The following is a 288,358-nucleotide window of genomic DNA, read 5'->3' as shown; positions in this document are numbered from 1 at the left end:
CTTGGTTTTCTCTGCCAGGCATACTTTCTTATTCTTTACTACCTGGCCAGGATGAGAGTTTTCCAAATCATTATGTTCTGTCTTCTTTGTGGTTAAAATTCTGTCTTTAATTTGCTTCTCTCTTCTCACATTTTACTATAAGCAGTTAAGAGAAGCCAAGCTGCATCCTCAACACTTTGCTTAGAGATTTCTTCTACCAAATATCCTAATTCATCACTCTTAAGTTCTGTTTTCCACAAAACACTAGGACACAAATACAATTCAGCCAAGTTGTTTTTCGTTTTAAAACAAGGATGGCTTTTACTCCATCTCCAGTATCATGTTTCTCATTTCCATCTAAGACTTCATCAGAATGGCCCTTACTGTTCATATTTCTACCAACATTCTGTTAATTATTTCTTAATCACTAAGAAGATTGAAGAATTCTCTACTGCCCACCTCTTCTTCTGAGCCCTCACCAAAATCACCCTTAATATCCTGTTCATGACAATATAGTTTTTTTTCTAGTGTTCACTTCCAAACTTTTCCAGCCTCTACCTCTTACCCAGTTCCAAAGCTACTTCCACATTTTCAGGTATTTATAGCAACATCCCATTTCTCACTACCAAATTCTGTTTTGGCCCTTTTGGGCTGCTATGACAAAATGCCCAAAACTGGGTAACTTATAAAGAACAGAAATTTATTTTTCACAGTTCTGGAGGCTGGGGAAGCCAAGATCAAGGTGCCAGCAGATTCGGTGACTGATAAGGGCTAGTCCTCTGCTCCATAGATGGTGCCTTGTTGTTGTGTCCTCACATGGTGGAAGCGGCAGGGAGCTCCCTTTAACCTCTTCTATAAGGTCACTGAATCCATCCATGAGGACTCTGTCCTCATGACTTGATCACCTGCAAAGAGCCACACTATTTAATACTGCTGTATTGGAGATTAGGCTTCAACGTGAATTTTGGAAGGACATAAACCTTCAAACCATAGCAACTTCCAATCAATTTCCTTTTTTATCTAAGTTAGTTTATGATAGGGTTCTGTCACTTGCAGTTGGAAGGATCCTGGTTGCCTGTGCTGATTATCTTCATTTACTTGGCTATTCCCTCCATCTACAGTCCTCATTTTGTTCTGCATCCCCGAAAGCTAACTGCATGGATCACACCATGGGTTCTCTTGCCCTCCTACTTCTAGTTGGGGTTCACCAGTGACAGTCTCTAGCAGGAGATGCAGTAAGGGTAGAGTGAGACTTAGGATTTATTGCCCTGACACTGCTCCATCCAGGCCCTGTGGATTTTGTGCAGGCCTCTCCTGAATGCACAGCTCCTGGCAGCAGCCTTGGAGACAGCAGCTGTCTCCCAGCCTTGGTAACTTCTCCCTTCCTCTGTCCCTTCCCACCAAGATGTGGAAATGGCTCCCTGCTGTGACTAGCCTAAAGTAGGGCACAGCCTTTTGTTGCTCTTTTTAAATCCTGCCAACACATTTGCAAATAGTACTTTTACTAAAATCACCTTAATTACTCACCTTAATTACTCAGCTAGAGAGTGTCACCTCCTTTCTCCCAGGATCCTGACTGCTACAAGCCCTCAGCTGACTGGTGGGTCGGGGGTTGTAGGGATGAATCTTTCCTAGACTAGGACTCTTGGGATCTAAATTATAAACAAACTGCTAAACGTTCTGGATTATTCTGTTTTGAAACAATACCATCATCAACTGTTAGCCTATAGGTGACATGTTTAGCCCAGGATGTGCAAATTCATAGCTGACGTACCAGCATTTCCCATTCCCATGTATTTGTATGAATTCATTAATGAAATTACAAGTCTGTGCGCTGGGTCTTCAGCAGTCACCATCAGTCCACTGCTTGCCCTTCAAGTATTAACCCCAAAGTCCTGCACTTTTGTCCTGATATCTACTGTGCCCAAGACATGTCCTTGAAATACGGGGATGGCCAAGAATCCCAATGCTCCACTGGAGCCTCACTTCCAGCTGAGAATTTTAGAGCTAAGTCAGGGATCACTTGCCCTGGAAATGCCCAATCCTAACTTTTCTTGGGGCAATCTTTGGAGGCAGACTCCTTGCTCAGGCCCTTCATCACTGCCTGATTGCCTTGGTCACTCTGGCAATTTGTGCCATCTTAAACAGCCTTCCCAAGACTCAGATTACATGGGTAAGGCACTAGGACCCTTAATGAACATTGATGATGAACTTTGCAGACGTCTAGCTAGCCACAAAATTTCATAGTCAGCAACCACAGACTTCTGTACAGCTTTGAAGAAATCGTTATTTATTTATTTTATTTTATTTTTGAGATGGAGTCTAGCTCTGTTGCCAAGGCTGGAGTGCAGTGGTGTGATCTCAGCTCACTGCAACCTCTGCCTCCCAGGTTCAAGTGATTCTCCTGCCTCAGCCTCCCGAGTAGCTGGGATTACAGGCATGTGCCACTGCACCCAGCTAATTTTTGTATTTTTTAGTAGAGATGGGGTTTGGCCATGTTGGCCAGGCTGGTCTTGAACTCCTGACCTCAGGTGATCTGCCCAGCTCAGCCTCCCAAAGTGCTGGGATTACAGGCATGAGCCACCGCACCCAGCCATATTCTCTTTAAAACCACACTTACCCAAACACAGTGTACTTCCATAGGTGTATTAGTTTCCTAGGACTGCCATAAGCAGGTACCACAGACTGGGTGGCTTAAGAAAATAGAGTTGTATTGTCTCACAGTTCTGCAGGCTACAGGTTGAAATCAAGGCATCAGCAGAGCCATGCTCCCTCTGACACCTCTGAGGAGGATTATTCTTGCCTCTTTTCAGCTTCTGGTGGCCTCAGGCATTTCTTGGCTTGTGACGGTGCAACTCCAACCTCTGCTTCCAGCTTCATATGGCTGTCTTCTTCTGTGCATCTCTGTCTCTTCACATGGCATTCTTTGTTATAATGACAAAAATTATATTGGATTCAGGGCCCACACTACTCCAGCAGGACCTCAGCTTAACTCGTCACATCTGCAATTACCCTATTTCCAAATAAGGTCACATTCTGAGGTACCGAGTGTGAGAACGTTGACATATCTTTCTTGAGCTATACAGTTCAACCCACAACGATAGGGGGATGCAAGTTTGGCCACAATTCTGCAAAATATTAACCAAAAGTCCAAAACTTTTTCTCTGATTCAAAAAGGCAACAGTGGCAGGCAAACAAAAGTTATGTTAGTGTAAGGATAATCTTGAATCTGTTCTCATTTATTTCTAAAATATATCCTGGGTTTTACTAACTCGCAACTGACAAACACAATGGTTTGTGATAGAAAAAGGCACTACCCAGAGACTTGTTTTCAAGGCTGACTTTCCCCCTTACCAATAGTTGATATTTGAGGAAGATACTTGGTTCTTCAGTTTCTGTTTTCTCATATTTAAAAGGAAGGATTAGTACCTAGTTCATTTATGTTACAGACCATTTGAGATGATAAATAAGATTAAAAAAATAAAAGCACTAGGTAAGCTGTAGCATAACACAGAGGCAAGTGGTTATCATCATTAACATTAACTGTTTATTGACTATAGTCAATTCATTAAAGATATTACTAAGTTAATACACCCAAATTCTGATTTATAACTCTGGAAAGTATATGTGACCTAAATGGTATGCTCTAAGTTAGAAAGATAAATAGTATGATACAGATTTTTCTTTTTTATATAAAAAGGCTAGGGTTAATTTATTGTCATCAAAGAACAAATGCTTGAATAGTAAAGTAATATATTAAGTTAAAACAATATTAAGTCTTTAAGTAACTTTTTTTCTTACCTTTAAGGAATTCTCAGCGTAAACAATAAAGTTAACGAAAGAGACAAAAACCAGTCTCCAGGGGAAAAAAGCAAACAGGGTTTTAAAATATATTAATAATCATAAAAATTAAGCAAAGTCAGAATGGGATATTTGTTAATTATGATTTTTATTTTATTTATTTGTTTATTTATGTATTTATTTATTTATTTATTTGATGGAGTCTTGCTGTGTTGCTAGACTGGAGTGCAGCGGCGCAATCTCAGCTCACTGCAGCCTCTGCCTCTCGGGTTCAAGCTATTCCCCTGCCTCAGCCTCCTGAGTAGCTGGGACTATAGGCACGCGCCTTCACACCCAGCTAATTTTTTTGTTTTGTTTTGTATTTTAGTAGAGATGGGGTTTCACCCTGTTGGCTAGGGTGGTCTCAATCTCCTGACCTCGTATTGCCCCACCTCAGCCTCCCCAAGTGCTGGGATTACAGGCGTGAGCCACCATACCTGGGCTGTTAATTCTAATTTTTTAAATACTATCCAATCATGGTATACTTATTTCCATACTTGTATCAAGGCTCTGAATTCAATAAATACCACTTGAAACATTGGCTTTTTCTTTCAAAATTGATTTGTGCTTTAGAAAGAACACACCAAGGGAAAGCTACAAACAGGCCATGCAGCTACTTACAATTTAAGGAACTGGAGATTTGGGTAACTTGCCTAGATATTTAAATTGCTTTTAAATTTTAAAAATACTTTTTATAGGCCAGGCATGGTGGCTCACACCTGTAATCCCAGCACTTTGAAAGGCTGAGGTGGGCGGATCACCTGAGATCAGGAGTTTGAGACCAGCCTGGCCGACATGGCAAAACCCCATTTCTACTAAAAACACAAAAATTAGCTGGGCGTGGTGGTGATCACCTGTAATCCCAGCTACTCGGGATGCTGAGGCAGGAGAATCGCTTGAACCTGGGAGGTGGAGGTTGCAGTAGCTGAGATCACGCCATTGCACTACAGTCTTGGCAACAGAGCGAGACTCCATCTGAAAGAAAAAAAACATTTATATATGTGTGTATATATATATATACACACACACACATGTGTATATATATATATACACACACACACACATTGTATAAGGATTTTTAAAGATTAATTTTTCTTCTTTTACATAAAGATATAGATTTAGTAAAGAAAATATAATTAACAATCTTTACTAAACAAAAATTAGTATTGTACTTAAAAGACAGCATGAAGGATTTAGATTTTTCAATTACGAATCCAAAGCTTATAAAAAGTATGAGTCGCTTGAATGTATTCTGATGGCCAGTCTTGTGGGTCAATGGGCTGAGCAACTAGTCAGGGCCTGAAAGGGGTCTTGTCCAAAAAGCCTGTACAAAACTACCTAGATTTACTCTTCTTCCGGATTAAGTTACCATGTGTCAGATGGTCCCTGTTAATACACAATAGACACCAGGAGAGTCACACCTTGTCTTTAATTCTGTAAGGTAGTATTCATTCTTGACACTTCTAGCATATCTCCATGTCCTGTGGATTCTAACTTCTAGATAAATTCAGAACATACCCATTTGTTCCCATCTCCACTGTCTCTAACATTGTGGCCTCTCACTGGACCACTGTATTATCCTAGCAGGTCATGTCTCCACTCTTGCCCTGGCCATGCATTCTGCATCATGAGCCAGAATGTCTAAGGTGTATGTCATTCTCTCTAAGATACATTTTTTCCAGTGAATGTCAAGCTTATAATTCAATCCAAACTCAGAAGCAAGGCCTTTCATAATCTGGTCCCAGCTGCCTCTCCAGCTCTCTCTTGGTATTTGGCCTCCCTCCTCCTCACCTACCTATTACCTTAGCCATACAAGAAATAACAAACCATCACCAATAATAATGGCCTCTAGAGAGGCAGTAAAATCGCTGTCTTGACCATTACTAGCTTGGGATTCTATGCCAGTCTGTCTGACTCTCATCCACTTCTTGACCATGTTACTGTATAGTCTCTCTGCTAGCTTCCATTATTATTCATTGTTATTAATAATAATGTTTATTATTTTTATTTTAAAAATACTCCCTTGTACAGAATTAAACTCATAGGTGATTTATAAAGTCTTTCTCAAGAATTTTGCCCTAAAACTTACATTAAGAGGAAAGAAGTTTTTCACTTACATCTCCAATAAAAAGAATAGGAAAAGCTATTCTATTTTTCTTCCCATAGGACTAGCCTTTTGAGTGCTTCAGCGAGAGATTTTATGCAGAATGGCAGCCAAGACAAAAAGACAATCTGAGAGCAGGCACATTTTTTAGAGGACAAAAGAAGGAAATTTCTTTATTAATCCCATCATTAAATTTTTTCATTTTTACTTGATTGTTTTGTTTTGTGATTTTTTGGTTTTTAATTTTTGTGAGTTGTTTTTTTTTTTTTTTTTTTGAGACAGTGTCTCTCTCTGCCATCCAGGCTAGAGTGTAGCGGCACGATCTCCACTCACTGCAACTTCGGCCTTGTGGGTTCAAGAGATTCTTGTGCCTCAGCCTCTTGAGTAACTGGGGCCACAGGTGCGCACCACCATGCCTTGCTAATGTTTGTATTTTTTGTAGAGATGGTTTTGTCATGTTGGCCAGGCTGGTCTCGAACTCCTGGCCTCAAGTAATCTGCCCGCCTCAGCCTCCCAAAGTGCTAGGATTACAGGCCCATCATTATTTATTAGGGACTTAAAAAATCCTAGGAAATAAAATACTCTGAGGGTTTTAAAAATCTTTTAGAGAAGCAAGAGCTTTAGAAAGACCCATATCTGCTTTTCTTTTGTGAGTCATTCTTTGAGGCCAAAATCTCACACCTGTCATAAAGAACCATTTTCCCGCTAAGAATGGGTGGCAACCCCATTAGCAGCATGCAGCCTGGCATAAGGCCTGCCTTCCCCTTTATAGGCAGTGCCTGGCTAATTGCTACTACAGTGAAAAAAAGGAAAAAAAAAGAAATTACTCCTGTAATCAGAGCACAGTGGTTCTTGATGTGATTTAATCCACACCTGGAAAGTGTGAATTAAATTAGAAGATATTAAGTGTATCGAATAGCTTCCAATTTGGGCCAACCTGACTCTCCCTTCAGTCCTTCCCAATGGATAAATTCTTACCACTGGGCCAGGTGAGGTGGCTCATGCTGGTAATCCTAGCACTTTGGGAGGCTGAGGCAGGCGGATCACATGAGGTCAGGAGTTCGAGACCAGCCTGGCCAAAATGGTGAAACCCCATGTCTACTAAAAATACAAAAATTAGCTGGGTGTGCTTGTGCATATCTATAATCCCAGCTACTCAGGAGCCTGAAGCAGGAGAATCCCTTGAACCCAGGGGGCGGAGATTGTAGTAAACCGAGATCGCGCCACTGCACTCCAGAGTGAGACTCCGTCTCAAAAAAAAAAAAAAAAAAAACTTCTTACCAGTGGAACATTGTGCCATTTTGTGCTTTCCTTTGATATGATCTCTAGTGGCCATGGGGGTTATGTTGATGGCTTGTTTGCACTTGCCTTAGGGGCTAGGTGGAGGAAATTGGACACAATAATTAATTCATATTCAATGCCCAAGGGTGCATCAAGAAACCTGAACTTGAATCTCAGGTTGCAAAAATGCAATTCAAAGAGAACATGATATTCCTTCTCCCCTGGCATTTTGCTGATAGAATTATCAAGCTCAATGGAAGATTACCCCCTACTATATTACATTCACTTTAAACATCCTCCGATATAAGGAGCAGCAAAACTACAAGTAAAATGATATTACCAATGTACTTCCTTGATTTAAAATACTACCAGCACAAATGCAACTTGAACATTTAAAATGATATTTGGGGGAAAAAATGGATCCTACGTCTGTTGATGACTCCTATAATAAAAACACTTTCTATGGTGCAACTGTGGGTGGTTTTTTTTCTTACATGAGCAATTTTATAATGGAAAAACACTGTGACCTTAACCTTATGAAAAGTTGAAAAACACAGACACACTTTATGTTGAACATAAACAAAAATATCTAACTACCAGGCTTATTTCCTGGCCAGTAAGCATTTGATGTGTTTATGAAGCCTTGTAAAGTATTACAGCAGCTGTGACTGCATGGAAAGACTCTTTGGGCAGGTTGGAGCATGACCTCCATCTTAGGCAGTGTTGTCATCAGCTCTCAGAGGGATACTGACTTTTTACAGTGGCCTGTAACATCATCCCTCCTCTCTTCTTTCTTTATATATATATTTAAGTTGTAAAGATAATGTATGTTCTCTTTTAATTTGGACAAATAGAAACAATATTTTTTAAATATTTTTTTATTGATTCATTACTTCTCACATCCATTGTTAATATCGTGGTGTATAATCTCACTACTTATTCGTATGCATTGATTAAGGTTGTATAATCAGACGGGGCATACAATTTTGGCTTCTACTTTTTTTTCGACATAGTATCATCACTTCTGTTTCATTTTATTTTTTATGACATTGTCTCACTCTGTTGCCCAGGCTGGAGTGCAGTGGCCCAATCTCAGCTCAGTGCAGCCTCTGCCTCCAGGGTTCAAGTGATTCTCCTGCCTCAGCTTCCTGAGTAGCTGGGACTACAGGCATGCACCACCATGCCTGGGTAATTTTTTGTATTTTTAGTAGAGACAGGGTTTCGCCATGTTGGCCAGGCTGGCCTTGAACTCCTGACTTTAGGTGATCCACCCCTAGTGGCCTCCCAAAATTCTGGGATTACAGGCGTGAGCCACTGTACCCGTCCAATTTTTTATTTTTTTATTTTTTCATTTTTTAATTGAGAGAGGATCTTACTCTGTCACTCAGATTGGAGTCTAGTGGTGCAATCATGACTCACTGCAGCCTCGACCTCCTGGACTCAAGCAATCTTCCCATCTCAGCCCCCCAAGTAACTGGGTCTACAGATGCATGCTACCATGTTCAGCTACTTTTTAAATTTTTTATAGAGATGAGGTCTCACTGTATTGCCCAGGCTAGTCTCGAACTCCTGGGCTCAAATGATCCTATTGCTCCAGCCTTCCAAAATGTTGGGATTACAGGTGTGTAATCCCTGTAATTGTAAGTGTAAGCCACTGTGCCCAGACACTTCTGTTCATTTTTAAGGCTATTTTAATGACTGCATACCATTACATGAAGTGTTGGTAGCATAGCTTGCTTAACTACCAGCTATTTAGTTTCTGCCCCCTCTCTAACACAGACACTTTCTTCTGCCATTGTAAACAATATTGTAAAGATCACTTTTGTGCAAGAATAAGAGCAACTTCCAAAAGTATAACAGGTCAAAATGTGTTAATATTTATGGTCACCATACCAAATTACTTTCCCAAAGGGCTCTGTTATTTTATTTGTACACTAGTTATGTGCAGAGTACCCAGCTAGTTTGCCACACCCTTCATTGCCACTGTATAGTGTGATATTTTTAATGATGTCTTCAATTTAATAGATTGCTATGGTAGCTCAGGGTTATGATTTCTATCTGACTACAAGCAAAGTCATTTTTCCCATAATTTCATATTTCTTCTCTTATAAATGGTCTTGGTGTGCCCTTTCCTACATTGTCTTAATTTTTTTTTAATTGATTTGTGTGACTTTTAAAAAATTTTTTTTGAGACGAAGTCTGGCTCTGTCACCCAAGCTGGAGTACAGTGGCACGATCTTGGCTCACCGCAACCTCACCCTCCTGTGTTCAAGCGATTCTTATGCCTCATCCTCCTGAATAGCTGGGATTACAGGCACACACCACCACACCCAGCTAAAATTTGTATTTTGAGTAGAGATGGGGTTTCACCATGTTGCCCAGGCTGGTCTCGAACTCCTGACCTCAAGTGATCCACCCACCTTGGCCTCCCAAAGTGCTGAGATTATAAGCATGAGTCACTGCGATGGGCTAATTTGTATGAGTTCTTAATATTTGACGCTTTGGTCTCCTATTTGCTGTAAATGTTTATTTTCCTTTTAAGCTCATACACATGGAATTCTAAAATTTTACTGTGATCAAATCCGTGTGTTTTCTTTTATTGACTTCTGTTGCTTCCATCCTTGAGAAACTCTTCCAATGCATAAAATGAATAAATTCAGTTCCACTTTCTTCTAGATTTTCTGTTTTAAAGTGTTTAACTTTGTAAATTCTCTGAAAATGATTTTCATAATGTTGTGTAGGTCTAAACTGTTTTTCCAATTGCTAGCCAATAATCTCATTCACTTGCCAAATATTTATAGTGTTATATAGTATAGATGTAATTCTTTCATTTGAGGGTAAATCTGTTCTGTTTCATTGAGCTATCTATTTAAGACTTATAGCTGAACTGATTGTGGCTTTTTAATATACAGGCACAGCCCCTATGTCTTTGTAGATAAATTTTTTTTTTTTTACTAGAATACTTCTTGGATTATACTTGCCAACTTCATCAAACATACTTATTCTAGCACACTTTTTAAATCGCTGCTTATATAGGAAAATTGTATAATTTTCCCTAAAATTCAATACCTTATTTTAAACAAAACTATGGATGAAATAAATCTTAATAAAGAATAATAAGAATAAAGAATAGTCTTGAGTCAAACAAAATTGGTAGAATATCATACTCATATCATGTCATCATGTGTAGACCATTTTGAAAAGCACATCAAGTGACAGCAAGTGGGATTGTGGCTGAGATATTGCACACAAAGCAATAGTTTGTTAATAACCATATTAAGTATTTGGTGATCAGAGAGTGATGTTTTAAATGTTTTACATACTAGCATGATGTTTTGATATATGGGAATTTGACTGTGTTTTGGTTCCAGGTTATAGAAATTGATTAGGTGCTCTAGTTTGATATGCCAAGTCTATACTTTTTTCATTTAAAATAATGGAGGGAAGCTGGGCATGGTGGCTCACGCCTGTAATCTCAACACTCTGGGAAGCCAAGGCGGGTGGATCACCTGAGGTCAGGAGTTTGAGACCAGCCTGGACAATATGGTGAAATCTCATCTCCACTAAAAATATAAAAATTAGCTGGGCCTGGTGGCATGCGCTTGTAATCCTAGCTACTCAGGAGGCTGAGGCAGAAGAATCACTTGAACCTGGGAGGTGGAGGTTGCAGTGAGCCGAGATCGCGCCACTGCACTTCAGCCTGGGAGACAGAGTGAGACTCTGTCTCCAGTAAGTAAGTAAGTAAGTAAGTAAATAAATAAATAAATAGGGAAAAATAATAAGAAATAGGCTCTCAAGGAGTATTTTTGGGGGGGCAGTAAGTCTGATGATTAAACACAAATTATTGACTTAAGTGGGAGAAACCTGTTCTTTATTATCTTGTGGGATTAGAACTGCCATAACATTAATATTCTTTTCTATCACTTGAACCCAGGAGATGGAGGTTGCAGTGAGCCTAGAAAGTGCCACTGCCCTCCAGCCTAGGTGACAGACTAAGACTCTGTCTCAAAACAAAACAAAACAATTTTTTTCTATAATATTCTTTTTCTTTTTAAACTTGTAAACTGAACTATTGAGAATAAGTTACTTACATGAAGCTCCAAAACCTCCGAATATTTTCATGTATCATTTCTATAAACAAAGCCATTTCTACATAACCACAATACAACCACCAAAATGGGCAAGTTAATGCTAATGAACTCCTCTAAACAAACCATAAATGCCCACATTTTGCCCAGCGTTCTAATAATGCTCTTTCTAGTCGAAGGATCCAGTCAGAATCACATATTGAATTTTTGTTGTCACATCTCTTTAGTCTCCTTCAAACTGGAAGAATTTCTTAGTGTGTCCTTGTCCTTTGTGACCTTGACACTTTTGAAGAATGTCCCTCGGTTTGGGTTCATCTGATGTTTTCTTATAATTAGGTTCAGGTTTTCATTTTTGGCAGAAATGTCACAGAAGTGTTGCTGTGTTCCTCATCATATTCCGTTACACAGAAATCCTAAAAGTTAATTGGTTTCATCCTCCAATGTGTAAAGAAATGAAAGTAAACAAATTCCCTAAAACTGGACAGCACAATCAATATTTCTCCACTTTGTTCTTGGTTGGCAGTAAATCAAATAGAAGGCTGTTGTATCACTATTAAAGTTAGCTCTCACTATTTAAGAAACCGCTTTAAAACTTACAGCTTAACAATAACCATTTTTCAGTTCATGGTTCTGTGGGTTGGCAATTTAGGCTGGGTCCAACGGGGCGGGTTCTTCTAGGCTGCTGGGTTCAGCTGACCTCAGCTTGGCTTGCTCATAAATTTGTGGTCAGCCAGGGAGGCAGCTGGGATAACTCATGTCCTCAGCCTCCAAAGCTTCCAAGAGAAAGAGCAGAAGGACACGAGCCTCCTGAGGCCCAGGCTCAAAATGGAGACATCACTTCTGCTGCATTCTATTGGCCAGAAGTCATGAGGTCAGACAAACTCCAATTTTGTATAACCAACAATTTTTGTGACAGGAAGAGCAAGTGCTTTTGATTAAATAGTGAATTCCAAGAAGTTGTTCTGGTCATCTGTGGCTGTATAATCAGCTACCCTAAATGTACTGGCTCAAAACTGCCTGTTTATTTTGCTCAGGGGTTTTATGCATCATGCATTCTGAGTTTCTTGCTAATCCATGAGGCATCAGCTAGGACTGGAGAATCCACTTCCAAGATGACTCTCGCTCATGCATGATACATGGGTTCTCTATGGTTCTCTCTCTGCACGATGCCTCCTCCTCCGCGTGGCCGGGCATCTCATGGCATGGTAGTGTCAGTACAATCATACTTCTCAAGAGGTAGCTGGATCCCAAAACTGAGAGTTCCAAGGAACAGGAAGTGAAAGTTGCCAACTGCCTAAAACCTGGTTCAAGAAACTGGCACGACTTCACTTTGACCATATTCAATTGATCAAAACAGCCACAGAATCTAACCAGATTTAAGCAGGGGAACACAAGCTTCCCACTTATCAATGGGAGAAATGTCAAAGAATTTGTGGCCATCTTTGATGTGCCACACTCTGCCCTGTGGTCACAAACAATACTCTCCCCACATGAAAATGTGCTAATCATCTTCTGCAGTCCCCAAAAGTCTCATCCCCTTATGTTATTAAGCTTAGGCTCAAGGTTCCAGATCTCAGATCCAGGTACAAATAAATCTTGGGTTTGGTTCCTCAAGTGCATGTCCTCTCAATCTGAAATCCTAGAAATAGAGAAATAAATTATCTTGCCCCAACTCTCTCTCTCTCTCTCTCTCACTCACACACACGCGCACACACATAGATACACACACATTCCAACATACCATGATGGGTGGGAATGTGTAAACATGCCCTTTCTAAAAGGAGGAAAGCAAGAGGCTCAGGGCCGTCGCTGCTCCAGAACAACACTGACATCCAGACAGTGGATGCTGCCAGCTCCTGGATGCGGCCCCGGTCCCGAACCTTTGGTAGGATTCTCTGCTTCCTTTGGTTCTGACCTTTGGGGTCTTGGTTTGGTCCTGTAAGTCAGTTCTCTTTTTCCTTAAGAAATAGCCTTTGTTTTATGCGGAATAAATTTCTCATTCTGAGTCCTGGCTGTACTAGTTTGGTGTGGAGTCCAGGGGCTTTTTTTTTTATTATTTGATATTGATTCTGACTTTTTCAAGTCCAAGGTGATATAATTTCTTTTAAAACATCATGGGCTTCTTGTGTATCAAATTATAATCTGTTGTGTTATATAAAAGTCATGGCCGCAAATCTTTTTGAGGTAGATTCTTCTCTGCCCTGGGCCCTCTGCAAAGCTGCTTAAAAATGGGACAATATCCTTAAGATATTAGAATCTTAAGGGGTCCCCAACCCCCAGGTCGCAGACCGGTACCAATCATGGCCTGTTAGGAACCAGGCCACACAGCAGGAGGTGAGCAGCGGGTGAGCGCGCATTACCACCTGAGCTTCACCTCCTGTCAGATTAGCGGTGGCATTAGAATCTCATAGAAACACAAACCCTATTGTGAACTGCGCATGCAAGGGGTCTAGGTTATATGCTCCTTATGAGACTCTAACTAATGCTTGATGATCTGAAGTGAAACAGTTTCATCCAGAAAACATCCCCCCACCTCTAACCCCCTCTGGCCCCAACCTCATCCTTGAAAATACTGTCTTCCATGAAACTGATCACTGGTGCCAAAGAGGCTGGGAACTGCTAGTTTAACAGATAGACCCGTAAGGCACACTCTTAAAATCCTAGAAAATCTTTTGTCTGGCCAGACGCAGTGGCTCACACCTGTAATTCCAGCACTTTGGGAGGCCGAGGCAGGTGGATCACCTGAGTTTAGGAGTTAGAGGCCAGCCTGGCCAACGTGGTGAAATCGTCTCTACTAAAAATGCAAAAATTACCTGGCTGTGGTGGTGGGCACCTGTAATCCCAGCTACTCAGGAGGCTGAGGTAGGAGAATTGCTTGAACTCAGGAGACGGAGGTTGCAGTGAGCCAAGATCGCACCACTGCACTCCAGTCTGGGTGACAAGAGCGAGACTCCATCTCAAAAACACAAAAAGAAAAAGAAAATATTTTGTCTAGCTGAAAGGGCCAACAAAGCATCAACTTAAATTTTTCAGAAGTCTTATCAAAGGGATTTACAGTTGCAGCTTCGATTTAACTTTTACCCTGAGTCTTTGTCTTATTGCCCTGGTTTTGATCTCTGCCTGGAGGCTATTTCTGGCTTTAAAAATGTTTTCTTAGGCTGGGTGCAGTGGCTCACACCTGTAATCCCATGTAATCCTAGCACTTTGGGATGTCAAGCACTGCGATTGGCCAGGAGTTTGATGCTAGCCTCAGCAACACAGCGAGACACCATCAGGAAAACATGAGAAATAGTCCTATTTGAAGCCAACAAGTCCTGGCTGCCATACATTTTCTCTAAATTCTGCCAAAAAATTTGAATAACTATTTCTTATCTTATTTCCCCCATCCTTACTTTATCATGTACAGATAAAAGAACCAGGTGACACTTTTAACATTCTATGTGGAAATCTACTTAGCAAAACCCATCAGTTTATTAGGCCTATATTTTATTTTCTAGAATCTCTCAGATGATAGTTTTGCTAAACCTGCTGCCACTGTACAATAAGTGTCATGTTCCTGCCGACCCACAATAATGACCTTCTGTCCTCCAGACTTCATTAACACTTTCCTTGAGGCTTTTTCAGTCTCTGCCCACTGTCCATTCCCAAAACCAATACTATATATTGGCCGGGTGGGGTGGCTCATGCCTGTAATCCCAGCACTTTGGGAGGCTGAGGCAGGTGGATCACCTGAGGTCAGGAATTTGAGACAAGCCTGGCCAACATGGTGAAACCCTGTCTCTACAAAAAAATATGAAAACTAGCCAGGCATGGTGGTGGGTGCCTGTAATCCCACCTACTTGGGAGGCTGAGGCAGGAGAATTGCTTGAACCCAGGAGATGGAGGTTGCAGTGAGCCGACGTGATGTCACTGCACTCCAGCCTTAGCAACAGAGTGAGACTCCATCTCAAAAAACAAACAAAAGAACAAAAAAAACATACTATATATTTTAGATTTTTGTGATGGCAGCACCCCTTTTCTAGTTGTCTATCTGTTCCTGTTATCTATTGCTGCCTAACACACTATCCATCATTTAGTGTCCCCAAGCAACTATACTATTTACCTAAAATTTTGGATTGGGAATTCATGATGACTGCAGCTTGTTTCTGATTCACGTGTTGTCAGCCCGAGTCACTGGGGCTGGGTATGGACTTCTAAGAGGGCTCCTATGTCTCACTCCTCTGTCCAGCATCTCGGTCTTCTTCGGTCTCTCTCTTGCTCCACATAATGTCTCATCCTCCATGGACTCTTCACATGGCCTTGGCTTCTCACAACATGGTACTCTCAGGGTAGTCATACCTCTCACACAGAAGCTGCCTTTCAATAGTTAGTGTTCCAGGTGATAGGAAGCAGAAGCGGTCAGTTTCTTAAGGCCAGACATGCCCAGTGTCATTTCCACCAGATTCTATCCATCAGAGCAGTCACAGAGCCCACCCGAGTTCAAGTGGAAGAGACATAGACTCCATCTCACAATGGGAAAAGTGTCAAAGATTTTGTGACCATCTTTACTCCACCATAGAGGTGAATCTATGGTTCTCTTCTCTTAACAGATCAGGAGGTTTGGAATCAGAGCTCTGCCACTATAATTCGAAGCTCAAATCTAGCCTCTTTCACTGAGGTATTTATTATCTTGGTGCCACTTTCCTTCTCTTATTCTGTGTTTCTGTCTGTAAATATAATGGGTCATATTTCATAATCTAAGATTTGTGGCTACATTTATATTTGAATCATCCTGTAGGTCCATGTCATAAAATAAACCTGTCATTTAGCTAAGGTATCCATTTAAATTATGTTTATTGTGAGGCTACTGTGCCTAGTCAACTTACCACCATCTATGTACAATTCATTTCTTTTCTTTTTGCAAGTTGGTTGGATTCTTTCTCACAGCACCTGAATTTTTCAAATAAGTCTCCAAAGTCTCACATCTCATAACTTCCAAACTTTCTTTTACCAAGCACAACAATCCTGGATTTTGTTAGTCAATCTTAGGTCAGATGATAATCTTTGTACCAGTGAGGTATGATTTGGAGCTGTCAAGTTTTATGATTGGTCCAAGTGGGTCCCTGTTTCCACTCATAAACCAATCCATTATGGCCAAGGTGTCATGTAAAGGAATAATAGGGCCCCAAAGTAATCATAAGGAAGAGACAATGCAAGTTTCAAGGGGAGAAGAAGGTATGATGTGGTTTCATGGGCAGATAGTTTCCCAAATTCCCAATAACTTTGGCATTTGATAAAAACTTCACAAATGTCTGCTTTTCACATCATGGTCCAAAAATACACTCTAAACATTATAGCTATGTCAAAGGCTGTTAAGGCCTTGGCCATGGTTGCCCAGTCATATAAGACATTATTGCAATTACTGCATAACTAACTCCCTTCACCATGAAAACTCTTGTGGCTTCTTACCTCTCTGTCTTCAGTCAGGGAATGTCAGCAAGCTATGGTAAAAGATCAGGCATTTGAGATCCTTCTCTGATAAGCTGGCAAGGAAAAGCTGACTAGCTTATACCATCAGAGTTTTGGTGGCCTATCAGGCAAAAAATGAGAGCTTTTAGAAATTATGATCCATTATTGGTACAGAAATACACTCGCCATGCTGGGAAAAACTGTAAATTACAGTCAGATTCTACTATTTCAACAACAAACTTCTCACTTGCCACTTACCTCAGGAAACATTTATGAAACCTCTACTAACCTTACTCTCTAGGAAGTTTCCTCATCCATTCTTACCTGTGATCACTGGCTCTGTGTTCCAGAAACATTTCTCCAAGAAATGTTTATATACAAATGTAAATATATATATATATACACACACACACACAGATGTAAATATATGTATATACACAAATGTAAATATATATATATATATATATATATATTTTTGATACAGGGTCTCTCTCTGTCACCCAAGCTGGAGTGTGGTGATGCCGTCTTGGCTCACTGCAACCTCCGCCTGCTGAGCTCAAGCGATCCTCCCCGCTCAGCCCTCCAAGTAGCTGGGACTACAGGCTCGAGCCACCATCGTCAGCTAACTTTTGTATTTCTTGTAGAGATGGGGTTTCACTATGTTGGCCAGCCTGGTCTCGAACTCCTGAGCTTAAGCGATCCACCTGCCTTGGCCTCCCAAAGTACTAGGATTATAGGCCTAAGCCACCGTGCCTGGCCCGTAAATACATAATTTTAATGCAAAGTGATAACCTTAATGATAGATGTGTAAGGTCTTAGGGTGGGTCAAACAAAAACATCTAATAATTCTGACAGCTTGCATAGACTTCTTTGAGATGAGACTTGAATTAAGTTTTTAAACAATTAGTAGGCAAAAAAGAGGAAGAAGGGTATTCCAGGAAAGTTTGAATCAAGAGAAGTATCATGCATTGAGCAAAAAACTTAAAATACTCTGGTGTTCCTGAAGCATAAGACAAAGGACATGAGCAGCAAGAAATGAGGCTGCAGAAGAAAACAGGAGCCACAGCGTGAAGAGCCCTGACTAGTGGGTTAAAGAGGCTTAATTCCTATCATACATAGAATGGGGAGCCCTTGCTGGATTTCAATGGACAGCAGCACAGCCTGATCTACATCTGTGCAGATCAGCCTGGTTGATATACAGAGGAGAGATACGGTAGGTACTAATCATGACCAGTGCCAAGTTTAATGTATTTTACTGTAACTCACATAGTGCCGAGGCCCCACTGAGAGCAGTATCCATAAGAAGTTATGGTCTGAGAAAACGCCCAGGGGCCAGTGTAGCTGAACGTAATTCCAACCTTTATTCTTTAAATAGTTTTAAAGGGAATCTAACTGCCTGTCATAACTTCTCATTCCCTTTGTTCTCAGTATCTCTCCCATCCCTCAGTTTCCCGTGTTTTCTCCTCATGCCACAATATCATCTCCCGACTAAAAATTGGGAAAGCGTGGTAGACACACAGCAGTCATTTACAATTCTAAAATCCCACTGAGCAAATGTCATAAGGCCTTCTACTTACGGGTAGACATGTAACTTGATAACCTATTCCATTATCTTCCTTGATCACCTGAAGAGTTGGAGAATACTCCTTGGGGACTAGCTCGTTTCTTGGAAACCAGTCTCCTACTCCTCAGAAGTAGGGACCTGTGGTGCTTTTTAAATATTGAAAGTCATGGATTTTTTTTTTCTTTTTTTTGGTGGTGGGTAGGGGAACTTAAATAACGGAAATTTATTTTCTTGTAGTTCTGGAGGCTGTACATCTAAGGTCAAGGTATTAGCAGGTCTGGTTTCTCCTAAGACCTCTCTCCTTGACTTGTGCATGGCCACCTTCTTGCTGTGTCCTCATATGATCTTCCTCCTGTGTGCACTTTCATGATGTCTAAACTTCCTCTTCTTATAAGGACACAAGTCAGATTGAACTAGGGTTCACCCATAAGACCTCACTTAATATTAATTACCTTTTACATGTTTCTATCTCGAAATGCAGCCACATACTGAGATACGGCAGGTTAGGGCTTTAACATATGAATTTGGCAGGGCATTCAACCCATGATACTCTGCCCTTGGGCCCCCAAAATTCAAGTCTTCCTCACAAGCAAAATGCATTTACCCCCATCCCAGCAGCTCAAAATTCTTAATCCATTCCAGCATAAACTCTAAGTCTCCAATTTCTTATAATTCAGATATGGGCAAGACTGCAGGTATGATTCATCCTAAGGCAAAACTCCGTTCCAGCTGTGAACCTGTGAAACCAGACAAGTTATCTACTTCCAAATTACACTGGTGGGACAGGCAGAGGATAGACAGAGGATAAGGGTAAACTGGAAAGAAGAAAGGGGTCATGGATCCCAAGCAAGTCCAAAACCTAGCAGGAAATCTCATTAAAATTTAAGGCTCAAGAATAATCCTCTTTGGCTGAATGCTCTGTCCTTTGGGCCCACCAGGACATACCCCCATCCTGGCAGTCCTGGGCAGTGAGGGCCTGCCCCATGGAAACTGAAGAGGAGATGGTGTCTCCCCTGGATCTATACCCTAGGATCTGGAGTGGGGGTGGCAGTCCTGATGATCTCTGAGTCACCTCAGTGTCATGCTTCCCTTTTCTTTAAGGATAATGGGTAATGCATTTCCCCAGCCAGATAGCTCCATTGTCCAGTCCTGCAGAATCCCAGAAGTACAACAGCCTTTCTTGACTTTGTCCCATTTCTGTCCCATTTAGTCCAAGCTGGCAGTATTTCTGCTCGTGTAACCCCATATCTTTTCCTGGCTTCTGCTAAAATTGCTGATTGGATCCATGAATCATACCCCAAATCTATGGAGCAATTGTCCAGCCACACCGTTAGTGTTCTCTCCAAAATACACTTTTTCAAATCTTCAAGTTCTTCCTTATTACTTAACAACTTTTTCTTCAAATTACTTCTGTCTTCTTGTGTGTTACTATAAGTTCCAAGGGGAAACAAGACTGCTCTTTCAACATTTTGCTTAGAAATCTTGTCAGCTAAATACTGAAGGTCATCATTTACAATTTCTAGTCTCCACAAAACACTAGAACACAAACCAAGATCTTTGCTACTTTATAACAAGGATCACTTTTCCTCCAGTTTCTAATAACATGTCCCTTATTCCCTCTGGTGCCTTATCAGAACCACCTTTAACATCAATATTTGTACCAGCAAACTCTTCAAGGCAATCTAGGCTTTTGCTGGCATACACCTCAAAACTCTTCTAGTTTCCGTCCATTATGCAATCCCAAAGCCCCTGCTACACTCTTAGGTATTTGATACAGCAGTACCCAACTTCTCAGTACCAAATCCATATTAGTTTGCTAAGGCTGCCATAATAAAATACTGCAGGCTGGGTGGTTTAAACAGCACAAATTTATTTTCCCATAGTTCTGAAGACTGGAAGTCCAAGATCAACGTGTCAGCAGGTCTGGTTTATTCTGAGGCCTCTCTCCTTGACTTGCAAATGGCTGCCTTCTTGCTGTGTCCTAATGAGACAGAAAGGCTGGGCTCCAGGCCAACCCCCTTAAGCCTGGAACCACAGCCCTAAGTGAAAACAGCCGACCCCATTTTTCTGCCCAAATGTTGCCTTTTTGGCCTGCCACATCCCTATGCTGTGCCCATAAAAAGACCAGCTGGCAGAACAACACAAGCAGTTGAGCGTTGGGGGTACAAGCAGCTGAGTATCAGGGATACAAATGAGTGGCTGAATTTCAGAGACTACGGTTAGATGTGGCTAACTTCAGACAATGTGGTTTCAGAGAAAGACCACCTTCTTCCTGCACCATCCCCTTTCCAACTCCCCATTCCACTGAGAACCACATCCATCACCCAATACAATCCTCAGCATACACTACTCTTCCATCCATTCATGTGATCTGACTCTTTCTGGACAATGGACAAGAGCCCAGGTGCTGAGAGCGCAGGGGCTTGGACTCTGCTGCGAGGCCCACACAGAGCCTGCTCCTGCCAGAGAGAAGCGACTGGCTGGTTCCAGCATTCATTCTCTCCAGTTCCCACACTCACTTGCTCACACACTCCTTCTTGTGAGGAGTGGCCAGAGGCAGGCTGAGTGAAACAAGCCACTCCAGTTCCCCTGCACAAAGCGGGTCAAGGTCAAGGGAAAAATCCCTTATTACTCATATGGTCTTTCCTCTGTGCACATACTTCCCTGATATCTTTATGTTGCAAATTTTACTATCCAAAAAACAGTCAAATTTTGGGTAATAAAATTTATGTTCCAAAGTTTTTCTTATAAGGACACTAGTCAGATTATGTTAGGACCCACTCATCCCACTCATATGACTTTATTAATCTTAATTACTTCTTTAAAGGCCCTATCTCTGAATACAGTCATATTCTGAGATACTGGGGGTTAGGACATCAACATATGAATTTAGGAAGGATACAATTCAGCCCATAACATCATATAACCTCAGTTTGATAAGAACCGGGAAAAGGCTATAAATGAAGGAGACACTTTAAAAAATGGGACCCATGGGTTGGAGGCCATCTCCTTGTCAAGGAGTGTTTGGGTTCTAGAGGAAGTGTACTATTCCCTGGTGCTCAGAGTTTGAAATACTTGGAAATGAGATTATGGAGTGTTTACAGTTCTTGATAATGACATAGTCTAAGATATTTCTGGGGAAATGAGACACAGAGAAAAACCAGAACAGTGGGGAAAAGAGGTCAAAGGGACTGAGTGGCTAGAGTCACTGGAAAGACCACAGAGGTATATTTAAGAAAGAATCATGTAGAATATGGTGTATGAGCAGTAAATAAAATCATTGAGAAATCAGGACTAACATCTTAGGGATATACATGTGACAGCAACAGTGAAATGTATTCAGTGATCTAATTTGATGACATGAGATTCAAAACTGAGAGATTTCAGGGGTAAAGAAGAAAGAATTGTATGAAAGAAGCAATGAGAATTAAGAAAGATACTTGCATACCTATGGACTTGTGGAGGCCTGAGAGTTGTGAGAGAAATACACAGTTACTTCTGCAGAGAAACCAGTCCTCAGGGAAGAATTAGATTCTGTTTAGAACAAGAAGGTGTAGGGAATACTTGGGGAAGTGTAAAATGATGTGCAACTTTAATACGCAGAGTTTAGGAGTTAGGGAGGGGCGAAATGATAAGGCACAGTAGAGTTCTACTTGAAGTGTTTCAGAAATGGAAGAGGAGTTAAAGAGTTTCAGGGGTTGGGGATGGGTGGCTCAATGGGGGTGTAAATGCCATGGACTTCCGTGTGCAAAAGATGAGATTGAGATTACTTGGTGTCTTAATCCATTCGGGCTGCTATTATAAAATACCATATACTGGGTAGCTTATAAACAACACAAACATATTTTGCACAGTGCTGGATGCTAGGAAGCCCACAATCAAGGTGCCAGCAGATTATGTCTGGTGAGGGCTGCTTCCTCATAGACAGCTGTCTTCTCACTCTAACCTCACAGGAAGAAGAGACAAGGGGTCTCTCTAGATCTTTTTCAGAAGGGAACTAGTCTCATTCATGAGGGCTCCATTCCTATGATCTAATCACCTCCCAAAGGTCCTACCTCCTAATATCATCATCTTGAGGGTTAGAATTTCAACATATTAATTTCATGGAAATACGAACAAACCATAGTACTTGAGTTTCTGGACTTTCCTATGATGACCAACACAAGCACATTAAAGGAACCCTTTAAATTAGGCTCAGTAGATTCAAGGCTGATTGTGGTGGCAAGGCTGGTGGTGTTGCAGGTTGAAGGGATGATTTCCATCACCCTTCCTAAACATTTGTTGATAAAGACAGAAATGTCTGGGAGAGGAAAGTCGTAGATTTTTAAAGTCCTGGTTCATGGTTTTTCAGATAGTAAAATTTAAAATTTAGTAGAATATGTAGGTAAGGATATAATACAAACATAAAATTATGAATTCCTTGGGTCTAAGAACGAGGGTTTTAGTATCTTTTCCTTAAGCTCTTTTATCCAATTTAAAGAGTTATTTAATCCATTCAGAGGTTTCCATGGTCAGGCCTTGATTTGATAATTTGTAGTAAGTAAACACAAATTTGATAATTTGTGTTTGAATCTTCTTTTAACTTTAAGTGAATTTCCTAATTTTATTTTTTCCATTTGTGGTTAATAATAAGCAATAAGTCTCTGCCACACAAATTGTACAATTTGGGGGCAATCTCTATTATTTCCTTTTATTCTTACTTTCAAATCCAACAATTCTCTTTTCAGCTGATTTCTTTTCTTGTAATTCCTCCATAAATACAGCCAATGGCAACTAACACATGCTACTAAATGTTGTCATCCAACCTCTTTCCCTAAAACTGCAAGTGCATTACATACAACCTTCTAAGTTTTCAAAAGTGATTTACTCAATGTCTTACCACTACTTAAAGGGAATTGCTATCCTTTTAGTTGATAAAAATTTCCTTGCTACTCATTGCTTGCTCCTGTAGCTAATAGCACCGCATATTTCAGCACATTGTTACATCAGTATCTAATACCTTATATCAACGTCTCTATTAGTTACCTTATGTTGCAGCAACAGAGAACCCTAAAGTCTGAGTGACTGAAAACAACAGAGGCTTACTTCTCATTCCTGCCTGTGCATCCACTGAAGATCAGCTGTGCCTATACCACTCTCCTTAGGAAGCCAGGTGAAGAGAAATAAGCTCTATCTGTGCTTCCATGCTGACTGGGGCGTGTGCTGTCCAGCTGTCATTCACTAGGCATCTCTGGCTGTTGAATCCTTGAAAAGTGGCTATTCTGAATTGAGAGGTAATTGTAAAATACACACTAGATTTCAAAGACTTAATATGAATATAAAAGACTGTAAAATGTCTCACAAATAATTTTTAATATCAATTCCCTGTTGAAATGATATTTTGGATATATTGAGTTAAATAAAATATATTAAATTAATTTTACTTTTTTCTCTTAACCTTTTTAATGAGACTACTAAAACATTTAAGGTGACATATTTGCACTGTATTTCTGTCAGAGGATGCTGGCCTTGGCAGAGAAAAGGAAGTATGCCAAAGTCCACAATGGTTCTTAGAGTTTCCATTCCAAGGTAACACATATCACTTCTGCTAAAATTTATTTGTCCCAAACAACTCACACAGCCCTTCCTAACCTTTTCAGAGAGAAGTATAATTGAACCATACGCACTCAGGGGAACCAGAATAATTTCGTTTACAGCACTAGTGACAACCACATGTCCTTTCCTTAAAGAGTTTCACTAATCACACCCATGAAATAGATTTAATATTAAATGTCAGTAAAGACTGGACCACCATCAGTTTATCATTCCCCATCCTTGCCTTATTCTTTGCTGGCTGAACACAGGTCTCCCAAGCAGCTCTGAATGATGAACTAACATGAAGTAGACATTTCTAGGTCAGGAAAAAGAAACACTTTTACTAATCAATAGCAACCATGCGGTTGGGCACGACGGCTCACACCTGTAGTCCCAGCACTTTGGGAGGCCAAGGCGTGAGGATCACCTGAGGTCAGGAGTTCAAGACCAGCTTGGCCAACATGGTGAAACCCTGTCTCCACTAAAAATACAAAAATTAGCTGGGTGTGGTGGCACATGCCTGTAATCCCACCTACTTGGGAGGCTGAGGCAGGAGAATCACTTGAACCCTGGAGGTGGAGATTTCAGTGAGCCAAGATCATGCCATTGCACTCCAGCCTGGGCAACATGACAGTGAAACTCCATCTCAGAAAAAAAAAAAAAAAAATAGTTAACCCTGCTTAGGAGCAGTGATACACACAAATGCTGACCCCTAGGAAAAAGCTGCAGAAGGCAGACCCTTTCAGTGGGGAGCAGAGATGGAGTAGATTTGGGTGAGTCAAAATGTCATGAAATACATAAATAAGGAGGGGACAGAGACGCAACCACAGGATCACAGGATCCAGGTATTTTAAGCAGTCATGAAGCAAAAAGCAGTTTTTGCATGTGCACGCTATGTGTCAGCAGAGGAACTGTGGGGGTGGTGGCTTAGTACAAAGATAGGCCACAAGCTGGAGCTAGGGGAACAAAGCACATGCGGAAGTTATGGGTCTGGGTTGCACAGCAGGTTTGCAAACCTGATGAGGAGCCGGGAGCCCAGATGCATGAACAAATTGAGCTTCAGGGCAAAGTTGTGAATCACACCACTTGTATGAGCAGCACACACAATGATTGGTCAAGGAAAATAGTGGGAAGATGAGAAACATGTGGCCTTAAGAACTGCAGAGAAAGGCCAGAAAAGTGGCCTGATGCTGCACCGGAAGGAAAGGGGCCGGGCAAAATGAACTGAAGCAGAGGTGCAAAACACCAAAAGGAAACCTCAATGCTGTGGGTTATCTACAGCCTTAAAGAAGGCACTTCCTGTTTGCTTCTTTCTGGTACAGGAATTAGCTCCTGACATAGTCTGGGAGCGGTGGGAGGGAGCAGGTAAGAGGGGGAATCTGCCAGGAATGGGGAATATTCATACAGAGATAAGAGTTAACATAAAAGGAGTGGAGAATTACACAATGGGGTCTTTGAAACTCACACACCACACTGAAAAACATGTGGTGTCATTACAGGTGCATATTGGCTTCGGGACTCATTTTCCCTTTGGGATTCATTGTCAGTGGAGCATATGCTCATCAAAGAGTGATGCTGGTAAAATTCTCTTATTCCAGCCTTCCGTGTGATCCAGGCTATACACTGACAAACTAACTGCTAAGTCAAAAGAGAGCAGTCTGGAAACGTGATTCACCCCAAAGGCAAATCGTAGGACAGCAAATTGTCTTCTAAGACTTGACCAGGAGGGTAATCTCTCTGAAAGCTCATGCTGCAGTTTTGCTTGTTGGTTTAGTTGCTTGGCTGGGTGATGATGGCAGTATTGTTTAGGTTTTCTTCCTTCCTTCCTTTTGCAATGAAGATCATTCGGTGATCTTGAGGGTTGGGGTGGGGGAAGGAATCTTATCTGAAAGGTGTAGAAGATAAAGGCAGGGGGGCTGGGCTTTCTGAGAGTGTGACCACAGTTGGCCAACTTGCTGAGGGACCATCAGACTCCAAGTGAGCGGGCAGAAGTGAACTGTATCTTCTGCACATGAAGCCTAGAGAAGGAAGGACTAGGACATATGGTAAGACTTGAGGGGAGGAACTGGGGTGTAGGACCTTCTGCCCTCCTATTTTTTTTTTTTTTTTTTACCACATCCTCCTAGGGACCTTCTCCATGCCTGCAGCTCTAAAGGCCATCTGTATGCTGATGGTTCTCAAATCCCTGCTTCTAGATTAGACCTATCTGCCCAGGTTTCAGGTGCGTATTCCAACTTCCCATTAGATGGCTCCATTTGGCTGTCTCATAAATATCTAAAACTCAGCTCCAAAATGAAATGGATTCCCACTCACCCCTACAAATATACTCACCTCTCAGATTTTCCCGGATTACTAACTGACGCCACCATGGATCAGTCTCTTAAGCCAGAAACCTAACAGTCATGCTGATTCTTCTTTTTCTTACCCATCTAGTTGAACCCAACAGGAAGTCCTACTGATCACCCTCCAAAAGGATGGAGAAATCCTTCATTCCTCCCCGCAGCCGCCACACCCAGGGGCAGCCTCCTGACTGGCTCCCCTGCTTCCTCTTCTGCCATCTACAACCCATTCTCCATACATTTTGCAGTAAGGGTGACCTTGGAATTTCAATTATTCCATGTTATTCTCTCACCTCAATGCCTTCATTTCTCACATGGATTTATATATGAGCTCCCTAAGGTCCTACATTCTGCTGCTGATCATGCCTCAATTCTTTTTTTTTTTTTTTAAGATAGGTTTTGTTTTGTTTTGTTTTGTTTTAACTAATCTTTTGTATTTTGGGTAGAGACAGGGTCTCACCATGTTGCCCAGGGTGATCTCAAACTCCTGAGCTCAAGTGATCTGCCTGCCTCAGCTTCTCAAAGTGCTGGGATTACAGGCATGAGCCACCATGCGTAGCCTATACCTCAATTCTTATCTTGTACCATTTCTCCCCCAGGCTCACTATGCTTCAGCTCCACTGATTTTCTTTCCATTCTTGTAAAATACCTACCTCAGGGAGTTTGTACAGACTGTTTTTTCTAGCTGTAACACCCTTCCTTCAACTGTTTGCATTTATCTCATTCTTTTTGTTCTACTTTCTCATTTCTTTTGCTCTTACTTTTTGCTGTACCTCATGTCACCTCTTCAGAAAGGCCTTCCCTAAGTAGACACTTTCCCCAATTATTCTGTCTCTGCCTCTTGCTTATTCAAAGTTCAAATATTCAAAGCATATTTCACAATTTATAATAATGTTTTCATTTAATGTTTTCTTGTTTAAACCACTAGCCCCTAGCCAGAGCATTGCGTATGAAAGATGTTTTACAATTATTGTTTGGTCCATGCATGTTACACCTGAATTCCACCATCAATATTGCCTGAAACCCAACTGGTTGTCCAGAGTATGTCTGTTCAGTAGACTGAGGGTATGGCTGCTGTGCAGGTCACCAAGCAAACTCCAGAAATTGTGCTGGACTAAAGGGGCTAAAGCGTTAGAGAAAATTGCCACATTGCATGAGTGGGAATATTTTTCAGTCTATGCTTTAAGACTTCACCATCAGCCACTCACTCATCTGCAAGCAGGATAGCCCCAAATGTGCTTTAGACTTTGCTCAATACACATCTGATCACTGCATAAGGACACTTCTCTGAAAACACAGCAGGATAGACATAAATTCTAGAGGTTTGCTGGACACCTGGCAAGGTAGAGGATGAGTTTTTAAGTTGTCGTTGGTTCTAGCCTGGGACACATGGGACACCATGATCTTGAGTCAGAAGAAGCAGTAATTAGACTTTGCCAGTGGCCAGGTCCTATTCATCAGGTTGGCATAGAACTGATAAGACCTGCCTTCCTAAAGGGGCAACTTAAAGGAAGGAGGAGAGTCTGAAGGGTCAAGGATGGGTGAGGAAACATTACCCAAGGCAGTCTGAGAGTGTGGGGAGCCCAGAAACAGATGTAAAACTGCATTATGAGGAGAGTTAGGAAAGACAGGAACATGAGTCAAGTAGAAATGTTAAGCAGAAGCCAACCGTGGAAGGCGTGCGGTGGTCCGACTGGAAAGTCTCTCTGAGAGCTGCCACCACCTCCTACAGCAAAAGACCTGCTCTTGAATCGCTCCATCTGGTAGGGTGCCAGAAATTCCACCTGCTCTGCGCTGCTGAAGAACTGTATGCCTAAATGGCCATAAAATCTCCCTGCAGTATGAAGAATTTGAGAAGTTGCATCAGACTGTTGGCAAGGCACTCAGACAGAAACACATGTCAGGAGGGAAAGGGCAGAGACAAGCTGAGACAGGCCAGGCGGCGTTGTGGAAGGAACAGCCACTTGTGCACCAGGTGGAGTGTGTGCCCTAAGGGCCCGTGTCCCAAGCCTTGACTCTGTGAAATGACTCACCGAAGCCCATCCCACAACCCTGCAGTGGAAAGATACGCAGATCACAAGGTGATAGCGAGCACTTCCACTGTATTACATTAGGTACTCCAGGCTTTTATATTAATGCCCAGGATTTATATAGAGAGAGAACCAATTAGTTTGTTCACCTTCTGTTGTAGATACAGAAAGCCAAATTGAGGATAGGAAATTTCAGGCATGAATTAATTCAGTGGCTGAAAGCTCCCCGTCGAAGGCCAACCCCTTGCCCCACATTGGGTCCGACTCTGTTCTCAGGTTCTCTCCATGTCCAGGCTCTCCTCCTTTGTCTTTCTTTTTTTTTTTTTTTTTTTTTTTTTTTTTTTTTTTTTTTTTTTTTTTTGAGACGGAGTCTCGCTCTGTCGCCCGGGCTGGAGTGCAGTGGCCGGATCTCAGCTCACTGCAAGCTCCGCCTCCCGGGTTCACGCCATTCTCCGGCCTCAGCCTCCCGAGTAGCTGGGACTACAGACGCCCGCCACCTCGCCCGGCTAGTTTTTTGTATTTCTTAATAGAGACGGGGTTTCACCATGTTAGCCAGGATGGTCTCGATCTCCTGACCTCGTGATCCGCCCGTCTCGGCCTCCCAAAGTGCTGGGATTACAGGCTTGAGCCACCGCGCCCGGCCCCTCCTTTGTCTTTCTAATAAGAGAAAGAGCTTCCAAACCTCAGTAGTTCTGGCAAAGATCTCAAGACAGGCTCTGTTTGGACTGATTTAGTCATGTCCCTGTCTCCAAACCAATCACTATGACTGGGTCTTGGGAATACACGGATTGTCCAGGACCTGGGTGGTGGGGGAGAAGGCTCAGTCCCACCTGAACCACATGGACCAAGGGGAAGAGAGTAGCAAATTTCCCAAGGAAACAGAAAAATATCATTAGCTGTAAGAAGGAGGATTGGAGGCTGGAGAAGCAAAAGCAAAGGAGACTGGGATAATCAAGGTGGGTGTGAGTATGTGGAATCAACACTGAGACATAATCAGGAAAGTTGTGATACTGAGCCAAGTGGAATTGGAATGTGTGATGAATGAGAGGGGCAAGGAGTGGACCCAGAGTGCAATAAGCAGAAGGGTAACTAGGATTACTAAGGACATGGATCTATGAGCATGGCTTAGCCTGGGTGGCCCAGAAATCAGGGCCTGTGGCAAAACTTTAATTGCCGATGTTTTGTGGGGGAGTTGCAATCCCAGGGCAGCAAAAGTGAGGGGGAAAGGAAGTAAGGTTGGAAGGAACGGAGGCAAACACAAGTTGGGTCACTGCTTCGTAAAGAGACACTTTACAAAGTGTGTAAATAGCCTCATCTATAAAGGAGCCATCTCCGGATGCACTCCCTGAGCACCATACCGCAGGACGGTCCATTGTTGGGAGGGATGGAGAAGAGATTGATGTGCCATCTTCATTCATCAGTTTGTCCCACAGAGTTAACTCCCGCAAACTTCCATGATGTCATCTGGCCCCTTCAGTGTGTCAAGACAGACGTGTTTAACCTGTGCCGTGGTGTTTCATCCAAGACTCTGGACATTGGCCTCAGGCTGTACAGTGTGAGACTGGCAGGGAGCAGACTTCAGGGGAGACGCAAGCAGTAAGGGCCCAGGAGGTGGCAAGGCCAAGCGGATCTGAGATGGCACATAGAATGTGTTCAACACAAGGTTCATGTTTTCTATTAGGGCTTTTCAAAAACAAATATTAGGCTGGGCATGGTGGCTCATACCTGTAATCCCAACACTTTGGAAGGTCGAGGCAGATGGATTACTTGAGGTCAGGAGTTTGAGACCAGCCTGGCCAACATGGTGAAACCCCATCTCCACTAAAAATACAGAAATTAGCCAAGCATGGTAGCATGTGCCTATAACCTCAGCTACTTGGGAGGCTGAGGCAGGAGAATCGCTTGAGCCCGGGAGGCAGACGCTGCAGTGAGCCAAGATTGTGCCACCACACTCCAGCCTGGGAAACAGAGCAAGACCTTGTCTCAAAAAATAAAAAATAAAAATAAAAACAACTATTAATACTAGCCCAGCACTTGGCACAGTGTAGGCCCTTGATACACATTGGTTTGTGAATAAATGAATATGTGCAAGGCATTGTGCTAGGAACTTTGGATACAATAACAAGAAAAGCATAGATTTCAGACACATAGTCACTCCAAAGCTCTGGGGTCAGTTAGTTCATTTTGAGGGGAGCTCAGCTATGCTGAGGGCAGGCTGGACTTTGGAAACTTGCAATCCTAATTTGGGTTCCATGGTGTAATCACTTAAACATGGCCAGATAGTTGAATTTTGGGGGGTGCCTGAGGAGCAGAAAATTATTTGCAAGGCATTACATAATGAATATATGATATCTATATCTGTGGAGATACATATACGATATTGCAGATGGCATATCATTCACACCTTTTTGAGATTTTATTATTAAAAAGTTAAACCACAACCACTCACTCTTACGACAACTGTAGTTACACAGCACTTATATGTCCCAAGCCTTGTTCTGAGTGTTTTGCCTATGTTAACTCTTCATTTAATTGTCACAACACTTTTGAGATAGTGCATCACCCAACAGGTGGTCTTCTTAGACTCTACCAGATGTTCAGACTTACAAAGTGACCACAGGCCACCAGCCTGGTGAGAAGGATGTAAGACAGGAAACATAGCTCACCCCAGGGCAACTCCAGACAGTTCCCTTCAATGGCAGTTTTGAAGTCGTCCAACAGCTCAGGTTCAGTGAAAAAAGATCCACAGGGGGTAAGTGCAGGATTTACTCTGGCCTAGAAGCCTCATTCTCCACCAGACCAGAGCAGTTTCAGGTTTCAGAAAAAGTGAGTGGAAAGTACAGAAATTTCCCATATACCCCCAGCACACAGATTCCCCTGTTTTTATGTTAATGTCTTCCATTAGTGTGATATATTGTTTTACTTGATGAAACAATGTTAATAGATTATTATTAACTAAAAGTTCATGGTTTACAATAGGATTCTGCATGTTGTACATTCTACGGATTTTTAACAGATGTAACCAGTATTATAGTATACAGAAGAGTGTCACTGCCCTAAAAATTCCTTGTGCCACACCTATACATCCTTCTGATCCCCCTCCCTCAACAACCACCTATCTTTTACTGTCTCTACAGTTTTGCGTTTTCCAAAGTGTCATCTAGTTAGAATCATACAGCCTTTTCAGAATGGCTTCTCTCACTTAGTGATATGCATTTAATACCACTGCATGTCTTTTCGTGATGTGATAGCTCACTTCTTTTTAGTGCTGAATAATATTTTATTGTCAGGATGTACCATGGTTTATTTATCCACTCACCTATTACAGGACATCTTGGCTGCTGCCAAGTTTTGGCAACTATGAATAAAGCTGCTGTAAACATCTGTGTCCAGGTTTTTGTGTGGAGGTTTTGTGGAGTTTTCAACTCATTTGGATAAATACAAGGGAGTATGATTGCTCGATTATACGTTAATCTCTCCTATAGAAATTGTTTCCTTTTCCTATTTCTATATTTAAAAAGTTTTAAAAGTATGAAATGAGACATATATATATATGTCTTCATATATATATATATGAAGGACTTGTATAGGTACAGGTACAAGGATCCTGCAAAGCACAGGCCCAGTTACCAGGGTCACCATACTCATGGCAGCCCAAAGCAGGGCATCCCCAGTTCACTTCTAATTCCCCAAGTTCAGATGCAATTTACCAATTAGGGCTCATTCTTATAATAAACAGTGATGCTAGTGATATAGTTAACACTTCTACTTTTTCCAGGCTACCAGGACAGAACTGCATAGTCAACCAATGTTCAAGTCTCCCAAAGGAATAACAGGTTTTGTTAAACCCTTTGTTTACAAATAGGTGCTTTCATTATCCCTATTTTTCCAATGAAGAAACTGATGCACAGACTGTCAGGTAACTTACCAAGATCACATAGTTCAAGATCACAGAACTAGACTCAGGCATTTGGCTCCGGGATCTATGCTCATAAGTGCCACATTGTACTGCCTCAAGCTTTATTTTCTTTTCTTACAACGGAGGTAGTGTTTATATAAATAGGTCCTGGATTAATACCCCTGGAATATTAAATGATAAACCTGTGGCCACTAAATTTGCTATAATGCTGATTTTATCTGAGGTCTTCTCTATTTCTGTGCCCTGGGGGAAATTTTTCAAAGCCCCTAATTTCCATGGGGTGGGGAAGTCCCCAGGATTTCTGGGAACTTATCCCCTCTCACCCAGTCCCCTGCACTAGAACTTACTGTCTCCACTTTCTTACAAAAATTCTGACGCAGAATTTGGCCGGTTTTTCATGAGATTTGATTTTCACGAGAAATCCAATCACCTCAAACTTTTTGTCAAATTTTTTGAGTGTTCATGGGGTCATGGAGAGGAGTTACCCTGTGCAGTTTATAATATTCCACTGAACATGGCATTTCTTCATGTCCCTTGTTCTCTCTTTCCTCTCTCTCCCTTCTCCCTCAGCCCCACTCTAGTTGCAAACACATTTCTCCGTGTCTTCCTTCCTTCCTCAGAAGACCTACAGAGATTTATTTTTCTTCATAGGCTTTTCAAGGCTTTACCCACAAGAAAGGTGAGCTCCCCCACCCCCACCCCAAGAAGAATCTACTTACCATTTGCCATATAGCATTTTTCTTTCTCATTATACTGTGATAGAGTTAGCTGCTCAATAGTTAGCTCTAATAAGGCTCTTGGGGACTCTATCTGATACCAGCGATGTAATCATCAGAAATGTGTTACTAAATATCTTTGTTTAGTGTCTATTACATTCTTATTTTCTACTTTTAATTTTCCTTTCAGTGTGGCCAACTAAATGGTAGAGAGAGCAGTAGCAATTTTGTAATTGTTATTTAGCTGGTATCACACTTTTCTTGTAAACCTCAAACTCTGCAGCCCAAGAATCATTTTATCTGGTTGCTCTACTCTGTGTCATCGAATGCTCATTAAGTCTGGACATAAAGGAGCTTCATTTACAATACCTGTCTGTGTTAATATTTGGCCAAAGCTGCAGTTGGCAAACAAACAGACTGAAACTTTCCTTCTCTCATTCTTTTACTAATATTTTCAAATTTCCCATGTTAGGTACTTTAGGTCAGAACTAAACCTTCCTGTAAGACCTTGTATTCACTAGGTTTTAGTTCAGTTCAACTCTGCAAGCATTCTGAATGCCTGTTCTTTGCAAGGCACCACGCTAGGTAATGGGAGAAGTGCCAAGATGACTGTTGGTTTGTCATTGACCTGAAGAAAGCCTAGTAGGACAGGAAACATGAACCCAAATAACTAGGTCATAAGGTAGAGTGTAACCACCCTAAGAGAAAGGCGCAGATCTTGTATTACGGGATTTTAAGAGGAAAGAGTGATCACATCCAGTTGGGAAGATCAGGAGATAGCATTAGGTTTGTCTTTAACTACCAAGTAGAATCTTGGGAGACTGGAGTGATGAGGAGCATATTCAACAAAAGCAAGTGCCTAGAAGTGAGAAAATAAGGGATGCAGTGAGAGATCAGCAGGATGGGCTTGGTGTGATAAGTGGGAAAGATAGGGCATATTTGAAGGATGCTGTCTGTAACCACGTGCAGTGTGGAAAATCTGCCTTAAAATAGTGAAAATAGTTGAGGCTGGAAAACCTTCCAGTCTTAAAGTTACAAGCAGTCTCACTCTCTGGGGTGAAGGCTAGAATTTACCATTGGAGCCAAACTGCTAAGTCAGTTTTTTACAAACATCGTTTCAATGGGCCTTTTAATTATGTAGGTGTAAGGGCAAGTACTCACTATTTTTCTTAAAGAAAGCCGAAATGCAGTGCAGTAACCCAAATGCAAATGCTCCAGACAGTCTATTTGGTAGTGTAAATTAGGAATGTCTTAAGCTCAATTATGTTCCTGCAGAGGTATAAATTTTTTCCCTCAATCTAGATTTAGAATTTATGTCTGAAAAATGCTGGTTGTTCTTGGGAGATGTGTTTATAGGTTCTTGTCCAGCATTTGTTTATAGGACATCAGGAATGAAAACAGGGCTACATTAGGGTTCATGTGAAAGACCATTCTGCGCTTCACCGCATGCTGGAGAAAAGGCTGTAAAGGAATTGCATCTGGCTCGGGGCTGTGCTTCCAGGCTGCTTCTGGTTGTCCCACATTGCTGTTACATAAGACCGGACAGTCTAACTTTAGTCAGTGTGGTCTGGGAGGACTGGACTTGCTGAGTCACAGAAGCCTAATTCTTCAGAGGTGGGTTATCAGGTAGAGGGAGAAGAGTCTTTAGAGTTAGTCTTCCCGGGAAGAAAATCCTTCCAAACCAGGAAACGAAGTGGTCACTGGCTGGGGTAGAGAATGATGTTTTCCCCTCTCCAGGGCTGGGGATCTGTTGGATCCGAACCGTCTAGCATGGACATTGCGGGAGCACATGTGCTAGAGTGAGTCCACCCCTCTACATGGAGGCAGGCCAGTGTTAAGGCAGAAACCCCTCTATTTAAAGGCTCTCAGATGGTGATTTAGGATGTGGGCTTGAAGAGTAGCAATGTTTAGCAGCAGTTTGACAGTGTTCTTTGTATTACACTTGTGTTAACCTCAAGCCCTGAAGTTTTATGTAAAAGCCACAGCCTGGCCTGAGGTGTGCCGCGGGGAATGAAGAAGCACCCATCTAATGGCCACGGGGCTGCAGTGCACTTTCTCTGAGGCATGAGAGGATTGAGCAGAGATAGCTGGATTTTCTTTTGCAATGGAGGAGCACAGTGGCCACCACGTGGAAAGCAGGGACAGCGCCAGAGAGAAGAACCAGAGAGACCTGCTCCAGATCGCACATGAGGCAGTGTCCAGGAACTCCACGAAAAACTTGGCAAAATACCCAGCCAAACGCAGCTGAAGGACATTCTACAGACATGCTGGTACCCCTCAGGAACATCCATTTCATCAAAGGAACAGAGAGGGTGAGGACTCTTCCAAGGACAAGGACATGAGAGGCATGACAACAAAATTGAAGGGTGTGATCCTGGACTGGTTCTTGGATCAAAAAAATAAATGCCCTAGAGGACATTTAATTATTGGGATAATTGGTGAAATTGTCAAATGACGTGTATGTTGGGTAATAGAAATGTGCATTGCTGTTAAATTTCCTGAATTTGATTATTGAATTACGGTTATGTAAGAGAAAGTTATTGTCCTTAGGAGGCATTTAGAAGTATGATCAGGTATTTAGGAGTGAAAGGTCAGGGTCATATTGTATGAAAGTTATTTTCAAATGGTTTAGCCAGAAAGTTAATAATGGTTGTGTGTGTGTGTGTGTGTGTGCATGTGTGTGTGTGTGTGCGCATAGAAAGAGAGACAGAGAGGCAAATGTGACACTAAAGAACAATAATTTCATGAGAAATGACTCAATGCATGATAATTTATTATCAAAAGTGTGACTTTGGTATAGAAAGTAGACTTTATTTACATGTATCAAATGGTACATCTTGGTAAGGCCTGCACCATACACATCATATTTATAATCCTTAACATTCAGAGGCACTTTGATCATCAGGCATAGCATGTAATAATGCATCCCTTTTTCTCCATCTTGTAATGGTAATTTAGATGTAGAGCTTTCTAATTGCTTGTTTTTTATGTTATGATGGAAAATGGATGGGTTGTTTGGCATGATTGCTTCACTTGCTACCCTGAAAATAAATTGCCTTCAATCATTTTTGGTATCCCTAACACCTAGCCATGTCCTCCCAATGGTGGTTAACAAACAAATATACTGCATGGATTGAATAGCTGTATAAACAGCATGTAAAGGGGGCAATGAAATACCACCACGTTAAGAGATACATAGCATGGGCATCTCCTGATGAGATCAGTGGACAGATGCCATCTAGAAACATCTTTCCACTTGTGTGCGGTAGTATCCTCTTTAATCTAGATTCACAGCTGACTTTAGACCTGGTTCCTCTATGACTTGGAGACACTCTAGTCTTCTTCCTTCCTAGTAAGGGATCTCAGCGAATGACTGTCCTTCTGAGCACTCCTTGTTTTTGGCATTTGCTAAGTCCATTAGTTTAGTTATAACCCTGGAGTAGGTGAAAATTTTGACCTTCACCATCCAGTTTATTCCCTAAATCAGACTATCAAGTTAGAGACCACATTGAGTCATATGTCAAGCCTATTACAAATTATTGACCAAAACACAGAATTCTTGGCTGGAAAGAGAAAACTAGCAAACTTTCCTGGTTGGGAATGTATCCAGTGGGAGACACATGTTGTAGGTAGAATAGGCAGAGTAGAATGGGTACATGTTAGCCAAAGCCAAAAAAGAGTATCTGTCCATTTTAGGGACTATAGACATCTTTTTGCTTTTCCTCCTGTTTTTGAGGTTGCCACAAATATGCACATAATTCAAAATTCCTTAAGTATCAGGGAGTATTTGTTAACTTACTCTCCTCCCAGTATTCTTACATTATTAAAATTACATCTTAAATACGATATAGGGGTTTTTTTTAATTTTTTAATTTTTTTTAATTTTTACAGTCACATAGTAGGTACATTTTTATGGGGTACATGAGATACTTTGATATAGGCATACAATGTGTAATAATCACATCAGAGCAAATGAGGTATCTATCTAAGTATTTATTATTTCTTTGTGTTATAAGCATTCCAGTTACACTCTTTTAGTTATTTTATAATGTACAATAAGTTATTGTTGACTGTAGTTATCTTGTTGAATGAAGATCAAACACTAGATCTTTATTCATCCTATCTAACTATATTTTTTGTACCCATTAATTATTCCCTTTCCCTCTCCCTCCCAAAATGTGATTTGATTAATGAATAAACAAATGAGACTCTAGACCAAGAAGTGCTCAGTTCTAAGTGTGTTACTCCAATGTATTATTGATTTAAATATGACCATCCATTTCTATAAAGGAAAAGATTAAGGGCAATAAGGTAGTAATTCATATTCAGAGATGAATAATATGGCAGGCATAAATTCATACCTGGCAGTTGGTAAAAAGTTAATGGCTAAAAAGAAAAAACAATCAGTCATTTTCTATTTCACCTTGTGTTTTCTCCCTAGGTGGTGATTATCAGATTGTAAAAGCTAAAACAAAGGCTTTTGTTAAGCGTTGGATGAGAGAGAATTTTATGAGAACCCCTGGCTGCCAGAAACACTGACATTATTGAGCCACTATCTGAAATTGTTGTGAACAAGAAGATAAGTGTTGGGTGAGGGTGGGCAAATGGGAGATTGTGAGTAATAGGAAGACATTGTTAATACATTTATTCAACAAAAACTTATTGAGATCTTTCCTATAAAGAGAAATTAGACATGGTTCCCAGAGAAAGGAGACACTCAACAGATAATATAGTAAAAATTTGGAAGGTGCAATGATACTGATTTGTATAGGATATTATCAGGCAACCAGGGCTGTTGTTATCAGCATGAGTTTACAAGTCAGACAGGCTAGAGGATGATGCTGACTCTGCCACTTACAAGCTATGTGGAGCTGGAAAAATAATTATACTACTGTGGCCTTCATCCTCCATCTGGGAGTAAAATCAACTCCATAGGCTTGTGGTAGAAATTCAATGAGATAATATAAGTAAAGCACTTAACACAATGCCTAGCACAGAGGACACACTCAATAAAGTAATAAATTGGGAGTTATTATTATATCGATATAGTATGTATTGGTGATGTTAATCCTGGACAAAATTCAAAAACTGATTGTCAAATAGTGCTTTTTTCAGCATCTAAAAAGAAAGCATGTGACCACTGACAGCTATAATGGGTTCATTAATAAATCAGCTACAATTAACCTCATTTCTTTTTCGACATGGTTATCTCCACACCTACTTATTAGCAAGTCATATAAAAAGTGGTAAGTAAACAAAGTGCTAGTGGGTTTAGTAGGGCACACAGCAAAGTCTCATCAACTACTCCATGAAGTGCGTGGGAAACCCAGGGGCCAGTGATGAACAGCCACATGGATCTGCATGTGGTTGATTGTTCTCACCAAAGGGGGATGTAAACCTGGAGAGCAATGGAAAGGACCACTGTGCTACCCTTCCAGTTCAAAAATTTCATGGAAAAATTGGAAAAGAGCACTGATTTTGTTTGGTTCTGTGTCCCCACCCAAATCTCCTGTCAAATTATAATTCCCAATGTTGAAGAAAAGACCTGGTAGGAGGTGATTAAATCATAGGAGCAGATTTCCCCCTTGCTGTTCTCATGATAGAGTTCTCACGAGATCTGGTTGTTCGAAAGTGTGTAGTGCCTGCCCCTTTGCTTGCTCTCTCCCACTGGCCATGTGAAGATGTGCTTACTTCCCCTTTGCCTTCAGCCATGATTGTAAGTTTCCTGAGATCTCCCTAGCAATGCATCCTTAAAGCCTGAAGAACCATGAACTAATTAAACCTCTTTTCCTTATAAGTTACCCAATCTCAGGTAGTTCTTTGTAGCAATGTGAGAATGGGCTAATATAAACACTGATGGCAGTCCAACAAAATATGACTTCTAATTAGATAAAATAAGCCATCTGTCTCATGATGGATTGAGGACCCAAAAGGACCTCTCTCTACAGACCAGAAAAATAGGTCTAGGCATTTGAATTTTTTTCTAAATTTAATTTTCAATATAGATGTGGCTATCATAGACTACATGGTCTGAATTCACAGAGAATACAATAAAGTGTAAGTGTTCTGCTACATACTAAAAGCAAGGAAATATTAGACTACCCATCTAACCATATATGTAGGGATGTGTTCCTTCTATAGAAAGGGAGGGCTGGGCACAGTGGCTCATCACTGTAATCCCAACTCTTTGGGAGGCCGAGGCATTAGGATCACTTAAGCCCAGGAGTTCAAGACCAGCCTGGGCAACATGGCAAGGCCGCATCTCTACAAAAGATAAAATTAAAAAATTATCCAGGTGTGGTGGTATGCACCTATAGTCGCATCTACTAAGGAGGCTGAGGCAGGAGGACTGCTTGAGCCCAGCCCAGGAGTTCAAGGCTTCAGTGAGCTATGATCATGCCACTGCACTCCAGCCGGGGTGACAGAGCAAGACCCTGACAGAAAAGAAAAAAAGAAAGAAAGAGAGGGAAAAAAAGAAAGAAAAAATGAGAGAGGAGGAAGGAAGGAAAGAAAGAGTGAGAGAGAGAAAAGAAAGGAAGGAGGGAGGGAGGGAAGGAAGGAAAAAGAAAAAAGAAAGGAAAAAAGGAGGAAGGGAGGAAAGAAAGGAGGGAGGGAGAGAGAAAGAAAAAAGAAAGAAGGAAAGAAAGAAAGAAAAAAGAAAGAAGGAAAGAAAAAAAGAAAAAAGCAAACAAGCAAGCAAAAAAAGAAGAGAGATGTAGCACTGTAAATCATACCGCTTGTGACTAACACTAAATATGCATATGACATAATAAGAATTAAACTCAGTTGCTTGATGTCTCAGTTTTATCATTTTTATAAATAGCTGAAACTGATGTTTGGTGACAAAATATAAGCTTTCTCTGATTTTTCTGATAAGCTTATATATTATATTACAAGCCTATATATATATATATAATAAACCTATCAGATTATAAACAGATTTCGACCTCAAAATTAAAAGTAGTTTCCTTTCCTAAAACAATATTCAAACTTTTTTTTAGCATTTTATAAAATTGATGTATATGTTTGCATAGCATTATGCCTTAATAATACATATTTGACTTCTGCCTCCATGGAGTTCTTATAGGTTATGTTGAGTCAAAAATACAGTGTGTTGTCTCAATGGAGAATATAGCATGTACTTAAGTGAGCAAGTACTTGTTGTAATCTTTCTATTCCTCGGAACTTCAATCACAGCCTTTCCAGATCTGAAAAAGCCAAGTGAATCTATATGATAATCTATGTGCAAGCCACCCAAGGGGGCATACTTCTGGAATACATTAGTCCCTCCTTGCATGGTGTTGACTTTGTAAGGGAAAATAACTGATTAGGCAGCAGCCTGATGCCTCATAATTCAGAACCAGCAGTGATCAACTTTGTTGTGCTCACATGAAACTTGTACTGGGTAGAAGAGTAGTGTCCTCCCATCCCCCAAATTCATTTCTTTTCCAGGACCTTGGAATGTGACCTTACTTGGAAAAAGGGTCTTGTATTAGTACATGCTCATGCTGCTATAAAGAACTGCCTGAGACTGAGTAATTTAAAAAGGCAAGAGGTTTAATTGATTTGGAGTACCACAGGGCTTGGAAGTCCTCAGGAAACTTACAATCATGGCAGAAGGTGAAGCAAACATGGCCTTCTTCACATGGCAGCAGAAAGGAGAAGTGCAGAGTGAAGAGGAGAAAACCCCCTTAGAAGACCATCAGATCTCATGAGAACTCACTTACTATCACAAGAACAGCAGGGGGAACCACCCCTATGATTTAATCACCTTCTACGAGGTCCCTCCCCCAATATATGGGGATTATAATTCAGATTACAATTCAAGATGAAACTTTGGGTGGGGACACAGCCAAACCATATCATTCCACCCTCTGGCCCCTTCCAAATCTCGTATCCTCACTTTTCAAAACACAATCATGCCTTTCCAACAGTCTCCCAAAGTCTTAACTCATTCCAGCATTAATCCAAAGTCCAAGTCCAAAGTCTCATGTGAGACACAGCAAGTCCTTTCTACCTATGAGCCTATAAAATCAAAAGTAAGTTAGTTACTTCCAAGATACAATGAGGGTACAGGCATCAGGTAAATATACCTGTTCCAGATGGGACAAATTGGCCAAAATAAAGGGGCTATAGGCCCCATGCAAGTCTGAAATCCAACAGGGCAGTCATTAAACCTTTAAGTTCCAAAATGTTCTCCTTTGACTCCATGTCTCACATCCAGGTTATGCTGATGCAAGGCGTGGGCTACCATGGCCTTGGGCAGCTCTGCCCTTGTGGCTTTACAGGGTACAGCCCCATTCTGGACTGCTTTCATGAGCTGATGTTGAGTGTCTGTGCATTTTCCAGGTGCATGGTGCAAGCTGTTGGTGAATCTACTATTCTGGGGTCTGGAGGATGGTGACCCTCTTCTCACAGCTCCACTGGGCAGTGCCCCAGTGGGGACTTTTTGTGGGGTCTCCAACCCCACATTTCCCTTCTGCACTGCCCTAGCAGAGGTTCTCCATGAAGGCTCCGCCCCTGCAGCAAACTTCTGCCTGGACATCCAGGCATTTCCATACACCCTTTGAAATCTAGGCAGAGGTTCCCAAACCTTAATTCTTGACTTCTGTGCATCTGCAGGCTCAACACCATGTGGAAGCCACTAAGGCTTGGGGCTCATATGCTCCGAAGCAATGACCCAAGCTGTACCTTGGCCTCTTTTAGCCATGTTAGAACACAGTCCACCAAGTCCCAAGACTGTAGGAAACACCTAGGCTCTGGGCCTGGCCCACAAAACCATTTTTCCCTCCTAGGCCTCTGGGCCTGTGATGGGAGGGGCTGCCTCAAAGGCCTCCGACATGCCCTGGAGACATTTTCCCTATTGTCTTGGCAATTAACATTTGGCTCCTTGTTACTTATGCAAATTTCTGCAGCTGACTTGAATTTCTTCTCAGAAAATGAGGTTTTTTTTTTTTATTGTATTGTCAGGCTGCAAATTTTTGAATGTTTGTGCTCTGTTTCCTTTTTAAATATAAGTTCCAATTCCAAACCGTATCTTTGGGAATAGATAAAATGGAATGATTTTTATGAGCACCCAAGTTACCTCTTGAATGCTTTGCTGCTTAGAAATTTCTTCTGCCAGATATGCTAAATCATCTATCTCAAGTTCAAAGTTCCACAGATGTCTAGGCCAGGGGAAAAGTGCCATCAGTATCTTTGCTAAAGCATATCAAGAGTCATCTTTATTCCAGTTCTCAACAAGTTCCTCATCTCCACCTGTGACCATCTCAGCCTGGACTTCCTTGTCCATATTACTATCAGCATTTTGGTCAAAGCCATTCAACAAGTTTCCAGGAAGTTGCAAACTTTCTGACATCTTCCTATCTTCTAAGCCCTCCAAGTCTCTAGAAAGTTCCAAGCTTTCCCATATTGTTCTGTCTTCTTCTGAACCTCCAAACTGTTTCAACCTCTGCCTGTTACCTGATTCCAAAGTCCCTTCCACATTTTTCAGGTATCCTTATATCAGCACCCCACTCCCTTGGGACCAATTTACTGTATTAGTCCATTCTCACACTGCTATAAGGATATACCCATGAGTGGGTAATTTATAAAGGAAAGAGATTTGATTGACTCACATTTATGCAGGGCTGGGGAGGCCTCAGGAAACATACAATCATGGTGAATGGGGAAGCAAACATGTCCTTCTTCACATAGCAGCAGGAAGGAGAAGTGCAGAGTGAAGCAGGAAAAGGCCCCTTATAAAAAACCATCAGATCTTGTCAGAACTCACTCACTATCATGAGAACAGCATTAGGGAATTGCCCCCATTATCCAATCACCTCCCACAAGGTCCTTCCCCCAACACATGGGGATTTTAATTCGGATTACAGTTCAAGATGAGCTTTTGGGTAGGGACACAGCCAAACCATATCAGATCTTTACAGCTATAACTACTTAAGTCAAGGTGAATTCATACTGGAGTAGGATGAGCCCTAAATCCAATCTAACTGGTGTCCTCATAAGAAGAAGAGAAGAGACACAGACACATACAGATGGATGATGATGTGAAAACACAGAAACGCACAAGGAGAACGCCATTCAATGACAGAGGCAGACATTGGTGTGATGGATTTACAAACCAAGGAATACCAAGAATTGCCAAAAATCTAGAAACTAAGAAAATGGCATGGAACAGATTCTTCCCTAGAGCACTAGAGAGGGCATGGGCCTGCCAGCACCTTGAGCCCTGCCTCCCTTTGGCTGACTAGTCTTCAGATAGAGTTGCCCTTCCTGCCCCTTACACTTTATTCTCCTTTTGATAGTCAAAGTGACCTTTCTAAAAATGTAAATATTGTTCTGTCATTTCTCTGGGTAAAACACATCAATTGCTTCCCCAATGCCTTCAGGATAAATCCCTAACTTCCCAGTGTGGGATTTTCTGGTCTGTCCCCACCTCACCTCACCTCGGGCCAATCTTCCCCCCATAACTTCTTGTCCAGTCATGCTACATTTCCTGCTCATTCTCCCATAGGCCTTTGTGCCTTTATTCCCTTTGTCTGGAGCATATTTCCTCCTCTCCCTCCCTAGTGCATCCCAAGATTCCTTCTCCTGGCTAATGCTCTTCAGTCTTGGTTTAGACAACTCTTCCCAGGAGGCCTTCCCTGCCCCTCCTAAGTGCTCTCTGTGAACTTGATGCTTCGTCCAACATTGTTCATCATGCTGTGTTGCAATTGCTTGTTTATTTGTATAGCAAGCAGGAATTTTACTCTTCATTACTCAGGTGCAAAAAAAAAATGTCACATTCCATTATTCCTAAAATTAAAACTAAATGTGCTCCTAATTCTCAGCATCTTGACTCATAAGAATTTAATCTGTGGGCTCCCTCCCCACCCCACACCCTCATGAGATCACCCAAGAATTCTGAATTTATGCAACATCAGAAAACTGTTTCTCCACAGAAAATTGACGCTGCAGTTGCATGCTGGACTGGTTTATTGGTTCTCTGGCAAACTCAGGGACCACTCCACTCCCACCCCAGCAATCCTTTCCACCAGTTACAGAAAGACCACAGGACCCTCGAAGCTGCTCAAAGCCCCAGCATGTATTGGCCAGTCTGGACTGACTTTCCATTAAGGCAGAGATTCACCCCACCTTACACACCCCACTCCTCAACACTCAGCAACCCCTTAAACTCCTTACCTTCCTTCTGTCCAGGGAAACCTCTACTTCCTCCCTTCTCCATGCATGCACACACAGCTAGGCACTCCTGTCTTTCCCATTTAAGTCTCTTTTCCATGTCCTGAGTCAAATCGTAATATTCCTCCTCACCCAATTAGAAGCAGAAAAGCGTTTACCACCACCTTAGATAGGTTGGGTATAAGACGAGTGAACGCTATAGACACTATGTAGGGCTCTCCATCTGCTGGGAAATTGAAAAACATCTTGACCCTCATTACTCCACAGTCTCCATCCATCTACCTCCTATCCAACCACCTTGTGAATTAAAGCAGCAAAACAAAAGCAATACAAATATCAAGACACCAGTTACATTTGTAAAATTGCTCAAATGATTACATTGTTTTTCTTCCTCACTAAAAGTAAAGTTTCCCGAAGTGAGAGAATGCTCTGTTGTATTGGCTATATAGTCAGTGTTTTCACAATTACTCTGTACTGGTAGACAATAAACTATCTTTAGAAAATGGACAAACTTGCTAATAATTAAATAGCATAGAGTAGAGGTAAAACAGCATAGAATTAGAGTTCGGTTTGAACACATCTCCTGATATCTATAAACCTGTGACTTTAATACACCTAGAATGTTTGACAACTAGAGAGTATCATTTTTAAAAACATCTTCTCCTCTATACAACAAAATTATTTTCTGTACATTCAGGCCACAATTAGTAAATGATCATTATTTTCTTGATTAATGTTTATGTTTAAAATAATTAAGTATTTTATTTATTTATTTATTTAGAGACCAGCTCTTGCTCTGTCACCCAAGCTAGAGCGCATGGCATAATCATGGTTCACTGCAGCCTCAAACTCCTGGGCTCAAGTGATTTCCCTGCCTTGGCTTCCCAAAGTGCTGGGATTATAAGTATGAGCCACCATGCCCAGCACAGTTAACCATTTTTAAAAGTAAATTTTAACTCTAAAGATATTCAAATTTAGTCCGACATTTCATGAATTAATTAAAATTTGTACATACTTAACAAAAATATTGCACATCACAATTGATAGCTGTCACTGCTTTAAATCTTAAAGAACAAAACCTCCAAATTGTTCACACAGAGTGATAAAATTAGAGTGACTCAAGTTCTGTTCTTTGCCTTTATAATCACACACTATCATTGTTTATTTTGAATCTAATGTTTAAACACAGGAATATGTAGTACCACAGGGGTTCAAGACATGAATTGCACCCAAAGTAAGCTCAGAAACTTTTCAAACATAATAAACTTATTCTCTAAATGAATAGTGGCTGACTCTGACTCCGTAACTGGGAGTTCCAGGCATCAACTTCCATGTAGAATCAAATATTTATTAAAGGAAAAGTATATCTTAAAATTTACTATTTTTGAGGCATACAGTACATTACTAAAATTCGACAGTACTCCCAATTGCTTAAAAATTAGCAACTTAGGCAAAAAAATTTTTTTTGAGGGGGAGGAGTATTTTATCAATGACATTTCGAATGGCTAACACATTATGTTTTAAACACACGCAACACACACTCATAGCACACTACTCACCACAGCCAAAGGGAGGAAGCAACCCATGAATCCACTGATGGATGAATGGATAAATAAAATGTGTTGTATACATATAAGGGAATATTATTCCACCTTTAAAAAGGAAGAAAATTTCTGGTACATGCTTCAGCATGGATAAGCCTTAAGAACATTATGCTTATCCAGGAATTGAACTCAACTCTGCACAAAGCAGACCTAATAAACATCTATAGAACTCTTCACCCCAAATCAACAGAATATACATTCTTCTCAGCACCACATCGCACTTACTCCAAAATTGACCACATAGTTGGAAGTAAAACACTCCTCAGCAAATGTAAAAGAACAGAAATTATAACAAACTGTCTCTCAGACCACAGTGCAATCAAACTAGAACTCAGGACTAAGAAACTCAATCAAAACCACTCACCTACATGGAAACTGAACAACCTACTCCTGAATGACTACTGGGTACATAACGAAATGAAGGCACAAATAAAGATGTTCTTTGAAACCAATGAAAACAAAGATACAACATACCAGAATCTCTGGGACACATTTAAAGCAGTGTGTAGAGAGAAATTTATAGCACTAAATGCCCACAAGCGACAGCAGGAAAGATCTAAAATTGACACCCTAATACCACAATTAAAAGAACTAGAGAAGCAAGAGCAAACACATTCAAAAGCTAGCAGAAGGCAAGAAATAACTAAGATCAGAGCAGAACTGAAGGAGATAGAGACACAAAAAACCCTCCAAAAAATCAATGAATCCAGAAGCTGTTTTTTTGAAAAGATCAACAAAATTGATAGACCACTAGCAAGACTAATAAAGAAGAAAAGAGAGAAGAATCAAATAGACACAATAAAAAATGATAAAGAGGATATCACCACCGACCCCAGAGAAATACAAACTACCATCAGAGAATACTATAAACAACCCTATGCAAATAAACTAGACAACCTAGAAGAAATGGATAATTTCCTGGACACTTACACTCTCCCAAGACTAAACCAGGAAGAAGTTGAATCCCGGAATAGACCAATAGCAGGCTCTGAACTTCAGGCAATAATTAATAGCCTACCAACCAAAAAAAGTCCAGGACCAGATGGATTCACAGCCGAATTCTACCAGAGGTACAAGGAGGAGTTGGTACCATTCCTTCTGAAACTATTCCAATCAATAGAAAAAGAGGGAATCCTCCCTAACTCATTTTATGAGGCCAACATCACCCTGATACCAAAGCCTGACAGAGATACAACAAAAAAGAGAATTTTAGACTAATATCCCTGATGAACATCGATGCAAAAATCCTCAATAAAATACTGGCAAACTGAATCCAGCAGCACATCAAAAAGCTTATCCACCATTATCAAGTGGGCTTCATCCCTGGGATGCAAGGCTGGTTCAACATACACAAATCAATAAACATAATCCAGCATATAAACAGAACCAAAGACAAAAACCACATGATTATCTCAACAGATGCAGAAAAGGCCTTCGACAAAATTCAACAGCCCTTCATGCTAAAAACTCTCAATAAATTCGGTATTGATGGAATATATCTTAAAATCATAAGAGATATTTATGACAAACCCACAGCCAATATCATACGGAATGGGCAAAAACTGGAAGCATTCCCTTTGAAAACTGGCACAAGACAGGGATGCCCTCTCTCACCACTCCTATTCAACATAGTGTTGGAAGTTCTGGCTAGGGCAATCAGGCAAGAGAAAGAAATCAAGGGTATTCAGTTAGGAAAAGAAGAAGTCAAATTGTCCCTGTTTGCAGATGACACGATTGTATATTTAGAAAACCCCATTGTCTCAGTCCAAAATCTCCTTAAGCTGATAAGCAACTTCAGCAAAGTTTCAGTAAAATCAATGCGCAAAAATCACAAGCATTCTTATACACCAGTAACAGACAAACAGAGAGCCAAAGCATGAATGAACTCCCATTCACAATTGCTTCAAAGATAATAAAATACCTAGGAATCCAACTTACAAGGGATGTAAAGGACCTCTTCAAGGAGAACTACAAAACACTGCTCAGTGAAATAAAAGAGGACATAAACAAATGGAAGAGCATATCATGTTCATGGATAGGAAGAATCAATATCGTGAAAATGGCCATACTGCCCAAGGTAATTTATAGATTCAATGCCATCCCCATTAAGCTACCAATGACTTTCTTCACAGAATTGGAAAAAAATACTTTAAAGTTCATGTGGAACCAAAAAAGAGCCCTCATTGCCAAGACAATCCTAAGTCAAAAGAACAAAGCTGGAGGCATCAGACTACCTGACTTCAAACTATACTACAAGGCTACAGTAACTAAAACAGCATGGTACTGGTACCAAAACAGAGATATAGACCAATGGAACAGAACAGAGTCCTCAGAAATAATACCACACATCTACAGCCATCTGATCTTTGACAAACCTGACAAAAACAAGAAATGGGGAAAGGATTCCCTATTTAATAAATGGTGCTGGGATAATTGGCTAGCCATAAGTAGAAAGCTGAAACTGGATCCTTTCCTTACTCCTTATACGAAAATTAATTCAAGATGGATTAGAGACTTAAATGTTAGACCTAAAACCATAAAAACTCTAGAAGAAAACCTAGGTAATACCATTCAGGACATAGGCATGGGCAAGGACTTCATGTCTAAAACACCAAAAGCAATGGCAACAAAAGCCAAAATTGACAAATGGGATCTAATTAAACTAAAGAGCTTCTGCACAGCAAAAGAAACTACCATCAGTGTGAACAGGCAACCTACAGAATGGGAGAAAATTTTTGCAATCTACTCACCTGACAAAGGGCTAATATCCAGAACCTATAAAGAATGCAATCAAATTTACAAGAAAAAAACAAACAACCCCATCAAAAAGTGGGTAAAGGATATGAACAGACACTTCTCAAAAGAAGACATTCATACAGCCAACAGACACATGAAAAAATGCTCATCATCACTGGCCATCAGAGAAATGCAAATCAAAACCACAATGAGATACCATCTCACACCAGTTAGAATGGCAATCATTAAAAAAATCAGGAAACAACAGGTGCTGGAGAGGATGTGGAGAAATAGGAACACTTTTACACTGTTGGTGGGACTGTAAACTAGTTCAACCATTGTGGAAAACGGTGTGGCGATTCCTCAAGGATCTAGAACTAGAAATATCATTTGACCCATCCATCCCATTACTGGGGATATACCCAAAGGATTATTAGTCATGGTGCTATAAAGACACATGCACACGTATGTTTACTGCGGCACTATTCACAATAGTAAAGACTTGGAATCAACCCACATGTCCATCAGTGACAGACTGGATTAAGAAAATGTGGCACATATACGCCATGGAATACTATGCAGCCATAAAAAAGGATGAGTTCATGTCCTTTGTAAGGACATGGATGCAGCTGGAAACCATCATTCTCAGCAAACTATCGCAAGAACAGAAAACTAAATACCGCATGTTCTCACTCATAGGTGGGAATTGAACAATGAGATCACTAGGACACAGGAAGGGGAACATCACACACAGGGTCCCATTGTGGGGAGGCAGGGAGAGGGATAGCATTAGGAGATATACCTAATGTAAATGACGAGTTAATGGGTGCAGCACACCAACATGGCACATGTATACATATGTAACAAACCTTCACATTGTGCACATGTACCCTAGAACTTAAAGTATAATAATAATAATAATAATAAAGAACATTATGCTAAGTGAAATAAGCCAGATACAAAAGGACAAATATGATACCAATTATATGAGACATCTATGGTGGTTTTCAGGTAATAGAGGAGGGAGAATGGGAAGTTACCATGTAATGGGTACAGACTTTCAGTGTGGGATAATAAAAAGAGCTCTGTATATGGATGGTGGTAATGGAAGCACAGCAATAGGAATGCCCTTAATCCACTGACCTATACACTTAAAAATGGTTAAGATGGAAAATTTTATGTCATGTATTTTTGATCAAATTTTGTAAATGCTTTTTTAAAAAGCAGTGTGATGTTTAGTTAGTTTTACTATTATTTTTAAATTTTCTACAGACATCGTACCTCCTTATTGCCTGAACTCAAAGCTGTCCACACCCATACCCACCTACTGGTGTTCACCTAGATTTGGATCAAGTTACCTAACTTCTTGGAGTCTCAGTTTCCTTACTTGCAAAGTAGAGATAATTTCTCCAAGAAATTATTGAAAGAATTAAATTACTGCCCTTGGCATATAGTAAATGCTTTGCAATGTTTTGTTGTTGTAGTCATATTTAAATGATTTTTAGGTGCCCTAACATCAATTAAACCAAAGAAGTGATTTTTTAAAAATTGGTTGAACTAGAAACTGGCATCATGATAAATGAATGATATTTTAGGAGAGAATTCTGACAGTATGTAATCAAGTGCAGTGTGTCATTTAGACCTACTATCTATTTCACTTTGGTGAACATTAGTTTTATGAGAACCCAGGCCCATCCCAAGGCTTCTACTAATCACCCAACCCCAAGCAAGCATCCTGCCCATCCTTGACATCAATAGGAGTCAGCCCTATTGTTTTAAGATGCTTTCTTAGACTAAATAGCACCTGAGTGTCAAGGAACCTGGAGGGTACTGAATCACAAAACCAGCAACCTGAACAACATCTTCTTGATCTGCCTCTAATCTCTTGACAAATGTTGGAGGTTGAAAGTAAGAGTGGAGAGGTATCAACAGTGTTTAATCTTTAAGCCTTCATCTCTGTAAAGTTATAAAGATAATTTGTACCATAATTTTTTAATGGAATATATTAATTCTCAGAGGTAGCTCCTGCTTCTGCATCATGAAGGAAGTTGCACTTGTTCCCGCAGAAACAGGATATCATTGACCACATCTGACAAGACAACACAGCAAGGAAATGGAGCACCTTTGGTAAGTGCAGTAGATCAGCTACTGCTACAAAAGTTGAAAAAGAATAACAAGAAAGAATTTAAAAGCTGGTATATATGTACAGAGCACACAACAAACAAAATAATTACTGCAGTTTTCAGTTCCAAAATGACTAGAAACTTAATATCTTTTTGATTTTAATATTCCGTGGTTGTAGGGAATAATTTTTTCTCACCCCAGCATAATAGGCAAGCTATTTAGAACATTAAATTCCATTATAAATGATGACTACTGATGGGGATCCTGGGATCCCGTTGCGGTCATTATCATCAGAATTTTATAGGAAAATTGTTTTTTTCTAAAGAGAATTTTTTTTTAAATATTGAGACCTATTATTCAAAAGAAAGTAAAGACAAGTGATGTAAAGAGGATTAGATTCTTATTTAATACACTATAAATAAATAATCCACAGGGACTATGAGCAGAAGTTTTTGGACCAAAGGTCATTTTAGAAGGCTGCCATTTGAATGACAAAGTGGGGTTTTTCAGCCCATCTCCACCAAAAACACACATCATTTTTCCTAAATCCTGGTGGAGATGTAGGGGGGAATTTTTGAAGTGTAACTCAAGTTCGAACAGACAGAAATCATGTGACCTTAATTAGGTACAGGAGTCTTACTAACAAGAGGAAAGTGAAGGAAGAAAGGCAGGAAAGAAGAGTGGGGAGGGAGAAGGAGAGAAAGAAAGAGAGGGAGAGACATTGAAAGAGACCTAAACTACATTTTCAATCTTTTCTATTCAAATGTTGGTCCAAGAACTGCAGCATAGCATCACCCAGAGCTCAACAGAAGCCCAGGCTCTCAGCTATCCCCATCCCCCACCCTCCAGCCAAGACCGGGGACTCAGCGCCTGCATTTTCGCAAGCTCCCCAGGTGGTCTGTAGCAGACTGCAGTGCCAGTAGCACTGTCTTTCAGCACTATACCAACGCCAGACAGTGGCAGGGACTCAACCACACTCTGCCCCACATAAGGAGGTTGACAGAACCCAGAGAGGGCCCAGGGGTGGGCCCCAGGCCAGGCATTTGGGGAAACAACAGGAGGCACAGCCCAGGGATCTGAGACTGTGCCCAGCGACCTGGCTGGAAAGCAATCCCAAATCTTTCCTGCTCTGAGGATTCTGTGTGGTTAGAAATAATCTCTGGAAGCCAAAGGGCTAATTGACACATTCCCCGTGTGCCTGTCTGGCTATCAGGGACGCCTCTTTGTTGTGAATTCTGTCACTTCCTGTCACAAGAGGGCTTTGGAACTGAAGTTATTCTTGAGAGCATCAGGTAAAATTTTTGAATTAAAATAAAACCAGTTGGCCAGGCGCGGTGGCTCCCCCCTGTAATCCCAGTACTTTGGGAGGCCAAGGCGGGAGGATCACCTGCGGTCAGGAGTTTGAGACCACCGTGGCCAATATGGTGAAACCCCGTCTCTACTAAAAATACAAAAGTTAGCCAGCATGGCAGCTCTTGCCTGTAATCCCAGCTACTTGGGAGGCTGAGGCAGGAGAATCGCTTGAATCCAGCAGGCAGAGGTTGCAGTGAGCCGAAATAGCGCCACTGCACTCCAGCCTGGCGACAGAGTGAGACTCCGTCTCAAAAATAAATAAATAAAACTAGTTGACAAAGGAAGCTGTGCTGAAGTAATAGAGATTTTATAATAGGAAGGAGCACATGAGAGGGCTCCTGACTTCTTAAGAAGCGACTATCACCAAGGAACAGGCAGGACTTCATCAGAGGCAGAGCCCCTGCTGGCTACTCCAAGAGGCAGGTCTACCTCAAATCCTGAACTCACAAACCTACTAGTGAGTGCTGAGTACCTCCTCCAGCAGCCTCATACAGGGAGATGCCAGGAAGAACCAACAAGCCCTGCCCATCCTGGTGGACATAGCTATTATTCTACTGGTAATCCACTTAGACCCGAAAAAAGGAAAATAGTAGAGGACCGTGAAAAGAATGATTCTTCAGCAGGTGTATTCCCAATCCAACACTCTGTTACAGCCAAGATAAATAAACTGAAGCTCTGCTGAACAAGAAACGATATCAGTACAACCTAAAATCATTTGCCAGAAAATATGAAAATATAGAATCCTCCCTTTTCTGGAGGATGGTCTTGAAGTCTCTCACCAGAAGAGCGTATGCCCAGAGCGGGGACAATGGAGCCCACTGAGCAATGCAAGTTGGGCTCCATTGTACGAGTAACCACACCTGTGGAATGGGACATGCTTTGTTTGCCCTAACCCAAGGCCAGATTTTTTTTTAGTTAGAAAAAAAAATGGTTTTAAGTAAGAATGTTATGCAAGGGATAGAGTGGCGGGAATCGTAGAGGAAGATCACGTCCAACAACCACAGTACACCACAAGTTCTTGGAACCTGCTGCTGCCTTCATATTTGGCACTAACCAGCCTATTGTCCTGTCTAGACAAGTGCTACAGGCTGAGTAAACAGGGAATTGCTACATAAAGGCTCTATTCATCCAGAATGAAAAATGTGTCAATGTGCAGCCTTTTAGAGTCCAAGGGGGCCTTTGTACAGAGAAAGAACTATTTACAGTCACTTTGGTTTTCAATTAGTATTCACTTATTAATGTTACAAAATTTAAAACCCATCTGCCTTAAATTTTAAGTGCAATTTACAAGGCATTTTATTTTATTTGAAATTCTAATAAAATATGAGTCACTTTCAGTTATTATTTTATTAATACCTGATTAACTTAAGCTAAACAGGCTAAATTCCTTTTAATAGCCATTCCCATTTACAAAGTTAGTTAATTCCTCAAGTTATTAGTCATTTCCATAAGTATTTTAACTATATTTACAAATTTCACATATTTAAATTTCTCTTCTAGGAGTTCAGATGCTTAAAGGGTAAACTAAACATTCCTTACAAGCACTACAATTTTATAATCTAATAAATTAGACTATAGGTAGATAGATATTGATATAGATATATAAATGCACCACATAATGACCACATACACTAACGGTGGTTGTCCCATAAGATTAAAATGGAGTTGAAGAATTCCTATTGCCTAGTATTATCCTAGCCATCGTAATGTCATAAGGCAACACATTACTCATGTATTTGTGGTGATGCTGGGGTAAACAAACCTACTGAGCTGCCAGTCCTATAAAAGTCCAGCACATGCAATTCTGTACAGTACATAATACTTGATAATGATAATAAATAACTGTTAATGATTTACATATTTACTATATTTTCACTGCTATTTTAGAGTGTGCTCCTTCTACTTAGAAAAATAAAAAACTTAACTGTAAAACAGCCTCGCGCAGGTCCTTCAGGAGGTATCCAGAAGTTGTTGTTATCACAGGAGGTGACAGTTCTATGTGTGTTATTGCCCCCAAAGACCTTCCAGTGGGACAAGATGTGGAGGTAGATGACCATGATATTGATGACCCTGACCCCGTGTAGACCTAGGCTAATGTGTGTGTTTGTTTCTTAGTTTTTAACAAAAAAGTTTAAAAAGTAAAATAAAATAAGTTTTAATTTTAAAAGCTTAAAGAATAAGAATATAAAGAAAGAAAATATTTTCCTACAGCTGTACAATGTGTTTGAGTTTTAAGCTGTGTTATTATAAAAGAATAAAAAGTTGAAAACATTTAAAGGTTTTTAAAGTAAAAAAGTTACTGAATGGGACATGTTTTGCTTGCCCTAATCCAAGGCCAGATTTTAGTAAGCTAAAGTTAATTTTTTATTGAAGAAGGAAAATTTTTGAAAATAAATTTAGGGTAGCCCAAGTGTATAGCATTTACAGAATCACAGTAGTATACAGTAACATCCTATGCCTTCCCATTCACTCACAACTCACTCACTGACTCACCCAGAACAACTTCCAGTCCTGCAAGCTCCATTCATGGTAAGTGTCCTATACAAATGTACCATTGTTTATCTTTTATACCATATTTTAACTGTATCTTTTCTATGTTTAAACATGTTTAGATACACAAATACTTACCATTGTGTCATAATTGCCTCCAGTATCCAGTACAGTAACATGCTATACAGGCTTGTAGCCTAGGAGCAACAGGCCATACCATCTAGCCTAGGTGTGTAGTAGGCTCTACCATCTAGGTTTGTGTAAGTACACTCGATGATGTTCGTACAATGATGACATCACCTAACGATGCATTTCTCAGAAAATATCTCCCTTGTTAGTTCAACCATTGTGGAAGACAGTGTGGTGATTCCTCAAGGATCTAGAACCAGAAATACCATTTGACCCAGCAATCCCATTACTGGGTATATAGCCAAAGGATTATAAATCATTCTACTATAAAGACACATGCACACGTGTGTTTATTGCAGCACTATTTACAATAGCAAAGACTTGGAACCTATCCAAATACCCATCAATGATAGACTGGATAAAGAAAATGTGGCATATATACACCATGGAATACTATGCAGTCATAAAAATGAATGAGTTCATGTCCTTTGCAGGGACATGGATGAAGCTGGAAACCATCATTCTCAGCAAACTAACACAGGAACAGAAAACCAAACACTATGTTCTCAGTCATAAATGGGAGCTGAACAATGAAAACACAGAGAGGGGAACATCACACACTGGGGCCTATCAGGGTTGGGAAGAAAAGGGAAGGAGAGCATTAGGACAAATACCTAATGCATATGTAGCTTAAAACCTAGATGAGGGGTTGATAGGTGCAGCAAACCACCGTAGCACATGTGTATCTATGTAACAAACCTTCACGTTCTGCACGTGTATCCCAGAACTTAAAGTATAATAAAATAAACTTAAAAGAAAAAAAGAAAATATCCCCATTATTAAAAACTATTCATAATATTAGCCAAATTCTTATGCCTATCAACTTAGAATTATGTCTGAAATTAGTAATGTAGGCAACACCAAAATCACAGAGGTAATCTGTCAGCTTCTCCTTAAGGATTATACTTTAAATAACAAGTAGAGGAGATTACTCCCAATGCTTACCTATTCTTGAACTTTACACAAAAATATTATTTGTGGGTTGGTTATTTTATTATACTTAAATTTATCTAAAACTCCATATAGTTGAGAAGACACCATTCTGGACAGAGGTGGAGTTGTAACATCCGGCAATTAATAAGATTGTGCTGACCGTGACTATGACCACGAGATGGTTGGTTATCAATTACATATTCAAGGCAGGATGGAAGCCCTAAGCATACATGCTTACAAAGGGAACAGCTGTGGCGAGAAACAATTTAAGACTACATTCTTCAGATGGGCTCAGTTTTATAACACCCATTCCCTGGGTTTGTTTCACCTTCACCTTATTTTTTTCGCAGTTATAGCTTGATTTTGGTGGATGGAATTCTACAAACCACCTTTTCCCTCCCTTCTTAACCCTGGTGGAATTAAACTAATCCCTTTATTGCATGATTGAGTATGCATTCTTTTTAGATGTTTCTCAGACCACAGCTCTCAAGCCCTCTGAATGTCATCCCTTGGATCATGAATTCCTCTCAAATTCTCCATGGGGCTCTGTGACCCCAATTCTAAAAGCCATACTTATGACAAAATGTTACACCAACCCATTAATACACTCTAAATAAAACCTCTGAATACCTGCAGGCAGATCACTAGAGAGGTTAAGAGCACAAATCTGCACCATATACCAGCTCTGTGGCCTTGAGCTGTGTGGCGTAAGAAATGTCATCCTAAATGTTTAAGCCTATGTTCCTCAGGTTTTCTGTTACTGGTTTCTAGACACAACTCTAGTTTAAACAGGCAAGTTGCCTCAATTTCCTCATGTATGGAATAAATATAATAACAGTCTCTACCTCATCAGATTGCAAAGATTCCTCTTAAATAATAAGAGAAGAATCTAGTACATTGTAAATACTCAGGGATGCCTACCATTGTCATGGTGATCACCACCATCATGACAGGCACAAGACTGAGGATGACAAGTGTGGAAAGGATATGCGGTATAATTATGCTTACCTAGTGCCAAAAGTAGACCAAATACGGGTCTCCACTATTTAATTCATACAAATATACCAGTTATTATAACTAATGTAATTATAATGTATTGGTTCTTCTACCAGAACGTAAGTGAATTGTGTAAACTTTGCCCAAACATTGCCATTTTCCCAATGCTGCTGTAGTCTTCTGGGAGGGTGTGTCAGTACACAGATGCTGGAAGTTTGCACATACTAAAGGAGTGTATTTCATTTTCATTTTATTTTTCATTATATTAATACATATACGGTAAAGAAAATGTGTAAAAGAAGTAAGAGATTAATTGTTAAGACTTTGCTTATTTTCTTTCTGTTTTTTCACTTTTAATACATAAAATGTATATATTAAAAACTCATACATATGTGATATACAAAATTGGGACACAATGAAATATTTTTCAATTGTACTTTTGTCAGTTGTTATATGACCATTCTCTCATGTCAGTTGTTGTTTTGACCATTCTCACATGAAAAGATACTCTATATCCTTAGCCATCAGGGAAATGCAAGTCACAGTCACAATATGATACCATTTCATAGTCACTAGGATGGCTAAAATAAAAAAAAATACAGGTAGCAAGTGTTGGCAAGGATGTGGAAAAATTGAAATCTCTGTACACTGGTAGTGGGAATGTAAAATAGTGCAACCACTTTGGAAAACAGTCTGACAATTCCTTAATGTTTAAACAGAATTACCATATGGCCCAACTATTCAGCTTCTACATATATACCCAAGAGAATTGAAAGCATGTCTGCATGAAACTCTGACATGAATGTTCATAGCAGCATTATTGATTGTAGCCCAAAAAGTGGAAATGATCCAAATGTCCATAAGCTGATAAATGGATAAACTAAAAGTGGCCTATCTATACAGCGAAATATGATTCAGTTTCTGCAATTTGGCATAGAAGTCACAATTGCTTCCTTTTAAAGATATTTCCAATTCCTTCTTCTCACAAGAAGAACAAGAAACAGAAACTTACATTCCATCTCTGATGAATTTAGGAAACATCTGTAACCCCCCAAACCACACTATATTGGGGGGGAAATTGGATGGAGGAATGGTAAATGACTTAGCAGAACAGAGGTAGGTCAAATCTAAGTGCCTGCAGAGGTGATGGCAGCCAGAAGCAAGCTGATCAACCCATAGGATCCCAGAGTGGCTCAGAAAGTGGAGACATCAGCACTGTAAAAAGTAAGGGTAAGTAGATATCAATAATCATGAGATTATTTCAAAATCTGTAAAAGGAAAAATTGAGTCTCATATCCTCATTTCCATTTCTCTTAGCCTGGTGACCACCCCTCTGGAAAAAATTGAACCAGAGAGGATATTAACAAAGAGAACGGAGGCATGAAGTGCTAGAGTGAAAACAGGATTTTAGGTGAAAGCCTGAATACTAAAGCTCAAGAACCCTGCCAGCCTCCTTCCTCTGTCCAGCTCAAAACATGAGTGGCCAAGTTTATATTTTCCAGCAGGGGACTGAAAGATTCGAAACTGACCACACACACCAAAGTCTTTTAGCTATTGACATATGAGATCCACAGTGAGAAAGCAGGCTGGCCACCCCTCTACAGCAGAATTTCTCAGCCTGAGCACTGTTGATGTTTTGGACCAGATAATTCTTTGCTGTTGGGGGCTCTCCTGTGCCTTGTGGGATGTTTAGCGGCATCCTTGACCTCTGCCCATTAGATACCAGTAGTATTCTTTGCCCAGTAATGACAGTCAAAGATGCCTGGGGTGCAGACACCAGGCACAAAATTACCTTTCGTTGAGAACCACCATCCTACCATAAAGCTCATCAGTATGCCAGCCCTCCACAGGGAGTTTCTAATAGCTTTACAGCATATCATCAGTTGTTTGAGCATAGTCTGTGACACAAAAGACAGAGACCAAAACAAAATAAACTGTAATTAATATCCTCAGACAAATTAAAAAATATTTTGCATATTGAAACAAAAACTGTATTCTATGCAATAGAAACAGAGAAAAATAAAATACTCATTTATTTACTTATTTATTTATTTATTTATTTATTTATTTGTGTTTTCTGGAGACAGAGTCTTGCTCTGTCACCCAGGCTGGAGTGCAGTGGAGCCATCTCAGTTCGCTGCAACCTCTGCCTCCTGGGTTCAAGCGATTCTCCTGCCTCAGCCGCCTGGGTAGCTGGGGTTACAGGCACCTGCCACCACACCCAGCGGGTTTTTGTATTTTTAGTAGAGACAGGGTTTCCCCTTGTTGACTAGGCTTGTCTCAAACTCATGACCTCGTGATCTGCCGCCTTGTCCTCCCAGAGTGCTGGAACTGCAGGGGAGAGCCACTGTGCCTGGCCCGAAAATACTCTTAGAAATAAAAATATCAAAATAATTTTAAAAATTCAACAGAAGGGTGAGAAAAAAAATGAAACAAATCTCACCAAAAGTAAAACAAGACAAAGATTGAACATAAAACATGAAAGTATTAGAGTACCAGCCCTAAAAGATTGACATCTAACTAATAAGGTTTCTAGGAGGAAAAGAGGAAAATAAAGGGGAAAAGTTATCAAATACTTCAAAAAAATTGTCCAAAACTGAAGAACAGGAATTTCTAGATATTAGTGACTACATGCCTAGTAAAATAGATTTTTGAAAAAAATACACATATCAAGTTCATTTTATCAAAGTTTAGGAGAAAAAAGGATTCTAAAACCCTCCAGAGAGGAAAAGCAGAAATACACAAAAGACTGGGAATCAGAATGACATTAAGCTTTTCCATAGCAACGTTAAAACCAAGGAGACAATAGATAAATGCATTCAAAACTCTTTAGGTAAATAATTTGTATCCAGCATTTCTATTTGTCAATCAAGATATTTAGGATAAGTACGGAGTAGTAAAATCAACCACAGAGTGGCCATTGTTAAAAGGAAAACCTGGCTGGGCTTGGTGGCTCACACCTGTAATCCCAGAACTTTGGGAGGCTGAGGCGGGCAGATCACAAGGTCAGGAGTTCGAGACCAGCCTGACCAACATCGTGAAACCCTGTCTTTACTAAAAATACAAAAGTTAGCCGGGCATGGTGGCCTGGGCCTATAATCCCAACTACTCAGGAGGCTGAGGAAGGAGAATCGCTTGAACCCCAGACGCAGAGGTTGCAGTGAGCCGAGATAGTGCCACTGCACTCCAGCCTGGGTGACAGGGCAAGACTCCATCTCAAAAAAAAAAAAAAAAAAAAAAAAACTTTAGACAAGTTTTCTTTTTGTTTGTTTTTCTTTTTTGACAGAGTCTCACTCTGTCGCCCAGGCTGGAGTGCAGTGGTGTAATCTCAGCTCACTGCAACTTCTACCTCCTTGGTTCAAGCAATTCTTGTGCCTCAGTCCCCAAGTAGCTGGGAATACAGGTGCGTGCCACCATGCCTAGCTAATTTTTATATTTTTAGTAAAGATAGGTTTCCACCATGTTGGCCAGGCTGGCCTCAAACTCCTGGTCTCAAGTGATCTGCCCACCTCAGCCTCCCAAAGTGCTGGGATTATAGGCGTGAGCCACCAAGCCCGGCCATGCTTGGCCTTTTTAACCACCAGTGATTGAAGCTCAGCTGCTGTAATTGATGATTGAAGCTCAGCTGCTGTAATTGATGATTGAAGCTCAGCTGCTGTAATTGACTGAGACAGCTGTTTGTCACAAGAGTATACTCCTAAGTCAGACTTTCAGTTAGTTTAAGTAATAAACTAGGTTGCAGTTCATTACATAAGGACTAGAGTATGGAGGCATCCTTAGGCCAAATTTAGCTTCGTTTAACACCATGTATTCAAAGAAAACTAAGAAAATTAAGAAAAGTTCTAACAACTGCGGAAAAATGGGAACGGAAAGGTAATCACAGTATATTTTTTGGTTCTACATTGAATAATATTTTCATAGTCAAAACAGGAAACACTGAATATAGAACAGGCAAAAATATGCTATATAATATCAAGAGGATGAAGGGAGGAGAGAAAAAGAGTGTAAGAGAGATAAAAATCCTCATTTGTCATAAAAAATGACAGCAAAATTCCATTTCTGATAATATGGTGGCTGTATGCTGAAAACAGTGGACAGTCCTGGATAAAAGATAAAACATCTTTGTAAAAGCATTAATGAACTGATAAGGAAGAAGAGTTCTCCAATTTTTTAAAAATTTTTTAATTTTTGTGGGTACATAATAGACATATATTTATAGGGTACATGAGATACTTTTGATACAAGCATGCAATATGTAATAATTACATCATGGTTAAAAATGGGATATCCATCCCCTCAAACATTTATACTTTCTGTTACAAACATCCAATTATATTCTTTTAGTTATTTTTAAATGTATGACTAAATTATTATTGACTATAGTTACCCTGTTGTGCTATCAAATACTAGGTCCTGACCAGGCACAGTGGCTCACGCCTGCAATCCCAGCACTTTGGGAGGCTGAGGTAAGTGGATCACCTGAGGTCAGGAGTTTGAGACCAGACTGGTCAACATGGAGAAACCTCATCTCTACTAAAAATACAAAAATTAGCTGAGTGTGGTGGCAGGTGCCAGTAATTCTGCTACTCGGGAGGCTGAGTCAGGAGAATCACTTGAACTCGGGAGGTGGATGTTGCAGTAAGCTGAGATCGTGCCACTGCACTCCAGCCTGGGCAACAGAGTGAGACTCCATCTCAAAGGAAAAAAACATTCGATCCTACTCATTCTTTCTATTTTTCTGTACCCATTAACCATTCCCACTTCCTCGCAGCCCACCTCCAATACCTTTCCTAGCCTCTGGTAACCATTCTTCTACTCTCTAGCTCCGGGGATTCAATTGTTTTCATTTTTAGCTCCCCAAAATAGGTGAGAACATGCAATGTTTGTCTGTCTGTGCCTGGCTGATTTCACTTAACATAATGACCTCCAGTTCAATCCATGTTGTTGCAAATGACAGGATTGCATTCTTTTTAATGGCTGAATAGTACTTCATTGTGTATATGTACCAATTTTCTTTTCCATTCATCTCTTCATGGACATTTAGGTTGCTTCCAAACCTTGGCTATTGTGAAAAGTGCTGAAACAAACGTGAGAGCCCAGGTATCTCTTTGATATACTGATTTCCTTCATTTTGAGTACAGACCCAGCAGTGAGATTCTGGGTTGTATGGTAGCTCTATTTTTAATTTCTTGAGGAACCTCCAAACTGTTCTTTGAAGTGATTGTACTAATTTACTCTCCCACCAACAGTGTATGAGGATTCTCTGTTCTCCACATTCTGGCCACCGTTTGTTATTGCCTGTCTTTTGGATATAAGCCATTTTAACTGGGGTGAGATGATATCTCATTGTGGTTTTGATTTGCATTTCTCTAATAATCAATGATTTTGAGCATCTTTTCATATGCCTGTTTGCCATTTGTATGCCTCCTTTTGAGAAATGTCTATTCATATCTTTTGCCAATTTTTATTTTTATTTTATTTTATTTTATTTTTTGAGGAAGAGTCTTGCTCTGTCACTCAGACTGGAGTGCAGGGGTATGATTTCGGCTCACTGCAACCTCCCCCTCCCAGGTTCAGGCAATTCTAATGTATCAGCCTCCCGAGTAGCTGGGATTACAGGTGTGCACCACCATGCCCGGCAATGTTTGTATTTTTAGTAGAGATGGGGTTTCGTTATGTTGGCCAGGCCAGTCTTGAACTCCTGGCCTCAAGTGATCTGTCCACCTCAGCCTCCCAAAGTGCTGAGATTACAGGCATGAGCCACCACACCCAGTCTCTATTGCCCATTTTTAATTGGATTATTAGATATTTTTCCCATTGAGTTGTTTGAGTTCCTTATATATTCTGGTTATTAATCTCTTACCAGATGAGTAGTTTCTTTTCTTTTTTCTTTTAAATTAATTTAAAATTTTTTTTTTTTTTTTTTTTTTTGAGATGGAGTCTCGCTCTGTCGCCCAGGCTGGAGTGCAGTGGCAAGATCTTGGCTCACTGTAAGCTCCACCTCCCAGGTTCATGCCGTTCTCCTACCTCAGCCTCCCAAGTAGCTGGGACTACAGGTGCCTGCCACTACACCTAGCTAATTTTTTTTTGTATTTTTTAGTAGAGACGTGGTTTCACTGTGTTAGCCAGGATGGTCTCAATCTCCTGACCTCGTGATCCACCCGCCTCGGCCTCCCAAAGGGCTGGGATTACAAGTGTGAGTCACCATGCCTGGCCCAGATGGGTAGTTTTAAATATCTTCTCCCATTCTGTGGGTTGTCTCTTCACTTTGTTGATTGTTTCCTTTGTGTGCAGAAGCTTTTTAACTTGATGTGATTCTATTTGTCCATTTTTGGTTTGGTTGCCTGTGCTTGTGGGGTATTACTCAAGAAACCTTTGCCTAGACCAATGTCCCGGAGAGTTCACCCTGTGTTTTCTTGTAGTAGTTTCATGATTGAGGTCTTCAATTTAAAGCCTTAATCCATTTTGATTTTATTTTTGTATGTGATGAGAGATAGGGGTCTAAATTCATTCTTCTGCGTATGGATATTCAGTTTTCCCAGCACAATTTAATGAAGAGGCTGATTTTCTCCCAATATGTGTTCTTGGCACTTTTATTAAAAATGAGTTCACTGTAGATATATATATTTGTTTCTGGGTTCTCTATTCTATTCCATTGATCTACTTGTCTGTTTTTATGTCAATATCGTACTGTTTTGGTTACTATAGCTCTGTGGTATAATTTGAAGTCAGGCAATGTGATTTCTCTATTTATATTCTTTTTGGTCAAAATAGCTTTGGCTATTTTGCATCTTTTGTTCTTCTATATAAATTTTAGGATTGTTTTTTCTATCTCTGTGAGGAATGTCATTAGTATTTTGATAGGGGTTGCATTGAATCTGTAGATTGCTTTGGGTCACGTGGACATTTTAACAATATTGATTCTTCCAATCCACAAAGATGACATTGCTTTCCATTTTTTGGTGTTCTCTTCAATTCCTTTCTTTAGTGTTTTATAGCTTTCATTATAGAGTTTTTTGTCTTACTTGTTTAATTCCTAGGTATTTAATTTTACTTGTGGATATTGTAAATAGGACTACATTTTTTTTTCAGCTGGTTCACTGTTGGCATATAGAAACACTGCTGGGTTTTGTATGTTGATTTTTGTATTCTGCAACTTTACTGAATTTGTTTTTCAGTTCTAGTAGTTTTTTGGCGGAGTCTTTAGGTGTTTCCAATATAAGATTGCATCATCTGCAAACAAAAATAATTTAACTTCTTCTTTTCAAATTTGGATGCTCTTTATTTCTTTCTCTTTGTTGAATGCTCCAGCCAGGACCTCCAGTACTATGTTGAATAACAGTGGTGAAAGTGGGCATCCTTCTCATGTTCCAGATCTTAGAGGAAAGGCTTTCAGGTTTTCTCCATTCAATATGATACTAGCTGTGTCTGTTACATATAGCTATGATTATGTTGAGGAATGTTCCTTCCAAACCCAGATTTTTAAGAGTTTTTATCGAGAAGTGATGTTGAATTTTATCAAATGTCTTTTCAGTATCAATTAAAATGATTATATGGTTTTTGTGCTTCATTCTGTTGATATGGTGTATCACATTTATTGATTTGTGTATATTGAACCATCCTTGCATCTCTGGGATAAGTCTCACTTGATCATGATGAATCATCTTTTTAATGCATTGTTAAATTCAGTTTGCTAGTATTTTGTTGAGGATTTTTGCATCGATATTCATCAGAGATACTGGACTATAATTTTCTTTTTTAGATTTGTCTTTGTCTGGTATTGGTATCAGCATAATACTGGCCTCACATAATGAGTTTAGAAGTATTCCCTCATCCTCTATTTTTTAAAATAATTTGAGTAGAATTGGTATTCTTTAAATGTTTGGTAGAATTCAGAAATGATGCCATTAAGTCTCAAGCTTTCCTTTACTAGAAGATTTTTATTATGGCTTCAATCTCATTACTCATTACTGATCTGATCAGATTTTGGTTTTCTTCATGGTTCAATTTTGATAGGTCATATATGTCTAGAAATGTATTCATTTCCTCTAGATTTTCCAAGTTATTGGCACATAGTTGCTCATAATAGCTACTAATGATCCTTTGAATTTTTGTGTATCCATTGTAATGTTTCATTTTTCATCTCTGATATTATCTGAGTTTTCTCTCTTTTTTATTTAGTCTGGTTAACATTTTGTCCATTTTGTTTATTTATTCAAATAACCAATTTTTTGTTTCTTTGATCTTTTGCATTGCCTTCTTCATTTCAATTTTATTTATTTATGCTCTGATCTTTATTATTTCTTTTCTTCTACTAATTTTGGGTTTGGGTTGTTCTTGCTTTTCTAGTTCTTTAAGATGCATCATCAGGTTACTTATTTGAAATTTTTCTTCTTTTTTGATATAGGCACTTTTGATATAGGCACTTTTAGATACAAACTGCCCTCTTAGTACTGCCTTTGCTGTATAACATAGATTTGGTATGTTGTGTTTTCATTATCTTTTGTTTCAAGACATTTTTCAATTTCTTTCTTAATTTCTTCATTGACCCACTGGTCATTCAGGAGCATATTGTTTAATTTCCATGTGTTTGTATAGTTTCCTAAATTATTCTTGTTACTGATTTCTAGTTTTATTCAGTTGTGGTTAGAGAAGATACTTGATACTATTTCAGGGTTTTTTGTTTGTTTGTTTGTTTTTAATGTTTTAAGGCTTGTTTTGTGACCTAACGTATATGGTCTATCCTTGAGAATGATCCATGTGCTGAGGAGAAGAATGTGTATTCTGCAGCCATTGGGTAAAATGTTCTGTAAATATCTATTAGGTCCATTTGTTCTATGGTATAGATTAAATCTAATGTTTCTTTGTTGATTTTCTGTCTGGATAATCTGCCCAATGCTGAAAGTGGGGTGTTGAAGTCTCCAGCTACTATTGTATTGGGACCTATTTCTCTCTTTAGTTCTATGTATATCCAGCAGCTCCAGTGTTGTGTGCATATATTTATAATTGTTATACCCTCTTACAGAATTAACCCCTTTATCATTATATAATGACCTTCTTTGTCTCTTCTTACAGTTTTTGTCTTGAAATCTATTTTGTTTGATATAAGTATCCTGCTCTTTTTTGGTTTCCATTAGCAAAGAATATCTTTTTCCATCCCTTTATTTTCAACCTATATGTATCTTTGTAGATAAAGTGTGTTTCTTATATACATCAGATCACTGGGTCTCGTTTTTTTTTTTTTTAATTAATTCAGCCACTTTATATCTTTTGATTGTAGAATTTAGCCCATTTACATTTAATATAATTATTGGTAAGTAAGGACTTACTTGTGCCATTTTGATATTTGTTTTCTGGTTATTTTGTAGTCATCTTTCTTGTCTTCCTCTTAGTGAAAGTGATTTTCTCTGGCAATGTAATTTAATTTCTTGCTTTTATTTTTTGTGTATCCATTGTATGTTTTTAAATTTGAGTTTACCATGAGGCTTGCAAATAATACCTTATAACCCGTTTTTTTAACTGATGAAAACTTAACACTGATTGCATAAACAAACAAGCAAAGGGAAAACTAATAAAAACTCTACACTTTGTTCCCCTGCTTTTTAACTTTTTGTTGTTTGTCTTTATATCTTATTATATTGTTTATGTCTTGAAAAGTTGCTGTAATTATTATTTGTGATTGGTTTATTGTTTAGTCCTTCTACTTAAGATTAGAGTAGTTTTTGAGCGGCTGAAGCAGGAAACTTGTTTGAACCTGGGAGGCAGAGATTGCTGTGAGCCAAGATCACACCACTACACTCCAGCCTGGGTGACAGAGTGAGACTTCATCTCAAAAAAATATATATATATATATATTTTTTATATTTTTAATATATATTATATATTATATATATAATATATATATTTTATATATATATATTTTTTATATATATGAGTAGTTTGCACACAATTACTGTGTTATAATATTCCTTGTTTTTCTGTGTGCTTACTATTTCCAGTGAGTTTTGAGCCTTCAGATGATTTTTTATTGCTCATTAATGTTCCTTTCTTTCAGATAGTGGAACTCCCTTTAGCATTTCATGTAGGAAAGGTCTGGCATTGATGAAATTCCTCAGCTTTTGTCTGGGAAAGTCTTTATCTTTCTTTTTCATGTTTGAAGGATAATTTCACTAGATATACTATTTTAGGGTGAAAGTTTTCTTCCTTCAACACTTTAAATATGTCATGCCACTCTCTCTTGGCCTGTAGGGTTTTCCCTGAAGTCTGCTGTCAGAATTATTAGAGCTCCATTATGTATCATTCGTTTCTTTTCTCTTGCTGCTTTTAGGATCCTTTCTTTATTCCTTTTTTTTTTTTTTTTCCCCAGAAAGTCTTGCTCTGTTGCCCAGGCTGAAGTGCAGTGGCATGATATTGGCTCACTGCAACCTCTACCTCCCGGGCTCAAGCAATTCTCATGCCTCAGCCTCCCAGGTAGCTGGGATTACAGGCACATGCCATGATGCCTGACAAGTTTTTTGTATTTTTAGTAGAGACAGGGTTTTGCTATGTTGGCCAGACTGGTCTCAAACTCCTAGCCTCAAGTGACCCACCTGCCTTGGCCTCCCAAAGTTCTGGGATTATAGGCATGGGCCACCGCACCCAGCCCCTTTTGTTGTCCTTGACTTTGGGGAGTTTGATTATTAAATGCCTGACGTAGTCTTCTTTGGATTAAATCTGCTTGGTGTTCTATAACCTTTTTGTAGTAGAATATTGATATCTTTCTCTAGGTTTGGGAAGTTCTCTAATATTACCCTTTTGAATAAACTTTCTACCCCTATCTCTTTCTCTATCTCCTCTTTAAGATCAATACTTCTTAGATTTGCCCTTTTGCGGCTATTTTCTAGATGTTGTAGGCATGCTTCATTCTTTATTCTTTTTGCTTTCATCTCTTCTGAGTGTATTTTCAAATAGCCTGTTTTCAAGCTCACTAATTCTTTCTTCAGCTTTGTCAGTTCTGCTATTAAGAGATTCATGCATTATTCAGCATGTAAACTGCATTTTTCAACTCTTAGAGTTTCTGCTTGATTCCTTTTAATTATTTCAATCTCTGTTAAATGTATCTGATATAATTCTTTTTTTTTTTTTTTTTTTTTTTTTTTGAGACAGAGTCTCATTCTATCACCCGGGCTAAAGTGCAGTGGCACAATCTCAGCTCACTGCAACCTCTGCCTCCTGGGTTCAAGTGATTCTTGTGCCCTTGTGCCTCAGCCTCCTGAGTGGCTGAGACTACAGGTGTGTACTACCACGCCTGGCTAATTTTTGTATTTTTAGTAGAGATGGGGTTTCACTGTGTTTCCCAGGCTGGTCTTGAACTCCTGACCTCAAGTGATCCTCCCACCTTGGCCTCTCAAATTGTTGAAATTACAGGAATCTGATAGAATCCTGAATTTTTTCTCTGCGTTATCTTGAATTTCTTTCAGTTTCCTCGAAATAGCTGTTTTGAATTCTCTCTTTGAAAGATCACAGATCTCTGTTCCTCCAGAATTCATCCCTGGTACTTTGCTTAGTTCATTTGGTGAGATCATGTTTTTCTGGATGGTTTTGATGCTTGTGGATGTTTGTCAGTGTCTGGGCATTGAAGAGTTAGATATTATTGCAATCTGGGCTTGTTTGTGCCCATCCTTCTTGGGAAGGCTTTCCAGGTATTAGAAGGGACTTGGGCCCCAAGCCCAGTAATGCTATGATTCTTGCAGACTCATAAAGGTACTACCTTGGTGGTCCTGAATAAGATCCAGAAGAATTCTCTGGATTATCAGGTGGAGACTCTTGCTCTCTTCACTTACTTTCTCCCAACAAACAGATTATCTCTCTGTGTGCTGAGCCACTTGGAGCTGGGGATGGTGTGACACAAGTACCCCTGTGGCCACCACTGGGACTGTCCTGGGTCAGACCTGAAGCCAGCACAGCACTGGGTCTCACCCAAGGCCCACTGTAACCACTACCTGGCTATCACTTATGTTCACTCAAGCCCCTATGGCTCGGCAATCAGCATGTAACAAAGCTAGCCCGGTTTATGTCCTTTTCAGGGTGGCAAGTTCCCCCAGACCCCAGGTGGATCCAGAGATATTGTCTGGAAGCCAGGGATTGGAGCTAAAAAACCTTAAAATTTTACCTGGTATTTTATTCTACTATGGCTAATGTGGCACTCAAGCCACAAGACAAAATCATTCCCACTCTTCCCTCCCTTTTCCATAGGCAGAGGATCCTCTCCCCATGGCACCACCACCACCACTCCATGGAGAGTTCTGCCAGGCCACTGCCAATGTTCAATTAAGGCCCAAGGGCTCTTCAGTCAGCTTTTGGTGAATGATGCCAGGTCTGGCACTTATCCTACAAGGCAGTGAGCTCCCTTCTTGCTCCTCGCAGGCCCAGAAATGCTGTCTAAGAGCCTAGGGCTGGACTCAGGGGCCTTAAGAACCCACTTGGTGCTCTCCCACCCTGTGGCCAAGCTGTTACCTGAAGCCAGCATGTCTCAGCATCTCACCCAAGGTTCACAGTGTACTACCTGGGTGTCACTGTTAGTTATTCAGGTCCCAAGGTCTCTTTAGTCAGTAGCTGATGGATCCTGCCAGGACTTGTTCCTTCCCTTCAAGGCAGTGATTCCCTTCTTTCCCAGGGTGTGTCTAGAAATGTCATCCAGGAGCTAGGGCCTGGGATGGGGGCCTCAAGATTCTGCCTGGTGCCCTATTCTACTGTGGCTAGGCTGGTATCCAAGATGCAAGACAAAATTCCTTTTCACTTTTCTCTCTCCTCTCTTCAAGCAAAAGAAAGGTGTCACTTTCATTGTTGCAAGCTGCACTGACTAGTATTCGGGGAGGGGTAGCACAAGCACTCCCTAGCCAAACTGTCTGATATCTCACTAGGTCAGGTGCCACCCCAGTCCATTGGCTCTAAGTCCAGCCTAGCACTTAGTTGCCTAAAGACTTGAAGTCCTTGTGTCCTAGACTGCCTTTCCAAGTTCACTTAGAACCCCAGAGCCCTTTAGCTCATGGTGGCAAGGCTTGCCCAGAAACACAAGTTCTGACTGCTGGGATGGGCACTTTTCCTCTGCTTAGTTCTGGTCAAAATGCTCCCTCCATGGGTGAGTGCCGGCTGAATTCAGCACAGTTTTGCTTTCCTCTGCCACAGGCAGCACTGAGTTCAGCGCAAAGTCCCCCATTGTGCTCTCCCTCCCTCAAGCACACAGATTTTCTCTCTGTGCTATGCCACTGCTGCTGGGGCATGGGGGAGGGAGTGCATCGGCAATTCAAGACCATCTTTCCTACCCTCTTCAGTGCATCTTTTAGCAATATGAAGTTAAAATCAGGTACCGTGATTGCTTATCTGATTTTTGGTTCTTATGAAGGTGCTTTTCTGAGTGCAGATAGTTGTTAAAATTTGTTGTTCCCATGGTGGGAATGATTGGTGGAGGCTTCTATTCAGCCATCTTGCTTGGCCACCTCCATGTCAATGAGATCTAACTTGGCTCAATACTTATTTAATTATATATTAATATAATTTATATGAGAATAAAAATAATTTATATCTAATAAAGTTTAAAAATTAGAAAAATTTTTTTAATCTCTTAAGGCAAAAAAGAGTATATTTTGTGTAGGACATGGGTGCAGTTTAATGAAGCTAATTGAATGCAGGGGAGGAGATAGATCTTGGTTTGGCTCTAAGCAACTCTGGTTACTTGTAAATGCCATTGTTGTCTATTGCCAAGAGTGAGCTCCGTTTGGTCCTCATCCATGTTTTCCTCTGTAGATGTTATATGTCAGTGGCATGGATATGAGAAATGCAATGCAACTTTTTAAAATGTACAGATTTTTTTTGGCTTTGGACTTACATTGTTCTTCTTAGAATTGCACTCTTTTCCCCTTCAAAGTAAACCTTCTAGAAATTGACTCATGACATGCAATTTTATGCATAATGCATGCTCAGTAAAAGACAGTAAAGCCCAAAAATATCAGCTTCATTTTCTCTATTCTAATGCTATTTTTCCCTAATAATTTCCTAGGAAAGCATTATCTGATTTTATAACATTCCTTTGTCAGTTATCTTAGTGATTCTACATATCAGCAATTCATCAGAATCTGTAACTGGCAGTACCAATTATTCATAATTGTAACTTTTTATAACCACATTTACATTTACATCATCTCTCTATCCATTTTGCAGTAAGAAAAAAAGAGGGCAAATTAAAAAGAAGTAGCTTCTCTTTTGATTTTCTCCTGTGAGTACAAGAACAACAGATAAAAGATATTTTAAAATCCTGAAAGAACAAGTTGTGTATCTTTTGCACTTAGGTTCTATATATGTTAGCAGTCATTTGAGTATTTGAGGTATGTGATATCAAAATGAAGATCCTTCTACCCAGGCTTCTATTATAGCTTTTCTCACATTGAATTGCAATTAACTTTTTCCACAACCATTTCTCTCATTGTAAATTCCTTAAGAAGTTCTTATTTACCTTTATGCCCCTAGAAATAGCACACCCTTAGCTCCCAGTAGATGCTTAATATATGTTACTTGAATAATTAATTTATATAATCCCATTAAATTTATGTAGAAATGATTAAAATATGTCATAATTTGGCTTCAAATAATATATTACCATTTACAGTGCATTTCAAGGCTACTGAAATCCATCTCCAGTAATTCTCCATGTACTACATCATAGTTTCTATTTCATTGGGATTATTTCCATCAGCATACTGACACACTCTAATGTCTTCTTATCTCAAAAGGAAAACTATCTTGACTGCTTTTCTCTCTCCAATCATTCCCCTAGTCCCTGTTTCTTTTTATAGAAAATTGCTCTACATGTTTTCTATATTTGTTGTCTTCAGCCCCAGTAGGGGAATAGATAGTGGTAAATGGCCTGGTAAGTTACTCAGGGCCTAGAAACAGTGGAAATGGAAAATCAGAGACAAGAAGGTCTGGGGAAGATACGTGTGGATAGACTTTAGAGAGTGGGCACAAGGAGTGGAGATCTTTGTGTTTCACTGTAATGCCCACCAGAAAACACCAACTGTAGAGGACAGATTCAACAACAAGGCAGACTGAGTAACTCTTCTTAGCTATTCCAGTGCTAGGAAATAGCATGCTACATACAGAGTAGCCATGGTGGTGGGGTTAGAGGTTGTGCATGGGCTCAGTATCACAGGTTCTCTTTCACCATGGCTGACCCAGTTATTTCTATTGCTGAATACCAAAACTGGGAAGCACTGGGGACCAAATGTGTTCTCAATACAGTATCCCTTAAGGAGGCCAGCTAGCATCTTGGATAAATGGAATATCTTGCATCTTTTCAATCCTGAAAGGGTATAATTCATCTTTGATGCTAACTTTGGATAAGGGTGTGACTTCTCTGCCTGTAGTACCTTTGATGGCACCAGTATCCATGGGATTATAATGTACTTTAGCAACATAGGATCATGTGTAACACTGCCACAGGCCAAAAGAGTCATTTTACAGCAAAACAAGATGGGATAGTGGGCACAGGTCCATGGGACCTAGGTCCTATCACATACTATGTTTCCCAGTGCACTAGCCTGATAGAACTTTGGAAAGGTTCTATTAAGATGGCCATTTGTAGACAACATCCTGCAGTGGTGCTGCACAGTCCTTCAGGATGTTATATATGCATTCAACAATTGCACAATATTTGGTCCTATTTCTGACAAGTTCACTGCACAGGGTCAGGAACCAAGGGGTAGAAATAAGACTGGCTCCACACTGCACGACTCCCATGATCCAACTTGCAGAATTTTTATTTTCCATCCCTGCAACTCTGTGGTCTATTGGATTCAAGGTTCTGATTCTCAGGAAGGAGATAATACTTTCACTAGGGATATGATGTTTCACTAAACTCAAAACTACAACTAATGTCTGGTCACTCCTCATGTTAATGAACCAACAGGTGGTGAAAAGGGTTACTCTATCAGCAGGGCCAACTGGCACTGATTATAAGGAAGAAATCAGGTTGCTACTACTTTGTGGGTCAGGGAAGAGCCTGCAAATCAAAGGACTCATTGGAACATCCCTTAGTGCTACTATTCCAAGTACATAAAAACAAACAGGTGAATGCAGTAAAAATCGCCTGATGAGGGGAAGGCAACCAAAGCCTCAGTCTAGAGGTGACAGTGTAGGTCGTTCCATCAAGCAAGGAATCCAGAGAGACTGAAATGCTAGCCAAGGATGGAGAAAATAGAAAATGGGTTATGGAGAGGAGGAAGAGGAAGTATATCAGTTACGGCCTTTGGAACAGCTGTAGGAACAGGGACTGTGGCTTTTTCTACTGACCATCCCATTACAAAACTTTTTCTTTCTAGAGATTATAGTTAGGCCCCATCTTTATTCATTCTTCAGTTGATGGATATTTGAGTATTTCCACTTTGAGGCTTTCACGCATAGTGCAGTTATGAACATTCATGTACAAGTTTTTGTAAAGACATATGTTTTTAATTCTCTTCCATAGATACCTAGAAATGGAATTCCTGGTTTGTCTGGTAACTCTAAATATTTTTAAAAGTGGCTGAATTATTTTACATTCCCACAGCAGTGAACAAGGGTTCCAATTTTTGTGTATCCTTAACGCTGATTTTATCTGACTTTTTTATTATAGCCATCCTAGTAGATATAAAGTGGTATCTCATGTGGCTTTGATTTGTACTTTTCTAATGACTGATAATGTTGAGCATCTTTCCCTGTGCATGTTGGCCATTTGTATATCTTTTTGGGAGAAATGTTAATTTTTGTATGTGGTGTGAGGTAAGGGTTCCAGCTTCATTCTTTTGCATACAGATATCCAGTGGTCCCAACACCATTTGTTGAGAAGACTATTTTTCCCCCATTGAAATGTCTTGGCATCCTTGTTAAAATTCAGTTGACCATAATTGTCAAGGTTTATTTCTGAACTCCGTCAATCTATATGTTATCCTTATGCTTCATGCACTTCTTAAATAATATTTTATAGTTGATGAAAAAAGTGTAGCATCATCTGATGTGGTACACAATAAATTGTGGCACTCAAGACAACAATATTTAAAGGTAACTCTATTTAAATGGTGAGTAAATGTGTCTAAAAGGAAGTACATTTTCTATACTTCATTCAAAATGGTAAAAAGTTGATATTGATAGATTATGATAAATTACTTGTGTGTATTGTAATAATACCTAGAGCAACAACTAAGAAAACTATACAAAGCAATATACTACAAAAGACTATATGTAAATCAAAATAAGAAGCTAAAAATATTGAAATAGCATACAGAAAGGTAAGAAAAAGGAAACAAAGAAATGATAAATAAGAAAACAAAAACTAAAAATAATAAAATGGTAGATTTCAGCCCTAACATATCAATAATTACTTCAAATGTAAATAGTTTAATTACATCAGTTAATAGACAGAAATTGGCAGAGTGGATGAAAAAACATGATCCAACTATATGCTTTCTTAAAGAAAGTCACTTCAAATACAATGATATAGGTAGGTTGAAGGAAAAAGGATGAAAAAAGATATATCATGCAAGAATTCATTTTAAAAAACAGTAGCGACTATATTAATATCAGATAAATTAGTCTTCAGCGAAAAGAAAATTACTAGCAACAAAGAGGAATATTTTACAACAGTAAAAGGATCAATCACAGGGTAGACATAATGATCCTAAATGTAATGGCACCAAACGACAGCATCAAAATACCTGAAACAAAGCTACCCCAGTTGTCCTATCTTCACCCCAGAAATGAGACTGACTGGTAGGGACTGATTCTGAGCTAGGGGTGATTTACTCAAATGTGCACTGTGTACAGATATTTTTGGTTTTTTTATGGCAGTATCAGTGTGTAGAACAACTTGTGTGGATACAATGGGTTTGGTAATAACTTGTGTGGATACAGTGGGTTCATGATAAGACTTACCTGCTCAATCACAGCTGCTTTGCAAGGAGCCAGAAGACGAAAACCAAAAAACCAAAAGAAAAAAAAAGAAAAGAAAAGAAAGGAAAAAAAAACATTCAGGAGAGAGCTCCAAGAACCAGACCCAAATTTGCATGTCTAGAGCAATGGCCACAAGAAGGCAGGCCAAAGAGGAGAACGGAGTCAAGGACACAGAGAGCTGAGAACATAGAGTACAGAATTGTGAGGTGAAACATGCCAGCAGGAGCATGAATGCCAAGGCACAGTGAGGGATTTCTTGTTACACTTGAACAAGTGGCATTTCTAGATAGCATACTGCATAAAACCCATTAATCCACTTAAAAGCCTTAGAACACCATTAAAACTTGTAGATTACTGCCTTATGACCCAGTCTTTTTGCTAAAATAATCTTCAAAATCACTAAAATTTAATTAATCAGTTACTATTTCCAGATGACAATAAATTATGTGCATTAGCTCAAAATTTTCACAGTAGCCCTATTGTATTAGTTTTCTATTGCTGCTATAACAAGTTACCACAACCTTGGTGGCTTAAAACACATTTATTATCTTACAGTTATGTAAGTCAGGAGTTTGACATGAGTATCACTGAGCTAAAATCAAGGGGTCAACAAGACTGTGTTCTTTCCTTGGTAGGATCTGTTTCCTTCTCTTTTCCAGCTTCTAGAGGCTGTCCACAGTCTGTGACTCATGGACCACTTCATCCATCTTTAAACCCCGAAAAAATAATTCAAGTCCTTTTCACATCACATCATTCCAACTTCTTCTGCTTCACTCTTTCACTTTTAAGGACCCTAGTGATTACATTGAATCTACCCAAATAATCTAGAATAATCTTTGAATTCAGGGTCACCAATGCAACCTTAATTTCCCTTTACCACGTAAGGTAACATACTCACAGGTCCTGGGGATTAAGATGTGAACATCTTCAGAGGGTAGTATTCTGCCTACTACCTTGAAATGGGTTCTGTTATCCATAATTTGACACCTAAAGGAGTGGTTCTCACTAGGGGTGATTTATCCTAGTACAGTGTGAAATGGGTAGAGACATTTTTGGTTTTTAATGACTGGGAGAAAGTGCTACTGGTATCTAGTAGGTAGAGATGCTAAACATTCTACAATGCACAAGGCAGCATCCTGCAACAAAAAATTATCTGGCCTAAAATGTCAATAGTGCTGCTATTGAGAAAACCCTCTATAAAAAACCCTGGGACTTGAAGAAGATAAGTGCATTAGTCCATTTTCACACTGCATAAAGAATTTTCCTGAGACTGGGTAATTGGGTAATTTGTAAAGGAAAGAGGTTTAATTGATTCACAGTTCCACATGGCTGGGGAAACCTCAGGAAACTTACAATCATGGTGCAAGATGAAGGGGAGGTGGGCATGTCTTACGTGGTGGCAGGAGACAGAGAGCGACTGTGAAGGAGGAACTGTCAAACACTAATAAAACCATCAGATCTCATGACAGCTCACTATCACAAGAACATCATGGGGGAAACCACCCCCATGATCCAATCACTTCCCACCATGTCCCTCCCTCAACATGTGGGAATTGTAGCAATTACAATTTGAGATGAGACTCGGTTGGGGGCACAGAGCCAAACCATATCGTTCTGCCCCTGCCCCCTGCTGAATCTCATGTCCTTTTTACATTTCAAAACGAAGGATGCCTTCCCAATAGTCCCCCAAAATTTTAACTAATTCCAGCATTAATCCAAAAGTCCAAGTCCAAAGTCTCATCTGAGACAAGGGAAGTCCCTTCTGCCTATGAGCCTGTAAAATAAAAAACAAGTTAGTGACTTCCAAGATACAATGTGGTACAGGCATTAGATAAATGCTCCCATTCCAAATGGGAGAAATTGGCCCAAAAAAGGGGCTACAGGCCCCATGCAAGTCTTAAATCCAGTGAAGCAGTCATTAAATCTTAAAACTCCAAAATAATCTCTTCTGATTCCATGTCTTACATCCAGGGCACGCTGATGCAAGAGGTGGCCTCCGACAGCCTTGGGCAGTTCTACCCCTGTGGCTTTGCAGAGTTCAGCCCCCATGGCTGCTCTCATAGGCTGGCATTGAGTGACTGTGGCTTTTCCAGGCACACAGTGCAAGCTCTTGGTGGATCTACCTTTCTGGAGTCTGGAGGATGGTGGCCCTCTTCTCACAGTTCCACTAGGCAGTGCCCCAGTGGAGACTCTGTGTGGGGGCTCCAACCCCACATTTTCCTTACACAGTGCCCTAGAGGAGATTCTCCATGAGGGCTCTGTCCCTGCAGCAGACTTCTGTCTGGACATCCAGGTGTTTCCAGACATTCTCTAAAATCTAGGCAGAAGCTGCTAAAGCTCAACTGTTGAATTCTGTGCACCCACAGGCCCAACACCATGTGGAAGCTGCTGAGACTTGGGGCTTGCACCCTCTGAAGCAATGGTCCAAGCCATACGTTGACCCCTTTCAGCCACAGCAGGAGCTAGAGTGGCTGGGACGCAGGGGGCCATGTCCTGAGGCTGCACAAGGCAGTGGGGCCCTGGACCTGGACCAGGAAATCATTTTTCGCTCCTAGGCCTCTGGGCCTGTGATGGGAGGATGTATTAGTCTATTTTTTTTTTGCTACTATAAAGAACTGCCCGAGACTGGGTAATTTATAAAGGAAAGAGGTTTAATTGACTCACAGTTCCAGATGGCTGGGGAGGCCTCAGGAAACTTACAATCATGGTGGCAGGGGAAGCAAACATGTCCTTCACATGGTGGCAGGAGAGAGAAGTGCAGAGGGAAGGGTGGAAAAGCCTCTTATAAAACCATCAGATCTCATGAGAATTCACTCACTATCACGAGAACAGCATGGGGGAACCACCCCCATGATTTAATCATCTCCCAGGAGGTCCCTCCCCCAACATGTGGTGATTATAATTCAGATTACAATTCAAGATGAGGTTTTGGGTGGAGACACAGCCAAAGTATATCAGACGGGCTGCCATGAAGGACTCTGACATGCCCTGCAGACATTTTCCCCATTGTCTTGGAGATTAACATTCAATTCCTCATTCCTTATGCAAATTTCTGCAGCTGGCTTGAATTTCTCCCCAGAAAATGGATTTTTCTTTTCTACCACATGGTCAGGCTGTAAATTTTTCAAACTTTTATGTTCTGTCACCTCTTGAATGCTTTGCTGCTTAGAAATTTCTTCCACCAGATAACCTAAATCATCTCTCTCAAGTTCAAAGTCCCAAAGATCTCTAGGGGTGGAGCAAAATGCCGCCAGTCTCTCTATTAAAGCATAGCAAGTGTGACCTTTACCGCATTTGTCAATAAGTTCTTCATCTCCATCTGAGACTACCTCATCCTGGACTTCATTCTCCATATCACTATCAAGATTTTGGTCAAAACCATTCAACAAGTCACTAGGAAGTTCCAAACTTTCCCACATCTTCCTGTCTTCTTCTGAGCCCTCCAAACTGTTCCAACCTCTGCCCATTACCCAGTTCCAAAGTCACTTCCACATTTTCAAGTATCTTTATAGCAGTGCCCCCAAACTCCTGGTAACAATTTCCTGTATTAGTCCATTTTCACACTGCTATAAAGAACTTCCCTGAGACTGGGTAATTTATAAAGGAAAGAGGTTTGACTCACAATTCTGCATGGCTGAGGAGGCCGTGGGAAACTTACAGTCATGGTGGACGATGAAAGGAAAGCAGGCACATCTTACATGGCAGCAGGCGAGAGAGAGAGTGTGTTAAGGAGGAAATGTCAGACACTTACAAAACCATCAGATCTCATGAGAACTCACTCACTATCATGAGAACAGCCTGGGGGAAGCTGTCCCCATGATCTAGTCACCTCCCACCAGGTCCCTCCCTTGACACTGCAGATTATGGCAATTACAATTTTAGATGAGATTTGAGTGGGGACACAGAGCCAAACAATATCAATAAGTATCTTGACCATAATCACAGCTAATAGTTATCGAGCTATGATTTGAACCCAGGTCCACCTGACTTTGGATTCCAGACACTTTCTACCTCTGCCAAACTGTGTGCTTTTCCCATGACAAGCAAAACCTAATGTCCTTTTCCATGAGTATATTAATGCAGAACTAAATGAGGACTTCTTTGGCCTCTTTATTCTGAAGATGCAATGCCCAATTCCCAGAGAACTGTGCCTTGGTGATTTGGACAAAGCAGTCTTGTTCAGTAGTTTTAGCAGCTATATTTGTTTCATGGAAGGTTTCATTGAATAGAGTTCACTCAGGCCTTAGAAAAAACAAAAAACAAAAAAAAACAAACAAAAAAAACCCCACAAACCCAAGTGTGTGGAATTACATGCTCTCAGTGCTATAGGTAGTTAAGAAACTGGTTGAAAGATGAGATGTTCATGTCAGTCTTTCCCTTCTGTTTACCCATCTCTCTACTTACTGTTGCTCCACTTACCAGTGTGCCAGTTGCTGAGAATATTTAGAAGTAAGTATTATCTATGAAGATGGATAAAGACCAGAGGGAGTACATTCTAAGTGCCCACTAAGCATGAACCTTTGAAAGTCGTATCTCAACAGACTTACATACGAATTAGGTATCAAAGCAGTACATGATATTTATATCCAACATGTGAAAAAATAGTGCTTTAGCATAATGCAACAAAAAATAAAATTTCCCCGTCACAGAAGATTCTTTTTATAATATAGTTTACTGTTTTAAACACTCACATCATTAACAATCCGTTGTACCTGAACATTAGCATTGCATAAATCATCATGTCATTAAATAAACACAAAATAATTATAGCAACATTATTATTTTCTATAGCCATATGTTCCCTGAAGCACTAATAATTCATTTGAACATAACTATGGCATCTCGAACGATACAAATATCGGCATGAATTTAAAAGACTTTAGGGAACATCTTTAACTTTCATTGGGTAAACAGTTACATTTCAACATCAATAACAGCAATTCACATAATTGCATGTTTATGTACAGGGCTTACTTATACTAAATTATTTAACAGTTAAAATCAATTTTACTGCCTTGTAGAGTTTCAAATTTCAGACTAATACAATATCACCAAAAAGAAAACAGGGTTAGCTAAATGGAATACAACATGGATGTGAAGGAAGTTGCACATCTTTTAGAAGCGGTCACTAATGATTTGAGGTCCCTTAAAAATTAATTGCCCTGCTCTCTTCCTGAGTTCCACAGCTTAGAAAATTAGTGTTTTCCAAGAAGCTCCAGGAAGCTAGTGACTCTATGAGGGTCACCAAGCTTCTCAAACAGGAACCAAAACTAAATTTGGGTCTCTCCCGATTCTGAACTACTTGAGAGATAAGAGTCCATGTCTTCCTCATTTCTGTTCTCTACCCTGAGAGTCTTACACGGTGTCTGGCACAGAGTAAATTATCTGCTGAATTGAATTCTCAGCTTAATATTTTATTTACCAAGTTCTTGCAAACATCTTGTTTTATATTTAAACCTGATATTCAGCCTATAGGCTAATTTCTCAGACTATCTGATCCCCCCCAAACACTGGGACCTGCCTGGAATTCAGGAACTTAAGATAATTTATTAGTCGCCTGGACCCTGCTACAGGGCTGTGATTGTGGTCCTTTTCCATTGGTGGATATTCTTTTCATATCTGCTGTTATGCCTTTGAACATCCCTCTGGTTTATAGCTAAAAAAAAAAAAAACCTTCAGACTCGACTTTCCGTAAGTTACCTAACCCCTCTTCTCATCTTAAAATGAGAGTCACAATAATAATGGTTCCTACTCATAGGGTTGTGAGAATTGTATGAGATAATCTGCATAAGGTTTATTAACACAGTACCTAGGATATAATAAGCTCTCAATGAATGTTTATCTATTACTATTACTACTAATATCATCACTATTTTGCTAGAATGTAAGTTCCTGAGGGACAGGGTCTGTTTTGTACATCCCTGTACCAAACATCCCAAAAGCCTAGGATACTGGCTTGAACATAGTATATGCTCAATGAATACTCATTGGATAAGTGAACAAACAACCATAGTCTCCATCCAAGCTAATGACAGACTCTGGCTTTGTCTGGGTAATGCAGTGGCCCTACAGCAGTTGATCAAACACAAACACAGCAGTTCAGCAGTTGAACCCTAACCCAAACCCTAATCCTAACCCTATTTGCCTAAACTCATGATGTGGATTTAGAATATACACACTTATTTAAGACACTCAATATGCCCAGATTCAAGATTCAATACACTTAATAGCTAAAATGATTTCTATGAAATTAGAATAAGAAAACTTATGACCCTCTGAAACTATGTACATCTATTATGCATCAATTTTTTTAAAAAAACCTATAACCACAGTAATTACTCTTGGAGAGACTCTTTATTAAGTACCTTAACATGTTTACCAAGTGCTTTCCCTCACATTATTGAATGTATACCATGAACTTTTAAAAAGTGGCTAGTCCTTAGAGATTCTGTAGCTAAGATAGCCTCATTTTAGTCAAAAAGTGAGTTATATATGATTTTAATTTGAGAAACACTATGGAAAGCTTAATGTACAATATATTTCTCTAACCCAAATGCCATAATGTATGAAATCCATTACTGTGGTGAGGATAATAGCTTTGTTTTTGCCAGATCCTCCTTTTAAATGTGATTACTTCTTGAACTGCTGATAGCTCAGGCAAAAGGCATGTAATATTTTTTTAAAATGTAAATCATGCCTACTGCCCAAAAGGATTAGAGTCTGCTTAATATGCTGTAAAACAGGAGATTAGGAATAAAAACAACATAAATCTCTTAAAAAGCAGAAGAGTAGCAGATACTAGGGTTCAAGGCATTTATAAAACTATTTTATAAATTTCGACACTAAATTTATTTTCATGTTTTGGCAACTCTGGCAGAAACTGGAAGCACCTTGCGTAACTTGGTCTGTTTCCTGACCAAAAATAAAGCAAACACATTTGTCTGCAAACACATACTTTCTCCTGGGAACAAGTAGAACCAGAAAGATTGCCAAAACTCTTCTGGTTTGACTGAATCTCTTAGGATTAACTCATCCACCTTATGGGAAAAAGGTCAGGTAAAAAATTCAGAGACTTCTCACCCAGCTCAGATTCCTGTCCGGATCCAGTTGATCAAATGAAAATCATCCTGCCTGTACCCAGTTAACTCAGGCCCTTCCCAAACATGTCATCTAAAGCTACAACGCAGGCCAAAGTTAGGCTCAGCTATTACAATAAAAAGTTATTACAATTCGTTTAACACATACAAATTCATCATTTATCATCAACATCATTAACATACAAAATAAACTTCAAGTAATCAGAGTACAAATAATGATAATGGCAATGTCATTTGTATAAAACTTTCTAGTTCACAAAAATATTTTACAAACATTAAATGCATTGGTTTATTCAACAAATATATATAATTGTATATATATGTACATATACATGCATATATACATCATATATATGCCATATATGTGTATATAATATGTATATTACATGCATATTTTATATGTATAAATAGTATGTGTATATATGTGTGTAATATATGTGTGTATTATCTATGTGTATATATTATATACATACATGTACACATATACATATATTTATATATACGTATATTTTTAAAGACAGGGCCTCACTCTATCACCCAGACTAGAGTACAGTGGTGCAGTCACAGTTCACTGTAACCTCTAACACCTGGGCTCAAGTGATTCTCCCACGTTAGTCTCCCAACTAGCTGGGACAACAAGCATGTGCCACCACACTTCGCTAATTTTTTCATTTTTTTGTAAAGAAGGGTTCTCACTATGTTGCTCAGGCTGCTCTGGAACTTTTGGGATCAAGCAATCCTCCTGCCTTGGCCTCCCATGAGTGTTGGGATTACAGGCATGAGCCACTGCACCTGGCCTTATTCAATAGATATTTATTAGACATTGATTATGTGCCAGATATGTTTTCTAGGAGACAGTAACATAAAATAAAATATGATTCTTGCCTTCTTAGAACTTACGGTTTAGTGGGAGAAGCTATACCTTAAAGAAATTATTAAAGAAATAATTAATAAATTATACTTGTGATAGGTGCCATAATAGAGAAATACAGGGGATTATGAGAGTGGCCAACAGGGGAGTCTGAACTAAACAAGAGGGTTAGGGAAAGCTTCCCTGAGGAAGTGAGATGCAGGTTGAGACCTGAGAATGAATGAATAAGCTTTAAACAACAAAGAGGAGAATGAGCCTTAGTGTCCAAGGAAACAGCCTGTGCAAAGCAGCTGAGTGGGGAAGGGGCACAGCCTACTCTAGGAAATGATGACAGCACAGCGGGATAACTGGGCATCCAGAGCCACAAGACAAGTCACATAAAAGGCGAGAGAATGGGCCAGGAGACTCAGGGCCACGTCACGTTCAGTCTCGCAGACCACAACCTTCTAAGGATTTGACCACAGAACCTCACACATTCATAAGCATTGGAGGGCCAGGACAGTGGCTCACACCTGTAATCTCAGCTCTTTGGAAGGCCTACACTGGAGGATCGCTTGAGGCCACTGGTTTTAGACCAGTCTGGGCAACATCATGAGACTCCATCTATACAAAAAACAAATAAACAAACAAACAGCCAGGCATGGTGGCACTACCTGCCACCTGTAGTACTAGCTACATAGGAGGGTAAGGCAGGAGGATCACTTGAGCCCAGGAGTTCAAGGCTACAATGAGCTGTGTTTGCACCACTGCACCAGCCTGGGCAACAGAGTGAAACACTGTCTCTAAAATAATAATAACAAAAATAAGTATTGGTCAATAATGTCAGGCAAAGCCAGACATAATACAGTGGGTAAGATCCACATGTTTTCATTTACACACATTAAGGAAAGTAGAATGCCCCAAATATTAATCCAGCTGCCTCCCAACTACAACGGCTAACATCTGCAAAAGAGTTACCTTGGCTTTCTAAGTGTCTAAATGGCTTCGGAGAGTAGATTGTCCATGTATTGGTGGTTAACAGTTAAGCCTTTTCCGCTTAATTCCAATTCTGACTCACTGCTTTATGACTGTGGGCAAACCTTTAGCCACTCTGAGCTTCAGGGCATTTTATTTGCAGAATGAAGATAACTCTTTCCTCACCTGGTTATTGTGAAGATTAACAAAGAAAAGCACGTTGCAAGATAAAATAAATGCTCAGTGTTGATAGCTTTATGGTTCTGAGTCATACCATGTTTTTCTTAGTGAAATTCTTAAGTAATTTTTTATTCCAAACGATTTTAGAATGTCTTCTTTCATATGCTTAAAAGGTATCTTGGTGTAACGGAAAAAAACTTCGAATTTAAAAACACCCAGAGTCAAATGCCAGTCCTGGCACTTCCTAGCTGGGTAGCAATGGGATGATTAAGCCACAGTTTCTTCATCTGTTAAATGGAATCAATAATCTATACCTCTATTATTATTTTAAGAATTAAATGAGATAACATTGGTTTATATGTCAGTATCTATTGTACAACAGATCTTCAGCAAATGTTTGTTCTCTACTTTTAACTCTTTCTTCAAGGAGAAAGAAACTTCTAGCTGGACATGATAGCTCATGCCTGTAGTCCAGGCACTTTGGGAGGCGAAGGTGGGAGGATGGCTTGAGTCCAGGAGGTTGAGGTTGCAGTGAGCCATGATGGTGCTATTGAACTCTAGCCTGGGTGACAGAGTGAGACCCCATCTCAAAAACAAACAAACAAACAAAAAAAAAAGGTAAAAAAAAAATTTAAAAAAAAAAAAAAAGAAGAAAAGAAAGCAAGCCAGGTGCTGTTGCTCACGCTGTAATCCCAGCACTTTGAGAGGCCAAGGCGGGCGGATCACGAAGTCAGGAGATCGAGACCATCCTGGCTAACACAGTGAAACCCCATCTCTACTAAAAATACAAAAAATTAGTAGGACGTGGTGGCACATGCCTGTAGTCCCAGCTACTCAGGAGGCTGAGGTAGGAGAATTGCTTGAACCCGCGAGGCGAAGATTGCAGTGAGCCGAGATCGCCACCACTGCACTCCAGCCTCCGCAACAGAACAAGACTCCATCTCACAAAAAAGAAAAAAAAATTGTGTTGCATTTAAAAGTAGTGTAGGTCAGTACTTCAGTGTGCATAGGAAACTTCAGTGTGCATCACAAACTTCAATGTGCATAGGAAACACCTGGGGTTTTGGTAAAATGCAGATTCCAATTCAGTAGGTCTGAGATTGTGCCTAAGATTACGCATTTCTAATAAGCTGATCCAGGAGTGCTGTCACCACTGGTCCATAGACCACACTTCAGGCAATGATCTGGCTGGTTTATTAATGTTGTCAACCTGCTATCCATGTCAGAATGAGAGTTAGCTAATATTAGGATGTATCTCCATGCTTCCTAGAAAGATGTAAAGTCTAGGACTTGTTAATGTTTGACTTTCCTTTTTTTTTTTTGAGATGGAATCTCACTGTGTCGCCCAGGCTGGAGTGCAGTGGTGTAATCTCAGCTCACTGCACCTCCGCCTTCCGGGTTCATACGATTCTCCTGCCTCAGCCTCCCAAGTAACTGGGATTACAGGTATGCGCCATCGTGCTCAGCTAATCTTGTATTTTTAGTAGAGATGGGGTTTCACCATATTGGTCAGGCTGGTCTTGAACTCCTGACCTCGGGTGATCTACCTGCCTCGGCCGCCCAAAGTGCTGAGATTATAGGCAAGAGCCACCGCACCTAGCCTACATTTCTTGACCCCAAAATAAGGGTCATATTTCTGCCACAGAAAATTCTAGTAAGAATCATTCTTAATATAGAGGTTTTGATAATCATGCATTCAAGGATCTCTCAGGAATGGTAAGAAAAACAAAAATGAATGAGAACAAAAACATGCCTATCACAAGGAAAAACAAAATTTCTTTTGCTTTTCAACTAGAATGGTGATTATAGTAGCCAAGAAGTTGCTTTAAATGTGCACAAAAGGCAGTGAGGACAAAATGACCTCTCTCTCTTTTTTCATTTTGGTCAAATATACATAACTTAAAATTTATCATTTTAACCATTTTAAGTGTGCAATTTGGTGTCATTAATTATATTCACATTGTTGTGCAACCAGACTGCAATTCATCTTCAGAACTCTTATATTCATTAATTACCTCAAACTGAAACTTTGTACCCACTAAACACTAACTCCCCATTTCCCATTCTCATCAACCCCTGCTAATCAATATTCTACTTTTGCATTTGTGAATTTGCCTATTCTAGTTTCCTCATATAAGTGGAATCAAACAATATTTGTTCCTTTGTGTTTGGCTTATTTAATTTAGTATAATGTTTTCAAGGTTCATCCATGTGGTAGCATATATCAGAACCTTGTTTTTTTGTAAAGCTGAATAATATCATTGTATGTATATTCTAATTCAGCTTAGCCATTCATCTGTTGATGGACATTTGGGATGTTTCCATCTTTTGGCTATTGTGAATAACGCTACTATGAACATAAGTGTACAAGTATCTGTTTGGGTCCCTGCTTTCAATTATTTGGGGGTAAACATCCAAAGTAGAATTGCTGGATTATATTGTGATTATATTATAATTATATGTTTTTTGTTTTTGTTTTTGTTTTTGTTTTTTTGAGGAACTGCCATACTGTTTTGCACATGGGCTGCACCATTCTTTTTTAGTTTTTTTATTTATGAGATTCTGGTGTACCCATCACTCAAGTAGTGTACACCGTACCCAACGTGTAGTCTTTTATCCCTCACCACCCTCCCACCGTTTCCCTTGAAGTCCCCAAAGTCCAATGTATCATTCTTATGCCCTTGAGTCCTCATAGCTTAGTTCCCACTTATGAGTGAGAACATACGATTTTTGTTTTCCATTCCTGAGTTACTTTACTTAGAATAATAGTTTCCAGTTCCATCTAGGTTGTTGCATATGCCATTATTTCATTCTTTTTTATGGCTGAGTAGCATTCCATGGTGTGTGTGTGTGTGTGTGTGTGTGTGTGTGTGTGTGTGTGTGTATTACATTTTCTTTATCCACCAGTTAACTGATGGGCATTTGGGCTGGTTTCATACTTTTGCAATTGCGAATTGTGCTGCTATAAACATGCATGTGATGCATGAGCAATTATCTTTTTCTTATAATGCTTATTTTCTTCTGAGTAGATACCTAGTATTGGTATTGCTGGATCAAATTGTAGATCTACTTTTAGTTATTTAAGGAATCTCCACACTGTTTTCCATAGTGGTTGTATTAGTTTACATTACCACTAACAGTGTAAAAGTGTTCTCTTTTTACCACGTCTATGCCAACATCTATTTTTTTTTTTTAATGTTTTGATTATGGCCATTCTTGCAGGAGTAAGGTGGTATCACATTGTGGTTTTGATCTGCATTTCCCTGATAATTAGTGGTGTTGAGCATTTTTCCATATGCTTGTTGGTCATTTGTATATCATCTTTTGAGAATTGTCAATCCATGTCCTTGGCCCACTTTTTGATGGGATTGTTTGTTTTTTTCTTGCTGATTTGTTTGAGTTCTTTGTAGATACTGGATATTAGTCCTTTGTCAGATGTATAGACTATGAAGATTTTCTCCCATTCTGTGGGTTGTCTGTTTCTCTGCTGATTATTATTATTATTTGCTGCACAGAATCTTGTTAGTTTAATTAAGTCTCATCTAGTTAGTTTTTGTTGTTGCTGCATTTGCTTTTGGGTTCCTGCTCGTGAAGTCTTTGCCTAAACCAATGTCTAGAAGGGTTTTTCCAATGTATCTTCTAGAATATTTATGGTTTCAGGTCTTAGATTTAAGTCCTTGATCCATCTTGAATTGATTTTTGCATAAGGTGAGAGATGAGGATCCAGTTTCATTCTTCTACTGTGGCTTGCCAATTTTTCCAGCACCATTTGTTGAATAGGGTGTCCTTTTCCCACTTTATATTTTTGTTTGCTTTGTCAAAGATCAGTTGGCTTTAAGCATTTGGCTTTATTTCTGTGTTCTCTATTCTATTCCATTGGTCTATGTGCCTATTTTTATACTAGTACCATGCTGTTTTGGTGACTACAGACTTCTAGTATAGTTTGAAGTTGGGTAATGTGATACCTCCATATTTGTTCTTTTTGCTTAGTCTAGCTTTGGCTATGAGGGCTCTTTTTAGGTTCCATATGAATTTTAAGATTGTTTTTTCTAGTTCTGTGAAGAATGATGGTTGTATTTTGATGGGAATTACATTGAATTTGTAGACTGCTTTTGGCAGTGTAGTCATTTTCACAATATTGATTCTACCCATCCATAAGCATGGGATGTGTTTCCATTTTCTTGTGTGTTGTCTGATTTCTTTCAGCAGTGTTTTGTAGTTTTATTTGTAGAGGTCTTTCACCTCCTTGATTAGGTGTATTCCTAAGTATTTTCTTTTTTGCAGCTATCATAAAAGGGATTGAGTTCTTGATTTGATTTTCAGTTTGGTCACTGTTGGTGTATAGCAGAGCTACTGATTTGTGTACATTAATTTTGTATACTGAAACTTTGCTGAATTCATTTACCAGTTCCAGGAGCTTTTTGGATGAGTCTTTAGGGTTTTCTAGGTATACAATTGTATCATCAACAAAGAGCGACAGTTTGACTTCCTCTTTACTGATTTGGATGCCCTTTATTTCTTTCTCTTGTCTGATTGCTCTGGCTAGGAATTCCAGTACTATGTTGAATAGAAGTGGTGAGAATGAGCATCCTTGTCTTGTTCTGGTTCATAGGGGAAATGCTTTCAACATTTACCCATTCAGTATAATGTTGGCCATGGGTTTGTCATATATAGTTTTAATCCCCTAAGGTATGTCCCTTCTATGCTGATTTTGCTGAGGATTTTAATAATAAAGGGATGCTGGATTTTATCAAATGCTTTTTCTGCATCTATTGAGATGATCATGTGATTTTTGTTTTTAATTCTGTTTATGTGGCACATCACATTTATTGACTTACATATGTTAAACCATCCCTGCATCCCTGGTATGAAACCCACTTGATCACAGTGGATTATTTTTTTTGATATGCTGTTGGATTCAGTTCACTAGCATTTTGTTGAGGATTTTTGTATCTGTGTTCATCAGGGATATTGGTCTGTAGTTTTCTTTTTTTGTAATGTCCTTCCCTGGTTTTGGAATTAGGGTGATACTGGCTTCATAGAATGATTTAGAGAGGATTCCTTCTTTCTCTGTCTTTTGGAATAGTGTCAGTAGGATTGGTCCCAATTCTTCTTTGAATGTCTGATAGAATTCAGCAGTGAATCTCTCTGGTCCTGGACTTTTTTCGGTTGACAATTTTTTTTTTTTTTTTTTTTTTTTTTTACCATTTCAATCTCATTGTTTGTTATCTGTCTGTTCAGAGTTTCTATATCTTCCTGGTTTAATCTAGGAGAGTTATATATTTCCAGGAATCTATCTATGTCCTCTAGGTTTTCTAGTTTATCAGCATAAAGGTGTTCATAGTAGCCTTGAATAATCTTTTGTATTTCTGTGGTATCAGTTGTATTACCCCTCGTTTCATTTCTAAATGAGCTTATTTGGATCTTCTCTCTTCTTGGTTAATCTCACTAATGGTCTATCAATTTTATTTGTCTTTTCAAGGAACTAGCTTTTCATTTCATTTATCTTTTGTATTTTTTGTTTGTTTGTTTCAGTTTCATTTAGTTCTGCTCTGATCTTCGTTATTTCTTTCCCTCTGCTGCATTTGGATTTGGTTTGTTCTTGTTTCTCCAGTTCTGTGAGGTGTGAACTTAGACTGTTTATGGTGCTCTTTCAGACTTTTCGATGTAGGCATTTAATGCTATGAACTTTCCTCTTAGCACCAATTTTGCTGTATCCCATAGGTTTTAATAGGTTTTGTCACTATTATCATTCAGTTCAAATAATTTTTTAATTTCCATCTTGATTTCGTCGTTGGCCCAATGATCATTCAGGAGCAGGTTATTTAATTTCTGTGAATTTACATGGTTCTGAGGGTTCCTTTTGGAGTTGATTTCCAACTTTATTCCACTGTGGTCTGAGAGAGTATTTGATATAATTTCAATTTTCTTAAATTTACTGAGACTTGTTTTGTGGCCAGTCATGTGGTCTATCTTGGAGAAGTTCCATCTGCTGATGAATGGAATTAATATTCTGCAGTTGTTAGGTAGAATGTTCTGTAAATAACTGTCAAGTCCCTTGTTCTAGTCTTTGTTGACTTTCTGTCTTGATGACCTGTGTAGTGCTATCAGTGTTATATTAAAATCCTCCACTATTATTGTGTTGCCATCTATCTCATTTCTTAGGTCTAGAAGTAATTGTTTCAAAATTCAGGAGCTCCAGTGTTAGGTGCATATATATTTAGGATTGTGATATTTTCCTGTTAGACTAGTCCTTTTATCGTTACATAATATCCCTTTGTCTTTTTTAACTGCTGTTGCTTTAAAGTTTGTTTTGTCTGATATAAGAAGCTATACTCTTGCTCACTTTTGGTGTCCATTTGCATGGAATATCTTTTTCCACCCCTTTACCTTAAGTTTATGTGAGTCCTATGTGTCAGGTGAGTCTCTTAAAGACAGCAGGTACTTGGTTTGTGAATTTGTATCCATTCTGCCATTCTGTATCTTTTAAGTGGGGCATTCAGGCCATTTACATTCAACATTAGTATTGAGATGTGAGGTACTATTTTATTCATCATGCTATTTGTTGCCTGAATACCTTGGGGTTTTTTATTGTGTTATTGTTTTACAGGTCCTGTGAGATTTATGCTTTAAGGCAGTTCTGTTTTGGCGTATTTCAAGAATTTGTTCCAAAATTTAGAACTCCTTTTAGCAGTTCTTGTAGCGATGGCTTGGTAGTGGTGAATTTTCTCAGCATTTGTTTGTCTGGGAAAGGTTGTATCTTTCCTTCATTTATGAAGCTTAGTTTCACTGGGTACAAAATTCTTAGCTGACAGTTGTTTTGTTTAAGGAGGCTAAAATAGGACCCCAATCCCTTCTAGGTTGTAGGGTTTCTGCTGAGAAATCTGCTGTTTATCTGATAAGTTTTTTTTTAATAGGTTACCTGATGCTTTTGCCTCACGACTCTTAAGATTTTCTCCTTCATCTTTACTTTAGATAACCTGATCACTATGTGCCTAGGTGATGATCTTTTTGCCATGAATTTCCCGGGTGTTCTTTTAGCTTCTTGTATTTGGATGTCTAGACCTCTAGCAAGGCTGGGGAAGTTTTCCTCAATTATTCCTTCAAATATGTTTTCCAAACTTTTAGATTTCTATTCTTCCTTGGGAACAACAATTAATCTTAGGTTTGTATGTTCAAAACAGTCCCAAACTTCTTGGAGACTGCTCAATTTTAAAAACTTTTTTTCTTTGTCTTTGACAGATTGGGGCTAATTCAAAAGCCTTGTCTTCAAGCCCTGAAGTTCTTTCTTCTGCTGTTCAATTGCTGAGACTTTCCAGAGCGTATTGCATTTCTCTAAGTGTGTCCTTCATTTCCAGAAATTGTGATTGTTTTTTATTTATGCTATCAATTTCACTGATATTTCATATCCTGCACCATGTTTTTTATTCCTTTAAGTTGGACTTCACCTTTCTCTGGTGCTCCTTGAATAGCTTGATAATTAAGCTTCTTAATTCTTTTTCTGGCAATTCAGAGATTTCATCTTGGTTTGGATCCATTGCTGGTGAGCTGTTGTGATCTTTTAGGGGTGTTAAAGAATCTTGTTTTGTCATATTACCAGAATTGTTTTTCTGGTTCCTTCTCATTTTGGTAGACTACGTCAGAGGGAAGATCTGGGACTCAAGCGCTGCTGCTCAGATTCTTTTGTCCCACAGGGTGCTCCCTTGATGTGGTGTCCTCCTCCTTTCCCTAGGGATGGGGCTTCCTGAAAGCCAAAAGGCAGTGATTATTTTTGGTCTTCTGGGTCTAGCCTCCTAGTGGAGCTACTGGGCTCCAGGCTGGTATGAGGGAGTGTCTGCCACAAGTCCTGCAATATAATCCATCTTCAGGTCTTTCAGCAGTGGATACCAGCACAGTTTTTCAGGGTCTCAGGGAGCCTACAGTGGCGATCCATTTCCTTCAAAGGGTCTGTGGATTCTCTCAGCTTTCCTGGTGTGTTCCTGCAGTAGTTCTTGGAGCAAAAGTTCATGATGCGAGTCTCTGCACACTGCTCTGTCCATCTGAGCAGGAGCTACAAGCTAGTCCTGCTTCCTATCTGCCATCTTAATCCTCTATCTGGCTGCACCATTTTACATGCCCATCAGTAATACCCTTCTCTCCCTAAAAGAAGAAAACTTACGTTTTGCAATAAGGAATTATTTTTAAAAGATGCTATGGAGGCCGGGTGTGGTGGTTCATGCCAGTAATTCCAGCATTTTGGAAGGCTGAGACAAGGGAATTGCTTGAGCCCAGGAGTTCAAGACTGGTCTGGGCAGCATGGTGAGACCCCATCTCTACAAAAAGAAAAAATTAGCCAGGCGTGGTGGCATGTGCCTGTGGTCCCAGCTACTTGGGAGGTGGATGTGGAAAGATTGTTTGAGCCTGGGAGGTCGAGGCTGCAGTGAACCATGATTATGTCACTGCACTCCAGTCTGGGTGACACAGTGAGATCCTGTCTCAGTAAATAAATAAATAAATAAATAAATAAATAAATAAATAAATGCTATGGGACTACAGCTCTCTTCTTAAATAGACTACCCTTTGGGACCTCTATCTTAGAAGTCCCATTTTCTTTACCAATTTATCTGACTGATCAGATAAATGAGTTGGTCTTACAGAGCTGTTGAATACCACATGTTCCCCCCAAATCTTTCTTTTTGTTGCTCGTAGTCTCTTCAAATACTTTCCTGTAAAAAGGAAGATGTGATTATGCTGTGCAGAAGAGGAAGGCCTTTGAAGTGGTGTATCAGAAAGAAGATGGGATTGGGGGCCATAAGATCCTGGTGCTGGTCCTGACTCTGTCTCAAACTAGTTGTGTGACTTTGAATAAGTCACTAAATTCTCAGTCAGTTTCTTCAAGAATCAACTAGAAACGATAGAAACACCTTCATCACTGATGTGGAGCAAATGGGATCATGTAGGCCATTGGTTGTCATAAAAGAAACAGAGAACTCCTAGAGAAGCACCTCCCAACTGCTGACACATACACATGTGCATGCGTATACGTGTACAAACACACATGCACATGCACACACATGCACATGCACACACATAGCGACCTTCAGTAGAGTGACTCTACTTGTATTAGTTTTATATATTAGGCTTCCCAGCAAGATTGGTTTGAAGAAACAGCTCTATGCTTAACACAAGTTGAAAACTGCTGAAATATGTGGACCTTGCTACCTCTCTCATTTTTTTTCTTTTTAAGTAGTTTCAGCTTCTTTTGCTCTCTTCTGGCCATCTTCATACATGAAGGTCTCCTCTCTAAAGGAAGGGAAGATGAAACAAGGCAACTTCTCTTTTTATAAAAAAGAAATTTTAATTGACACATAATAATTTTACATATTTACAGTGTAATATTTAGAGTATGAAATGTTGATACACGTATACAACGTATAATGATCAAATCTGGGTAACTTGCATCTCACAGCCTTTATCATTTCTTTGTGTTGGTAATATTCAAAATTTTATCTCCTCCTGAACCTCCCAGATAACTTACAATTTTTGCTACTTCCTTTCATTGCTAAATTATCTTTTTGTTTATTTTTTAAAGACAGGATCTCATTCTGTCACCCAGGCTGGAGTGCAGTGGTGCTATCACAGCTCACTACAGCCTCAAACTCCTGGGCTCAAGAGATCCTCCCACCTCAGCCTCCTGAGTCACTGTGACTACAGACACATGCCACCACACCTGGCTGATTTTTTTCATTGCTAAATTCTCAAGGAATGATTCCACATTCTGCTGCTATTTTCTCTCTATGGCTCTCCTTTTAGTCCATTATTATCTGAATTCTGGCTTCAGGTCTTCATTGTAACCATGTACTTTAAGTCATCTTCTCACTAAATTCCATTCCTATTTTCTCAGTAGCTTTTGAAACACTTTACTCTCCTCTTTCTTCCCTTAAGCCCTTGTGTCCCTAGTTTTCAGGAAAAAAAAAAATGATGAGATTCAAGTATATCTCCTCCTCCGGCTGTTGCTTCCTTGACTCTTCCTGTTCCAGAATAGTGGTAGGTGTCCAAGTTCCCAGACATCTTCCCCTTCCCCTCTTCATCCCTCCCTCCAAAATCTTGTTCTGTTTCAGAGCACCTGCTGTCACACTTTGAAGACTCACAGTATAACTATAACCTGTCTTTGGCTCTAGTACCCTAGCTTCAATTGCCTGCTGAACACTTCATTTCAGATGTCTGGCAATCATTGATATCAAGAAATGAAATCGTTAATCTAGTCCCCAAACTCCTTCTCCCCTCAGACTTCCTGTTTATGTTATGGCATCAACAAGCCAGCAGCACTAAGATTGAACATTGCTCTTATACTTGCCTGATCCTTTGTCCTCATTTCACTACTCCCGTATCAGATCAGCCACAAACTGGTATTGATTTTTTTTCACCTAATGCCTCTGAAATCTTTTCTTCCTTCTTCACTTCTTCCTCTAACATACTAGTCAAAGTCCTTTAATAGGACAATTGCTGAAGTCTTCTGGTATTACTTTTCCAGACTTATTTTCCAAGTCTCCCTTACTTTAAATCATTACTTAACTTTAGTCTAATGTGTAACCTCGTAGGTAACTGATTCCATCTCTTGTTTCAGTTTTAAGAAGTAGGAACTCCAAGAAGAGAGAGTCTCATTTTGAATCAAAGGCCTAGCCCTGGTTTAGTTGGACACAACCTGGGAGTCGTGGTTATGCCAAGGTTTGCCTTTTCTGAGTATAAATAGGGCAATTTTTCTATGTAGGAAGTACAGGCAAGGAGAAAATTATTTCTGGTACTAAGAAAATACTGACGATGCCGGCACCACGAAAAGGGTGGTAGAGAGTATTTGGCCATGCTTCAGACCCTCAATAACTAACCTCCATCTTTCTTAATGTACATAGAACATAAATGACACTTGGGATTTTCTCAAATTTAAGCAAACATAGTCTCCTCCCACTTCTAGGCAGGCTGCAGCCTGTAAGCTCCCTGACCTCTGAGATATCCTGGAGCGGCCGCTGAAGGTCTGTACAGGAATGGTATATTTGCTAAATATTTGCCATGGCCAAAATTATAACCGATTTAGGTTTCTTTCTTGGCATATTTCACTTTGAGGCTATAACATATGGTAATCATATTAAAATGTTAGAAACCAAACCTTGATATTCCATACATACAAGATTAGCCTAATATATTCCTTTCTTGATTGTTTTAGCAATGGCTAGGATAAATATAAAGCCAGAAAGACACTGGTTATGACAACTGGAAATTCACATTTTTTCTCTTTACTAAGAAGTTTAGGATTCTATACTGTCATAACTAAAAGTTGACATTCATATCATAAAATAAATATTAAAATTACAATGAACCATTTTAAAAGAATGGGGAATTTAATAGGATTTAAGGTTAAGAACTTGAAATAAATTGTCAATGAAAGTAAGAAAATGGAGTGTCTCCACATTTCTATAATTTAAAGAAAATTTGGAGAACATCTAAGTTAAGCATACTTATTTTTATTTTTGTAGCTTTATTGAGATACATTTCACATACCCTAAAATTCACTCTTTTAAAGTGCTCAGTTCAGTAATTTTGAGTATATTCAGAGTATTACAACCATAACCAGAATTTAATTTAGAACATTTTTCTCACCCCAAAAATAAAATCATTAGCAGTCATTCCCCAGCCGCAGGCAACTACTAATCTGCTTTCTGACTGTATGGATTTACCTATTTACCTATTTACCATGCATTTCACATATTTACCTATCTACCATGCATTTCACATGTATCATATGACTCCATATGATATATGGTCTTTTGTGACTGGGCTCTCTCATTTAGCATGTTTTCAAGGTTCATCCATATTGTACCATGTATCCATTCTTCATTCCTTTTTATGGCTGAGTAATACTTCATTGTGTGGATATATCATATTTTGTTTATCTGTTAATCAACTGATGGACATTTGTGTTGTATCTATTTCTTGGCAATCATGAATAATGCTGCTATGAACACTCATTTCACCATGGAAATATGTTTTCATTTTTCTTGCATACATACCTAGAAATAGAACTGCTGGCTTATATGGTAACTCAATGTTGAATATTTTGATGAACTGCCAAACCATCTCCAAAGTAGCTGCACCATTTTACATTTCCACCAGCAATATACAAGAGCTTCAATTTCTGCACATCCTTGACAACACTTGCTATTGTCTTTTTTATTTTAGCCACCCTAGTAAGTGTAAAGATATTTAACTATAATTTGGGGCCACCTTTATTTTTGGTACAAGCAAAGACTTGAGTCTTATGCTCTGTGTCCCAGCTAGTCAGAGGCAAAATCTGATCTGCAGAGATGTATTGTTTTAGAGAAAGATATGGAAGAATATCTAACTAATTGTTACTCTTGGTTACTGAAAGTAAAGAGTAAGGAAGAAAAAGGAAAGACACTATTAACTTTATATTCAGCTATTGTTAAAAGGAGCAGTGTATGAATATGTATTACATTAATAAAGGAAAATGTCAAAAACAAAATGAGAAACTCTGTGTCTTCTCATATTTTTTTAAAGGTAAGGTCTTGCTGTGCTGCCCAGGCTGCAGCACAATAGCTATTCACAGGTGCTATCATGGTATACTGCAGCCTCAAACTCCTGGACTCAAGCTATCCTGCCTCAGTCTCTGGAGTAGCTGGGATTACATACATACACCACCATGCCTGGCTAGCTGTTTCCTGATTTCCAGGCGTTGTTTGTTGTTGTTAATTCTTTTGAGAGTTTGGGTTAAAGTCTTTCTGTGCATAAAGATTATATAAATATATAAACTCACAGATATATATATATATATATAATGTTGATATTAGATAACACATTTATAATATTTTATATATATAAACACTTAAAAAATTGCAGGGCCAAATCTGGCTAAATGAAATCTGAGTATTCTGTGGAAAGTGCTATACTATGGCTAATGATTGGCTGAAATGTTTGAATAAAAGTGTTACACTACCAGTGTTTTCAGGCTATGGATCATTTGGCTGGAAGAAGTTTTGTGTGTGTGTGTGTGTGTGTGTGTGTGATTAAAATGCATTAGAGATATGGTGGGTCATACTCTCCTTGCAATCCTTGAACATAGTTTAATAAACAAAAAAGGCTTAGGACTTGATCAGCTCAAGTAAGCACAGGTTGTGCCACTTGGCAGATTTGCTGCCATGCTTCTGGGAACTGAATTTTCTGATCTGGTGTAACAATCTATAGAAAATCACTCACACTTGTTTAACAGTTCACAAACCTTTATTGAGTTATTCTTCCAGTACAAGGAGCACAATAGATTTAAATAATTCCAAATGCTTAATAGCAATACAAACATGTAGATTAAATACAGGTCTTAAAGGGGATAAAATTCATGAAATTGTTGAAAACTAAAACTCAATGCTTCTTTTATACATTCTCTCAAAACTTCAATCTGTTACATAATTTGATTTGTCAAGGACCATGTTGTTCCTTAGTGTGCAAGCAAACTTTCCTGTAGTTTTATACCAGAGTGCAAGTAAGAGACAGAGAGAGAAGCAACAGAGCAGGATCTTAAAGTTCTCTCAATCCAGTTATTACCACTAATTAACTATATACTGCCTGTAAGATTTATACTGGAGAATGCAAATCTAATAAATACTCCAGAAAAAGGGTCTCACTAAGAATGACAAAAATTCATTGAGTAAGGGGCAGGCACAGTGGCTCACACCTACAATCCCAGCACTTTGGAAGGCCGAAGTGGGAGGATTGTTTGAGCCCAAGAGTTCAAGACCAGCCTGGGAAAAATAGAAAGACCCCATTTCTAAAAAAATAAAGTAAAATTAGCTGGGCGTGAAGGTGCACGCCTGTGGTCCCAGCTAATCAGAAGGCTGAAGCAGGAGGATCACTTGAGCCCAGGAGGTCGAGGCTGAGGTGAGTTGTGTTTGCCTCACTGTACTCCAGTCTGGGCAACACACCAAGACTCTGTCTCAACAAAACAAAACAAAATTCAAGCAGCAGTGGAAGTAGAAGAGTGTCTCCATGCTTTTTCTGCAATAACCTTCATTATGAAAGTCAGTCAGTAGGAAACCAACAACAGCGAATAGCACTTTATGAGGACTTTGGGTATGTGTTTGGGATAGAAAGGATCAGAGACATCCCATCTTGAAAGGTTAACAAGGAATGCAAATTCCAGAGACAAGAATCTACCACCAGCAGTGTGCCTTTGCTTGCCACAGAACTTCAGACATTTGGAATGAAGATTAAAATTAACTAATCATCGTAACAAGAATTTATACAGCCAGCACCAAAAACAAACTGGTTCTAGGACAATATAATAATCTGTAGCTTGACGTGTCCCTGACACTAGTTATACTTTCTAAGGAGCGAAATTTATGAATATACTTGAGATGAAAAGTATGCTCCCCTGGACAAAGCCCTGGATAAGTACATAGGAAAGACAATTCAATTCAGTTATTTATTGAGTATCTTACTATACATGTTTTGGGATTGTGTGGACTGGAGAAAATTCCTCTAATATAAATGGAAGAGTCTATTTTTAAAATCTAGTTGGTAAAAAAAGAAAACGAAACAAAATATAACCCAAGTTCACAGCTAGGCTTTAAAAAATGCTTAGCATTAATATTCTTCCATTGCTAAGCAACTAATAGGATATTTCAGAATGAGAGAAGGAAGTGGAGCCAAATAAACATAGTAAAAATTAAAATATACAACCAATCCACATACTTTCCCTTAAATAATCCCATCTACACCTATGCACATCATATCCACCATCAGAAAATATGTTGTTATTTTTAAAAATACACGTTCTCCTTGTCTAGCTTATAGAACTTTGACTATTTTTTCCTTTTCTTACTAAATTCATTTCTTATTTGATTAATTCATTATGTCAGATGCCAGGTATCAGCTTGACTTAGCTCATCTCATCTCATTCAAAGGCAGATCCAAGTTTTGTAAAGTCAAAAGCTTATACAATTTGGGGGCTCTCTTTAAAGAAAATAATACAAAATTACAAAATACAAGAATATGGAAAATTAGAATGATAATAGAAATCACCATAAATTTTAAAAAATTAAATGCTGACAAATACCATAAATATTACAAACTCTAAGAAACTGACATAATTTCATTAACTAGCTGCCTAACATAACTTTATAATTGTTTTCTGTTTCATTTTTTGGTTTAATGCTCTTTGGTAGCTTCTTTATACAATAGCTATTTTGTAGTATCATCTTCTGTAATGCAACTAGAAAAATACTTCAGTCTTTTTTGGAGTATAGTTGATCAAAATTTGTTTTCCATATTGGGGTTTGGGATATATAAGTCATTCAACCTCGTACACAGACATACTCGTTGTTTTTAGTACAACTACAGGTGTTTGCCCTAAAAATCAAAATATTCTGATTGATTCTATTTCACACAATTCCCATCCCCAAAGAAAAATAAGTATATTCGTGTGCTGATCATTGTAGATGTTGCATTATCTTATGTACTCCAACTAGAATGGTACAGTTATGCACAGGCTTCAATGCAAACCAAATCCTCTGCTTACAATTTTCTACATCTGAGGATAGGAGGAATTTTTCATAGACTAACTTATGACATTTTAAACATGCTTCTCTACCCCTTACCTACACACTCCTGGTAAGAGGTGTAATAGGACAGCGGTCCCCAACCTTTTTGGCACCAGGAACTGGTTTCATGAAAAAGAATTTTTCCGCGGGCTGGAAGGGACAGATGGAATGGTTTCATCTTCAACTCATAAGGCATTATTTAGAATCTCATAGGAGCACACAACCTAGATCCCTCGCATGCGCAGTTCACATTAGGGTTCGTCTAATGCTGCCGCTGATCTGACAGGAGGCAGAGCTCAGGCAGTAATGCTTGCCCGCCACTCACCTCCCGCGGCACGACTCGGTTCCTAACAGGTCATGTGCTGGTACCAGTCAGAAGCCTGGGGGCTGGGGGCCCCTGCAACGGGACACATTCATGACGTACGAACATTGGCTTGGCACCTTTATATCATGGCGCTAGGTGGCTCAGCATAGTGGGTGGTAGAAGTATTCCTGAAAACTATTCATTTGCTAGGACACCTAGCTATAACTACTAATCACAGAAATGATCACAAACCACATAAATATAACCCATGAAATGTAAATTAAGTATATCACCAACTTAATTTTCTCTTATCAGTACCCTAAAATATACAACATTCCCTCTCCAACACCACTAAACACAAGGGCAAGTCAGAGAGGTAAGAGAGCACTGTTGACTGAGGGTGGCTAAAATATCTTTTTCTGTGCGCAAATTTATAAAAGCATATGACACGTGAATACATTGCTAAGGTCTGCCCCAAAGGCTTAGGAGGAGCTGTTTTTAAAAGGAAGCCTGATAATTCAGCCTCAGCAGCTCAGTCCATCTGCTCCTGACCTCATCTTGCCCCACTTAGGGAGCGCCTACCGTGTGAGCAGCACACAGAGAGGCACCTACAACTCCACATGGAAAGAAATCACAGGATCTGAAAGGAGTTAGGGCGGCTTCACCAGAAGAAAACAAAAAGTTCACTTTCTATTATGGTGAACAAACTTTACTTTACAATTAGAGCTATATATTCCTGTGAGTCTTCAGGAATCCTCAATAAAGTGGCCTTGGGACAATAAAGGGAAATTACCTATTGAAGAGAAAAAGGAATAAATGCCATGGAAATGAAACCCAGGCCCAATGAATCAGGACAATGATCTGAGTGGCCACCCAGTACTGTTGGCCCAGAGCTGCTATCACGGGTGTGTGGCAGGCAGGGCAGCAGCTGGGGACTAGAGGAAAAGAGACCTCAAAAGGGGAAATGGAAAATGCCAAACATCCACTGTGCTATCTTGACAGTTTATGCCTGCGACAGATCTTACCGGGTGGCTCATGCCTGTAATCCCAGCACTTTGGGAGGCCAAGGCAGGTGGATCAGTTGAGCCCAGGAGTTTGAGACCAGCCTGAGCAATATGGCGAAACTCTGTCTCTACAAAAAATACAAAAAAAAAAAAAAAAAAAATTAGCCGGGCATGGTGGCATGCACCTGTAGTCTCAGCTACTTGGGAGGCTGAGGTGGAAGGATTGCTTGAGCCCAGGAGAAGGAGGCTGCAGTAAGCTGAGATTGTGCCACTGCACTCCAGCCTGGAGTCCAGATCTGTCAAAAAAAAGAGAGAGAGCGAGAGAGAGACAGACAGACAGACAGAGAGAAAGGTGTTTTAACATCCTAGAAGAAAGTTGTCATTCCATTAGATCAAGACTTATTTGTGCCTGAAGGCAGATAATATAGTTTGGCTCTGTGTCTCCATCCAAATCTCACCTTGAATTGTAATAACCCCCATGTGTCGTGGGAGGAACCCAGTGGGAGATAATTGAATCATGGGGCTGGGTCTTTCCTGTTCTGTTCTCTGATAGTGAATCTCAGCAGATATGATGGTTTTATAAAGGAGAGTTCTCCTGCCCATACTGTCTTGCCTGCCACCATGTAGGATGTGCCTTTTCTTCTCCTTTGCCTTCCACCATGATTGTGAGGCCTCCCCAGGCATTGGGACAGTGAGTCCATTAAACCTCTTTCCTTTAGAAATTACCCAGTCTTGGATGTGTCTTTATTAGCAGTGTGAGAACACTAATACAGCAGAGGAGTGATTGGATGACTTCTTAAGTCATTATTCATTGATCTATGATATAATAGGAAAGAAGGATGAAAATATGTTTTCAAAGAAAATATATCTACAATATTTGTGATTCCACAAATAAAAAATATCTTTTCTTATTTGTAAAATAAAAATGCTCTTTATAAATCATATAAGCTGAGCCTTTCAATATTTAAAATATGATCATTTTCCCACTCAAACAGAAAAACGGCTGTAAGAATTTTAAATGTGCCTTGAAAAAAAAAATAGAAAATCACCAAAATATTATTCCCTGATATTTCCTAATAGATTCTTTTGAAGTCTTTTTTTCATTTTCATGTGAATAGGAATAAAACAGAATTTTGCAAATATGCTTAAGTAATTTGTAAAATTTGAATTCGTAACAGGCAATTAAGCTAGGAAAACCAAAATTTCTTTCGCAATAAGTCTCTTGATAAAAATTACAGCTTTAATGATCCTTAGAACACTAAAAGAGAAAAGTCATGGAATTTCAACGGTACCTACTACTTTCTTTTGTTGGGTTATTCAATCTGTTGGCAAATGAAAGCTTTTCTTTCTTTTTCATTCTTCTCTGTGAATATCATTCTCCAGACAAGGTTCTCACAATCATTGTCCTGGTGACGTCACATCTTCCATGGCAACATTTTGCCAGTTTATTGTTAATAAGCTAAAGTAATTCTTGGTAGCTTTAAAAAAAAAAAAAAGATTATATATCCACTTAAAATGTTAGATATCTATTTATTTTCACACAACATTGAATGAAATACTGCAGAAGGGGATAGTTTAATGTGTGAGCACAGATTGAAATTTAGGTCAATCTGGGAAGGCCAGATAACATGCTAGAGATTTTAGAAATCAGTGCCAAGATTATGTAATGATAACGCTCTCTCTTCTGGTCCTTTGTACTTGGGGTGCATGAACACAGGCTTCATGAAAAGTCACCTACAGAGGTAAACAGCAACTGTGGCTTTTGAAAGCAACAGATTCTAAATAACATTATTTTAAGAAAGAGGATATGAAATTACAACTACGTAAAATAGATTTACCTACCAACAAGACTGGAAAGTTATATGCAAAAATGAAAAAGAGTTGGAGTGCTTTGGGGTGAGAGAGTGATTTTTTTTTCAAAAAAGTTTTTAATTTTGTTCTCTTGGCATCTCAATAACAGTTATTTGAAAATGAGTACATCATCAGGTTAGAAGGAGAGGCAGGTAGTCTGTTTGCTGGCAGGGTGTGCCCTTGGCTGCAACCTTTGGGCCCTGTGTCTTGGAAAACCTACAGGACAGTGACTTCACTCTCAAAGGAAGAATTAAATCTGATAATTTATTTCAATAGCTCACTAGGAGGGAAACAGTCACAGCAATAATTTTATAAGCTTAACGCCTCTCCCAAACTGCCCCAGAGGTTCCTTTTTGCTTGGTAGCAGGAAGACTGAGTCTCCTCCCAGCCACAACCACCTATAACAGATACCATAGGGGCCTTAATGCCAAGGTCTAGAGAACCACCTACAAACTTGGGGACTTTGTGAGATTTTGTTAAAACAATAAATGATCAATTACATTCATTAAAGGTTAGAAAAGAGAAAATAGTACTGAAGAAGTAAAAATAGCATAATGTCACTTGACTAAAGCATTTGTATAATTTTGAATTTAAGAAATAATATAGTGTTATTTCATTTAAATGCATAATTGTATTAATCAAGAGAAAGACTTGGAACGAGGAAACTATAAAGAAGTTTAAAACATACTTCATGAATTAGTAAAAATTTGACATCACAAAAGATTCAAAGTTGTGTTTGTAGTTTGCCTTTCAAGTCTTGTCTGTTTCTGGAATACTTCTGATGATTTTATCTCTTGTTAAGATGATAGACTTACGGGAGGCTGAGGCAGGAGAATGGTGTGAACCCGGGGGACGGAGCTTGCAGTGAGCAGAGATTGCGCCACTGCACTCCAGCCTGGGCGACAGAGCGAGACTCCGTCTCAAAAAAAAAAAAAAAAAAAAAAAAAAGAAGATGATAGACTTAGAGCATTCTTTCTGTTTTGTCTTTCTCTTTCTGTTCTCCTATTTTCCTTCCTTTCTTCTTAACTATTTATACACAATTTCTTCCAAGTTATCTCTTCTCTGAGATAGCAGAGCATTAGGTTACCACTATGTGTGTGTTAGTGGTTAAGATCCATGACAGGGAGAAACTGTAATTAAAGCTGAGACCTTTCAGAAGTGACTTTACCCTACCCTGTACAGACTTTGTCAGAGACCATATCTCCTAAGCCAGGATGCTAGGCCAGGATTTCTTTACAAAACCACACATAAGGGAAAATACATAGAAGAGTTTTGAGTCTTATATGAGAAAAGTATTACACAAATAAAAGATTATAATTTCTTTCAGCAGCCTTTGGGCTTTTTATATTAAACAATCTGTATTTGAAAAACAGTACTTAACAATCCTAATGCTATCTATCAAACTCCAATAAGAGCAATTTCAGCATCAACTAATGAATCGTAGCTAAACAAGAGATCAATCACAAATGCTTTAAAGGTAGCAGCACCGGCTGATGTTCTGCAGAGTCTCTGGGCATTCAGGGCCTAGCTACAGGGAAAACAGAATAAACCCAGCAGGTGCTCTGGAACCAAGACCTCACATTGTGATCCACATCCCTCCTGGGGGCTCTGGGGGTCTACAGTCCCCCTGGTACTTCCAGGCCCCTGTGGGCTCCAGGCAGAGCGCCAGGAGCCAAAGGACCTCTCAGGAAAGACTGGAAGTTAGACTTGCAGTCAGCCAGCTTCTGCCTGTTGCTGTCATTTTCTTTCTGGAGCACCTGGAGCACTCTCTCTGTGGTTGTGTTGGCCATCCAGCCCTCCCGGGCCATTTATCATGGAAGAACATCTCCCTCTGAAAACTGGAAGTGTCTTTCTTCAATTCATGGGTCAGGGCTTGAGACATCTTCTTGTGGCAGTCGTGGGTCTGACAGACATGGTTCAAGTTTCCCTGCATCTAGAAAAGTTTCTGATCAAGAACCAGGAAGTAGGCATCCTCCTCCCCCATGGACTCTCACTGAGGCTCCATGAACCTGAAGTTTTTATTGTCTTCCCAGGAATATGGGTTTGACAAACCAAACATTAGTCATAAACTATTTTAGCAACTTAGAAGTCACCACACCAATATATATTTAATTTGGATCATTTTATCTTTTCCATGATAAGTCATGGAATACAGAACTTTTAAAAACAAAACTTTAAGGACTCATGGGGATTAAGGTGCCCATCCTGGTTCTCCATGAGTCTATGCTTAACATTAGACTTTTGTCCTCTTGAATACCAGTTGTGTCTCCAATTAGGTACATAGCACTGATAACTGATGGGTTATCATAGGTAATTTAAATTAGACCAGGGAGTTCATTCAAATTGTGTATCTAAACAGTTTCAGTATTGGCTTATTTAGCATGAAAATTTGGCAAAATATTTTCTTCATAGTAAATTAATTTTTGTTCTGCTTGGGTTAGTAGTTTTATAAACCAGTGAGTCTTTTCATTAAAGTTCCAGAAATTCTTATCCAGTTCAAATGATATGATTCTAAAGTTATCAGAAACCTGTATTTAAGAGTGCTTTTCAGAGTCCTTTCCATCCTTTCATGTACCTCCTTAAAGACACCATATTCTAGAATTTTCTGTGCTTGTGAAGTTTTCAGAAACTGCATCAGAATTAAGCAATTAGCTATGGGAATGACTTTACTCATTTATTCATTTATTTATTTATTTATTTATTTATTTATTTATTTTTTATTGAGATGGAGTCTCGCTCTGTCACCCAGGTTGGAATGCAGTGGTGTGATCTCGGCTCACTGCAACCTCCGCTGCCTGGATTCAAGCGATTCTTTGCTTCAGCCTCCTGTGTAGTTGGGATTACAGGTGCACACCACCACACCCAGCTAATTTTTGTATTTTTAGTAGAGACAGGGTTTCACTATGTTGGTCAGGCTGGTCTTGAACTCCTGATCTTGTGATCTGCCCTCCTTGGCCTCCCAAAGTGCTGGGATTACAGGTGTGAGCCACCACGCCCAGCTGCAAATGACTTTAAATAGTCATAAAGATACAATTGACAAGGAAATTTTATTATTTCTGTGGTCTACAATAACTTAACCTAAAAACCATGATTATTATTGATAGCATACATTCAGACACATTAGAATTTTAGAAATCTCATACAATTTTGAAACATGTTAATCATATTCATTAAAAAATAAGCTGAAGAAGGTGAAACATTATTTTTGGTTTGTCAATGCTTCCTATGTAAACTTAACATGCCAGATAATCCTCTTTACCTCTCTTTTGGATGCTTCAGGGCCCCTCTGCACCACCCTAAAGTTAGAGGTCAGAAAAGAATTTTGAAGCTAAGATTTGATTTTGGGAAACCTGTCAAATATGTCAAAGGTTTAAAATACTTGACCAAAACAGGATCACAGGCCACCAAAAAACAAGTCATTTATTTAACCAAAGTGATTTTTAAAAACCAAAGAAGATTTTTGAAAACAAAAACCTGTACTCTTTGATAAAGGAGACTCAGTTTCCCAAACAATCAAAAGACACAAGACAGAATCTGTCTCTTCTTCTTTTCTCTCTCTCTTTTTTTTTTCTTTTTGCAGTTTGCTCAAAAGGTGAATGAAAATATTTTACTGTGTCATATTAATACTACACAGAATTTTTATTGAATAGAGAAAATCAAGTTTTACTTTTTTATTAGTGTATTATCACTATTAACACTAGTTTTAATAAAACATAAATAAATTGATCAAGTCTGTCATCTTTTAACCACAAGATTTCCATAAAACTTTTGTTTTATATTTTTCCCTTTCTATATTTATCTTGTTTTATCTATTCTTTTACTTCTTCAATTGGAAACCTTTAAGTAACTTTAAACCAGACAAGAGTTTTAACACACATTTTTATGCCTTTATAACTTTCCTTACCAAATGCATATTTTGCTTTTGCTTATACATTATGTATACAGAATTGTTTCTCTCATATCTAGTAGTTTTTAACTCTTAGTAACCCTAATTTCTAGTGAAAACCCTAGAAAGTAATTTTGAATGGTCTTATCAGTATTTGTAGATAAAAACCATTTTATAATTTTTTAGAAAAATAATATGGGAGGGGGGCAGGGAAGTGCTGGGTAGAGAAAAGTGGGCTCCCTGGTGAGGGCTCCAAGCTCAGGCCTGTGCTCACGGACCTAAATAGGGACAGGCACTCCAGTTTCCATGCACAAATGTTGCATTTTCCAAGACCACTCTGGCCCACTATGTCCCCCATTCTGTGCCTGTAAATACCCTGAGACCCTAGCAGGCACACACACAAGCAGCTGGACGTCAAGAGGAGCAGAGAAGTGAAAGAGCACACTGACAGGCACCAGCAGATGCCAGCAGGCCATAGACAGCAGAACAATGTGGAATTCAGCTGATGGCAGACAGGGGAGAGCCCGGCTGCTGAGCAGTATGACTCCAGGGGAAAATGACCTTCCCACTCCATCCTGCTTCTGGATCCCCATCCATCTGCTGAGAGCTACTTCCGCCCTTCAATAAATACATACGTAACAAACCTGCATGTTGTGCACATGTACCCTAGAACTTAAAGTATAATAATAAAAAAAAAAATTTAAAAACCTCTCACTCATTCTCCAAGCCTGCATGTGATCTGATTTTTCTGGCACACAAGGGCAAGAACCCCAGGATACAGAAAGCCCTCTGTCCTTGCGATAAGGCAGAGGGTCTAACTGAGCTGATTAACACAAGCCACATGCAGACAGCAAAACTGAAAGAGCACCCTGTAACTCACACACACTGGGGCTTTGGGAGCTGTAAACACTCAACCCTAGACGCTGCCATGGGGTTGGAGCCCAAAAACACTCCCCACAACCTACCCATCTGCATGCTCTTCCTAGAGGTTTGAGCTGTGGGGCACTGAAGAAGCGAGCCACTCCCCCTGCCACATGCCCTGCAAGGGGATAAGGAAACTCCTCCTGTTTCAATAGTTCTTCAAAGTATTATTTACTAAGAGATCTAAATATATTTAGCTTTTCTAAACTATATAAAAATAATATGTCAAGGTATATAGACTTAAACTCATGTTTAATAATTCATATTTCAGTATCTTCACTTACAAATGATTCAGATAGTTTATGATTATGTATTACTTAATTTAACATATCATGACTCTACAATTTTAAATTACTGAAAAGAATTTTGAAATTATGACACAGTTAGCTTCCCTAATGTCTTCCCCCAGTAATTCTAGGTCCCAAGTAGCCGTGTGGCACCCAAGAGGATTATGAAGGTCAGAGTCTGTCTGAGTCCATTAGGACAGAAGACAGAGCTGTGAAGACTATACCTGCGTTACAGAAAAGGGGTCCCGATCCAGACCCCAAGAAAGGGTTCTTGGATCTTGCAATTCCACAGAGCAAAGCAAAAGCAAGTTTATTAAGACTTTCTTAATAAAAAATAAAAAGGAATAAAATAATGGCTACTCCATAGACAGAGCAGCACCCAGGGCTGCTGGTTGCCCATTTTCATGGTTATTTCTTGACGATATGCTAACAAAGGGTGGATTATTCATGCCTCCCCTTTTTAGACCATAGAGGGTAATTCCTTGACATTGCCCTGACATTTGTAAACTGTCATGGCACTGGTGGGAGTGTAGCGGTAGGATGATCAGAGGTCACTCTGTTCACCATCTTGATTTTGGTGAGTTTTGGCCAGCTTCTTTACTGCAGCCTGTTGTATCAACAAAGTGTTTATGACCTGTATCTTGTGCTGACCTCCTATCCCATCCTATGACTTAGAATGCTTTAACTGTCTGGGAATGCAGCCCAGTAGGTCTCAGTCTCATTTTACCCAGCCCCTATTTAAGATGGAGTTGCTATGGTTCACAGGCCTTTGACATCTGGAGGATCCAACTCCTCCCAAAATAGCCAGAAGGCAAAACAGGGAAAGCAGAGGAAGAAGGGCTCACGTTGGGCTTAATTCTGGCTTGTAGCTGCTGGTCTAGGCAGTAAGAACATATCTTGAGACCTCACCATGGTCACTATGTAGACCCCTGAATCCAGAGACTCTTAAACCAAAGATGTAAGCTCTCAGTCAAATCAAGCAAGTATCTAATTATATTCAATTGATAATTTTGAAACCACTTTTATTTTACCAACAATTTAAAAACTAGGTTTATTTGCCAAATATCACATACCCATTACACATATGGACATACAAACACATAGAAGCAGATCTTATAGCTGTCATAAAGGATTTTCATTTGCCGAAAGGCAATTTGTTTTTAAATAATTTTTCTTTTCCCCATTCGTTCTATCAATCTTACAATTATCAATTTCATTGCCCTAAGCAATTGTTAATTAGGCAACAAATTTGCATTTCTAAAAGGACAACTCCGGTAGAACAAAAAAAAATTATATTTTATAAGCATAGAGCTAAGAGTTTAGGCCTAAATATTGCATCATTATTTGCTCAAACCAGGGACACTCAAAAGTTCACTTAGGACAAGATGGCCAGAAAAGCACCTTAAAGAAAGGTATGACTTCTTATGTAAATTTAAAAGAATGTGGTAAGAGTTTCAAATGTACATAGGCAGACATCCTTAAAAATGGAGATTTCCTTAATAGATGTAAATTTCTTTTAGAAAAGAGATTCAAGGTAGCCAATTAAATTCCAGAAAGGTGTATTTTGCTTTAATAGGGTGTTCTTCTTAACTTAGCTACTGTTTTTTAGCTAAAATTACCGAGTTCAGACTAATAGGTGGAGCCCATTAAGAAACAGGGCTAGTAAAGCATTGGATGCCTGGATTCAGCATGGATAGATCTGAAAAAGAAACAAGCCTATTTTACTTGAGGTCTACCTTTTATAAACACCTTATCTAGGATAGCTTTCTTTCCACCTTTGAGGCAGGATAGTAGCCAAGCCAAAAGGTTAGCAGACTTAAATTTTTAAATCATTTAGCCACTTAAGCTTTCTATTTGCTCTTTATAAATTTTTTAAATAAAAATGTTGAAATCTTTTTAGAAGCTTCTGCGTATCAATAGGCATCCCAAGATTAGACTCATTTGGGAGCCTTCATTTTCAAATACAATTCCGTGCAGTATTGTTCATTTGGAACATTTCACTGTAACTTTAGTAAGGTGTTGCCATTCCTGTAAGACTTTGCAGCTTCTGGGGCCTAATACTCATGCATGTATAAGCTGGAAGAAACTCAGTTCTTCAGAAATTAAGGATCCCATTTTTACCTCAAATATTGGCTTTGGCTCTCAGGTTCCCTGGATCAACTTAGCCAATGATTTTTTTCCAGCTTAAGCATGCAAGAAAAATAAAACAAAGAGGTAGAACACAAAAATCCCTGTGAATTTCCAAAAGCCAAATGTTACATCCCCTGCAATATTGCCATTTACTACGTTTCTTTCTGACTCAGTCAGAAGTAAGAGGACTTTAAAGGATCCAAGCCGGTTCATTACCGAATCAAATCCAATCCTGGCCTCAGTCCAGTTTCTGGGACTTCCAAACCCCGTTTGGATCAGAAATTTGCTCAAAGAAACTCGGAGAGCTTAAAACAGAAATTTGTGGCGATTCGGAATCTGAGAGAAAACTTACCATGATCCCCAGCTGCCCCGAGAGAGCAATGGGCATAATGGGTCCAGCAGGTACTTTGCTTGGTCACTCAGTGCTTCAGGGGATCGTTTGAAGCTCTATTTCAGATCCCACTTCTGATGCCATCTGTTAAAAACTTTAGCTGAATTAAATTTAAAAGAGTTTAATTGAGCAAAAAACAATTTGTAAGTCGGGCAATCTCCCAAGCCAGAATAGGGATGCCAGTGTAGAGACTCCAGTGCAACCACGTGGGAGAAGATTTATGGACAGAAAAAGGAAAGTGATGTACAGAAAACGAAAGTGAGGGACAGAAACAGCCAGATTGGTTACTGCTCAGCGTTTGCCTTATTTCAACACAGTTTGAACAGTTGGCCACCTTTGAGTGTCTAAACTTGGTGATTGGCAGAATAGTAAACTACAGTCTGTATACAACTCCATTTAGGTTATAGTTCACAATGTACAGAGAAACCTTTGGGGCAAATTTAAAATATGTAAGGAGACAGCTTTAGGCTAAACTTGATTTAACAACCCCATAGGAAAATCCTTGAAAATAAGTCATTTGTGGCTTATTTTAGAAACAAAACCGGAATGTCTATGCACATTATAGTCAACAGATTATCTTTCCCAGAATTATCTTATTGTAACATGAAGTATCCTAACCTTTGATGAGTAAAAATTTGCTTTTCCCTGGGATAACTACTTCTATAAGGCTTGTTAATAAAAGGGACAATTTCAATAGCTTTTAATTTTCTACTAAAAAAAAATTTTTATGGCATTGAACATCATTTCAAAAGCAAGGCCAGGCACAGTGGCTCGAGCCTGTAAACCTAGCACTTTGGGAGACCAAGGCAGGAAGATCACTTGAGCCCAGGAGTTCGAGATCAGCTCGGACAACATGGCAAAACTCTGTCTCTACAAAGAATACAAAAAAAAAACCCAGCTATGGTGGTGCACACCTGTGATCCCAGCTACATGGGAGGTTGAGTTTGGAGGATCACTTGAGCACAAAAGGTCAAGGCTGTACTGAGCCGTGATCATGCCACTGAGCTCCAGCCTGGGTGACAGAGTGAGACCCTGTCTCAAACAAACAAACGAAAAAAAGAAAGAAGCCCAAGTTATTTAAAATTCTACTTCTAATAGGTCATTTTTTAAATGAAATATCAGCCAGAAATATCTTAACTGAACAAAATGTCATTGAAATCAGAAAGGTAAAAAGCTCATAAAATAAAAAACTAAATGCATTTTAGAAGCAGAGAATAGAAACAATAACTTTCTTTTTTCCTACCAAAACTAAACCAAAACAAAATCCACTTTGAGAGAAACTTTATGTTGAAGGTGCAAGGCTCTTGTATCGGTTCAAACTCTGAGAGCGCGCCAACAGACACCACCAGCGGTGTGGAGCAACACGCTGTTTTAATAAGCACCTGGGTGCAGACGGCCTGAGGCCTAAAATGGCATCAGCCCCAAATGAGGATGGGGCAGGGGTTTTATAGTCCTCTGTAAACAGGAAGTGTCCCAGTCTGAAGTGACTGCTACATAGTACCCAGAAGGCCTCCCTCTCGATCTTCAGGGGGTGTGTGTCTTCTAGCCAGCTCTCTTCCTGCTTCTGCTATCTTGCTGACGCACGCTGCTGGTGCAAGTGGCCTTGCACCTTGGGACTGGGCCTGAGGAGGGAGGAGTTATTCATTCCCTTAAGCTTTCAGGCCCCGGGGAGAATCTTTTATTCCTATTTGGTTATAGAAAAGGGAAAAGGGATGACTTTCTCCATAACTACTTCACGCATGACATAGGGGTGGTGTGGGTATCTTGGAAAAAGAAACTCTTAATTTTGGGGTATTCTTGAGAGACGGGTTGGTATCCATCATGTCTCTGTAGCAGAAGCATCCTCTCGATTGTCTGGCAGCTAACTGTAGTTTCAACAAGAGTTTTAATGGCTTTTATTATCAGTGGGCTAACACAGGGGAGAAATAGGAGGAACTCAATAATGAAGATTATTGTCCCTACTAGCATTTTAAATCCTCCTAAATTAGGGAAGCATCCTCCTAGAAGGTTTGTCGGGTCCCATCCCTTCCAGGTTTGGACTGGTACATGGGCTACTTTTCTGATGTTTGAAGCAATCTCTAGAACCGCTTTTCCGTTATCATCTATGTTAAGACAATAATTGGAGATATTAAACTTGCCACAGACCCCACCTTCTTCTGCTAATAAGTAGTCTAGTGCTAGCCTGTTTTAATACGTTGCTGCATGCATTTGGTTTTGTTGTTGTGTGAGCATTTCCAGGGCTGAGGCGGTTTGGTTGGTGATTATCTCTAGAACCGTCTGTAGTCTCATTATTCTATTTAGCATATATATGGGAGTGTGATAACCCCATGAACCATCCTCAGCCCAAGTGGCAGGACTGTAATGTTTGATGATCCGTAGTGGAGGTCATTCATTCTGTCGCCATCTTTGGCTTCCTCCTACCTTTAAGGATTGTTTCTTTTGTTTGTTTGTTTGTTTAGGTTATTACATACAGGGACTCCGAGGGTGTTGCCCGCTGTTAATGTTTTGGAGGAAGGAGTAGCCTCGGGGGTGAGCTTGACCCTGGTGTGATGCATCCAGTTGGGGAGTCCTTGGACTCTCACTGCAGTTGGCGTGCTGAGTATCACAGTGTAGGGGCCTGTCTACTTCAGTTGGAGGTTTTTGTGAGAGTCAAGTTGGCAGATAAACACTTCTGTGCCTGCAAGACAGTTATGTTGAGAGGATAAGGAGGTGTTGGCAAGGAGGGGCATGGCCTCATTTGCTGCTTTACGAATGAAAGACCGTGTCTGGATTAAGAAGCGGAAGTAATTCTCAAGTGGCTCAGGGTCTGGTAAGGGTGGAGGCTCCAAGATAAAATTTCAGCCATACATGATTTCAAAGGGGCTATAAAAAAAAAAAGGGTGTCTTGGTGTTGCATGGAGTCTCATGAGGACGACAAGGAGATTTTTTTTGTCCACGACTGGCAGGTTTCTAGAGCCAGCTTGGTGAGTTGGGCTTTAAGGACAGAGTTAATTTTTTCAACTTTGCCTGAAGATTGAGGCCTGTAGGGTGTGTGGAGAACCCATTTTATACCTAATGATGTAGAGACACCTTGAGTAATTTGGCTGATGAAGGCGGGCCCTTTATCAGACTGGATGGATGTTGGGAGTGCAAAGCGGGGAATTTTATGCATGGTGAGAGTTTGTGCGACGACATTTGCACCTTCTGAAGTTGTTGGGAACATTCTACCCACCCAGAGAAAGCACAGACAAAGACTAAGAAATAGCGGAGCCGTTTATCAGGCAGGATGTGAGTGAAGTCTACTTGCCAATCGTGCCCAGGTATCTGGCCCCAAGCTTGGTAGGTAGGAAAAGGCCATGGCCAAAGGGAGCCCTAGGGTGACACTGAGTGGCAGACAGAGCAGGACTGGGTGATTTCTCGAACATGGCTGGAAAGGTGAGGACAAGTGACAATAGGGTGGAGAGGTCGTAAGAGAGGTTGTAACCGACATGAAAAGAGTTGTGGAGACTTTGGAGAATAGGGATTGTTTGAGAGTGAGGAAAAACAAAGTGCCCTTCTTTGACACACCATGGTCTTTGATTTTGAAGGTTTGGGGCACAGAAGTCCTCCTTTTCTTCTGAGGAGTAAAGAGGAGAGAACAAGGACAGGGACAGAAACTAGCCTTGCACAGGTTGTAGGGCTACTTGTTTGGCTACCTTATCTGCTAGAGCATCTCCAGCTGATACAGAATTGTCTGGGATTTGGTGGCCCCTGCAATGAATGATGGCAACTTTCTGCGGGAGCCTGGCAGCTTGAAGGAGTTTGCTGATGAGAGAGCCATTTATGACAGGAGTGTTTTTTGCAGTTAGGAAACCTCGTTCTTTCCAGATGCACAAGTGTGAGTGCACTATGTGGAACGCATAATGAGAATTTGAATATATGTTGATCTGTTGTCTGGCTGCTAGAGTGAGAGCTCAAGTGAGGGTGATGAGTTCAGCTTTTTGGGAGGTGGTGCCTAGGAGGAGCGGATTGGTTTCAGTAGTGTGTGTGGGGGGTGACACTATAGTATAGCCAGCATGCCAGCATTCTTGATGTAGGAAGGAACTACCATCTACAAACCAAGTAAAGGAAGCATCTGGAAGGGATTAGTCTGTTAGGTTTGGAAAATGAAAAGAAAGGTTTGAAGAGTGTTCACACAGAAGTGTGTAGGGTCTTGGGCGGTTGTAGCTTCAGGTAAGAGCATGGCCAGGTTTAGACGGGAACTGATTAGCATGGTGATGTGAGGAGTTTCTGTGAATAGAGCATACAGTTGGAGGAGCTGTGGGGCAGAGATGAGACTTAGTACACTTCAGTGAGCTAGCATGTCTTTGAAGTTACGGGTTGAATAAACTCTTAAATTGGCATGGAGAGATGGTTTTAGGCTTTCAAGGGTGAGGACAGCAGCAGCCACCAATGCTCGGACGTCAGCAGGCCATCTGAGAACTGTGGCTTCAAGCTGTTTGGAGAGGTAGGCGACAACCTGGAGGGTGGGTGCCTCAGACTGGGTTAGAACACCTAGTGCGACTCCACGCGTTCGTCGGTATCGAGGGAGAAAGGTTTGGTGCGGTCTGGGAGAGTGAGGAGAGGGGCTGAGGTGACAGCATTCTGGAGTAGATGGAAAGGTTGGGTAATAGGCTTTGCAGGGTTTGAAGGCTCATGGAGAGGGCCTTTAGCAGCTTGGAATAATGGTTTGGCAAGTAGAGCGAAGGAGGGAACCCAGAGCCTAAAATATCCCCCAGTCCTAGAAAAGAGAATTTCTTGCTTAGTCTTGCTGAGGTGGGAGGGATTGGAGGAGAGATATGTGGTCAGTTGTGAGCCCTCAGGTTTTTGGGGTAAGAACTAGGCCTAGATAGGTGACTGAGGGGGTGCATATTTGTGTCTTTCTTAGGGGAGACCCGATACCCCCGTTCTACCAAGAAGTTTAAAAGATAGATAGTATGGGCATTGCAGTCTCTTTGAAAGGGGCTACACAGGAGCAGATCATCAACATACTGAAGGAGAGTGGACGGTTTTAGGGATAAGGTACAGAGGTCGCGAGCAAGAGCCTGTCTGAAAAGATAGGGACTGTCTCTAAAACCTTGAGGTAGTATACACCAGGTAAGCTGATGTGAAAGGTGGGTATCAGGGTTTTCCCATGTAAAGACAAAGACGTTTTGGGAATCAGGGTGTAAAGGAATTGTGAAAAAAAATCCTTTAGGTTTAGAACAGAAAAATGTGTGGTATTGGAGGGAATTGCAAAAAGTAAAATATATGGATTAGGAACTACTGGACATACTGGGAGTACAGCTTGGTTAATGAGCCTGAGGTCCTGGACTAAGTGATAAGTTCCATCTGGCTTTTTTTCAGATAGAATTGGTGTGTTAAAATGGGAGTCTGTTAGGTAGAGTAGATGACTGGTGAAGAGGCAAGAAATGATAGGATTTAAGCCTATAAGAGCTGCTTGGGGGATGGGAAAACTGCTTCTGTGATAGGAACTGGGTGGGCTCTTTAAGGGTAATGTGGACAGAGGTGTGGTATTTTGCGACTGAGGGTGTGGAAGTATCGCAAACAGCAGGGTTAACTATGGATGGGGAATAAGGAAAGGTAGCATGTTTTAAGGTGGGAGGTTGGAGGAGAAGAAAAAAGTTGGAAGCCCTGGAGAGGTCTGGGTTGATGCATTGGGTACTATGGGGAACATGGAAGTGGAGAGTAGTGTGGAGTTTTGAAAGGATGTCTCTGCCTAGGAGCAAAGTTGGGCATGACGGCAGGACTAAGAAAGAGTGAGTGAAGGAAAAGGTGTGCAGGGAGCAGAAAAGTGGAAGACGGGCTTGGAGTTTGGAGACTTGTCCATCAATTCCCACAACAGAGACTTGGGAGGACTTGGTGGGTCCTGAAAAATTAGGTAAAGCAGAGTAGGTTGCCTGGGTATTAATTTAAAAAGACATACTGGCCTACCTGCCACTGAAAAGAAACCAGGCACATTCCTCCATATATCTCCCAACTCCCTGAGCCCAGCACAAACACATTCCTCCATATATCTCCCAACTTTAGAAAAACACCACCTGGGAAATCTCCGATAAGGGCACAGCGGGAACCAATAAAAAATGCTAAATGTATAATGTTAACCAATTGTAATGTTGTAACCAAAAGAATTCCCTTGTTCCCCTGTAACTTTACATATCCTGTTTACATCAGGCTATAAAAAGCAAGCACTCGCATTGTTCCAGGCCCTCTTGTATGCTGTGGAAGGGAGGGACCAAGTTCGAACTTGCAGTAAAATATCCTTGCCGCCTGGCTTTGACTCTGGACTCTGGTGGTCTTCTTTAGGGAACAAACGGTCTGGGCATAACACCACCATCAGGGTTACCCTTGGCTCAGAGGAACAGATGGCAGTTGCGGGGCATCCGTTCCAGGACACTGTCAGTCTTCAGTGGCAAGGCCGACGAGATCTGAGTAGGCGATTTTGGCCGGCTCAGGAAGGGATGGGGGCGGTCCTTGTGGAAGCCACCCACAGTCTGACTTCCAGTGGGGTCTTCTGTAGAGGGGGCATGGCCTGGTGGGCTTACCTGGGTTTGGGCATTGTCTGGACCAGTGGCCTTCATTACTGCACTTGAAACAGGCACCAGGTGGAGGTAGACGGCTAGGAGGCTTCTGTGTGGAGCTGTGGCCCTGTGGACTTGCAGGACCCCGATGGCAGAGGCAAGCATTTGAAACTCTTCCTATTTTTGCCGTTTACTTTCTTCATCACAATTGTTGAAGACTTTGAAGGCTAAATTAAGAAAGTCTCACTGTGGGGTTTGAGGGTGGTCGTCAAGCTTCTGAAGCTTGCACCGAATTTCAGGGGTGGATTGGGAGATGAACCGAAGGTTTAAGATAGTAGTTCCTTTTGGGCTGGCTGGCCTTAGGTTGGTATACTTTCTCATGGCTTCAGTTAAATGAGAGAGAAAAAGGGCTGGGTTTTCATCAGGACCTTGGGTGATTCCTGAAAGTTTTTCATAGTTGACTGCTTTAGGGTACGCTTTTTGAGTCCTCCTAGGAGACACACAATCATGTAGTCTCGATGGTGGTGTCCAGGGGCCCTGTCTTGATAATCCCAGTGGGATCCTGGTTAGGGACTACTTCTGCACCAGTAGGCTGGGCAGGAGCTTGGTGATGAATTGTATCAGCATGTCCTTGAGCTAGGGTCCAGATATGGTCCTGGTCTTCTGGGGTGAGAGTGGAAGAAAGGATAATATAGAGGTCATGCCAAGTTACTTCATAAGACTGAGTGAGGTACTGAAACTCTCTAACATAAAAGGTAGGGTCTTCTGGAAATGAACCAAGTCTTTTGTTAATTTGAGAGGTATCAGTGAGGGAGAAGGAACTTGAACTCTAACAATACCATCAATTCCTGCTACTTCCTGAAGGGGGCACTCTAGCACAGATGGCTGAAGTAAGGGTGGGGCATGGGCCAAAGATGGCGCCTGAGCCAGTATGGGCAGGAGAGAAGGAAGAACATGGAAGTGGTTCCTGCTGAGGGTTTGAAGGGGAAAGGGAGGTTGAGTTAACAGGCAGTGGAGGATAGACAGGGGAGTAAGCTGGCAGGATGGGTTTACAAGCATCAAGAGAGGGTGGTGGGGGAGGAAAATGGGTACAGGCAATACTAGAATTGCCCTGAAGAAGGGACAGTGTAGGAAAATAAGTAAATACTGCTTACTGGGAAGATGGCGGCTGGGAAGACGGTGGCTGAGAAGATCACAGCTGAGAAGATAAAGAGGAGGTTTGGGGGTTAAAAAAGACAGTTGAGAGGGAGAGGTAGGGGCTGGGAGGGGTGGACAGCAGTCAGCTGGATCTAATGAGGATAAAGAGGTGGGGTGGGGAGGTGAAAGGCAATCTGCACAGTGAGAATGAAGAAGGATTTGAATAGGTAAGCAAGAATTGCAGAGCTTGGGTTGTGATCTGAGTGCAAAAAGGCCTGGACATAAGGAATTTCTCCCCGTTTCTCCAGTCGTCAACAATAATTGCTTGAATCAGTTAAAATTGTAAAGTTGAATGTTCCATTTGCAGACCATTTGGATCCGTTATCTAATTCATACTGTGGCCAGACTGAATTGCAAAAAAAAAGACAAGGCACTTAGGGCGGATGTCTTGCCTGAGGCCTAAGGTTTGCAGGTTTTGATGAGACTGCCTAGAGGGCTGTCCTTTGGAATAGGAGACTGGACATTTCCCATAACGGGGGTAGGCTCCAGAGAACAGGGAAAAGGAGGGTGTCCTGGACAGCCAGAGGGAAACGATAAAAGGAGTGATGGTCACTGCTGCCTTTTTCATTCCCGGAACAGGATCAAATTACTTAGAGGCATCTCCCTAAGACCAGATGATCAGCGAGTGCCTGTAACACGCTGGAGTCTTTTTGAACCAGTGTTGGATTTTTGGACCAGAGAAACCAGTTAAGTGAGATAAGTGACCGATGTGCATGCACAGAGAGGCCAACTGGAGGCTGGGGAGCTTCCTTTGTCTGTCTGCTGTGGCCTGCTCTCCCAGGTGAAGCGGTAGGTCCCCGAGGGACATGGACCAAAGCCCCTCCTGGGTTTCGGCACCAGATGCAAGGCTCTTGTATTGGTTCGAACTCTGAGAGCACGCTAAAAGACAACAGGAGGCAGTGTGGAGCAACGCATGTTTTAATAAGCACCTGGGTGAAGATGGGCTGAGACCTAAAATGGCATCAGCCCAGAATGAGGATGGGGCAGGGGTTTTATAGTCCTCTGTAAGCAGGAAATTTCCCAGTCTGATGTGACTGCTATGTAGTACCCAGACAGCCTCCCTCTCGATCTTCAGGGAGTATGTGTCTTCTGGCCAGCTCTCTTCCTGCTTCTGCTATCTTGCTGACGCAGGCTGCTGGTGCAAGTGGCCTTGCGCCTTGGGACTGGGCCTGAGGAGGGAGGAGTTATTCATTCCTTTAAGCTTTCAGGCCCCAGGGAGAATCTTTCAGAAGGCCACTAAAACCTGGGTCTGGCAAATCGGCAGTTGGAATGAACTTCCACGGGTAAAATTTCTCTTGAGAATTTTGCTGTGCCATTTCTAGAAGGTTCCATCTTGAAAGGCAACATCTACAGCATACCAATCTTCATTGCTTTGCTGGAATTTAAGGTTAAAGGTGGTGATTCACCATAATCATCTTAATGACTCTTATCAGTAATACAACAATTCTTTCCTTGAAGAAAAAAAATTTAGTTTATAACACAGGCGTTATGGGTTTCTTATGGTCATAATTGGATTCTAACATGTCAAAATATGGTAAACAGACATGTTGCTACTATTATTTAGAATGCTGATATAAACACTTTTTATAAAATGTCTTTCAGCCCAGTACCACCTTTGAAGTTATTTTCTTGAGATTTATTCTCTAGTGTAAAATGACTGGGTCAAAACAATATAAATATCAATAGTTACTACTAATTGTGTTCCTTTTATGTGTCAAACACACTCTAGATATTATCATTTTTATCCCAAAGGCAGCCCTATGTAGTAGTTATTTTTTATTATCACATTTTGCCCACAGGCAAACTGAGACAAAGAAAAGCTGAATAAGGTCCCTATAGCAATAGAGAAAATAAGTGTTAAAGATAGAACTGAAAACTAGTTTCTTCCACATGGCTCCAAAGACCATGCTCATTCCAGAACACACTACTGTTCACAAACATTGTGACCTCAAGACTCCTTTACACTCTTAAAAATCATTTAAGAGGGGTCAGCCATGGTGACTCACCCCTGTAATCCCAGCACTTTGAGAGGCTGAGGCGGGTGGATCACTTGAGGTTAGGAGTTCGAGACCAGCCTGGTCAACATGGTGAAACCTCATTTCCACTGAAAATAGAAAAACTAGCCAGTTGTGGTGGTGCACACCTATAGTCCTAGCTAGTCAGGCGGCTGAGGCCGAAGAATCGCTTGAACCCAGCAGGTGGAGGTTGCAGTGAGCCGAGGTCACACCACTGCACTCCAGCCTGGGTGAAAGAGCGAGACTCCATCTCGAGAAACAAAAAAAAAAACTTTAAAAAATTATTTAAGAGGAAAAGAAGAAATTCTAGAGAAGAAATAAAAGTCAAATTAAAAGGCTGTGTTCAATTATTAGTAATGAACAATTAGAGTTTGAAATTAGTAACATAATACCGTTTATATTAGCACCAAAACAATGAAATACTTCGGTATAAATCTAAATAAAATATGTTCAAGATTTATATGACAAAAGCTATAAAACTTGGATAAGAAGTCCAGAAAGACCTAAATAAATGGAGAGATATTTCATGTGCATGGATAAGAAGACTCAATATTGTTAAAATATCATTTCTTCCCAATTTGATCTATAGCCTCAATGCAGTGCTACTCAAAAGCTCAGCAAGTTTAGTTTGTGAACATTAACAAACTTATTTTAAGATGACTGATAGAGAAAGGCAAAAGACACAATAGCCAATACATTGAAGAAGAAAAATAAAGTTAGAGAACTGACACTACCAGACATTAAGACTTACTACAAAGCTACAGTAATCAAGACAGTATGGTATTGTTAAAAGAACAGACAAATACATCAATGGAACAGAATATAGAGTCTGGAAATAGACTCATACAAATATAGTCAACTGATCTTTGACAAAAGAGCAAAGGCAATATGATGGAGAAAAGATAGTCTTCTCAGCAAATGATGCTAGAACAGGACATCCACATGCAAAAAAAAAAAAAAAAATCTAGACATAGACCTTACACCCTTCATAAAAATTAACATTGTTTATAGACCTAAATGTAAAATGCAAAATGATAAAACTCCTAGAAGATAACAAAGAAGAAAATCTAAGTTAATTTGAGCTAGTAATCACTTTTTAGACAAAACACCAAATGCACGGTTGATAAAAGAATAAAGGTAAACTGGACTTCTTTAAAATGAAAAAAAATCTTCTGATCTGTAAAAGCCAATGTTCAGAGAATGAAAAGACAAGCCCCAGACTGGAAGAACATCTTTATAAAACACATTCTGATATAGGATTGGTATCCAAAAAATATAAAAGAACTCTTAAAACTCAACAATAAGAAAACAAAGAACCCAATTAAAAATGGGCAAAAGGCCTACACACCTCATCAAACAAAATATACAGATGGCAAATAAGCATATGAAAATATATTCCATATAATATGTCATAAGGAAATTGCAAATTAAAACAATGAGATACCATTACATACCTGTTAGAGTGACTAAACCCCAGAACACTGACAACACCAAATGCTGGCAAGAATGTGAAGCAACAAGAATTTTCATTCATTGTGAATGGAAATGCAAAATGATATAGCCACTTTGGCAGACAATTTGGCAATTTCTTAAAAACTAAACACACTCTTACCATACAATCCAACAGTGGTGCTCCTTGGAATTTACCTCAATGAGTTGAAAACATACATACACAAAAAACCTGCACATGAATGTTTATAGCAGCTTTATTCATAATTGCCAAAACTTGAAATCGTCCAAGATGTCCATCAATAGATGAATGAATAAACAAACATGAAACATTCTTACAATGGCATATAATTCATTGCTAAAAAGAAATGAGTCATTAGCCAGAAAAAAAACAGGGAGAAACCTTAAATGCATATTGCTAAGCAAAAGAAGCCAATCTGAAAAAGCTATATGATTACTATATGATACTATAAGATTTCAACATGACATTCTAGAGAAGGCAAAACTAGATAAGACAGTAAAAGGACTAGTGGTTGCCAGGAGTTCAAGAGGAGGGAGGGAAGAATGAGTAAGTAGAAGACAGAAAATGTTTAGGACAGTGAAGCTAATCTGTGTAACATTATAATGGCAGCCACATGTCATTATATATTTGTCGAAACCCATAGAATGTACAACAGAAAGAGTGAACCTTAATGTAAAGTGTGGACTTTGGTTAATAATATTGTATCAGTATTGATTCATCAACTATAATAAACATACTGCATTAATGCAACATGTTAATAATACAGGAAATTGTTGGGGGGCAGCGTTGGGGGGTGTGTGTGTGTGTGTGTGTGTGTGTGTAGGAATGAGGAGTTTTATGGAAACTCGACTTCCTGCTTAATTTTTCTATACACCTAAAAGTACTCTAAAAGAAAAAAGTCTATAAATTTTTAAAAGAGTGATAAAAGGTCATACTGAATAACAAAAAAATATTGTGGATCTCAAAGAGCTCTTGTTTATGTGAGTTATATCTATCAATATTTATCATATTAGAAATTTAAATTTTTAAAATATTTATTTAAAAATAACTGTAATAAATCTATTACATGTTAACATAAATAACACTTTTGTAAGAAAAAAACTGTATTTTCCAAAACAAAAAAAATAGTGAAAAATGTTTTACATTTTTGCAAATATCCTTAATATCTGCTTTAATAGAAGACAGCTAAATGTACATATTTGTTTCTGCATTCAAATTGTTGCAATATATTTTTTTGGTTGACTTATGTGAAGAAAATCTAACCTCACATACATATGTAGTTGGAAAAGGGAGTAGTATTTTAATAGGCTTTTCATATAATTATGGATAGTCTTTGATACAACACCCAAACTTGACAAATGGTAGTTTCTTACAGGTTTGTTGCAATGTAAAATCTGAAACTTTATTACAAATGTTTTTTTCTTACTCTATTACATTAAAATCCACTGGCCTCTCTTGAGTTCTGAATGTATCTTTTTGTCATTGCACACTTTTGCAAATTATACATTCATCATTTAAAAAGTATTGTTTCATTTTGTTATGCAGATTTTCCAAATGTTGGTATATTTTATTACACAATATAAAAAATCATATTCATTAAAATCATCATTGATCTAATCAGAAATACGTTAAGAATTAAACTCATGGTGGTAGATAATATTTTCCAAAATTCTAGTATTCACTTGAAAGTTTGGACTTTGTCGTTGATGACAAATCCTGTCAGTTGTTTACCTTAAGGTAAAATTGTATCCTTTTAGAGAAAATGTCTGTCAAATACCAAAGTCTTAATAACCCTAATTTGTCTGTCAGTCATTGTTTCAGGTGAAATGGTATTTCATGACAAAAGCAGCTGCTTCAGTTCCCAGTACAAACAATGGCACAAGTGTTTTCCTTGAGACAAGCATCAAGCAGCAAAAGCGCTGTACACACTCTTCTCATTTCATCCCACAGAATATTAAGAAGATGTGGACTCAAGAGTTGATGTATCATAAAACTAATAATCTTTACTTCAAGGACATGTGTAAGCTAAAACTGACATTTTTGAAATGTGAGTACATAGCGGTAAAGAATGAAATGACTGGTAGCACAGTTTGCTCTGTGCTAAGAACCAGCAGTTTTACCCTTTCTTTCATATCATCATTGCAAATGTCAACACAGTGTAAAGGGCAAATAATGCCTTTGTATTCTTAGGAAAGAGTTTTGATCTTGTAGACCCTCTGAAAGAGCCTCTAGGACACCCTAGAGTCTATGAACCACACTTTGAGAACCCCTGAACCACATTGTATTAATAATGATAGTATGAATATAATTGCTACCATTTATGTGCTTGAGTCAGACATCCCTGTAATTCCTTAAGCCGCATTACTTCTCATTTCTTATTAATCAGTTTGTTTGACAAATATTAATTGTTGGGTACTCAGTGAACCCAGGAAATGGTTGCTGCCCATAAAGATGATAGAAGGTGTTAGAGAAGACAAAAATGTAAAGCAGACATCAGAAATGTGATCAGTCTGAAAATCTGAAGGTGCTATGGAGTAGCTTAAACTAAAAAACTTTCAAACAAAATAGATAAGATAAAAAACCGTTTCCATTTTAGACCTAGTGAGTTTGAAGTTTAAAGGAGCAATGCAGTGCATGAACTTTCAGCAAGAAGAAAGAAATGCTTGTAACAAGAAGTGAGAAATTAAATGAGACACAGTATAAAGAAATAGATTGATTTTGTTTTTCTTTTCTTTTTTTTTTTTTTTTTTTTTTGATGGGGTCTTACTCTTTTTCCCAGGCTGGAGTGCAGTGGCGCAATCACGGCTCATTGCAAGCTCTGCCTCCCGGGTTCACGCCATTCTCCTGCCTTAGCCTCCCGAGTAGCGGGGACTACAGGTGCCCACCACCATGCCTGGCTGGTTTTTGTTTTTGTTTTTGTTTTTGTTTAGTAGAGATGGGGTTTCACCTTGTTAGCCAAGATGGTCTCTATCTTCTGACCTCGTGAGCCACCTGCCTCGCCCTCCCAAAGCGCTGGGATTACAAGCATGAGCCACCACACCCGGCCGATGTTTTTATTGTTAGCTACTTTGAGTAATTAAGTGGAAATTTGATTGAGAAAAATTACAAAGTAGGGTTTCTCAGCCCCAGGAACTGAGAACAGAAAATAAAGGTGTATGGTTAAGTGGAGGAACTGAAGATTTACCTTTCAAGAACAGAATTTGAGTGCTTTATTAGTTTTAAATGTGTTCATAATTGTATCAAGTGCTACAGCAAAAAACAGCTAACAAACTGGTCAGAAGTGAGAAAATCAATGTATGTAAAACACTGTGGCTTCTTTGCTTACAAGGAGCATCATTCATTTTCTTATTTGACAAATAGTAGGTTGGTGCAAAAGTAATTGTGTTTTTTTCATAAAAGGGATGGCCAAGGCCGGGCACCGTGGCTCATGCCTGTAATCACAGCACTTTGGGAGGCCGAGGTGGGCAGATCACTTGAGGTCAGAAGTTTGAGATTAGCCTGGCCAACAGGATGAAACCCCATCTGTACTAAAAATACAAAAATTAGCCAGATGTGGTTGCGGGTGCCTGTAGTCCCAGCTACTCAGGAGGCTGAGGCAGGAGAATCGCTTAAACCCAGGAGGCGGAGGTTGCAGTGAGCTGAGATTGTACCACTGCACTCCAGCCTGGCAACAGAGCGAGACTCCATCTCAAAACAAAACAAAACAAAACAAAAACGACCAAAATTTTGAGAATCTGGAAAATTTACAGTGGCATGGGAGTAGCTTAAACTAGAAATTTTTTAATGGGATGGATATGATGAAGTAATCAGAAAGGAACTATCTCAACTAGCAGAAGTGCAAGGTGCTTTTCTAGGAACTTCAGTGAATACAAAAATGAGTCAGACAAATTCTGCCTTCACGGGACTTACAATCTTGCAGAAGAGTGAAGACGTGTATGCTGGAGGGCAGTGGACATTTGTTGCTTTATTTTGGCTTCCCAGTAGCTGAATTATTTTGTAAATGTAGGGACTCTCCCATTGTATGGGTCTTTGGGAGAGGCAGAGTCTTGCCATCTACTATGAAAGTCAAGGAGTCAGATATTCTGTGTCCTTGAACCCTACCATTTTGACTGTGAGCACTTAACTTAGGATTAACAAATGTATGTACCCACCCTGGACTTCAAATCTTAAGCAAGTGGTGAAAGATGAAAGATAGGAAGAAGATATCGTATTGGCTCCTAGACCTAGCAGCAGCAGTGGGATATGGTGACAATAAAGGTGATGGCATCCTTGCCAGATGCTTCTGTCTGGCCTACAGATAACCCCGCCTGCTTTTCAGCCATCCATTTTGTGAATCTCCACATTTATTCAACAAATCATTTTTGCTGTTCTTCAAAATTATCAGAGTTGGCTACTATTGTTTGCAACCAACAACCTTGACTAATACAGACATATGAAATTTGTCTCTGTGAGAAAATCTCATAGAGGGCAAGCATTTGAGCTGTATCTTGAAGAATACTGCAAATACTGGCAATATGATACAAGAGCATTCCAAGATAAGAGAATTGCCTGAGTAAAGGCATTGAGGTGGAAAATTTATTCATTCTTCCATTCATTATTTTATTTTGTATTTATTGATCTTCCACTCTAGATAAAGTACTATTCTAGATACTGTGGATACAGCAATAGGCAAGATGCAGTATTAGTTGAAGTATGGGGCACAGAGAGATGGGGTAAGTAGACAGGGTTAAAATTACGATAATATTACAGAAATGAAGTTGGCAAGGCTTTTAACTCATTGGATGTGGGCAGTGAGGATGGTTGGGGAGTTTTGCACCCAACTGAACAGGATGGTATTGGTGTCATTAACACAAGGAGATCAGAGGAAGAAAGTTGGGCAGGGAGGGTGATCATTTCCATTGTAGACTTAGTGAGTTTGAGATTTAAAGGGACATTGTGGCACAGAAATCTGGCAGGTAGTCAGAAATTAGTGACTGAACTTTGGGAGAAAGAATAGAGATTTTGGAGTCATGTTCATGAGGTAAGAGATTATGAAGCAGTGGGGAGGATGGTCATGGTGGGGGGATATATGTGTGTCTCTCTGTGTGTGTATGTATGTAACGTAGACTGACAAAACAAGGGGCTCCAGCACTGGTCTTTGAAGAACATCTGAATTTAGGAGTCCAGAGAGATCCAAATGTGTATACAAAGAAATATAATACAATATGCAGAAAGGAAGGCACCTTAAGAGAAGTACAGATGGTCCTATAGGACTTCATAAGAGAGAGATTTCTTCCAGCTGAGGAGTTCAGGAAAGGCTTCACTAAGGATGTGACATTTAAACTGGGTCAAATTTTATTCATGCATGTCCAAACTTTTTATTTCTATTTCTTTGTGAACTTTCATCACCGCTACAGTTATTATAGGTCTGAACAGTGTGATCTCACTGATGGAGTGAAGGAGGGTCAACTGAGGATTCTTTGGCAGGTGAAACACTCCATAGGTTATGAAAAATAATTCTTCCAGTTATCTCTTTTATGTGACTGGAACTTGTCTATAGTAAAAGTAATTTGTTTCTTGTGGCTTTGTTTCAGAATTTTTTTTTAGACATTTTATGTTAAAAAAATATTCTACTTGTAAAATATTCCTTTCATTTAAATTGTATTATTTTTTGTTTGCCTTATGGTTTATCAGTTCCTTTGTGTGTACTACAGTTTTACTTGCGGAGAGGCTTATAGTCTGTGTGGTTTATCATAATTGCCAGCAGGTACATTGCAATTATTTTGTCTGCTGGGGTTGGATAGATTGCTTTAATCAAGGAAACGGATGCCAAGAGTTGAGTTTCAAGACATATTGTTGCCAACAAAGTGTATAGGCACCATTGGTAACATTCATGTCACTTACAATAGGCCCAACCTGAATTAAAGAGTCTACGTATAGAAAGTGTCAAGGAAAATCATAAGTGAACAAACTTCAACTTGGTGAATGACTCCTTTTTTCTTGGTCAACTAAAAATATTTGAAATGAAAAGAGAACGTGAGTGTCAGAATATCTGAAAAGTTTTTTCAAGGCTTTCTGGAAAAAACAGTAGAGGGAAAAAGGATGAGAGGAACTGTGATGAGATGTATCACAGGCTCTGGCACCTGTAGCAAAGGAAAATCATGGTCATGCTCTGAGAATGCGAGCACTGGGAGACCGGAGGGGCTGTGCCTTCCAAACCAGTGTGGTGACCTGCCTCTGTGGGGATCTCATTCCAGAGCTCAGGTAAGAGTGGTGGGCTAAAGAAATGAACTCTCAAAGAACATATTTGGCCCTATCCTTTCTACATCTCCTGGGGTGGGCCAGGGGAATGGTTTGTGGTAAAATATTCCTAACATAAAATTTAGCATTTCAGTCCTTTATAAGTGTTCAATTCAATGGCATTAAGTACAATGACAGTGTTGTGCAACCTTCACCACGATTTCCAGCACTTTTTCATCACTGCACACGGAAACGTTATACCCATTAAACACTAACTCCTATTTGTCTCTTTCTCTAACCTCTAGTAACCTCTGTTCTACTTTCTGTTTCTATGAGTTTGACTTGGGCCCAAGTTGATCCTCCTACCTCATCCCCCAGAGGAGATGGGTCCACCGGGCGTGCCACCATAACCAGCTGATTTCTATAATTTTCATAAAGATGAAGTTTCACTATGTTGCCCAAAACTCCTGGGCTCAAGTGATCCACCGGCCTCGGCCTTGGCCTCCTACAGTGCTGTACAGGTTTGGAGCCTAGCTGCAATGGGCTCTCCCATGTAGCCTAGGCATGTGTGAGACACTGCACCCAGCCCGATGCCATCTTCTTAAAGCAGGCTTCCCTGACCTCTGTATCTCACTTTCTAATACGCCTCCCTGTTTTATTTTTCTTCATGGCACCTAACACTAGCTTGTTATGTCATGTTATGTCAGGTCATGCACAGTCATATGCTGCGTAACCACGTTCCAGCCAGCAATGAACCACATACACCATAGTGGTCCTGTAAGATTTAATGGAGCTGAAAAATTTCTGTCTCCTACTGATGTTGTAGTCGTCTTGATGTCATAGTGCAACACATTACTCATGTGTTTATGACAACGCCAGTGTAAACCTACTGTGCTGCCAGTCATATTAAAGTATAGCACACACACAATTATGTACAGTACATATTTTATATTTACATAAATGACTATGTTACTGCTCTAAGTATTTGCTATACTCTACTTTTCACCATTATTTTAGAGTATATTTCTCGTACTTATTTAAAAAAAAGTTAACCGTGAAACAGCCTCAGGCCAGTCCTTCAGGAGGTGAGGAGGTATTCCAGAAGAAGGCATTGTTATCTTAGGCTATAATAGCTCCCTGAGTATTATTGCCGCTGAAGACCTTCCGGTGGGACAAGATGTGGAGGTGGAATTGATATTATCAATATCACAACTGATAATCAATTGTGATATTGATAATCCCAACCCTGGGTAGGCCTAGGCTAACGTGTGTGTTTGTGTCTTAGATTTTAACAAAAAAGTATAAAAAGCTAAAACTATACATATGTTTTAATAGAAAAAATCTTTCTAGAATAATATACAGAAAATATTTTTGTATAGCTATATAATGTTTGTTTCAAGCTGAGAGTTATTATGAAAGAGTCAAAACATTTTTAAAACTTTATGTCTATAAAGCAAAAGAGTTACAGTAAGCTAAGTTTAATTTATTATTGAAGAAATAATTTTTTCAATAAATGGAGTGTAGCTTAAGTGTATAGTCTTTATAAAGTCTACAGTATTGTACAGTACTGTTCTAGGCCTTCACATTCACTCACCACTCACTGACTCACCCAGAGCAACTTCAAGTCCTGCAAGTTCCATTCGTGATAAGTGTCCTATACAGGAGCATCATTTTAAAAATCTTTAATGCAATATTTTTACTTTACCTTTTTTATGTTTAGATATATTTAGATACATAAATACCATTATGTTACAATTGCTGGCAGTATTCAGTATAATAATATGCTGTACAGGTTTGGAGCCTAGCTGCAATGGGCTATCACATGTAGCCTAGGCATGTGGTAGGTTATACTTTCTAGGTTAGTGTAAGTACTCTCTATGATAGTCGCACAATGACAATATCATCTTAGGGCACTTCTGAGAATGTATTCCTATCGTTAAGCAATGCATGACTGTATTTATTTGTTTATTTCCACTATCCACCATTAAAATTTTAACATCATTAGGGTAGGGACCAATCTATGTCTCATCTCTAGTGCCTACCAGATTGCCTAACCCATAGTAGTCATTCAACAAATATGCGGTGAATAAACGAATGAAAAATTGATTTGAAATAAAATAAAGACTTTTCAAAAATTTTGATTAAAACCCTGTGTATTAATTTCCTCAGGTTTTGGCAACAAAGGACCACAGATTGGTTTGTTTAAAACAAGAGAAATTTGTGATCTCACAGTTCTGGAGGCTAGAAGTCCAAAATCAAGGTGTCAGCAGGGTTGATTCTTGCCAGCACCTCTGAGGGAGAATCTGTTCCATGCCTCTCTCCTTGCTTCTGGTGATGGCAGACAATACTTGCCATCCCTTGGCTCATAGATGCATCAATCCAGCCTCTGGTGTCATCTGCACGTGGCATTCTCCCTGTGTCTATGCCTTCACATTGCTGTTTTCTCGTAAGGACATCTGTCATAATGTGTTAGGGGATTATGCTGTCTTCACATCATTGTCTTCTTTTTTTTTGAGACGGAATTTTGCTCTTGTTGCCCAGGCTGGAGTGCAATGGCAGAATCTTGGCTCTCCGCAACCTCCGTCTCCCAGGTTCAAGTGATTCTTCTGCTTCAGCCTCCTGAGTAGCTGGAGTTGCAGGCATATGCCACCACGTCTGGCTAATCTTATATTTTTAGTAGAGATGGGTTTCTCCATGTTGGTCAGGCTGGTCTTGAGCTCCCGACCTCAGGTGAACTGCCCACCCGGGTATCCAAAGTGCTGAGATGACAGGTGTAAGCCCCCACCCCTGGCCATCCTTGTCTTCTTATAAGGACATCTGCATAGTGCATCCTAATCCTGTGACCTTATCTTAATTTAACTAATTACATCTGCAATGACCCTATTTCCAAATAAGTTCACATTCTGAGGAACTGGAGGTTAGGATCTCAACATATATATTTTTTGGTGGGGTGGTAGGGCAACCATAATTCAACCCACTGATGCAAGACAGGTGAGTCTCAAAATTGGGACTTAGCCTGGGAGGGTTCTTGGCTTCACCCAGGAAAGAATACAAGGGTAAGCCAGTGGTGTTAAACAGCAACTTTTATTGAAGTGGCAGTGTACAGAAGCAGAGGTACTGCTCTTTGCAGAGCAGGGCTACCCTGTAGGCAGTGTGCTCAGAGAAGCAGCTCAGAGACAGTTTTGCAGTCATATTTATACCCACTTTTAATTGTATGCAAATTAAGGGGTGTTTTTGCAGAAATTTCTAGGAAAAGAATGATAACTTCCAGGTCATCAGGTCATTGCCATGGAAAGGGGCAGTAACTTCCGAGTGTTGGCATGGCAATGGTAAACTAACATGGCACACTGGTGGGCATGTCGCATGGAAAGCTGCTTCACCCCAGCCCTGTTTTAGCTAGTCTTCAATTTGGTGCATGTCCGAGCCCCACTTCCAGAGTTTAGTCTTGCTGCCTACCTCATCATTAAAATACGCTATAACCAATATTTCTTAAATATTTGTTTATTTAAGAAATGAAATAACTTAAATATTTCATTATTTAAACTACTTGTTTTTTAGATGGAGTCTTGTTCTTGTTGCCCAGGCTGGAGTACAGTGGCACGATCTCAGCTCACTGCAACCTCCACCTCCTGGGTTCAAGCAATTCTCCTGCCTCAGCCTCCCAAGTAGCTGCTACTACAGGTGCGTGCCACTATGCCAGGCTAATTTTTTTTTTTATTATACTTTAAGTTCTAGGGTACATGTGCATAACGTGCAGGCTTGTTACATATGTATACCTGTGCCATGTTGGTGTGCTGCACCCATCAACTCATCAGCACCCATCAACTCGTCATTTAAATCAGGTATAACTCCCAATGCAATCCCTCCCCCCTCCCCCCTCCCCGTGATAGGCCCCGGTGTGTGATGTTCCCCTTCCCGAGTCCAGGTGATCTCATTGTTCAGTTCCCACCTATGAGTGAGAACATGCGGTGTTTGGTTTTCTGTTCTTGCGATAGTTTGCTGAGAATGATGGTTTCCAGCTGCATCCATGTCCCTACAAAGGACACAAACTCATCCTTTTTTATGGCTGCATAGTATTCCATGGTGTGTATGTGCCACATTTTCTTAATCCAGTCTGTCACTGATGGACATTTGGGTTGATTCCAAGTCTTTGCTATTGTGAATAGTGCTGCAATAAACATACGTGTGCATGTGTCTTTATAGCAGCATGATTTATAATCCTTTGGGTATATACCCAGTAATGGGATGGCTGGGTCATATGGTACTTCTAGTTCTAAATCCTTGAGGAATTGCCATACTGTTTTCCATAATGGTTGAACTAGTTTACAATCGCACCAACAGTGTAAAAGTGTTCCTATTTCTCCACATCCTCTAGAGCACCTGTTGTTTCCTGACTTTTTAATGATTGCCATTCTAACTGGTGTGAGATGGTATCTCATTGTGGTTTTGATTTGCATTTCTCTGATGGCCAGTGATGATGAGCATTTTTTCATGTGTCTGTTGGCTGTATGAATGTCCTCTTTTGAGAAATGTCTTTTCATATCCTTTGCCCACTTTTTGATGGGGTTGTTTATTTTTTTCTTGTAAATTTGTTTGAGTTCTTTGTAGGTTCTTGATATTAGCCCTTTGTCTGATGAGTAGATTGCAAAAATTTTCTCCCATTCTATAGGTTGCCTGTTCAGTCTGATGGTAGTTTCTTTTGCTGTGCAGAAGCTCTTTAGTTTAATTAGATCCCATTTGTCAATTTTGGCTTTTGTTGCTGTTGCTTTTGGTGTTTTAGACATGAAGTCCTTGCCCATGCCTATGTCCTGAATGGTATTACCTAGGTTTTCTTCTAGGGTTTTTAAGGTATTAGGTCTAATATTTAAGTCTCTAATCCATCTTGAATTAATTTTCGTATAAGGAGTAAGGAAAGGATCCAGTTTCAGCTTTCTACTTATGGCTAGCCAATTATCCCAGCACCATTTATTAAATAGGGAATCATTTCCCCATTTCTTGTTTTTCTCAGGTTTATCAAAGATCAGATGGCTGTAGATGTGTGGTATTATTTCTGAGGGCTCTGTTCTGTTCCATTGTTCTATATCTCTGTTTTGGTACCATTACCATGCCGTTTTGGTTACTGTAGCCTTGTAGTATAGTTTGAAGTCAGGTAGCATGATGCCTCCAGCTTTGTTCTTTTGACTTAGGATTGTCTTGGCAATGCGGGCTCTTTTTTGGTTCCATATGAACTTTAAAGCAGTTTTTTCCAATTCTGTGAAGAAACTCATTGGTAGCTTGATGGGGATGGCATTGGATCTATAAATTACCTTGGGCAGGATGGCCATTTTCACGATATTGATTCTTCCTATCCATGAGCATGGTATGTTCTTCCATTTGTTTGTGTCCTCTTTTATTTCACTGAGCAGTGGTTTGTAGTTCTCCTTGAAGAGGTCCTTTACATCCCTTGTAAGTTGGATTCTTAGGTATTTTATTCTCTTTGAAGCAATTGTAAATGGGAGTTCATTCATGCTTTGGCTCTCTGTTTGTCTGTTACTGGAGTATAAGAATGCTTGCGATTTTTGCACATTAATTTTGTATCCTGAGACTTTGTTGAAGTTTCTTATCAGCTTAAGGAGACTTTTGGCTGAGACAATGGGGTTTTCTAAATATACAATCATGTCATCTGCAAACAGGGACAATTTGACTTCTTCTTTTCCTAACTGAATACCCTTGATTTCTTTCTCTTGCCTGATTGCCCTAGCCAGAACTTCCAACACTATGTTGAATAGGAGTGGTGAGAGAGGGCATCCCTGTCTTGTGCCAGTTTTCAAAGGGAATTTTTCCAGTTTTTGCCCATTCAGTATGATATTGGCTGTGGGTTTGTCATAAATATCTCTTATGATTTTGAGATACATTCCATCAACACCGAATTTATTGAGCATTTTTAGCATGTAGGGCTGTTGAATTTTGTCAAAGGCCTTTTCTGCATCTATTGAGATAATCATGTGGTTCTTGTCTTTGGTTCTGTTTATATGCTGGATTACGTTTATTGATTTGCATATGTTGAACCAGCCTTGCATCCCAGGGGTGAAGCCCACTTGATAATGGTGGATAAGCTTTTTGATGTGCTGCTGGGTCTGGTTTGCCAGTATTTTATTGAGGATTTTTGCATCGATGTTCATCAGGGATATTGGTCTAAAATTCTCTTTTTTTGTTGTGTCTCTGCCAGGCTTTGGTATCAGGATGATGTTGGCCTCATAAAATGAGTTAGGGAGGATTCCCTCTTTTTCTATTGATTGGAATAGTTTCAGAAGGAATGGTACCAGCTCTTCCTTGTACCTCTGGTAGAATTCGGCTGTGAATCCATCTGGTCCTGGACTTTTTTTTGGTTGGTAGGCTATTAATTATTGCCTGAAGTTCAGAGCCTGCTATTGGTCTATTCAGGGATTCAGCTTCTTCCTGGTTTAGGCTTGGGAGAGTGTAAGTGTCCAGGAAATTATCCATTTCTTCTAGATTTTCTAGTTTATTTGTGTAGAGGTGTTTATAGTATTCTCTGATGGTAGTTTGTATTTCTGTAGGGTCGGTGATGATATCCCCTTTATCATTTTTTATTGCGTCTATTTGATTCTTCTCTCTTTTCTTCTTTATTAGTCTTGCTAGCAGTCTATCAATTTTGTTGATCTTTTCAGAAAACCAACTCCTGGATTCATTTATTTTTTGGAGGGTTTTTTGTCTCTATCTCCTTCAGTTCTGCTCTGATCTTAGTTATTTCTTGCCTTCTGCTAGCTTTCGAATGTGTTTGCTCTTGCTTCTCTAGTTCTTTTAATTGTGATGTTAGAGTGTCAATTTTAGATCTTTCCAGCTTTCTCTTGTGGGCATTGAGTGCTATAAATTCCCCTCTACACACTGCTTTAAATGTGTCCCAGAGATTCTGGTATGTTGTATCTTTGTTCTCATTGGTTTCAAAGAACATCTTTATTTCTGCCTTCATTTCGTTGTGTACCCAGTAGTCATTCAGGAGTAGGTTATTCAGTTTCCATGTAGTGGAGCGGTTTTGATTGAGTTTCTTAGTCCTGAGTTCTAGTTTGATTGCACTGTGGTCTGAGAGACTGTTTGTTATAATTTCTGTTCTTGTACATTTGCTGAAGAGTGCTTTACTTCCAATTATGTGGTCAGTTTTGGAATAAGTGCAATGTGGTGCTGAGAAGAATGTATATTCTGTTGATTTGGGGTGGAGAGTTCTGTAGATGTCTATTAGGTCTGCTTGCTGCAGAGATGAGTTCAATTCCTGGATATCCTTGTTAACTTTCTGTCTCATTGATCTGCCTAATGTTGACAGTGGGGTGTTGAAGTCTCCCATTATTATTGTATGGGAGTGTAAGTCTCTTTGTAAGTCTCTAAGGACTTGCTTTATGAATCTGGGTGCTCCTGTATTGGGTGCATATATATTTAGGATAGTTAGCTCTTCCTGTTGAATTGATCCCTTTACCATTATGTAATGGCCTTCTGTGTCTCTTTTGATCTTTGATGGTTTAAAGTCTGTTTTATCGGAGACTAGGATTGCAACTCCTGGTTTTTTTTGTTCTCCATTTGCTTGGTAGATCTTCCTCCATCCCTTTATTTTGAGCCTATGTATGTCTCTGCATGTGAGATGGGTCTCCTGAATACAGCAGACTGATGGGTCTTGACTCTTTATCCAGTTTGCCAGTCTGTGTCTTTTCATTGGAGCATTTAGTCCATTTACATTTAAGGTTAATATTGTTATGTGTGAACTTGATCTTGCCATTATGATATTAACTGGTTATTTTGCTCATTAGTTGATGCAGTTTCTTCCTAGCCTCGATGGTCTTTACATTTTGGCATGTTTTTGCAATGGCTGGTACTGGTTGCTCCTTTCCATGTTTAGTGCTTCCTTCAGGGTCTCTTGTAAGGCAGGCCTGGTGGTGACAAAATCTCTAAGCATTTGCTTTTCTGTAAAGGATTTTATTTCTCCTTCACTTATGAAACTTAGTTTGGCTGGATATGAAATTCTGGGTTTAAAATTCTTTTCTTTAAGAATGTTGAATATTGGCCCCCACTCTCCTCTGGCTTGTAGAGTTTCTGCCGAGAGATCTGCTGTTAGTCTGATGGGCTTCCCTTTGTGGGTAACCTGACCTTTCTCTCTGGCTGCCCTTAAGATTTTTTCCTTCATTTCAACTTTGGTGAATCTGGCAATTATGTGTCTTGGAGTTGCTCTTCTCGAGGAGTATCTTTGTGGCATTCTCTGTATTTCCTGGATTTGAATGTTGGCCTGCCCTACTAGGTTGGGGAAGTTCTCCTGGATGATATCCTGAAGAGTGTTTTCCAACTTGGTTCCATTTTCCCCCTCACTTTCAGGCACCCCAATCAGACGTAGATTTGGTCTTTTTACATAATCCCATACTTCTTGCAGGCTTTGTTCATTTCTTTTTCTTCTTTTTTCTTTAGATTTCTCTTCTCGCTTCTTTTCATTCATTTGATCCTCAATCGCTGATACTCTTTCTTCCAGTTGATCGAGTCGGTTACTGAAGCTTGTGCATTTGTCACTTATTTCTCGTGTCATGGTTTTCATCTCTGTCCATTCGTTTATGGCCTTCTCTGCATTAATTATTCTGGTTATCAATTCTTCCACTCTTTTTTCAAGCTTTTTAGTTTCTTTGCACTGGGTACGTAATTCCTCCTTTAGCTCTGAGAAGTCTGATGGACTGAAGCCTTCTTCTCTCATCTTGTCAAAGTCATTCTCCGTCCAGCTTTGATCCATTGCTGGCGATGAGCTGCGTTCCTTTGGAGGGGGATATGCGCTCTTATTTTTTGAATTTCTAGCTTTTCTGCCCTGCTTTTTCCCCATCTTTGTGGTTTTATCTGCCTCTGGTCTTTGATGATGGTGACGTACTCATGGGGTTTTGGTGTGGGTGTCCTTCCTGTTTGTTAGTTTTCCTTCTAACAGTCAGGACTCTCAGCTGTAGGTCTGTTGGAGATTGCTTGAGGTCCACTCCAGACCCTGTTTGCCTGGGTGTCAGCAGCAGAGGCTGCAGAAGATAGAATACTGCTGAACAGCGAGTGTACCTGTCTGATTCTTGCTTTGGAAGCTTCCTCTCAGGGGTGTACTCCAGCATGTGAGGTGTGGGGTGTCAGACCGCCCCTAGTGGGGGATGTCTCCCAGTTAGGCTAGCTACTCAGGGGTCAGGGACCCACTTGAGCAGGCAGTCTGTCTGTTCTCAGATCTCAGCCTCCGCGTTGGGAGATCCACCGCTCTCTTCAAAGCTGTCAGACAGAGTTGCTTGCGTCTGCAGAGGTTTCTGCTGCTTTTTTCTTTGTTGCTGTTGTTGTTGTTGTTTAGCTGTGCCCTGTCCCCAGAGGTGGAGTCTACAGAGACTGGCAGGCCTCCTTGAGCTGCTGTGAGCTCCACCCAGTTCGATCTTCCCAGGGCTTTGTTTACCTACTTAAGCCTCAGCAATGGAGGGCGCCCCTCCCCCAGCCTCGCTGCTGCCTTGTGGTTAGATCACAGACTGCTGTGCTAGCAATGAGGAAGGCTCCGTGGACGTCGGACCCTCCCGGCCAGGTGTGGGATATAATCTCCTGGTGTGCCTGTTTGCTTAAAGTGCAGTATTGGGGTGGGAGTTACCCGATTTTCCAGGTGTTGTGTGTCTCTGTTCCCCTGGCTAGGAAAAGGGATTCCCTTCCCCCTTGCGCTTCCCAGGTGAGGCGATGCCTCGCCCTGCTTCAGCTCTCGCTGGTCGGGCTGCAATAGCTGACCAGCACTGATTGTCCGGCACTCCCCAGTGAGATGAACCCAGTACCTCAGTTGATAATGTAGAAATCACCTGTCTTCCGTGTCGCTCGCGCTGGGAGCTGGAGACTGGAGCTGTTCCTATTCGGCCATCTTGCTCCGCCCGGTGCTAATTTTTTTTTTTTTAGTTGAGATGGGGTTTTACGATATTAGCTGTGCTGGTCTCGATCTCCTGACCTTGTGGTCTGCCCACCTTGGCCTCCCAAAGTGCTGGGATTACAGGCATGAGCCACCATGCCTGGCCCTATTTAAACTAATTTTAAGCAGAGAGGGCACTGGAATTAAGAGTGTAGAAAATGTAAATAATACAGGTGCTTTCTTTAAATCTGTCACTATTTTATATAAAAATTGCAATTAAGTTCAGAGGTATTTGTTAGTGCAAAAAATTGTTTAGTAATTGATTTTCAGCTTCACTGTAAAAGATTTTGCTGTTTTGAGTAAGATTTATTCTGTTCAATATTTTACATTGTTATTGCATGATGTGTGAGGGAAAGGGCCCTTTGTTCTTTACATTCTTCTTCAGAGATAGCAGGGAAACTGAGAGGTATTTTTAAAAACAGAAAGTCAACTTCAGACAGGCATTCACTTCAATATTTATAACTAGCAACTAAAATTTGTGATTCCATATCTCTAGTCCTCCCACATCCCTTAATTAAACAGATGGATTTTCTACTGTGCCTTAAAAAAAAAAAAAAAAAAACTAAATTGATTAGTTGTTGTTGTTGTTATTGTGTTATTTAACCTCAAGTGTAGAAATGAATTTAGAGGAACTGACGCTTTGTGAAACATTTCCTGCTCCAATTCAGACACCCAGAATTAACATGGTTATATTAGTGTCCTAAAGCTGCTGTAACAAATGACCATCAACTGGATAGATTACAACAACAGAAATGTATTCTCCCACAGTTCTGGAGGTCAGAAGTTTAAGATGGAGGTGTTGGCAGGGCCAGGTTCCCTCTGAATGCTCTAGAAGAGAATCTGATCACGCCTCTTTCCTAGCTTCTGGTGGTTGCCGGCAGTCCTTGGTGTTCCATGGCTTGTATAGTTACCACTTGAGTTTCCATCTCTGTTTTCACATGACTTTCTTCACTGCATGTATGAGTGCCTCCAAATCTCCCTCCTTTTATAAGGGCACCATCATTGGATATAGGGTCCACCCTTATCCTGCATGACCTTATCTTAACGTGGTTGCATCTGCAAAGACCCTATTTCCAAATAAGGTGACACATACCAGGAGTTAGGACTCCTTCATGTCTTTTGCGGGACACAACTCAACATAATATGATTATTTTTATTTTTTGAATGAAAAGCATAATGCATGTACATAGCTTTTAGAGTTCAACAGTTGATGATGTCATAATAAACCTAGCAGCATCTTGTCCCATCCCTATGCACTATCAATTTTTGCTCTGCTATGGCAAGAATATATACTGCTTTTAGTTGTTTCTTACAAGGATTTAGTTTCATATTATTAAATCACATGTCAGCCAGGCACAGTGGCTCATGCCTGTAATCCTGGCACTTTGGGAGGCTGAGGTGGCTGGATTACCTGAGGTCAGGAGTTCAAGACCAGCCTGGCCAACATGGTGAAACCCTGTCTCTACTAAAAATAGAAAACATTAGCAGGGCATGGTGGCAGGCACCTGTAGTCCCAGCTAATTGGGCGGCTGAGGCAGGAGAATTGCTTGAACCCGGGAGGTGGAGGTTGTAGTGAGCTGAGACCATGCTGTTGCACTGAAGCCTGGGCAACAAGAGCGAAACTCCATCTCAGAAAAAAAAAAAAAAAGAAGAAGAAGAAAAAGAAAAAAATGTATATATATATCACATCTCAATTTTTTATATTATCTATTAATATTCTACTGTGTAAGATGAAAATTTGGCTCTCTAATATCACCCAAGGAGACACACACTTTTCATCCCCTTCCACCTCTCAATATATTTAGCTGTAACACCGTATTTTTGTTAAATCAATATTCAGTGATTATATTGTTGTGAATATGTAATGAATAGTTTATAAAACAGTCGTATAATGTATGATGATTAAATTTCTTTTACAACTTGTTTTTCTCAGTGTTATTAATTGAAATTTATTGGTTTAATTTTCTATGTCGTCATAATAAATGTATCCCCAAACTCTCTGCCAGAGTTTCTCTCACTGTGTTTAGCTACTACAGGTCACTTATTGGTTCCGTTTTCTTCCCAGAGCTTCCATCCTCCTGCTTATATGTGGCCTTGTTGCTGTCTCAGTCCTCTCTGGTGCTGTGACTCAGGGACTATCACTTGGGACTTCCTTCCCCTCTCCCCTGTGTTGATGCCCATGTTTGCTCCATTGTCGTATTTCCCTTGCATGGTATCCTTCTTACTCTTTCTAGAGCACATTACCTAATAGCTTCCTGAAAAAAGGTGCAGTGGGAGCTACATACTGGAGCTCTTCAATGTCTGAAAATTATCTTTATTCTGCTTTCACACTAAATTGGTAGTATGGGCAGGTATACAGATTCCTAGATGGAAAATCATGTTTCCTCAGAATTTTGAAGGCTTTCTTTACCTTTTACCTCCAAATTTGCTATTGAGAGGGCCTTTGCTCTGCTGATTCATGGTCCTTTGTATGTGGCCTGTTTTTACGTATATTCCCTGGAAGATGTTTAAGTTCTTAATTTTGTCCCCAGTATTCTAAAATTTCACAACACTATCCCTTGGTATCTATGTTTTCTCCGTCCATTATTCTAAGCACAGACTTGGCAATCTCTATCTGGAAATGTGCCTTCCGGTTCTGCTAAATGTTCTTAAATTATTTCCTCTCCATGATTTTCTCAATTCTCTCTTTCTGAAATCATTATTATTTGGACATTTAACCCCCTGGACTAGGACTTTAATTTTAATATATTTTCTCACATTATCTGTATCTTTAATTTTTTGTTTTACTTTTGGGAAGATATATTTAGCTTTATCATCTAACCCATTCGTTAAATATTTAATTTTTTGCTATTATAGTTTTAATTTAAAAGAACTATTTTGTTTCATATCATTCTGCCCTTATACCTTATAACTTCTTATCTCTCTAAGAATATTATTGGTTTTTTGGAAGGGATTTCTCTGTGTTGTTTCTGTTTCCCCTTGTTTCTTTTTGCTGTTCATTTCTATCATCTCTCATGCTATAGGATTTTTCAAAATTCTGATAATGCTTGATTGTTCTTTCATGTTTAAGAATGAGGTGCTGTTTAAAAGCTCTCTGCACATGGGTGGGGTTTACTTTAGAATTATGTGTGGACCCATTTACTTGGTCGGAAGACTCCCAACTGACAACACCGACAAAACTTTCATTTTTTTTGAAAGAGGAATCTTCCAGGCTCTTGCCTGGAGGAAATAAACTTGGCTGTCACTAAGTATGCAGACTCTCACTTATGCCACCTGTTTGCATATGGTACTCTCACCTCACCCTCAGTTCTGCCTGGTGAATCCAAGTCCAGAGCCCGTTTGGGTCAGTCCATCCAATTTTCTGCCGAGGTGAAGAAGAGCAAGTTACCTGTCTGCACAGCCTTGGGGAGGAGATCTGAGGTTCTGATCACTTGTTATAAAGAACTTCAATTGATCTTTTCTTTTTAAGCCCATGTGGATCCCTGCCTTGCAAGATGGGTGGGGTCTCTAATTTCTGAGACTGTCCTGGGTCTCCGCAGCAGATATCAGCTGGATGTAGCCCTCTCCACTTGTGAGCTCAGGGTTTAGCTTTCTGTTTTGCTTAGACATGTATAACTTACTCATCACCTTCAGTTTCCAAAACATGAACTTCTCATCAGTTTTCATTTCTCCTTCTTTTTGTCCTGAACTAATGCTTTATTTTCTCTTTCAGTGTCATTTAGGAGAGTTTGAAGAGGGAACAGACCAATACATGTATACAATCTGCTGTGTTTAGCTAGAAATCTTCCGACTGGTAATTCATTAGTGTACTACTATAGAAGTGCTTGTTGATTAGTGTTGGACTACTAAATAGTCTAGGGAACTAACCCTCAAGTGAAATTTTTTCTTCAATTACCCTTTTATTTTATTGTGTGTTTATCATCACATTATAGACATTTTATTTTTACTCACAGTTTATATATTTAATAAATAACTGGGTTTTTTAATTTATTTATTTTATTTATTTATTTATTTATTTTTGAGACAGGGGCTTGCTCTGTTGCCCAAGCTGGAGTGCAGTGGCACAATCACAGCTCGCTGCAACCTCAACTTTCGGGACTCAAGTGATGCTCCCACCTCAGCCTCCCGAGTAGCTGGAACTCCAGGCACACGCCAGTACACCTGGCTAATCATTGCATTTTCTTTGTAGAGACAGGGTTTCACCATGTTGCCCAGGTTATGAATAAGTTTTGTTATAAAATAATATAGGTTTATCTTAGAAAATTTGACAAATAAAATTGATTAGGATGACATTTTAAAAGAAAAGGAAAAACCACAATCCCACCACTTCTAACGTTTTGGCCTACAACCTCGGAGACTACTTTTGGGGTTACATAGAGCTTAGTTTATAAGATTCATCAGGTATATAAATTGAATTAGTCATTTAAAATCTTCCCACAATAAAAAGTGCAGGTCCAGAGAGTTTTACTAGTGAACCCTATCAGACATCTGCGGAAGAAGTAATCCCACTTTTGTACACCAACACTTTCAGAAAATGGAACTGTAATGAAACCTTTCCAGCTCATTTTATGAGGCAAATATTGCCCCGACACCAAAGCCAGATAAAAACAGTACAAAATAAAACTATAAATCAGTAGGAACAGAGCAGACTTTTATTTGTAATGCTCTAACCTACCACGGAATGCCTGAAGGACTGGTCTCTGCTTTGCCTAACTCAGATCTCACAGGAAGAAGCAGTGGCTCCTGCTTGGGAAAGTTGCAGGGAGACTGGCTCATAGACACCTGGGTGAGACATTATGGGTGGAGACCACGAAAGGCCTCAAGGAGAGACTCATTTGGAAAATAAGACATTAAAAAGCAGCTGTGTACACAGAGAAATTTAAAAAGCCACACAATGGCCTGAGCAAGATGCATGCTCATAAAAGAACTTGTAAGTTCTTAAGCTTTCTCCTTAAGCTGATCCTAAGGCTTAGAACTGTGGACCACCTAATTAGTGAAAAACTTCCCTGGCACAGGGTCAGTCTGCAAAGACTGGAAGAGGTGTCTGTTTTCTCAACTGCCCAATTTTCAACAACAACAACAAAACCCCCACAAGACATATTTCAAAAACCCAGAAAAATATGTCCCTTTCAAGAAGAAAATAAAGTAGCAGTTAACTTCCCTGAAAAAACACAGACATTAGACTTACTAACAAATGCTTTAAAATAACTGTCCTTCATATGCTAAAAGAGCTAAGGGAAAATATGGACAGGGAACTAAGTGGAATCAGGAAAACAATATGTAAACAAAATTAATCATTGGCAAAGAGATAGAAATTATAAAATGGATTCAAATTCTGAAGCTGAAAAACACAATAACCAAGTTGAAAAATCTCTTAGAGGGGTTCTGCGGCAGACTTGAATAGGCAGAAGAAAGAATCAGTGAACTTGACTATAGTACATGTGAAATTATAAATTCTGAGAAACAGAAATAAAAAGGAATAAAGAAAAGTGAACAGAGTTTAAGGAACATATGTGATACCATCAAGCAGACTAATACATGCATTATGGGATTTTCAGAAAGAAAAGGGAAAGAAGCAGAGAGATTATGAGAAGAAATAATGGCAGAACACTCCCCAAATTTATAGAAATCATGTTTAGACATCTAAGATCAGCCAGATTCAAGTATGACAAACCCAAAAAGACCCAGACCAAGACATTATCACTCTCTTGAAAAAAAAAGACAAAGATAGAATTTTGAGAGCAATAAGAGAAAAGCAATTCTTTATATTCGTGGGAACCTCATTTAGATTATTATTCAATTTCTCAGCAGAAACCTTGGAGCCAGAAGGCATCTAAGGCATCTGGTCCCCTACAACCTGTTGAGAAAAATATTTGCAACTGATTTACAGATAGTTCTGAATTTTATGGTGCGGACAGTGGACAGCTACAACACGATGGCCCTTCTCTGTGGTGATTCTAGAGGCAGTGAACAGAAATACTCCCAGTTAGCAGAACTTGGAGCAGTGTACCTGATTGTTCATTTTGTCTGGAAAGGGGAATAGCTATATGTAGAGGTCTATACTGATTCATGAGCAGTATCTGACTGCTTGGATAGATGGTTTGGACCTTGGAAGGAATATGATTAGAAAACTGGTGACAAGGAGGTTTGGGGAAGGAAAACATGTTGGAAACATTAAATGGACACATAATGTGAAGATATTTGTGTCTCATGTGAATACTTCCTAAATATTCAAGTCAGCTTTTATGTTTCAACCATGTAAAAGCCTCCTTCATAAGAATTTTGCGGCCGGGCGCGGTGGCTCAAGCCTGTAATCCCAGCACTTTGGGAGGCCGAGACGGGCGGATCACGAGGTCAGGAGATCGAGACCATTCTGGCTAACACAGTGAAACCCCGTCTCTACTAAAAAAAAATACAAAAACTTAGCCGGGCGAGGTGGCAGGCGCCTGTAGTCCCAGCTACTCGGGAGGCTGAGGCAGGAGAATGGTGTGAACCCAGGAGGCGGAGCTTGCAGTGAGCTGAGATCCGGCCACTGCACTCCAGCCTGGGTGACAGAGCGAGACTCCGTCTCAAAAAAAAAAAAAAAAAAAAAAAAAAGAATTTTGCAGTTTTTGTTACTTTTTTCTCAGGTACTTTTCTTTTTATTGCAGAAAGTAATAGCATTTCTTTATTTAAGTTTAACCTTTGCTCCCTGTGATACTTAATTTTATGTATCAACTTGGCTAAACTATGATGTTCAGCCATTTGGTCAAATACTAGTCTAGATGTTGCTATAAAGATACTTGTCGATGTGACTACCATTTATAATTAATTGGTTTTAAGCAGATTACTCTCCATAGAGTGGGTGGACCTCATCCGAAGAGTTGAAAGCATTAAGAACAAAGACTTAGGTTTCCTGAGGATGACTCAGGTCTGCATCAAGACTCCTATGTAGAAACCCTGTGTGAATTTTCAGCCTGTGGTTCTGCTGTGCAGATTTCAGACTCAAAACTGCAATTTCAACTCTTACTTGAATTTCCAGCCTGCTGCCCTGCCCTACAGATTTCAGATTTGCCAGCCTTCACAAAAATGTAAGCCAATTCCTTAAAATAACTCTTTCCCTCTCTCTATATGTACATCCTATGGGTTGTGTTTCTCTGAAGAACCTGATTAATAGGCTCCTCAACACAGTAAAGAACACTGTAAACAACTGAAAAACTCTGGAGAAGATACTGTGTGGTATGGTGGAAAATGCATGGCTCTGAAATCATAAACCAGAGTTCACTGAGGCAAATGACTTACAGTCTTGTAATCTGATTCTTCATCTGTAGAATCAGGATAAAATTACCTGACTTAAGTGGCTATCGTGTTGGGTAAAGTTAAACATTGTATGTAGAATGCCTGTCACAGTTCTTGGTTCACAGGTGCACAACAGTAACTATGTTGAAAGGGGATGCATTTTTTAGTTATCTACTTAGCGCTCTGTCCTTAAATAATTTAATCAACCTGGGTCTCTTAGATGTTATTAAATGTAATATAGTTATTTTATGTGGCACACAGTAACATCACACCAATATCACCTCCTGGATGTTTAGATTTACACAGAATTCAAACATTATTTGAGGTTAGTTCTTCCCACTTATCTGTCTAAGGTCTAGGGCAACTTTGTTTCCATGAGCCTATTCTCAATTCAGGGACTAATTACCTCACGATGCTTTTGTGAGAAGTAAATGTGATAACGTAGGAAAATGTGCTCAGTATAATCCCAAGCATATAGTAGACGCTCAATACATCTACTAGAAGTTGTGGGAGTAATTCGGATTTCAAAGATGAGTTGGATCAGTTGTACTAAAGGGGAGCTTACATCATCTAATGAAGACAAACTCCACAAGACCATGTTGGGGGTTATAGTTCTTTTAATAGTAGAAAGCAGACAGGTAGAAAAATATCCACGTAGGAGGTATAAAGTTTTAGCAAGAGAAAAGAAACAGATGCCATGCAAAGATGATAAAAGGTCTACTTTTGCTCATTTACTGGATTATGTGCATTTGGTACATGATCTCATCATCAGTGGAAGCTATGCAGTGCTTTCAAAGGCCTCCCACCTTGTCAATGGCTAGTCATCTCAAATCAGTAGAAGGGTGGGTGCCCTAAGAACTGAACCAAAGCAACAATTCTGCCAGCAGGGCAGAGGTTGTTCAGGCTGAAATCCCAAAGGCCGGAATGCGTTAGAAACAATCAGTTGATGCTGAAAGCTTGGACAGTTTAGTGAGAAATGTGACAAAATGAACACTTAAATTATACATCTAGCCGACAAATCAGGTGAAGAGCTCTTTATCTTTTCTAGCTTTCAAAAAATCGAAAGCCAACAAACAACGCTTTCGGTAGAGGGCCATGAAGTCTACTTTTTTCCTTTGTCTTCTCAGTATCATTCTTTCTCATTCTTTTCACCCATAATTCTTTATCAGTCTTGGTTTTTTCCCGTTGTCTCCAGGCCCCCTTCTCACTTCCGAATTCTCGGCTCCCCTCTCCGCCCCTCGGGCTCGGGATGGCCCCGGGGCCGCACCTGCCAGGAGATCGCTCGAGCCTGGCCCCACCAAGGGACTGGCAGTGACGTAGCAGGGAGGACGATGCCTGCGCGGCCCGCTGACGTCACTGCCGCAGCGGTCTTTAGCGAAGCCCATGAATGGGAACAAGGAGGGAAAAGCCAGAAGTGACCCCGCGGTCAGGGCTGAGGAGGGCTACTGCGCCGCGTGCTTTGGGTTTCTGGGGTCGGCAAGCCGGAACAGCGTCTCTAGCGCGGGATCAACCCACCCCATACCCTCGGGGCGCTGGAACGCACGAGTTTGGCGCTCAAGGGGATGCCCCGAAACCTTGGGGCCTCGTGCGCACGCGCCTTGGCTTGCGAGGAGCTAGGGGAGGGAGTTATGGCAGGGCGTGAAGAGAATTGCGGATGAGATAGATAGGGGAAAACGTTTGTCGGGAGGGGACTCCGACAGAGCTCTAGGGTGCGGAACACAAGGAAGGCTACTGTCGCTCTCGGTCGCTGACCAGTCTCCCTGGGCGCTGCGGCGGCGCGGGGCGCTGGGCCGGCGGCGCGGCGTCGTGACGTCACGGTGGCGGCAGCCGTGGTTGGCGCAGGGTCCGCGGCTGCAAAGTGTGAATTACGCCGGGCTCGCGCCGGCGGCGGAGTGAAGTCAGGCTCCAGGGGAGGGGAGGGGCAGGACTCCAGCGGCGGCGGCGGCAGCGGCCCGAGCTGGTCGCTGCTCCTGAGTGCCCCCGCCCCCTGGTCTGGTCGCTGGCTCCAGCCGTCTTTTCTTGCACCGCTTTGCTCCGGCCGTGCTCCACTCGAACTCTGCAGTCCGGGTACCTGCTTCTCTCGGCCGAGGAGCCCCAAGGCGGCGGGGTTCCCTCTCCGACTTTGCTAGTGCTGGCCCCGCTTGCACCCCGTCGCCCCTCGCCTGGAGCTAGGCGCGCGCCGGTCCTGGTAATTGGCGCCGCGGCCGCCGCAGAACCTTCCCGCCGGCGGCCCGAGCGGAGGGCTGGGGTTGGGGAGGCGTGAGCTCGGCTTCCCGGCCCAGGGTCGGCCCCCGCCCGCCCTGCCCCCGTCTCGGCCCGGAGCCCCCGAGCCGCGGCCCCCTCCCAGTGCAGGGGCCGGCGGCCGCGGCAGGGCGGGCGCCGCGCGGAGGCAGGGCGGGTGTATTCAATGGAAGTATGTTACCAGCTGCCGGTACTGCCCCTGGACAGGCCGGTCCCCCAGCACGTCCTCAGCCGCCGAGGAGCCATCAGCTTCAGCTCCAGCTCCGCGCTCTTCGGCTGCCCCAATCCCCGGCAGCTCTCTCAGGTAATCGCCGCCGCCGGGCCCACACTTGGGGGCTTCTCTCTTTTGTTTCCCTCTGCCCACCCAGCTTCACCTCCGCGACATCCCCCAGCCCGCGCATTGTCCATTGTCTGGGGATTTCTAGGCTGGCCTTTCGATCGGGGAGCCTTTTCTTTGAATCCTCCTGGCTGTCCCCCCTCAGTTCTCCAGCCTCCCCAAAACCCCACACTAGTGGGCTCCGGGATCCTCTCATCACACCCTCCCCAGGCCTGTCACCCTCCGTGCCCAGCAGTTTAAGCCTCAGGAATGACCGCCCTCCTCTTTTTCGGTCTGGAAGTTGAGTCTTTATTTCTTAGTTGTGGCCCTTGAGTACACCTGTGCTCCCCCGCCTTGCAACATACCTGTCCCCCCTCCCATACACACACCTGTACGGGGTTCGCGCCTCTCCTCCCCCAGCTCCCGCGCACCCCGCGGCGCTCGCCTGGTCCTGCGGTTCTCTCTGAACAATAGGCCTAGATGCCCCGTTGCTGTCGTCTCCCTGACTCCTTCGTTTCTGTGGTTGGGCTGTACTGGGTATCAGAGGAAGAAGTCTGCAAAGTTCATAGCCAGGAATCAGTTTTGTTTTTAATTTGATAAGGAGATTTTAGGAGAGAAACTGCTGATGTGCACTGATGGGAAGACTTTGAGTGGTCCAATACCAGTTGCTCCTGAACATGTCTGTTTTTTTCCTGTGGTGATGCCGTTGGTCCACTTCCTTAGGTTTGGCTAATTTTGATTGCCAGACTTAAAACAGAGGGGTAAAAAAAATTTTGTTTACATCTGAACTGAATGCCTTCACTTTCTGCTGCCAGAAGTTATGGCTAATGATCACTTTTAAAATCAAATTTTTCCTATTGGTTAATATTATCTTTTATGGGAGTGTATGTTCTCTCTCCAGTTGTATTGTATCTTGAGCAAGGGGTGTGTGTGTGTGTGTGTGTGTGTGTTTGCAGGTAGTGTGGACAGCACCTGGTAGTGTAATAAGTGTCTAGTAAATATTTGTCATTTACTTCTTTGCCTGAAGTGGTTGTAGAAGGAGCAAGAGCCTATATTTCGGTTTCTCTGTGAATCCTTTTTATCTAAACTAAAACTTATTTCACAGCACAAGGTAGTATGCTAATGAAGTCAGAGCAGACTTGTGAAAATTACTATAATGTGTCATTTAGAATAATATTACATGGTTATTTTGAAGGTTAGACCTGTGATCTGCCTTTTTAGTACCACTTAAAGCATGTTCAGATTCCAGAATTAATGTTGAGGAAATATTAATGCACTGCTGAAGAAGGTTTTTAATAGTAGTAGTTAAAGATTTTTAATGAAAGTAACGTTTTTCACTTCTAAATATTATTTTACTTCCTCAGATCAGCAGGCACATGACTAGCAACTCATTTCCAGTTATATCTGAATAATAAAGGCAATCACTGATTATTTATACAATTATAAATTATGAATAAAGTTCTTGTGCTCTCTGAGGAGAAAATGAATGAGAAGGAAGATTCCAAGGGATCAAAATGAAGCTGATGCCAGGGGTTTTTCCTGATGTCTTAATTAATCCACAGAGACCAATTTTAAGCTCCACTTCTTGGTTCATTTTTCTAGCCTTAGGTTTAAATGGGTAATGGAATTTTAAAAATATGATTGTGGCAGATGAAGCAAATATTGTAGAGTTACACCATATTTTACTAACCCTTACAACTTTTTAAAAAATTTCTGAACCCCAAAGTGAAGTATATAGGAACTTCTTAAACTTTGGACAGAAATTTTCCTCAATTAACACTTTTTCTTCTATTAACATTGTGGTAAATGTAAACTTAGTGGATGCTGAGATGGACATACTTATCATTATCAAGACTTTGCATATCATTTAATAATAAAGCATATGTTGATATTGGTTTCTTTAGGCCTAATGGGAATTTGTAATAGGAAAAAGAAAGGAGACAGAAAATCTTGGAATCCTACCCAGAGCTTGTAAAATAAACATTTGGTTTAATCAAATGCTTTCTTTACCGTTAAATTTTTAGTTCCTAAACCTGAATGTACAGAAGTTATAAAAAGTTTAACAGGTTTTGTAATTTTTAAGAGGCTTAGGGAAAAAAAAACACTCCCCCCTTTTTTTTCCCAAAAAAAAGACTTTAAGTAAAATAATTACAGTTTTTGTACTTGAAAATATGCTTAAAACTGGCAACCTTCCTTTTCATTTCCTTATTGTCACGATAGTATTGGAGCCCAGCTCCTAGTAGGTACTTAATGAATATTTGTTGAATGAATGAATAGGTAATGAAATTATCTCTGAGCATCAGTTTTAAATATGAAGACAATATGGGAGCATGAAGGTACAGCACAAATTCTTTTATCCAAAACTTGGTTTGGAACTTGTAACTGCAGACCATAACAGTTCAAGTAATACACAGAAAAGACTGAGTGACCAACATTGATTTGGAGATCGTCTCAAAGCCAGTGTGTTTTAGGCAAAGTTCTGACACAACTTGTTTTCCAAGTAGCAGCAAATTTGAAGTGGGGTGGGAGGCTGCCAGAGTCAGTTCACACTGACAGCAGCAAAGGTTGACAGCAGACACACCAAAAGCCAGGGGTCAGAAGAAAAACTCTTCGAAGCAAAACTCTTCGAAGCCAGCAACTTTTACAAGCACCCTGGGACATTTAGTTCAGGGGCTTGAGTGTTGTACAACACAGTAAGTTTCAGTCAGAATAATGTTAATAGAGCCTGTTTTTTAAAGTTGAAAGATTTGTACTGTTTTTTGTTTTGTTTTGTTTTTTAAAAGATTTTCATGCCAAAGAGTTTAAGTATTGGTGCTGAAATGGACAAGCTTGAGTTACCTGAAAAATTCATTTATGTGGAACACCAGATCTTCTAAGGGTGCTAAGTAAATGAGGCGTTAATTTTTTGTTTTAAAGTAGGACGTATACTATTTCAAATGGTTAATATGAGTTTTTTGAATTAGTGAATGATAAACTAGGTGAAGCTTGTTCTTTGTCCTTTTTGGATGTCTATTGTTGAGAGCTGAGTTTAAAGATTCATGTTTGAGAATAACATTCATATTTGGAAAAAAAATATTGTGGAGGCAGAAATTGTGTCTTGTTCACCATCATATCTATGGTACTTTGCATAGGTAGGTTCTTGGTAGATGTGAAAGTTGAGTGAGTATATTGATGAGTATGCCAAAGCACTGCAGTTGGAATTATTCAGTCAGATTTTCTGTGCACTGGAAGCAAATCTTATATGGGTTAGAAATTTGAGTTTTAATTTTTAGAAATCTATCATTAATTTATATTGTTTCTAAGTTAGCATTTGTCTTTTTTTTTTAAAGAAATACTTCACAAATATGTACTCATAGAATACCTTCTTGTGAGTGAGGCTCCTTGTGTTATGTGTTGAGAATATGTAAGGAATTACAGGCTTAGCATCCCTAGTCTGAAAATCCAAAATGCCCTCAAATGGAAACTTTCTGAGTGCTGACACGGAGACAGAGATTCTGCTGTTATTTTTTGCTGTTGAGCAGCTGATGCAGGTATTCTGGGGCTGCCACTGTGCTGCCTGGTTATCCTAAACACAGTATTTTCTCACTGTATTAATGGTATGTCATATTGTTTACCGTTAAGTTCTTTTGTGTGAATAAGTGTGAGAAGTGATTGCTTATCACTAGCATATAAATTCAGAGTCAGAAATGATGGTGATGCCAAACAAGTACGGATCGACCACATGGGTGATGAGATCGTCCACATGGGTGATGAGACGCCTTTGCTTTCTGGTGGGTCAGTGTACACAAACCTTGTTTCATGCACAAAATTATTTAAAAGAGTGTGTAAAATTACTTTCAGGCTATGTGTATAAGGTGTATATAAAATCTAAATGATCTTTGTATTCAGACTTGGGTCCTATCTCCAAGATACCTCATGATGTATACACAAATACTACAAAATCCAAAAAAGTCTGAAATCCAAAACACTCCTGGTCCCAAGCATTTTGGATAGTGATACTGAGCTTGTAGTAGTTTTTTGTTGTTGTTGTCTTAATCATTTGTAACACTGCCAGCCTAACCAAGTTTTCCTTTGTATGCATACCCTTCCTTATACACAACCATTTTTCAACTACAGTCATTATTTCCATTCTCTCTTTAGCAGTGTTCTTAGTATATGACAAATTATCCAGGTCCTGTGAGTGCCAGAATAGTTCAAAGCCCCTTTGATAAAAGTTGGTTCCTCCTTCAGGAAACTTACAGAATTGTGATAGAGAAAATGGTATGATTATATGTGGGGTAATTATTATACTGGAGTTATCAAAGTGTTATGAGACGATAAGGAATGTATGCCTAAATTTCTGGTTTAAATCAGGGTTAGCCTTACGTAATCATTGAGGCTTGCTTAGGCCGAGGACTGAAGGTTAAGCAGTTGTTTCTAGACAAATGAGTGAACGTAGCGGGAGGAGGAAGGAGGATGGCCCATGTGGATATGATCAGAGCTGTCCAGTGGAACTTTCTGTGATGATGGAAATGTTTTTGCACTATCCAATGATAGTCACTAGCCTTGTGTGGCTAGTGGGCACTTGAAATGTGGCTAGTATGACTGACGAAATGAATTTTTACTTCAGTTTTATTTAAATAGCTACATATGGCTAGCAGCTATTTAGTTGGCAGAGCAGAGGTATTGTCTTACTTAATAAACTAGAGTGAAGTCGTGTTAATCTATAAGCAACACATTCTCTGAATGTTGAACATTTTTTGTTTTTAGGTTTTTGTTGAGGTATGCAAAACTTCGTTTAATGAACACCTTCATGCATGCTTGATAAAATCTTTAAAATCACTAGGATGGGTCAAAAGGTAAGAACATCTTTTGACATTCTCAAAAGGATCTATACTTCGATATTACCAAAATATGTGACCCTATGTGTTTCATCTCCAATCATATATTATTAGACATTTTATAAACATTTTGCTACTATAGTAGATGTACTGTGGTACACTGAGTTTGTTTTAAATTGCAGTAAGCAAGTGTGCTTTCTGAAGTATTGCTTGTGCTGTTTGTATTTGCTCTTTTGTGAAATTTTATTTGCATGTCCCGTGCTCATTTATAAGGGCTCTTGTCTACCCAACGTCAATATATAAACGTGCATTATTCCAAATTACTGTTACCATAATAGTTGCCTCTTTGCAAACTTAGATACAGAAGCTGATACAGTGAATAGTGTGGCCAGTGAGTGGGATACCCCAAGGGAAGTGGTTATATTTATGAGACCTTCCTACCTGTATATTCTCAAAACACCTGTTTTGTTGGGACCTTGGCTTCATTTCTGTTTTCAGAAATGCTTCATACTTTAATTCTTCATACTAAATTTAATACTACCATACTTTAGCTTTCACTTCTGAGCTAATATGTGTTTATATTTCAGATACATGCTCAAATATAATATTAATGTAAATCCATAGTGTATTTGGAGTGGGAGTGTAGTTCTAACAGGGTGTTCAAATTTCTAGTTTATAGGTTGTCAGGAACACATTCAGTCTAGGAGATGTTGTTTATATGCTGAGATTTTACTGCTTTGTTGCTATGCCTAGAGTTCCATCAGCTGTACATGCGGTCTACCCAGGAATTCCTTCTTAAACACAAAAGGCTGCAAGAGGTAAAATATTAAGCCCTTCACAGAAGTTATGAAGAGGGAGGGTTGCCATTCATTCTCTTTGAGGCAATTTTCAACTCTTTTCTTCTTCTCTTCCCTCCTCTTCCTTCACTATTGACCAGAGCAGTTTTAGAGAATTGCGTTGTTTTCTGAGGATGAATGTAGGGGCAAGTTTGGGAAGAGAAGAGCTGAAGAGAGCGGGAGTGGACAAAACTTAGCTTCCTTCTCATTTTTGTCTAAGATCGTAAACAGTCATTTAACTGGATTAAAGACCTAGTAAATTTAGATGATGAAGAAGTCTTACTGCATGCAGGCCCTCTTAAGGAATTTAATTTTCTTTGTTTGATTTTATCGATCACATTTGTTTATGTGTTTATATAAAATCTATTTCTGATTTTGTTAGAAGTCTCTTGACTAAAGATCTTTTCAGATCTAGACATTCTTAAATTCCCTGTGTTCATTACAAAAAGCTCCAATTCATTTTGAATCTTCTAATTTAAAAATAATTCAAAACTTTTAGATTCTGGCTATGAAGTTGCTTATCTTCTATGTTTAATTTGAATTGAGAGAAAATTTAGACTTTATTCTCTTCCACATTTAAGTGGCTTATTCTTGCCTAAAAGTAACATAGACTTTGTTGATTTTTTTATATTGTTGCCAAACATGCTTTTCAAAAGGTTATTCACAAATAAGTGATACTTTTGCATATTTGCATTCAGGTGTAAGTGTTCATAGGATCAGCATATGAGGAGAGGAACAAAAACTAGATTTGTAGATGAGCCTTCTAAACTTGCAGGGCTTTATTTTGGCTGCTGGTAGGTTCCTTTTATAAGGGTCCTGTGCCACTGATTGTATGGTTGACATAAGAAGCATCTCCTGCTTATAATTTTCTTTGAGTAGCAATTTTGGATTGCTGCTCCATGCCTCCACCTGCTGGTCGGGATGGCTGTTCATTTTCAGAAAGTGATGGCTAGAGGGAGATGGAAAAGACCAAGGCAAGTCAAGGTAGAATTTGGGGGAGAAAATTAGTTGTTAACTGAGATAACTAAATTTAAGCAAAGTCCGCTTTACTTCTCGGAATTTTGAGTAGAACAAACTGTAGTTCAGGACCATATAAAGTACTTGGCAAATGGTGCTTAATAAAGATGCAGTAGTTTTGCTTTAGTAGCAATTATAATTACAGCGGACCCTTGAACAATGCAGGATCCAACTCCCTGTGCAGTCAAAAATTCACATATAACTTTTAATTTTTTTTTTTTTTGAGACGGAGTCTCGCTCTGTCGCCCAGGCTGGAGTGCAGTGGCCGGATCTCAGCCCACTGCAAGCTCCGCCTCCCAGGTTTACGCCATTCTCCTGCTTCAGCCTCCCGAGTAGCTGGGACTACAGGCGCCCGCCACCTTGCCCGTCTAGTTTTTGTATTTTTTAGTGGAGACGGGGTTTCACCGTGTTAGCCAGGATGGTCTCGATCTCCTCACCTCGTGATCCTCCTGTCTCGGCCTCCCAAAGTGCTGGGATTACAGGCTTGAGCCACCATGCCCGGCCCAAATATAACTTTTGACTTCTTAAAAACTTAACTACTAATAGCCTACTCTTGGTGAGAAGCCTTACTGATAACATACACAGGTGATTAACACAAGTTTTGTATATGTATTATATTCTGTCTTACAATAAAGTAAGCTAGAGAAAAGAAAATATAATTAAGAATATCAGAAGTAAGAGTTTACTATTCGTTAACTGGAGGTGGATCATCGTAAAGGTCTTCATGAACCTCATCATCTTCATGTTGAGTAGGCTGAGGAGGAAGAGGAGGGATTGGTCTGTCTCAGGGGTGATGCTTTGCAAGTTTTTTAAAATTTTCATAAATATTCACAAAATTTCTTAGTATATTTATTGAAAAAAATCTGCTTGTAAGTGGACCTTCGCAGTTCAAACTCATGTTGAATTGTTAACTGTACTTGTTTCTGTTTTTGGAGTAACTCCTATATGGCAGATACTTTTAATTGGTGTAGTATTTTTTTGTTTTGTTTTGTTTTTGTTTTGAGACAGGGTCTTGTTCTGTCTCCCAGGCTAGAGTGCAATGGCAGTATCTCGGCACATTGCAACCTCTGCATCCCTGCCTTAAATGACCCTCCTGAGTAACTGGGACTACAGGCATGCCCCACCACGCCTGGCTAATTTTTCTATTTTTTGTAGAGATGGGGTTTTTCCATGTTGCCCAGGCTGGTCTGGAACTCCAGGACTCGAGTGATCCGCCCACCTTGGACTCCCAAAGTGCTGGGATTACAAGCATGAGCCACCGTGCCTGGCCCAGTTGGTGTTTTTGATCTTTACAAAAACTCTATGAGATAAGTAGAGTTACTCCCATTTTTACCAAAGAATAAACTGAGTTTCCAGACATTAAGTTGCTCAAGGTGTTATATGAACTTCCAGAAGGGCCTGTTGTGCTCCAAGACCTTCACTTTTAATCTGGCCTGCCTAATCAGGGCAGATGAGTGGACTACAGTTAGAATTTTGAGTCTACAAATTAAAAATTTTGTTGTCTTATGGGTGTGGATAAGGAGAACAAATTTGACTAGTTATTTGAAGAAATAACTTTCATTCTGATCTTTTCAAATCATATCTGGATTATTTTGTTCTAAATGCCATGTTCTAGGAGGCTGTAACTCAGCTAAATTGATCTCTGAAGATAATGAGCAGTTGGTAAGGTGATTTGAAACCATTTCTCTGGAGGAAAAAAGTCTCAGATTTTAGCCAGCAGGGATATGGATGGAGATGGAGAGCTGGTGAGAGGTGACAGAGTATTGCTGTCTTCCAGGGTTTAAAGGACTGCCATGTGAATAAAAGGAAGAAGAGGGTTAATATGTTATAGATTTTGATTGGTTGTGTGTTCTTGATTGCTGTGCACTGTTCCTACTTTGTGTTAATGGTCTCTAATTGGAGAAGATATAAGTTTAAAGCTGTCATTTGTCCAAGGTAACACAATTAAGTAGTGGAAATGGGTTAAACTCTAGTTCATGCTGATTCTAAAGCCTGTGTACTCTCTTCTACTTCCTTTTGCCACATGGGAAAAGGACATTACTTCAGAGGGTAAAATAAGTACCAATAGCTAGGAACAGTAGGGAAATAAGGAGATCTTGTGTTTAACCATACTAGTAATCAAAGAAATGCATACTAAAAAATGTGATACTGGCTGGGCATGGTGGTTTATGCCTATAATCCCAACACTTGTGAGGCTTAGGTGGGAGGGTTGCTTGAATTCAGGAGTTTGAGACCAGCCTAGGCAACACAGAGAGATCCTGTCTCTACAAAAAAAAAATTAAAAAATTAGCCAGGCATGGTGACACGTGCTAGTAGTCCCAGCTAAGCTGGAGGCTGAGGTGGGAGGATCTCTTGAGCCCAGGAGGTCATGGCTGCAATGAGTTGTGATCATGCTACACTACACTGCAGCTAAAGTGAGTTTATAGCTTGAAGGTTACACATGCACAATATTAGTAAGATTTTAAAAATTAATACTTAAATTAGTATTTTTGCTTGATAATTTGCTTTTGGGAATCTATTCTGAGGACATGACTAAAAATGTAGATAAAGGTTAATCTTCAAGTTTATTCATCCCATTATCACTGTGAAAAACTGGAAACATAATTTACAAATGATTAAATAGATTATAGTATTATGTAGTATAGTATTTTTCATTATTTCTGTATTATGTCGGCACTTAAATGCCTTAAAGAATTTAAATGATATATAAAAATATAGTTTACAAATGGCTCAATGGATTCTAGTATTATTTCTATATTGTGTACCCACTAAAATGATTTGAAGAATTTGAAGAATCTTTAATCGCATGGAAGAAATGCTAGCAACATAATTAAGTGAGGAAAAAACCCGAAGTATCTACAGATTATCTTAATTAAGTTTAAAAAAAATAAATCACAAAATACATATATATCTATATACCATGCATGCTTGCCAAAAAATATTTAAAAAGCTAGATGTATCCCAGAATGCTAACTGAAGCTATCTCTGGGTGGTGAAATTGTAAGTAATTTTTAACTTCTTTATAATTGTATGTAATTTTATTGATATTCTTGTGTTAACGTAAATCTCTTCTTTAACCAAATTAATTTAGGACTAATAAGTCAAGTGAGTTATATTTGGACCCAGATCTTTGGCAAAGCTGTTCATACAGGGTAGGCAGCTCATGAGATTATAAATTTTCAACCAGTGACTGTTGAGACAGCAGCTTGAAAGATATTTAGATAAGGATAGTCTGAAGGGAGTGACTGATTCTTCCACCTTCATGATTCTGTGTTTTTGTTTGTTTGTTTGTTTTGTTTTTTTTTGTAAGTCATATATATGCATGACATGACAGGTACACTTGCATAGCTCTGATTATTGTAAAGTAGTTTTACTTTCCATGGGAGATCCTGGGAGGTAAAATTAAATGTAGTTACTGTTTTGAAGAAGAGCTATTTGACGACAGTTGGTGAAGAGATCTTTAACAATGGCACTGGTGGAAGGAAGAGAGAGACACTTAGGAGTTAGGTCCTAGGAACTGATTTGCTTTGGGAGGTAAAAAGTATTCCTACTTTTTTAGTTTGGAAAGACCAGGTAGATGATGAAGCTAGTAACAAAATTGCAAATAGGAAGAAGAGGCAGGTTTGTTTTTCTTTCTTCTTTCAAAAACAAATGTGTGTATTTGTAGAGGGGAGTTCATAAGTTTACTTTGAATATGTAGAGTTCAAGTGTCTGAACATCCAGGTGAAGATGTCCAGTAGGAAGATTAGCACTAATGTTATATTCTGACCTTTAGTACAAGGATTTTCAAACATTTTGCTCATATATCCCTTCAAAGAACTGGAAAAACAAAAAACTATGTACCTTCTCCCACATCTTGAGTTTTTCATCTGAGTTTTAATATCTGTAAATGATGTAATTTCTGGTGGTGGTGTTCAAATCACAATTTTAAATGTGTATGAGGGGATTTTTAACAATTCATTAAAAAATATATAAACAGACTTAATTTTAACAGAATTTTTTATAGTCTTTTTTTCTCTTTGAACTCTATTTTTGTTTTACTTTCTCTACCTATTATCGTAATGTATACTTTTATGCTGGAAAGCATTTTTGTCAAAAATCATGTTATATATTTTCTCTCATTTTTGTTTTACTTTCTTTACATATTTCCTAATATATTCTTTTATGCTAGAAAGCATTTTTATCCGTTATGTGATATTTTTCTGCAACAAAAGGAAATTCATTCATGAATTTAGTAGAGGGGAATGAAAAGTGCTTTATTTTAATGGTCCCTCAGTTTTGAGTTCTATGGACAGTTATAATACAAAAATAGGAAAATTGTGTATGTCCATAATGCTCTGTGTCAAATTTATTTTGGACTGAGTTATCACTTTAGTCATAGCCAGTAGACAATCAAAACAACATATGTTAATTACAAATTTTAATAAGTATTAAAGTAAAATTTTGTCAGAAATGCGTTTTCAGTGGGATAGATGGGGCTGGTTTATTTCAATTATTTTATCCATTTATAAATATTATTAGAAAAGATGGGGTTCTGCTTGATTCTGTTCCTTTTTTACTTTAATATTTGAAAGTATTGAGAAACCTCACTTATGAATTTAGTAGATGGTTATTAAAAAGTGCTTTATATTACTTTATATTAGTAGTATCACCTATTCTTCTAGGTTGTATGCATAAAACAAAATAATCCATAATCAAATTATTTTTAATACTTAGGTAGCAACTGGGTTTGATTCTCCTTTCATTTTCATGGAAGTGGTGACACCTTGATTTGAAAAAGAACCCTGAACTTAAAATAAATGTTAAAAAAAAAAAAAGAAAAAAAAAGGTGTCAGTGTTTTTAGAGTAATTATCTTTCTCAACATGAATATATTGAAATGTCCTTTTGGCCACCTGGATGTTTTTAGCCCAAAGACAGTACTCCACAGCAAGTTTCAGAAAGTGTGAGAGTTACAGTTTTCTTTTATGAAGTGGCAGAGGGGAAAGAGGTAAAGGGAAAGAGGAAGTGGAAGTAAAGGAAGACAGACATGCTGTTGTCAGCAGAATGGTTCTAGAAAACTGTACAGATGGAAATTGAGAATATAATCATCAGTTCTCTTGAAACTCTCCATGCTTGTATACTTCCAGGGGTATGCATGACCCAATTTGTAGACTGCTGGTTTACTGTATTCTCTTTGTTACTTGTTGCTACCTTGTTGCTGTATTTTACTGCTCTCCATAGCTATTCAGAAATAATACCTTATACATCTGTTATTTTTTTTCTAGGTTTTTGATTGCTACTAGTTCTGGGTTTCCATACTTCAGCACTCTATGGAATCAGAATGTCAGTGCTTGAAAGGGACTTTATAAATAATTCCATTCTCAACATTTCAGAAATTTAGCGGCTGAGGCTCAGAAGATGAAGTGATTTGCCCCAGATCACACAGTAAGAGAGTGGAGAAGTTAGGGCTTTCAATTTAGTTCTTCCAACTTTTAATCTGTTACTTTTCTCGCTATAATCCCTGCTTCCTTATAAAAGGATTGAGCTGTAGGAGTTCTTTTAGTTGCCGTCTTTCTTTAATGGACGTTATTTGGGTGGCATATCTTCTTTAATACACTGAAACAGTTTGTGGCACAGTAATCATGTGAAAAAGTTAAGAGTACAAACACACTCAGTTCTAAAAAATATCTGAGTTACTTTTAATTAACATATAATCAGAGGTAAAGCAAAGTCATTATCAAAAGTATAATAGGTCATTTGGGAAGATAGCATTTGATTTGTTGAAATGTGATTTATGTGCAACTTAACCTTTTATAAAGAAAGAAGTATCTCATTCACCTTTAAAAATTAACTTATGAATGAAGCCTTTTTCACCTTGGGGAACAAAAGTTAATATTCATAACATACAACAAGCTCACTCTCTAGCAGTGTTATGTATGAAATGGTGAGTAGTGGAAGTTTTTAGTAATTTAAATTTTTTAAAATTTTACTTTTTGTGTGAATTCTTCATAGTGAATATATATTTTAAGAAAAACAATGAAGTTTTTCTAAAAAGTAAAATGAAAAGATTCTTTACTTTTAACAAGGATAATACAATCAAATCCCCAAGAGTATAAGACTACTCAGTAGAGAATTAGCAAAAGACTCAAGCAGTTCCGAGAAGAAATATAAATGTAGCAAAACATGTATAGCTTATCTAGTAATAAAGGAAATGCAAGTAAAAGATGGTTTGGCTTTGTTTTGTTTTGGCAGAAGAGTACCTTCATATTGGTGAAGACTGACAAAATCCACTGTTGGGAAGGATATAAGAAAATGAGTAATTTTATATGTGGAGTTGGAGTATCATTGGAGTCAACCTTTTGAGAGGACAGAAGGTCTAGCTATGCAAATGAAAATTTTAAATTAGAATATTGCGCTTTCTGCAGACCTGGAATTTGTCCAAAGGGGCAATTGCAAAACTTTGCTAAGATATATGTATACAGATTTTTGGTAACAATTTGCAACGTTGGTAATGATAGATATTTTAATTCATTTCAGTGCTTCTCTGGGGGGGGGGATAGGATAAATTATGGTATTTTAATTCAACAGAAAACTCTGTATCCAATAAAATAATGCCAAATAGCCATATTTGTCATAGAAAGATAGACATAACAATTTTGGGGGAAAAAACTAGTTGCCAAATGGCATGCCTGTCAATCTAACAGACATGCCATTTAATGCAGCTTTCTACATCTGTATTTTTGGATAAAATCATGTAAGATACTATATATCAATGTGTGAAAACATCCAAATCTGGAAGGTTATTCAATATAATGTTAACGGTGGCTATCTTTGGGTAGTGAGATTCCTGATAATTTTTACCATTTTCGTACTTATGTGATTTTTTTTTAAACAATGAAAATATACCCATTTCAGAAATCAACAAAGCTATTTTTTGAAATCTTCCCACTAAAAAAGTAACATGTCTGTTAGTCAGAATATCATATAAGTGGAATTTTTAAATTATGAAGAGACTGAGGTCTAGTTAGTTAATAGTTTAAATAAGTTACAAGTATGTGAGTTGGAAGTGGGTTTTCACTGCCATATCCCTGTGTGCCTGGCATGTAGAAGGTATTCAGAGGGTATAGTCTGTTAAAATGAAAGTAGAGTCATGTGTCACTTAACAATGAGGATACATACTGAGAAATGCATCATTAGGCGATTTCATCGTTGTGTGAACATCATATTTACACAAATCTAGATAGCATAGCCTACCACACACCTAGGGTGTGTGGTATAGCCTATTGCTTCTAGGCTACAAACCTGTACCGCATGTTACTGTACTAGATATGTAGGAAGTTGTAACACAATGGTAAGTATTTGTGCATTTAAACATAGAAAAGATACAGTAAAAATACAGTATTATAAATTTATGGGTCCACTGTTATACATGCTATCCATTATTGAACAAAATGTGGTTATTTGGCACATGACTATATAGGGTTATAATGTTTGGAGGAATACGCTGCATTCTTAATGAAAAATGAAGAAAATTAAAGTAAGTGTTACAGTGGATAGTTTACAAAAAACATTCTACCTACTTCAAAGCTAAGAAAGTAAACTTTCTGCTATCATTTAAATTAACTAAAATATTTGAGGGTCTCTATATGCCTAATATATTTGTAAAATCTATAATGTTATCAAGAAAAATTATGACTTAAGATCATAGACTATTACTATTAGAAGGTACTGTAAAGTTCCCATAACATACAGATCAGTAAGCTGAAACTAGAGAGGTTAAAGGACACACAAAGTCATTACAGAAATCTCTTCTGTTGCATGTTCCTGATTTTGACTATTTAGCCTTATGGAACACTTTTGGAACGGGCAGATTACCACTTTATAAGGCAATGCATTGTGTTTAATGGTGTAGTGGGGTTGAATAGTGTTTATCAACAATCTTGTTCACCAGGAATCTCAGAATGTGACCTTATTTGGAGTATGAGTCTTTGCAAATGTAGTTAAGATGAGAACATATGGGATTAGGACAGGCCCTGAATTCAATGAGTGGTATCTCTGGAGTCCCAGAAACTCAGACACACTCAAGGAAGAAAATCATGTGAAGATGGAGGCAGAGATTGGAGTGATGCAGCCACCAGCCGAGAACACCAAGGATTGCTGGGAGACATCAGAAACTAGAAAGGGGCAAGGACGATTCTCCTCTAAAGCCTTCAAAGGGAGCATGGTCCTGCTGACTCCTTGATTTTGGACCTTCAGCCTTCAGAACTATGGGATAATATATTTCTGTTGTTTTAAACCACCTGATTTATGGTACTGTGTTACAGCCCTAGGAAACTATTACAGATGGTTTTGATTGTTTCAAATTTATTTGTTCATTTTTTCAGTCAGATTTATTGAGCACTTATTATATGCCAGGCACTCTGCTAGGCATTACAGAGATAAATAAGACATTGTTCCTGCCTTCATTCTTGGAATTTGACCCAGTAGAAAAAGTAGCTTTGTAAATAGACAATTACAATACATTTTGATACATGTTCTCACTAGAATAGTATATGAAGTTAAGTGATGGCACCTGAAGGTAGGAGAACCTGGAAAGTTTTTAGGAAGTGAGATCTTTGTGTTTGGTTTCGAAGATAGAGTTGAAATCAGCCTCCATGGGAATTCTGTTTTATTCTGCCACTGCAGTGCCATCAGTCCTACCTAGTTCAAAGCATATTTAGCCGGCTGCAGTAGCCTCCTGTCACTAGAATTCTGCCTCCACTGTTTGGTTGAAGTAATTTTTAAGATGCAGTAAGATTGTGTCAGTCTATTCAAAACATCAGCGTGTTCTCATCACAGTAAAACACAATTCCAACTCCTTTTCATGATATGACCCCACATGATCTGGTCCCTGCTACCTCTTCAATCTCTTCTCCTTTCACAGTGGTCTCCCTGCTGTTTGTGAACATGCCAGCTTTGTTCTCGTCTTTGTCTTTGCCCTGGCTGTTTTCTCAGACTCAAGCTCTTCCCATAGTTCCATGTCATTCAAGTATCAGCTCAGTCTTTGCAGAGGAGCCTTCATTGGCCATCCCCTTCAAAATAGCTCCCATCCCCCATCTATCCCATTACCTGTTACACTTTATTTATGACACACCTCACTAATTTGATTTGTATGTCTCTGCCTCGCATTCACTTCCACCTCACCCCCTACCTTCACCGCCATTGAATATATGGTCAGCAGACAGGAATCCTATTTATCCTATTGACTACTCTGTCCCTAGTGTATATCACATAGTAAGTGTTCTTTACAAAAGAATGAAGAAAAACTTACTCATTTAGTCTCATGCTTACCATGTCAGAACATATGTTACCATAACTTTCCTCTGGATGAATCCCAAATTGTATTCTTCCCACCTACCTCCTCCAAGATTCCACCTTCATCTTTATACCCTTTCTGAATTGCCCTTTGTAATATTGGAACTATCTTAATCTCTAAATATATAAATATAATATATGCAAGTCTTATTTAAGAATACATTGAAGTTTAGAACAGTAAGGTACCCAAAGTAACACAGCTATAAGTGGTATTTCTAGGATTTAAACTTAGATCTGTCTCTAACTAAAGCTCCTCTGCTGTGCTGTTGTGGAGGCTGATGTTCTTGGTAAGTGGGAGGTATAAATCCAGAATTAGAATAGGAGCCCAGTCCATTGGAATAGAAATAGCAAACATTCATTATTTGTTTCTATAAGAAGAACTGGGTGATATTTGTTAAAAGAACCTTTAAAAAGTAACTTGAATTTTTTTTTGGACTAAAATTAATGTATGCTTGTTATAAAATACATGGAATATATGAAAAAATATAAAGTAGAAAGTAAAGACCATCCATAGTTCTTCCACTGAGAGATAACCACTCTTAACATTTTAGAATATTTTAATCAACTATTTTTTGTGCAGAAATATTGTGATGATTTTTATGCATAAATCTTGAATTTTGAAATCATTTCCTAATGTAATTACTAGATCAAAGCATATTGTCAAATTTGTTTCCAGAAAGGTGATGCCAATTTATATTTCCAATATATTTAGTTTCCATTTCTGGAATTTGTTAAATATTAAACTTGTAATATATGTTTGTTATTAATTACCTGCTCTGTCTATAGGCATACCTCAGATATTGTGGGTTCAGACTATCACAATAAAGCTAATGATACAATAAAGCAAGTCACATGAGTCTTTTGGTTTCCCCATGCATATAAAAGTTATATTTGCGCTGCACTGTAGTCTATTAAGTGTACAGTAGCATTATGTCTAATAAAGACAATGTACACACTTTAATTTAAAAATACTTTATTGCTAAAAAAGGCTAACAGTCATCTGAGCCTTCATTAAGCTGTAATCTTTCCGCTGGTCGAGGGTCTTGCCTCAGTTGATGGCTGCTGACTGATCAGGGTGGGAGTTGCTGAAGGTTGGGTGGCTGTGGCAATTTCTTAAAATAAGACAACAATGACATTTGCTGCATTGATGAACTTTCCCTTTCATAAAAGATTTTTCTGTAGCATGTGATAGTGTTTAATAGCATTTTATCCATAGGCAGAACTTCTTCTAAAATTGGAGTCAGTCCTCTCAAACCCTGCTTTATCAACCGAGTTTATGTAACATCCTGAATTCTTTGTTGTCATTTCAGCAGTGTTCACAGCATCTTCACCAGGAGTAAATTTCAACTCAGGAAACTACTTTCTTTGCTCATCAGTAAGAAGCAATTCCTCATTAAATTTGAGTGTTATATGGACAAGTTTCATGGCACCCCAGACAATTACAATAGTATCATTAAAGATCACTATCACAGATCACCATAACAAATATAATAAAACGTTTGAAATATTGTGACAGTTATCAAAATGTGACATAGAGATAAGAAGTGAGCAGATGCAGTTGGGAAAATGGTGCCGGTAGACTTGCTAGATGCAGAGTTGCCACAGACCTTCATTTTGTAAAAAAAAAAAAAAAAAAATGCAGTATCTGAAAAGCCCAATAAAGCAAGGTATGCCTGTATCTTCTGTGAGTTGTTTCTGTTGGCTCTTGTTTTTCTGTTGTCAACTTAGTATATTTTATATCAATTTTTGAATTATTTTCTATTGAAAATGAACATTCTATCATATTTGTGGGAAACTTTCCATTTTTTTGCCTTATTTTCAATGTCCTACCTGTACTGCCAAATGTTAACTGGTAAGTCTTTAGTTGCTGTAATGATGTAATAATAGGGGTAAGTTCATTATTAATAAAAGTTTTTAGTATTTTATAAATCTCCCACGTGTAAACTTTTTGTCGTCAATATATTAGTTTGATAAAGATCTTAATATATTGCATAGCTAATTGTCAGTAATTAATGACTAGTTATCTCTTCATGTTTTTAATATATGATAAAGGTGACAAGATAAATATTTTTCTAGACCTAAGAATGTGGAATGGGAGGAAAATTTTTTATGCATGTAACTGAATGTACTACAGAAGCATTCTCAGGGTTAAAGAAGTTGCCACACAGTCTCCCCCTAAATCAAGTATTCTTAATTTTGTGATGTTATAGTAAGAAAAATAGAAAATAAGACCCGTTTTAGACAGATTACTTTTTTAAAACTTTTAAGTTTTTAAGGAGAATTTATATATCTTGGAAACATTTAAAGGGATTTTAAAAATAATATTAACATACAAGAGGACAATTTGAAGGTAAAAACAGAACACAGATTACCTGAAATCTGTAGAAACATCATTGTTCAGTTTAATGTTTTCTTTGTCTCACAATGAAAATTCTCCAAATTCATTTTTGGAGAAAACCTTTCTGGAAGTGACTTTAAGGATTTTTGTGGTTGGCCTCAGCTCATTTCTATTTGAGGTGTGGTTTTCCAAATTTTCTAGAGGTTTTCCACCCTCCTCTCCCCATCAGTGGTATTTTTAAATGTCTTTATTTTAATGTTAGGACACCTTAGAGCAGGATTCAAGTGGGCTGTGCAAGAAGAACCACTGGAAATAGAAAAATGAAACTTGAGGATTTTACTTGTATTTATTTTTAACTTTAATTTTTTTGATCCTAGTTTTATTTATTTTCCATAGAGTGTTTGTGTATGTATATATAGATAGATAATAGATAATGAGATAGATAAGATAATAAATACATTAAAATTTTGGAGACTACTGCCTCAGATAATCTGTTAATTACTATGCATTATTTCCACCTCCTCCAAACATGGGAGTGGGGGAGCCTGTGTAGAAATGTTTGTAACACTTCAAAGGGTTCTTGAAGTGCACTCATAATACCCCTAGGATACCATGTATCCATAACTTTCTTTGCTTCCTGAGTCCAGTTGCCCTCAGCTTTTTCTCTACTGATTTATTTGACTTTATTAACGAACTCTGGTTTCAGTCTTTAAGGTTACAGCCTAGGATTAACTCTTAGCACAGCTGACCTTGTCCACTGCTCTGTTCTGATTTCAGTATGTTTGGTTAGAATATGTGATTCTTAAGAGTGGATACTGTTTATTTCACTTTCGTAAGCCCAGTGCTTCACGCAAAGTAGGTATTCAGCAAACATAGAAAGTGAATCAAACCGTTACCAAGTCCTGTCAGTGACCTAGTCCTACAGAGAGTCCAGCTGTCCGCTCTACCCACACTTCCTCCTTTTTTCTCCTTCCCACAATGCCACCCCTTTCTCTGCCATGGCATTCAGGCATTTCTGTTCTGAAGTACCATATGCCATCTCAAGGTGGCTACTGTTTTTTCTTAGGATGACAAAGGTTTTCTGGAGAGCTTCTTGAAGTGGTATAGCATTCACAGTCTCTCATATAAGCTGATGGACAGCAAGGTCAGAATGAGGGGCAGTTTTCCAGCCCTTGAAGACTTTACAGAGGTCTCTGGATTTCTCCTGGGGCCTTGTTTATTCTAACAGATTGGTCCCTGTTGAGTAGTGGGATGACTGTAGGCAGCCCTTATCTTTAGTAATCTGTGGGACATAACCCCAGGTCAACATACCCTTTTTGTTTTCAACATAAAAGTATGCAACTAGAGAGTACTAAGGCAAAAGGCAATGGTTGTGAAATTCTGCCTATTAGAAACTGTATCAGCTCATTCAGGTATGACACCATTGGTGTCCAGTAGAAATATACTGTGAGCCACATATGTAATTTTTAATTTTGTTGTAGCCATATTTTAAAAAGTAAAATGAAACAGATGAAATTAATTTTATTTAACTCACTGCGTGTAAAATTTTATCAATTTAACATGTAATCAAAATTACAAAGGTATATATTTTATAGTTTTTAGATAATAAGTCTTCAAAAGTCAGTGTGTGTTGTCTACTGGGAGCACATGTTGATTCTGACTATCACCATTTCAAGTATGCTATAGCTACGGAGGGCTAGTGATTCTCACTGGACAGCACAGCTCTAAAAATGGACATTTATGGTACATATTGCTAGGGAGTCAGGGGTACCACTTCTATAATTAGACCGATTTACAGTAGCAATATATTACAGGGTTATACACATTTCTTCCCCTTCAAAACAATTGTTTTGGGGAACATCAAGATACTGTATAAATTGGCTATATTTTTAGAGGGATTATATAGTTTCAAATATGAGAGGATGGCAAAGTTTTTACATTTATTTTGCTTTCTTTGGGTTGGGCTGTTTTAGTTTCTTGGTTTGGGGAGGAGGGAATTTTAACCTTAAATTGCTATTTTATGAGAAGCTATGCTTTTCACAGTGGGAACAGCGCTCATCCTTTTGATTTTTAGGTTAAGGGAAGCTTCATAAAGCTTTTTAGGTCTGTTTCTCATGTCTCCTTGCATTGAGGCATTATTTTCTCTAAAACATATACAAATAAAAAAGGTTTTAAAAATTCTATTATTTTTTATTTCATTTATTTATTTATTTATTTATTTTATTTATTTTGAGACGGAGTCTCACTCCAGGCTGCTGGAGTGCAGTGGCGCGATCTCGGCTCACTGCAGGCTCCGCCCCCCGGGTTCACGCTATTCTCCTCCCTCAGCCTTCCAAGTAGCTGGGACTATAGGCCCCTGCCACCACGCCCAGCTAAATTTTTGTATTTTTAGTGGAGACGGGGCTTCACCGCGTTAGCCAGGATGGTCTCGATCTGACCTCCTGATCTGCCCGCCTCGGCCTCCCAAAGTGCTGGGATTACAGGCGTGAGCTACCATGCCCGGCCAAAAAAGGTTTTTTTAAAAAAGAAAAAGTCGAAAAGGCTTGTTTAGTTATATGGAGTTAGTCTTACTGGTTAAGGCTACTAGCTAGTGTCCTTGAGAAATATGAGTAGATAATTCTTATTAAAGAATGGAAATGACACTGGGTTGCAGACCAAGCACCTTGGATTTGGAATATTGGCCAGAGGACCCACGTTTTATAATATGAAAGTCAATAGGATAAAAATTTCTTAAATCTGTTTTGGAACTGCTTTTCACTGTTTTACTATTTATATCCTCAGTTGTTTAAGTCAACAATTTCAGCCAGACGTGGTGGCTCACGCCTGTGATCCCAACACTTTGGGAGGCCGAGGCGGGTGGATCACCTGAGGTCAGGAGTTCGAGACCACCCTGGCCAACATGGTGAAACCCTGTCTCTACAAAAAATACAAAAATTAGCCGGGCTTGGTGTTGGTCACCTGTAGTCCCAGCTACTTGAGAGGCTGAGGCAGGAGAATCTCTTGAACCTGGGAGGCAGAGGTTGCAGTGAGTCAAGATTGTGCCACTGCACTACAGCCTGGGCAACAGAGCGAGACTCCATCTCAAAAAACAAACAAAAAGAATTTCAACTTTTAAAATTGTCCAAGTAATTTAAACAATATTCCTGAAAGTCTGATAAAGAATAATTAATAATTCTACCACCAAATATTATTTTTATGTATTTCCTATATTTATATACATATTTTAAGGTAGTTTTGATCATTTGGTACATTTAATTTTATAGCTTTGGGGGATATAATTCCTTTTTTCTTTTTTGGAATCAGGGTCTCACTCTGTCGTCCAGGCTGGAGTGAAGTGGCATTATCTCGGCTCACAGCAACCTCCACCTCCTGGGCTCAAGCAATCCTCCCACCCCAGCGTCTTGAGTAGCTGGAACTACCAGCATGTGCCACCATGTCCCGCTAATTTTTGTATTTTTAGTAGAGACAGGGTTTCGCCGTGTTGGCTAGGCTGGTCTTGAACCCCTGGCCTCAAGTGATCTGCCTGCCTCGGCCTCCCAACATGTTGGGATTACAGGTGTGAGCCATCACACCTGGCTGTGTAATGCTTTTTAAAATGTGGATTTTTGTGGTTACTTAGTCTTCGTAATAAGATAACATTTTATTTTGCTGTCATGTAATAGGTGGAGATATTCTATTCTGCTCCATGAAGTAATACAGGGATCCACTTGTCGTGGTTGTGCAGTTTCACACTTCAGCCTGTGGGGAGGAGAAAGAGGAAATTCAGTACAGTTTGCCATTGAGGAGGTGAGCAGGAAGTTGTGCTGTTTCTTCCACTCACATTGCATCATTGGTGAGAACGTAGTGACATGGCTATGCCTACCTATTAGGGAGGCTGGGAAATGGAGCCTGTGTGGCTGATTATATGCTCAGGAAGTATATGAGAATAGATGTTTTGGGAGACAACTAGTATTGTGCCACAACTTGAATAAAATTAATCTTACTAACTTTTGTCAATGGGAAGAATTAAGAAGTTTACAATGGAATAATTTTTGTAATTTTAACTTTTAAGGATTATGTGATGTATCAGATGTGTGTACCATGGTTTTATTAATATCTAACTCTGCTAAATACTTACATGCTTTAAATTTCTTGCTGTTAGCAATAACTTTGTAAGGACATGCTAATTACAGTTTTCTCTATATTTTGATGTTATTTCTTTAAGGATGGTTTTTATAGAAGTGGAATGATTGGTCCAAACAATATGAACATTTCAGTGGAATTTTTATTTCTTAAAAAAAAATTTTTTTTTTTGAGACAAGGTCTCACTCTCGTCACCCAGGCTGGAGTGCAGTGGTGTGGTCAGGGCTCACTGCAGCCCTGAACTTCCGTACTTAAGTGATCCTTCCTCCTCAGCCTCAGAGCAGCTGGGATCACAGGCATGTGCCACCACACCCAGGTAACTTAAAATATATTTTTTTGTAGAGACAGTGTCTCACTATGTTGCCCAGGCTGGTCTTGAACTCCTGGGCTCCAGTCCTTACCTTGGCCTCCCAAAGTTGCTGGCATAACAGACATGAGCCACTACACCCAATATTACATTACTTTTCTAAAGCAGCCATTTCAGTGCTCTGGAGATTGACTAAAGGCCAATTGTATAAAACTTTGAAAAATGTTACGCTCTTGAATTTGGAGCAAGAACAGTGGGAATCAGTGGCCATTCTAGCTTGAGGCTACTCACATTCCCCCAATTCTGCCCCAGCTTGGTTAACATGGAGGTACTGCCAGTGAGAAGCAGGGCATAAGGACCTCAGTTTGAAGGGGGCTTAGTTCTTTGGAGTGGTAGGTAATGTTGTGAATATGAATTTCCAGAAGTATAAGGGAAGACCAGGGGCTCAGCTCAAATAGCCTGAAGATTCAGTAGTTTTTGGGGCAAGAATATTCCTGGATGAGGCTGTGCATATGCACAACAGAGACCTTAGAAAGACTAAGGTATTCACATACTTTTGGCTGGTTCCAAAGGTACATGCTTGTACATAGGAGACTTGAAATTTCTCCCTATGGGAAGTTCAACTCAGAGCAAACTTGAAAACAGACTGAACTTTGAATGCGCTTCCCTTCCCACACATATGCCCATGAACAGAGATGGAAGCCTTGCTATCTTGAGGTATTTGAACACAATCTCTGTTCAGTGTCACAGTGACTACTAAATTGTGCAAAGGGACAACTCCTAGGGAGGCAGGCTTAAAAAATAAAAAATGAAAGTATATTTAAGAAAAAAACTGAGCAGAGATATCAATGATTGTGTACCATAGAGGAGACAGATTTCACATATTTGTCGTGATCATGATGCTAAACAAAAAAGAAACAAAATGGCAACAGTACCTTTAATGGGGAAAACAGTCAGAATTCTGCATTGCTACATTATCTAAAATCCCTAGATTTAACAACAAAAAAAATTATAAGACATGTAAAGAAACAGGGTGATGCATACACAAGGAAAAAAAAGTCAGTAGAAATTGTCTCTGTCCCCAAATACTGGATTTAGTAAAGACTTAAACTACTATAAATATGTGAAAAGAACAAAAGGAAATTTTATTTAAAGTATAACAATGTCAACAAATTGAGATTCTCAACAAGAATATAGAAATTATTTTTTTAATAACAAAAAAACCACTCCTTGATATAATGAGATATGATGAGAGGGACTTCACCTCTGTAGTGTTCTCCCCTAAAACCTATAACCTGAGTCTAATCATGAGAAAACAACAGATAAAGCCAAACTCAGGGTTATTCCGTAAGAGCACCTGACCAGTACTCATCAAACCTGTCAAGGTCATGGAAAACAAGGAAAAATTGAGAAATTATTACAGGTCAGAGCAGATCAAAGAGACATGATGACTAAATGCAATGTGGCATTGTGTATTGAATTCTGGGCAAGAAAATAACAATAGAAAAACTGGTGACATTTAAATAAAGTCTATATTTTAGTTTGTTTTGTTGCACCAATGGAAATTTGTTATTTCTGACAAATGTACCATGGTTATGTAAGACACCTCCATTATTATGTGTGTTAATGTAAATGTGTTATATAGAGACATGTTTATTTGTAGATCTATGTCTGTATATGTATATGATATGTAAGTATAACACAGTTATGTAAGATATTAATTAGCATTAGGAGAAAATGTTGACATTAGGGAAGCATATATAGGAACACTCTGTACTATCTTTGCAACTTTTCTGTAAATAATTTATTGCAAAGTTAAAAGTTTTAAAAATCAAATGGAAATTCTAGAGTTGAAGAATACAATATCTGAAATTAAAAATTCACTGGAGGGGTTCATAGCAGATTTGAGATGACAAGAAAATGAATCCATGAACTTGGACAACAGACCAGTAGAAATTATTCAATCTTGAAAACAGGAAAAGGACGGAAGAAAATTGAACAGAACCTCAGAAATCTGTAAAAAACATTAAGTGTACAACATATGTGTAATGAGAGTCTCAAAAGGAGAAAGGGTCAGAAAAATGACCTTTTGGACAACTTCACATATTTGATGAAAAACATTAAATTACACATCCAGAAGGTCAGTGAATGTGACTAGGATTAATACAAAGAGACCCATGCCTAGACGTAGTCAAACTCCTGAAAGACAAAGAGAATATCTTGAAAGCAGCAAGAGAAAATCAACTCACTACACAGAGGGAAGCATCAGCAATGACTAAGGGCTGCTTTCTCATCAGTATTGGTGGAGGCCCAAGGCAGTGGAGTGACATATTCAAAGTGCTGGAAGAAGAAAACTGTGAAGAAGTCTATATTTAGCAAAACTAACCTTCAAAAATGAAGGTGAAGTAAATACATTCCTACACAAAGACGGAATTTGTAGCTATCAGACCTACCTTATAAGAAATACTAAAAGATTAAGTTCTTTAGGTTGATAGGAAATGACACCAGATGGAAACTCAAATCCACAGGAAGAAATGAAGAGCACTGGAAATGTCAATATGTAGGTTAATATAGAAGACTATAAATATATTTTTTTCTCATCTCTTTAAAAAGCATTGAATTCTATCTAAAAAGCAAATTTAGTATCTAACATTCACCTTCTGCACGTTCGTCCTAGTTGTAAGCAAATTGCTTTCACCTCTTTGCCTTTTGATTCATAGAATAGACTGTGATAATGATTCTCAAAACTTTTTGTTTCAGGATTCCTTTCCACTTTTATTATTCTCAGAACTCGAAAGAGCTTTTGTTTATGTGGATTTTATATAGTGATATTTATTGTATTAGAAATTAAAACTGAGAAAGGAGCTAAATATTATTCATTTACAAGAAATACCAATTACATGTTAACATAAATAACATGTTTTAAATGAAAATATGTATTTTCCAAAGTGAAATAGGAGAGTGGCATTGCTTTACATTCTCAAATCTCATTAAGATCTACCTTAATAGAAGACAGCTGGATTTCACTTTTGACTTTGCATTGAATTTGTTGCTTTGTTGTGTTGCTTGGTTGCTTTGGCTGTGTGTTGCTTTGGCTGAAGTAAGTGAAGAAAATCAGGCCCCACTAAGATGTAGTTGGAGGTATATTTTAGAAGCTTTTTCATATAATGGTGAATATTCTGTGATATGACAGTAAAACTCAAGAAGTGATAGTTTTGTAAAAGTTAGTTACAACATAGGATCTGAAACCATATCAATGAATATTTTGTACTGTTACATTAAAATCCATTATTCTGTCAAGAGATCTTTTAACAATGTATAATTCTAAGACCCTTTGAAAAGGTATTGGGTCTCCCTGTAGCACACTTTGAGAATCATCTGACTATATTTTGATTTTGACACTTATTGAAATTTTAGTATAAAATGAACACATCTCTCTTTTTTCTTGGGAGAGGTTTTAGAACAGTTAAAGTTGCTTCAGTGAGCACAGATATTTTTTGTGTCATGATTGGGAGTTAGTTTTACTTATCTTTTGCCTATTGCTTAAATCTCAGATTTTATTTCACAACTTGGTAATCAGAGACCAGATCCTGTCTCTAAAGTGTAAAGAGGTAAACAAAGGTTTTCTGTCTGAAGTAATTAGATTTGAAAAAAACTGCTAGGGTAATTGAGCCTTGCATTGAGCGTTGCATAAGAATGTAATTTAAATGGTTTAACTAATTAGTATTTGAGATTTCTAAATTTAATGGCTCTTACAAGTTGGGGCTTAGTTTAAACTCCTGAAAGCTGGGATCATAGATTATCTGTCATTATTATGTATTTAATTTAAAACCTAATTATATCATCAACATACCATTACTGTAAATACGTTATTATAAATATTGTTGTCAGCATCATTGTAAATGTATTATTACTTCTTTGTAGCAAATTTAATTTTTTTTTTTTTTGAGATGGAGTCTCTGTCACCCAGGCTGAAGTGCAGTGGTGCGATCTCAGCTCATTGCAACCTCTCTGCCTCCTGGTTTCAAGCAGTTCTCCTGCCTCAGCTTCCCGAGTAGCTGGGTTTACAGGTGCCCGCCACCACACCCAGCTAATTTTTGTATTTTAGTAGAAACGGGGTTTCACCGTGTTGGCCAGGCTGGTCTTGAACTCCTTACCTCAGGTGATCCGTCCTCCTTGGCCTCCCAAAAGTGCTGGGATTACATGTTGGTCAGGCTGGTCTCGATCTCCTGACCTCAGGTGATCTGTCCTTCTTGGTCTCCCAAAAGTGCTGAGATTATAGGCATGAGCCACTGCATCTGGCCAAAATTAAATAATTTAGAAGGATATAAAATACAATTAAAGGAAACCTCTTCTTAGCAGTTCCCCAGAGTTAAGCAATGTTTATAGTTTCCTGAATGCCTTTTCTGAAAATCTGTTCACATATAAAGATAGATATCTTCATACATATTATATATGTATGTATTATATATTCACATATGAAAGTCCTTTTTAAGCAAATGGAATCATACTACATATTGTTCTATAAATAAGTATATCTTGAACATCTTTATATCAGTATAATAGGTCATTTTCATTTAATCACCTGCTTAGCATCTGTGTTACTACATTGGTTATGTAAGCCAAGGTCTTCAGAAAAAAAAATTCAGTAATGAAAACACCACTTTTAAAATTAGTTTCCACTCAAATGTTGCCCTGACCATTTATTAACAATTTTAATAAAAGAGAATAAAATCATTTGCAAACTGAAATTGGTCATCTTGCAAAATATGCAGGTGTCTATGAAGTTCGTGGGTGTGATATTAAAGAACTCAAAGCTATTGACAGTTGAAGAAGAGAAAATTATCAAGGTTGATGATATAATAGATGCTATAAGGAAGCCTGATTTGACGACCGTAGGAAAATGGATGGAACCCTTCAGAATTTTTGCAAGAATATCTTCTTTGTAATTGTCCCATAAGAGAAAAACATGAAGGATATCCAGTAGTGCTATTGTACAATTTTGCCAAAAAGATTACACTAAAAAATAAAGTTAGTGCTTGATTCATTCTTTTAGTCTAAGAATTTTGCAGTTGAAATTATAACTTAAATTTTGTCAAATATAAAATAATTTAAACTTGTGTATTTTTATCTCATTTTTCAAGTCAAAATTTGAAAATCAACTATCATTTTCAATATTTACATTACATTTTGGTTCCTGGTCTAAGAAGATTCACTAAATGGTCTTTTCCCAGTACATACCAATCATCTTTGAAAAACTGGGATTTCATAACTTTCTGTAAATGGACTGTAATTTAATCAGGTCACTACTAATGAAGATGCTTAGGCTGTTAAGTTTTTTGGTTGTTGGGTTTCTTGTGTGTGTGTTTTTTTTTAATAGTGTTTCAAACAGTGTTGCAGTAAATATCCTGTGCATACATATTTGCATTCCTATGCTAATATATCTGTGACATTCATTTCTAGAAGTGGTAGAACTTGGGTCAGAAGCTGTGTGCATTTATAATTTTGATATCTCTGAAAGGATTATGGTAACTTACATTCTCACTACAAAACTGTATGTTTTGTATTTTTATTTGTATTTTTCACAGCGCCTACCCTGTCCAAATATTTTCCTTTTCTTGAATTAGCACAGTGAGTTCAAATGGTAAGGGATATGGTGTTATCCAAATCTGTTTAGTTCCTGAGCAAGTGTAGGGACAGTCCAGATAATGAAGGTTCATTTGAAAATTTATTCTAATGTGTTTGGTTCCTGAGTTGGCTAGTGAGCCTTTCAGTAATGCAGGGTATCTGTTGTTTCTTTCTCATTATCTCCATACCCTTACTGGCAGTGAGGTATTATCAGTCTTTCTAATCCTTGCCAGTGTGATGGTTAAAATAAGAAGCTATCTCATTAGGTTTGTTTTGCTTCTATTAAAAGTGATGCTCTGCATGTTTTTATGTTAATAGCATTTCTATTTTTCAAAAATATATATCCGGTCATTATCTTGTTGCAAGAGTAATATAAGAAAAATGAGATTTTATTACAATATTACCAGTATTTTATCTGATCTCCTATCTTTTGACTTTTTATGGTAGATTTTTTGTGTGTGGTGGTTTTATTTAATTAAATGTGTCATATTTTCCCCCCTTTTAAGGCTTCTGGTGCTATATCATGCTTAGAATATTATCTTTTCTGCTTTAAGATAATACTTTCATTGTTGTGTCCTTATACAGTTCTTTTACATTATTCTTTATGAATCTGTTTCCACAGTTTGTTTCTCATGTTCTGATCTTTGCTTCATCTGGAATTTATTGTGGTATAAGGAATAAGGCAGTAATTTAGCCTTTCCTCCTCTACTTACTAGCCAGTTTCTCCGAAATCATTTATTAAATACTGCATCTTTTCTCCATTTATTTGAAACACTACCTCTATCACATGTGAAATTCTTGTGCATGTATTTTGTTCTATTCCTGGACTTTCTTTTTTTTTTTTTTCTGTTTTTGAAACAGGATCTCGCTCTGTCACTCAGGCTGGAGTGCAGTGGTGCATTCTTGGCTCACTGCAACCTCCACCTCCTGAGTTCAAACGATCCTCCCACCTCAGACTCCTGAGTAGCTGGGACCACTGGTGCATGCCACTCACCTGGCTAATTTTTTGTATTTTTTGTAGAGATGGGGTTTTGCCATGTTGCCCAGGCTGGTCTCCAACTCCTGGGATCAAGTGATCCACCTGCCTTGGCCTCCCAAAGTGCTGGGATTACAGGTGTGAGCCACCGCACCTGGCCTGGACTTTCTATTCTTTTCCATTGATCTGTCTATTGATGTTCCAGTATCAAACCATTTAAATTAATAGTTTAATAATTTAGTTTTGTATTTGATAGGACTGTTTTTCTTTTTTCCCCCTCCCTGATCTTGCATGTATGTTTATTATTCTAGAAGAATCTATCATTTGTCAAAAACTCCCTTCTTCCCTCTAACTACACACCAAATATTTTTACTGGAATTGTTTGAATTTGTAGTTTAGGGTTAATTGGCATTATTAGACCATGTGAGAATTAAAAAGATTAATCCAAATAAGGTGCTTAGAGCAGTGCCTGGCATAAACAGTCAAAGGAGAATAGCTGCTGTGCTAGATGTTCCTTTTGCTCTTTCGAATATATTCTCTACTCTTCATCTTGCTCTCTGCCAAAAGAGGCTAACCTCTGTGGAATCATCTAGCCTCTCATGCCATCTGGCTTCTGGTTGGGTTGGCCAGTGGGAGGCCTAGCAGGAGATGGGCGGGTGGGAGGAGAGAGAGTTTAGGGTACATTTCCCAGCTTTTCCCCTTGGAGGGCTGTGTTTGTTTACCTAAGACCACACTTCTCGTCTTCTCTCCCACAGTGAAAGTCTTCACTAGGGTTCAGTAGTAACAGCTTTCCACTATTGCTAGCCCCTGGGTGCTGCACCCTGGTCAGACCTCAGTTAACAGTCCCTCCGTGAAGTTCTCTTCAGTTACCTCCTTGAGTTTGTCATCAGTTTTCTGCTGGGAACCTGACTGGTAAAGTTGCTCTCATCTTCCTCCTTTTTTTCTGCACTTCCTCCTCCTGTTCATTTTAACTACTAGCACTGAATGTTCCTATTTCAGTCTTCTCTATCCTTCAATAGAGATTACAGTTTTCTTCATAGAGGCCTTTATAATTTTTGTTGTTTATACCCAGATTTACTTTTATTTGGTTGCAGATATAAATTAAACCTAATTGGTTGTATGTGGGCAAACTTAATTTTTGAATTAATTTTGTAAATCAGTTGTATACTACATTTATTGTTTCTAATAGTTTTTCAGCCCCCTTTCTTGTCTGTTTCATTATCACCTGCAAATAACAGTTTTACCTTTTTCTTACTTTATTAGGAATTATTTATTTGGGAATGATTGTTTCTTAAAATATGTTTGAATATTAGGAGTATTTATATGGGAGTGATTGTTTATTTTATTCACATAATTTTGGGTCATTTATTGAGATACTTTTAAGTTTTTCACCTTTGCTCTAATACAGTAAATTACCTTAGTAGATATTCTAATATTAATTTATCCTTAAAAAATAGGATGATTTTTACTTGGTTAAAATATGTTGTCCTTTTAAAACAAAAAAAATATTGTTCTATTGATGACTCTACTTGCTAATATTTTATTCAGGGCTTTTACAGCAGTATTTTTTTTATTATACTTTAAGTTCTAGGGTACATGTGCACAACGTGCAGCTTTGTTACATATGTATACGTGTGCCATGTTGGTGTGCTGCACCCATTAACTCATCATTTAGATTAGGTATTTCTTATGCTATCCCTCACCCATCCCCCCACCCCACGACAGGCCCCGGTGTGTGATGTTCCCCACCCTGTGTCCAAGTGTTCTCATTGTTCAGTTCCCACCTATGAGTGAGAACATGCGGTGTTTGGTTTTCTGTCCTTGCAATAGTTTGCTGAGAATGATGATTTCCAGCTTCATCCATGTCCCTACAAAGGACATGAACTCATCCTTTTTTATGGCTGCATAGTATTCCATGGTGTATATGTGCCACATTTTCTTAATCCAGTCTATCATTGATGGACATTTGGGTTGGTTCCAAGTCTTTGCTATTGTGAATAGTGCCTCAGTAAACATACGTGTGCATGTGTCTTTATAGTAGAATGATTTATAATCCTTTGGGTGTATACCTGGTAATGGGATCACTTGGTCAAATGGTATTTCTAGTTCTAGATCCTTGAGGAATTGCCACCCTGTCTTCCCCAATGGTTGAACTAGTTTACAGTCCCACCAACAGTATAAAAGTGTTCCTATTTCTCCACATCCTCTCCAGCACCTGTTGTTTCCTGACTTTTTAATGATCGCCATTCTAACTGGTGAGAGATGGTATCTCACTGTGGTTTTGATTTGCATTTCTCTGATGACCAGTGGTGATGAGCTTTTTTTCATGTGTCTGTTGGCTGCATAAATGTCTTTTGAAAAGCGTCTGTTCATATCCTTTGCCCCCTTTTTGATGGAGTTGTTTGATTTTTTTCTTGTAAATTTGTTTAAGTTCTTTGTAGATTCTGGATATTATCCTGTTGTCAGATGGGTAGATTGCAAAAATTTTCTCCCATTCCGTAGATTGCCTGTTCACTCTGATGGTAGTTTCTTTTACAGCAACATTTCTTACTGAAATCAATCTATAGCTTCCTTGGCTTTTCTAGTGTCATGTTGTGGTAATGCTAGTCTGTTGACATCATCCTTGGATTTTTTGAGGTAAATTTAAAAGAGTAAAGCAGTAAAGAAAATATTTTTAAAACTTTTTTTGATACAAAGATCTTCAAAGCACTGAGCAAATTAACCTGTTACCAGAGAAACTGGCATCATAACTTCCTGATTATAAAGCTATTTTTTTTGTATCAAAATGGAACAAAATACGGTTGTTGTAAGACTTACAATGTTTATGTAATGAAGCAGTGCTTTTAATCCGTCTTTCATTTGATAGTCTTCATATACTTTATTTCATCCTGTCAAGAGGAATGGGTGTTATTAGCTCCATTTAACACATGAGAAGATTTAGGTTCAGAGAGATTGCTCCTTGCCAGAGGTCACATGGCTAATAAGGGTTAACTCTAGAACCAGAAACCAAATCTTCTAACTCTTGGTCAAGTACTACTTCACTTTACTATATCCTCTTTAGGAGTAGAGGTTATGCAGTTTCATGAATCAGATCACATTATTTTCAAAGCAATTATGTGTGAAGAATACAGCACTTTTCTTATAATGCATATCGTAAGTCAATTTATGACTACATTTTCTTGAGGTAGAGAACAAGTTTATAACTTTGTATTATAAATAGCAACAAAGAATCACCCAGTTTAAGAATTAGTGCTACCTTCCTACCTGCAAGGAATTACATAGTTTCTTCCTAGATAAAATGGAAGGAAAAAAAGTGTCTTTTTGTGCTCATGGACAAAAATTACTGTATTTTACTTTTCTTCCTTTTGAAAATACAAATTGTATTTTTCTTTATTACTCTTAATAAGTTTGCATGTTCATCATTAAAAATCAAGGGAAAGAACATGCAAAAATATAAGAATCATTTGTGATGTTACTACCCAGAGATAACATTGTGAACATATTGGTGTTTAGCTCAGCAGTCCTATTATCTGTTCATTGAAATAGATTCTCCTACTGTGTGTACTGTTTCATAGTCAGTTTCTTTTTAAAAAAAACTTACAATGTCGGTAGTTTTCCATATTCTGAAATATTCTTTTATAGAAATAAATACGGGAGATTTTTTTTCTAATAAGGTCTTATTGGAAACCCAGATATATATGGTATTTTGTTGGTAAAATTCTTATTTTAATAACTTATTTATTATTATTAACTTTTATGGGAATAAAAAGGTAGATCTGATGAAAAGAAAACTTTGAAATAGAGTTGTATTCAGTGGTATGCTGGTAAATGTGTAGCAACTGGACCTCTGAAAGAAAAATGGTGCTTACCAATTTCTGCTCATTTTAACTACCAGCACTGAATGTTCCTATTCCAGTCTTCTCTATACTTCAATAAAGATTAAATAGTGTACATCTTCTTACCATGGCTGATTTGAAGCTGTCAGTGCAGTATCACTGAATGGGGGTGGGGAAGACATGTATAGAACTGGCTGTCCTGAACCAATATGAGCAGGCTGCAGCATGTCACTCGTTGTATCAGCCAGAATTTCTTTAGTGGCAAGAAACAAAAAACTTGTTCCAAATTATTTTATACAATAAGATTTACCTAGAAGACCCAGGGATTAGTGGCTCCAGATATGGTTAATTCAGCAGCTCAGAATCATCATCACTGACCCATGTTCTGTCTCTTTTGCTATTGTTGTAATACAACATGTCAGTAGAATAAAAGAAAAAAGCCACGTGCTCATCTCAGTAGATGCAGGAAAAGCATTTAACAGAATCGAACATCATTTTATGATAAAACCACCCAGAAAACTAGGAATAGAAGGGAGCTTCTTCAGCCTGATAAAGGCTACATCTACAAGAAACCCACAGCTAATGTTGTGCTTAATGGTAAAGACTGGATGCTTTCCCTGTAGGACCAGGAACAAGATCAGGATGTCTGCTGATGTTACTTGTATTCAGCATTGAACTAAAGGTTTTAGCCAAGTCAGTTAGGCAAGAAAAAGAAATAAAAAACATCCAGATTGGAAAGGAAAAAGTAAAACTATCTCTAGTCACAGATGATATGATTATCTATATAGAATATACTGAGGAATCTACTAAAGAAATTTTAGCACTAATAAATGAGTTCAGCAGAGTTGCAGGATGCAAGATCAACATACAGAAATCACTTGTATTTCTGTACCCTTGAAGTGAATAACCTGAAAATGAAATGGAAACAACTCAAGTTTTAATAGCATGAAAAAGCATAAAATACTTAGGAATAAATTTAACAAAGGGAGTGCAAAGTGTATTGTCTGAAAAACTACAAAACAATGTTGAAAGAAATTGAAGATCTAAATAAATGGAAGAATATCCCATGTTCATGCACTGGAAAACTTAATATTGTTAAAATGGCAGTACTCCCCAAATTGATCTACAGATTCAATATAGTCCCTTTCAGAATCCCAGCTGATTACTATAGAAATTGACAAAGTGATTTGAAAAAGTATATGGAATTGCAAGGGACCCAAAATAGCACAAACAATCTTGAAACAAAGAAAAAAAGTAGGACTCACACTTCCTGATTTCAGAATTTAGTACAGGGCAATGGTAATCAAGACAGTGGGGTGCTGGCATAAGCTTAGACACATAGATCAATGGAACAGAATTGAGAGTAGAAGAATAAACGAATGTGTCTGTGGTCAGCTGATTTTTGACAAGGGTACCAAGGCCATCCAATGGGGGAAAGAATATCCTTTTCAACAAATTGTGCTAAAATAACTGGACAGCCACATGGAAAAGGAATGAATTTCTGACATGTGCTCCAACCTGGATGAAGGCCAGTGCAGAACCCAAACTTTGTGAATCAGTAACATGTGTGAAACATTCACATACATGCACAGAGCTGCCAAGGGACAGCCTAATTTAAGATTCATATAAACACATTTATCTGGCAACGTAAGTTAATATTTTGGTAGGAGTCCCACCAAGTTAAAATTCTAAAGTGTTTGAATATGTGCATTTTTAAAGAAATTTGCATGCCATAAAATTCACCCTTTTAAGTGTACGATTAAGTAGTTTTTAGTTTATTCACAAAGTTGTGTAACCTTTACTACTCTAATTCCAGAACTTTTTTATCACCTCAAAAATAAACTCTGTACCCGTTGGCACTCCCCACTCCCTTCTCCCTCAGCCCGTGGCAACTGATAATCTGCTTTCTGTCTTTATGAATTTACAAAGTGAATATGTACATTGTTTTTTTACTACAAATGTAAAATAGTTAAAAGCGTCCAAGAATTACATTATTATCAGTTGGAAGATAGTTTGAAAATTTATGTTTTGCAGGATTTACTTTAAATGATTATAAATATTTCATGTTTCTACTTTTATAATCAGGCAACCAGTCATTCCTTATTTTTGGATATTTAGAGTGTTTACAGTTTTTCAGTATTATAAACAATGCTGTAATGAAAATCTTTGTTGCTAAATCTTCATGCTCATCCATCATTGTTTTCTTAAAGATTCCTAGAAGTAGTGTAACTAGTTACAGTGCTAGGTGCAGCTTTAAGTCTTTGATAAACATGGCCAAATTACCTTCCAGAAGTTTGCACCAGTGTTTGCTCAAACAGTGATGTAAGAATCATATAAGTTTTAAAATATAATAATACAGTAAGTGACTGTTCTGTGGTAGGCAGGTCTGTGCAAACCTATGCCCAAAGTTTGAGAGAGCTGAGAAAGTGGCTAACATATCCAGTTTCTCAGAAAGAAGCATTTGATAGGGACTTTCCAACAGAAGCCATGCCTGTGTCTTAGGCAGCAGCAAGACACGAGGGTGAATCCGCAGCACCATTATCCCTCAAACCAGGGCTTATACACCATAGGGAAGGAGTGTACGTGATTCAGAAGGAATGTGTAGGACAACTGAAAAACGATAACGTGAAGGTTGTTTTGACCTAAGAGCAAGATTGACGGTAAGTCCGTGCTGTTACACAGGAAACAATAGATAAACTGGAATCTTAGAGGCCTTCCCAGAACAGGTTCATCAGAAGTCAACATGGTAGATTAGCATCCAAGATGGAATTGCCTTAACCTCTACAGCACCATATTTCATTTTCTTTATATAGGGTAGTCTCTGCTGCTCAATTAAATGTTTACTTGACTACTTTTGAAAATTGTGTTCTGCCCAACACTTTAGAAACTTTTCAGTGAACATGAGTCATAATTTTAAAATCAAATGTACTTGAAACATTACTTCAAATAAGCAAAGCTACCGTGGTACCAGTTTGTATCCCAGGTTCTAAATAAGGGGCTCTTTAAATATATATTAGTCATCAGCCGTGAACTGCTTGTACTATACCCAAGTGATTCTTAACTGTTCATACAGTGAATTAAAACTTTCAGCTTTGGCCGGGCACAGTGTTATACCTGTAATCCTAACACTTTGGGAGGCTGAGGCAGGAGGATTGCTTGAGTCCAGGAGTTCCAGACCAGCCTGGGCAACATAGGGAGATTCCATCTCTACAAAAAAAATTTTCAAAAATTAGCTGGGCATGATGGTACACAGTTGTGACCTCAGCTTCTCGAGAGGCTGAGAGACTGGAGGATTTGGGAATTGACAGGAGCTTCATGAATCCATGTGTATTTCAAAAAGTAAACTTAAAAACTCTCTTACATATATATATAAGCATATTTCAAATATAAATACTGCTGTGATAAGTTAAATCCATTTAAACATAAATTCACAATCATGTTATGTTACTTTGTACTTTTCTCAGTCAGTTTATACTAGAAGAAAAAGGCCTGTCTTGTGGGTGTGTACAAACTATTTTGCCATTAAAGGGGGTTTGTCATTCTTCAAAAGGTTAAACACCACCTATGCAGGCCATGTCTTCTCTCCTAAAAGTAAATTTGTGATTTAGACTCTCAAACACTTGGGAAAATTTCTGACTGGTTTAACATTGTTAAATGTACGCCTGATTATTGATGCAGATGACTGAAAATTGACTATTACGTTGAGTACCATGAGTGCTGGCTAGCCAAAACTTGAAAAGGGGAGCACTATGGTCAAACTTTCACTTGATAATGAATCTTCAATTTATTTCCTTTTAAAGTACCATATCTGTCTCTTGCTGTAACTTAGAGAAGCTGGCCATTTAAATGGGAGCAATGGGAACAAGGTTGAGTAATGTCTGCTCTGTAGAGAGGCAGAACTCATTTTAAAGATTGAATCAAGTCATCGATATGCCTGAATATATTATCAGAGCACTGTGTGTTAGGCTATTCTTGCTTTGCTACAAATAAATACCTGAGACTGACTAATTTATAAAGAAAAGAGGTGTACTTGGCTCACGGTTCTGCAAGCTTTATAGGGAGCATGGTGCTGGCATCTGTTTGGCTTCTGGTGAAGCGTCAGGGAGCTTTCAATCATGGCAGAAGGCAAAGCGGGAACAGGCACATTATGTGGCAAAAGCAGGAGCAAGTGAGAGTGTGGGGAGGAGGAGGTGCCACACACTTTTTAAACGACCAGATGAGTGAACCCAAAATGCTTACTTATCAACAAGGGGATGGCCCAGACCCTTTCATCAGGGATCCACCCCATGATCCAAACACATCCCACCAGGCTTCACCTCCAACATTGGGGATTCCATCTCAACATGAGATTGGGCAGGGACAAATATCCAGACTGTATCATACTAGGTAAAGATAGATGATTTTAAGGTTTGCAAATTTTAGTTGATGACTTTATTTGGACTTGCAAGAGAATTGGATAAAAACACCTTATTTTCCTGGATTATCTTTATGAATACCATCAGTATCTGTTTTAATCCTTATGACAACTGTGTGCAAGTACCTTCCCATTATCCTGTTGGAGAAAACTGAGGTTTAGAATATAACTTGTATGAAGACCCTGAAGTTAGGAAGAGTCAACACTGGATTTGAATCAGTGATCAGATGAACAAAAGCCAGTGCTCCCCTGGTCCAATTTTAAGAGCATATTTGTTTGCATGAATTTCAGACTAGAGAGAATTCCTAACTTCAATGAATTACATGAAAATATTTTTTCTTTTTTTTTTTCATTGTGGTAAAATATGCCTAACATAAACTTGCCATTTTAACGATTTTGAAGTGCACAACTTTGGTAGCATTAAGTACAATCACAGTGTTGTGCAGTGATCACCATTATCTGCTTCCTGAACTTTTTCATCATCCCAAACAGAAATTCTGTACCCCTTAAACAATAACTTGCTATTCCCTGTCTCCCCAGCCTCTGGTAACCTCTATTCTACTTTCTGTGTCTGTGAACAAAGTATTTTCTTAATGAGAAAGTTTTGTTGATGTTAGATGATATGGCTTAACTTTTAAATTTCTTTGTAGAGTGTTGATCATAAATGAATTTCTTTTGAACAAGAAGTATCATGTACTTCAATGCAAATTAAGTTATTTTTGCCTTCTTAATTTTTTGTCTCTTCTATTTTAAACAAAGTGTTATAATTACATATGCTAAATACAGAAGGCTTCGTGTTCTCTTACTTTATTAAATGTAAACAAATGGTGTTAAGAGAAAATAGTTTTTTTCTGAACCTTACTAAACGCTTTTTATACGCTGTTCTAGTTAGAGTTCCTTAAGTTGCATTGCTGTTAGTCTTAATTGCCTTTGCAATTAAGCTCATCAAAATAGGTAACAAATCCAAGAGATGACTATCTTTTTGCCAGCCTGCATAAATTTGTATCATGTTCTCCTAGCTGATGGTTATCAAATTGCACATGATTTGACTCAAGCTATTATTTCTCTTTATTTTTGATTCAAGCTATTTTTTAAAATGAGTGTAGAATGTAATTATTGCTTATTGTATTCCATTAGTGAGAGTTACTGGGAGGTGCTCTATACTTTGGCCAGATCCTTGGCTTTGTCGGTTTTTGTTCCATTGACCCATGAGGTTGTGAAAATCCTAAAACTCAGGCTCACCCACTTTAATTTGACCTTGAGTTGAAAGCCAGCTTCATTACTTGTTGCATTCCTTCTTTTACTGTTTTTGCCAGAATAATTATTTTCTTAACTGTTTGTGGATTCATTTCAGAAGATATTTTCAGTATTTCCCAGCATTTTTAGTTGTTTTCAGTGGTAGAGTTGGGTCTCTAAACTAGTCCATTGTTGGAAATGGAAGTATTCTTAGAGACTTTGCTAAACAGATTCATTCACTCCACGCAGTTAATAATAATAATAGGAACACAGATTTTGTTTTGGAGTCTTTTTTTATTTTTATTTTTTTGTAGCATTTGGGGGTCTCACCGTGTTGCCCAGGCTGGTGTTGGGTCGCTAGTCAAAGGTGCGATCGTAGGCCTGAATTTCTGGGCTCAAATGGTCCTCCTGCCTCAATCTCCTGAGTTGATGGGCCAAAAGGGGTGCATGACTCTACCTGATTCTGCCACCGTGTATTTTTGACTACTAAGTCAGTGTCTGTTCTGTGTCTGTTTTAGACCTGAATGAAAGAATTTTTGATGTTAGCTGCAATAGCTTGCTTTCATCTTCTGAAGGTACTAAAGGAGCAGATGGGGAGATGGAGAGGGTTTGAACCTAATGTTCTTTTTCTAGCCTAGCACCAGAAGAAACTTTAAGCCCTAAAAGGAGATTCTGTTTGATGTTTGTTGAGCAAGAGCCTTCTTGTCACTTTATTTTTATATTGTATTCAAAGTGGCTTCTTTCTGGTTTTAACCTTACTGAGGTGTGAGAGGGAGAGGAATGTTCTGCTATGTATGTGTGTGAGAATGTTATAGAACCAAACTGGGGCCTACTCACCTGGCACAGTAAAACTAAATACCCACACAGAGGAACATAGCAATAGGTGTTTACTGCAGAGTGCTAAGCAGGGAGGACAGGCAGCTAAATGCTCAAATCCTGGCCTCCCCAATGACTTGCAGGCAAGGATTTTTAAATGCAGGGGTGAGTTTCAGGAAAGCAGAAACTACAGGCAAAATCATACATCAATACAGGGGGATTACACATTGGTTTAAGTTTAAACGTTTGAGATATCTTGAAGCAGGGGCTTACATGTTGTAGGTAGATTCAAAGATCTTCTGATTTGCTATTAGTTAAGGAAGAGAAGCTTTGTTTAAAAATTTATGGTCAGTAGAAAAATGTTAACTGGTTAGAGGGTGTGACTTTCTCCAAGCGCTGCAGGAAGAAACTTAGAACAAAAAGTGAGTTATAAAGTTTAGTTTTCACTGTCTCCTTATCTGGACTCCAAGTGTCAGTTCATCTGTTAGGTGGGGGTCTGAGCCTCTGAAAGACAATTCAGGGACATATGTTCAGACGTTATTTTTAGTTTCTATAGGGAAAGCAAACATCTCTGGAGCTTTAACTTCTTTGGATATTGTTTTAGGCTACTGTTACCTTCTTGTTCTGGTTAAGTAGCTACCTCTGGGGCTAGCTAGATGCCTGGAATTTCCATGGAAGGAACTTAAGGATTTTCCTTTGTGAGTCCCTAAAAAAGGGAGTCCCTGCTCTGTCTCAAAAAACAGCTATCTTTGGGGGCTGCTATTTAGTTTAAATAGTTACCATTTGTGAGTTTTGGCCTTTGGCCCTCCTAGTCCTTTTCTGTCTGTGAGCCTAAAGGTTTTGGTTTTAGCTATCTTCACTTCTCTCTTTGGGTAATCCTATTTACCAGTCTTGATTGGTAGAAGATTACTCCCAGTCCCTCTCTCTAGCCCAGCTCTCTTTCAAGGCCTTGAGACCCATACCCAGCCACGAGTGAACATTTCCACTTAGTTGTCTGTAGTATCCAAACACTTAACCTCTCCTGACGTTTTAAAACAAATCAACCTCTTAAATCCCATCACATTTCTCTATTCTCCTGTCTACTACCCTAGTCTAGACCATCTTCTCTTCTGGATTAAGGCAATAGCTTTCTTACAGATCTCCCTGAAGAGTGAAGCCTTCCACTGTGTTAATCCATTCCACTCTGGGACCTAGAGTATTTTTTCTAAAATGTGTATTAATTTCCTGGATGAAACCTCTCGGTGACTTCCTTTTGTCTTTGCATGCAATTCAAATTCCTTATTATGGTTGACAGTTTTGGTTACTCCTGTGGTCTCAACCCTGTTGTTGCTTCCAATTTAACTTTAAATTCTATTAGTAATTATGCTAAATTTCTTCTGGGAGGTGGGGATGGGATGGATTTTGCTCCTCTTTCTGAAATTCCATTTTTTGAGGGATAATTGACACACAGTTTGATTAATTTTGACAAGCAGGTACACTCATGCAACTAGTACTCCAATCAAGATATTGTACTCTTTAGTTACTCCAAAAAGTTCTTTTGGGGCCCTTTGCCATAGGTTCCCCCTATGGCAACCACTGATCTGACTTCTATCACTATTGATTAGTTTTGCCTGTTAGAACTTCATATAAATGGAATCATAGAGCATACTTTCTTTTTCCCTGGCTTCTTTCACTTAGCTCAGTGTTTCTGATATTTATTTATTTCATTGCATGTGTTAGTAGTTTGCCCTATCTTATTGCTGAGTAATATTCTGTTGTATGGATATGCCACAGTTTACTTACCCATTCATCAGTTGATGAATGCTTATGTTGTTACCAGCTTTGACTTTTAGGAATAAAACTGGTATGGACATTTGTGTTCAAGTTGTTTTTCAGATACACATTTTAATTTGCATGAGCGTTCTAATTGCTCAACATCATTGTCAACGCTAGATATTGTCAGTTTTCAATTTTAGCCATTCTTGTGGGTAACAGTATCTTGTAGTTACATTAGTTTGCATTTATCTGATGAATAAACATGTTGAGCATCCATATGCATATTGGCTATATGTATATCTTCTATTGTGACTTGTCTGTTTAAATATTTAGCTTGTATTTTTAAATTGGGTTGTCTTATTAAGTTTTGAGTTTTTAAATATGGCCAGGCAGCAAGGTGGCTCACGCCTGTAATCCCAGCACTTTGGGAGGCCGAGGCGGGTGGATCACCTGAGGTCAGGAGTTCGAGAGCAGCCTGACCAACATGGTGAAACCTCATCTCTAGTAAAAATACAAAAATTAGCCTGGGATGGTGGTGCATGCCTTTAGTCCTAGCTGCTTGGGAGGCTGAGACAGGAGAATTGCTTGAACCCGGGAGGCGGAGGTTGCAGTGAGCCGAGATTATGCCACTGCACTGCACTCCAGCCTGGGCGACAGAGTGAGACTCCATCTCAAAAAATTTCTGGATACTAATTCTTTTTTCTGCCTTTTTTTGGTACAAGTTCTTTATCAGACTTACATACTACAGATATTTTCTTTGAGTCTGTGCCTTTTTATATCTTAACACTGTGTTTTGAAGAACAGAGGTTTTTAGTTTTAGTGAAGTCCAGTTAACACATTTTTTTTTCTTTTGTGATTAGTGTTCTTGTGTCTATAAATCTTTACTTAACCCTAGATTATGGATATATTCTCATACATTTTCTTAGAAATTTTATTATTTTAGTCTTTATGTTTAAATACATAATTCATTTTTAATTTTGTGTATGGCATGAGATTGAGTGTTAGATTCATTTTAAATTTTATTTTATTCATCTAAAAATATTTATATAGTTTTTCCAGTGTCATGTATATACTTTCCCCTGAATGACTTTGGTGTCTTTGTTGAGCATCAAATTTCTAAAAAAAGTCTGCTGGGATTTTGAGACGGCATTGAATTTATGGAACAATTAAGGGAAAATTGACAATATTGAGTCTTCCAATCTGTAAACACATGTATTGGTAACTAGGGCTGTTAAAACAAAGTATCAAAACCTAGGTGGCTTAAAACAACAGAAATTATCTGTCTCACACTTCTGGAGGCTGGAAGTCTGAAATCAAGTTGTCAGCAAGGCCTTGCTCCCAGGAGGCAGTTGTCTCTTCTAGCTTCTTTTTAGTGGTTGATAGCAATCCTCGGTGTTCTTTGGCTTATAAATAAATCACTCCAATCTTTGCCTCTGTCTTTACATGGCCTTCTCCCCTGTGCGTTTGTGTGTCTGTCCAAATTTCACTGTTCTTAGAGGGACACCAGTCATTGGATTTAAAGCCCACACTAACCCGGTATGCCCTCATCTTAACTTGATTACATTTGCAAAAACCCTGTTTCCAAATGAGGTCACATTTACAGGCACCTGGGGGTTAGGACTTTGACATATCTTTTGGGGAGATACAATTCAACCCCATACTGTGTTTTATGGTTTTCATTGTGTGGATCATGCATATATCCTATTAATTTTATCTTTAAGTATTTTATCTTTATGGTTTTGATTGCAAATGGTATTTTAAAAATTTCATTTTCCAATCATTTTTTACTAATATGTAGAAATAGTTGATTTTTTTTTATATCAACCTTGTGTCTATTGAGCATACTAATTTTTATTAGTTCTAGTAGCTCTTTTGTAGGGTCTTTAGGATTTTCTACATAGACAGTCATGTTGTCTGCACAAAAGACAGTTTTTTCTTTGTTTCTAATTTATGTGCCTTATGCTTTTTCTTTTTGTGGCCTTAATGTATTTATTGGCTTTGACTTTCAATACCACGTTGAAGTGGTAGAGCAACTTACTTTGGTTGTAATCTTAGGGCAAAAGTATTTAGTCTTATTTTAAGTACAGTGATGGCTATGGATTTTTTTTAATAGATGTCCTTTATATGGTGAAGAAGTTTTATTTTATTCTTAGTTTATTGTTTATCATAAATGACTAATTTTGTCAAATGCATTTTTCTTACCAATTGAACTGATTGTATGATTTTTCTTAATTCTAGTAATGTTGAATTACATTTATTGTTTTTTGAATGCTAAATCAACTTTAGATTCCTAGATTCTCCACTTCTCATAATGTATTTCCTTTTTATATGCTAATAGATTTGATTTACTAATATTTTCTTAATGATTGTTTTATCTGTGTTTATAGGGGATATTGGTCTATGGTTTTATTTTCTTGTAATGTCATTGTCTGCTTTTGGATTTTCAGCATTTGATTGCCATGTATCTAGCTATAGTTTTCTTTGTGTTTTTTTAATGTTTGGTGTTCATTTAACCTGCTTTGATGTATGGATTGATAGTTGTTATCAAATGAGAAAAATATTTCATTATTATTGCTTCAAGTATGTTAGCTCTCCTTTACATTCCTTTTTGGGGTCTAATTACTCCACTGCTTATGTTGTCCTGCAGGCTGACAGGTTCAGATTCATGTTTTTGTTTGTTTGTTTTGGCTTTTTTTCTCTCTGTGTGCATCAGGTTAGGTAATTTCTATTGATCTTTTCTTATATTGTGTTTTGTTTGCTATTAAGCCCAACTGTGAATTTCTTAGTATAGACACTGTATTTTTCAGCTATAGATGATCCATTGTTTTAGTTTTTTTTCTTTCATTGTGTACATGTTCTCTTTTAAATCTGGTCTTTGGACATATTTACCATAACATTTAAGAAGTCTTTGTCTACCAATTCTGTTATCTTAATCATTTTTGGGTTTTTATTGAACACTCCCCTCCACCCCAATTTTGAGGTGACTTTTTTATTTTTCCTACTAATTTGTAATTCTTGATTTGTCATCTTTTAAAGAATGTTAAGTACTGTTCTGGTAGGCAGTTTATGAACTTGCAGATCCACCTGATCCCTTTACGCTTATTTTAAGTTTCGTTAGTGTTTCCAGTACAGCTTTCTACACTGATGGCCTAGTACTGTGTCCGGAAATGGTGGGTTCTTGGTCTCACTGACTTCAAGAATGAAGCCGCAGACCCTCGTGGTGAGTGTTACAGTTCTTAAAGATGGGGTGTCCAGAGCTTGTTCCTTCAGACGTTCAGATGTGTCTAGAGCTTCTTTCTTCTGGTGGGTTCGTGGTCTCGCTGTCAGGAGTGAAGCTGCAGATCTTTGTGGTGAGTGTTACAGCTCTTAAAGGCAGCGTGTCTGCAGTTGTTCGTTCTTCCCGGTGGGTTCGTGGTCTCGCTGGCTTTAGGAGTGAAGCTGCAGACCTTTGCAGTGTTACTGCTCATAAAGGCAGCATGGACCCGAAGAGGGAGTAGCAGCAAGATTTATTGCAAAGGATGAAAGCACAAAGCTTCCACAGTATGGCAGGGCACCAGAGCAGGTTGGGGCTGGCTGGGGCAGCATGCTTTTATTCCCTTATCTGGGCCCACCCATATCTTGCTGATTGGTCCATTTTACAGACAGCTGATTGGTCCACTTTACAGAGAGCTGATTGGTCCATTTTGACAGAGTGCCGATTGGTATGTTTGCAATCCTTGAGCTAGACACAGAGTCACAGAGTGCTAGTTAGCTAGATACAGAGTACCAATTGGTGCGTTTACAAACCTTGAGCTAGACACAGAGTACTGATTGGTGTATTTACAAACCTTGAGCTATACACAGAGTGCTGATTGGTGCATTTACAATCCTTGAGCTAGACAGCCAGTCACAGGGTGCTAGTCCTCCAAGTCTCCTCTAGGTTAGCTAGATACAGAGTACCAATTGGTGTATTCACAAACCCTGAGCTAGACAGAGTGCTGATTGGTGTATTTACAGTCCTTGAGCTAGACACAGAGTCACAGAGTGCTAGTCCTCCAAGTCTCCACTAGGTTAGCTAGATACAGAGTACCCATTAGTGTATACACAAACTCTGAGCTAGACACAGAGTGCTGATTGGTGCACATATGATCCTCCTGCTAGATATAAAAGTTCTCCAAGTCCCCATCCAGTTCAGGAGCCCAGCTGGCTTCACCCAGTGGATCCTGCACCAGGGCTGCAGGCGGAGCTGCCGGCCAGTCCCAAGCTGTGCCTGCACTCTTCAGCCCTTGGGCTGTGGATGGGACCCGGCGCCATGGAGCAGGGGGCGGCACTTGTCCCGTAGGCTTGGACCCAGCGGGAGCCCACCGCAGGGGGAGGAGCTCAGAAACAGCAGGCTATAGGTCCAGAGCCCTGCCCCGCCGGGAGGCAGCCAAACCTGGCCAGAATTTGAGTGCAGCGCCGCAGGCTGGCACTGCTGTGGGACCCGGCACAACCGCCGCAGCTGCTGGCCTGGGTGCTAAGCCCCTCACCGCCCTGGGCCGGTGCCGGCCAGCCACTCCGTGTGCGGGGCCAGCCGAGAGCGCTCTGGCGCCCGCTGGAACTCACACTAGCCCGCCAGCGCAGCGCACAGCCCCGGTTCCCGCCCCTGCCTCTCCCTCCACACCTCCCGGCAAGCAGAGGGAGGAGGCTCTGGCCTCAGCCAGCCCAGAGAGGGGATCCCACGGTGCCTTGGCGGGCTGCAGGGATCCTCAAGCCCCGCCAGAGTGGACGCCAAGACCAGAGACTGAGGAGGCGCTGAAAGAGTGAGGGCTGCTAGCACATTTTCACTTGTCAGTACCTCCTAAGGTAGGGCATTTCTGGAATCTCCATGGACTGTCCCAGATATTCCCTGAGGTCTCTTCTCTGTGGTTCGTTGGGACTCTGAACTCTCCTGTAGTTGCTCTTTCCCTGGTAGTTATTACTTTTCTGGCCTCATGGAGTCTCATCCTGCACATACTCAGCTTAGTATTCAGCCAAAGATTGAAGGGGATCCACCCTCAGACTTCTGGAGCTCCTTGTTCTCACTGCTCCCTCCTCTCTGGCATTCAGCCCTACAAATTCCAGGTACCTCAGCCTCCCTGAGCTGCAGTCTCTGTATTCTTAGCTTTGTGAGACCTCTGCGCTCTGCAGGATTGCTCTGCCTTGCTTTCAGGTTGGGCCACTGCCTATAGGAAGGAGCCTGGGCAATGTTAGGGCTTACCTTGGTTTTTTCCATTCTCTCAGGGATCAAAGTCCTGCAGTACTTGCTGTCTAACATCTGAAAACAATATTTCATGTATCTCATATTGAAAACTTAACTTTTTAGTTGTTTATATAATGGAAGAGCTAGTCCAGTACCAGTTACCTTATAATTTATTGAACCTTGTTTATGTTTTTCATTGGCTAAGATTTAGCTCACCTCTGATAATTTGCACATGTTGCTTTTTCTGCCTGGGGCGCTTTTCCCCACTGCCTGTACCTAACAAGCTCTTATCATTTTTAAGGATGAAATTACATTGTGGCATTTTTCCTGGTAGTCTTCTTTGATGTTACCAGATCCTGGGTTAATTGTCCTACTTGGTACTTATAGTACTCTGGATTTACATGTAATTGTAATTACTTGTTGTTATGCTGATTGTTTGTAGCCCCTACGAAAACCTAAGCTGTGTAAGGACAAGGACTGTGCCTCGTTCACATTATTTCCCTTGTGCCTAACACAGTGAAGATCTCAATCTCTGTGTGTGTGTCTCCCTTTTGCAGTGTTACATGTGGAGATGAAGAAGTACTATTCAATTCAAAGTGCCTCAAGTATACTTCAGAAAATTTTTGGACTTCTACGCTGGTTTGGAGAGGGAGGCAATTATGGACAGTTGTCATTCTTTTATTCAGAAGCCTTCTTTTAAAATGTATCCTATTTCTGCCAAGATTGGTGTTTTTCTCCTTAATGTCTATGTTATAATTTATATTTGCCTACAAGTATTGGTCTGTTTATAATACTACTTATAGGTGAAGTTTTTTATTTTCCCTCACCTACAAATCAGTCTCATTAAAAAAAGTATCTTTCAAGATAAACATTGTAACCACTTAGTTGCCATAGTAGTTTTGAGGAAGTTAATGTGGCCTGGTCTTTTGGGGTGTGGTGGTGGGTGCACTGTCCCATTGAGGAGACTTTGATAACAGTAGCTTTCTTAGAAAGACTTCTTTCATTATTAAATTGAATAAGATACATCCATGATGTGCTAATCTTATTTATCTTTTGTCTATGGAAAAAGAATGTTTCCATTTTTCATTTCACAGAGTTGTGAGTGATAGCATTTTCAGATGACTAGCACAAAAATTTGTCATGATTTGGTTCAAGTTTGCCTTAAGTTTAAAATTTAAAATTAAAACTGTTGGCCTATAAGCACTTATGAGCTGTCAGTTATAGTACTGTAGAGCCTTAGAACTGGCAGAGACCTTGAAAGTCATTTGTTCAAGCCTAGCCGAAAAGCCCCTGAACAGAGACTAGTTTGAGGCAGATACTTACATGATTTTAATTGTAGAAAGTTGTAATAAACTCTAGAAAGTTCTTAGGAAGTAAGAGTCAAATTCTGTTTTTAACAAACTTGTGCCCATGGTCCTACTTCTGCCTTATGTAATTTCCCAAAATAAAGTTAAACTTCTCCTTAGGTTATTTTATATTACAACAGTTTAACACCTATTCTGTCCTTGTTTATGTTTCTTTGCCTGAAGCTTCAGTTGTAAAACTATTCCTTGTATTGTATCCCTGTCGACATTAAAATATGTCATGTAATCATGTATCATCTGCAGTGGTATTCAGAACTGAATTCATTCTTCTTATGTGACCTGTATTGATAGTGGAACATTCTTGATTTGGAAACGTACCTGATCTCATTGTCTCTCCTAAGATTGTCTTCACTTATTATCTCTCATTAATTTAGAATTTAAACATCTTAGCCTTTAAGAAAACTTTTAAAACTTATTTTCATTATTTTATAGGTATGCAATTTATTTTATATCAAATGCAGACAATTTTTTAAAATTTTTGAAATTCAGCATACTGACATACCTTTAATTTTTTTTTTAATTTTGTAATTCAGCATGCTGATATACCTTTTGTTTTATATGCAGATTTGCTATGTGTTTTTCTGATCTACACGCCAGTAAATAAACTGTGGAACAAGACAAGATCCAATGAAGAGTCCTGTTGGTTACTTCTAGAATTCTTCCACTAGTTTGAAGAATTGGGTGGGAAAGTATTTCCGCCCAAATACATTATCTCTGGGTGTGTTTGTTCAGCTAGGAGTGTGCCTAATTGTAGCATGGGGCTCTGTTTGTCTGTTTGGTTCTTAAGAATGTCACCAGAGACTTTTTAAGTGCTTTTAGTATCATAAGATGATGTTTTCTGGGACCTGAAGCCTTGAATTATTGGTAAAGTGTCAGAGTTTTTGGTTTTTTTTACTTCTTTATACTAGGAGGAATCACATGCCATTTTCATCAAATATTCAAATACTACATGACAAAAAGTTCAGAGCTCTAAGTCAGTATTACAGAAAGGTCTTAATTGAATGGCAAAACTCCCATAGTACCATAGCTTTTAAATAAGTTTTTGATAGTTATGGAAGCTTTTTTCTTAGTTTCATGTCACTTAAAATTCATACCATTTGAAGAATAAAAAGCCTTCATTTTTAGTAAAAGAAATAAACCAAAACCTTACTCTGATTTATTACTTGTTATTAAAGTGGGCTGGAATTCAAAATGATGAGAGCACAGTTGGAGGGTTTTTACTATAGTGTTCACATATTTTCTGTCATAAATTTGGTTATAGTTTTCTGCAGACATTACATTTGTATAAAGAACTCTGTGATAGACTATTTCTGTCCATGGGATTCCAAAATTATAGACACTGATGTCAATGCAGATGAGGTTAGCCTAATTTGGGCAAGAGAGGGACACGCCGAGTCTCTGTATGGATAGCTGAAGGCTATTGCCAAGATTGACAGGTGTCCTGTGAGTGGCAGAGAGCCCCAGGGATAAAATTTTCTCTTGGATTACTTCTCTAAGAAACAATGAACAAAGTCATATTTTCTTTTCTATTGATCACACTCATAAAATAGTGAGGTCTACTTTTAACTCAGCTTTTCTGATATTAGCCTTATAAACCCCAGAAAGGTAAAAAGTTTTATACTTTCTTCTTATAGTATCAGATTCTGTTTTTGAAAATTTTAAGTGTATCCTATGCATTAATTTTTCTAGAATAGTCACCTGATGTATTACTTTGCCATGTTTCACTAAGGATTTGAGACAACTACGAAAACAGTTAATGTAAAAGAATACATTTGTTATTAGTGTAAAAGAGGTAGCTTTATAGAATGATAAACTACATGATCCAACTCTGGAAAAATAAACTTTTAGGAGAATTATCTAAGGTATAAGCATAATATTTATTGTAAAAGAGATTTTATATTAATTTGAAATAGCATTTGTTTTATTTCATCTTATTGAAATTTTATTATTATTAAAATTTAATTATAAATCACCAAGATAAGTAGTCCTAAATGTATCTCAAAATAAGAAAAAGTTTTATAGCCATTAGGTTTATGACACTGAGAAAGTTTAGATTACTACTTTAAGAAAAACTGTGTTGCCTGAGATTTTTGTAAGATTTGAGTGATGTAAATGTGTCATTAGCAATGAAAGCTTTATGACTTTAGGCATAAACTCAATAGCCTTTTCTGTTCTAATAGGAAATTTTCTGATCTGGGGGAGTATTGTGTCTTGATTATCTCTGTATTACCGTGTCAGACATTAGTAGAAATTAGGAAGTGGATGCTGGGGGAACCATTTTAGGGAGCCAACCTATTAACTAGCATGAGAAACGAAAGCCAAGAGCCTCGTCCTGCTGAGAATTGGAGAAGGTTTCTCGGGGCACTTGCAAACACAGTGCAAGTTCTCTTCATGGACCGTTGTGATTGCAGTTAGGTTGAGTTAAGGTGAAGCTAGAGTGGTTAGGGCATTCTCATTTCTAGGTTTTAAATACAGTAGAGTTTAATTCTGATTTAACAAAAATTTGTTGGGAGTCCACTACGAGCTAGCTATTTATGGATACCACTTACCTCCCATGAAGGGGAGGAAAATAAGGCACAGAGAAGTGGTGATTTGCTCATGGCAGTAAAGCTGGGAAATAAATCTAGGCTTTCAACTTCAAGCCCAGTAGAGTTTTGAGATGGTAGAAATAATCTAGATAGAAATTCATTTCAGTGAGACAACTTTTAGAACTGTCTTTCTTACTGCATCTTTTTAAATCATCTCAATTATGATTTTCTAAGTATTGTACCAAAAATAGCCATCTTGTATTTGCTTTTCAAAACTTGACTCTTTTTGAGCAGTTGATTGGAAGAGAAATGTGAAGGTGGGAAGGGTAGCATCACTGGGCCAAGCATCAAGATAGTAGGCTGATTTGGAGTGGATAGCCCAGGCCAGAGTGGCAGAGAATGACCTCGAAGCCCGGGGCCCAGGCTGCACAGCCTCTTACAGATGACCGCCAGTGTTTCCCTTGAGCATTGGCCTAAGATGCATACACTCTGCTCCTCTGACTCATGCCTAGGCATCCTTCAAGTTTCATTGCTAGAACCTTATTGGAAGGCAGAGTAATCAGAGACCTTGACAGTCTCATATTAAAGCTAGTCTCATGGCAGAAATAAAAATGTTATCTGGATTTGTGCAAATAGGAGTATTATAACTTGTTAGTTCCATAGCAAGAAGTGAAAAGTTTATGGCCATGTATTAAGAATGGTTTCAAGTTAGGAAAATTTGGATTTACACCTATAAATTTAATTTACACTTCATTTTGACAAGCCTAGAACTGACTTCTCTTTTAAATAAGCTCTTTGTACTGAGGATTAGATAATGAAAATAATATTATTATTTGAACTATTTTGGTTGTTTTTAAATATTTTAGGATCATTTGTGTACATTGATAATCAGATGACGTTGTCTTGTCTTGGACTGCAGTCACCTCCTGAGTGTTTCTTCAGTCAGGCCAAGCTATCTTCACCTCTCTCCGGGACCTCTGCAGTGGTGGCCTGACTGCCCATCCAGCCCCTACCCACCTCCCTATACTTGACCAAAATGGTCTTTTTAAAAAGCAAAATCTGCTACAGTACTTCAGTAGATTGAAATTCAGACAAGACACCCCCAGGTGGCCCATATAGGGCCTGGCCTCTACTCCCCAGGGCTGCAGTGTCATCTGACTCCTCCTCCCTGCACTTGAGCCGCCCTGGTCTTTCTGTCTCTCAGACTTGCTTGGCTTGGTTTTGTCTCACCCTTTGGCCCTCACGCCTGTTCTTCTGTCTGCACGATCTGTCTTCCGTCTTCACATTCTTGGGCCATCACACTTCATCTCAGGGTCATTTCAGGGATTCTGGAAGAAGTCCTTCACCTCTTAACTAGGTCAGATTCAGGTTTGCTGGCATTTCCTACCTCTGCTTCATTGCACTTGTTACAGTTACAATTTTGTGTTTATTTACATAATTTGATTAATGTTCACTCCAACCAAATTGCAAGCACCACAAGGGCAGGAACCTTGTCTGCTTTTACTTGATGCTTATATCCCTGCCATCTGGTACAGAACCTGGTACATATTAGCAGCTTGATAAGTATTTGTCGAATACTTGAATGAAAGTTTCATAAAAGGCATTTTCTCAGCAGTATTATCTGCAGCCTCTTGGTTATGAAGACGGATGAATAGAAGCATACTTTGTTATTAGAAAGCTCACTTACAGCCAAGAGAACAAGATCTGTACCAAAAATATAAGTTACATTGCAGTTAGGGCTTGAAAATAATATGTCCTTAATTATTTGAAAATGCGCTATTAGACTAGCTTTTTTTCAGTAAGTCCAAAATGAGTGAATTATAATGTTAAGAAGCACAGATAATATGACAGCCTCTAACATTCATAAAGTAATTCTATCCCTAAAAGAAATAAAAAGTTGAACAAATTTCAATTAAAAATTGAAAAGATGGAATAAAATGCATTAATATTTTAAAATGTCACCGAACACTGTGCTTGTGAAACCGTTCTATGTGAAAAGAATGAAGACATTTTTAGTACTGCCACATATTTTTTGAAAGTTGTTTTAAGGCACTCTGTTAGTATTAAGATTGTAGAAGTGTTTGGGGCTGGCCTGAGTCCTATTTTTGCCTACATTTTGTTAGACTGTTAGGTCAGCCCTCACTAAAGTCTTTTCCCTCCCCTCTTCCAACATTACTTAGGCAGTTCTACCCCAACCCTGGGTTTGTGGCATGAAGCATGCGCTGGGTAAGAAGGCTGGCTGGGTAGTGCATTCCCAGAGGAGTCAGGTGATCACTGTTGGAAGGCAGCTGCTTGAGGTCCAAGGCAGTCAGTGTCCCCTCTCTTTTGCCTCGGGACAGCTGGTTATTTATCAGACTCCTAAGAAGTTTTCCTTGCTCCCTAGTAGAAGAGAGAGATTATGCAGCGGGCTTTTGATTGATCCAATGGGAATTACATTGATCTGGTGTCTGGCCTTGGTTCTTATCAAGTGGATCACCTCTAAGGTAGGCCATCTTTATTTTTAGGATGGTGACATTCATCATTATTAGTTTACATATTTGATAGGAATTAAATAGCTCGACGATTTTCTCCCCCTTTTGCCTCAGTTTTTATTCTCTGATTAAAAGAGCTGTGAGTTTCATCGGTCGGCCAAAGCACTTAAATTTACTACTTGTAGTTTTTATTCTTATCCCACATTATTTCTTGTTAAGGGCTTTTTATAGCATCTTTCCCCAATATCAAAGCAACATTCCTCAGTGTCACTGCCTTAAAGAAGTTTTTATGACTAAAGAAGTTTAACTTTTAAGATTATGAAATTAAGTTACACTTTTGGTGTATATATTTTAAACATTCTCTCGGAGAAAATTTAATGACACTTGCGTATTTAAAGTGTAATGTTGAGGATTTCTAAACAATTATAAACTTTTTAAAAATGAAAAACCACCCTCTATCATGTTTTCTCTTAAGGTCTTACTACTGATAAAATACATGCCTTAGCTATAATATATTGACATAAATGTAGGATTACATATATGTTGTTTTTGAAGTTGAATTCTAAATGTCAGGCTTGAGAAATTCTTGATAGAATGCTAGCTAGCCATTTGCCATCTGGACAAGGGTCTAAAACTAAAATAATATTTAAAATTATACTGTTTGAAATTATTTTTGCTATTCTTCTATAAAAGTGATTATATCTTTCATCCACCACACAGCTTTTTTTCTTTCTAGATTGAGAAACTGAATTTTTAAGGCTATCACTTAATTGAGAAACAGAGCTTCTATAAAGTTAATTTTTTTTCTCAAGCAAGATTTTAATACCCGCTATGTAATTTTCCACGTTTAAACATAACATTTTAAGCATAATTAGTGAATAAGATTGAAGAAATCTCTTAAAGAAAAATAATGTATTCAGATTTTAAAATCTTTGTGTTTTAAAAGTTAAGAATTAACTTTGTTGCAGTGACAGCTATTTTCTTGTTTTTAAAGGATTGGCTTGCCAAGTTGTTGAATGAAGGTCAAGTTAATGTTAATAATGCATTAGTTGTCTTGTGGGTGTTTTCAGAGACTTTACTCCCCCCCCCCCCCCCCCCCCCCCCTGCGTAGAGATGAGGTCTTACTATGTAGCCCAGGCTGATCTCAAACTCCTGGGCTCAAGCAATCCTCCTGCCTCAACTTCCCAAAGAACTGAGGCTATAGATGTGAGACAATGCACCTGGCCTCTAGACTTTACCGTTTTAATGACCACCAAAAGATCACATTGTTTTTAAACAGAAAGAATGCTAATATTTTATTTTTTTAAAAAAATGGTGAAAAAAGAAAGAAGAATGGGAAGGCTACTATTTGGTAGATCAGTGCAATATTTGAATACTTTAGCCACTCAAATACAAGCGTGTTTTTCTAGCATATGTAAGATGACTACTCTGAAAAAGCTCATTTCGCTATGTCAGAGGAAATTGACTTCACAACTTTGGCTGGGCTTCATCTTTTGCTATATTATTGTTTTTTTTTGCTAGTGTTGCCAACAATTTTATTCAGTGCTCCTGTGTGTAAGCCCTTTAACCATCAGTTTATGAATCTGCAAAATGGAACTAATAAAGCCTACTTTATAGAGATCTTGTGTGGGTTAAGTGAGATTTTGTGTGAAAACACTTGGAACATTTTTTTGGCACAAGGAGCACAGCAAGTGTTAGTTAATATATTATTACTCTTACCATGTAATGGAAATGCACTTGCTTTTGCTAATAAATCATTTAGTGGAAAACTTGGAACAGAATAAAAACAATGGCACTTAAAATATCTTTGCTGGGTTTTAAAACATGTCTGTCTTTAAAAGTTATGTATTAACTAATATTGGGAACAACTTTTACACCTTTTATCATTTACCTTCAAGTCAAATCTTTTGTGGAAGCATGATTCACCCTAATTCAAGGTGAGTCTTACCAGGGCACTCAGAACTCCTGTTAGTGAGGCAGTGGGTCCTTTGGTGCTTTACAGTTTAACTTGTTTGTGCTACTGCTGTCAGTTTCTGATTAGCTCAGCCTCGCCCATGTTTTGACCTATACTAGTTTGCTTTACAAGCTGTTCCCAGGATGGCTAAATTAGAAAAGTCACGAGTAGAAGCCTCTCAGTTATTTCCATTCACTGGTGAACTGAGGTGGGAATGTGAGTGATAGCTCTGAGAGTTTTATGACTGACAGTGTGACACAGGATTTTGATGAAATTTGTTTTACTGTAATTAAAAAGAAAATTCTAGTAGTATATGATTTTCAAAATGATAATCTTTAAAGAAATCTTTGTTACATGTGCAGCAGTCTTATATAAAAGTAGATATAATTATTTTTAAAACAACATGATTCTAACACCGAGGTCAAATTTTTATTGTTAGAACTCATAATTTATAGTTTTTTTTCCAAAATGAGTTACTGTAGATTATCCTACCTACCTACTTTAGATTATTCTACCTAGTGAGAGAGCTTAATATTCATTTTAATTTTAATTCTTAAGTGGGTAGGTGAATGGATTATCACTCAGGATGTATTTGTTGATGGGTTCAGATATATATTTTAAAATCCATTCTTTAAAAACAGTTTTGGTCTCATTTGGATTTATTTCATAAAAGCTATGTCTTGTGGTTCAGTATAGCATTTAAGCTAAGTATTTGTAGACTAGCCTTACTTAAATTAGTACCTTATAATGAATAGAAAAACTTGGATATTTTGCACAGCCCTGTGTAATTTGTATCTATTTTAAAATTAAACTCTGCCTTTTTTGCTTAATAAATTAAGATTAATACAGACCCTATCATTTTAATATCTAAATTAGTGCTTCTATAAATGAGGCTAAAATGATTACCTTAATAAGTTTAATATGCCATGGCGTTATCTAGACTATGTGCATTACCCAGTTTTTGACTTAATATTATTTTGTGATGTTTAACAGAGCGCCAATAATATTGGTCAGTCTTTCACAATCATTAATGTGTGAAGTGATACATATTTTACCTTTCTAACTAGCAACTGTTATAGTAAATACCCTTCCTACATTAAAAAAAAAAAAAACAACATAATGTCAACTCCCCTCCTAAAGAGAACTGTTGGAGATAACACCTTAAAATTCATTTTAACAAATTATTTATCTGAGTTGTTACTGGACACTATCAAATTGATAGGTCATGACAAGTTATTACATAGTATCTGCAGTGTCATTAATTTGCTTTAGCTGATAGAAATATTTATTGCCACATATGCCCTTCCTAGGCTACTAGGTTTACCCCTAGATCGGTGGTGTTGAGGAGAGACCTGTAATCTAGTAAGCTAAATATGTTGGGGAGGGGATTCTCACAGTCGCTGTGAGTGGTGCCTTTTAACAGTGGCTGTTTCCTCCAGAATAAATAACATGAAACACTGCGGGAGGCTTCCTTAGGATATTCTATTAGTGGAAGACACTTTAAGCATGATACCAGGAGTGTAGTCTATATGATTTGGTCCCTTGGGATTTAAGATCATGCTTTTCTTTGTAGTAGATTTTTATTTTACTTTTCAATTTTAATTTTATTTTGTGAATATATGATAATTACACACACTGCAAGACTCAAAAAGTACAAAGATAAACATTGAAAAGCCCCTCTCCTACCTCTGTATCCCTCAGCCTCCTTGGAGACACCCAGTGGTGATAGTTAGAATTTTATTTTTGTTTGAAATTTTTTTTCCTCTTATATTTCATGAGCTGTGTTTTTTTAAGGACTTGTGAAATCATGTAAGATTTTAATTGATATTTTTCTCTTAAAAGTCAAGCATTAAGGATATAATAACTTAATATTTTGGGTAGTTGTTACACACTAAATCCAAGTGAGGGCTTTACGTAAATTTTCAATATGATAAGAGTAAAAAATGTGATTTTTTTTTTTTTTTTTTTTTTTTGAGATTTGTAGGTATGTGTTGAGGAGTTGTAAATCCCATGCCAGAATTTTGTGAGGGAACACGATCATTAATCTGATATGTAAAAATACAATCTCATTGCTTTAATATGTATTTCTTTTGTTAATGAAGTCAAGCATTTTTTTGTATTTATTTATTTTTCCCTTGTGAATAGTATGTTTATGTCCTACCTATTTTTCTACAGCTCTTTAGTCTTTTTCTAACTAGATTTGTAAGACACTTAAAATTTTTTTTTGGTGAGGAGATAGTAGAGGAAAATTAGCCCTTTGTCATATCAGTTGAACTCACGTTTCTGTGTTTGAAGTTAATCCTTTACTTTGTTAATGGTATCTTTTACCATCATAATTTAACTTTTAAGTGGCCAAATTTGTCAGTGTTTCCTGACTTAGGGATTTTTATAGGATAGTTAGAAAGGCCTTCCTATATAAGACTTTTACAAATATAGTCCTGTTTTCTTTTAATACTTTCATGCTTTAATTTTTAACATTTAAACATTGTTCCATGTGTAATATGTTTTGGAGCAGGAAGGTAGTAATGTAGCTTTATGTTTTTCTAGATAGCACCACTTAATCTAACATTATTTATTAAAAATCAATGTTTCCTCCACAGATTCTAAGTCCTGTATTTATCATATACAGAATCACTGTGTACTCTTGGATTTGCTTCTAGAGTCTCTATTGATTATTTTCTCTGTTTCTTTGCAATGTCACACTATTTTGTTCATATCCCATAGTGCTAGTCCATTTCCCACCCTCCCCCTTTTTTTTTGAGACAGGGTCTCACTCTGTCTCTCAAGCTGAAGTGCAGTGGTACCATCATAGCTCACTGCAGCCTCCAACTCCTAGGCTCAAGGGATCCTCCTGCCTCAGCCTCCCAAGTAGCTGGGATTACGGGTGTGTGCCACCATGCCTGGCCTATTACTACTTAAATATTTTTTTTTTTTTTTTGGCTTGTTAATTCAACTGATTTTACTGATCACTTTTGACATGCTAGGGACTGTTCTAAATGTTGGGATTTATCCTAGATCTGGGAAAATAGCAGTGACTGAAGACCCTGCCTCCACAGAACTTAGATTCTATGTCTAAACTGTGGTTTGGTCAATTTTATCTTCCTCATTTTTAAATCTATCCTCACTTACATCCATTCTGTTAGTCACTAATTTATTCATCAATATATTTATTAGTTATTATTTATTTGTAGTAAGTCCATTTAGTCATTCATTTACCAAATTTTTATTTAGAACTTACTAAATAATAGATCCTGTTTTAGAGACCAGGGATGCAGTGATGACTAAGATAGACAAAGTTTCTGCTCTTGTGGAGCTTTTAGTAACATGCAGACAAGACAACTTCAGCCGCATGCTACACAGAGGACTGACGTAGGGAGCTTTGGAAGAGGGTGGCTTCTAGGTGGCTATAGATTTCATAGTCAGGTAATCTCTCTCTGAAGAGATGACGCTTTGTCTAGAAGCTGCAAGGTAAGAAGGGAATAGTGAAGCAGTGATCCAGGACGAGGGAACAGCAATTGGAAAGGCTGTATATTTGGTGTAGATGAGGAAAAGCAAGGAGGCCAGCTTGGCTGTCTCCTAGCAGTGGGGGAGGCCACAGTACAAGAGGGCACAGAGGTAGGCAGGTCACAGAGGACTCTCGAAAGTAAAGCTTGGGGAGCCCCAAGTGTGATGGGGAGCCTTTGGAGGAGTTTGAGCAGCAACTGAAGTGCTTACTTTTGCTCTTATATGAAGCGTGGACTGGGATCCAAAGAGATGCAGCAGGAAAGCCAGTGGATTGTCCTTTCCTTTCTTTTCTATTAATATTTGGCAACTCCTATTGATCCCTTTTGAGTCAACACAGATGTCACCCCAAAACCTTTACCGACTTACTCAAACAGATTAAATTTCCAAAGAGAGGCTGCATGTGTCTCTCTTTGTATCCATTTTTATGGTAGTTCTTAACCATACTGTATTAGAATTATTTGTTGTCCCCATTCCCCAGAGATTTCAAGAACAGGTACCATATCTAATTTCATTTTGTATATCCAGCTTCTCTTGCACAGTGCTTCACAAATAATAAATGATGAATACATGTTTGTTGAGTTGAATTTTATATCATATTTAATTGTCATGTATTATAATGCATATTTTTTTTTTCTAGAGGCGTGGAGCTATTTCCTATGACAGTTCTGATCAGACTGCATTATACATTCGTATGCTAGGTAAGCATTCTTTATTTTATACCAGTATCAGTTAATTTTGTTATTATCTGTTGTTATTTGAGTTTGAGGTATCTTTCATTAGGTAGCTTTTCATTGCTGTTTGTAGCAGAAATAACCTATTCATGGAGTTTAGAGTCTAGAAACAAATATTGAATGTGATGTGAATCAAGAGAAGCATTTTAGAGTTACAGATAATTGAGAAATCTTTGGCCTAATAACTGGGACACTGTCATTAGTACACAGTTTCAAATTGCATCTTGAACATTCTTCATAGAAAATAGTGTTAGATTTGTACAGTGGCTAAATACCAAATAGATGAATGCCAGCATGGACAAAGGTGAGGCCATGAAATACCTGCTCAGATCATCCTGTGACTAGATGTATTTTGTTCTCAGCTGGCTGGCAAGGAAGACCATTTGACTTCTAGTTCTGGTGCTTAAATTTTTTATGTATTAGTCAATTCCACAAGGTGAAATGAATTTAGATATGTGCGTATATATTTCTAATTTTCTTTTTCTCTTTTTCTCTGTGCCAGATTTCTGTCTTCATCCATGTCTCCTTCATCCTTGCACTTCAACTCATAGTATTAAACATGCATATTAAGATTCCAACAGGCACATTTATTCGTTTTTTGTTAGAAGACTCTCCTACGACTCCTCCTCAGCTCAGAATTCCTCCCTCAACTTTATGATACTGATCTATCCTTATTCTTCACCTACTTTTGTTTTCTCCTTTGCCACCTTCACTAATTCCTTTTCATACTTTTAAGCTGAAATGTTCCCCAAGGTTCTGTTTTAACTCCTATTCCTTTTTGTCCTCTTTATTTTATCTTGTGTATCTTACCTGCCTCAGTTCTTTTCTATTCCAGTACATATTTTCCCCCCATGAATGCACAGCCTTTTTCTCCTTGCTGTCTCCATCTTTCTCTAATAAACATGTTCAGGATTCCGCTGTCCTTAAGACAGAGCTTTGCATTCATATTTTCTTTAACTTTGTAAAACATCTCCATGTAAATGTTATGGATATCTCAAACTTAACATGTCTAAAGCAAAACATTTGTGTTCCCCATGCCCATGTCTGTCTGTTCTGCAGTCTTTTGCCATCTCAGTAAATATAACTCCATTCTTCCTGTCATCAGGTCAGAAACCTCAGAGTCAATTTTTTACTTCCTATTTCTTACACACTCCATATTGAATTCATCAGCAGATCCTACTGGTTGATACCTTTAAATACACTCAAATCTCACCACACCAATGCTGTTACCACCACATTTATTACTTACTCCTTAACTGGAGGCCCTGTGTCTACCTGTGTTCCCTGACTGACTCTGTTCTCATCACACCTAGAGGGAACCTTTTCAGACATAATCTAACTTCTCTATTCATAAGTCTTTGATGGCCGCAAATGTCTAGCATGATCTGACCCCACTGCCTCTCCACCCCACCCCCACCGGTTCCCCTCACTCACCTTGCTCCTGCTGCGCCGGTCTCTTGGCTTGCCCTTGACCGTGCCAAGCATGCTTCTGTCTCGGGGAGTTTTACGCTCTCTCTTCCTCATGCCTGGAAGCCTCTTCCTCCCTGGCTCCTGCCTTGCTTCCTTCAGGTCCCTGCCCAGACACCTCCTTTTCAGTGAGGCCTTCTCTGACTGCACTAATGAGTCACCCTCCCCTGCTCCTCTCTTGCTATTCCTCTTACCTTTAGTTTTGTCCATGTAACTCATCATCTTCCACTGAAATTTGGTATTTATTATTTGTGTCATCACACAAAAAGATAAGCTTCATGAGGACAGTGAAGGGACTTTATGTATTTTGCCCTCTGCTGTATTTCCAGTGCTTGACTTGTTAACGTTTGTTGCAACGTGAAGGAATGGCCACAAGACAGGTGACTAGTCATTGTGGGATGGAATTATAGTCGATGAAGTGAGCCTTGGAGGAAGTGATGGTCTTACTGAGAGAAACAGAGTAAGCAGGAGTGCCCTCTAAGCAAGCCAAATTGCGAGAGCACAGGAATAGAGGCTGAAGATTTAAAGGTTATGAACTTGGAGGCTATAAAAGTGTACTGGGAAAAGTGCTGTGTTTGGAACTCACGGAGCTGGGTTTAAATCCTGACTCACCCTTTGTACTAGCTTTGTGGCATGGAGCATGCTATTTAACTTCTCAAAGTCAAGTTTTTGAATCTGTAAAATGAGGATTAAGATTCCTATCTCTGAAGGTTGACGAGAGAAGAAAATAAAATAATGCCTGCAAAACACAAAAAAGAGCGTCTAGACCATGGTTGCTATGGTTATGTTGCTGTATAGAAAAATAAATGTGGAAGTAATGTGGGCACATGTAGGAACCACACTGAGCTTACAAAGACCAAAGTTTAAGACTCAGCTAAAGGCCTTGGGTGTACCTGCTGTCAGTGAGAAAAGAGTGATTAATCAGGTTGACTTTAAAACAAAATCTTTAACATTTTAAGTTTTTACACATTTATGAAATTGCAAACTGCTTGAAAATAAGTAATATATTTTCCATTTTTCATATCCCTTTTAGCCCGTACTATAGTGCTAGGCACAGTCGGCTCAAGTTTTGTGCTGAGGATTTTCAACCTCCTGTAAAACAGATACTGTTTCCCAATGGCCTTTTTTTTTAAAAAAAAAAAACGTTGCCCATATGAATAACATGTTAGGTCATCTTATCATATACTTGAATCCTATTTCAAAAGGCTAACTTATTAAAATATAGATTATAATAATTATTGTAGGGGTAGATTTTAAAAAGTCCTCCTCATTCAGCCTTACAGTTCATTACTGAAATTTTGTGAACTCTTTCAAATAAATCAGCTCCTAACTACCTGTTCCACATATATCATCAGTGGGCTGTCACTTACGAATATGATACCACATGGACCTTTGTTGCTTATGGAAGCTTCTTCCCGAGCGATAACCTTCTAAACTTATGTTTTATTCCTGATTCTGTCCAGGAGATGTACGTGTAAGGAGCCGAGCAGGATTTGAATCAGAAAGAAGAGGTTCTCACCCGTATATTGATTTTCGTATTTTCCACTGTAAGTGTTGGTAGACATGATGTTTCTCTCAGACTTTCACTACAAATTTTAATAAAATTACATAGTTTTCCAAGAGAAAAAGAATACCAGAAAAAAAATCTATTATGTTTGGAATGTTTTTAAAACCCAAGTCATGTATGTAAATGACACTATTTCTAGGTAATCTTAGTAAATACTTAAGAGACAATTAGAAGAGGAAGATACTAAAATATGAAAGTTGATATAGCTTTTCTCTTCTCCTCTGATTTATTACTTTATTTCTTTAAAAAGATTTTTTTTTAAGTTGTTGTATTCCAGATGGTTTGTCTTTGCTAATTCAAATAAAATGTTTTTGTGCAAATGATATTTTATGAAGATGTTTCACTAGATTAGCAAAGTGTTATCTTTTCGGTTTATTTGAAAATGTGTATCACCTTTAAAGATGCCTGGTCGAGTGCCTGTTTCAAAAACAAACATTCTATGTGGATTTAGCCTATAGTGGAGGGAAAGGGGAAAAAACAGAACTTCTAAATGCCTTAAGTATTAAACATATTAAATCTGTTTGTGGAGGAGTTCCACTTTCAGTAATGTTGGCTAAAGTAATTTGGATTGATAATCTAAAAAATGAGAAAAATTATTCAAAATATAAAAGACATGTATGTATTCAAATGTATCTGAATGCTATTGAGGCAGAGAGATAAGCCCAGCATTTCAGGCTACTATTCTTCTTAGTAGCATGTACTGATTCTGGGAAAGGTGAATTAGAAGATGAGCAGAGCTTTTTATGGACACTTAGGGATAGAGAAACAAAAACAGGTGTTTAGAGCCCAGCAAGGCTGGAAGGTTGGTGCTGGTAAGCCATTCAGGCTTCGTTTGGAATCCTAAAGTGCTATGCCTTAGAAATAAATCCCAACTTTGAAATATCTCACTCACCGAATACATTAAGGTGATCTGTGACTCGTGTTTCTAGCCACCTGCTGGACAGAGATGTAACTCATCCCTTAAGTTTGCTAGCTGCAAACAGAGCCCTGGGATATGTCCTAGGCAAAGAGTAGTCAGGGCTTTGTGTTCTTGAGACATCAGTAAGAATGTGTAGGGACCCTCGGGGCCTCCAAGGAGGATTAACTTTCCAGTAACAAATGACCCCAAAACTTATTGGCATAAAACAACTATTTTTAATGCTCATGATTCTGAGAATCAGGAATTCAGTCAGGGTGTATCAGGTTTGGCTTGCCTGTGCTCTACAGTGTCTTGGTCTGTGATTGGAATGGTTCAGACAGCTTAAAAATGGCTGGGATAGTGGCACTGGAGCCTTATGTCCCGGGTCTTGGTCCATCTCATGTCATCTCCCAGGGCTGGAACCTCCAAGATGGCTTCTGCACTCTTAGGTGCCAACATTTTTCTGTCTCCATAAATGGCAGTCTCAGGGAAGTCTTAGGGGTAATTGGACTAATTACATGGCAGCTACTTTCTGCCAGAGCAAACATTTCAAGAAAGAGGAAGTGTGAGGACTCATAGTGTCTGAAGATGTGGGCCCAGAACCTGGCATAACATCACATTTCCATATTCTGTTGATTAGCCGTGTCACACAGCTTGCTCAGAGTTGCGGAGAGAAGACACAGCCCTCCCTCCACCCTGGTTGTCAAAGGGATGCAAGGTCAAAACCTTTTTAATCTCCCATCTGTAATCTGGCACAAAATGTTTTGAAAAAGTAATTAAGGTCCTAGAAGGAGAGGAGAGGGTAAGTGTAGCAGGAGCAGTCTTTAAAGAAGCAATGGCTGAGAAATCTCTAGAAGTTGATAGAAGACATTAAGGCACAGATTCAGGAAGTATTATAAATCTCAAGCAGAGTAACATTAAAAGAACATCACACCTAAGTGTACCATAGTATAACTATGAAAACCAAAATCAAAGAGAAAGAATTAAAAGTAATGAGGGGTAGTGGAATATTACTTTCAAAGGAGCAATTATGAGGTTGCCAGAAACGGATTGTTTCATTTTCCACAGAAACTAAAAAGGTAGAAGACAAAGGAAACATAGCTCTGATGTGCTACAAAAAAATAAACTGTCAAACTAAAAATGTAATCCACAAACTCTGAAAAGGACACACTTCACAATTTGTTACGTAAGGCTAGCGTGTAATCTTGATACTACAACATGACAAGGATGTGGTTGTCATCCACATCCTTGACTAATAGATTTTAGTCATAGCAGGAGCATGTGCTCATTTCTTTGATTAGATCACATTTCACAAAACACACTAGATTACAAACAAAAAATAACAGCCAAATCGCTCATGAATATGGAGGAAACGTCCTAAATAACATATTATCAAATTATATCTATAACACAAAGGGAGAATTAATATATTTTGACCCAATTCATATTTTCCCAGGATATAAGGTTGGTTTAACAGTGAAAAATCAATCAGTGTAATTCACTATATTAATAAAATAAAGGAGAAAAGTTATGGATAGGTTAATATGTTAATGCTGAAATGGCAGTGCTAAAAGCCAAGATGACCAAATGCTAAGAAGAGCATTTGATAGGGCCAGTCGCAGTGGCTCACGCCTGTAATCCTTTGGGAGGTGCTTTGGGAGGCTGAGGTGGGTGGATCATCTGAGGTTGGGAGTTCGAGACCAGCCTGACCAACATGGAGAAACCCTGTCTCTACTAAAAATACAAAATTAGCCAGGCATGGGGATGCATGCCTGTAATCCCAGCTACTCGGGAGGCTGAGGCAGGAGAATCACTTGAACCCGGGAGGCAGAGGTTCCGGTTAGCTGGGATCGTGCCATTGCACTCCAGTCTGGGCAACAAGAACGAAACACTGTCTCAAAAAAAAAAAAAAAAAAAGAAAAGCATTTGATAAAATTCAGTATTTGTTCTTAAAATTCTGAGCAAGCTAGGAACAGAGAAAAACTTGCAGAGTTTGAAACATTAGCTACAAAACCCACAGCAAACATCATATTTAATAGTGCAATATTAAAACATTCTTTGTGAGATGAGAAATCAAGAATATCTTTCATCATCCTTCCTATTCAGTATTGTTGTGGGAAGTCAGGGACCCCGAATGGAGGGACCGGCTGGTGGTTCTATCCGGTATAATAATGCAAGAAAAATAAATGAAAAGTATAAGGACTAGAAAAGAAAAAGTATCATTTTTATGGATGACATACTTATGTACTTAGAAAATTGTTAGGATTAATAAGTGAATTTAGCAGTTTTCCTTTCAGTACGTAGTGGTATTTCTGTAAAGTAACAGTGACAAAATTAACATAATATATGATTTGAATTTGCGTCAAAAAACATCAAATATGTAGGGATAAATCTAACTAAAGATATGTGTAACTCTACATAGAAAACTATAAGTCATTACATAGAAAAATTAAAGATAACTTAAATAGAAGTATATATACTGTTGTTTATGGATTGGAGGATTCAATGAAGATGTCAGTTTTTCTTCTTTCCTAAATTAATCTGTATAGGTTTAGTGAAATCACAATGAAAAATCCCAGCAGTTTTTTTTTCAATAAAATCAACAAGCTGATTTTAAAACTTATACGAAAGTTGAAAAAGCTAAGAATAGCCAAGACAGTTAGGAAGAAGAAGAACGAAATTATGGAATATACATCCATAGATATCAAACTTATTATAAACAGTAATAATCAAGTCAAGGTGATATTAATTCAAGGACTGACAAATAGAATAAAGGCATACTATAGAATCTAGAAATAACCTACACATATATGGATATTTGATTTGTGACAAGTGTGGTAATGCATTAGGTAGAAGATAAATAATGCAGTGGGTAGAAATAGCGATTTCACTAAATCAAGTGGATACCCATATAGGGAAAAAAAATGAATCTTGGACCCTGTTCACACCATGCATTAAAAAAATCAAATTTTGGTTGATTAACTTTGCCAGATTAGGCTGATAATTCAGGTAAGGTGAGGAATGCTAAATCAATAACATTGATTTAGCAATGTGGACATGTTGGTAGGGGAAGCCTGAAGTTAAAGTGAATTTAAGAGAGAACAGAAAGATGGGAATTAGATCCAGCAAGTACAAACAACTCTTTTAGAGAGTTTTGCTGCAAAGAAAACGGAAGAGGCTGGGCATGGTGGCTCACGCCTGTAATCTAGCACTTTGAGAGGCCGAGGCGGGTGGATCACCTGAGGTCAGGAGTTTAAGACCAGCCTGGCCAACATGATGAAACCCCATTTCTACTAAAAATAGTAAAAATTAGCCAGGTGCAGTGGTGCGTGCCTGTAATCCCAGCCACTCGGGAGGCTGAGGCAGGAGAATCACTTGAACTCGGGAGGCGGAGGTTGCAGTTAGCCAAGATCACACCACTTCATTCTGGCCTGGGCTATAGAGCGAGACTTCATCTCAAAGAAAAGGGAAGAAATAAGAGAGGCAACTGACAGAGGAAGTGGGATCACTGAAACTAGAAATTAATAGCAAAGCTCGAGAACAAAAAGGCCTGGCCACCTGGAGTTTTTCCAAATTCTGAAATAAGTACTTCTTGGGTCAAAGAGGTAGACCATAAAAAGATGATAATTAAAGATTATATAGGAAAATCTATGAAATTCAGATAATGCAGTGCTTACAGGAAAATTCATAGCCTTAAAAAATACTTACATTCATAAATAAGAAAGAATGAAATAAGTCAACTATAAGTAGTCCAACTCAAGAAGTTAGAAAGATAAGATCAAAATACACCTAAGAAAAGATAAAGTAGTTGTTAAAAAACAGCAATCAATGAACTAGTAAACTGAAATAAAAGTAGAACTCTGTAACTAAAGTTGTTGTTTGCAATAAAACAGATAAATTGCTCGCTAACTTAAAGACTGAATGGAGCTAACATGCATACTCAAAAAATAAGAGGGGAAAACACCACAGATAAAGAGAAAATAAAAGAATCGAAATGGACTCTTTTGCTTGACCCCAAAAATATATTTGAACACTTGTATGATCCAGAAAATTTTCTTAAAAATTGCAGTTTATTAGAACTGAATGTAGAAATCATAAATTAATCCAGCAGTACTCACAGTGCGGTCTGGGATCCTCAAGACCCTTTTGGGGGTCTGTGAGGTTAAAACTATTTTCATACTAATACTAAGATGTTATTTGCCTTTTTTGCTTTTATTCTCTCTCAAGGATACAGTGGAATTTTCCAAGGCTGCATGATGTGTGATGTCTCAGTACATTCAGTGTATTAGCAGATACGAGAAACAGCCGGACATTTCTCCTTAAATTTTTCTCCATTTTGGAAGATATAGTTATTTTTAATAAAAATGTCATTTATGTTATGGCTTTATAGCAATAAATTTTTAAAAAATAAATTTAAACAATATTTAGCCATTAAATGTTTTCAAATTTTGTTTTATATATTTTTAAATTAACTAAATATTTAAATATTAAAAATGTAATTTCTATGGTAAATATTTAATTTCTATGGTAAATATTGATAGCTATAACCCATATAAAGTTAGTTATTTGGGTTGTTAATAATTGTTAAGAATGTGAAAGAGTCCTGAAAACTAACATAATAGAGAAAGTTGCATAAGAGTTACCTCTCTAAAAGCCTGAGGGCCAGAGGATTTTACAGGCAAATTATTTAAGATCTTTAAAAGATTGATGATTAGTTTCAAAGCTCTCTAAACTTTCAGATTATAAAGAGGGAACCATTCAGAGTAAATTTATAAAGCAAATATAACTTTTTATAAGTATAATATTCTCACTATAAATGTCAGTACAAAAAATTTTTTTTTTTTTTTTTTTTTTTTTTTGAGACAGAGTCTCACTCTGTCACCCTGGCTAGAGTGCAGTGGCACGATCTTGGCTCACTGCAAGCTCCGCCTCCTGGATTCACGCCATTCTCCTGCCTCAGCCTCCCGAGTAGCTGGGACTACAGGTGCCCGCCACCACGCCTGGCTAGTTTTTTGTATTTTTAGTAGAGACGGGTTTTTACCATATGGGCCAGGATGGTCTCGATCTCCTGACCTTGTGATCTGCCCACCTCGGCCTCCCAAAGTGCTGGGATTACAGACATGAGCCACCATGCCTGGCCTAAAAAGTCTTTAAAAAATATTAGCATAAGGATTTCCAACAGCATGAAAGAGTAATACTTCAGCCATAGTGGGGTTGTTTCAGAAAAGGAAGCAAGGATGATTCAATACATAGTTTTTCTGCAATAATGTAGCAGAAACTGGTAACATCGGTTGCTTCTAGGATGGAAACTGGGTGGCTTGAGGGGAAAGAAACTTAGTTGTAGACCTTTTGAATTTTGACTCATGTGAATGTATTGCTCATTGGAAAGTTTAAGTAAAAATATGTTTTGATGTTGCAATAAATAAGGATTGGCCATGGGTAAGGAAATCAATAAAAGAGTTAAGTCTAAATATTTGTATTTATATAAAGAAAAGTATAATTGTATTTGGAGTCTGCAGCCTACCCCCTAACATTCACTGAATTTAGTGAAATAAGAGAATTTGAAAAATATAATTGTTAGAAGTTTTAAATAGGGGGCATAATGGGACGTTTTGGTGGGGGAGGGACATTAAAAATGATTAGATTGTTAGAAGTATCTCTAATGAAATTTAAATAGGTTGTATACTATCTAAATCACTAGGAAACCAGGAGCAAATAAAATAAATCTAAAAGTCAAGATAAGAGAGGAAAGACCAAACATATCAATATTAGTAATAAAGATAAATGGATTAAATGTTCCTTTTAATAGATAAAGAAACTCAAATTGGATAATAAATGAAACCTAATGACAAAAAAAACGTTCAAAATAATATGAAGCAGAACCATACTTGAGGTTTTGGTATCTATACTTATATCCTGATGCAGTGATGTGGAAGCTTTGTAGTATGGTATTTAGAACATTGGAGGCAGCTCAGTGTTAAGAGCAGCAGATTATCCTCTCGATCTCATCATGCTGTTCATAAAAGATGACAAATGTGTAAGACTGTAAGTTGTAATTGAAAATGAACTGTTGGTATAGAATTGGTCCTGTAGTTATTACAAAACAAGAATATGTCTCTTTAAGCCACCATGGTAATATAATTTAGAGGGGTTTTTTGAATAGAGAAAAACGTGTTATTCGTTACTGCTTATAATAGGTTCTGCTTATCACACAGCTTGGAATTCTTTTTGAAATTGTAATCTAGTGTGTTTTGTGAAATGTGATCTAATCAGAGAAATGAGCACATGCTCCTGCTATGACTAAAATCTATTAGTCATCTTCAGGCCTTCCCTTCTTCCACTGACTCCTCTGATTATCCTAAACATTAGCCTGAACATGTTCTCTGCAAGAGTTAGCTTACAAAACTTTTTCTTAATTTTTTTTTTTTGAGATAGTCTCACTCTGTCACCCAGGCTGGAGTGCAGTGGCGCAATCTCAGCTCACTGCAGCCTTTGCCTCCCAAGTTCAAGTGATTCTCCCATCTCAGCCTCCCAAGTAGCTGGGATTACAGGTGCGTACCATGACACCTGGCTAATTTTTTTTTTGTATTTTTAGTAGAGATAAGGTTTCACCATGTTGGCCAGGCTGGTCTTGAACTCCTGACCTCAAGTGATCTGCCCACCTCAGCCTCCCAAAGTGCTGGGATTACAGGCATGAGCCACCACACCCAGCCAGTTTAACCCTAGGCTTGAGTTTATGCACAGTAAAGTTGAGCTGCCTTGGACTTAATGACCAGGGGGATTATCCTTCTTTTCTTTCCAGCTATGAATCTTAAGATTTCTTCCTTGTGGGGTATTTATTTTCTCCCTTGCACTAGTTGAAGATATCAGGAGTTTATTTATGTGGAGTCAAAGTTGTTCTTTTTTACCCCTCTTCTTCCCTGTGAAGTTCCTTGGATTAGGATACCTGTGATTTATGCCACAAACCCATTCACCTCCTATAATCTTGGACTTGGCAAAGGTACAAACACTAAAGCAACCTTGCAGGATCTGTTTAAACCTTCAAAGGTACTGAAGCTTTGAAAGACTACAGTGTGCCCTTTACCTTGTATAGAATTAAAAATAAGAGTATTTTCCCTAATGATACAAAAATTTACACACGTGCCGAAATAAAAATAGTTTCTAGGTGTTCTGATTGCAAAATACTGGATATGTGTATTAAATGCATTAAAGCTAGAATGTTCTCTGCTTACAGCTCCTCAACCCACTTACTTTGTGTACCTCTTTACTTTTACCCTAAACTCACTGTTAATTTCCCTGTTGTAAAATTGTTGTCTCTTTCTGTTCTTTCATTGCTTAAATTCAGTCTCATTAAATCCTTTGGGTTTTTGTATGCTGACATAGCCTATTCTATTCATTTCTTTTCTGCCTCCTTATCTCTTGTTCTCCTTGAACCAGTCCTTTATCACCACTGTCTGAGGCTGTTTTGCTATTCTCCTAACTAACCATTATCCCTACTTTAAGGATATTTCCTTCTTTCTTCTTCTTCTTTTTTTTTTTTTTTTTTTTTTTTTTGAGACGAAGTCTTGATCAGTCGCCGAGGCTGGAGTGCAGTGACTCAATCTTGGCTCACTGCAGCCTCCATCTTCTGGGTTTAAGAGATTCTCCTACCTCAGCCTCCCAAGTAGCTGGGATTACAGGCACCTGCCATTACGCCTGGCTAATTTTTGTATTTTTAGTAGAGATGGTGTTTCACTCTGTTGGCCAGGCTAGTCTCGAACTCCTGACCTCATGTGATCTGCCTGCCTCAGCCTCCCAAAGTGCTGGGATTATGGGTATGAGCTACTGCACCCAGTCTAGATCACATATTTGTTAATTAATTGAAATTAGGCCAGTTCTGTGGTTATTTATAAAGAAACGAGAGAGTTCAAACTTTGGGAAGACATTTTGAAACTTACTTTTATATATGGTTACACAAGATAGAGGGATTTTGATGATTATGAATTCTTCTAGCCAAGAAGTGTTTCTCAAAGTTCTGGTACAAATATGCTCTCATGGTTAGTTTGGCAGCTTTGTTGCAACGATTCTGATTTAATCAATAAATTCTATAATTTTTAAGTCATTTCTGAGATGGCTGTATCTTGCAGAGACTTTCTTAACAATTTTTTTGAAAAAAATATGTGCGTGCGTCTGTTACTTTTTTTTGAGACTGAGTCTCGCTCTGTCACCCAGGCTGGAGTGCAGTGGCGCAATCTCGGCGCACTGCAACCACTGACTCCCTGGTTCAAGCAATTCTCATGTCTCAGCCTCCCAAGTAGCTGGGATTACAGGTGCCTGCCACCACGCCTGGCTAGTTTTTGTGTTTTTAGTAGAAACAGGGTTTCACTGTGTTGGCCAGGCTGGTCTTGAACTCCTGACCTCAAGTGATCTGCCCACCTCAGCCTCCCAAAGTGCTGGGATTACAGGTATGAGCCACCTCGCCTGGCCGTGTCTCTTACTTTTAGTGGGCTCTTCATAAAAAAACTCCTCAGATAGCATCTGTCACTAAAGAAGTTTTCTGATGCATTCTTGACCTTTTTGTATTATTATTGATTATATATTTTATTATCTATTATTGTAGCACAGAAGGTAATATTTATCATACATATTTACATAGTTTATGAGTTTGAGAAAGGGGTTTTTTTACATAAAGAAGTCATTGTTAATATTACTTTAGGATGACTAGAAACATTCTTGGAGTATTGTCTTGAAATAGTATTTTCTTCTCTAGGAAATGTTCTATTTTGTGATTAAAAGAGAATACAGATATCAGTAAGAATTTGTATTAGTCTGTTTTTACGCTGCTGATGAAGACATTCCGAGATTGGGCAGTCTACAAAAGAAGAGGTTTATTAGACTTATAGTTCCACCTGACTGGGGAGGCCTCACAATTATGGCCAAAGGTGAAAGGCACATCTCACATGGCAGCAGACAAGGCAAGAGAGCTTGTGCAGGGAAACTCCCCCTTTTAAAACAATCAGATCTCCTGAAACATATTCACTATCGTGAGAATTAGCACCCCCATGATTCAACTACTTCCTACGAGGTCCCTCCCATGACACGTGGGAATATTGGGTGTTACAATTCAAGATGAGATTTGGGTGGGGGCACAGCCAAACCATATCAGAATTATACTAGTGGCTTGTGTTAAGAGATTGGGAATATTTTAGCTCATTAAAGATACTGTTTAAATTTGTGGATGCTCACTGTGTAGGAAAAACCCTGAAACTGTGTTTTCCCTCTGCTCTTACACCACCACGGTTGTCATCAACACAGAAGACTTCTGTGAGCAAATGTGTGGAGGCATTTCTCCCAACATACCAAGCAGTGGACACCAACTGGGTGTCCTCTAATTCAGTTCCAACACTGTCTACCTGGAGGTCATGTCAGATCTCACAGGTTAAGGGCTCAGTTCCTAAACCTGCCTCCCAGCCCCCCAAACCTAGACACCAGTCACAAGTCCCAGCCTCTGGAACTTCTGATCGACCAGCTTCAGCTTGCAGTTCCCAGGACCCTCTTTTTGGGTTGGGTTAATTTGCTGGAGCAGCTCACAGAATTCAGGGAAACACTTATATTTACCAGTTTATTGTCAAGGATATTGCAAAGGATCCAGATGAAGAGATGTGTAGGGTGAGGTATGGGGGAAGGGGTGCGGAACTTCCACGCCTTCCCTGGGCCACCACCCTCCAAGAACCTCCACATGTTAAGCTATGTGGAAGCAACCAAAACCCAGTCCTGCTGGTTTTTTACGAAAGCTTTATGAGGTCAGCATTCCTTCCCCCATATTCCCCCAGGGTATGGGGCAAGACCCTCTCTGGGGAGATTCTTAAGACTCTCACAGTCAGAAAGGCCAGGAAAGACTGAAACAGGTGAAAGGAGGATAGGAGAAGATCGGAGAGATTGTTTCCTTAGCCTTAACACACCCAACATTTTAACAAAAGACTGAAACAAGGGATATAGGAGTTAGCCTTGGACTGTGGATGCAAACCAACATATACACCATAATACTACACTCCCATTAGTTAAAAACTTTTATTCAACCTGAAAGAAGGACTGTGGTTACATATACAACAGAAAGCACAGTCTCTGGTCATGCAGTTGGAAACGTATCACAACTAATCCATAAACATTCATACTATGCTGGTCATTGATGATTTATTTATGTAACAAAAATCTAAGGTTCATGCTTCATGTTTAACCTCTTTGCCCTGTGTCTGTCCCACAAAGCTGTGCATGCAGTCCTGTGTTGGTGTTGAGGGCTACAAGATTAGCCACAAATAAAGGAGCTAACTCTTTTAAGTGTATGATGCATTTAATATATACCTTTTTTAAAGAACAAGATTTGGTTGGATGTAGTGGTCCAAGTGTTGTTGTTTTGAATGGACAGAGTAATTTCTGACAAATATTTAAACTGAAAATGTTGGCATTAATACTTTTCCAAGAACCGTTGAGAAACTTCCTCAACTCTCATCCCATTTTAAAAAGATTCCTAATCCTCAGACCTGCCCTATATCTAAGTATTACACCCATTAAGGTACAGATTTGTGGTCCTCCTGCATTTAATTAACTGATTCTTGATACCCTTTCATTCAGCTAATGTTAACCTATTTGGTCTCCTGACTGATGCTGGGAAAACTTAAGTTTGAGGCACCTAATAACAATGAGCAATGGGTAGCCCCAACAAATTGGGAGGAAAAGATAATGGAGGAAGAGGAGAGAGGGGAAAATAGAGAGAGGGTGATGCATGGGAGAGAGGAAGAGACTGATGTCAGTGCTGGGCTGACCGTAGAGTGGTTTACACTGAAAGATGCCCAGAGCTTGTCTCTCTAACTTAGGCTCCATTGTTCCTAAGCATCATTTTTTACTGTGGCAGCCTCTCCTTACTAGGCTTTCTCAAGTTTCTGTTTTCACTCAGCTCCATAAAGATGACCAGGAGGCTCCTCGTTTAGGTTCCCTCTTTCGAATAAGTAACTTCAGTCGGCTAAAGTAAGAGTCTCAAATATTCCTGCAAAGATTTTCCTCTGTTCAATTAGCCATATACTTGGTCTCTTGAAATAAAATATTTTGAGTCCTAAATTAAGTGGACATGAAGTACATTCCATACTGATTTTTTTGTCAAAAATTCATCTTGGCTGGCATGGTGGCTCACACCTGTAATCCCAGCACTTTGGGAGGCCAAGGCGAGTGGATCACCTGAGGTAAGGCATTCGAGACCAGCCTGGCCAACATAGGCAAAACCCCGTCTCTACTAAAAATACAAAAATTAGCCGGGCATGGTGGCGGGCGCCTGTAATCCCAGCTATGCAGGAGGCTGAGGCAGGAGAATGGCGTGAACCCAAGGCGGAGGTTGCAGTAAGTCGAGATAGTGCCACTGCACTCCAGCCTGGGCGACAGCATGAGACTCCATCTCAAAAAAAAAAAAAAGAAAAAAAAATTCATCTCTTGTCTGCTCTAAATTTGTCTCTAAACTTAACAAATCATGCTTTAGTTACACATTATTTTTAACTTATAAGAGATACTAGTATCTTTAAACATAAAATAATTATTATAATCCCATTCTGCATGCCCATTAGAATTTCTAGTCTGATGTGTTCTTTTGAAAGATTCTGGCATGATTATTAAATAGTAATGGAAGTTGTCAGCTTGACAGTTCTCTTCATGGAATTTGCCAAAGCTCATTGACGTCATCCAGACTGGAGGGCCTGGTGTCTCTGCCAACATCTGACAAGATGTAATACAAGGAATATGTTTCTTTACAGTGTTTCTCATGTCCACATAAATGCAGTTTTTTCCATTTTCTTTTTGCTCTTGGGACACAGTAATGTTCCAGTCCATGTAAGTATGTTTTGCCCATTATCTTGAGCTCTGTATTCATTTTAACAGTTTACTTCATCCCATGCTAGGGCAGCAGAGGGACCTTTCGGGATATTTACATTGTAGCCTATATAAGCTCTTCACTTTACGCTTTTGGTTTTATTCATCTTTTTATTTCTGGTCTCTGGCAGCTTCTGGCTGACAGTAGAGACTGAGTATGTTTTTATTGCATTGGATTGACTATGGCTGTGTATCTCCTACAGTTAGATTTTACACGGGCCTGTTTGTAATTCTCTTCATATAATCTGTATTAACTGTTAACCAAGTTGAGGCTTGTTGCTTTCCTTCTGTTGAGTCATGTGTCTCCTTGTCTTTATTACAGTGACTGTATGAAAGCATACAGAATTTTCTCTAAATTTCCCTTAGTTCCTCATGTATATTTGATTTGGAGTTGTTTCCTGTTTTTCTGATAAGACTGTATTAGTTTCGTACTTAGTTGTATTATGACATGAAAGAACATGTTTCTTAAAAGCTCACGTCGTACTGATTATATTGTCTTAGTTTATCTCAGTCTTTAGTATCTGGTAACTCCCATACGAGGGTAGATTCTGTTATATTTGGAAGCTTTTAGTGCTTTTCCCCTTTAGGTGTACAAATAGTTTGCTCAGCATTTCCCTCAGCCATGCAGTTTTCTTCATTATAGTATTTTTCTCTTATCTAACTTTCATACTGTACTACATGATCATTAGTTTCCTATTCACAAGCATACTTTTTTCCAACCATTATCTTTTTGGTCTGCGAAAGCAGCTATCCATCATTTGTAATTTAGTCTCTCATTCACACTCGAGTTTGCCAGCCTGTGCTTGTAGCTGTGGTATTGTAGACTAAGGTCTTATTTGTCTGGTGTGTCTATTAAATTTTAGTTTCTTCCCAATCGTTCATTTTTGTTGGAAGTCATATCAGGTTGTTTCAAAGCCAACATTTCTTTAATAGTTCATGGCGATATCCCAGGAAACAATAATCCCATGTCCCTTTTTCCTGTCTTTTCTATCACCCATGCTCCTTTGTCCTTTCTATTATAATTCCTTACAAAGTGGTGCTTGTAGAGATTAGCACTGCTGTACTGAATTGCATTAGGAAACAGGATTCTGCCCCATGTATGTGTAGTTTTTTAAAACGTTTACATAGTTTCCAGGTGATTCAGAAGTACTTACATTTAAGAACCACTAATCTTTGTTTCTTGTTTGCCCTAAAGTTGAAGGAACAGAATGTTCTGTCTCCTAAATATCTTCCCTAACTCGATAGCATAAATTAGGGAATTGACCGATATGTATTGGACCTTAATCTTAATACAGTTTAATGGTAGTTTAATTTACTTGTGCTTTGGCAAGTTGGTAAAATTGGAAATTCAGCTTAAGGCTTTATTTTGTATGATAAGTTTTGAAGGAACTGCATTAAGACTGTGTACTTTCTTTTTCGTCTTTCTTTCTCAGCTTACTTTAATAAGGGAATTAAGAATTTAATGACTGAGGAGCTATGCTATGTTCAGCATCTGAGTCTCAGCATAAGAGGGATCCAGCATATCCCATATCCCAGCTCTGAAGAGTAAAAATATGCCTAATCCATAACAATAAGAGTAATCAATCTTTTTTTTTTTTTTTGAGACGGAGTTTACTCTTGTTGCCCAGGCTGTAGTACGATGGCACCATCTCGGCTCACCGCAACCGTCACCTCCTGGGTTCAAGTGATTCTCCTGCCTCAGCCTCCCAAGTAGCTGGGATTACAGAACTGCACCGCCACGCCTGGCTAATTTTGTATTTTTAGTACAGACAGGGTTTGTCCATGTTGGTCAGGCTGGTCTTGAACTCCCGACCTCAGGTGATCTGCCCGCCGCAGCCTCCCAAAGTGCCGGGATTACAGGCATGAGCCACCATACCTGGCTGAGTAACCTTTTTATAGGGTTTTATATCTCCCATATCCCCTATTTTATTAAATTTTTTAAAAGTAAACATTGAATTCTGCATAATCTAAAGATTAGATCAATGTTATATGTATAACAAATATTCCATCCCTTAAACAATTCTTTTGGGAGGGAATATTGGTTATACATATAACATTGATCTAATTTTTAGGTTACAAGTGGCTAGTTTATTTCTTTGGTTCATACTGAAGTTGAAGCTGTATATTCATTTTATACACACACACACATTGTTTTTATATAAAGAGATGAAGTCTCACTATGTTGCCCAGGCTGGTCTCGAACTCCTGGACTCAAGCAATCCTCCCACCTCGGCCTCCCAAAGTGCTGGGATTATAGGTGTGAGCCACCATACCTGGCCTATATATTCGTTTTATGGTAATGAGACTGTATTCATATTTTGAAATATTTTAAATGTTTCCAATTATTTCTCTAGCACATTCGTTTTCAGGATGAAGTTATACTGTCATGAAAAATAAGTCTGGATTTGTTTAAAAAAAAGGTATGAAGTATTTAAAAATATTTGATATTCATAATTATGACCATGTCTATTAATTTTAAGGCTTTTTCTTTGCCAAAAATGTGCAAAGACATACTGCATATATTATCTCATTTAATCTTTATAACAGTCTTGTGGGGCCTATTTTACAGATGAAGAAACTGAGGATTAAAGACCTTAACTAACTTGTTTAATGTCACAAAACTAGTAAAAGTGGCAGAATTGGGATTCAAACTCAGATGCGACTAAATTCCTAGGCCCCTGTGTTCTCACGTACTTTGCTGCTGTGCCTCTCCGTGTCAGCACATGCCGCTCTACTAATGACCATTGCTGCAGACACCTAGCTAATTTTCCCCCATCCATTCGTTTACGCTAAATGTAAAATTTTTTCTAAGAAAATGTGTCCTGTAGATGTAGGATAAATGTAATTACCCGATGTTAACAATAGGCTTTTAGATACCTCTTGTTCTTTTTGAAGGAAATCAAGAGAAAGAAAGAGAAGGTTAGAATATAGAACGTCTTCAGGTTTGTTTTAATGGCAGCGCCATTCAACATGACCTTGCCCTAGATTAGAATTAAAACCTTATAGGACTGAATTTTTAAAAAAATTTAAACTATAATCTCCATGGGTAATTCATGATTGGTATCTACGTGATTGTTAAGGTGGCAGATACTGTGGCTGCAGGGCTCCCTCTCGTGGACTGTTAAAGCAAATAGTGGTCGGGTCTCAAGAGCCAGAGGCTTTTCTGTTAAAGGCCTCTTTTGTGACATTGGTTGTGGGAAAACATAAGATTTGGGTAATAGAAAAGAATCTGTGGAAAAGTTAGAAGTAATACTGCTCCGGTTGTGTTGGTTCTCCAGTCCTTTTGTTTCCTTGACCTGGGGCTTGTATTTCCTGTCTACTTTCTAATATGAGGAAGGAAAAGCAAGAGAAAACCATGTCATTTACATTCGTCTGCTATCCCACTTTTTGTGATTTGGCTTAGAGAAGCTAAGAATGATTAACTGGAAGTAATATCTGTGATCAGTAAGTCACAGTGTTCATTTAGTTTTGGTGGAGGCTGGTAGTTTGTTCATGGTCACATAGTGAGGTAATGTGATATTTTAGAAAAGAGCCAGCAAAGCCAACTGCTCTTTAATAGTAACTTGATTAATTCACTGAGCCCTGTTGGCTTTCTAAGCTGGATTGGAATGTAGGTAACCATGTAAACTAGCACAAGCCTGGGACTTAAAATAAATAGTGCAGGCTTGATGGAAGCGGAGCGTTAATAAAGGCAAGTTTAATCTATTGTGTATTATGCTGTGAAATAAATAATTTGTCTTATGTTACGGAGTGAGCTCATGAGAATATTGGTAAGAGGGCCAGGCACGGTGGCTCATGCCTGTAATCCTAGCACTTTGGGAGGCCAAGGTGGGCGGATCACGAGGTCAGGAGTTCAAGAGCAGCCTGACTAACATGTGAAATCCCATCTCTACTAAAACTACAAAAACTAGCTGGGCGTGGTGGTGCATGCCTGTAATCCCAGCTGCTCGGGAGGCTGAGGCAGGAGAATTGCTTGAACCGGGACCTGGGAGGCGGAGGTTGTGATGAACTGAGATTGCACCACCGCATTCTAGCCTAGGCCACAGAGCGAGACTCCGTCTCAAAAAAAAAGAATATTGGTAAGAGGGTCAGATTTTGTGTAATAAAGCCAGAGGGTGAGCTTTTTAGTAATTGTTCAGATGAAAGTACCGGTTAAATTCTCATAGCTACTCTTGTTCCCAGTTCCTCATGTATCCTCTCTCCTGTATTCCTAAATGATGTTAATTATTCAGCTTGATATCCTTTCCTGTCTGTGGTGGCCTCTATTTGCTTTATTCACTCAGGTTTCTCCAACCCACTGACAGAACATCTGGGTGCAGCCTTCCCAGTACTACCCTTCTTCCTTTCCCCGTAATAGGAGTCTATAGGCTTTTCCAAAGTAAGAATTTTAAATGTAATCACTTTAGGAAAACAGTGTCTGTGTGATGAGAGGGGTATGGGGGCGGGGAGTAAACATGAAGAAACTAAAAATTTCCAACAGTCTTAAAGTGATCTCATTATGTTTTATCCTTGATTTATAGTTCCTGATCCCTTTTCTTAGATCATATTTTGGAAGCGATTCTAGGACAGTTCTGGAAATCTCTCTAATTTTCTTTTAATTTTCTTTCAAACTTAGTCTCCAGTTTGGCAAGGGTTTTAGACACTACTGAAGTGCACTCCTATTCCTTGTTCTACTTCTGAAGATTTATTCTAAGGGAATCTATTAGGTTGTGTACAAAAATTTAGTTATAAGGATCTTTATTGCAGAATTGTTTGTAAGCAAAATGAAAGTTTGAAACAGTTTTACAGCAAAAAGATTAAGTAAAGGATGATAATTTCATACATTAGACTAATACATGGCTAGTAAAAGTGATGTCACATATATTTATTGACATGAAAAGATAATAGATAAATTTTTGTTTTGTTTAGTTTTGTTTTGAGGAATCTCACTCTGTTGCCCAGGCTGGAGTACAGTGGCACGATCATGGCTTACTGCAACCTCTACTTCCCAGGTTCAAATGATTCTCCTGCTTCAACCTCCCAAGTAGCTGGTATTACAGGCACCCACCACGACGCCCAGATAATTTTTGCATTTTTAGTACAGACGGAATTTCACCATATTAGCCAGGCTAGTCTCGAACTCCTGACCTCAAGTGATCCGCCTGCCTAGGGCTCCCAAAGTGCTAGGATTATAGGCGTGAGCCACTGTGCCCAACTGATAAATTCTTATGTGAAAAAAATAGTGTTAACTTTCTTAGATGAAAGAAAAATTATATGTATATATATGTATAGAAAATAATTCTTTAAAAAAAAAAAATCTAGAGTACCAGGGTGTTAACAATGGTTGTTTCTAGACAGTTAAGCTCTCACGTGCAACCTTTCCCCATTCTCAAACCTAGGCTGAGCAAAAGAGGGTTTGGTATGTCTCATCCCAGAAAGGACCTTTAGGAAAAACCCCCTTTAAAAGAAAGGGGTGAATGTTGTTCAAAATGACAGAGTAAGAACCTCCAGGGGTTTATCTCTCCACTGAAACAACTACCCAAGTAGAAAAAAATGACCAGAATCAACTATTTCAGCACTCTGGCCCTGATTGGACACTTAGAGCCACCAAGAGAGTACTTGTTGAAGGGAGTGGCCACTGTGTTTTGGCAGGACAGCTTGGGTGAACCAGTAACCATCCCCCATTCCTCAGCCCTGTGGCCTGTGCGGATATGGCCCATATGCCTGCAGTATCTGGCTGAAGCCAGGGTGGGCAGTGGGGACCCTGGTGTTCTAGTCATTCTGGTGGATCCCTAAGGGACTGATGCAGATGTTTTCCCAAGATTTGGCCCTCTTGGCCTCAGGGGTTTCCCCCAGTGGCATCTTATCAGGAGATTTAAGGAGATAGTACTCTCCCGACCTCCTCACCCCCATTTTGGAGCCAGACACTTAAGGAAATCTGTGCCAGATCACTGGCTAACTGCAGAAATAATGGAACAGAAACTTCAGTGATTACATACAAGGAATAGAAAAAGGCAAACAGACAAGCAAAGGCAAAAATAATTTGGAAAAGACGTAAAATGCAAGCAAGTGCCTCCCTCAGGTCCATGGAATGAGTGGATCTGGGGGCACTACAGCAGTGTAGAGATGGACTGAATCAAGACATGTTCCTTTTGCCCCCTCTCAGACACATAATGACGGTAAGAACAGTTCTGTTTCTCCTCAAGAGAGACAGAGGCTGCCTATGGCTATGGGACAGATTCCATGGTAGGAACACCCTGAACATAGCTGGCAAGTGAGACTGATGCTGGTAGCCCTGGGGGGCTACACGCGGGATAGACCTGATTCTGGAGTGGGCTTTGCTTACCTGTGGAAGATGCAAATGCTTAAGAGTGCCATTAAAGAGCTAGAACAGAAGGTACCGCATGGATTTGGATGGCCAACTGTTGTCAGACCGAGGAACATACTGTACAGCCCATAATGGCCAGCACTGGGCAGACAGATAACCTCCTCAGAGTATAGTTTGAAAGATAAGTAGAACTGGCAATTGAAACACTGTCCGTAAGAAAGGGAGATGAAAGCACGAAGGGCTGGCTTTCTCACCATCCTGAGTGTGTGCTCACATTCAGCATGAGTGGGACTAAAGGAATGTCCCCACAAGATTTTTGTCTGTTTTTCTGGTTGATCTGGTGAAGAGGGGTTGGGGAGGCTGCTGAAATGACTATGAATTATTGCCAAGGGAGAAGTACACTGGTATAACAACTATGGTTTTTGGTTTTTTTTTTTCTTCCCCAAATCACCTAAAAACATTTTTCCCCTTACCTGATACAGTAGTCCTAGGACTACAAGTGCTGGAAGCGAGGATTATTTCTAAGCAAGAAAATATAACTGTTGTTAAGCCTTATGCCAGAATTCCTGAGGGCCTGAGGGGGGTGGATTGTGCCTTCACCCCATCTGGCAAAATTGGGGCTGAGAATGAACACACCTATTACTGCCTAGTGGTAAAAATGGTTCACTAGTTCAGAATCTTTGTAACCCTACCCTTTATGAATGGGAATGGACAGAGGGAAAGGCACTTGCTAGACTAGTATGAAAACCAGCAATCTGGACTAGCACAGAGACCAAACTTAATGCTCCTTCCAAATGTGGAAACGTTTGAGTAAAAATAAATGACAAGTGGAAAAAAGGGGGACTAATAACTGAGGGTAAATAAATGAATAAATGGATTATAAATTGAGGGAAATCAAATATTACATTAAAGGTCTTGGAGTTCGCCATATGCGGTGGCTCATGCCTGTAATCCCAGCACTTTGGGAGGCCAAGGGGGTCGGATCATGAGGTCAGGAGATTGAGATCAGCCTGGCCAATATGGTGAAACCCCATCTCTACTAAAAATGCAGAAGTTAGCCAAGCGTGGTGACACGCGCCTGTGGTCCAGCTACTCGGGAGGCTGAGGCAGAAGAATCGCTTGGACCTGGGAAGCGGAGGTTGCAGTGAGCCCAGATTGTGCCACTGCATTTCAGCCTGGGCAACAGGGCAAGACTCAGTCTGAACAAAACAACAACAACAACAACAAAACAAAGTATTGGAACAAGAGATAACATTATCTCAGCTCAGCTATTCCAGGTGCCTGAAAGGATAATGCTGTATGTTTGCCAAACTACTGCTACTTTTGGAACCTGACAAGATCTAAAAAAAAGCCTACAAACCTGTGTGGCCTCACCCTGGGAGACAGTCATGCACTGTGATGGACTGGACTAGTTATTAATAATTGTATATATTCTTTTGACGTAAAGGATCTGTGTTTGAAAACCAGGGGATGGCCTGCAATATTATATATTTTTGCCCACAGTTCCTGGCTCATAACTTCCATAGCCCTTGTTACAGTCTTTTGTTGTAATGTTGAGTGTGTCAGGCCTCAGGAAATACAATTTCTCTGACCTTCTCCTGCCCTCCTTTCACCTGCCCCAAGGTAGGACTCTAATGTTTCCCCACTTTTCTGATTGTGGGTCCTAAGACCTTCCCCAGAGAGAGTCTTGTGCTATACCTTGGGGGAAGGAATGCTGACATTATGAAGCTTCCATAAAAACCCAAGAGCACTGCGTTCAGGGAGCTTCCACATAGCTGAACACCTGCAGGTTCCTGGAGAGTGGTGCGCCTAGGGAGGGCTTGGAAGTTCTGCACCCCTTCCCCCGTACCTTGCCCTATACATCTCTTTATCTGTTTCCTCGAAATATCCTTTATCATAAGCCAGCAAAGTTTTAAAAATAAACAATCCTGGAATAGTAAAATAAGTTTCCAGAGCTTCCCCAGTGTAACACTTGGAATGTTCAGTTTCCAACAGAAAAATACAAAACATACAGGAAAATATAGCCCACAGAAAGAAAAGAATTTGATATAAACCACCCCGAAGGAAGCCCACACATTGGAATTACTAGTCAAAGATGTTAAATGAACTATCTTAAATGTTTACTGAACTGAAAGAAAACATCGACAAATAACTAAAAACAAATAAGGAAAACAGTGTATGAACAAAACGAGAATCTCAGTAAAGAGAAAGAAATTGTAAAAAGGAACCAAACAGAAATCCTAGAATTGAAAAGTAGGATAACTGAAAGGAAAAATCTGCTGTTGAAACCTTTGAGCAGGGAGAAGTGTAAGGATCAGCAAACTTGAAGGGAAGACAATTCAAACTGTCCATTCTGAGGAGTAGAAAGAAAAAAAAAAGAGAAATGAACAGAGCCTGAGAGACTGGTGGCACCATCAAGTGTACCAATACGTGAATCACTGGAATCCCAGAAAGATAAAAGGGGCAGAAAAAAATATTTGAAGAAATAAACTTCCCAAATCTGATGAAGACATGAATATGCACATCCAAGAAGCTCAGTAAATTCCAATCAGGACAAACTCAGAAATCCACACTGAGACACACTATAGTCAAACTGTTGAAACCCAAAGAGTAAGAATTTTGAAATCAGCAAGAGAGAAGCAATGGTCTTGTACAAGGGATTCTCAATAAGATTAATCACTGATTTCTCATTAAGAACCTTGGAGGCCAGAAGGGAGTAAAATAACATATTGTCAATCCTGAAAACAACAAAAACTGTCAACCACGAATTCTATATTTGGCAAAACTATTCTTGAAGAATGAAGGGGAGTTTAACTTATTTCCAGACAAAGAAAAGTTGGGGGGAGTTCATTACCAGTAGACCTGTCCTACAAAAAAATGGTAGATTCAGCACAGTGGCACATGCCTATAATCCTAGCTACTCAGGAAGCTAGGGAAAGATCTCTTGACCTCAGGAGTTCAAGGCCAGCCTAGGTGACATGGTGAGATCTCCATTTCAAAGAGAATAAGAAATGCTAAATGGAGTTCTTTATGATGACATAAAAGGGTATTAACAGTTACCCAAAGCCATAAGAGGAAATAAAGAACACTGGTAATGGTAACTACACAGGTAAATATGTAAACCAGTATTGTATTTTTGGTTTATAACATCTCTTTTACTTCCTATATGATTTAAAAGGCAAATACATATAACAATAATTATGTCTGTGGTAATGGGCACACACATATAAAGATGTAACTTGTGGCAATAACAATAGAAAGGGGGAGGATTGGAGATGCATAGGAGCAGTGTTTGTATACTATTGAAATTAAATTGGTATTATTCAAACTAGGTCTTTATAAGTTTAAGGTGTTAATTGTAATCCCCAGAGTAACCACAAAGAAAATTTAAAAATACACAAAACAGGAAAGAAGGGAATCAAAATGATGCACACACACACACACACACACAAAATCAACTAAATTTTAAAAAGCCAATAATGTGCCAGGCATGGTGGCTCACGCCTGTAATCCCAGCACTTTGGGAGGCTGAGGCAGGTGGATCACCTGAGTTCAGGAGTTCAAGACCAGCCAGGCCAACATGGCGAAAACTCATCTCTACTAAAGATATAAAAATTAGCCAGGCGTGGTGGCGCACACCTTGTAGTCAGTCCCAGCTACTCGGGAGGCTGAGGCAGGAGAATCACTTGAATCTGGGAGGCAGAGGTTGAGTGAGCCGAGACCACACCACTGCACTCGAACCTGGGCAACAGAGCAAGACTGTGTCTCAAATAAATAAACAAACAAACAGGCAATAATGGAAGTTGGTTTTTGTTTGTTTGTTTTTTTTGAGATGGAGTATTGTTCTGTTGCCAGGCTGGAGTGCAGTGGCACGATCTCGGCTCACTCAACCTCTGCCTCCCGGGTTCAAGTGATTCTCCTGCCTCAGCCTCCCAAGTAGCTGGGACTACAGGCACATGCCATCACGCCCAGCTAATTTTTGTATTTTTAGTAGAGACGGGGTTTCACACCTTCTAGACCTCGTGATCCACCCGCCTCAGCCTTCCAAAGTGCTGGGATTACAGGCGTGAGCCACCACACCTGGCCTAATGGAAGAATTAAGGAACAAAAAACAAGGCATATAGAAGACAAATAGTGGCCAGGCATGGTGGCTCATGTCTGTAATCCCAGCACTTTGAGAGGGCGAGGCGGGTGGATCATGAGGTCAGGAGTTCGAGACCAGCCTGGTCAACATGGTGAAACCCTATCTCTACTAAAAATACAAAAATTAGCTGGGCATGGTGGTGGGTATCTGTAATCCCAACTACTCAGGAGCCTGAGGCAGGAGAATGGTTTGAACCCAGGAGGCAGAGATTGCAGTGAGCCGAGATTACACCATTGTACTTCACCCTGAGCGACAGGGTGAGACTCTGTCTCAAAAAAAAAAAAAAAGAAGACAATGTATAACAAAATGGCAGAAGTAAATCCTTCTTTATTGAAATTGCATTAAATGTCAGTGGATTACATTTTTCTCTATTTTATTTTTATTTATTTATTCATTGAGAAACAGGGTCTCATTCTGTTGCCTAGGCTGGAGTGCAGTGATGGAATCTCAGCTCACTGCAACTTCTGCCTCTTGGACTGCAGGCATGTACCACCACACCCAGCTAAATTTTTCTCTTTAAAGGCAGAGATGGGCAGATTGGGGGGGGGGGAAAGATTGTATGCTGTATTAAAGAGATTCACTTCACTTTAAATATAAGGACACAAAGAGGCTGAAAGTAAAAGAATGGGAAAGGAGATATGTGATGGTTAATACTGAGTGTGAACTTGATTGGATTGAAGGATGCAAAGTATTGATCCTGGGTGTGTCTGTGAGGGTGTTACCAAAAGAGGTTAACATTCGAGTCAGTGGGCTGGGAAAGGCAGACCCACCCTCAATCTGAGGGGGGCACCATCTAATCAGCTGCCAGTGCAGCTACAATATAAAGCGAGCAGAAAAACATGGAAAGACTAGACTGGCCTAGCCTCCCAGCCTACATCTTTCTCCTGCGCTGGATGCTTCCCACCCTCAAACATCAGATTCCCAAGTTCTTCAGTTTTGGGACTCAGACTTGCTTTCCTTGCTCCTCAGTTTGCAGACGCCCTATTGTGGGACCTTGTGATCACGTGAATTAATACTTAATAAACTCCCCTTTAGAGGGACAGAAGTAATCTAGAGAACCCTAATATAATATACCATGCAGATAATAACCAAAAGAGATCTGGGGTGACTATATTATTATTGGCAGACAGTATACACTTTAAGTTTTGAAAAAAAGGTTATCAGATAAAGGGCATTGTATATTGATAAAAGTTTCAATCCAGCAGGAAGATATAATAATTATAAACACATACATATATCTAACAATGAATATCCACAATATATGAAGCAAAATTTGACAGAATTTAAGAGAGAGACAATTCTACAATAATGAGGACTTGAATACCCCACTTTCAATAATGGATAGGACAATCAGATAGAAGAGTAATAAGGAAATCGAGCACCCAAGCAATAATCCAGTTAGAGGTAACAGACACAGCACTCAACAGCAGAGCACAAATTCTTCTCAAGGGCACATTGAATAGACCATATATTAGGACGCAAAGAAGTCTTAATTTTTCTTTTTTAAAGCTTAGGGGTGGGTGAGGGTGGGGAGCTCACCCTGAAGTACAAAGCTAAATATTTCACTTTCCACAGGGTCTAGGATCTGGGTTAAACAGGGTCCAGTGCAGTCTCTTTGGGCCCAGTATGGCTTAGAGAAATAGCAGAGGCATGATCCTAAGAAGCAGTCTATCTCTGGCAGAGAAGGAGAGAACCATTTGGGGAGTAGAGCTCAGACGGATTTCCTCTGCTGTCTTCCAAGACCTCCCTTTTATTCCCATTAAGAACTTGGTACAAAGAATTGGTCCAGGAAAATTTAGCTCATTCAATAATGACTTTTAAAAAAGGAAACTGGCACAGAAGATAATTTAAGTAAAACAGAGGAAGAGAGCAGCAGAATTTAATGACTGGAGAGCACTTAATGGAAAAGTGCTGCCATAGAACTAATGAAAATTGTGACTAAATTTCCTACCACTCAAAAAATTAAATGAAACAATAGCTTTACTATAAAGCACAAATTTAAGAGCTCAGTGAAGAGATGATAAGACAACAAAAGGAGTTGAGTTGCATTAAACATGTACTCTCAGAATCAGAAAATAGTAGAAGTAAAATTTAAATATATCACGGAAAGGAAGACAGATTTGGAAGGTGACAAGATAGAATTTATACTGAATACAATAATGGATATAGTGGATAGAAATGAGAAAAGCAAATAGTTAAAAAGAATTGGAGAGAAAGTGAGATAGAAAACAGATAAAGGTGTTTCAATATAAGCAGTTTAGAGTCTCTGATTTTAAAAAGCTAAAATAGTGGAACAGAGTAGATATTTAGAGATATAAGCCAAGAAAACTTTCCAGAAATAACAGAAGATTTAAATTTGCATATTGAAAGAACATACCAGGCAAAAATGACCCAAAATAGTTAACAATGAGATATATCTTAGTAAAGTAATTGGCCTTTAAGAGAATTCTGTGGGCGGCCATACAAAAATACCTAGTCACTTATAAGGGAGAAGGTAACAGGTTTGCCTCAGATTTTGCAAGTTTCAGTGCCAGAGATAATGAACCAATACCTTCAAAGAAATTCAAGAAAGGAAAAGGAGAACCAAGAAAGACAAAAGACTACTGAAAAAAAAATTTGAACATTCAATAATATATTACGAGTGAAATATATTGCTGTGAGATAATTTTGTTTTCATGAGCACTTTAGGATACTAGTAGAGGATAAACACAAGCAAATAGATAACTGGGGAAATTAAGATAAAAGGACTCACATTATTGACTATATCCAATTTCTACAGCTAAGCCTAAAATGAAAGAGATTAGAGTGAAAGGAAAAAAAAATGTGCTCTGGTAACTAACAATACTGGAAGAGGATAGGGGAAAAAAGCTGACTTATAGAGTGACTTCCTCATGTGCAATAATTGAAAATTAAAGGATGGTATCTCAAGCTGAAAAATCAAGTAGTAGAAATATAAGCATATTTAACTAAACAAAGGTATTCTTGCAAACTGTAAAACTCTAGTAGTGCCCTTCAGTAGAAGACTGGTTAAATAGATTATAATTCATCAGTATTATAGAATACTTTACAGCCTTATAAAAGAACGGGGAAAGTGTCTGTGCACTGACAGGGAGAGTGGTCCACAATAAATTAAAAAGCAAGATGCAGAACAGGTTGTAAACTATGCTACCATTTATGTAAAATAAGTATACAAATAATATATGTTTCTATATATTTAATTTTTTAAAAGGAAGGGCTGGGCACAGCGGTTCATGCCTGTAATCCCAGCACTTTGGGAGGCCGAGGAGGACAGATCAGCTGAGGTCGAGAGTTCGAGACCAGACTGACCAACATGGACAAACTCCGTCTCTACTAAAAATACAAAATTAGCTGGGCATGGTGGCCCATGCCTATAATCCCAGCTGCCTGAGAGGCTGAGGCAGAATTGCTTGAACCCGGGAGGCAGAGGTTGCAGTGAGCCGAGATTGCGCCATTGCACTCTAGCCTGGGCAATAAAAATGAAACTCCGTCTCAAAAAAAATAAAAAATAAAAAACCTCAGGCAGGATACAATAGAAACTTTAAGATAAAAGTTACCAGGCTTGCGAGTGGTTGTATGGGGGACACGTAGAGGGTTGAATCGTTCACTGTTATTTTCTTGTTTTGGAAGTGCGAATGCATTACATATTCAAAGATTAGATTAATGAAAACAGTCAAACCAGACATCTCCCGAAAGTTCTGGTCCTCTATTAAATCTTAGACAAAACTTTGAGGTAGTTTTAGTTGGCATCTCTGCAAAATCTCATGGGATTTTCATTTTTTTCCAGAATATAATCTTGTTACATGTAGGCTTCCTATATGAGGCCCTCAGACCCTGCAGGTGAAGAACACACTTTTCCTTGAATGATCTGCCATTTCATCTAGACAGGCTCCCTGTCTGTCCTTTCTTGTCTGTGACATAATCAGTAATTGATAAGGGTGGTTCTGGATCATTAAGTGAAGGTCCATTTCTTATCCTGTTATGTAGGTTTCTTTATGAGATTAATCTTGGAAGGCATTGGGCTCCCATGATGAGTGATCATTTCCATGTGAGTCAATATCCAATACTCATTTGCAGCTTAACTTGGTCAAAATAGAACTCTTGATAGTGAATCTTAACTTCAGGGCTCTGTGAAACAGGAAACAGATTTTTTTTTTTTTTCAGTTAAGTAAAATGAGATATCAGAAGGTTATGACTTGTCAGAAGTTGCCCAGAAATAAGAGTTAGGCAGGGGAGGATACAACCATGATTTCATGGATGGGGCCTTGGCTCCCAGACAGTACCGATTGACTTAACCATTGACAGTATGTATCCTACCATGGTGATAGAGCACAGTGGATTGAATTGTTGGAGTTTCCCCCTCAAATTAGGCTAATTCATGTTTTGGACCTTATGCAGTTGTCCTTGCAAATAGATTCTCAAATTCACACACACACACACGCACACACACGTTCTACTACACATATATACATACAATGTGATCCTAATACACACACACACACACACAGAGCAATCTTAATTGCCAGTAATAAAATTGTTACCTTTTTTGTGTAATTTAAGATAAATCAAAGGGAATGCCCATGAAGTGGCACTCATGACCTTAAACTCTGCTTTAGGTTACTTTTTCTTTTATTTATTTTTTATTATACTTTAAGTTCTAGGGTACATGTACACAACGTGCAGCTTTGTTACATATGTATACATGGGCCATGTTGGTGTGCTGCACCCATTAACTCATCATTTACATTAGGTATTTCTCCTAATGCTATCCCTCCCCACTCTGCCCACCCCATGACAGGCCCTGGTGTGTGACGGTCCCCTTCCTGTGTCCAAGTGTTCTCATTGTTCAGTTCCCACCTATGAGTGAGAACATGCGATGTTTGGTTTTCTGTCCTTGCGATAGTTTGCTGAGAATGATGGTTTCCGGCTTCATCCATGTCCCTACAAAGGACACAAACTCATCCTTTTTTATGGCTGCATAGTATTCCATGGTGTATATGTGCCACATTTTCTTAATCCAGTCTATCACGGATGGACATTTGGGTTGGTTCCAAGTCTTTGCTATTGTGAATAGTGCCACAGTAAACATACGTGTACATGTGTCTTTATAGCAGCATGATTTATAATCCTTTGGGTATATACCCAGTAATGGGATGGCTGGGTCAAATGGTATTTCTAGTTCTAGATCCTTGAGGAATTTCCACACTGTCTTCCACAATGGTTGAACTAGTTTACAGTCCCACCGGTGTAAAAGTGTTCCTATTTCTCCACATCCTCTCCAGCACCTGTTGTTTCCTGACTTTTTAATGATTGCCATTCTAACTGGTGTGAGATGGTATCTCATTGTGGTTTTGATTTGCATTTCTCTGATGGCCAGTGATGATAAGCATTTTTTTCATGTGTCTGTTGGCTGCATAAATGTCTTCTTTTGAGAAGTGTCTGTTCGTATCCTTTGCCCACTTTGCCAAGACAATCCTAAGCTAAAAGAACAAAGCTGGAGTCACGATACCTGACTTCAAACTATACTACAAGGCTACAGTAACCAAAACAGCATGGTACTGGTACCAAAACAGAGATATAGACCAATGGGACAGAACAGAGCCCTCAGAAATAATACCACACATCTACAACCATCTGATCTTTGACAAACGTGACAAAAACAAGAAATGGGGAAAGGATTTCCTGTTTAATAAATGGTGCTGAGAAAACTGGCTAGCCGTATGCTGAAACTGGATCCCTTCCTTACACCTTATACAAAAATTATTTCAAGATGGATTAAAGACTTAAATGTTAGATCTAGAACTATAAAAACCCTTGAAGAAAACCTAGGCAATACCATTCAGGACATAGGCATGGGCAAGGACTTCATGACTAAAACACCAAAAGCAACGGCAACAAAAGCCAAAATTGACAAATGGGATCTAATTAAACTAAAGAGCTTCTGCACAGCAAAAGAAACTACCATCAGAGTAAACAGGCAACCTACAGAATGGGAGAAAATTTTTGCAATCTACTCGTCTGACAAACGGCTAATATCCAGAATCTACAAAGAACTCAAACAAATTTACAAGAAAAAAACAACCCCATCAAAAAGTAGGTTACTTTTTCATAATAAATACAGTACAACTCTTCTGCAACATTTTCTAAAAGTTTTCTAAGTGTGTTGGCTCTGATGCATTAATGCATTACTATTAGGCTTTGGAATACAAGTACATGACTGTACTGAAAGTCATCATTTGTTCAAGGAGACAAAAAAGTAATTATAATGTCAGAAGTACGATTATAGATGAATGCACAGGGAGCTTTGGGAAGCCAGAGGGGGTGCTTCCCGCCTCTTCAAGATAGGGGCAGTGTACTAAATGTGCTTCCCAGGGTAGGTGATACCTGAGTCAAGTCTGCAAAGAGCCAGACTTGGAACATGAAGCCTTCTCTTCCAGGCTAAGGAAATGAAGTTCATATTAAGATGATGAAGAGCCATGAAATGCTTTTACTTAGAGCAAGATGAGCAGATTCAGAATTTCTGAGAATTACCTGGTAGCATACCTCCAAGCAATGGGAGCAGCATCAATTTTACCACCCTTGACATGGCTACCATTTAACACCTGCTGTGACTCTGACTTGTATATATATAATCTCATTTAATCCAGCACCCCTTAAATTAGATATTACTGCCATTATACAGATAAGGAAACCCAGGGCTAGAGGTTAATAGAGGAGTGAGTGACTGGACATGCAACAGAGAATATGTTTGATTACCTTCCATTTCACCTGGTGATTCTAAATTAAGAGAGATGATTTATTGATCCTCAGTCTTGATTTTCCTATTTTATATTGTGAACATTTTACTGAATTTGGTTTGATTTTAGAGTCTAAAGATAACGTACATTCCCTGCAAGATAGATTTTAACCCAGATCTGTCATTTTATCTGGTGCCCAATCCAAGGAACTCTGGTTATTTTAACACTAGAGGGAAAAAATGGCTGTGTTAGACTCACTGAAAGAGAACATTCCAGTCTCTAATGTAGAACTGCATCTTTTCTAGAGCATATCATCTTAAATAATTTTTATCCCTATCCTTTAGAACACTTATAGGATATAAACCACTTTGCTCCCCCTTCTGTCTCCTTTTCCTCTTAATTATCTTAAGTAAATATTTGAAATGATACGTCATTGGGATATGAAATGTTTTACTTTGTAATTGTTAAAATCTCATGTGTAACTTAGGACCTGGCTTTTCTAGTAGTTTAAAACTAGGTTTTCTTCCTGTTTTTGCTCCATGTTTATGTGGTGTATTGAAGCAAAAGAGTTAAGAGGTGATAGCGTTTTAAAGTTAAAAAAAAAAAAACCCTGATTATTAATCTCGCCGGTCTTCATTGGCTTTCTAAATGCTGTCAAAATTGGCCATTGACCTTCATCCTTAGTTCTTTCATTGAAAATAGAAATGTAATAGAGTAAGAACTCACTTTAAAAAAAAGAAAATAGAAATAAAGTATCGCTTCTCTACTGAAAATGTGGTATAATTATTTAAATGAATTTTTAAAAATACTTGTACATAACTAAAAGTGGTATTGCAAAGATAGCATGTATATAATTATAACTTGCTGTACTCACCTTTTATTCTTTTTATTTCAGCTCAATCTGAAATTGAAGTGTCTGTCTCTGCAAGGAATATCAGAAGGCTACTAAGTTTCCAGCGATATCTTAGATCTTCACGCTTTTTTCGTGGTACTACGGTTTCAAATTCTCTAAACATTTTAGATGATGATTATAATGGACAAGCCAAGGTATGTATAGTTTTTGTAAGAAAACATTAATTTTTTGATAAGTTTACTGAAGCCCTTTATTCTCCATACAGTAATGATTTATAGAGTCTTTTTGTCTGTCGGTGAAAAGCAGTTAAGCCCGTTTTCCAGGTTTTTTTTCTTTAGAGCAGCTGTTTGTTTTATAATTAGACATTACAGAGCAAGGGAAATTTCTGAAACAACTAAAGTAGTGACAGTGTTTTCATTTGTTATTATAACATTACATAACAAGGAGATCAATAGAACATTAAACTGTAAGATCTCACAGAATTGTAATGCTGGGAAGAATCTTAGAGATTATCTGATCTCATCATGTCCATATTCCATCAATAAGGAAACTGAGTCCAATAGAGCATGAGGGACTTGTTTACGCTCACCCAGCTGGTTAGAGGTAAACCTAGCACGGGAAGTTACATCTCTCTCTTTCTTTTGTGTGTGTGTGTGTGTGTGTGTGTGTGTGTGTATTAATAACATCTTTTCACAAAGGTCTCGTGACTTCCAATCAAATAAGTTTTCATAGTCTCTTGCATGGAGAGAGATTTTTGAGGGTTTAGATGTATCATAATTAAACTTGTCAATTGTGAGCATTATTTACTTCATCTTTTTATATAATTTAAAAAGAAATGTCTTACTGAACATCAGGGTTAAATGAGCTTGTTTTTGACCAAATGAGGATTTTAAATAGTATTAAATGTTCAATGTATTTTAAGTTATTCTTTAACTTAATATTTACAGGCCAGATTTTTGAGTTTGCGTAGATAAGTTTTTAAGTTGTGTAGCTAAAGCTGAGGTGTCTTCTTTACAGTTACATGAAAGTGAAAAAAATTACTTCCCTGTTTAGTAAAAGAAATCAGTGGAAAGTGTTCATGCTTGCTTTAAATGTTAAAACGTTTACAAGTTCTGCCTTTTAGAATGAGAATATCTCTGTGTCATTTGTTGTTATTAGTACTGTCGTAATTAATGATTTCTACTAGTAGTATCTTAGTGTTGCTCATGTCAGTGTATTCATAAATGTATGCAACAGTGAACTTTTGGATATAAAATATAAGGTTTTTTTCCTAGAAAAAGTCCACAGAATGTTCAGGTTAAGAATGTATGGTATAAAAATATTTGGTTTTTAGGGTCTTTGTGGAATTTATTTGCTTGGCTGAGGTACACATTATCCTAAAAGTTAATGTAGTAAATTGTATTATTTTATAAGCATATTTAGATAATGTAAATAAATATCCATAAGTTAGAAATGTTTTTTTAAAAACTGAACAACAAATAATTTAAGCATGGTGTGGTATCAGTGTCAGATGCCTACGTTCTAGAAACAGACTACCTAATTTAAGATCCCAGCTCTATCACTTTATAGCTGAGCAAGTTAGTTATTTTTTGCTTGTTTCTACGTCACTAAAATGAGAATTGAAAACAATGCTTGGGCCGGGTGCAGTGGCTCATGCCTGTAATCCCAGCACGTTGGGAGGCCAAGTTGTGAGAATCACTTGAGCCTAGGAGTTTGAGACCAGCCTGGGCAGCATGATGAGACCTTGTCTCTACAAAAAAAAAAAAAAAAATTCAGCCAGGTGTGGTAACACATGCTTGTAGTCCCAGCTTCTCAGGAGGCTGAGACAGGAGGATTGCTTGAGTCCAGGAGGTCGAGACTGCAGTAAGCTGTCTTGTTTGTGCCCCTGCACTCCAGCCTTGGTGACAGTGAGTGTGAGACCCTGTCTCAAAAAAAGAAAAAAGAAAACATCTGATGGTGTTGTTCCAAGTAGTAAAAGAGTGAGTAAGGTCACTTATAACAGTACCTGGAATAGTAAATACTCAATAGTGTAACTTATTTTTATTAAATTGTTTGCAATTTAATTTCTCAACCATACAACATTTGAACCACACTTCTGTGATGTTAAGTGATACTAGAATTCTTAAAGGTTTGCGGGACTATCGCAATAAGTTGGGAAACATAACCTTCCTGTGCATTCATTAATTGAAACACAAAATAATGTTTCATTTTTCAAATGGAGTTTATCCCTTTGAGCATTGTTTTGGAGCCAGTTGAAAAAGTCACGATTTAAAAGAAAAATGATACTTGTATTTTTTAAAGGAAATCAATCACTTTACATTTTCATTAACTTCTCTATGGAATATCTCCAAAAGACAATGTTATTGAAATTAAATTACAGTAGAAATGTTTGGTTTTCATTTCAGTGTATGCTGGAAAAAGTTGGAAATTGGAATTTTGATATCTTTCTATTTGATAGACTAACAAATGGTAAGTGAAGAATTTGACTTGCTCAAGTTAATGTAGTCTAGATTACTGCATTGATGGTGCAGCCACTGGTGCGTTGCTTTCATTTACTGTACGAAGGTTGTGAGCCCTCTGCTGGAAGAGAGAGTGTGTTAGTCCATTTTCACGCTGCTGATAAAGATGTACCCGAGACTGGGTAATTGATAAAGAAAAAGAGGTTTAATGGACTCACAATTCCATGTGGCTGGGGAGGCCTCACAATCATGGTGGAAGGTGAAAGGCACATCTTACATGTCGGCAGGCAAGAGAGAAATGAGAGCCAAGCAAAAGGGTAAACCCCTTATGAAATCATCAGATCTCATTAGACTTATCCACTACCACCAGAGCAGTATGGGGGAAAGCACCTCCATGATTCAATTATCTCCCACCGGGTCCCTCCCACAACACATGGGAATTATGGGAACTACAATTTAAGATGAGATTTGGCTGGGGACACAGCCAAACCATATCAGGGAGCATCATTTTTTCTCTTTTTAAGTGACTTTTCTAAAAGTCCACAGAATCAGTCTCATATATACTTGGCTGATTGGCTGGCAATTGCTGCTGCTATTATTAATAATAACTCAGAATAAACATTATTATCTCATTTTTTTTATTTTTCTTTTTTGGTTTCTTTTAGATTGTGGCCATTTACAATGACATCTGATATTGTATGCCTGTTTTGATTGCCCCCGCTGAGTGGTGGATTAACCACCTTTTGGCACATCCTGACCAACAGCAGTGGTTCCTTGCTTTCAGATGGAGAATGGGGAAGAGCTGTAGCTTCTTTAGGAGGGCTTATCAGAATCTGCAGAGTATGGATGATTTGGGGAAAAATGCCCACAGGTGATTCTAATCTGCTTACCCACTCCTGAGTTTAGTTTGGTTCTGGATGGAGGGGTCATGTTTTCTTGTTCTCTTTGGGAACAGGAAAATGTTCCGTAGGAAAAGGAACAGGGAATCACTCTTATTTAGGATAAAATTGTGGGCGTAATTATTGGTGGTACAGTTGAGAACCGCCAAACTTTAGGCAGTTGTACCTTTTAGTATAGCTTTAGTATACCTTTTAGTATATTTGGGTAGCTTTTCTAGAAATACAATTTCCTTTTTTCAAGAAAGTGTTCGTTTCCATTTTTTAAAAAGTTCCTTCGTGCCTGTTTTGTTTGTTTGTTTGTTTGTTTGTTTGTTTTTTGAGACGGAGTCTTGCTCTGTCGCCCAGGCTGGAGTGCAGTGGCGCAATCTCGGCTCACTGCAAGCTCCGCCTCCGGGTTCACGCCATTCTCCTGCCTCAGCCTCCCAAGTAGCTGGGACTACAGGCGCCCGCCACTGCGCCCGGCTAATTTTTTCTATTTTTAGTAGAGACGGGGTTTCACCATGGTCTCGATCTCCTGACCTTGTGATCCACCCGCCTCGGCCTCCCAAAGTGCTGGGATTACAGGCGTGAGCCACCGCGCCTGGCCTGTTTGTTTGTTTGTTTTTAAACACAACTAAGCATCTCTTATTTTGAAATGTTTTGTTGATTTATGTTCTTATTCACTGGTAAAAGCAGTTCAACTAGGCCGGGCGCAGTGGCTCACGCCTGTAATCCCTGCAATTTGGCAGGCCAAGGCTGGTGGATCACGTGAGATCAGGAGTTTAAGAGCAGCCCAGCCAACATGGCAAAACCCCATCTCTACTAAAAATACAAACATTGGCTGGGTATGGTGGTGCATGTCTCTAATCCTAGCTACTTGGGAGGCTGAGGCAGGAGACTTACTTGAATCTGGGAGGTGGAGGTTGCAGTGAGCTGAGATTGCGCCATCTCACTCCAGCCTGGGCAATAGAGCGAGACTGTCTCAAAAAAAAAAAAAAAAAAAAAAAAAGCAGTTCAACTAGTCATTTGCCCCAGAGCAGAAAGTACACCAAGAGGAAATCAGTACTGACTTTAGAATAATGAAACCACTGCTGTACTTTGAAATCACCTGCTTTTTCTTATTGCTTTGGAATGAAGTGTCTTTGATAAGGATGCCAAATATGTAAAATGAACAAGCAAATTACAACTTTATTTTTCTCAGGAATCAATGTGGGTCTCTTAGTATCACTCCATTATTCTCTCTAAGTTGCATGGCAATGCCTAATGGAAATACCTTTGTCTATACCTTCTGTTTGCTTATGCAGTGTTGACAGAAAATAAATCGGACTGATCCTAGGCAAAATTGTGAAGACAGTGAAGTTTGCCTTTATCAGCAAAGCCACCCTCCTGCCTCCCTGCCTTTTTATTCCTCCCCTTTGCTATCTCTCTTCTACTTTTCCTTTGCCCTTGGTGATTAAGTGTTCTGTACTTCTCCCTGCCCCCACCTTGGCCTGTACACACAGGAAAGGCTCTGATATCATTTACACAGTTAGCCTTCCCTTGGCCTTTCTCCTTTTTGAAAATATAGGTAGGTGAAATATCAGGTGGCCCACCTTTTTCTTGCTCAGGGAAATTCCCCTTTCCTAACTTAACACAAATATTACTTTAGGTATTATCTCAAGACAAATATAGATTAAACAATGCCACCCTTAACACTTTCAAAGTTTAGCCTTACATAAACTCTCACAGCTCATAGCCTATTATTAGTCTACTGGGACACTTGTCACTCATTGAAATAGTTGATTGTTCTTCTCTAAATTTTATTTTTAAAAAGTACATACTCTGCTAGTTGGGGGCATGGTGATGAAAGCGGCGTGAGCTCAGCAGTGCACTGGATGGGCAGAAGAAATAGCTAGCAGGCCACAGTAGTTAACTAAGCACTTCGCTTTCCTTTTGATCACCTCACTCCTTAAACGGGATTTGTGGACAGGGTGGCTACATGGTTTCCCCTTAGGGCTCGTCCCAAATCATTAGGGTTTAGTAGAAACCACTCATGGTTAGCTACTCACCTTTGATTTTAGAGGTTGAGATTTATACATTCAGTTAACTACAGCTATTTAAAAGCTCAGGAATTTTCTACTTAAGGAGATATTTTGGGGAACAAATGGGCAGAAGAAAATTCCTTTAGCTTATACTATATAATGAGAATGGTTTTCCTTTTAAAACTGCTTCACCTGAAATGAATTCTCGATAACATACTTTCATGGTATCCAAGTGTATAGTTTTCCTTTCTTGCTTATTGATCCAATGCTTTCTTGTGTTTCTTATGCTGGCAATTTCCCAGATGATATTGGGGGGAGGACAGGAAGGCAGAGGAGGAAGCAAAATGCAGTGATTTGTGCCAAGACAAATGGTCCCCAGCTTGTCTGCTACAAGGAGGGAAGTAGTTATTGTCTGGTAGGATGCATTTGGAATTCCTTTTGTAGGATTGAGGGCATTAAGTGATGCGACAGAGCAAAAGCTTATCACTCCTGAAGACACCTGGTTCGTGAGGACACTAGCTGCCAGGCCTGCGTTGTCAGGGTAGCCTGCTCCTTCCAGCCAGATCCCTTCTGGGATCACCTTCTTCTGAAAATGACTGAGGCCCACTCTTCCAGAGGCAGTTCTATCTTTTGATATATTTTTATGAGGGTAGCTTTTCTTAAAATACAGTTTTCTTTTTCAGAAAGTGTTTGTTTCCATTTCCATTTTTTAAAAAGTTCTTCTTTGCCTGGTTTTTGTTTAACACAGCTGAGCATCTCTTCTTTTGAAATGTTTTGTTGACTTGTGTTCTTACTGGTGTTATAATCCTCAGTTGGTATCTTGCATGCCGCTTTTCAGTTACATATGGGTAGTACACTTTAAGAGCCTGGTTCTTGTCAGATTCCCTTAAAGTTCCTAGTGGGGACGTTACATGTGTTTCTTCACTACACTTTGCCTGAATTCCAAAAGAGGGTATTTTCCTGTTAGATTGTAGCTTTCTTAAAACTTATTCTACACCCTAGAAATGGGTAATTTGTTTTGTTACATTTGAAAAACAATTTTGGGAGAACCTTATGATAATCTAAATATACAGAAAATGAATAAACATTCTAAAATATTTATATACTCGAAGATGGTTGTTACAGCATTAGTAACGGACACGTCGTTCACTTCTTCAGAAATGGCTCCACGCCACGTGGACTCGTGTTTGTACCGATAGAGCACATCAGGACCTGAACACATTTTAACATTTAATTTATTTAAAATGTAAGATTTGAAATGTTTTTTTCTTTCCAAATGAAGGCGATATGTCAAGTAGTTTATAAAAATGTCTCTTTTGGCCTGCCACATCTTTTCTGTCATTGCTCATGCAAATAATGTTCCAGTTAATGTACTTTTTCATCAGCTGTGGTCTTTTGTTGGCAGTTGGTTAGGTGGTTTTAGATAACAAGGTTAGCCAAACAGTGCTTTATTATCCTTCATAAATATTATTATTATAAATTTTCAATTTGGGACCAGTATGTCTTTTATACGTTTTTGTAAGAGTCATCATAGACTTTACAGAATACTAGAATTGTGTATCTTATTGCTATTATCTGAACATTGGCAGTAATTTATGAGTCTATGTGAAGGATGTAGTCTACTTAAAATAGACTTTTTAATATGTAGCCTATTTAAAACATGTGGTCTGTTTAATTGTTAATATAGTATATGTGTCCTATGGAAGTTTACAAAACCGAGAAATATAATAAGAGGTTTAAAAAATGGAGAAATGGAGAGTTATACCATGGAAGGGAAAACTAAACATCATAAAAATGGTGGTTTTTCCAAATTTAATTTCTATTCTTGGTGTGACTCCACTTGTCAGTGACGAAGGAGTGGACATTGAGGACGAAGACAGTCCCCATCGCATGTAGCAGCTCTTTCCAAAAACTCGCGTCTGTAGGGGGATGGAGCAGGGGAAACTGGAGGGAGCCAGGAGAGGCTGTGATTCTTTATTGTTTGAGAGATGAGAGAATCTAGAGCATGTCTGAATGCTGATGCTTATTGGGACAATATAGAAAAGAGAAAGAGATTGGTGGGGTGGGGTGGGGTGGGGATAGGTGTGTACCCGATGGAACAAGGAATATCTCTGAGGAGGTGTGGATGGGTTGGCTTTTGAAAGAAAGGGAAACTCAGCCAGGTGCAGTGGCTCACGCCTGTAATCCCAGCTCTTTGGGAGGCCGAGGCTAGCGGATCACAAGGTCAGGAGTTGGAGACCAGCCTGGCCAACAAAGTGAAACCCCGTCTCTACTAAAAATACAAAAAATTAGCCAGGCTTGGTGGTGGGTGCCTGTAATCACCACTACTCGGGAGGCAGAGACAGGAGAATCACTTGAACTCAGGAGGCGGAGGTTGCAGTGAACCAAGACGGCACCATTGCACTCCAGCCCGACAGTGCAAGACTCCATTTCAAAAAAGAAAGAAAGGGAAACTTGAGGGCTTGTATTATTTCTGTGACATATGAGGCTATGGAGAATGAGGGGGTGGATGGGAAGTAAGTATGTTGAAAGTTTAAGAAGAGCATAAAAGGCTTGAAAACAGGCATTTTAAAAAGTGAAAGAGCCAGTTCACCGGAAAAACAATATGATTGCTGGGCAGTGTTGACTCTGAGTTTATAGTGATATTCTGCCTAGTTTTGTGACTCCCCCTCCCCACTCCCCAAGCAAATCTCAGATTTTCTGCAGCTACTCTGGAAAAGCAAGTGGTTGAGTTCAGAGTTTTTAATTCTGATGATCTTGAGGTCATTGATGCCTCCTCCTAACCCTGTATGGATGAGAGTAGACACATTCTCAAGGCTAACAAGGCTGCAGCTGAGGTGTGTGCTCTGGGGCAGTCTGTTTCAGTGAAAGCAAGATGGCAGAGGCATTGTCAGGAGGAAGGTCAAGTGCAGCCACACTGAATTAGGTTACTGTGTGGGACAATTTTTAAAGTTTTCTATTGTCTATTCTAATTATTTTGGTGTCTTTAAAAAAATTAATCTATTTGAAAATGTCTAGCTTTCAGTTCTTTGGTTGTGGAAAAGTAAAACAACAAAAATTAAATTTTTCTTACAGTGAAACAAAGATGTGATGTATAAAGTTCATAACTGGTAAAATAAGAAGATGCATATTTTTTATATACAAAAAGTGGGAATTATTACTCTTTCCATGTTTTATATTCAAAATCCATATTTCAAAGCATAATGTAATTGTGTTGACTGGTATTTCCTACTAATGTAATGTCTCTTCTTTCTTTTTAGGAAATAGTCTAGTAAGCTTAACCTTTCATTTATTTAGTCTTCATGGATTAATTGAGTATTTCCATTTAGATATGATGAAACTTCGCAGATTTTTAGGTAAGTGATTCTAACCCATTAACAGTACCAAGATTTACATTTATGTAAGAACCTGTTTGTAAGTTTTATCTCAGTTATATCGGTTAGCTATTGCTTTATAATAAACCAGCCAAAATTAGTGACTTAAAACAACACACAGTTATTTAACTGTTGCATCTGTGGGCCTGTTAAATGCTTCTTTTGGTCTGGGTGAGCTCATCTGTGCACCTGCAGACAGCAACAGGTGAGCCGTATGTTGGTTTTGTAGAGACCTCAGCTAGGATACCAGGCTGATCCATCTCGGCTCTACATAGTCTTCTGTTAAATTTAAAAGAAGCAGAGGAGTTTGGCACCATAATAGATTTACATTAAAAACAAAAAAGAATTATTTATTTTACAATTAGCAGAGCTTGTTCAAACAGTAGTGCCAGGTTTCCAAGGGAGCTGATGTCCCCAGGCCTCTGGAGCCCTGGGCTCAGAATCGGCCCACCTTCACTTCTGCAGCAAGTAGCCACAGCAAATCAGACCAGGGATGCACTACACCTGTTCGTGCAAAGGCTGCAAAGTTACAGAACCATAGATATGGGGAATAGTGAATACTTGATTTCATTTTGCAATGTTTCTTACATTGACCACAGATTGCTGACAAAGGTGACACAATTTCTGTACTTTTCTAAATTTTCAAAGGCTAAAACTTTAAAAGATCAGGTATATTGCAGTTAGGTTTCTTCTTTTTCTGAGCCCTAAAATCTCTTTGACAGTAGACTTTAAAGATTATTTGGGACCAGGTGTGGTGGCTTACACCTGTAATCCCAGCACTTTGGGAGGCCGAGGCGGGTGGATCACTTGAGGCCACGAGTTGGAGACCAGCCTGGCCAACGTGGCAAAAACCTCATCTCTACTAAAAATACAAAAACATTAGCCAGGCATGGTGGTGCACGCCTGTAATCCCAGCTGCTCGGGAGACTGAGGCACAAGATATCAGCTCTAGTCTTCCTTCTTGTAATATCCACCAATCTCTCCTGGCTGGTTGTACCTGAGGAAGGAATTCACGATTCCTGGTGAAGTCTTTGCTTGTGCTTTAGGTGGAGAGGGGAACTTCAGAGAAAGTACTCTTCTGCATTTGCTGCTCTGAGTTTGAAGTCCAAAGCAGCATATTTTGGGGTCTCATTTTCTGACCCTCATTGTGGTATTTCATATAGTGCCCAGATCAAGAGATAGTTTAATTTGTAATTTATGTTTGGTTATATAAACTTTGCTTATATACAGCAAAAAAGATTGCAACTTAATGAAGGCTCACATAATCATTAGCGTTTTGTTCCAATAAAATATTTTAAAGTAAGGTGTTTACATCTTTTTTTTTTTTTAAAGACATAATGCTATTGTACACTTAATAGACTATAGTGTAAACATAGCTTTTGTATGCACTGGGAAACCCAAAATTTTGACTTGCTCTATTGCAATATTCACTTTATTTTAGTGGTCTGGAACTTAACACTAAGTATATCGCTGTTATGCCTATACTTAATAGTGAGAGACCATCATATTGCTTTGCTATCTTTTTAAAATCATTCAATTTTATGTAGAGAGAAATTACAAATTATTCAGGAAGTAATGTATTACTGTAAGAAAATGGTAAAACTGTAGAACTATAAAATAAGATGTTGCTGGTAGGGACATTTAATATTTCATACATGCTGGGCACAGTGGCTCATGCCTGTAATCCCAGCACTTTAGGATGCTGAGGCAGGTGGATCACTTGAGGCCAGGAGTTCGAGACCATTCTGGCCAGCATGGTGGAACCCTGTCTCTACTAAAAATACAAAAATTAGTCAGGCGTGGAGGCGTGTGCCTGTAATTCCAGCTACTCGGGAGACTGAGGCAGGAGAATTACTTGAACCCAGGAGGCAGAGGTTGTAGTGAGCCGAGATCGTGCCACTGCACTCCAGCCTGGGCAACAGAATGAGACTCTGTCTCAAAAAAAAATAATAATCATTCATATAACCATTTTTGCTAACTTGCAACTGCTTTATCTAGGTAAACAGAAGCCTGTGTAATTGTACAGATATAATTTTGTAGTAAATTCTCAAGTTTATAATTAAAATAGTGTGAGTAGCCCCAGTAGCTATACTGGCAATTATAAACATGCATATCCCCGCTTTGCACATTGTTCATATGAATACTTGGCTGTTTCTGCCCTTATCCTGCTGCCACTAATTTGGCAGCCACTAGAACAGGTTTATGAGAGAATTAAGCCTTAAAGCCATAAGGAATCCACTGGCTACAATGGGTTATCTTATGTGCAATGTATCTGGAATGGCTTCGGCTCTATACTGTCTTTGGGAGAATTGAGAAAATAATAACTCAGGTGTTTTTTGTTTGTTTGTTTGAGACAGGGTTTCACTGTATTGCTGAGACTGGAATGCAATGGCATGATCATGGCTCACTGCAACCTCAACTTCCCAAGCTCCAGCCAGCCTCCCACCTCATCCAGGCTGAGGCAGGAGAATCCCTTGAACCCGGGAGGTGGAGGTTGCAGTGAGCTGAGATCGTGCCACTGCACTCCAGCCTGGGCAACAGGACAAGACTCCATCTCAAAAAAAAGAAAGCCTCAATACCAAGAATGTACAGCCAAATGAAGAGCTCAAAATATTAACTCAGACTTCGGACTTCTACTTAGAACTCTGGTTTAAAAAAAAAAAAATTATTACATAGGGCTTTTGAGAAGCTTTTCCTTTGGAGAGTCTCGCTCTGTCACCTAGGCTTGAGTGCAGTGGCGCGATCATGGTTCACTGCAGCCTCAACCTCTCGACTCATGCTATCCTCCCACTTCAGCCTCCTGGGTAGCTAGGAATATACATGTGCACCACCACACCATGCTGCATTTTTATTTTTAGTACGGACAAGGTCTTACTAATGGCCTAGGCTGGTCTAAAACTCCTCACCTCAGGCAATCCTCCAGCCTCGGCCTCCCAAAGTGCTGGAATACAGGTGTGAGGCAGCGCACCTGGCCTTGAGAAACTTTTTAATGTGTATTAATTGTAAGTAGTATGCCTGAAATACTGTACAGTAGTCCCCCTTTATCTCTGGTTTTGCTTTCGGTGGTTTCAGTTACCTGTGGTCAACTGTAGCCTGAAAATATTAAATGGAAAATTCCAGAAGTAAGCAATTCATAAGTTTTGAATTGCACACCATTCTGAGCAGCGTGATGAAATCTCATTGCGTCCTGATCCGTGCTGGTTATCAGATCAGCCGTGTTGGTATCACAGTGCTTGTGTCCGTCACCCTTATTTTACTTCATAATGGCCCCAAAGCACAAGAGTTGTGATGCTGGCATATTGTTATAACCGTTCTATTTTATTTTAGTTATTGTTAATTTCTGACTGTGACTAACATAAATTACGCATTATCGTAGGTGTGTTCGTATAGGAAAAACACAGTATAAATAGGATTTGGTGCTATCTGTGGTTTCAGGCATCCATTGGGTGTCTTGGAACATATCCCCCAAGAATATGAGGGGACTACTGTACTAAAATATAAATTATAAAACACATACGGCTGGGCATGGTGGCTCACACCGGTAATCCCAGCACTTTGGGAGACCGAGGCGGGTAGATCACCTGAGGTCAGGAGTTCAAGACCAGCCCGGCCAACATGGTGAAACCCCATCACGACAAAAATACAAAAATTAGCCGAGCATGATGGCAGGTGCCTGTAATGCCAGCTATTTGGGCGGCTGAGGCGGGAGAATCACTGGAACTCGGGAGGTGGACGTTGCACAGTTAGCTGAGATCATGCTGTTGCACTCCAGCCTGGGTGACAGAGCGAGACTCCATCTCAAAAATAAATAAATAACTACTTACAAAAATAGCTTATTAGGTGGGGCACAGTGGCTCACACCTGCAATGCTAGCACTTTGGGAGGCCAAGGCAGGTGGACTCCTTGAGCCCAGGGCTTTGCAACCAGCCTGGGCAACATGGCAAGACCGTGTCTTTACAAAAAAATACAAAAAATGAGCCAGGCATGGTGGCATGCACCTGTGGTTCCAACTACTTGGGAGGCTGAGGTGGGAGGATTACTTGAGCCCAGGAGGTCAGGGCTGCAGTGAGCCATGATCATGTCACTGCACTCCAGCCTGGGCAACGAAGTGAGATCCTGTCTCAAAAAAACACTCTTAACCAAGGGTATTGAAAAGGCTATTTGAAAGGATGGGACGGAAGCAAGTGCAGAATTCTGATGGTCTGTCGCACTCACTTGGCGATTGTGTTTCCCCATCACAGGTAGGCTTGCTTTCCTTTGAGACCACTGGATTTGTGTGTTATGCTGGTAGGGCCATCATGTACGTTGATGGCAGGGGGCACAACTCCACCTCGAAGCCTAGTCTGTTCTTCTATGATAGCATAGGGAGTCAAATTGATATTGATTCTTTTGGTATACATGTGAGTTGTGAGGTGATTATCATCTGCCCGAATCAGCACGATTTTAACCAATACCTACATGAAAAGGATGAGTGGGTAACTCATAATTATCACAGTTTTTGCACTTGTATATGTTGCTCATATACAGTAAAATCGGGATCTCTTTCTTTGATGCAGTTATGATTCAAGAAGATTACCACAGTCAAAATCCTTACCATAACGCAGTCCACGCTGCGGATGTTACTCAGGCCATGCACTGTTACTTAAAGGAACCTAAGGTAAGAGGTTGACATTGATTTCAGGTGAAAATCATAAGAAAATTCCTTTTGATTTACTTTCACATACTTCTCCTGAAGTTACTGCCTTGACTGAAAATCACAGGCTTCCTTCACAAGAATGAGATCTAGCTCAATCAAGTTTCTGAATCTGGCTGTGTTTCGAAGTGCAATAGCTAGAGAATTGGGTGGTTGTTGAGAGAGAGGCTGGAGAAGCCCAAGCAAGGGCCAGGTCACTTGAAACCTCGACTGCTGGCATTTACACTGAGCTCCACATGGGCTCCCTGTGGGCAGGGACAGCCTTGGTCTGACTCAGTGAATGAATGGGGAGCTACAGAGAGGAAGCAGGAGACTTTAGAAAATTATCCTGGCTGTGGTGTGAAAATAAATCGTATCAACAAAAAGCCTGAACACCTGCCAGGAGTTACTTTGGTGTTTCATGGAAGAGAGCAGAGTGGCCTTGATGAAGTAGAGACGTGGATAGTTTGCAAGTTCTCTTGGGAATTAGAATGAACAGGATGTGGTGTGTGAATGCATTTGGGGGAAAGAAACAAGTCAGTGAAGACTGGTTTGGGCAGTTGAGCAGAAGGTGGAAGTCTTCTATGAGAGGAGGAATGTAGAGAGGAACAAGTTTTGGGGGTAAGGCTTGTAGAGACAATGAGCACCATTTTGGATCCGTGATGTTAAATGTATTTGACATCCCAATATAGAAGTCTAGTGGAGAGTTACATAAAAGAGTCCGAAGTATAGGAGAGAAATCAGACTTTATGTATGGATTTGGGAATCATTGTCTGCAGATGTTAATGAAAGCCATGTTTGCCCCTGGACATTTCCTATCCCTGGCAGTTCTGCAATTATGTCTGCCTACCCCATCCCTATTTCAAAACTGCTGTCTCCCTAGATCTTAGTTCTGGCTAAGGTGTTAGGCGGGAAACAGGATGACCAAACTGGCTTGTACCTGTTGATGCCAACTTAAGAACATAGCTAATCTTCTGATTATTTAAGAGATCATAGAATATGTGAAAATGCCCCAGTTTGTTTTTTAGTATATGTATCATAACTTTTTAAAAAATCAACTTTATTGTAGTAGAACTTATATGCAGTAATTTAGTGCATACATTTTATGTGTACAGTTTTGACAAATGTATACTCCCAATCACCCAACTGCTTTTTTTTCTGAGAGACAGGGTTTCACAGTGTTGCCCAGACTGGAGTGCAGTGGCGTGGTCATGGCGTACTGCAGCCTCGACATCCTGGGCTCAAGCTGGAGCTAATTTTTTAAATTTTTGTAGAGATGGGGTCTCACTCTATTGCCCACCCCAATTTTTTAATCAAAGTTTTAAAAAACTCTGGGCCAAGACTGCATCCTCTGTTTGAGAATGTTGTGGGAGAGATTGATGAGTATTCACCATACAGTCTGGTAAGTGGAAAGATGGTAATAAGTTATCTGCAGCACACAGGAGGGTTAACCTGGTCAGTGAAGGCTTCTGCACTCCCATCTCCCTCTGGGCACACCCAACCCAAGCCAGGGGCAAGGAAATCTGGGTGATGCCAGGTGAGCAGGGCAGGGACACATGTGAACAAAAATTAATAAAACCATGATTTTGAACACTTTTTGCCTGTGGAGTTCTGATAATACTTAAACACTTTTCATCCGTAACATACTCATTGAACACTACCCAAGGCTTCAATTAAGGATATAGATAAAATCACAAAGCCCTACAATGCAAGCATTTCCCTTGTCCCTTATCATAGTGAACATTTTTAAATGGAGTCACCCAGGGCTGGGTGCGGTGACTCATGCCTGTAATTCTAGCACTTTGGGAAGCCGAGGCGGATGGCTTGCTTGAGCCCAGGAGTTTGAGACCAGCCTGGTAAGACCTCATCTCTTTTATTCAAAAAAAGAAAGAAAACAAACAAACAAACAAACAAAAACAGAGTCACTCAAAGTTTTAAAAGTGAATTCTAAAAAATTTGAAGTAGGTCCAGGTGCGGTGGCTCATGCCTGTAATCTCGATATTTTGGGAGGCCAGGGCAAGAGGATAACTTGAAGCCAGGAGTTTGAGACCAACCTGGGCAATACAGCAAGACCCCATCTCTAAAAAAAAAATAAAAAGTTAGATGGGCATGGTGGTGTGTACCTGTGGTCCCAGCTACTTAGGAGGCTGACTCAGGAGGATCACTTGAGCCTGAGAGGTCAGCAGAGAGTAGTGATAGTGCAACTGCACTGCAGCCTGGGTGACGCCCTATCTTTAGATAGATAAATAGGATGGATTAGATAGATGCCTGAAGATTGTATCTCTTACGCCTGAGCCTTCGCATAGCATCACATGTTTTACACTCTTTGAACATCTGCCACATGCCAGGCTCTATCCTGGTGCTAGGAATGTGGTGGTGAGCAGAGTAGGAATGATCCCTGTCTTCATGAAGTGTACATCCCAGTGGGGGAGGCAGTCATTAAACAAATAGATAAATAGAATTTTGATCAAAATAATATGTTAGTGGCCTGGCATGATGGCTTACCCCTGTAATCCCAGCATTTTGGGAGGCCGAGGCTGGTGGATCACCTGAGGTCAGGAGTTTGTGACCAGCCTGGCCAACATGGTGAAACCCCGTCTCTACTAAAAATACAAAAATTAGCTGGGTGTGGTGGCGGGTACCTGTAATCCCAGCTACCTGGGAGGCTGAGGCATGACCATCGCTTGAACCTGGGAGGCAGAGGTTCCAGTGAGCCGAGATCACGCCACTGCATTCCAGTCTGGGTGACACAGCGAAACTCAGTCTAAAATAATAATAAGAAGAAGCAGCTAGAGAACGACCAATAATAATAATAATAATACGCTAGAGAATGACCAGGTGGATGGCAAGAGTTTTACAACTTTAGATAGGATGATCAGAAATCACTTAAGTGGACAGTACATAACTAAGGAGTCATCCATAAAAAAGTCCAGGTACAGAGGGAATAGTAAATAGAAAGACTTAAGTATATATATTTTGTGAGAAATTTGTTTTCAGTTTTTATACCTTATAATTTATATGGAAGAGCTAATTCTTGGACTCTTGTCTATATGAAAAAAAGAAATATTTCAAGCCAAAGAAATTACTGGAAATTTTGGAGACAAACTCATCTCTCTCTATATGCATTGTCACTAACTTGAGTATTTATTTTTTATGTCCTCAAGGCTGAAGTTATGTGGATTATAAAGCATTTTGTTCAAGTTGAGTCCAAAGTCTCCTTGATTGATTGACACTGGTAACATTCATAGTTGTCAGCTGAGGACATTGTGATTTTCCCTTTGTTTCCTATTTTAATGTTTAGTTTCATGTTTCTGTAATGAGTTTAGTTACTTTACTTAATAACTATACTTAAACTAAGTCTAGATAAGAATTACGCTTACACATCCCAGACATAAACCCACTGTAACACTGAACCTTTAAACTTTGCTCTACTTGTCCCTGGCAGTTGACAAAAGAACCTGGCCCCCCACATCCCTCCCTGGCGCCTGCATCCTTCCCTTTGATATCAGCGAGACTGGTAATGGTTGAATTGCCTTTCTTATGAATATACACTTATTCATGCTCTGAGTAGATGCTAATTGCTAGTGACAAAAATATGAATAAGATAGGAATTTTGGCCCCCAGAATCTCACTTGTAAAACATGGGAACCTTACGTGGAAACCACAAGAATGTCAGGCCTCTAGGACAGGAATTTTTGTCTGTCTGTCCCCTAATATTTACCTGTCCCCTAAAACAGCACCGGACATGGTAGGTGCTTGGTGAATATGAGCTGTTAATGAATGATATTGTATATGGGCTTTATCGTTGGCTGGGTTTACGCTAACTGTTCTCTGTTTTTATGTTTTTGTTTTGTTCTGTTTTGTTTTTCAGATGGAGTCTTGCTCTGTTGCCCAGGCTGGAGTGCAGCGGCACGATCTCAGCTCACTGCAACCTCCGCCTCCTGGGTTCAAGCGATTGATTCTCTTGTCTCAGCCTCCCAAGTAGCTGATAGGCGTGTGCCACCACGGCCAACTAATTTTTGTGTTTTTAGTAGAGATGGGGTTTCACCATGTTGGCCTGGCTGGTCTCGAACTCCTGACCTCAAGTGATCTGCCTGCCTCGGTCCTGCAAAGTGCTGGGATTACAGGCATGAGCCACTCTGCCCAGCCTAGTTCTCTGTTTTTAGACCTCTAGAGCAGTGGCCCCCAACCTTTTTGGCACTAGGGACCAGTTTCGTGGAAGACATGTTTTCCTTGGACGGGGAGGGGGATGGTTTCGGGATGAAACTGTTCCACTTCAGATCATCAGGCATTAGATTCTTATAAGAAGTGTGCTGGCTGGGCACAGTGGCTCACACCTGTAATCCCAGCACTTTGGGAGGCTGAGGCAGGCGGATCACGATCTGAGGTCGGGAGTTCGAGACCAGCCTGACCAACATGGAGAAACCCTGTCTGTACTAAAAATACAAAATTAGCTAGGCGTGGTGGCGCATGCCTGTAATCCCAGCTACTTGGGAGGCTGAGGCAGGAGAATCGCTTGAACTCGGGAGGCGGAGGTTGCAGTGAGCCAAGCTTGTGCTATTACTCTCCAGCCTGGGCAACAAGGGCAAAACTCCGTCTCAAAAAGAAAAAAAAGAAGAAGTGCGCAACCTAGATCCCTCATGTGCATAGTTGACAATAGGGTCTGTGCTCCTATGAGAATCTACTGCTTCCAAGGCAGAGCTCAGGCAATAATGCTCACTGGCTGGCAGCTCCCCTCCTGCTCTGCACTGGTTCCTATCGGGTTCCTAACAAGCCATGAATCAGTACCGGTCCATGGTCTGGGGATTGAGGAGCCCTGCAAGGACCGCCTTGTCCTTTTGCCTTCTGTGTGTGGGAGGTTCATTTCTTTCAGTAATTTCTCAGGATGGACATAATGTGTCAAGAATCTGTCTTCACTAGGCAGGGCATGGCGGATCACCTGAGGTTAGGAATTCGAGACCAGCCTGGCCAACAAGGTGAAACCCCATCTCTACCAAAACTACAAAAAAAAAAAAAAAAAAGAAAATTAGCTAGGCATGGTGGTAGGTGCCTGTAATCCCAGCTGCTCAGGAGCCTGAGTAAGAGAATTGATTGAACCAGGGAAGGCAGAGGCTGCAGTGAGCTGAGATTGCACCACTGCACTCCAGCCTGGGCAACAGCAAGACTCTGTCTCAAAAAAATAGAATCTGTTTTCAGAGGTAGCATCATTAGGAAAAATAAAAATACAATATTGATTCAGAACATTTTATCTCACTAAACTGCTCTCCTCCATGATAGCGCCACCTCCTTTTTACCCTCAGCAAGCCACCAGTATCTCAGGTACCTTCTTTCTGCTATTTCTACTACATTTTTGATTTGCCAATTTAGTCAAAAAAAAAAAAAAAAGCTACCACCTACAAAACTTACTGTGATAACCATTACAATGGGAAATCATAAGGGCTGGCAGGCAATGAAAACAGTAAGTTTTTCACTGAACACAGCAAAACTCACCACTTAATACTTTTCTATTTTATTGAAAAAGAACCCTAATGATGGCTTTGCAGATACAAGTAAAATCTGACCTTCACATATGTTAAATAATTTGTAGTTTCTTTTCTGGACATTTCTTTGTTGTCAGCTCTTACCAGATACAATCACAGAATGGAAATAACATCTGTCTTTTAATCCACCTTAAAAAGTTAAGTTATTGAAGTCCTCGTCTTTGTTATAATACTGAAAATTTTCTTTCCAATGGAAGGTTTTTTTTTTTTCTACAAGCAGAAGTGTTACATTTTTATATCAAATATTTTTTGAATATGTGTGATTTGTTTTTAAAGTTACTTTCTCTTCACAGAATTTTTGAGAATTCATTTACTTTTTTTCATGTTCTTATTTTTAATGGTTAACTCTTCAATATACCTGAGATTGTTTTTGATGTCGTGTGCAGTCATACGTTAATTTTTCGAATCAGTGTAATTTGGGATTATTGTATTCTCCCAGGATGTCTATTCTTCTGCCAATAAGAATGTCACCCCTTTGCACACTGCCTGATAAATCACATGTTCATAAGACATAGACAGCCGTGCCGTTCATGTGTATGTCAAGGAAGGGAGATTGCTTTAGATCCTATGCATTCTGTTCATCTTCATTATTAAAGCAGTGCTTTAGAATGCTTTATTTTTTCAATGCTTTTGTATATCCTAAAGAGGAAATAATTTTCTTCATCTTCTCCTATTCATTGACCTTCTCCATGTACTAATTATATGCGATACAAAAATAAATAATATGCATCTCTGCTTCCAGGTAGGTTATAGTTTTCCAGGAGATTCAAGCCCTCAGACAGTAATTTCTCTGACTGAGATGAACTTAACACAGGGAGTAGAAAGAGATGATTGATTCATTCTAGCAGAGAAAGAAAATAATAGAATTTGAATCTAAATTTATTTTTATCTCATTTTTAAAATTTTCAGTTTTTATATTCATTGTATAATAACATATAAATGTTAGTTCATTATAATAATCTGTAAGTAAATATACTTAATATTAGTGGTGTACGCTCCAAAGTTTTCACTGTTAGAGCACAGGATCATTACAGTTTAGTCAGCACTGTCCTAACGTAAACCTAAATAATACCATGCTCTGATGAGTGGTATTGTGGCAGGCCATGCGGTGCTGTGGGAACACAAATCTGGCCAAGTTTGCCAGAAAATGAGAGGCGATTCCTGAAAAATAGGTGATATAGTCAAGGTGATCTTTTTTATCATTGAACATTTGTCAGCTAATCACAAAGTTTTATTTATTGTGATTATTATATCAAGTAAGTTTGGTAATGATTATTGAGAATAAAGTTACAATTTCTGATGTACAAGATTGCTTTCCCTGACATGAATACATTGTGTCATTGTTATGAATGTATCCATCCATTGAGGGAGGATTTTATCACAGACTTGACACAGACTTCCACTTAACATGATTACTCATTAGCCTCCTTAAACATCAGGACTACAGGAATAACCTTATATTTTAGATTACATTATTGAAATCCAATAACCAGTTTGTTGATAAACACCCTTAAAATATTAGGTCTTTTGTTCAGTAATGGCTACAGTAATAAAAATGTGCCAAACTGTGTTTGTCATTTTAAAGCCATTATTTCTCAAAAAGAATGGTTTATGCTTTAGCTGCCATTTTAATTAAGCTTGTTAAAAATGAAATGGCCTAAGGATGAGCTCTGTAAACTCCACGTGGGCAGGGCCACTGTTGTATCATGCCAGTGTGGTGATGAGGAGGCCAGGACCTGGCAGGTGTGCTTGGTGGACCTAACGAACAACTGCCTGAAGAATGACGTGAAGAGGGAGGAGATTGCCACCACTACCATTGGCTGCTAATTCAAAACTACTGTGATGGCATAGAGCTTATTTTAGATATATCTGTGATTCATTATTCTTTTGTCACACTTCAGCTTGCCAATTCTGTAACTCCTTGGGATATCTTGCTGAGCTTAATTGCAGCTGCCACTCATGATCTGGATCATCCAGGTGTTAATCAACCTTTCCTTATTAAAACTAACCATTACTTGGCAACTTTATACAAGGTTAGTGCAATTTTATCATCAAGACTTACTATTTTTTGCATTCTAGAAAATGTTTCATATTTTGAAGAAATGAAAGTAATGAAAATAACTTCTCAGTGAATGTTAGAATTTTAACCAGATTAATATTGCTAACAGTATTGTTAGTAATGATATGTCCAGAAAGAGACGCATCATTAAGTAACTCAGAAACGTCCTTTGTTGTAGAATACCTCAGTACTGGAAAATCACCACTGGAGATCTGCAGTGGGCTTATTGAGAGAATCAGGCTTATTCTCACATCTGCCATTAGAAAGCAGGTAGGTTGGATTAAGACAAATTTAATTTGTTATTGGTTATAGAAGTTAAGTTGGTAAAGTAATTTTATAAAGTTTTAAAAATTGTAATGTTCAGGTGTTCCGCAGTTTTCAGTGTTTGTCAAATACATTATATACAATTTTAATAATTTAGACCTATCCTACTGTATAGTCGGTAACATTTTAATGGATAGTTATTTTTATGAAAGACTATTCCATGGATTTGAATACTGTAAAATCACTCCGAATACACAATGGCTCAGGCATAGTTTACTGCTTATTTACATAAATAGATATTACATATTTCCATACTCAGCTGAATAAAACCTTAAGGTCTAGGTATAAAGGTTAAGTGGATGGAATGTAAACATTCTATTATATTAAATAGATTTATTAAAATCTGTTCCCAGAAGTTTTCAAAACTGACAAGAAAATAAAGACAGTGCCTTAATATCTTCAATAGCATCATCCTGGAGTCACACTTCTGGAGCCATAGGATACAATAATGAATGAAAAAACCCTAATATTTTAGAAAAAAAAAATAAGTGGGCTATTTTAGAACCTAATAAAGAGCATTAATGTGAATAACACAATGGTGATGGTTTATAAAATCTCACATCATTGCCGTAGCGTGGTCCACACACAAGCTTTTTAGTAATGTTACACTGAGGGAAAATGCAAGTCACGAAACCATGAAAGTGGATCGAAACCATCCACGTCAAGAAAAGTGGTGAGGCATAAAAATATGTTTCAGTATTAAAATTTAAGTTCCACCTGCTGTTCTATGGTTTCCCTTTCATAATTTAAAACAACTTTATAAAAAACTAAGTATTTTATGTAATGACCGTGAGAAAAAAGTTGGACTTTAATTTTTATTTTTTTAAATCTTTATTCACAGATACCATTTGGAGTATGACAATACTTCTGGTACATAAAATCATTTTTTGCTGTAGTACAAATATGAAAATTGCTTAAACACACAGTATATGTAAATTATGATCTTAAAATTAAGACAGATTAAAATGTTTGCTTCATTATTCCCTCTTTAAAAATCATGTTTTGCATTTGATGATTAACCCTGTTGAGTTCTCAGATTTAATAAAAATGGAAATAAGGAATACTACCTAATAGCATTATTTAATGTTTTCTTCATTTAGAGTTTGCTTTATTTAACATTCAGTATTGTGAGTCTTTGTATCTATTTGACAGCTCTTTACTGATCATTATACAGAGATAGTGTTTGCTATGGCCCATTAAAACAAAATGCAAGAATTTTTTTTAAAGTGTATTTATCTTGTTAAGTGACCTGAGGCAGTTTTATAAATGATGTATGTATTTGCTGTTTGTATTAACATGTTACCTTTTTCCTTCCAGAAAAATTGGATATTCATTTACAGATAACTGATTGGTTCTTGAGTTTAACCTTGAAAACACAGTTGACTCTGAACTTTATTAAGTTGCTCAGGGGAATTGCAACAGGCATCTTAGTCAAAATGTCTGTAGGAGTCAGCTGTTGAATGGGTCATTATTCTTTCTATTTGAATCTTCCTTCTGCCTTCAGATCTCAGGCACTAAAAAGAAAACCAAAGTTGTGTAATTACCCTCAGCACGAGAATTTTCCAGCAAAGAATCCGAGCAAGGAACTTTCTCAAACAACATACCAATGTTATATTGATTTTTGTTTTTTAAGCAAATACTACTACCTTGACTGGCAAAATAAAGGCTCTCCTTTTGGGATGTTTGCATATTGGTATTTTCCTACAAACTCTCTTGGTTTTAGTTTTGATTATTTTAATAGCTTTTTTAGAAGCATTCCATAAAACTCATTTTTTTGTGTGATAAATTTTAAGTTGAATGATAGTTGGATATTTTAGGGTACTATAAAGCCTTCCGATTATTATGGTTAAGAAAAAAAAAATCAAGAAGTAAACATTTAATTGAAAGTCTTATATTTTCTGTTTGTATTTCTCTAATTCCAGGCAACAAATGGAGACACAGATAGGTGCTCTGATACTAGCCACAGACATCAGTCGCCAGAATGAGTATCTGTCTTTGTTTAGGTCCCATTTGGATAGAGGTGATTTATGCCTAGAAGACACCAGACATAGACATTTGGTTTTACAGGTAAAATGGGGCTTGGAAACATTCTATTTCTAGGATAAATTATGTGACTGTCAAACTAAAAAATGAAATATTCTAGTGTAGTTTTTCAGAGTGGTTAAATCTTGAGGGCAAGCAAAGGAATTTCCTTCAATTAGCACACACACCTTCCAGAAGGAGATCACTGGTGAATCTGCTACCTAGGAAGGCATCATCGGTTATGTTTTTCATACTCAAGATTTCTGATGAAGACAATTTTTACAAGATTAGGGTACCAATTAAGAAATAGCATTTTATTCTCATAAATTCTTACATCTAAAAATAGGAGAATTATATTTCTGGCTTATTTATTTATATTTATGGTTAATCCAGTCCTTGCACTTGGTTCTTTGGTATTATTGTCAAGTGTGTGTATATATCTTAAAACAATATTAATGTTTTGTTTGCTAGATGGCTTTGAAATGTGCTGATATTTGTAACCCATGTCGGACCTGGGAATTAAGCAAGCAGTGGAGTGAAAAAGTAACGGAGGAATTCTTCCATCAAGGCACGTTACAGTATTGAGTGATAATTAATCTATCCAGTTCATTTTTTTAACATCATAAGAATAAAATAACTCAGTAATTTACACGGGTCTAACAGCAGAGTCTTGATATTTTTAGTAACAATTCACAATAGATATACATATAATCAATACTCTACAAATTGAGCATCTGTTTTGAAAATTAGAAGTCCTCTTTTGGAATGATCAGATATATTTATGCATTTATGAGTATAGATAGATTAGGTTTGGAATTTTGCTGTACAGAAAGACTTCCCTGAACTTGTTTTATCCTTGTCATGTGTGGAGGGCCATACGAACATGAAAAACTTGTGTATGTGTAATTTAAAGCCCAGATCCAGGAATCTTTATTTCATGAACCTTCCTTTCAAGTTGTATATTAATGTGTTATAAATTAGTCTTGGGATGACATCTGGTGAAAGTTTTCTACCTCTTGCATTTAAATAAAAATATCAGCGTGGCAATCTCTTCTATGTGTGAATAACTTAAAAGTTTAAAAAGAACTAATTGTGAAGCTGTCCTCTCATGAGGATTAAGTGTGCTTTTCCTAAGAAATGCACAGGTATGTTGAAGCCTTTACTTATGTATTTAACCAGTAGATATTCTTCATATTAATACTCCTCTTTTTTTCATTTATAGGAGATATAGAAAAAAAGTATCATTTGGGTGTGAGTCCACTTTGCGATCGTCACACTGAATCTATTGCCAACATCCAGATTGGTAACTATACATATTTAGATATAGCTGGTTAGAAAAATGCCACTGTTTTTATCAAGAAGGGAAATATATTTGAAATATAAAATATTAAAATTATGCTCATTTCTATTTTTTAAAATAATTTAAGAAATTTTACCCTTGTTTTCCCTTGTTACGACTTTTCTAATTCTCATTTAATTTTGGATGTAAAAAGCATATTTTTGCAGAACAGGCAGCAGCAATAACTTGTTTCTGTTCTTATGTAAATAAGAATCCATTATTTGCCCATGTGGAAGCTTATTTTGCATCATTTGGGACTGCCATTTAAATATGGATAGGTAAACAAAGAAATGACAAAAATAAGATAAGTAACAATGGATAGGTGACCCACTGAGCTTGATCATAATATGAAGACCAGCTTCTGCCACTGCCTTTCCGGACTCTTACCACTGCCTGTTGATTCAATCTAACTCTTCAACATCCTAGACAGCCCCTTATAATCTAGCTTCAAATGCTCTGCAGCCATCTTGCCTCAGCTTCCCTCTCACTTGCCTGCAGCATCTCGGGACGCTTCTGTGTTTCCCAAGTCCATGCTGTTCTTTCACTCTTTGTGCCTCACCAGTGCTTTCCATGTGCCTCATAGAGTTATTTTTCTTGAAGAGCCAGCTCAAATGTCACCTTCTCCGGAAGCTGCTCTCCACTTGCTTTAGACGGCGTCAGTCACTTTTCTTCCAGATTCCAAAGTGCCTAATCCACTTGGTTGTGTATTCCTGGAGCCTAGCACCACACCGGAAGCAGGAGGCCCTTAAGAACTATGTGTTGAGTGAACTACTAACTGTAATATTACAGAAAGCATAATGAAAGTGTCCTGTGACTGAAGTATGTGTAGCTTGTTGCAGAAGTTCACAGGAAGGTTGACTAGGATTGAGTGTGTTGGGCTTTGGGTATAAGGGAGGGGGATTCTGCAGGGGCAGTAGCTCAACAAGGAATAGAGAGAGGAGTGTGATTTGGGTAGCTGGTGTTAAATAGGGCCTTTGAGAATCAGACTGAACACAGTGAAATACGTGCCCAAAGTTCAGAAAGATGAGGTTTCCAGAAACTCAGAAGGTAGCACAATATGTGCTACATTGTGATTGCAATGGATACTGGTGGAAGAAAGTGTGTAGTGGCCGATTTGACTGCAGAGTGACAGGTAGAGAAGGGAAGGGCATGTAGAAGTGTGGCCCAGACTTTAGGAGTGTGAGGGATGCCGAATCTCCCAGAGAGCTCAGACTGGCCAGGAATGCTGAGGGTAGCAGATGCTTTTCTTTTGGGAGGATAGTGAAACAATTTAGAACCAGATATGCTTTGTCTTGATTCTAAAGTAGAATAATCTTCAAATGCAAAAGAATACATTAGAAATGGACAAAAGTAATCCCAGCACTTTGGGAGGCCGAGGCGAGCTGATCACTTGAGGTCAGGAGTTCGAGACCAGCCTGGTCAAGATAGTGAAAGCCCCACCTCTACTAAAAATACAAAAATTAGCTGGGCATGATGGCCACTCGAGAGGCTGAGGTAGGAGAATCACTTGAACCTGGGAGGCAGAGGTTGCAGTGAACTGATATTGTGCCACTGCATTCCAGCCTGGGCAACAGAATGAAACTCCATCACTCCATCTCAAAAATAAATAAATAAATAAAATGGACAAAAGAGAACTGAATCGAAGACAGGTGAATGGGTAGTCAGCTCAGTTACTTTTAATATTAAATGTATTTTTATCTGAGTAAACTACTCCCTTGTTTAATGGGAGAACTTGCAAATGAGATTTAAAACATTGCACTTTTTATAAGGTAACAACTAGATCCCTTTCACTGTTCATCTCAAGCTATTGATCTTGTCAGTGTTGTACAGATCTAGAATGACTTGTCAGGGATAAGGTCACTGATCTGATGGTGATCGTTAACATCTGCTGACTACACACGACAACCCTAGGGGACAGGTGCTTTAAGCATCCTTATTTTCAGATGGTTTGCCCACTTCATGCAGTTAACAGGTGTTGGTGTTGGCCTTCAATCCAGGTCTTTCTGACATCAAATCCAATCCCAGCCTCTTAGCAACTCACCAAGCAGTGGTTACTACTCCCCAGCATCGGGGCAGTATGTACAAGTCATGTTGAACTAATACAGTTTCCTTCTTTGATAGGAATACTAATTTTGTTGAACAAGAAAATATCATGTACTGGATAAGAGTAAGGCATTTGACAAGGCGTCCTGTGAAATCTGTGAAGATAAAGTAGAGGCTTGTGGGGCCAGTACAATTAAATGGATTCACAAATGGTTGAACAGCTGTGTTCGAGGTACTAATTAACAGAGAGTCCTGCCCTCTGAGAGAGAGGCTGTGTCCGTGGCTCTGGCCTGTTCATTTTTATCAAGTATTTAAGATCTAAAAGAAATTTTAGGTTAACATAGACCCAGAAGTGATAGCTAATTTGTTGGCTGTTGGAGGTAAGATCCCCAAGGATCTCAACCAGTTGGAACAGTGGGAGGGATGAAATAAGGTGAATGGTGTGAAACCTATAATAATAAGGGCCTGCATGTGGGTACACAACTCGTGGCTCATGACTTTATGGCACGTAGGAAAGACAGGGCTTTGGGTGGCTGGCTCAACATGACACTGTAGTGTGAGGATGGCTGCCAGAAAGCTGCTGTGTGCTTTGACTCTAATGACACTTTTCTATGTTTGCTATCTCTTTCTCCTCACCAGAACATAAGCTCCTTGAGGGCAGGGATCTTGTCCGTCTTATTCACTGCTGTATACCCAGCCACCCTGGCACAGTGCCAGGGACATAGTAGGTTCTCAGTAAATATGTGTGGAGGGAATGGATCAATGAAAGCAAGCCTTATTGCACATATTGTACATAATATTTCAGATACCATAATTATGTACACTTAAAAATTCAGCCATCAGACCATATATAACTTTCCTGATTAAAAGTAGTGGATGCTAGTTGCTTTAATTCTGGTGGGATTCTTACGTTGGATAAATGGAACCTATGTTGTCTGTGTTCTACATGGTCTTTTGCTGCAATGAGTCTTGGATATGAAGACAATTTTAAAGCAGTGATAGAATCTGAACGTATATTTTCCCCATTCTTAACAGATCAAAATGTGAGAAAGATGTTATTTGTTCCCGATATATAATATGATTTGATTGATAGCTATTTTCTAGAGGGCTTCTTTTGACCCTGTGTAAGATACTACTTAGTATTAAGTCAGATTTAATGTGCAGTGGAGTGCTGTATAACCTAAAGATGCAGACAATCCTGAAATCACTCATTTTCCTTTTCTGACTGTGACTTAAGGGAGATTATATGAATTGTTTATCAAATAGGTCTCTGGTACACATTTGGTGTTCACTTTAATTATTTTTTTTTTTCACTAACCCCACCTGTTATTTTTAGACTGACTCTTATCATAAGTTTTGGCTTTATAAATTCTGAGTTAAATAAAATGACCAATTGTAATCATGACCAGGCATGAAGATTCCATCCCTGAGGGGTAAAGCAGTAGACTACTGCCAGCTCCACTTCAGTTCAGGCCACGTCACCCTCAGTCCTGAAGGAGACCCCTTCTTAGCCTCCAGTTGTTGCCCTGCAACTCTGCCTCAAATTGGGTTATGGCCGGGTATCCTCAGAGTTGATATGGCCAGTGTACGTTTGCTTAAGTAGAAGAATGTAGTTGTGCCACTGAGAAGGATAACCGGAAAAGATTGGATATGTTTGTCAGTTCACTTTTACGTTGAGTTACTTAAGAAATCAGTTCTTCAAAGCAAATATGTACATTTATAGACTCTGTCACCTACACACTCACAGGAATCTTTTTTTTTTTTTTTTTTTTTTTGTGAGACGGAGTCTTGCTGTGTTGCCCAGGCTGGAGCACAGTGGCGTGATCTCCACTCACTGCAAGCTCCGCCTCCCAGATTCACGCCATTCTCCTGCCTCAGCCTCCCATGTAGCTGGGACTACAGGCACCCGCCACTGTGCGTGGCTAATTTTTTTATTTTTAGTAGAGACAGGGTTTCACCGTGTTAGCCAGGATGGTCTCGATCTCCTGACCTCGTGATTCGCCTGTCTCAGCCTCCCAAAGTGCTGGGATTACAGGCGTGAGCCACCGCGCCCAGCCAAGAAATCAGTTCTTCAAAGCAGATATGTACATTTATAGACTGTGTCACCTACACACACACAGGAATCTTTTGAAAAATAAGATCTAGGTAATACTGGAGTAGGACGTAGGAAGGTTAACACTGTATAGATGATGTTTTAAAGATAAGAGTTTCAGCATATATGTTAATAACTTTTTCTTCTATTTATTTTCTCAAGGTTTTATGACTTACCTAGTGGAGCCTTTATTTACAGAATGGGCCAGGTTTTCCAATACAAGGCTATCCCAGACAATGCTTGGACATGTGGGGCTGAATAAAGCCAGCTGGAAGGGACTGCAGAGAGAACAGTCCAGCAGTGAGGACACTGATGCTGCATTTGAGTTGAACTCACAGTTATTACCTCAGGAAAATCGGTTATCATAACCCCCAGAACCAGTGGGACAAACTGCCTCCTGGAGGTTTTTAGAAATGTGAAATGGGGTCTTGAGGTGAGAGAACTTACTCTTGACTGCCAAGGTTTCCAAGTGAGTGATGCCAGCCAGCATTATTTATTTCCAAGATTTCCTCTGTTGGATCATTTGAACCCACTTGTTAATTGTAAGACCTGAACATACAGCAATATGAATTTGGCTTTCATGTGGAACCTTGAATATGCAAAGCCCAGCAGGAGAGAATCCGAAAGGAGTAACAAAGGAAGTTCTGATATGTGCCACGACTTTTTCAAAGCGTCTAATCTTCAAAACGTGAAAGTTGAATTGTTCAGCAACAATCTCTTGGAATTTAACCAGTCTGATGCAACAATGTGTATCTTGTACCTTCCACTAAGTTCTCTCTGAGAAAATGGAAATGTGAAGTGCCCAGCCTCTGCTGCCTCTGGCAAGACAATGTTTACAAATCAACTCTGAAAATATTGGTTCTAAATTGCCTTGGAGCATGATTGTGAAGGAACCACTCAAACAAATTTAAAGATCAAACTTTAGACTGCAGCTCTTTCCCCCTGGTTTGCCTTTTTTCTTCTTTGGATGCCACCAAAGCCTCCCATTTGCTATAGTTTTATTTCGTGCACTGGAAACTGAGATTTATCATAGAGTACCGCCAAGCTTTCACTCCAGTGCTGTTTGGCAATGCAATTTTTTTTTTAACAATTAGTTTTTAATTTGGGGCGGGAGGGGAAGAACACCAATGTCCTAGCTGTATTATGATTCTGCAGTGAAGACATTGCATGTTGTTTTCACTACTGTACACTTGACCTGCACATGCGAGAAAAAGGTGGAATGTTTAAAACACCATAATCAGCTCAGGGTATTTGCCAATCTGAAATAAAAGTGGGATGGGGAAGTGTGTCCTTCAGATCAAGGGTACTAAAGTCCCTTTCGCTGCAGTGAGTGAGAGGTATGTTGTGTGTGAATGTATGGATGTGTGTTTGCGTGCATGTTTGTGCATGTGTGACTGTGCATGTTATGTTTCTCCATGTGGGAAGAGATTTGAAATGTAAGCTTTTATTTATTATTTTAGAATGTGACATAATGAGCAGCCACACTCGGGGGAGGGGAAGGTTGGTAGGTAAGCTGTAACAGATTGCTCCAGTTGCCTTAAACTATGCACATAGCTAAGTGACCAAACTTCTTGTTTTGATTTGAAAAAAGTGCATTGTTTTCTTGTCCCTCCCTTTGATGAAACGTTACCCTTTGATGGGCCTTTTGATGTGAACAGATGTTTTCTAGGACAAACTATAAGGACTAATTTTAAACTTCAAACATTCCACTTTTGTAATTTGTTTTAAATTGTTTTATGTATAGTAAGCACAACTGTAATCTAGTTTTAAGAGAAACCGGTGCTTTCTTTTAGTTCATTTGTATTTCCCTTGTTACTGTAAAAGACTGTTTATTAATTGTTTACAGTTTGTTGCAACAGCCATTTTCTTGGGAGAAAGCTTGAGTGTAAAGCCATTTGTAAAAGGCTTTGCCATACTCATTTTAATATGTGCCTGTTGCTGTTAACTTTTGATGAATAAAAACCTATCTTTTCGTATTTTTATCTTTGACATTTACCTTTTAACTCAATCCTTTGGAAAACACAGTGCTAAATTACAAGGAAATCAAAGGTAGCTTCTTGGCTCTTGCATTCATCCCTCAGATGTTTACTCAGTCCGAGCTTATCTACTAATGTCTCACCTTGCAAGTGAGTAGGCCGAAGCCCAGTTAGGGCTGTTCGGCGTCCTGACTAACACAGGGGAGAGGTCAGCTTTGAGCCAGGCCTTTTGTTCCCACAGTGGTGAACTGCCTAAGACATCAGCAACTCTTGCAAGTACTAAAATACTAGTTGTATTTATTTCTATCAATCATTGGCCTTTTTAAAGTGATAAGAAAAGGCTACTCCATTCTACTTGATTGATACCAATGTAAAAAAGGTACCACTGTGCCATTCCTATATCTTCCCAGGTCCAATTCATTAGAAGGGATATGGTGCAAACTTCTAAGTCAAACACATTAACATTATTTGTACAGAAAGTGTTGATGTCCAATAGAAACAGAATGCAAGCCACATAATTTTCAGTTTTCTAGTAGCCACATTTAGAAAACACGGAATTAATTTTAGTAACATCTATTCCAATATATCCAAAATATTGTATCATTTTAAAATGTCAATATAAAAACAATGAGATGTTTTACATTCTTTTGGGGGGTACTAAGTCTCTGAAATCCAGTGTATATTGTGTACTTAACAGCACATCTCAATTTGGACTAGTCATATCTCAGGCACCCAATATCCACATGGGGCTAGTGGCTACCATATTGGACAGTGTAGGTATAGATGCCTGAGGATAGTAGAGGAATATGGTCAGCTGGTCACTCTCACGAGATGGCCATACCTCGGCCAATATTTAATGTGTACAGAAAGTCTGATAAACTCATAGATCCTTAAAAACTCAGGCGCAGTGTTTCAGTCCATAGAGAGTGGAACTGTCATGGCAAACCCACATTAACCAAGCTCACAGTAACTATGTTTTTAAAACACTATCAGTATTTTAATTTACAATGAGAAATGTAACTATCGATTATTCTCTCCCTTTAGGCAAATCTTCCTGGGAAGCCAAATTATGATCAGCTGGTGAGCATGGATTCTGAGCAAGGGAAGCAAGTTGCCTCATGCACCCATGTCCCTTTGGGGATGTATCTTCTGTGATATTCATGTTTGTGGACCAGGGTACCCGCTTCCCCTGGAAGGTGCTAGAGATTCTCTGCCAGTAGTTGCTTCTCCACATCAGCTTCTGATTGGCACGTCCATTAGATAACATCATTACCTCAAGCCTTGTTTCAGTTGAGCTCACCTGGGCTCCATTCTGCCTGTATACATCATTGCTTCTGCTCTGATCCATTGTTTGTCTTATAGTTTGAAACTCAAAAGATCATCCTATTTCCACATTCTCAGGGGAACTGCAGGTGTGGCTCCCATTTCCTGGCTATGCATATAATAAACCCATTGAAAAGTTGTTTTGTTATGTATATTTGGGGATCACCTTCTATAGCCCTACCTTTTTTTTTTTTTTTTTTTTTTTTTTGAGACAGGGTCTCATTGTTAACTAGGCTGGAGTGCAGTGGCATGATCACTGCAGCCTCCACCTCCTGGGCTTAAGTGATCCTCCCACTCAGCCTCCTGAGTGCCACCACACCGCCCAGCTAATTTTTTAAAAACATTTTTGTGGCCAGGCATGGTGGCTCACACCTGTAATCCCAGCACTTTGGGAGGCTGAGGCAGGTGGATTACCTGAGGCCGGGAGTTCAAGACCAGCCTGGCCAACATGGTGAAACCCTGTCTCTACTAAAAATACAAAAATTAGCTGGGCGTGGTGGTGCATGCCTGTAATCCCAGCAACTCGGGAGGCTGAGGCAGGAGAATCGCTTGAACCCAGGTGGCGGGGGTTGCAGGGAGCAGAGATTGTGCTACTGCACTCCAGCCTGAGCAACAGAGCAAGACTCCGTCTGGAAAAAAAAACTTGCAGAGACAAGGTCTCACTTTGTTGGCTTGGCTGGTCTTGAACTCTTCGGCTCAAGCAGTCCTGCCACCGTGGCCTCCCAAAGTGCTGGGATTACAGGTGTGAGAGGCTTGCATCAGGCCTATAGCTCTGCTGCTTAAATAGGACCTATATTACTGGAATATTGATTTTTTTTCTAGAAAAATTTTAGGAAACAGTTAAATATTTAAAAGATTACTTTTTAAAAAAGCAAGTAAATATTACAGAACAGAATGCAAAATTTATTTTACATGGGAGACTAAAAATTTTCACACACATGGCCACCCTTTGGGCCTCCTGGCTCAACATTTCAGGGACTGAGGGAGTCTCTGCTCTAGGAGTAAAAGGTCCTTGGAGAGAAAATTTTGACAAGTCCTAACTTTAAAAAAGAAAAACAAATTGGTTCCTGGTCAATATTTGTACTCACTGTAAATGTGATGGTTTGTAATGATACTCTTTGTATAAAAGTAAAAATCATATTTTATGTCCTTTGCAAACAAATATATTTGTACCTGAGGTACAGATTAGAGGTGCTAGTAATTCCTTGAAGACTCTGAAAATAATCTCTTTTTCCAAAATGGTTTTTTGGTTTTTATTAAACTTTCTATTTTCTTAAAACTTTCACATCAGGTATTTCCAATGTTTTCGAGCATGTATAAATATTTTAATGTATAAGTGTTGTTTAAAATCCCCTCAGTCAGTATCTCCTGAGAAAATACACAGTGACCAATAGCTAATAGGAATTCAGTATTGCTTTCAAAGGAATGTGCATATTAATCACTGTAGCATTGGCATACATTTGAAACACGGAGTAATATAGATCTGTGCAAGACTTAGCAGCTGTTCCTTGCTAATGACTTGTGTCATCTGGAAGGCCCCCAAGAGCCCATGGTCTACGGGTGGAATGACTACCACTTGGGAGTGAGCTGATGGACAGCACCCAGCAGGTCTCCTCCATCTTCCTGGCTCCTGTGCTCAGCATGGGCTGGTGTACACTGGGCCATTAATAAACGTTTGTTGAACAAATTAATTTGGAATTAATGTGTTCCCTTTTTAGCTATCAATTTATTACTAAGAGATTATATTGAAACCCTTCTGTCTATACTGGAGTCATGCGGTAAGCAGTATCCAAGTTTCTGTTGTGTGCAGAAGATAGCACTAGATGTAATAAAGGGGGTATTAAAAACTACAAACCTTGTTTTCTGTTCTCAACATGTCTGGGTGACAGAATAATATGTGCAACATGTTATATAATATGACGGGTTTCCATATGGTGCAATATAAATAGTGTTGGGTTGTTTAGGAGAATGTAGGGTTTCGTTCAGGTAATGATAAAAATGACACCGTATCTAGTAATTCTTGTATTTATAAAATTGTTGGCTGGGTGTGGTGGTTCACGTCCATAATCCCAGCTCTTTGGGAGTCCGAAGCAGACAGATCCGACATCAGGAGTTCGAGACCACCCTGGCCAACATGGCGAAACCCCATCTCTACTAAAAAAAAGTACAAAAACTAGCCGGGCATGGTGGTGTGTGCCTGTAATCCCAGCTACTGGAGAGGCAGAAGCAGGAGAATCTCTTGAACCCAAGAGGCAGAGGTTACAATGAGCTGAGATTGCACCACTGCACTCCAGCCTGGGCAACAGAATAAGACTCCGTTTCAAAAATAGTTAACATCTATGACCGATAAAGTTACTTAGCCTTCAAATTTGATTCTAAAATAGTTTTAAATGTTCAATATGCTACTTTAGGTAAAATACTTTCATCAATTACATATTTTAGTCTTATACCTACACATTCTAAGTTGTCCTGAAACCCAGCTTAAAGTCTAATAGAATGGTGGGGAAGAGAGAAACAGGTTTTTTTTTGTTTTTGGTGTGTGTGTGTGTGTGTGTGTGTGTGTGTGTGTGTTTGAGATGGAGTCTTACTCTGTTGCCCAGGCTAGAGTGGAGTGGCGTGATCTTGGCTCACTGCAACCTCCACCTTCCGGGTTCAAGCAATTCTCCTCTCAGCCTCCTGAGTAGCTGGGATTACAGGTGTGCCCCACCACGCCCGGCTAATTTTTGTATTTTTAGTAGAGACAGGGTTTCACCATGTTGGCCAGGCTGGTCTTGAACTCCTGACCTCAGGTAATCCACCTGCCTCAGCCTCCCAAAGTGCTGGGATTACAGGCGTGAGCCACCACACCCGGCCACTCCTGTTAATATTAGATTTCTTGTTGGTTATAATTTAAAATTGAAGCACAGCGATGTAATTGGTTTACTGAAGCTTTCCACTGGTCCCATCAATAAGTCTTTGCCAAGACATTCCATCTTGTATTACAACACCTATCTTTAAGCTGTACATTTATTTACATGACATTTCTGAACACAGATTTGAAGTATTTCTTTATTGTTGAGCCATGTCCTGTAAAGAAACAGGAGACTGTAATGATTTCCCAAGTTCCCTTAACTTAGTTGAAATTAGTAAAAGTTACAGATCTAAAGATGAACCTTTTGAAGGAAATATTAGAAAGGATAGTGCTTGCCTTAGTCCACTCAGGCTGTTAGAACAAAGAACCAGAAACTGGGTGACTTATAAACAACAGTTATTTCTCACAGTTCTTGAGGCTGGAAATCTGAGATCCAGGTGCTGGAATGGTCAGTTCTGGTGAGTACTGTCTTTACAGCTTGTCAGACCTAGGTTTCGGTCCTTAGGCAGGTTACCTAATCTGAGTGGCTCCCTAACCTATAAACTGTCTGTTCCTTAAAGTAAAATTAACTATTGACATAAGGTAAGTGCTAAATCAAAGTCACTATGGCTATTCTTAGTTCATTTCTTGATAATTTCTACTTGTATAAACGCATGGATACAATTGTACCTCATGATATCTTTATTTGAGCTCCTGGCACTGATTCACTGTAGAGGCTTCCTACTCAAATTCATGAGGGAGAACCTGATTGGAACAGCTCATCAAGGCTGTGTCCTGGGTTACACAGCAGTCGCTGCATTACCAGGCGTGCCCCTTGCAGAAGGGAAGGCAGGGGTTGGGGGGATCTGGACAGCCCAGCCCCCGCGATAAGTACCTTACACACTTCTCTCCCCTTGTACTCACGCTAGTATTTCAGAATGATTTCCAACTATGCTCTAGTTGTATCCTTTTTCACCCTTAAAATGATACCTAGTTTCCACAACACAGTACCTGGGGAATACACCTTCTTTCACCTTTCGATAAAAAGCGTATCTGGCTAACGAAGAGGGGTGGTCATTAGGCAACATTAACAGAATGTTTTCATACCTTTGGTTAAAATCTTGTTATGAAGAGTCTGGCCTTTCTCCCCAAATTAAGGCTTATCCAGTTGGGTTATGAAGGACTGCCCTGAGATAACCATTTGGTATGAACAGGAGGCACTGTTTGAGCTGCCTTAACGTTTACCCTCCTGAAAATGTCTAAAAGACACTTGTGTTCTACTCTGCCCTTAACAAAGGAGCCGAGCCCTCTGTGACCTTAACAAGGGGCTGGAGGATGGTATTGGAGAAGTTCCAGCTTTAGGAACATTAAGGTTTCTAGACCACATGAACTGGACTAAGGCTAATAGTCTTGGGGGGAAGTGTGCAAAAGTTCTAGATCCTTACTTGGTTATGCTACTTTTATTATCCCATCCTTAAAAGGATCGCTTTAAGGATCAAGACCAAGGAAGAGCTAGATTGTTTATAAGGTTTATAGGGCAAGTCTAAGAAGAATCCTAACAAATAGGATCAATAGGGTAGCAGAGAAGAATGCTAAATCTCTAGGATGAGAAAGGGAAAGAGGACACAGAAACAGGACCCTACTACAACTGAAACGAAGTGTCCTATTCTGTCTGAAAATCCCAACGCTGACTTTGTTGGGCTGAAAGTTTACTGTCTGCCAGATTCTATCCCACGGAGAGAACTTCTATTTCTGGAGAAGTTATCAGAACTATGGTTTTTCCTAAGTATTTGTTTCTGCTAGTTATTATTCCTACGTGTTTTCCTCTTCACCAGAGACACAGACACATAGGCATTCCTAATAGAGAAAGAAGACACAAGTTTTATGCAGAAGGGCCTGGGACTGGGGAAACAACCAGAACTGGAGACTGCAAGTCCTACCCCTCCTACACCAAGCCTGCACAAGCAAGTGCATAGGATGATGCCTTTTACAGGTGCCAGGGACTACCAGAGAAATCATTCTATTGGAAACTACAGAGACCCTGTGTAAAATAATGCAAAAGTAAAGATAACTTACTTAACAGGGGATCATGTAAAACTCCAAGTCCAGTGTTCTCTGACTCAGATCTTCTCATTCTGTCTCATATACTCTGTGTGTGTGTGTGTGTGTGTGTGTGTGTGTATATATATGGAGAGTCCCTCAGTCAGAACTCAGACAAAACACAGGAAAGTTAGTTACCTTTCTTTCTAATACCTAATACCTAGCTGAGGTATAACTATTCTTAAGGTCTTTTACTTCAGGTGTTGTGTTGGGTGAAAGAACCAGAAACTGAATGAGGTGGGTGTGGGAGAAGCTGGGAAAACAAATTTCACCAATCTCAGAAGTAGATTATGGGTTTGAGAACCCTGAGACAACTCAGATACTTCATGACTGTCCTGTTTTAATGCTGTGATCCCTTTATATGAGAAAAAGTGAAAGGTGATTTTAAGAGCTTATTTTAAGGAATATAATTCCACTTGAAAAATGCAGAAAGAAAATTATTCTAAAGAAGCTACTTGTGCAAAAGAATCTTACCTACTGTGAAAAAAGAAAACAAAAATGGAGGCACTATGGTCCAAGGAAAATAAAACAGTTTGCTTTATTTTAAAACAGTAACTTCCTTATATGGGGGCACTGTCCAAAATTCAATACTTATATAAAAATATGTTTCTTAGCAGGTCAAAATAAGTTTCAGGTAAATTTTCTGAATTTTGTTAAAGAGAATTTTAAACCCCATAAAATGGATGGATGAGAGGTGAACATGAACATGTATAACATAAGTCATAGTACAAATTTAAACAGAATAACCAAGCCATGTCATTACCCCAAGTCATTTTTAATATTTAGGAGAATGCATGTATTTTCGAGAAGTTAAAAGTGAATGTCTACTCCCATCTCCTAATAATCCCAGGAAGTATAACTTTCTACTTTTACTAGATTTAAATATTCCAAATATTTACTCCGGGTAGGATACTCTGGCATTATACACTATAGCTGAGTGTATCAGAAATAGAAAAATCATGAAGATTTATAAAGCATTTTTAAAATAATCATTTACAGCAAGTCCTTAAAAGCCCCCGATGAAAAAGGCAGTTCTTCACTTCTAATAACACCTATGGTTTATATTGTGTAATATAACTAAACAAAACAGCATTCTGACCAATGACAATTTATAGGAAATTCATTTGCCAAGTCTATGTTTCATTAAAGTTAATATTTTGGCTTATATTAAAATTTTTTTTAACTCTACTCTGACATTTCCAGTAGTATTAACTTGGCAAAGTCATCTTTATGATGCCATTTAATCAACTGAAAGGAAACAACATTCTGAGTTTTTACTTAAGAAGAAATTTAATTCAATAATTTGATTCATCACTACTGGAAAACTACATCTTTCTTCCCTGTCAGTACTGGATGGCAATGACGTGAAAGCAGCTTTCCTGGTTCTCAACGTCCCTTCAGTGGGAAGCATTATGGAATTTCAGCAGTGAACATCATCTGGTTCCTATTCAAACCCCAGCTCCAAGAAAATGTGAGAGAGAATCTAAGATATAAGTTCTGTTCAAGGCAAGAAGTTTCCAATCTCAAATATTTCATGCCAACAACTTATGTTATACCAGCTGTTCCATCATTGAATGCTAAATGATCATTGAAAACAAACGAAGATAACAGTGCCCTCGTTGCCATCATTCATTACTAATTTTACATAAACTGTTTATGTCCAAAAATGTGCATATGAAACATTTACACAGATAAATTAGTGTTAAGAATTTAAAATGTGCAGTAACATCCACAAATGTCCTTTTTGTGTTGTGAAATCTATACAATTGTTTTCAAAACTGGAAATCTGAACGCCCTGGCCACATATTAGAAACATGTCAGAACACATGTAAGTTGTGGAGAGCACCAACGCTGACCATCTCACAAAATGAAAACCAAACTTAGTGCTTTCATTACTGCTTAATCCTCAATTAGCCTGAAAAGGAGACCACTGAATACTAAAGTCAGGTATTTACTAAATAGTGTCGATTTCTACTAGCAAACTCAGCCCTCACAAATCAACAGGAGAACCAGGAGTCTTTCGCAGCTCATTGTCTATTAGGAGTCTGATACATTTTCAATTAAAGCCTTCATTTTTCCTGTTGGCTTCAACATGTGTGGCCCAAACTAGAAACAAACAAAAAGTATAAATAAAGATATTGGTTCAGGTAACAGTAACAATATGGCCCCCCAACCCCCCCGCCCCGCCCCTGCCCCAGTCATGGATTAGAGGGCTAGGTATGTTCTGCATGAAAAACCAAGCAACTACTGGGAATATTAAAACCTTTACAAATTGACAGGTTGTTATGAACACTGAACATATCAAGAGAATGAAAGGTAAAGAAGTAGCCAAACTGCTTCCTATAAATGAAAACTACAATCATCTTGGCAATACCCTGCTTTTGTTAAATTTTACTTTTCTGAGTAAAGAGAGAAAGTACAAAGTTTCCTTTCCAATGTCTTAAGAAGTTTCAAAGGTGCTAGAATTTCTGAGATGCCTGCCTCTCTGGAATAGATAAGCACACACACACCCCATGACAGTAATGTTAATAAAGGGAAAGTATCCATTATTATGTGAGAGCTTCCATGAAATGTACTCAGTCTCCACCTCTGACATGGTACACATCCTCCAAGGCCCACATCAAATCTCACCCTCTTCAGAAGACTTTCATAGGGTGCCCTGAGAGAAAATGATCTCACTTTACTTTGAATTTCTATGTCACAAAATACACATTGTTACTATACTGAATTTCACTTCACTATGCTTAAAAATACAACCCTGCATAGAAAATATAACACTGGAGATTACTTAGTAGTGAGCTCAGGGGTTAACTTTTGCTTTCTTCTTTCTGCTCTTCTACAAGTTTCAAATTTCCAAATGAACAACTATTATTTTCATAGTTAGAAAAGTAAAAGTGTAAATGCTAAGCAAAGATGTCATCCTTTTCCCAACCAGCCGTGATGTACTTGTAAGGCAGGGACCAAATCCTGCATCACCTCCCTTTGGAACTTACAGATGACACAGGTGAATCACTTGCAAAATGCAAGTGCTTGGCAAGGAGATGGATTTCTACGTAACAGGAAAGAAATCTGGGCAAATAACTCACCAACACTCTCTCTGAAGTGGCCTCTGATTCAGACTTTGGAACTCCTTTTTCAGCTTCATCTTGGCTATCACTTCGATACCGATAAGCAAATTTCTTTTTCAGAGCCTCTGCTATGAGGGCAGCAGGGTCAGTAGCATCCACTGGCTTGGGCTTCACGTCTTGCTCTGACCTTAGAGAAATGAACACAAACCAAGGGGACAGGTCAATACACTGGCCACCCTCAGGGAAGTACTCTGTCAACCTTTTGCCTGACAGCACCTCTCCAGCATCACAGCTACTGCATAGAGACCTGATAAATACTACTAGCAGTGAGATGGAAGCCTAGAGCTAGTGCTCAACAAAAGCACACAGGAGTCCAATAAAGGGCCACGTAATGTATCTGCAGAATACGGACTCTACTCTCCTTCAGTGCAATAGAGTTCCCTCTTCCATGCATGTCTAGTGACTATGCTAGTGGTACACAGTATGCCTTTATTGAATTAGTAAATGCTCACTGAGCAATCGCAGTGAAGACTTTATATGAAAAGGCTGATATTTAAACAAAATGGGAAAACTAAAAACATCACCTGGGAACTGTTAGATTATTTTGCTAATCTCTTAGCTACTGTGTATAGAGGCCACTGGGGCTCGATTTTTTTTTAAACTAAAAACTATTCATGGCAGTCACGTTATAATAAAAATTTCTCAAGAAGCCTGGTACTTTGATTTTGTAAGACAAACAAATGGGGAAGAAAGAAGGTAAATGTATCCTCACCTCTTCACTGACCGAAGTTTTACACTGTTCATATCTTTAAGGATCTCTAGCATATTTGGCATTTCAGGTTTCTTTGGATTGTTCTTAACCAAAGTCTTTCCAGCATTGGCTCTTTTCTCTCTTCGCTCTTTAATCAGATCAATGGCAGATACACTTTGGTGGAGCCCCAGTGGAGGGGGAGGCGGGGGTGGTGGAGGAGGCGGAGGGGGTGGTAGTGTGGTACCAGATGTGGTAGAATCTAAGTCACCTACAGAAACAAAGGAAAACAAACTTAATCCCGCTGGTATTAAGCAAAGAAAATATCAGTTTTTAAAAACAAAATGATGTTAAAGATTTTTGTACCCCTAAAAACAATATCCTTAAAAAAAAGTCTGTTATGTAAGAAGGACAGTTTCAGTTACTTCATGAGAAATGCCTGAATCTCAGCCACTGTATCATTCAGTCCAAAACTATCCAGATGGAAAATTTCTATTTAACTTAACAGAGGTGTTTTTTGTGATATCAAATGTTCAAGTTTGACTGTAGCACGGTTTGTAATCACTTTTAAGAGAAATATAAAACAAAGTACTGCAAAAACGACTCTATCTTCAATACATACAGTTTGACAATTTAGTACTATTTCAATGATTTGAGGAAACTCTGACAAATTTGTGACTCATTTTAAGTATATTTTCATATAAGACTTATTAAGCATTAAAAGCCTGTACTGGGCTGGGCTCAGTGGCTCACACCTGTAATCCCAGCACTTTAGGAGGCCAAGGCAGGCAGGTCGCTTGAGCTCAGGAGTTCAAGACCAGCCTGAGCAACACAGTGAAACCCTGTCTCTAAAACAAGAAGTAACTAAGATAAGAGTTATGGAAATGAAGTAAGGACCTAAAAATCCTCTTTCTGCATAACTGGAGGTTAGAAAGTTGTTTATTGGGTGAACTAGTTTGATTGGGGAGGTGTTGATGTAAAAGATTTTTACTCAAAAGTCTCAGCTCATAAATAGAACTTCAAAATTTTATGGTAGCACTTTCCCAGTTGGCCAGAAGAGGGAGGTAAAGAAAAAGGAAAAATCAATTGAAGACAAGAAAAAGGTAGGACTGGAGGATTTTAGCAAGTTACATGGATAAGCACAGTCCAGCATCAGCGCCCAGAGTGCCTTCATCCCCACCCACCTCTGCCATGCCCAGGTCAAATGAGGTTTCCATGCTGGATTACGTTAAACTCCAGAAGTATAAGCCAAGTGGCTCAGAGGCAGGGTAATTAATTGTCCTTATCCAATAGAGCTGGTTAATACTGAGGCTTGCCAGGCCTTGGAAACAACAATAGGAAAATAACCTCTACTTGCCAATAGATTAGTGGGCTAGGATTTCAAGGCTACAGTTTCCTCCCCAATGTGAGAATGTCACACTAATAAACCCAACCGTGTTAGACCAGAAGACTTGAATTCAGGTTCTACTCTGTGCAAAAGGAAGAAGAATAACTATTAAATAGCTGCTGTGTGTTAAAGGCATTTTATATACTTTCCACATTTATTCTCACAATAACTCAGTAACATAGGTACTATTATCCCCATTTTAGAGCAGTAAAGGGAGGTGAGATATCAAGTGCTTGCCTCAAGACACGCAGGTAATAAACACCACTCAGTCTAACACATACCACACAAAAACCCAGGCTTCTTTCACTAAGTAGACGGCAACCTTATGTCTGATATGGTTGGTGCCATTATCCTAGACAACTAAGTTTCCCATTAGAAAGGAAAGCATCCACTATATAGCGATTCAACTGTATGAATTTCAGTGTTTTCCAAAAGATACTTCCTAGTAATCTTCTCTGACAGCACCAAGATTGTTCAAAATGAACACCATCTAAACCTAACCTGGTTTAGAGAAGGACTGACACCTGGGTTTTTTGTTTTGTTTTGTTTTGTTTTTTAAGATGAAGTCTTGCTCTGTTGCCAGGCTAGAGTGCAGTGGCATGATCTTGGCTCACTGCAACCTCCACCTCCCGGGTTCAAGAGATTCTCCTTCCTCAGGTTCCCAAGTAGCTGGGACTACAGGCACACACCACCACGCCCAGCTAACTTTTGTATTTTTAGTAGAGACGAGGTTTCACCATGTTGGCCAGGATGGTCTCGATCTCCTGACCTCATGATCCGCCTGCCTCAGCCTCCCAAAGTGCTGGGATTACAGGCATGAGCCACTGCACCCGGCCCACACCTGGTTTTCTAAGAACCCCAATAGTTGTTACTTACTAATTAATTTAGAAGTTAAGTGGCATTCTCCTAACTTCTAGTTTGCAAGTTAAACTAACAAATGTAGGACTTACAGACCTGCAATGAGATTTCGCTGCTCCTGCTGGGTCACAATTTTGGCAATCTGAGCTCTGAGAGCAGCAAGTTCATTTTCGAGAGCGCAAATCTTCTGCAGTGCTTCCTCGTTTGCCAGTGCTGGGGTCTTCAGCTGAGGCTCTTCTTGAGACAAGTCTGGTAAGGAAATCTGTCTGCTTGGGGCCTTCTCAAAGAAAAGAAGGTCATCCTGAAGGGGTGGCCTTGATCTGACCTCTGTCCTGCAAGGAAGACATAAGGTGGATTGTCACAGGCTTTGTAAGAGAATGTGAAACACCATCCTCACCTGACAGTGTATCCGCATTAACACCCAACAACCTCTTTTCAGGCTGATCTTACATAAGTCCCTTCATGTAAGGACAAAAAGAGCAAAGCATTTGTCAACCTTATGTAGCTACATACCACAGCTGCGGTTCTTGCTGCCATTATTTTTCTTAGTCAATCTCTACATAATATGCACAGACCAACTCCATCACAGATTTTAGCAAAGTTTTTGCCAATTCACGTTTTCTTTTGATTTGAACTAAGAAGAAACTTTTTATGCTCTTCAAAGTGGTAAGCTAATTACTAGCTATATCTGGCAACAAAATCGAATCAGTGATCTATCAGCCTTTCCCCAGGGTCCTGGCGTCTACACATCAATGTCAGTGTTTTCCATGTATGACAGAATACATCAAATTGCAAGACACATGATAACAATGTAGACAAAATACAGCATCAAAAGCTAAAAGGAGAAAAAGGAATCATTATCACTGAACCTATGCAGCAGCTATATTAGATGGTTTCATTATTTGGGTAAAAAAAAAATTCACGTGTAGCACCTGAGGTAGCTCCCAATGAAGTTGAGGGTTGAGAAAAAAATTTGTATTTCTTTTCAATTGTCAGTTTATATACTTATCCATTTCCTCTTATGTTCTACAATGACGTTTTCCCAGCCTGCATCCCCTTTTAAGCCCTTTTCTATCTTAAATTCATTCCCTCCAGAAAACATAGTCTTACTTTTCCCTTATACCTGCACCCTTCAAAAATCTGTGTCCTCAAAACTCCTGCATACTGTCTCGATATTATAGTCATTTAGAACCCTATAATACCAAAACAGCTCTCTACACAAGGACAGGAAGTAATTACATTTATAGTTCCCAAATCTAGACGAAACTATCTTGGGAGCAGTAAACCCAAGGCCCTAGTGCTGTATCATTTGGGAAAAGGCTCTTTTGTTTGAAAGTTGCTGAAAGAGATGGGGAACTGCCATTAAATGTAACCTCGCTGTCAGACATAAGGCTGGGGCTTTCCTCTCTGTCACCATGTTTAATTTAAACACCGTGGGGCAGACACTATTATTTTATTACTGAGGATACAGGCTCAGTATCATGTAGTTAGTGTGTGGAAGACTCAACACTGAAACTGAGATTTACGAAGTTTTTTCATGCTATTAATGTTACAATTTTTCTATGAAAAATGTATTAGTGTGACTTAACATTAATTCAAAAACTTAATATTTTTTGAAATATCCATAACCTGGATAGGGATACACTATAAGGAAGAAATCTGCCCATTTCCAGTCAGACTTTAACCACATTAGTTTATCACTACTTTACAACACTGGGAATGATTGAATGATTTCACCAGGATTGCCCTCTTCAGCATACTCAAGAATGCATGGGAAAAGAATGAAGGAATGCCTTGACTTTGGGGTTTCAAAGATGAGAAAAGAGCCCACAACTGACTTCCTTCTCCTCACTCTCAATCAACATTAATACATCGTGCTCATACGGTTTCACAGTCACAGATTCCTTTGAAAATTTGATTTTGCCAGGTAATTGATCAGACACACTTCTCATAAAATTCGGCTCATATAGTTTCAGAAGTCATGGCCCTAAGGTGAAGAATCTCTGACTGGCCCTGCTACAAGCCTACACTAAAAGGCAAGCTAAAGCCAAAATCTAAGTAACCCTCACCCAGGGCATGGACCAGGTGCTAATTAAGGCTTGCTCCAGTGCACAGCATGCATTAGGGACAAAGATTGCCAGTTGCTCACTCCAACAAGCACGCTTCTTTTCTCTTTTGTAAAAATTACCACCAAAAAAAGGAGTAGAAAGAAAGAAATCCTTATTTCGGGGCAGCAATGTGACCAGCTAAAGGATGACATTTCCCGGTTTCCCTTGCAGTTTTATGTGGCCATGGGACTTCGTGTGGCTAACAAGATTGTAGGCAGAATGTTGATGAGGCATCTAGGAGGCCACTTGAAAGGAGGTGACTCAATGGAAAAGTCATTTCCATTTTAGCCCCAGTTCCCTTTCCTCATGCTGAGAGTCTTGAGTGCAAGGTGATGTTTTAGAGTCACACAGGGCCATACGCTAATCAGGATATGGAAGTCAATGCTACAGATGGCAGAGCCTGGCTGGGTCCCTGATGATGCTGTAGGGCCTCTATCAGCTCTAGCCTACCTAACCTTGGATGTTGCTGATTTGAGAGAAATAAACTATCTTGAGAGAAAAATATAAACTCCCATTGTATAAGGCACCATTCTTTTGGGCTTCTCTTTCAGCTTCAAACATAATTGTAACTGTTAGGACATTTCAATATTAAATTCTACTTTAGTTTTCCTTTAAATGGATATTGGTGTTTTATTTTTGCTTGACAGTTGTGAAAATTCTTCTTCATTCTACCTTGTGTATTGAAAGGGGAATCCTGGGATGCTTAGGTTTTGGTATTTTGCACTGAATTCGGGTATTTTTCTTCATACCTAATTTTTTACACCATATTAATGAATTTACCATACATAAAGGAAGCTTGCAAACTGCTTTTTGCCTGACACATTTTTATTAAACAAAAAGATCTGGAATATAAATAAACTTGCTCTAGGCTTGGCGCAGTGGCTCACGGCTGTAATCCTACCATTTTGGGAGGCTAAGGCAGGAGCATCACTTGAGCCCAGGAGTTTGTGACCAGCCTGGGCAACATGGCGAAACCCCTTCTCTACAAAGAAACACAAAAACTAGCTGGGCATGCTGGCTCAAGCCTGTAGTCCTAGCTACTAGGGAGACTGAGATGGGAGGATTGATTGAGCCCGGGAGGTTAAGGCTGCAATGAACCGTGATTGCATCACTGCACTCCACCTTGGGCAAGAGAGCAAGACCCTGCCTCAGAACAATACAATACAAAATGTCCTCGTTCTTACCTAGCAACTATAATATCAACTTTTAAAATCTGGAATATTTGTGGGATAGGGAAATGTTTGGCTCACAAGGTTTCAACTACTGTTTGCTTTCGTAGCCCCAACAATGAGAAAAAAGTTTTTTTTTGTTGTTGTTTTTTGTTTTTTTAAGTACAGGAAGATTAGGCTGGGCACAGTGGCTTACATCTGTAATTCTAGCACTTTGGGAGGCCGAGGTAGAAAGACTGCTTGAGCTCAGGAGTTCAAGATCAGCCTGGGTAACAAGGCAAGACCCTATCTCTGCAAAAAATTTTAAAACTAGCCAGGTGTGGTGGCATGTACCTGGGGTGCCAGCTACTCAGAAGCTGAGGCAAGAGAACTGATTGAGCCCAGGAGGATGAGGCTGCAGTGAGCTGTATTTATGCTACTGCACTCCAGCCTGGGCGACAGGGGGTGGGGGGAAGCGGTACAGGAAGATTAAGCAAAGGAAAAAACTCCCATGAAGAACAGTACCAATACTCTGATAAAATATATCCATCAATACACTGAAAGATATGTTACAGAAGTTGTAGATTAGATGTATGTGCTCTAACCAACCTACAGTAAGGAAAATACTTTTAGTAAGTCGTTAAAACTTTGACTCTTTGTTGACACACCTGGCTAAATTCTGATCACTACCTCTCCTTCACAGAGTAGCGCAAATAATTTTGCTAAATAGTTCTATACAACAAATACATTAAGTTACGAGTAAATAAAAATCAGTCAATTTACCGAATGAACCATTAAGGAGGTAGGGAGCATTTATATTTACATTAAATTACATATAACAACATAATATATTCTTAATATGCTTCTTCATATATATTCTTGGTAATGTTTTGGGTTTAATAACACTGAACAATAGTGACTTTTTAACTATTTCTTGAAAGAACTAAAGGAAATGCAGGTAGGTAGGATGGTAGGAGTGATAAAATTCTAGTTTTAAAACCAGATCTATGCAAAATGTAGCATTCTCAAATAAATGTAGAAATAAAGTAGTACACTTATTCAAAACTGTAGTAGAGAAAGAAAGAACAGGAGTAGTAACCATGTGAGTTTAGAGGAAGAGAGCAATCAGATGCAGTGTTCTCAGGACAGAGGACATGCGCCATGGCCAATGGGTGTCAGGGATGGGGGTATCTGGAAGTGACAACAAATGGAAGTGGAACTGAGAAGAGAGAAGAATAGAACCTGTGGAGAAATATGTATCTCTAGACCCCTACCGTCTTCGCATTTCCACAAAGCAAAATTTTGCTTTGTTTACCAAACCTACCTGAAAGAATGAATATATTCATATCTGTGAATAGAAATGTGGATGATTGTTTTCATATTATGTACAGAGGATTCATGCAGCCTATATACAGAAAATAAATGTTGGATACCAGAACCTTTGTTACTGATAAATAAAAAATGATATTATAGTACTGTTTATTTAAAAACCAGTGGCCACATCAGTAAAGATTATATCCTCCTTCCCCTAAAATTCTCCTAGACATTAAAGGACCCAAAGTATTAAATTCTTACAAGTTTGTTTTAAAATGTTATCATTCAAGTAAGCCAGTCTTCAAATTCTATGAACACTGACCCTTCAATAATCTTGTTCCAGAATTGGAACAAGATAATATGACACACTAGATTAAGACAGCAATTGCAAGGCATATTTGAACAGCTTACTTTCTTTAAAACATCTTCAAGGCAAAATAAACTGTAAGAGAAAATTAATAAATACTGAGCGGAAACTACAGTGTTTAAAAAAAAAAAAAGGATTAACTTTCTCTATCT

The 288,358-nt window shown here is 39.1% G+C and overlaps 2 protein-coding genes across 3 annotated transcripts in view; one reads left to right on the top strand and one right to left on the bottom strand.

Annotated features, from left to right (window-relative positions):
• Positions 1 to 145,936: 145,936 nt before the first annotated feature.
• PDE7A (phosphodiesterase 7A) lies at positions 145,937 to 270,952 on the top strand. Its single transcript, XM_025393757.1, has 13 exons — positions 145,937 to 147,074; positions 206,180 to 206,240; positions 209,204 to 209,287; positions 240,199 to 240,350; positions 242,562 to 242,625; positions 248,775 to 248,870; positions 253,445 to 253,545; positions 261,002 to 261,133; positions 261,338 to 261,429; positions 263,406 to 263,550; positions 263,977 to 264,073; positions 264,728 to 264,808; positions 269,142 to 270,952. Exons 1-13 carry the CDS (start codon positions 146,937 to 146,939, stop codon positions 269,345 to 269,347), a joined length of 1,449 nt encoding a protein of 482 aa, XP_025249542.1. The 5' UTR covers positions 145,937 to 146,936; the 3' UTR covers positions 269,348 to 270,952.
• Positions 270,953 to 277,721: 6,769 nt separating this feature from the next.
• Positions 277,722 to 288,358, bottom strand: part of MTFR1 (mitochondrial fission regulator 1) — a 73,297-nt gene continuing 62,660 nt past the window's right edge. Inside the window, exons 5-8 of one of the 2 annotated variants that reach the window (XM_025393759.1) lie at positions 283,366 to 283,601; positions 281,049 to 281,295; positions 280,295 to 280,463; positions 277,722 to 279,314 (exon numbers count right to left, since the gene is read on the bottom strand). In XM_025393759.1, coding sequence (XP_025249544.1) covers positions 279,246 to 279,314; positions 280,295 to 280,463; positions 281,049 to 281,295; positions 283,366 to 283,601 — 721 coding nt within the window. In that variant the 3' untranslated portion in view covers positions 277,722 to 279,245. Of the gene's footprint in view, positions 279,315 to 279,967; positions 280,464 to 281,048; positions 281,296 to 283,365; positions 283,602 to 288,358 lie in introns of those variants that run through there. The other variant, XM_025393758.1, reaches the window with a different exon arrangement.

The sequence above is a fragment of the Theropithecus gelada genome, chromosome 8, assembly GCF_003255815.1.
Source record: "Theropithecus gelada isolate Dixy chromosome 8, Tgel_1.0, whole genome shotgun sequence".
In the NCBI taxonomy this organism is placed as follows: Eukaryota; Metazoa; Chordata; class Mammalia; order Primates; family Cercopithecidae; genus Theropithecus; species Theropithecus gelada.
This window is presented reverse-complemented; position numbering and strand designations above follow the sequence as displayed.

Excerpts from the sequence above, each read along its gene's own strand:
- PDE7A (XM_025393757.1), top strand. The coding sequence starts at position 146,937 with ATGGAAGTATGTTACCAGCTGCCGGTACTGCCCCTGGACAGGCCGGTC. Across the intron at positions 147,075-206,179 it reads ATCCCCGGCAGCTCTCTCAG|AGGCGTGGAGCTATTTCCTA; the intron begins GTAATCGCCGCC and ends TTTTTTTTCTAG. Across the intron at positions 209,288-240,198 it reads TGATTTTCGTATTTTCCACT|CTCAATCTGAAATTGAAGTG; the intron begins GTAAGTGTTGGT and ends TTTTTATTTCAG.